This window comes from Hemiscyllium ocellatum, chromosome 13, assembly GCF_020745735.1.
Source record: "Hemiscyllium ocellatum isolate sHemOce1 chromosome 13, sHemOce1.pat.X.cur, whole genome shotgun sequence".
Taxonomy (NCBI): Eukaryota; Metazoa; Chordata; class Chondrichthyes; order Orectolobiformes; family Hemiscylliidae; genus Hemiscyllium; species Hemiscyllium ocellatum.
This window is the reverse complement of record NC_083413.1, coordinates 40,559,028-40,810,915: the sequence shown is the minus strand read 5'-3', so window position 1 is coordinate 40,810,915 and position 251,888 is coordinate 40,559,028. Positions and strand designations below refer to the sequence as shown.

At 40.1% G+C, this 251,888-nt stretch overlaps 1 protein-coding gene across 6 annotated transcripts; it reads left to right on the top strand.

The window, feature by feature from the left end:
* The first annotated feature begins 29,082 nt into the window (after positions 1-29,082).
* On the top strand, positions 29,083-164,478 carry opa1 (OPA1 mitochondrial dynamin like GTPase). Of its 6 annotated transcripts, none has more exons than XM_060834784.1 (31): positions 29,083-29,166; positions 44,148-44,461; positions 45,503-45,599; positions 48,351-48,455; positions 60,439-60,489; positions 63,867-63,943; positions 66,510-66,620; positions 68,619-68,672; positions 71,069-71,173; positions 78,808-78,894; positions 79,053-79,166; positions 81,785-81,865; positions 83,747-83,821; positions 84,065-84,136; positions 85,208-85,307; positions 86,577-86,707; positions 88,211-88,283; positions 88,523-88,595; positions 99,631-99,746; positions 104,074-104,138; positions 104,218-104,294; positions 112,690-112,855; positions 113,592-113,744; positions 114,608-114,716; positions 116,236-116,315; positions 122,730-122,870; positions 123,213-123,329; positions 124,661-124,754; positions 127,475-127,585; positions 161,702-161,776; positions 163,675-164,478. In XM_060834784.1, the coding sequence occupies exons 2-30, from the start codon at positions 44,186-44,188 to the stop codon at positions 161,764-161,766; spliced, it is 2,976 nt and encodes a 991-aa protein (XP_060690767.1). In that variant the 5' UTR covers positions 29,083-29,166; positions 44,148-44,185; the 3' UTR covers positions 161,767-161,776; positions 163,675-164,478. The 6 variants fall into 6 exon arrangements, with proteins under 6 accessions (XP_060690767.1, XP_060690766.1, XP_060690770.1 ...); XM_060834783.1 differs by lacking the exon at positions 29,083-29,166 and adding an exon at positions 29,463-29,557; XM_060834786.1 differs by lacking the exon at positions 29,083-29,166 and adding an exon at positions 34,054-34,092.
* Positions 164,479-251,888: the final 87,410 nt, after the last annotated feature.

The following is a 251,888-nucleotide window of genomic DNA, read 5'->3' as shown; positions in this document are numbered from 1 at the left end:
TAACTGAACATATTCACAAAAAGCTGCCACTGTCCTTTCAATAAAAGAATATTACAATTCATTACAAAAAATGAAAACACAAATTATGTTATGCTAACCGAGAACTATTTGAAACAAGATTAACAGGGGTTTAAACCATTGTGAACATTAATATCATCATACCTCAATGTCCTAATTACATCTGCTTCTGAGAGAGTCAAATACCCTGTAATGTCAACACAAGTACCAAAGGTAATCTTACTAAATGACTGCATCATGTAACAAATGAGTTAGTGATGATGTGTTCCAAGGAAATATGGCTAATTGGAACCAGAATTAGCTGAGCGTCAGGAAGAAAGGTTAATGGGAGATTGGATAAGTATAGGCTGTTTACCTTGGACAGGTTAAAAATCACACAACACCAGGTTAGAGTCCTAGCTTTCGAAGCACTGCTTTTCCATCAGGTGGTTGTGAAGCAGGACCGTAAGACCCAGAAGTTATAGCAAATGATTACGGTGTCACGCAGCTGAAATAATATATTGAACAAACCTAGATTGTTAAGTCTTTCATCTGTAAAAATGGGTTTGCTGGTTTTGGTTCTTTAATATGTAAATCCCAGAATGTCTTTTAAGTCACATTCTCAAAATAACTTATGGTTTTATAACAGAAGGTGACATCTCAGCTCAGACAATGCCTTAATGGTGTGAGGTTAGAGTCTGTCTGGATCCCAATCTTGAGTCAGCTAGTGCTTCCAAATAAACCTGTTGGACTATAACCTTGTGTTGGATGATTTTTAACTTTGTCCACACCAGTCCAATACCGACTCCTCCAAATCCTTGGAGCAGAGGAGACTAAGTGAGGGACATGATTGCGATGTATGAAATTATGAAGGGTAATGACAGGATGAACAAGAATAACTTTTTCACCTTAGTAGAAGCATCACTGATCAGGGGTGGTGTAGATTTAAGGTAAAAGAGCGTAGGTTTAGAGAGCATTGTGAGGAAAATGCGCTCACCCAGCAGTGGTATGAATTTGGCACTGCCTGTAATCATGGCAGAAAAAGAGACCTTCATAATATTTAAGAAATGTTTTACTGTTCAATTGTGATGCCAAGTACACAAGGCTATGGGCTCAGTGCTGGAAAAAGGGATTAAAATAGTTAAGTACTTGTTGTAGATGAGTGCAGACTCATTGGGCCAAAGTGCTTTTTATGTGCTCTAGTCCTGTGACTTCTATGACAAAAAAGGCCTTGAAACCTAAAAACTGGCCCAAGAAAATCAAAACGTACCGGTTGAGAAATCACATGAGGTGCCTGCAAAAATAAAAATTGTTTTATTTTCTCATTACTACATTCAAGACAGAGAGAAAATGGTTTGAAAAGTAGCCTTGGAGCCATTAAAAGTTCTTAAACGTGTGCCAAACCATCCATTATTAAGAGGTGGTGTTAGCTGGAGCTTACCACCAAAAGTACTTAATCTTAGATTCCAATGGAGTTGAAAACCATTTTTGAACTAATTTAAATTAGGCTCACTCAAAGTTGTTTCATTCGGACATTTGAAACTAGCTCTACTATACGTTGTAAGACTCCATCATCTTCACATTTTGTACAGAAATCAAATTTGATTCAGTGAGGTAAATGAAGCCAAGAGATGACAATAGTAAATTCAATACATGTTGTAGGAAGTCGCGTGGTAATATTTCATAAAGGTCAAGGTGATTCTTCCACTGATAGATTTTAAATGGATTTTAAAGTCTGTAAAAGTATCCACAATCAGAAATTACCTGGAAGAGCCATTTACAAAATACTCTTAACTTGCAGTGGTGTTTTACTCATTTGGAGGATACTTATGATTCCCTAGTATCTACTTTCTGACTGTTTACATGACAATACCAAATATTCTCCATGGATTTTATATTAAAATAAAAAAAAACTTGTAATTATACATAATGACTCTCAGGAACACTCTAAAGCACTTAACCTACAATAAGGTTGAACTGCAACAGCTTCTTCTGGAGGCAGCAGCCATTTTGGGAGGAGTAAAACTCCACAAAGAGCATAAGATGAATGAATTGTTAATATATTTTGGTTCTCATGATTTTAGATTTGATCAACGAGTAAGGAGAATAATATTCTGTTCTTGAGAGATGCCTTAGTATCTCTAAACCATAGATTCAAGGGTTTGACTGATACTGGCATTGCATAAAGTTTGACCCCTGAGCTAGGAGATTTGTTTGGAAGTCCTTCCTTTTCATATTTTTTAAGCAAACCATTCAGATGTGCCATGATACACTTCCAGGTCAGGTAGGAACCGAATTCAAACCTTCAGGCCCAGATTAATGGCACTATCACTGTGTCACAAGACCCCTCAAAGTTCTTCCTTTTAATGAATGCAATCATTTTTGCAGACAGGCAGCCACCTTCCAGTAAATACAGCTTGCATGCTGTTCAAAGGATTAAATAAAAGTGTACATAAACCTAGCTGTGTTGTCATGGTTAAATATGCAATCAGTTCTTAAAAAAATATTTTGCATGATCAAGATAATGACTTTGATGGAAAGTAATAAAACATGTTTATTTAACAGGATCTAATGTTGCAGCTTTGACCCTAAAACTTGTGACAAAAATCCTGTTCGAATAATAACGTCTTATAGATAATCTACCTTTGTTTTAGAAGGTTAATGAACTTCATCCACAACTCGTAAGCATGAAAAAGTTACCTCTCCGATCCTTTTTAAATCTTTCCCCTCCTACTTTAAACCTATGCCATATAGTTTCCGACTCCCTTACTCTGGGAAAAAGACTTTGGTGATTTACCCAATCCACACCCCTCACGATTTTATAAACCTCTATAAGGTCACCCCTCAGCCCCCAATGCTCCAGGAAAAGAGCCTCAGCCTATTCAGTCTCTCCCTATTGCAAGCAAAGGTTTTTTTTGAGGCTGCTTATGTGTGACAATTGCAGGAAACTGAAGTGTTCTTAGAAATTGCTGGAAAAAGCTTAGCAGGTCTGGTAGCATCTGTGGAGAGAAATCAGAATTAAGATTTTGGGTCGAGTGACCTTTCCTCAGAACAGAGGAAGTGGAAAGATCATTCAAACTGAAACGTTAACTCTGATTTCTCTCCATAGATGCTGCCAGACCTGCTGAGTTTCTCCAGCAATTTCTATTTTTGTCTCTGATTTGCAGCATCTGCAGTTCTTTTGGTTTTTAAACTTAAATGTTCCTTGGCTCAGATAGCTGAGTCCTGGTAAAATATTGCCAGAAGTACAATGTCAGAGTAATTTCATTAATATAGAAAATGACACAATCAGAATACCAAGTACAAAAATGACACAGTAGCTGAAGAGATTAGTACTATAAAGGGCAGCATGGAAGAAAGGCTTATGAGGAAAGATCCAAACATCAGGTCCAAGTGGAACAGTTCATGGGCAATTAAACAAATGAGTTAAGGTGTGTCATTGTAGTTGAGCAAATTGGTAGAGAGGATTAATGTTGTCAAAGTTAAAAGGTGGTGGTGATCCATTCCTTTTATCTTGCTTAACATGGTCAGGAAGTGAGAGGCTAATACTCAGCATTTTTACCGCCACATTTTGCAAGGTTTTAATGACTGATTTAAATTTCCTCCATTCTTGCGAATTCAGCAAATCATCTTTCTCTTTCAGAGGATCTGTGAGACAACATATAAGAAATTCTGGTCTTACTTCCTTCTATAATGTTTTTCCTGTTATTTGTTGATCATTAGAATGGGAGATAGAAGCCATGGAAAGGTATTGAGATATACCAAAGGAATCATTTTCTAATAAATCAAAGCAGTTTGAGTATTTTGATAAGAACTCAAGAAGAGAAGCCATCTACTGCTTATGGTAAAGACAATGACTGCAGATGCTGGAAACCAAATTTTGAATTATTGGTGCTGGAAGAGCACAGAAATTCAGGCAGAAACCCACCAACTCCCACAGCTACCTGGATTACACTTCTGCCCAGCCTACCTCTTGCAAAAATGCCATCCCGTATTCCCAATTCCTCCGCCTCCGCCGTATCTGCTCCCAGGAGGACCAGTTCCACCATAGAACACTCCAGATGACCTCCTTCTTTAGAGACCACAATATCCCTTCCCACGTGGTTAAAGATGCCCTCCAACGCATCTCGCCCACATCCTGCACCTCCGCCCTCAGACCTCCTCCCTCCAACTGTAACAAGGACAGAATGCCCCTGGGGCTCACTTTCCACCCGACCAACCATCGCATAAACCAAATCATCCACCAATATTTCCACCACCTCCAAAAAGACCCCACCACCAGGGATATATTTCCCTCCCCACCCCTTTCCGCCTTCCGCAAAGACCGTTCCCTCCGTGACTACCTCGTCAGGTCCATGCCCCCTACAACCCATCCTCCCATCCTGGCACTTTCCCCTGCCACCGCAGGAACTGCAAAACCTGCACCCACACCTTCTCCCTCACCCCCATGCAAGGCCTGAAAGGAGCCTTCCACATCCAAAGTTTTACCTGCACATCCACTAATATCATTTATTGCATCCGTTGCTCCCGATGCGGTTTCCTCTACATTGGGGAGACTGGACGCCTCCTAGCAGAGCGCTTTAGGGAGCATCTCCAAGATACCCGCACCATAAACCACACCGCCCTGTGGCCCAACATTTCAACTCTCCCTCCCACTCTGCCAAGGACATGGAGATCCTGGGCGTCCTTCACCGCCGCTCCCTCACCACCAGACGCCTGGATGCCTCGGAACACTTAACCCCAGGGCATCAATGTGGGCTTCAACAGTTTCCTCATTTCCCCTTCCCTCACCTCACCCTAGTTCCAAACTTCCAGCTCAGCACTGTCCCCATGACTTGTCCTACCTCCCTATATTCTTTTCCACTTATCCACTCCACCCTCTCCTCCCTGACCTATCACCTTCATCCCCTCCCCCACTCACCTACTGTACTACATGCTACTTTCTCCCCACCCCCACCCTCCTCTAGCTTATCTCTCCACGCTTCAGGCTCTCTGCCTTTATTCCTGATGAAGGGCTTTTGCCTGAAATGTCAATTTTACTGCGTCTCGGATGCTGTCTGAACTGCTGTGCTCTTCCAGCACCACTAATCCAAAACCTACTGCTTATGTCTTATTGCTTGAAGAATGGCAGCCACCCTAAGTTTGAAATCTTATGAATTGTGGATTCATTAGCAACCAGCAACCTCCCATCTATTTAGTCTCAACAGGAGAGTTGTGCTGTTGGTGAGTCATTCGTATTTGAATTTACAAGCACATGGAAGTTTGGCTCCCCTAGTTCTATAGCATCGCAAATGGTAACAACACATTCAAATGGCCAGCAACCCCCATCCTCGCCCACACCATTATGTCAAACCATGAAGCATTGCATTTGTTGGTTAGGAAATTCCCTGCTCTTATAAGTAATGTAATACCATCTTTAATACATGTTTTAATGTTTCATTGAAAAAATAATATCTCCACTCACCATTGTTATAATTGGTCTGGGATATCAGCCTGGATAATACAAGGAGAATACTTCTAACAGATTCAAATGATATAAGTAAGATCCCCTGGTATTGGAGCAGTCAAGAGAAGGATGAATAGGCCAATATGAGGTATGGAGGGACTGCATTATGAGGAGATGTTGAGTAGGTTAGGCCTGTACTTGTTGGAATATAGAAGAATGAGAAACAACCTTATTGAAACATACAAGATTCTTAGGGAACTTGACAAGTTGGATGTGGAAATGTTGTTTCCCTTTGTGAGACGTTTAGGGTCAGAGCACGTAATCTCAGACCCTTTAAGTACATGTCACATGTTTAAAACAAAGGTGAGGAGGAATGTTGTTGTCCGAAGGTCATAAATCTATGAAATTGTTTACCACAGAGCGCTATTGATGTTGGGTGATTAAGAACATTCAAGGCAGAGATAGATAAGTTTCTAATCAGTAGGGAATTGAGGGTTATGGAGTAAAAGCAGGAAAGTGGAGTTGAGGATTTGCAAATTAGTCCTGATATCATTGAATGACTCAGCAGACTCAAGGGGCTGAATGGCCCACTTCTGCTCCTACATCTAAAGTGGAATGTATTTTTGTTGGATACTGATCCCTAAACCATTTTAATAACAACAATTTTTTTGGAAATGCTAAACAACTTGCATTTTAAATTATCGTCTCAACTTCTCTGGATTTGAAATGCTACTTAGTTATATCACTTTAACTGAAATGAAAATATTATTCTCTTCTCAAGATTCAAACAGTTTTAAAAAACAATTCTTCAAGCTCACAGTACCTAGCTGGCAGAATGTAGTGGTATTGTCATCATTTGCTTACAAATGCAAGGGAACATTCAAATATCTATATATAAGTACTCAATTCAATATAGATGACCCATGGTACAAAAACAATTCATAAAAATTAAAATGGACTAAAATTTCACAGGGAAACATGCCTGAGTATGGGATTGATTAAGGAAGACTCTAGTTCATGTAAATTAAAATTTGAAATATATGTTTTTAACTTTTTTTTGATTGATTTATCAAAGTTGGATTTGAATAAAATATTAATTTTACAACAGAAAACCACAGCTGTTATCTTTAACAACGTACTGACTTTGCATGATTGCTTTATTGCACACAATTCATCAGATAGAAATAAAATCAATTCTTTTTCTCTCCTTTCTCATGCACTTGAAATAGCAAATACATTCTGATTTCAATTCTAAATGGCATTGTGGATGTAGAACAGCTATCAGTACAGCCAAATAGATTAGTTATATTTATAACTGGTTATACATCTATTACGGTTATCACAGTAAATGTGAAGTATTCAGGTACATGTTGAGTAGATGTGAGTAATAGTTTTTAAATATTTTACTGACTGCATTATCTTTTTTAGTTCTACTTCAAGTTTCTTCTTCATGCATGGATGTTGACATTTGAAGGCAATATGATGAAAAGAAGGCAGTTTGGGGTATAGCACAACAAATCCTTATTGTATATATTATCGTCCATATCAAATATCTGCACATTTAAACTTTTCAAAAGGCTAAGTGCACAGCATTCGGGATGCAGCCACTTGATAATTCCTTATCCTTCAGCTCTGAGGATGCTGAGGCAATTTCTAGCATTCACTATTTCTTTGGCTTAAATCTACTAAAAATATAGATTTAGATTTAGACTTTACAGACATGTGTACCGAAGTACAAAAGTACAGTAGTACAGTGAAAACTTTTTAATGTCGTCATGTGGTGCCATCTTCGGCACAAGTACCTAGGTACAAAAACTTAAGAACAAAGTAGAAATAAATAAGGAACCTAGTTACAAGTTAAACATTACAGTCACTCTTAATATAGCATTAAAAAAGTTAAAAGTTAAGCATTACAGTCTTTATAATATAGTGAACTGGGAATATCCTGGGCTGTTTGCTTCCTCAATACAGAACACAGTGAGCCAGCTACAGATATTTTCATCCTAAAAGCATCATTTTGTTCTATTTAGTTTTTTTTTACTTTTATCCTTCTTTTATATCGTTACTTCATCTGGGAAAAAAAATCTATAATTGACTTGAAAAATAATATTTCAGGAGAATTTTTCTTGTCTCACACAGCACAATGTACAGAACAGATAGCATCTGTGCTTTCAAATTTAGAAGTACAATCTCTATAATTTATCCTCGAACTCAGAACACTCATAAGCTTTAACAGCTTTAGAATCAAACAAAATATCCAAGTTTCCACAACAACCATTAAGAGGATTGCATGTATTTTTAATAAGAATATTCCACAATGCAACAGTTGCTGAAAACTTTTGATCGCAAATGTTATCTCCGAATTATATCAAAGTTAAACATAACAATCAAGATATCATTCAATAATGTATTTACTTGTTCACTTTCCTCTCCTGGATTAAGCAAAGCATGGTGACCATTCAGAATATTTTCTTCCATTAGAAGTAACTTCAGTTGTTCTTCATGCACGTACTTGCTGAGCACTGTGTGAAACGAATTCCAATAAGCATTTGCATACCTGAAAGCATTGTAATGAATTTATTGAAGGAGCTACTTCCTATCCACGCCTCCTTTGTTTGCATATGCCTTTTAATTTATGCATGAACATTTGAGTTGAATTTTGGAATAGTTCCAGCCAGAATAGCATTTGCTTAATCTTTCTAGCTTTTGAAAAGCAATATTTTGGTGACAACATGTTGAGAAAATTCAGTGATATGAGTGCCATTGTATATAATGGACGCATGAGAGGTTCATCAGGTTTCAGCTGTACACCTGAAACAACAGTTATTCATATTCAAAACTTTGGATTTCACTCTACTATTTGTTTCAAGCATTTTTTGAAGCCTAATTTAATCATTTAAAATTTGCTTGCAGATGTGGTTATCCGACAAAACAATCATCTGATGAATCGAGTAAAAAGTGAGGTCTGCAGATGCTGGAGATCACAGCTGCAAATGTGTTGCTGGTCAAAGCACAGCAGGCCAGGCAGCATCTCAGGAATAGAGAATTCGACGTTTCGAGCATTAGCCCTTCATCAGGAAGGGCTTATGATGAAGGGCTTATGCTCGAAACGTCGAATTCTCTGTTCCTGAGATGCTGCCTGGCCTGCTGTGCTTTGACCAGCAACACATTTGCAGCAATCATCTGATGAAGATGAGACAAATGATGAAATCCACACAACTGTCAGCAGGATATATTTTCAAAGACCTGCTCTCCTAACATGGTTTCTGTTGTGACAAATTCACTTCCCCCAGTTCTTCTTAATAATGTTAGTCTAAATTATGTGTATGTAAAGGGGAAGGATACCCTTTTTGGCAGAAGGAAGGCCTTCTCATAAACCATAGAGTTAGTGCATTGTACTTAATAGATGGTTTAATTACTTCTAACTTACATGACAGTCTCTTGTAAGATTTTAGGCTCGACCAAAGAGTGAGTACACATTACTGTTAACTACATAGTCTCAGCACAAAACTGAAACTGAATTTGAACATAGGGCAGCGGCACATCAGGAATGATTCTTTGTATCCTTGTGGGCAAAGTTTATCTCTTCATGTCAGTTAATCTTTTTAGGTATTTTCCCTTTCTGAGGAAGGGTCACTTGACCGAAAACCTTAACTCTGGTTTGTCTCCACAGATCCTGACAGACCTGCTGAGCTTTTCAGAAATTTCTATTTTTGTCTCTTTTAGGTACTAACTGCTTTATACACCAAAAGATACTCGATAAAAGGTTAATCCATCTTTCCCTGATCCACAGAAGATGCCTGACAGCTGAGTGCTTGTATAGTCTTCAAAATTAATGTCATAATCAAGTTTACTTGTTCTTCAAGTAAAAGCATGCGCAAATATCATGGTTATGGAATGATGATGAAGTTCAATTAAAGAAAGATAAATACCAACAGAGATTCAGTGCAAATATAAGTGGGAAACTAGAATGGTGGGTAACATTGTTCATTGTTTTTTCCATTGGTGGCCACTGATTATTTCAGGAAAGCAGGTCAGATCAGGTTTAGCATTTCAAAACGTATTGATTATATACTTATAATCGTAACATTGACCCTTATATAAAGTCAAAATGTGTTTTGTGAAAAAGTAGAACAAAAGATAGAAAATGCTTGAAATATTCAACAAGTCATGCAGCACCTTTGGAGAGAAACAGTTAACATTTCAAGTTGATGACCTTTTCCCAGAACTGGACCTTTGGCAGAATTAGGTATGATAGCTTAATTTTAAAATTTCTTGACAATATCATCTATTCCTTCTGAGATTTATGGTAATCCACTCATGATCTGTTGACTGAGTGTTCCCGTCATAATCAATGTTTTGCTGAAGACACCCTGCTGAATGCTGTGAAATACTGCTCCACGATTGAGTAATAGCTGATACTCTGCTTATGTTAATTACCCGTAACAATAACTATTTTGGCTTTTTACTAAGGTAGTTGAAAATAAGCAAAATTTTATTAATAGAACTAAAACATTCACAGCCAATTTTGGAACATTGACACAAATGTCCTGTTCCAAGGTTGTTCAATTGCTTAGACATTAGTCATTCACACTGAAATATGAGCTTTGACATTTCTTTGAAACATTTGTGCTGGCTGTGCTCTGAAAACGAAGATATAAAATTGATCCTTTAGTAGCCCAGACTGCAAAAGACACTTCGAGATGTAGATTCTATCAAGGAACCCTGATCAGTTTTGTGGTGGAGGCCCAATAGTATCACACGTCTTTCAGATACTTATCTGGCTGCAGTTCACTCTTCTCTGCAATTAACGTGCCCAGTGGTGAGTGCTCCTGTCAATTACAGGCTAGCATCTTAGGCCACTAATTCTAATGGATATGGTGACAGCTGTCAGTCATGCACCTACCAGTAACTCTAGATCATCTGGGATCCCAAACTAAATATCAGGGAGGGGTGGGATTGGCATTGCCGGTTGTGAGTCACAGCAGAGGAGGAGAAGGGAATCAGAGTCAAGGCAAAAGCTATCCCACTCCAGGGGATATCATAGCAATTACAGAAACATGGCTCAGGGATGGGCAGGATTGGCAGCTTAAAGTTCCAGGACACAAATGCCACAGGAAGGCAAGAGAGGAGGGGGAGTGGCGTTTTTGATAAGCATTACAGCTGTGCTGAGGGAGGATATTCCTGGAAATGGGTGGAACTGAGAAATAAGAAAGGGATGATCACTTTATTAGGTTTGTATTATAGACCCCCTAATAGTCCGAGGGAAATTGAGAAACAAACTTGAAATGAGATCGCAGCTATCTGTAAGAAATATAGGGGGGTGATGGGAGGGGATTTTAACTTTCCAAATATAGACTGGGATTGCCATAGTGTTAAGGGTTTAGATGGAGAGGAATTTGTTAAGTGTGTACAACAAAATTTTCTGTTTCAGTACGTGGATGTACCTACTAGAGGAGGTGCAAAACTTGACCTACTCTTGGGAAATAAGGCAGGGCAGGTGACTAGATGTGTCAGTGGGGGAGCATTTTGGGGTCAGAGTCCATAATTCTATTAGATTTAAAGTAGTGATGGAAAAGGATAGACCAGATCGAAAAGTTGAAGTTCTAAATTGGACAAAGGCCAATTTTGAGAGTATTAGGCCAGAACTTTCAAAAGCTGATTGGGGGCAGATGTTCACAGGTAAAGAAACGGCTGGAAAATGGGAAGCCTTCAGAAATGAGATAATGAGAATCCAGAGACAGTATATTCCTGTTAGGGTGAAAGGAAAGGCTGGTAGGTTTAGGGAATGCTGGATGACTAAAGAAATTGAGGGTTTGGTTAAGAAAAAGACAGAAGCATATGTAAGGTATAAACAGGTTAAATCGAGTGAGTTCTGAGAAGAGTATAAAGGCAGTGGGAGTATACTTAAGAGGGAAATCAGGAGGGAGAAAGGGGACATGAAATAGCTTTGGTAAATAGAATTAAGGAGAATCAAAAGGGTTTTACAAATACATTAAGGAAAAAAGGGTAACTAGGGAGAGAATAAGACGCCTCAAAGATCAGCAAAGCAGCCTTTGTATGGAGCCACAGAAAATGGGGGAGATACTAAACGAGTATTTTGCATCAGTATTTACTGTGGAAAAGGATATGGATATAGACTGTAGAGAAATAGATGGTGACACCTTGCAAAATGTCCATATTACAGAGGAGGAAGTGCTAGATGTCTTGAAACAAATAAAGGTGGATCAATCCCCAGGACCTGATCAGGTGTACCCGAGAAGTGATTGCTGGGCCTCTTGCTGAGATATTTGTATCATCGATAGTCACAGGTGAGGTGCCAGAAGACTGGAGGTTGGCTAACGTGGTGCCACTCTTTAAGAAAGGTGGTAAGGACAAGCCAGGGAACTATAGACCAGTGAACCTGACGTCGGTGGTGGGCAAGTTGTTAGAGGGAATCCTGAGGGATAGGATGTACATGTATTTGGAAATGCAAGGACTGATTAGGATTGTCAACATGGCTTTGTGCATGCAAAATTATGACTCACAAACTTGAGTTTTTTGAGGAAGTAACAAAGAGGATTGATGAGGGCAGAGTGGCATATGTGATCTGTACAGACTTCAGTAAGGCATTTGACAAGGTTACCCATGGGAGACTGATTAACTAGGTTAGAAATAGCCATGTGGATACAATTGGCTCAAAGGTTGAAGACAGAGTGTGGTGGTGGAGGGCTGTTCTTCACACTGGAGGTCTGTGGCCAGTGGAGTTCCACAAGAATCGATGCTGGGTCCACTACAATTTGTCATTTACGTAAATGATTTGGGTGTGAATATAAGAGGCACAGTTAGTAAGTTTGCAGATGATACCAAAATTGGAGGTGTGGTGCACAGCGAAGAAGGTTACCTCAGATTACAACAAGATCTTGATCAGATGGACCAATGGGCTGAGAAGTGGCAGATGGAGTTTAATTCAGATAAATGAGAGGTGCTGCATTTTGGGAAAGCAAATCTTAGCAGGACTCATACACTTAATGGTAAAGTCCTAGGGAGTGTTGTTGAACAAATAGACCTTGGAGTGCAAGTTCATAGCTCCTCAAAGGTGGAGTCGCAGGTAGATAGGATAGTGAAGAAGGTGTTTGGTATGCTTTCCCTTATTGGTCAGAGTATTGACTACAGGAGTTGGGAGGTCATGTTGTGGCTGTACAGGACATTGGTTAGGCCACTGTTGGAATATTGCATGTAATTCTGGTCTCCTTCCTATCAGAAAGATGTTGTGAAATTTGAAAGGTTCAGAAAAGATTTACAAGGATGTTGCCAGAGTTGGAGGATTTGAACTATAGGGAGAGGCTGAACAGGCTGGGGCTGATTTCCCTGGAGCGTAGGAGGCTAAGGGGTGACTTTATAGAGGTTTACAAAATTATGAGGGGATAGGATAAATAGGCAAAGTCTTTTCTCTGGGGTGGGGGAGTCCAGAACTAGAGAGCATAGGTTTAGGGTGAGAGGGGAAAGATATCAAAGGGACCTAAGGGTCAACATTTTCACGCAGAGGGTGGTACATGTATGGAATGAGCTGCCAGAGGAAGTGGTGAGGCTGGTACAATTGCAACTTTTAAAAGGCATCTGGATGGGTATATGAATAAGGAGGTTTTGGAGGGATATAGTGCTGGCAAGTGGGACTAGGTTGAGTTGGGATATCTGGTCGGCGTGGACGGGTTAGACTGAAGGGTCTGTTTCCATGCGGTACATCTCTATGACTCTATGATGCTGGTTCTCTTAATCTGGTAGAGTGCCCGAAGGCAAGGGATGCCCCAATCCCCAAAAGAACGTCTAGATAACCTTTCATGGGTATGGGAAAGCCATTGGTCTCTAATTAATCACTGAACCATCATTACATTGTAATGGCCTCTGGGATAATGGGTGTCAGTGGCTCATCAAATTACATGCTGCTGTTTAATCCCTCACCGCCCTAGTCAGAGGAGTTTTTGCCACGACCAGGAGATTGCTGTTGGGTCTCTACCATAATTAAATGGAGTTGGTCTCCATTTCTCCTGCCACCAGCTGCTAAGTGTGTGTAAGTGCTATGTGTGTTTATTAACATGTCTACAATGACTCAGAGGTGACATTATTATGGCAGATGAGTGGGACTTGGAATTTGGTGTGAACAAGGGATACACATTTCCTCCAAAATCTTTGCAAAAAAACTTTCAAAGTAATTTTCTTAGAAACTGTGATGTGTTTTATTTTAATTTATTCTTGAAAGTTAAGTAGAGTTTATTTTCTGAATTTGTGATGTCACAGTGAGTCTTGTCCACTTGCTACATATAGAGGGAAATTGTGGCAACGTTTTACGGGGAAACAACTCTTTGATGTTACTGTTCAGCTGCTCAGAACATGACAATTTTCAGGGAAGGCCAAGTAATGTATACAACTTTTAAAGTATCAAACTAACTGCCTCATTTCTTTATTGGATATTATTGTAACAACATTTGATGTTGCAAAAACGTGGACACTGTGGAAATTGGGCATTAATGTTTAAGATAACATTTCTTGGTAAGTAATTGCAGGCACAATAATAGAATAGACATTCTTTTCATTCACTTCTGCTTTGGTGCTGTCATTACAGGTTTTTGAGGCTATCAGGTTTTCCTGAGTTTGAAAAATTTGTGACAGATAAAAAGCTTTTCTATTTGGTGTCTGCTCTTCTTCTGGAAACAATTTCCCTGCAGGTCAAACGTAGCTTCATCACTTACTGGATGTGAAAATGAACTGGCCTTCCAGCCAAATGTCTACATGCATTAAAACATTCAGCTGAATTTTCACATTTTTAATGAAAGGGCTTTGTGATTGTCATATTATTTGACATGGCCTTCCTTTTGCCTCATTATGGGTAAAAATAGATCATCCCCTGAATGGATATCTCCACAGCACTGCAACTGACCTATGTCTAACACCTGGACTACTTACACTTGACCTGCTGGTCTGCAAGGATATTGAACTCTGGACTCCAGTAGGACCAAGTGCCTGGAAAACCCTCTGGAATGGAATAGGACAAATCTCTTGACTGACTGTAGCCCCTTTCACCTCACTAAAAACTGTTCCCCTTTGACTTTCACACCTGGTCATTTGCTTGAAGAGCATGCAGTGTGTCCCCCATGTAAACTGCCAGATATGCTGCAATTGTGACATGATGCTGTAAAGTGACATGTCTGAATGATTGATTGTTCAATGCTCTCCACCAGCACAACCTACCTGCTTCTCACTCTATGATGAGCAGCTTGTTGCTGAGCACTAAAGACTCTCTGCATGGAAAATAGTGCAAGATACACATTGGCCAGCAAACTGTAAGTCTAAACTAAACTCAGTGAGTGTGCATTAAAAAAGTGTGTCTATTAAAAAAGCAATGTGCTGTATATAGATGCTGGGCAATCTTTGAGTAGGTATAAGTGAGTGAATGTTAAGAAAACATAAGGTGTTAAGAGGCATAAGGTTCATCCTGCCAGATTTATGTGCTTGTTTGTCCCTGAAAGCAAAGTGACTTGTTGGGAATTGCAATATATAGGTATCCCGGAGTTCCAAAGTAAAACATTCAAGTGCTAACCTTATTATGGTATATGAGCTGCTCTGGAAGCAAACATGATAATCTGGTAAAGTTAATGGTTTCTCAATACCAACTCATGTATATGAAAGATCATGGAAGGCAACAGAAGATTTGGAAGTGGCATAGTGGGGGTTTAATGAAGCAACTGCATGGAAATAAGGTACTCGCTGCTCAATGATGAAATTCTAATATCATTTAAGGCTTGCAGGGGAAATCAAGAAAATATTTCTCCATTTTTTCATTCTCACCATATTTTCCCACTTTCTCATCATTACTTGGGCCACATTAAGTGAGGGGAATCCTGCACACAGTGGCAATGACAGCTATCCCTGCTGTTCCTACAGTTTGTCAGTCAGGTTACAATAGATGGCATAACTTGGTCATTTCATTTGCATGAAGTAGATGTACTGAACACTGATTTTATTTGATATGTTAAGGTGGGATTGTACATAAAATGTATGTACAACTGTTCCTGTAGTTAATGCATATTTAGTGCCTAAAGTATTTATGAATCTGCAAATGATGTTCCACAAAGGAATTGAGTGATTTAAACACAATACTGAGTATTTAAAATCTGCGTCAGTACTGAACAGAAGTCAATGGGGATGATAAGTAAATGGAATTTGTTGTGAGTCAAGACAGAGACAGGAGGATTTTGGATACCTTGAAGTTTAAAGGGTGGTATTTGATCTGCTGGCCAAAGAAACATTGGAATAGTTAAGACTGGAGTTAAAGAGAACCAACATCCTGAGTTAGGAAAGGATATCAGCCAAAGCTCTGGCTGCTGAGCTCTGCTGGAAACTACATGTTTACGGTTGTCAGGTTTCGTGCCGTCAAAAAGGTAAATAACAAGGGTCAGTAGCTAATATTAGGTGTTTCTGAAAGAGAAGTTTTTATAATTGAATTTCTCCAAGTGCCACAATTGACCTACATTGGAGTAAAGTAGTAATGGTGAATGATGCACTGAGGTTAGAAAGTCAAGAAGTTGGAGAGTTGCAAGAGTAGTGATAATTCCCAGAAAATCATGTTTTTGCAGAGCTTCAGAAATTATAGTAGAATGTTGCATCATTAAAAAGAAACTGGAAGTTGAGTCTAAATGAATCCACAATGAAAAGCACTAAACTCTTCTCCAACCTTTACCCTATCAACCAGACACTTGATTGGTTCCAAAAGCAGGAGATAAAATTCTTGACTTTAAACATATCTAATAACACAAATGAATTCAAATTTTAATTCTCCTTCATTCACCTTCCTTATGTCAGTTAGGTGACCATAATGGTGGTCCATGAGATAATCTTCAGGTTTGGGATTGAAAACATTATTTGAAGATTTAGTAAACATTTTGGTTTTCATTGGGAGGTTAATATCAATGAATGACAAACATGCATTTGGTTTGGACTTGGAGTAAGACCAATATTTACAGAAATAACAAGGCCACAGCTGATGATAACAACCCCAAACAGAAACTTCATACACTCTTTCATCTGTCACTAAACTGAAATAGCAATGTACAGTGTGTGCTCAAGTACTGTTTGTCCCTCAATTTCTCTGTTAAAATGTCAGAAATAATACAGGGTTGACTGCATAGATAACATGACTCAGGACAATAAATAATAGATTTTCAAAGACTTGGAGAAAATGTGGTACAAGATTACCTGATAAATTAAAGATAATTTTGATTCCTGACCTGTCTTGAGCTGGCTGACCTTAGCAGGGGCATGGTTTGGGGACTATACCTGACATCAATATTTCTGTGCTGAGAAGCAAATAATAATAATAAAAAACCCAGCATCTGTTTCTGATTTTTATCCAGCTATTATTAGGAAGATATTTTTTAGATACTTAGTATCAGTGCTCATGTAAGTGACTGTATCACTCCTCTGCTGTTACTGATGTAACGTGGGAAGCTGTGGATGAAAACATTGTTCGGTAATGAACAACACATTGCATCTTTGTAACTATACTGTGATTATCACAAGATAAATTGCTTTGAAGTTGAACACTGTTGTAGCTGATCCTCTGTTCCAGAGATTTAATTTTCAGGCACTTGATGCAAACGTTCTGTAAATAGAAACCATAAGCTTTGAATGCAAAATACCAGACTACACTGTTCTATACTCTTGAGGCTGGTCCACTGAGCTAGAATGTGTGTACTCTGGGTTTGCTGCACCTCTGGCTTGACCTTCTCTAATGGTAATTAGTATCTGACTCTCAAGAGTTCCAATAAGCTCTTTTATACTTACTAATTTATAGAATATTGACTTTACGGCTCTCCAGTGCATGTCCTATATAATCTTTTGTAGTACAATTCTTCCATACCTTCCTTCCCAGACTCAACAGCAGTTAACTGATTATGTCAAAGTTACATCATCATTAGCATAACTATTCATTAAACTACATAAATTAAGCTCCTGTCAATGTAATTCCTTGGTGTTTAACTAAGATAATTATAACTTTGACTCTCACTCGCAAAATATTCTTACACTTCACCATAGAAAAACCAAATGTACAATAAAATTTCAATTCCAACTGTTTTTCACAACTAAGGGGAGGCAATAGCCTAATGGTATTATCATTAGTCTTTTAATCCAGAGACTCAAATAATGTTCTGAGGACCTGGATTTGAATCCCCATCATGAAGGTGGTATTTGTAATTCCATTTTGTTTAAAATCTGGAATTAAGAATCGACTGATGACTATGAAACCATTGTTGATTGTCATAAAAACTCATCTGGCTTGCTAAGTCAAGAAGGAAATTTGCCATCCTCACCTGGTCTGGCCAACATGTAACTCCACAGGCACAGCAATATGGTTGACTTTCAATTAGGGATAGGCAATGAATGCTGGCCTAGCCAGCGATGGCCAAATCACCTCAATGAATTCTAAAAATACTACTGGAGTTTATGCTGACCTCTCAATTGCCAGACCATTTATTTGCTTCAAACCATGACCCAACCACTCACATTCCTCACTTACCTTGTGTCCGACACTACTTGCTGAACCAAACAACCCCACTCCCCGTGCTGGACCTAACAGAACTCGATACCCCTGCTGCTAGATCCAACCCATCCCGGTCCCCCCACTGCTGAATCTGACCCAACAGCTCCACCAATGGGAGACCCTACACCTGACCCTGTTCACCCTGTCTCCTCCCAGCCACTCCAACCTATTCTAAACACTGCATCACATCCCTTGCCACATTGTATCCAACCCACTTGGCACACTACCCCATATCCAAATGCCATACTAATGAGCTAGCAACTGTCCCACCCCCATTCATCTGGCATCACACTCTTGGCTCCCTATCCCATACTCATCTTGCATCCTACCCTGTTAGCTTACCTTCTTATCAGCTGATAACCTATCTAAGCAGTATTCTAGCATCCTAACAATTAGAATCCTAACCCTGGTCACTATCCCACCTTCAGTTCACACCCGATCTCTTCTGGCATCCTACCCCTGTCCTTTTCCCAGCTGGCACATGACTCATTTAATACCATTTACACCTGGCACACTAACCCCTACCCATCTGGCAGCCTAATATTTAGCATCCTAACATGACACAACCTTACATATATATGGTTTGTCCAAGTGGCTGTCAGGTACTTGAAGTTTCAGAATCCTGCATCTGTTTGTTGTGCAATGGGGCTGCGGTTTGCCTTCCTCTGACAGGTTTGTGTGAAAGAACTGTCAGAATGGAAATACAGCTCTACATTTTCAGGGACCCTGAGCAGATTCTTCTTTCAGAAATGTGGAGCTTTTTGTATTAAACAAAAGAGGGCCTGGAGTGGAAATCTGCATGAGAATTGCAGATATTCCAGCCAACTATATTTCAATCACTGCTTTTTTTGGATTCACATCTAACTTTCCCAATATTTCCTGACACTTCCAATGTTGCTATTTGTTTTGTCAAAAGTATTCTTTCCTGTTGCAATATGATTACACGGTCATAATGGAAGTTCGGTTAAGTAGCCCAAACGATAAGGGCTGGAGAGCAAGTCTTATTCTGTCCTCTCCAAAGGTCCACACTTGTAGTTCCCTTATAACTATTGAAAAGTGATAACAGAACACATTTAATACAGTTAAATTCCTAATAATTTTTAGTGTTATTTGCTCTTCAGATTTTAATTTGTGTGTATACAGTCATAGAGATGTACAGCACAGAAACAGACCCATCCATGCCAACCAGATTTCCCAACCCAATCTAGTTCTATCTGCCAGCACCAGGCCCATATCCCTTCAAACCCATCCTATTCATATTCCCATCCAGATACCTTTTACATGTTGCAATTGTACCAGCCTCCACCACATCCTCTGGCAGATCATTCCATACACATATCACCCTCTGTGTGAAAAAGTTGACCCTTAGTTCTCTTTTCTATCTTTTCCCTCTAACCCTAAACCTATGCCCTCTAGTTCTAGACTCCCCCAACCCAGGGAAAAGACTTTGTCTTTTTATCCTATCCATGCCCCTCATGATTTTATAAACGTCTATAAGGTCACCCCTCAGCCTCCGATGCTCTAGAGAAAACAGCCCTAGCCTATTCAACCTCTCCCTAAAACTCAAATCCTCCAACCCTGGCAATATCTTTGTAAATGTTTTCTGAACCTTTTCAAGTTTCACAATATCTTTCTGATAGGAAGGAGACCAGAATTGCATGCAATACTCTAAAAGCGGCCTAACCAATGTCCTGTACAGCCACAGCATGACCTCCCAACTCTTATACTCCATACTCTGACCAATAAGGGAAAGCACACTAACTGCCTTCTTCACTATTCTATCCACCTGCAACTCCACTTTCAAGGAACTATGAACCTGCACTCCAAGGTCTCTTTGTTCAGCAACACTCCCTCGGACCTTACCATTAAGTGTATAAATCCTGCTAAGATTTGCTTTCCCAAAATGCAGCACCTCACATTAATCCAAATTAAACTCTATCTGCCACTTTTTGGCTCATTGGCCCATCTGATCAAGATCCTGTTGTAATTTGAGTTAACCACTACACCTCCGATTTTGGTGTCATTTGCAAACTTACTAACTATACCTCTTATGCTCGCATCCAAATCATTTATATAAATGCAAAAAGTAAAGGACCCAGCACCGATCCTTGTGGCACTCCACTGATCACAGGCCTCCAGTCCTAAAAACAACCCTCTGTCTTCTACCTGTCCGTCAGTTCTGTATCTAAATGGCTAGTTCTCCCTGTATTCTGTGAGATCTAACCTTGCTAACCAGTCTCCCATGGGGAACCTTGTTGAACGTCTTACTGAAATCTATATGGATCACATATACCACTCTGCCCTCATCAATCCTCTTTGTTATTTCGTCAAAAAACTCAATCAAGTTTGTGAGACATGATTTACCATGCACAAAGCCATATTGACTATCCTTAATCATTCCTTGCCTTTCCAAATATATGTACATCTTGTCCCTCATGATTCCCTCCAACAATTTGCCCACCACCAATGTCAGGCTCACTGGTCTATTGTTCCCTGGCTTTTCCTTACCACCTTTCTTAAAGAGTGGCACCACGTTAGCCAACCTCTAGTCTTCCGGCACCTCACCTGTGACTATCGATGATACAAATATCTCAGTAAGAGGCCCAGCAATCACTTCCCTCGCTTCCCACAGAGATCTAAGGTACACCTGATCAGGTTCTGTGGATTTATCCACTTTTATGCGTTTCAAGTCATCCAGCACTTCCTCCTCAATAATATAGACATTTTTCAAGATGTCACTATCTATTTCTCTACATTCTATATCTTCCATGTACTTTTTCACAGTAAATATTGATGCAAAATACTCATTTAGTATCTCTCAGTCATATGATATTTAAACAGACCCTTCGGTCCAACCAGTCCACACCAACTATGTTCCCAAACTAAATTTGTCCTACCTGCCTGCACTTAGCCTAGATCTCTCCATACCTTTCCTATTCACGTACATATCCAAATGGCTTTTAAATGTTGTAACTGTTCCTGCAACCAGCACTTCCTTTCGTAGTTAATTCTGCACACTAACCACTCTCCGTGTAAAAATGTTGCCTTTGTAAAACCTTACTCTCTCATCCTAAAAATATACCACTGACTTTTAAACTCCCCACCTGAGAGAAAAGAACTTCTGCTATTCACCTTATCTATGCCTCTCATGATTTTATAAATCTATATAAGATCACCCCTCAACCTTTTACACACCAATGGAAAAGATCCCAGCCTATCCAGCCTCTCCCTGTAACTCAAATCCTGCATTCCTGGCAACATCCTAGTCGATCTTTTCTGAATGCTCTCCAGTTTAATAATATCCTTCCTATAATAGGGTGACCAGAATTGCACACAGTAGTCCAGGAGAGGCCTCACCAAGTCATGTACAATCTCAACATGACATCCCAACTCTATAAACAAAGGTCTGAGCAATGACAGCAAACATGTGAAATGCTTTCTTAAGCATCCTGTTTACCTGTGATGCAAACTTCAAAATACTATGCACCTGAATCCCTATGTTTCTGTCTTCTACAACATTACCCAGGGCTCGACCATTAATTGTATAAGTCCTGTCCTTGTTTGTTTTCCCAAAATGCAATGCCTCACATTTATTCAAATGAAACGCCATCTGCCACTCCTCAGCCTACTAACTCAGTTAATCAAGATCCCTTTGTAATCTTGGATTAACTGGCATTTATTGATATCGAAATAAAGAACATTCACAAATACAGTAACTTTCATGAATTCAGGACACCCCAAAGCCAATGAAGCAGTGTCATGCTGATGTGTCAACCTTCAATCTCTGCAGTGAACAGACCCTGGGTGACGTTCCCAATTCAATATGGTTGCAGATGAGATACTCCAAACAGTTAACGCCAGGTTGAGGAGAATGAACTCCACTTCTTTATTCATCCACCTACACCCTCATTTAGTTGCACCCAAAGCTAAATGAACTTATGTTTTAAAACAAGCCAAATTAACCAGTCCCTCTTTCATTAAGAAAGAGTAAGTTTATTAATTAATAAATACAAGAAGTAGTAGAAACACAACACACATATTAGAAATAACAGACGAGTCAACAAAGATCATACTTAAAACACAGATACGTGGATCAATCTCCGAATTTGTTGTGAAGAGCAGATAGTCGAACATTGTAATTGCTGCAGTGGGGTTTTTAAGTACAATTGATGTTGGTAGTTGAACAGACAATTTTCAATATTCTTGGTTTTGCAGGTGTCTGAAATTCTTTTGTCCTGTTAATTTTTGTTCGCTGGTTTGCAGGACTTGGAGTTGGACAGGGTCTTTCACTGCAACACAGGGTTAACTAGGGGATGTTTATTTGACTGTGAACATTACAAAAGCTAACACTCAAATCCAGGGTGTTATACATGGGTGCATTCAGTCCTAATAGTCGACTCCATTAGAATTGAAACTGGCTTTTTAGCCTGTGTTCTTGTGCATTCTTCAAGAGGAAAACAGTTTGAACATAATCCACAGAGGGCGGCTTTCTCTTGAGCAGAGGATCATTGGACCCTTGTTATCTTTGCAGTCACAACAGATTACAGTCTACTCCGTTTGAAGTTTCTTTGACATGTTGGGCTGTTATGTCCCTTCGATACAAAAAATATTTTATATCTGCAGTTACTTTGTATCTGTAGCAGCCCTCTTTTAAAAACATATTCAGAATTAAGGGCTAAAAAAGGCCATTGTATTTCAAGAATCCAACCCATTATGTAAGAATATATACTTAACAGACACTTTAGGAGGTATTACCACCACTACTGATTGAGCTGGTCAGGTTCTCTTGTAATAACTAAAGTTGACAAATTGGCCTCTTGGGGCTTTTTTTTTTAGCATACACAAATGGCTGAAAAGGCAGGCAGTGATGTACAGCAGATGTTCATACCTAGTCTCCATATAGACAAACTGGATAAGAGGAGATTCTCTGAAGGAAGAAATATTAGGGAGGTTATTCACTTTCTGTAAACAGGCAATTCTAAACATATTAGAATTTTAATGAGGGGCATTTTTGAATGTCTTAGGCCTCAGTCCCCAACTTGGTGGTTAGTAAAATGTCTAATCCTACAGTATTCTGATTTTGTTTTAGGTAATTGTAGAATTAGAAAGCCAAACAACAAATTAGTGTGAAAAGGTCAGTTATATTCCTTCAGTAAATGTTTGTAGGCAGTAAAGAGGCCTAATGCATTATTAGGGAAGATACAATAATAAATGGTGTAAACATCACCTCCAAAAACCATTGACACAGGAGGACAGAAGAAGGTTATAAAAAAAGGTCACAACTGGGAGAGATAAACAAGTGAAACTTAAGTGCAGATATAGGTAATCACAACAAGTTCTTCCATCCAAAATTCAAGTTCAGAGTCAGACAGACAAATTACAAAATACACAGTGAAAATATCTTTCTGTCCTTTAGTTGTCTGTGGAATCTAAAGTTTCATTTAATAGCTTGGTAAAGTTGTAAAATGATTGAATTTAACCCTCATCAGTGGAATTCAAAAAAAAGATTTTATTAAGAAAAGATATTTAGTAACGGAAAGTGGTTTGAGTCCAAACAATGAAGATCTATTTAAAAATGAAACTTTAGTTTAAAATCCACTTACAGCACGTAAAAAGCAGGGCTAATTGTCAAAAGGACTATTTATTTGATCTCTCAGGCTGAATTAGGAGTTCTTCTCATTTTGTCAGCTGTGTCAAAGTAACTTTATATTACAGTTGATTTTAAATACTTAATGATAATTAGTAGAAATTAATATCCTTCCTAATGTGCCATACTGAAGTTAGTACAGACTTTGGAGGTGTTCTTAGTGAAAAGCAACTATTTAGGTAATTGGTAAATAATGAGGTGCAGCTGACAAAGATCTGGGAAGGAAGAAAACTGTTAGAAGCATTCTAAGATTCCAAAGACAGATGGTGGAGGTATCTAGTAGACATCATGAGATTATGGCCTAGGGCTGTCCATAGAGTTGTCCGTCATTGATTGCATGTTCAGTGGAATGGACCTATAGATAAGGGGAATGCGGATAATAATGACATCAACGTTGCACATAATTATTGTTATGCAAAAGGTATAAAAATATTGTATTTTGCTGAGGAAACCACAGCAACATTGACTTCCAATCTGAGTTGTAATTAACAGGGCAACTGGGCCCAACATGAAAGCCAGAATTGGAGTGTCTTTGGCCTCTCCCACACATGTAGCAAAAGAGCTCTAAATAAAGATTGCTAGTACTACGGAACACAGAGATATTTCTCCCTACATCAGGTCCGATTGGACATAGCTGCTCGCTGGGTCTGGGGCATGTGGTTATACAACCAACAAGATAGAAAAACATATTTGATCTCATCCTTACCAATCTTCCAGCCACAGATGTTTCTGTCCATGACAGGATTAATAAGAGTGCCGATTGCACGGTCTGTGTGCAGAAAAAGTCCTGCCTTCTCATTGAATGTACCCTCCACTGCATTGTGTGGTACTATTACCATAATAAATTGGTCAGACTTCAACAGATCTAACTCAAAACTGGGCATCCATGAGGCATTGTGGGCCATCAACAGAAGCAGAATTATACTCCTGCAACCTCATGGCCCACCATAATGCCCACGCAACAATTAACCTCATGCCAGGATAGCAACCCTGGTTCAATGGAGGGTGCAGGAGGGCATGCAAAGAGCAACAAAAAACATTAACAGCTAATGACAGACAGAGGTAAATTATCCCAAAACCAACAGATCTAAGTTCTGCAGTCCTGCCACATTCAGTCCTGAGTAATGGTCGACAATTCAACAACTCAACTCCATGACTCGATAACTCACTTGAGGAGGAAGAAGCTCCACAAATATCTCCATCTTCAATGATGTAAGAGCCCAACTCATCAGAGCAAAACATAAGGCATCTTGGATCTGTCTCAATCTTCTCTCGTGATCTCCAGCATTATAGATACCACTCTTCAACAATTTGATTTGCGTCACATAATATCAAGAAACATTTGGTGGTACTGGATACTGAAAAGGCTGTGGACCCTGACAACATCCCAGTAATAGTACTAAAGACTTGTGTTCCAGAACTTGTCACTTTTCTAACCAAACTCTATCAGTACAGTTAAAATAGTGGCAATGTGAAAAATTGCCCATGTATGGTCTGTGCACAAAAAACAAGACAAATCCAACCCGGCCAATTGCTGTCCCATCAGTCTGCTCTCAATTCTCAGGAAAGTAAAGGAAGGTGTCATCTACAGTCCAATCAAGCACCACCTGCTCAGCAATAACCTGCTCAGCGATACTCAGTTTGGGTTCTGCCAGGGGTTCTCAGCTTTTGACCTCATTGCAGCCTTGATTTGAGCATGGATAAAAGAGTTGAGTTCTCGAGGTGAGGTGAGAGTGACAGCCCTTTACATCAAGGTTGCATCTGAATAAGTATGGCATGAGGAGCTTGAGCAAAACTGAAATCAATGGGTATCGGAGGCAAACTCTTTGTTGGTTTGAGTCATACCTGGCACAGAGGAGAAAACGGTTGTGGTTGTCGGAGTGTAACCATCTCAGCTCCAGGACATCTCTGCAGGAGCTTCTCAAGGAAGTGTCTGACACCAACCATCTTCAGCTGCTTTATTAATGTCCTTCTCTCCATCATAAGGTGAGAAGTTGGGATGGTTACCAATGATTACACAATCTTCAGCACCATTCACTACTCCTCAGATACTGAAGCATTCTATGTTCAAATGCAACAAGATCTGACAATAACCAGGCTTGGGCTGACAAGTAGCAAGCAATGTTTATGCCATACAAATGCCAGGCAACGGCCATCTTCATTAAGAAACAATCTAACCACCACCCCCCTTGAAATTCAATGCTGTTACCATCATTGAATCCCCCATTATCGACATACTTGGGTTACCATTGACCAGAAATTCAACTGGACTTACAGTCCTCCTTTAGAATATAGCATGCAATTCTGGTCTCCCTCCTATAGGAACAATGTTGTGAAACTTGAAAGGGTTCAGAAAAGATTCACAAGGATGTTGCCAGGGTTGGAGGATTTGAGCCATAAGGAGATGGTGAATAGGCTGGGACTGTTTTCCTGGGACGTCGCTTGCTGAGAGATAACCTTACAGAGGTTAATAAAATCAGGGTAAATACACAAGGTATTTTCCCTGTGGTTTGGGTAGTTCAAAACTCGGGTCATGGGTTTAGGGTGAGAGGAGAAAGAGTTCCAAGGGGCCTAAGGGGCAACGTTTTGACACAGAGGGTTGTGCGTGTATGGAACGACCTGCCAGAGGAAGTGGTGGAGGCTGGTACAACTGCAACATTTAAAAGGAATCTGGATGGGTATATGAATAGGGAGGGTTTCGAGGGATATGGGCCAAGTGCTGGCAAAAGGGACAAGATTAAGTTAGCATATCTGGTCAGCATGGACGAGTTGGGCCGTAGGGTCTGTTTCCGTACTGGACATCTCTATGACTCAGTCGCTATAAGAAAAGTCAGAGGCTAGGAATACTGCAGAGAGTAACTTACTTCTGGACTCTGTCCATCATCTACAAAGTTAATGTCAGGAATGTGAAGAAATACTCCCCATTTGCCTCATTGAGTGCAGATCCAACATCACACATGAAGCTTGACACCATCTAGGAAAAGCAGCCCACTTACTTGGCATGACATTCACAAGCATCCAGGCCTTCCATCACTGATGCCCAGAAGCAGCATGTACTGTTTACAAGATGCACGACAAACTTAACCAAATATCCTTAATAAGCACCTTCCAAACACATGATTACTCCCATTTAGAAGGAAATGGGCACCTGCAAATTCCCCTTCAATCCATTCATCATCTTGACTTGGAAAATCATGAGCAAATTTGAAAGAGTGCATAGGGAGCTGTTCCTACTTACGAGAAGAACAAGATCGAAACTGCATAGATTTAAGTTGATGTGCAAAAGAAGCAAAAGTAATGTTTTTTTTCAATGAATGATTAGGGTATGGAAGGCAGAGCCTGCAACTGTGGTGGAGGCAGGTTCAATAAAGACATTCAAGAAAACTTTGGATGATTATTTGGGTAAACATAGTGTGTAAAAGGACGGGGTAAAAACAGAAGACTGGCACTCAATAATGATGCTCAATGGGCTAAATGGCCTTTTTCTATGCCATAACAGTTCTATGATTCTGTAACTTGCCTACCTATCTTTTCGTTGCCTTCAAATTTAATATTTATCTGCTCACCTCATTCAAGTCATGGATGTAAATTACAAAAAGTTGAAGCCCCAGCACAGTCCCCTTAGCCTCTGATGCTCCAGGGAAAACAGCCCCAGCCTGTTCAGTCTCTCCCTATAGCTCAACTCCTTCAACCCTGGAGGATTTACAATCCTTGTAAATTTTTTTCTAAACCCTTTTAAGTTTCACAACATCTTTCTGATTGGAAGGAGACCAGAATTGCATGCAATATTCCAACAGTGGCCTAACCAATGTCCTGTACAGCTGCAACATGACCTCGCAACTCCTGTACTCAATACTCAGGCCAATAAAAGAAAGCATATTAAATGCCTTTTTCACTATCCTAGCTACCTGCGACTCCATTTTCAAGGATCTATGAACCTGCACTCCAAGATCTCTTTATTCAGCAATACTCCCTAGGACCTTACCATTAAGTGTATAAGTCCTGCTAAGATTTGCTTTCCCAAAACGCAGCACCTCGCATTTATCTGAATTAAACTCCATCTGCCACTTCTCAGCCCATTGGCCCATCTGGTCAAGATCCCGTTGTAATCTGAGGTAACCTTCTTCGCTGTCCACAACACCTCCAACTTTGGTGTCATCTGCAAACTTAATTGGGAAGACTGATTTTGGTTCCAATTTCGATTCTCTGGCTACCAGTAATATCCCTCCCCTGGCAAGAGGCTGAGACAATCCTTGTATGTTTGTATACCTCTACCCAAAAATCAGTTTTCATGCTCACATATATGCAATTTCTAAGGCCACATACTTCTGCCTCTGCAACATCTCCAGATTTTGCCCCTTTTCAGTTCATTAGTGCCTTTACACTCTTGGAGAATCTACTATTACAGTACACTCCACTCTTGCATTCTCCATAAATTGTAAAAACGCTGTTACCCACTTTTTTCACTTGCATCGGGAGCCTCAGCATTCACCTATCCTGAGTCCAGTCTCACTACCTTACATTGGTTTCCAGGCAATTAGTAAGTACAGAAGACATTTAGACAGAAGTAGGCCAAACAACCGATTGAATCCGCTCCACCATTTAATGAGATCATGGCTGATATGACAATCTTCATCGCTACTTTCTTGCATCTTCCCATGACCCTCCTTCCCTCCCTTATTTGTCTATTTCAGCCTTGAATACACTTAATCACCCAGTCTCGGCAGTCCGCTTCGGTAAAGAATTCCACACATTCACTACTCTCTGAAAGAAGAAATTCCTTTTCCTCTCTATCTCTGAGATTTTGCTCTCTGGTCCTAGACTGTCCCACAATATCTCGGTTTTAGAATTCTTGTGTTAGTTTTCAAATCCCTCAGGAGAATAATGCCAAAGAACAAATAGATTCCTGAAGAAGGGTTATACCCGAAACATCAACTTCACCACCTCCTGATGCTGCCTGGCTTGCTGTGTTCTTCCTGTCTCCTGCTTGTCTGCTTTGGATTTCAGCATCCAAAGTTTTTTGAACAGAACAAATAGAGGATAGAAAATGCAGTTAAAGCAAGTAAAAAACTGGTTCTTTTACTGAATTTTTATTCTCAAAAAATCCACAATAAGACACTATACATGCATCTCACATATCTAAAAATGTATAGACTGAGATGCTTAAAATCACACATTCCCAATACATTTAATTTTTAACATATTTACACATTGATTTGGAATATTGCTCTCACAGAATGTGGGAAAGTAAAATCATTTACAGCCTAAATTATGTTGTTTGTGAACACAGCCTGGGGAACATAGCTGCACGACTTACACCTTGAGTTTGATGTGGGAGTCTCAGGGCAGTTTCTCCACCTTCTCGAGGGAGGACTCTTTGTTCCGGGTCGCGTTTCCAACCCGGACCTTGAAGCAGGGGCCGGAAGTAGCCGGGCTATTCTCTCCTGAATGAGGTTCCGGGTGGACTGGGGCTAAGTACCGCTCCGGCGGCCTATGCTGGTAAGAAGCTGTTCGATATGTCCCCGGTGGAGGCCGTGGGCTCTGAGTGCCCCCTCGGTCGCGGGTTGAAGTTGCCCCGGGCCTCCCCCCATCCCCGATTTGCTGAGTCGCCGCCAGTTGTTCACCCCGGGACTTCCCTCGGCCTCTGTCTGAATGTCAGCCCTTTACTGAGGCCCTCACTGTTCAGACTGGTGCCGTTTGTCCGAAACAACACCAGCCCCATTAACCGCAGCTTGTTCAGCCCCATCTGTCCTGCTCCCCTCTCCCCTTCAACTCCTTTCAATGTGAAACGAAGGCACCGAAACCGAGTCTAATCCTGTCCTTGTAGTGTGTCCGGACATCTGTATTTCTAATAGGTGTCAGTGACCCGCAGCAAAACGCAGAACCTACTGTGAGTGACGTCTCCCTTGTCTCTGGATTCTGCCTTCATTTGTCGTCCTTTTACCAGTCCCTCTAGCTGCTAGACCCGAAACGTTGACTCTGTTTTCTCTCCACAGATGCTGCCAGCAATTTCTGTTTTTGCTTATGGTTTGTGGTGGTTTGGACTAGCTGTTAGTTAATGACACCAATTCTGGTCTCCTTCCTATCGGAAAGATGTTGTGAAACTTGAAAGGGTTCAGAAAAGACTTACAAGGATGTTGCCAGGGTCGGAGGATCTGTGCTACCGGGAGAGGCTGAACAGGCTGGAGCTGGTTTCCCTGGAGCATCAGAGGCTGAGGGGTGATCTTTTAGAGGTTTACAAAATTATGAGGGGCACGGATTGGGTAAAAAATAAACAAAGTCTTTTCCTTGGGGTCAGGAAGTCCAGGTCTAGAGGACATAGGTTTAGGGTGAGAGGGGAAAGATATAAAAGGGCAACATTTTCACGCAGAGGGTAGTACGTATATGGAATGAGCAGAGGATGTGGTGGAGGCTGGTATAATTGCAACATTTAAGAGGCATTTGGATGTGTATATGAATAGGAAGGGTTTGGAGGGATATGGGCTGGGTGCTGGCAGGTGGGACTAGATTGGGTTGGGATATCTGTTTGGCATGGACAGGTTGGACCGAAGGGTCTGTTTCCATGCTCTATATCTCTATGACTATGACACATCCAAATTCTGCCAATCCCTTTTACCTTCTTTTCACTGAATATTCTCTTAAATCTTGTTTGCTTTATTTGAATTTCTATAACACTTCTGCACTTTTATGGTTCTGCTTTGATATCTCTGATCATTGCCAGACTTGATAAGTAAGTCAAATTGTTTTGTGAAATATATTGATTAAAATAAACCTTTTTTTTCCACTTTATATCTGTTCTTTCTTTACCTTTTAGGACATTTCCTCAAATACTCATATAACAGAACAAGAACCAATTATTTTGTGATGCATAAGATTCAGGAAATGTATGTAGACTGGCAACACTTCTTATTAGTGTTACCTTGTACCTCCAAATCACCCTGAATGTCTTGCTACTAGTCAGTCAGAGTATTCGTGATTGGAAATTTTCTTCCATGACCCAACTTCCCAATTTGGGTGGTGGACCACCACTTTGATTCATCTTGTAAGATCAAGTTCTTTTCAATTAAACTTTCTCTAAAATATTTCACCAGCCATGCAAATAGATTTTTGTTTGTTGATATTTATACGTATAATTGTGTAAAGTAATTATCAGAAAAGTTATTTGACATTAAAAATGCTTGAACATTTGTTGGCTTAACAGTCTGTATAATTTGAAGTACAGTTGACACCAAATAATCTCTTCATTGGTACTGTCACGCCCATAAACGAGACTGCAGATTTGCACATAGACCCAGAACCAACAATCCAACAAATGACCTACTAAAATTCTCTCTCTGTTGTTCAATTGCTCTACAGTGTTTGAAAGTGTACTCTAAGACATCGTTTCAGTGTCATAGAGTCACAAATGCACAGCACGGAAACAGACCCTTCGGTTCTACTCATCCATGCCGACCGTACACCAGCCCAACCTAGTCCCACCTGCCAGCATCTAGCCCATATCTCTCCAAACTCTTTGTATTCATATGCCCATCCAGATACCTTTTAAATGTTGCAATTGTACGAGCCGCCACCACTACCCTCTGTATGAAAAAGGTGCCCCTTATATCTTTCCCCTCTCACCCTTAAACCTGTGCCCTCTAGTTCTGGACTCCCCCACCCAGGGAAGAGACTTTGCCTATTTATCTATCCTTGCCCCTCGTGATTTTATAAACCTCTTTAAGGTCACCCCTCCGCGTCCGACGCTCCAGGGAAAACAGTCCCAGCCTATTCAACCTCTCCCTTCAGCTCAAATCTTCCAGCCCTGGCAACATCCTTGTAAATCTTTTCTGAACCCTTTCAAGTTTCATATCATCTTTCCGATAGGAAGGAGACCAGAATTGCACGCAATATTCCAATGGTGGCCAAACCAATGTCCTGAACAGCCACAACATGACGTCCCAACTCTTGTACTCAATACTCTGACCAATAAAGGAAAGCTTACCAAACGCTGCCTTCACTATCTTATCTACCTGTGACTCCACTTTCAAAGAGCTATGAACCTGCACTCCAAGATCCCTTTGTTCAGCAACACTCTCTAGGACCTTACCACTAAGTGTATAAGTCCTGCTAAGTTTTGTTTTCCCAAAATGCAGCACTTCGCATTTATACAAAATTAAATTCCTTCTGCCTCTTCTCAGCCAATTGGCCCATCTAATCAAATCCCGTTGTAGGCTGAGGTAACCTTCTTCACTGTCCACTACACCTCTAATTTTGGTGTCAGCTGCAACCTTACTAACTATACCTCCTATGTTCACATCCAAATCATCTATATAAATGATGAAAAGTAGTAGACCCAGCATCGATCCTTGTGGCACTTCATTGGTCACAGGCTACCACCCTCTGTCTTCTATCTTTCAGCCAGTTCTACATCCAAATGGCACATTCTCCCTGAACTCCATGAGATCTAACCTTGCTAATCTGTCTCCCATGGGGAAGCTTGTTGAATGCTTTACTGAAGTCCGTATAGATCATGTTCACCACTCTGCCTTCATCAATCCTCTTTGTTACTTCTTCATAAAACTCAATCAAGTTTGTGAGACATGATTTCCCACGCACAACGCCATGTTGACTATTCCTAATCAGTTTTTGCCTTTCCAAATACATGTACACCTTGTCTCTCTGGATTCCCTCCAACAACTTGTCCACCACTAACGTCAGGCTCACTGGTCTGTAGTTCCCTGGCTTGTCCTTTCCACCCTCATGTTAGCCAACCTCCAGTCTTCCGGCACCTCACCTGTGACTGTTGATGATACAAATAGCTCAGCAAAAGGCTCAGCAATCACTTCTTTAACTTCCCACAGAGTTCTAGGGTACACTTGATCAGCTTCTGGGAATTTATCCACTTTTATGTGTTTCAAGACATCCAGCACTTCCTCCTCTGTAATATGGACATTTTCCAAGGTGTCACCATCTATTTTCCTACATCCTATATCTTCCATGTCCTTTTCCACAGCAAATACTGATGCAAAGTAGTCGTTTAGTTTCTCCCCCATCTCCTGTGGCTCCACACAAAGGCTGCCTTGCTGATCTTTGAGGGCCCTATTCTCTCCCTAGTTACCCTTTTATCCTTAATGTATTTGTAAAAGCCCTTTGGTTTCTTTTTAACTCAATTTGCCAAAGCTATCTCATTTCCCCTTTTTGCTCTCCTGATTTCCCTCTTAAGTATACTTCTACTGCCTTTATACTCTTCTAAGAATTCATTCGATCCAACTTGCCTATATCTGGCATATGCATCCTTCTTTTTCTTAACCAAATCCTTAATTTCTTTAGTCACCCAGCATTCCCTACATCTACCAGCCTTTCCTTTCAACCTAACAGGAAGATACTGTCTCTGGACTCTTGTTATCTCATTTCTGAAGGCTTCCCACTTTCCAGCCAACCCTTTACCTGCGAACATCTGCCCCCAATCAGTTTTTGAAAGGTCATGTTGAGGATGCGCCCTATTGCCCTTCACATTTTGGTTTTACAGTCTTACAGCTAAATCTAATTAAGAGTTTGTTTTTGGTATCTGGTGCCAAGTCTAGCCTTTCACTTCTAGAACTTGTCCAGTGTTGTTTATGACAGAAGGCTGAACGCTCTCAATTTCTGATTAGCAGCTTTGCTTTGGATGGCAATGTGGGAAAGAAAATCTGTGACTAAGAATTATAGTTGTGACAGAGTGGAGTGTGTCTTTGATCTGGCTTGGTTGAACATAATCTTGGAGTGTGTGATGCTGGGAAAGTTTCCAGCAAACTTTATTTTTTGATGGAAATCTTGGCATATTGATAACGTGAAATATATAATCACAGAAATTTGTAGCAGTGCAGGAGGTCATTCGGGCCACTGTTTACCCTAGTTCTTTGGAGGGGCAATTATGCTTTTGTCCTGTTGGGAGAAAAAGAAGTTGCTAATTATATGACTAGAAACTGCATTACAACGAATGGGAGTATTTCTTGCTGCGCTCAAAGGTGACATAACATAAACTTTATTGATCAGAGCTGTTGTTGTTTTTACTGCTTCCAAGTTTTGTTTCTCAGACTGGAATTACTTTATTATTCAGGTTTTGATTCAAAATCAAAAGTGTCAGCTTTAACATTAGAATTACAAGTGCAGTGACCTGTTGTGAAAACATTCTGTTTGATTCAATTCATGAAGAAAGATTGTGCGCTTAAAATTCAATGTCTCTTCAAAATTCGATGCACATGAGAGTTGATACATTGAGGGAAAATTGATATATTATTTCAAGTAAAATATGGAATAAGCAAGACTGCTTTTTGACAAATACCAGTACGGGTTGCAGAACTAAAATTAAAAATATTGCATGAAAATCTTTTGAAACAGAAACAGCAAGAACACAGAAGATTGCAACAATCAGTGAAGGAGCATTTCAAATCACTTCGAAGTGAGGTGAGGGATCTGCATAGCTGATGGACTAAAAAAATGTCAAAGGCCAAGAGGTTAAACAGTAAACAAAGGAACTGATGGACTTATCAGGAGAAGTAAAATATACACATCTTTGAGCTATAAAGGGAGTGAGGTACAATCAGAAATTGGGAAGGCAAAGTTCATATTCAAAATGCAGAGCAAAGGTGATGAACAAATGTATTCAGGTAAAATATTGCAAGAAGAAAGATATTGTTAAATTTGCAAAGGTTCAGAAAAGATTGACATGGATGCTGACAAGGATTTGCGCTAGAGCGAGAGTCTAAATAGGCTTGGCTCATTTTCTCTGGAGCATTGGAGGCTGAAGGATGACCTTATGGAGTTTATAAAATTATGAGGGGCATGGATAAGGTAAATAGTCAAAGTCTTTTTCCTAGGCAGGGGAGTCCAGAACTAGAGGGCATAGGTTTAAGGTGAAAGAAGAAAGATTTAAAAGGGACTTAAGGGGCAACTTTTTTATGCAGAGGGTGGTGTGTATATGGAATAAGCTACAGAGGAAGTGGTGGAGGTCGGTACAGTTACAACATTTAAAAGGCATCTGGATGGGTGCATGAGTACAAAGGATTTAGAGGAATATGGGACAAATGCTGTCAATGGGATGAGATTAATTTAGGATATCTGGTCGGCAAGGATGAGTTCGACCGAAGGGTGTGTTTCAGTCCTGTAGAACTCTGTGACTCTAAATATAGTATAAATATCCTAATTGATATCTACAAGTCTTCCAATTCTAGCTTCTTTAACTTCCATGATTTTCTTTGTTCCACTGTTAGTGCCAGTGTCTTCTGCTTTTAGGTTTTAAACTCTTGGATTCTCTCTCCAAACCATCCTGGCTTTCTACCTCTGGCCAAGCTTTTGCTCACCTGTCCTTCTACCTCTGTATGGCACGGTGTCACATTATATCTGGTAATTTTCCTTTGAAAGACCTTTTCAGCACATGATAAGTGAACAGAACCTTTCTGCTTCATCTTTATTTATTCAATCTCCTTCAACTCTTCTGGATTTTTAGGGCTTAGTGCCTGGGACCTTCCAAAACCATCATGCTGTAATTTGGCATCTGCCCCTTTGACATTTTGATCTATTTATGTCATCGCTGTCTTCTTGAACTTTGATTTTCATCTCCAGCACTTTTTCACTACTACTCTCTCATTTTACTGAAACACTCCCTCCCTTCTGTCTTTCTCTCAACTTGTTCTCCTTTTCTCTCATTTGCTGCTGTAACGCACACTTGCTGTTGAAACTCTGTCTCTCCTGCTCAGTCCTTCATTGTACGGCTAGGGTAAATATTTTGGGTGCAGGACTTTTTATCAGTTTTTGGTTCAGAGCTCTCATATCTGCTTGGCTAATGAATGAGGTCTAACTGCTTGTCAAGTACCTGGAGCACCTCAGAATTTGAGGTTGTATTTCTTTATCTTGAAGATAATTTCAGCCACTGAATTTTCCTTCCTTGGTTTTTCGTGGGTTTTTTTCAGTATCCAATTAAGGCTGATTTCAAAATTTGGATTCTTCTCAGATTTTTGTGCACCTTGGTGAAACTTGTGGCTGGTTTTATTGATTCCAGTACCAGTCAAACCCCCAACTGCTGTCACAAACAAGAACAGATGAATTTATTTATTTTTAATGATTTTCTCTGCAGTTGATATCACAGGTGGCTTTTAATTTTCTTGTTTTTCCTTTGCCCTTTTAAAAATAGGCCAATGTGTGTTTCCCCAAACCCTATCAGCAATTTAAAACAGTTTTTAAAAAAGTTCATGGTAGGGTCCTGGGGAGTGTTGTCGAACAAAGAGACAGAGAGGTGTAAGTACATAGTTCCTTGAAAGTGGCATCACAGTGGCGATGAAGACCACCTTCATCGGTCAGAGCAATGAGTACAGGAGGTGGGAGGTCATATTACAGCTGTACAAGATATTAGTAAAGCCGCATTTGGAGTACTGCATACAATTCTGCTCACCCTGCTGTGGGATGGATGTTATTAAACTGGGAAGGATGCAAAAAAGATTTGCAAGGATGTTTATCAAGACTGGAGGGTTTGACTTAGAAGGGGAGGCTGGATAGGCTGGGACTTCTTTCCCTGGAGCATAGAAAACTTATAGAAGTTGATTAAATCATGAGGGGTATCGATAAGATGAATAGTCAAGGTCTCTCCAGGTTAGGAGAGTCTAGAACTAGAGGGCATAGGTTTAAGATGAAAGGGGAAAGATTTAAAAGGGACTTTGGGGGTGACTTTTACACACAGAGGATGCTGCATCCAGAAAGTGAGCTGCCAGAGGAAATGGTAATATTGAAAAGTCATTTGGACAGGCATATGAATAGGCAAAGTTTAGAAAGATATGGGCTAAAAGTAGACAAATGGGACGAGTTTAGTTGAGGAAACCTGGTCATCATGGATGTATTGGGCCAAGTGATCTGCTTCCGTGCTGTATGATTTTAAAGTTATGTTTTTACTGCATTCAAAACGCTAGTTGGTTCATAGTATCTGCCACATTCTCTTTCACTCTCATACACATGTTCAGCACAAAACAAACAATAAGGAAAGGTGAGAAATTACAAATTAATTAAACTCCAAGATATTAGCGTTGGTTAAGAAAATTTGGCTAGAGAAAGATAAGGGCCAATTAAGGATAGTAGGGGGAAGTTGTGCATGGAGTCCGAGGAGTTGGGGAAGCGCTAAATGAATATTTTTCATCAGTATTCGCAATCGAAAAAGACAATGTTGTCGAGACGAATACGGAGATACTGGCGACTAGATGAGACGGGATTGACGTTTGCAAGGAAGAGTTAGCAACTCTAGAAAGTGTGAAAATAGATAAGTCCCTTGGGCTGGATGGGGTTTTTTCCTTGGATTCTCTGGGAAGCCAGAGAGGAGATTGCAGAGCCTTTCGGCTTTGATCTTTGTCATCATTGTCTACAGGAATTCTGCTAGAAGACTGGAGGATAGCAAATGTTGTCCCCTTGTTCAAGAGGCGGAGTAGAGACAACCTTGGTAATTGTCAACCAGTGAACCTTACTTCGGTTGTGGTTAAAGTGATGGGAAATTTTATAAGAGATAGGATTTATAATCATCTAGAGAGGAATGAGTTAATTAGGGATAGTCAACATTGTTTTGTGAAGGTTAGGTTGTGCCTCACAAACTTATTGAATTCCTTGAGATAGTGACCAAATAGGTGGATGAGGGTGAAGCCATTGATGTGGTATACATGGATTTCAGTAAGGTGTTGGATAAGTTTCACCATGGTAGGCTATTGCACAAAATGCGGAGGCATGGGATTGAAGGTGATGTGGTAGTTTGGATCAGACGTTGGCGAGCTGAAAGAAGACAGAGGGTGGTGGTTGATAGGAAATGTTCATCCTGGAGTTCAGTTACTAGTGGTGTACTGCTAGGATCTGTTTTGGGGCCACTACTGTTTGTCATTTTTATGAATGACCGAGATGAGGCCATAGAAGGATGGGTATGTAAATTTGCGGATGACATTAAGGTTGATGGAGTTGTGGATAGTAACGAAGCATGTTGTAGGTTACAGAGAGTCTTAGAGCCATAGAGATGTACAGCACGGAAAGAGACCCTTCAGTCCAACTTGTTCATGCCGACCAGATATCCCAACCCAGTCTAGTCTCACCCACCAGCACCTGGCCCATATCCCTACAATCCATGGCCCTCATGATTTTATAAACTTCTATAAGGTCATCCCTCAGCCTCTTATGCTCCAGGGAAAACAGCCCCAGCCTGATAATCTCCCTATAGGTCAAATCCTTCAACCCTGGCAATATCCTTGTAAATATTTTCTGAACCTTTCAAGTTTCACAACATTTTTCTAATAGGAAGGAGACCAGAATTGCATGCAATACTCTAAAAGCGGCCTAACCAATGTCTTGCTCAATACTCTGACCAATAAAAGAAAGCATACCAAATGCCTTTTTTACTATCTTATCTACCTGCGACTCCACTTTCGAGGAACTATGAACCTGCGCTCCAAGGTCTCTGTTCAGCAACACTCCCAAGGACCTTATCATTAAGTGTATAAGTCCTGCTAAGATTTGCTTTCCCAAAATGCAGCACCTCGCATTTATCTGAATTAAACTCCATTTGTCACTTCTCAGCCCATTGGCCCATCTGGTCCAGATCCTGTTGTAATCTGAGGTAACCTTCTTCACTGTCCAATTTTGGTGTCATCTGCAAACTTACTAACTAAGCCTGTTATGCTCACATCCAAATCATTTATATAAATGACGAAAAGAAGTGGACCCAGCACTGATCCTTGTTGCGCTCCACTGGTCACAAGCCTCCAATCTGAAAAACAACCTTCCACCACCACCCTGTTTTCTAGTTTTGAGCCAGTTCTGTATCCAAATGGCTAGTTCTCCCTGTATTCCCTGAGATCTCATTTTGCTCATCAGTCTCTCATGACAAACCTTGTTGAATGCCTGACTGAAGTCCATATAGATTACATCTACTGCTCTGCCCTCATCAATCTTGTTACTTCTTCAAAAAACTCAATCAAGTTTGTGAGGCATGATTTCCCATGCACAAAGCCACGTTGACTATCCCTAATCATCCTGTCCCTCAGGATTCCCTCCAACAACTTGCCCACCACCGATGTCAGGCTCACTGGGCTTCAGATTGGTTCCACAGGTCGGCGCAACATCGAGGGCCGAAGGGCCTACTGTGCTGTAATATTCTATGTTCACATTAATTTGAGAGTCCATTGGAGATTATTTCACTGGCCTGTACAAAAAAGTCCCTTTCACAGGAACATAGATGTAGTCAAATGGCTGATTAAGGTGTAGCAATTATATGCTGGGAATTTGTTTGTTTTGTATGAGAAATGCAGGATTTTTTTCAGAAATCAGGTTTTGCACATAAACTTTGATAATTTAAACAAACCCATTTCATTTAAGTGTCGGGGGCTTCCACCTTAGTCGCACAACTAAGAAAGTGGGTTTTGATCTGTTAAAATCTTTTATGGTTTTTAACAGAATCTGTGGAGTCATTAGCACTAAATCAAGCATAAATGCATGGATTTCTTTGCTCTGAGCATTCGTTCATGGGATGAGGGCGTTGCCAGCTAGGCCAACATGTATTGCCTATTCCCAATTGCCTAGAGGGCAGTTAAGAGTCAAGCTGTGGGGTTACTGTGGGTCTGGAGTCAGATGTAGGCCAGACCAGGTAAGGATGGCAGTTTCCTCCCCTAAAGGATATTCATTTAGTAACAAAGAAGGTTGATGAGGGCAGAGTAGTAGATGTGATCTATATGGACTTGAGTAAGGCGTTCGACAAGGTTCCCCATGGGAGACTGGTTATCAAGGTTAGATCTCAGGGAATACAGGGAGAACTAGCCATTTGGATACAGAACTGGCTCAAAGGTAGAAGACAGAGGGTGGTGGTGGAGAATTGCTTTTCAGACTGGAGGCCTGTGACCAGTGGAGTGCCACAAGGATCAGTGCTGGGTCCTCTACTTTTTGTATAGGAGTTAGGAGGTCATGTTGCGGCTGTACAGGACATTGGTTAGGCCACTGTTGGAATATTGTGTGCAATTTTGCTCTCCTTCCTATCAGAAAGATGTTGTGAAACTTAAAAGGGTTCAGAAAAGATTTGCAAGGATATTGCCAGGGTTGGAGGACCTGAGCTACAGGGAGAGGCTGAACAGGCTGGGGCTGTTTTCCCTGGAGCGTTGGAGGCTTAGGGGTGACCTTATAGAGGTTTACAAAATTATGAGGGGCATGGATAGGATAAATAGACAATGTCTTTTCCCTAGGGTGGGGGAGTCCAGAACTAGAGGACATAGGTTTAGGGTGAGAGGGGAAAGATATAAAAGGGACCTAAGGGGCAACGTTTTCACGCAGGAGATGGTACGCGTATGGAAGGAGCTGCCAGAGGATGTACTGGAGGCTGGTACAATTGCAACATTTAAGAGGCATTTGGATGGGTATATGAATAGGAAGGGTTTGGAGGGATATGGGCTGAGTGCTGCAGGTGGGACTAGTTTGGGTTGGGATATCTGGTCAGCATGGACAGGTTGGACCGAAGAGTCTGTTTGCATGCTGTACATCTCTGTGACTCTGAGTGAACCAGGTGAGTTGTTCCAACAAATGGATTAATGATCATCATTAGACTCTTTAATTTCAGATTTTTTTATGGAACTTAAATTCTAATATCTGCCATGATAAGACTATTCCCCTGAACATGACCTGGGTCTCTGGATAATAATATGACTGGGCCTTCGCTTCCCCCTCAAATGCTTACACTCCATATGGGGTTCCTTCTCGTTGGTTTGGCTGGAATGTCTGGACAATGCAAGTGGTGTGACATTTCAGGTGGTGATTAATTCACTTCTGTCTGAGACTTACTGGAAACTTCTAGAGGCAGCCAGCTTTGTGGGCTGATTAATATACTTTTTAAAAATAATATTTACTTTATGGATGTGTAAATAATATTATAATGTATTAAAGTTTGCATTTACTCAGTTCATAGCTAAAATAGATTTATCTTTTAGTGGCCTGATTATAAATAATTGTGTATACTGATAAAATTCATTTTCAATCATTTCCAAGTTTCATTGATGTACAATTGTCAGTCCTGACTGACCTTAGTGCCTTTGAGGTATTCTGAAAGGGTCTGTTAACAGAAACTCAAGATGGTGATTGATTTAGGGTTTGACTAGATTTGTTAGCAGGGCCAGTTAGTCACATAAGTTTTTGAACTAATGCAAAGCATCACAGAAACTGGATTTGTGCTGAATCTAAACTTCATTTTAAATTCCTTAATGTTTTGTGTGATTTGCTCTGGAAAACCCTGCACAACCAGTGGGAATTCCAGGCCTATAAGACTTCCAGGCCTACAAGACTATTTTTGTTGCCTCAATATCACTCTTGTCAATGAGTGTAAATAAGCCAGGGACATGTAGGACATCAAGAGGAAATTGATTTTGGGCCCTCTATCTATCAGTGCAAGTCATCTGTTGTTCAGAAAATTTGCAATGTTTGCTTAAACAACATCTGCTGTACCAATCTCTGCTTACCTTCCTGTTCCCCCCAAATCTACATATTTTTCCAGTTACTGAAATCACTTGATAGAGGGTGCCCAAGCTGTTGAAAGTTCAAAGCATGAAAGATGGAGGGAAACTGGTCTGTTGGTGAAAGGGTCAAGAACCAGAAAACCTGATATAAGGTGAATTCCCAAAGAACCAATGGCGATGAGAAGAAAAAAAATTGTTTGCAGTGAATGGGTTTGGGCAGGAGACTGTTTTGTTTTTGAAAGCTTCAGGACTGGGTTTTTTTTTGGTTTTTGCTCGATAATTATTCTTCAGTAATCGATGTTTTGAAAGTTCTGAGGGAAAGATCCCAATCTGTAAGAAATAAGCAAATGTCTCCAGAGGTCTGTGGAATCTGTTTGCATTGACTAGTAACTTTGAAATTTAAGCAAAACATACAGTCCTACGTGTCTGTAATTCAACCCAGTATCCAATTTCATGAAGGTCTGGTGTTCGTCGTTGAAATGGAAAACTATTTTGTTTTGACTTTATTTTCTAATTTACCTCTTACCTGTGTGTGCCAGTGGGGGCTTACGTTCAAAGAAGTTTGGATTTGGATCAAAGATATTAGATTGCCTTGTTGCTTATCTGTGTTCGGCTAGAGTTACGTTTTTAATAAGTGTTAATTTTTTAAGTTCTGAACAAAGTGTCAAAATTTGTTATTTGTAAAGTCCGGTTAGGAACAATTGAGCAATTTTGAATGTTATTGACTGTTTTAGTTTCACTTTGTTGTGAATCCATTGATTGCTTTCTCCTTTTTGGTGCTGGCATTTCAAGTAATTTTTAATCTCCCCAGGAGGTAGCTTTACTCCCAGCATGTGGGAATCATCTCGTCTTTGTACTCCAGGCATCATGAACGTTGGTTAGACTTTGTTGATTATTCAGTCTTTTCCTTCCCTTCATTTCACCATATGCATTGGTAGACTATAATGGTCAATGCTGAACCTCAAAGGCAATGTATGCAATAAAGTTTCAGTGATGCATCTTTCTCTGATTCACAATACTTAATGTGTTAGAAATGGTAGTTCTAACTATGTACACAGATCTGTGATTGAATAAAGAAAGTGAAAGACAGAGGTAGTGTGGAAAATGGTTCAAGATATTTGCTGGGTTAATGTTAGTTATGAGTAGCACTGATTGCTTGTTCACCATTCTGTTACTTGTGTTTTAACCAGATTGCTTTTGGTCTATTGATACTGCATTCTGTATAAAAGTTAAATTTTTAAATTTAGGTTTTATTTCTAATTTTTAATTTCTGTGTTTTTCTGGTAAATTACTGCTTAATCAGGTACACTGAGCATGAACTGGAGGTCAGTTTTGTGCAGCATTGATATTGTGCTTTATGATGTAATAACATTTGGTTCTTTGAAGATTTGCATCACAAAGCATGATGTCTGAAATATCAAGATGGTTTTGTTAATTGGCAGAAACATTTTCATATCTTTGACTGTAAATCCATTGTTCTTAATGGGAACTGACTTTACTATTAACACCTTTTTTCTTTTCTCATTTTCATCTTTGGCAAGACTAGCACTTAAAGTGCACTTGAAAATAAAAATGGAATTGTTACCTTGTTCTCTAGATCTGGATGAATTAAATGAGATCATTCTGTAAATCTGTGTTGCTCTAGGTAATAATTTGAAATGAATATTTAACTGTGTGTTGCTGTGATGCTTAATTATTGCGAATGGAGATTGCATATTTTTAACTCTAGATTGTATGAAAGTTGCATGCATGGTATTTGTACAAATGTTCCATATGATCTTCCTCTTGTTTTCCATGAACTTGATTATCTTGCAGTACCAGTTGTCTTGTTTTGACCTTGTGGTGGAATATAAAGGGTTAGGAAGGATACTTAATTAGCACCACATGCCCTTGCCAATCCTTGTAAAAGATGATGGTATATTTAAGAAACAAACTTCTGTAGATATTAGCAGTAAGTGAAAATCAAAACAGTGTATAGTAATCTCTGTGTTAGGAAAATGAAGTCTAAGGCAGCTGAAATGAAATTGTTCAATATTCTAATTTTACTTTTATGCGTTTACCAAGTAACTTTGAGTTATTTTGTGATCCCTGTAAATATAGTCACTTTATACCATGTCATAAATTTCAGTCATTTACCAATAACAAGATGGTGTGTTTTAATGCAGCTAGTAGTAAAGCAAAGCATGTGGAACAGCAACCTATGGATCTTTACATTTAAACGCAGTCTGCCATTCCTCAGAAATAGCAGTATTTTGTGCATGATTCAGCATCATTACCATTAGCATCACATCTCTTTCACAGCAAATTGAAGGATGCCAACCTTTGATAGCTTCTAGCCTCTGTGGCACTAAATGTTAGTGTTCACTGATCCAACTAACTGATTCTGATTCACATAAGACTTTTGAGAAGTAGTAACTGAGTGCAGTAATTAGATGAGTGATCTGTTGTTGGTAAAATCTAGTTCATTTTAAATAATTAAGAACATTTTTACATATAGTGCATGGTATTAGAATGTAAGGATGAGAAGACAGGGATACAGAAAAGAAAATTGGCCCATAAAGCTCATTTCTCAATGGACAAAGATGAGAATGTGTTTTGTTTTCTAGATTTGGGTCATCAATGAAATGAATTAGTATTAGAAAGCATTGCTGGTATTCACTTTTCAATTCTATTATGCAGTTGAATTCAATGCCCAAGGTTGCTGTCATTATGTGCCCTTACACTTGAAAACATTCTGTCCAACTACTTGAGTTCTTAAGTTATTAGACAATAACACAAAGGGAAAGTTTCCTTCACCCTTTTTGGTAGCCCATCACTGTTTGACAGAGATATTTGGAATGATTGAACAAGATTTACGAATTGCTTTCTCTCTGCATGCTTGAACTTAATCACAAGCCTGTGTTAACCAAGTTATTTTCTGCAGTGTGACAGCTTTTAAGTTGTCCTTATTATGATACTGTATTTGTGGAGCACTGATGCTTATTTTTCTTTGTTTTGTTCTACCTTAAGCTTTCTGGCAAACCTTGTGAAGCACTGTTGGTATTAAAATGAAGTTCCCTGCTCAAAGACTGTACTCATTGTCACGAACAATTCATCACCTGAATACACCATGCATTAATTCTCGCAAGCTACACTGGAATTCTGCAGCTCGGCCATACTCCACCTTCAAGAGGTTTTCACTGAGGGCAGCCAAGCCACTTCCTTTGAAAGTTGAATACTATCCCTATAGAAGTTTCATTCTAGCTAGATTGGCAACCCGACTGTTAAAAATTCGCTATCTTGTACTGGGATCAGCAGTAGGTGGTGGTTATACAGCAAAGAAGGTATGTCAGATACTTACATTACAAAATATATAATGAAAATACTAAAGAAAAAGGACTGATGAGAAGGATGGTATTTTCCTGAGCTTTTCAGGATTTTTTTGTGACTGTGCTTCCTACTTCAAAGGTACGACGAAGTCTGAAGATTAAACTTAACCAAGAATACGTCCTCCAGTTGATTATGTAAAGATATATGAATCATTTGATATTTCATAATTGCTATTAAATATGTCTTTATTTCTTTAATACTTTGCTTGTTTTTGTTTTTTTTCTGACCTGAATACTTGCATCTTTTCTATAGAAAAAGTGTTGTGAAGCTTGAAAGGGTTCAGAAAAGATTTACAAGAATGTTGCCAGGGTTGGAGGTTTTGAGCTATAGGGAGAGGTTGACTAGGCTGGGGCTATTTTCCCTGGTGTGTCGGAGGCTGAGGGGTGACCTTGTAGAAGTTTATAAAATCATAAAGGGAATGGTTAGGATAGATGATTCTGTTAGATTCCCTACAGTGTGCAACCAGACCCTTCGGCCCAACAAGTCCACACCGACCCTCCAAAGATTAACCCACCCAGACCCATTTCTCTCTGACTAATACACCTAACACTATGGTGCCTGCACATCTTTGGGTTGTGGGAAGAAACCAGAGCACCCGGAGGAAACCCATGCAGACAATGGGAGAATCTGCCAACTCTACACAGTCTTTTCCATGGAGTGGGGGTGTCCAAAACTAGAGGGCATAGATTTAAGGTGAGAAGAGAATGATTTAAAAGGGACCTAAGGGTCACCTTTGTCATGCAGAGGATTGTGCATATATCGAAAGAGCTACCAGAAGAAGTGGTGGAGACTGATACAATTACAACATTTAAAAGGTATCTGGATGGGTATATGAATTGAAAAGGTTCGGAGGGATACGGATCAAATGCTGGCAAGGGCGATGAGATTAGTTTAGAATATCTAGTTGGCATGGACAGGTTGGATCGAAGGGTCTGTTTCCATGCTGTCCAGCTCTATGAATCTAAGAAAGTTTCTTGTGCATTTTCATTTGTTAGACATATGACCAATGGAAAGAAATGATGCCAGATCTAACAGCGTACAAATGGATAATTCCAGATTTTATCTGGGACCTCGATGAACATATAAACTTTGGTGAGCTGATTTTATCATGGTTATACAGTAAATCCTTGCCATCTATGAAATTCTGATTTGTGAATTTGCCTATCTGTGCCAAAAAATAAATATCGACAAAATTCAACATCTGTGGGAAAAGCTTGCATCTCTGCAATTTTTCACTTGATTTTACATGAACTCCACGCTCACTAATTCATCATTTGTGGAGTTTCTCAGGAATGGAACCTTTGCAGATATGCAGGAATGACTGTATGTACAAAAGTATTACAGCTGTAGTATTTGTTCAAAATATGTTCAACTATTTTCAGTTGTTTTCATTGTTATGCTGTAACTTTAACTTCTAATGGAGTCCATTCTTGCGGTGGTCGTTTTTGTAGAATCATTCAGTACAGAAGAGGCCCTTCGGCTTATTGAGTCTGTACTGCCGAAAATACTATACCTACACTCGCCCAACTTTCCTGCACTAGGCCTAAGGCCTTGAAAGTTAGACAGTTGAAGTGCTCATCCAAGTACTTTTTAAAGGTTCTGACGTCTTATGCCTCAACCAGTTCCCAGGCAGTGCATTCCAGATCTCCTTCACTCTCTCTGGGTAAAAACGTTTTTTTCTCAATTCCGCTCGAAACCTCCTTGTTATTGACGTTTCAACTCAGGTGAACAGTTGTTTTCTATTCAAATTGCCCACACCTTTCATGATCTTATGCACCTTCATCAGATCCCCTTTCAACCTTGTCTGCTTCAAAAAAATAACCGAAGCTTATCAAGCCTCTCTTTGTGGCAGAAATGCTCCATCCCAGGCAGCATCCTGGTGTATCTCCTTTACACCCTCTCCCATGCAAGCATGTCCTTTCTACTGTGTGGTGACCAGGACTGTACACAGTACTCCAGCTGTGATCTAACTAAAGTTCTGTCTGGCCCCTCCTTGCTCTTATAATCTGTGCCATGGTCGATAAAGGCAAGTATCCCATACGATTTGTTCTCATGCGTCCTTAACTACCTGTCCTGCCCCTTTCAGGCATCTGTGGACTATCACTCCAAAGTCCCTCTGTTCCTATGAGCCTCCTTGTTTTCTGTCATTCGTTGAGTACTCCCTTAGCTTGCTGTTTCTTCCAAAGTGTATCACGTCATGGTTTATCAGGGTGAAATTCCATCTGCCATTGATCTGCCCCTCTGTTTATATTGTCCTGTAACCTAACACCTTCCTCCTTACTGTCAAATACCTGACCAAGCTCATATCCCCTCCAACATTCTCATTTACATCACATCACAAACAATATGGGACCCAGCATTGATCCCTGCATAGATAGAAAAGTATGTTTGAAAATTGACCTGGATTTTGTAGTGAGAATAATTGCAAAACTGCCAGCATTTGCACAATACAGTTAAAAATGAGTTAGAGGTTGATGTCATTAATTTATTCTTTCGAGGATGTCACTCTGGGAATATTATACAATCAAAATACAATCAATTAGAAATTATTGAATTGACAAGAACTTCCATTCTTTTAAGAGTCTTTGAGCTCTAAAAGCCTTTGAAAAGCTTAGTTTGTTCGATCAGATGTCACTGAGATTTTAATGGTATACTAAGTTGATAGTCACTACGAAGACCCCCTCTAGTTCTGAAGTAGTTATTGTATAATTATTGAATGCCAAATATCAAATCATCTTTAGGCATTTAATATTTTTAAAAATATTGTTTGTGTTTTGGGTTCTACGTCTGTTCTCGGGTTGGACCATAATTGTTTATTTAGCTGTCTGTAAAACATGTAAATGAATCTGAAGCGATTCAGTTTTTCCCTGCCTTTTAGCTAGCTGTGAAATACTTCAATATTATCAGCTGCTTCCTGTATTAGGTAACATCACTGTTACTGGACAGCTGGAGATCCCTTTGACTTTGTGTTGACTTGAAACTGGTTTTGGAGGAGGTCCAAAAGAGGTTTACAAGACTGATCCTGGGGGTGAAGGGCTTGTAGTAGAAGGAGTGGTTGAGGAATTGGGACCGTACTTGATGGAGTTTAGAATGATGAGTAGGGATCTGATTGAAACTTACAGAATACTAAGAGGCCTGGATGGGGGAGAGAGAAGATGTTTCCACTCGTAGGAGCAACTGAGACCTAAGGGCCATCTCAAAAGGAAGCGAGATGAGGAATTTCTTCAGCCAGAGGATAGTTAATCTGTGGAGCTCATTGATGCAGATGGCTGTGGAGGCCAAATCATTTAGTGTATTTAAGACAGAGATAAGTTCTTGATTGGTAAGGGGATCATTGATTGCAAGAAGAAGGCAGGAGAACAGGTTGAGAAATATATTAGTCATGATCTAATGGTGAAGCCGACTTGATGATCCGAATAGTCTAATTCTGTTGCTATGTCTTATGGTCTCAGAAACTAAGTGGCTCTTTTCCTGGAAGAAAAGCCTAAATCTAGGGATCGTAGTCTTAGGATAAGGGGTTGGCCTTTTTTTTTTGACATGATGAGAAATTTCTTCAGTTGGAAGATGTGGAAGTTTGGAATTCTGTACTCTAATAGCTGGATTCTCAGTCATTTGAGTACATTGAAAACTGAGATCAATAGATTTAAAACATTAAGTAAATCAAGTGACATGATAGTGTTTTGGCAAAGTACAGTTGATGTGAAAGAGCGGCCATGATCTTGTCGAATGATTTCATAGCTCCATACAACTAATAGTTTATTCTTGCAACTGCTTCTGCCTGCAGACAATAATGAATAACAATGTGAAGTGCATGCATTAATATGTTTTTAATTTTATTTTTAGAAAAATTTAAGGAAATATTCTCTGATGCGGAACTTGCTAAGTTACTACCTGATTTTGATAAGGTTGGAGAAAGCCTTAATCAGCTGAAAAGTCTGCTATCTCCAGGTTGGTGTCTGTTTTGGATATGTTATGAGAGCTTTGTGAAGATGTATTAAAAGTGTTGAATTATCTTAGTGCTTGATATGGCAATTCTTATACATCATGCTGTGGGAGCCTTCTGATAAGCTGCAAATCTTAGTTATTATTTGGAGAATGACGATTGTAAATAGCTGTTTGTTAAGCTCAGGCCTTTGGAAAATATTTCAAACAGATGCAAGGTACCTTTGAGGAAAGCTAACTATCCTTACATGTTGTAATCAAAATACCAACTTAGAATGCACAGCCTCATTCCAAAAATACTGGAAAATCAGGTTGTAAGTTTGCACTCTGAGTTGGAAGGTTGGTGTTCAGGCATTTTGTCACCATGCTAGGTAACGTCATCAGTGAGCTTCTGGTGAAGTGCTGGTGTTCTGACGTGCTTTCTATTTATGTGTCTTGGTCTGTGTTAGGACGGTTCTACCGTCCCCATGTTCGTTTCAGAGGAATGAGACACCGGGTCAGATTCTAAGAAACAGACTGCTTTATTCGAGAGAGAATCAAGTTACAGCAAGGTATCAGACTTGCTGGAGAAGGTGTTCTGAAATCTTTCCAAAAACCCCTGCTTGATATATTGTTCGCTAAGCTAACGCTACGTAATCACTCACACACGTGATCTCTCACAGACAATGGCCTCCTGTGAACAGGCCTCGGCCTTGGCAGGTATCCACGAGATGGTCTGTCTCGTAAACAAGGTCTCCGAGTAAAGGCTGCCATTATTGGTCTGACCTTGGTAGTCCAGCTGCACAGGCAGTTTCGGTAAACAGTCCAAACAACAGCTCTGCAGCGCCCCCCGATTTCCCAAGAAGTAACTACATCTCTACCCTCCCTAGGCCTATGATATATCCATCCCAACAGTCTGTTAAGGTGCATAACAGCCCTACTCATATCAATTAACATCAGCCTGGCCAAAGAAACACTGACCACACTACTACAGGAACCAAGGACACAAACACCAACAGCACCAGCTTCATCAGCAAGGACAACATTCTCAAGTAGACGCGTGCCTCACTATCCACTTCACCTTCAATGACAAGACCTACAAACAAATCAATGGAACACCCATGAGATCACCAATAACAGGCGGCTTAGCAGAAGCAGTAACGCAGAGCCTTGAACAAACAGCCTTCCCCACGATCTCACCCAAACTTTGGGACCACTACGTGGATGACATCTTGTCATTACAGAACGGAACAAATTAGAGGAAACCTACAATATCATCAACAACATCTTGGCAAAATTTCACAAAAGAGGAGAACAACAACAGACTCCTCTTCCTGGATGTCACAGTGGAATGAACAGTTAATGGAGAACTGCAGATCAGCGTCTTCAGGAAAGCAATAGACACATATAGATACTCGACTACAGGAGTAACCATCCCAACACCCACAACTAAGCTGCATCAGTACATTATTTAAATGGGCCACAAGACACTGTAGCACCCAAGAACTACGAGCGGCAAAAGAAAAATACTTCTACAGCGTATTCAAGACAACAGGTACCCGATAAACACAGTCTGCCAATTCTTAAGCAACAAACCCAAACAAGTTGACACAACACGCCCAGAAACTCTAGTCATGCTATCATAGATCAAAGACATCTCTGAGATGTCTACCAGACTACTCTGATCCCTTGGCATCATGGTAGCCCAAAAACCTACCAACACAGTGAAACAGCTTCTGATGAACCAAAAGGACGCTATACCCACAACCAGCGAAACAAATGTCATTTATAAAATACCCTGCAGGGACTGTAATGAACGCTACATCAGACAGACAGGCAGAAAACTAGCCATCAGGATAAACAAACACCAACTAGCCACCAAAAGACGTGACCCGCTGTCAATAGTATCCATTACAAGCAGATGAAGAAGGATTCCACTTCAACTGGGACAATACATCCATCCTAGGTCCGGCTAAACAGAGACACACTGAAATTTCAAGAGGCCAAGCTTTCAAACCAAAATCCCATCAATAAACACATCGATTTTGACCCCATTTACCAACCCTGAGAAAAAGAACAAGAACTGGTATCATGCACCTTAACAGACCAAGACACACAAATAGAAAGTGGAACAGAACACCAGCGCTTCATTGGAGGCTCACTGATGTTATCTAGCATGGTGACGAAACATCTGAAAACAAACATCCCAGCTCAGCGAGCAAACTTACAACTACAAGCTACAAATCTTCTCAAAAATCACAAATACTGGAAAATGCATAGTACAGTTACAACAATATGCACCATTTTTCAAAAAGCAGGACTATAAGGTTTTGACATTGAAAAAAAATCATGGAGGAGCATGTGAGAGTGCAGAATCTGTAACTAACCATAATCACCCAATTATTTACACAAGTAATGGAAGTGGCATTCCATTTTGAATATATGAGCTGATAGCTTAAAAGTTCCAGCTCAATTTGAATTCAGAGCAACTTTTTTTTTGAAGCATCCACTGTTCTCAAATTTCTCTGATCTCCTGAGGGAACGTGCTGTATGACACACAATATAACTGGAAAAAAGCTTCAAGTTACTTCAGATTAAAACTCGGCATGGGTTAAATCCACAAATGACTTATCTACTGTCCAAAATATTAAATAAAATGCTAAGTCCAATATGGACACGTGAACAGTACTTTTCTAGATACAAAAATAAGTCATTCAAGTAGTGAATCAATTCCAGTTTAAGTAAGCAACAATTTATCCACACCTAGAATATTCCCCGATTCCATATCCACCAAACTGCTAATCGCCTGTTACTTATCTTATTTCCAGTGTTCACGGACCAACTGGTTTCTTCTCCTCAGCTGCTCTCCCCGCCACCCTCCCAGCCTTGATAGCTATTTTCTTACCTCTTACTCAAAAAGAGGGATTTCTTTTTTCCTGTCAAGTTCTAGCAAAGTATCTTTAGGAATAGCTTCCATTATCATCCTATATCATCTCTAAGCATGTCCTGAGAATCTAAGCTTGGCTTCTTCCTCATTACATGCTGTCCTTGGTAATAATACTAAAGAGACAAGGTTAGCTTCCGTGTGTATACCTGTTTTTCACTTGCATAATTCCTCCATTTCTTTGCATGTAGGACATTCTAATAACAATCACAAATGAGCTGTAATTTGTTTTCATTAAATACCAGAAAGTCAACAGTCAATGATTTCAGTCAAACCCATCATCTTAGCTGTTGATTCCATTTCCCCACCCTGCCACTGTCTTAGGTTGAACCAGACTGGTTACATCCATGACATCCAATTTCATACCAAATTGAGATTTCAACTCCATATTACTCTCGCAAAGATTAAATATACTTCCTTAACATGGCCCTTATGCTACTTTGCTTTAGTTCACATACTACTGGAACATTTATCAGTGCCTTTGTCACTTTTAAACTTGACTATTCCAGAATACTGTTTGCTGCCTCTCACCACTATACTTTGTAAACTTCAACTCATCCAACACCCTGCCATCTTTATTCAATCCTCAAGCAGATTTTGTTCCTCCATTCCACTTGCTTAGTACCCCAGTTAAAATTCTTATCCTGGTATATACATCTTTAGATTAGATTACTTTAGATTAGATTAGATTACTTACAGTGTGGAAACAGGCCCTTCGGCCCAACAAGTCCACACCGACCCGCCGAAGCGCAACCCACCCATACCCCTACATATACCCCTTACCTAACACTACGGGCAATTTAGCATGGCCAATTCACCTGACCAGCACATCTTTGTGACTGTGGGAGGAAACCGGAGCACCCGGAGGAAACCCACGCAGACACGGGGAGAACATGCAAACTCCACACAGTCAGTCGCCTGAGTCGGGAATTGAACCCAGGTCCCTGGCGCCATTCCTTCTCCTTTAATCTCTGTAACTCTACTAAATCTTCTAGCCAGGTACTTTCTGCTCAGAACTCAACATTTTTGTCTCTTTGTCCCCTTCTGCATTCTCTCCTCACTATTGAAATCCAAGTCTTCAGCTGCCTGGGCTAGATGCTTTGGAATTTCTTTATTGCTTTAGCTCTGTCTTTGTAATCATGCTCGCTTCCTTTCAGACCTGACATTTATGGTCACACCTCTGGTCATAGAGGCATAGAGGTGTACAGCATGGAAACAGGCCGTTTGGTCCAACCCGTCCATGCCGACAAGATATCCCAACCCAATCTAGTCACATCCGCTAGCACCCGGCCCCTCCTATTCATATACCCATCCAAATTCCTCTTAAATGTTGAAATTGTACCAGACTCCTTCACTTCCTCTAGCAACTCATTCCATACACATGCCACCCTCTGTGTGACAAAGTTGCCCCTGAGGTCTCTTTTATATCTTTCCCCTCTCACCCTAAACCTATGCCCTCTAGTTCTGGACTCCCCAACTTCAGGGAAAAGACTTTGTCTATTTACCCTATCCATGCCCCTCATAATTTTGTAAACCTTTATAAGGTCACCCCTCAGTTTCCGACACTCCAGAGAAAACAGCCCTAGCCTCTTCAGCCTTTCCCTACAGGTTAAATCCCCCAACTCTGGCAATATCCATGTAAATCTTTTCTGAACCTTTCAAGTTTCACAACCTCTTTCCGATCGAAAGGAGACCAGAATTGCACGCAATATTCCAACAGTGGCCTAACCAATGTCCTGTACAGCCGAAATATGACCTCCCAACTCCTGTACTCAATACTCTGACCAATAAAGGAAAGCATACCAAACTCCGCCTTCACTATCCTATCTATCTGCTTTCAAGGAGCTATGAACCTGCACTCCAAGGTCTCTTTGTTCAGCAACACTCCCTAGACCTTACCATTAAGTGTATAAATCCTGCTAAGATTTGCTTTCCCAAAATGCAGCATCTCTCATTTATTTGAATTAAACTCCATCTGCCACTTCTCAGCCCATTGGCCCATCTGGTCAAGATCCTGTTGTAATCTGAGGTAACCCTCTTCGCTGACCACTACACCTCCAATTTTGGTGTCATCTGCAAACTTACTAACTGTACCTCTCACTCTCGCATCCAAATCATTTATGTAAATGACAACAAGTAGTGGACCCAGCACCGATCATTGTGGCGCTCCACTGATCACAGGCCTCCAGCTTGAAAACCACCCTCCACCACCACCCTCTGCCTTCTACTTTTGAGCCAGTTCTGTATCCAAATGGCTAGTTCTCCCTGTATTCTGTGAGATCTAACCTTGCTAATCAATCTCTCATCGGGAACCTTGTCGATTGCCTTACTGAAATCCATATAGATCACATCTACTGCTCTGCCCTCATCAGTCTTCCTTGTTTCTTCCTCAAAAAACTCAATCACGTTCGTGAGACACGATTTCCCACGGGTCATCTTTGTTGAGATTTCTTCCTTGCTTGGCAGATATCGTTATCTGATTGTGCTTCTGTGGTGTGGCATGATACGTTTTTTCTGCATTGCTTTATAAAAGTAATTTGTTAACATATAATTGCATTTGTTGCTGTGACATGACTCAATGGAGACAGTGCAGTTTAACTCCAATCATTCCTGAGATGTCATAAATGTGAAGATTTGACTAAAACACCAATTTGCCCAATTCTGTCCAACTGTTGAATTTGGGTTAAAAGAATATCCGATTTTTTTTTCCCCCTGTTACGAGCAAATAACTATTTATTGTAATCCATTTGTTTTGAACTAATGTCAAAAATTAGACTAGATTAATTGTTAATCTATAAATGTCATTTAAAAAATAACAGGAAATAGTCAAGAATTTAATTGATGTAACATGAACTTTACCTCTTTTAAAACTATTATACACAAAAGATAAACAAACATATTATAATTTGTTCTAAAGTGGAGGCTGATCCCCTTCTGAGAACTAAAACCAAAACACCCAAAGAAGAGTGCCTCTCTCTACATAGAGGAATCTCAATTATTCGAATATTGGTTTATCTGAAGGAGATCTCAAGGTCCCGATAGAAACATTACATGAAAGAGCTGTTTCGTATTGATCGCGTATTTTGCTTACACTGATTAAAAACGATATCTGCCGAGAACAGTCCTGAACATGGATGGGTTCTTAGGCACCGTCTCCAAATGACTGATCTCCCAGCCCCTCTCCCTCTCCCCATGCTTTCCCTGGAGTTCTACATAAGGGTGAACCCCTAAACCCATTTTCCCCAGATATTCTCTCTAACATTGTCCCGTACTAGGCAGAGGTGGAACTTTTTAAAATGTTGCAGTTACAAGGGTGTGTGTATGTGTGTGTGGGGAGACTTCCTGCAGAAAGGTAGAAGCAGTCTGACTATTGGTGTCCAGTCCAGCTGCCCCAAAGGGAACGTGATTGGGGGTGGGTGGGGGACGATGTTGGGGGGTGGGTTGGGTCTGGGGGGCAGGCGGATGGATGTATTGGGGCTGGGTGGAGGGGTGGTGTTTGAGGGCGATAGCGGATGGGATTGGGGGGGTGGGGCTTCATGCGCTGTGTGCTGCTACCTAGTCTCCTGAACACGAAGCAGATTTAATAGAAAACATCTGAGCCTCAGAAGAGAGGCATTGAATTGATCGACTGAATAATCAATTATCCGAATGAAATAGTGCCCGCCCATCTCATTAGGATAATTGAGGTAATCTGTTAAAAGGAGTGCGAGAAGGGGTTTAACCTGTTTTTCAGCAATTTCTAGTGGTTAAATAAATCCCTGACACTCCCTTTACAATCAACAATTAACTATTTATTTATCTAACTCTAACAGTGAACAAATTAACTAAACTATTAACAAATCAACCAAATCCCTTCTAACTATTCCAGAATAAGGCAAGATTCTAATGATTTGCTGTTTCAACAAATACAAGTCCCAGTCGTCTAACAAAAAAATAGAATTTGGTCTCTTGAAATTACAGCCAGGTTATGGGTCTTCTGGAATGTTCTGTGCTTTCTCCATTGTTCTTCTGACATCAAATACCTTCTTCATTGTTCTTCTGTCAGGAACATCTTCCCCATTGTTGATACCATTATTATTATTTAAAAGGTGCTTTGTCTAATACATTGACGATTGAGAGAGCCGAGAGCTGTTAGGTCTATTGAGAGACCTGGGTTCAATTCCCGACTCAGGCGACTGACTGTGTGGAGTTTGCACGTTCTCCCCGTGTCTGCGTGGGTTTCCTCCGGGTGCTCCGGTTTCCTCCCACAGTCACAAAGATGTGTGGGTCAGGTGAATTGGCCATGCTAAATTGCCCGTAGTGTTAGGTAAGGGGTAAATGTAAGGGTATGGGTGGGTTGCGCTTCGGCGGGTCGGTGTGGACTTGTTGGGCCGAAGGGCCTGTTTCCACACTGTAAGTCTAATCTAATCTAATCTAAACTATCCCCTTCTTTTATACCCTTGATGACATATCAGTTTCTTACAACAGGATTGGTCCTATGTTGTCAAAACCATCAGATTTAAATTTAATAGGTTTTTAGTATCTAAGGGCCTGGTTTAAATTGATTGACTAAATTCAAAACCTGTTATCTTGATTAAAAAAAAACTGCTGCTTTACCTGCTGAATGTACTGCATTTCGATACAAATGTTTCAATTTGGGTGCTGCCTGTGCACCCGCAAACTTTAAAGCTGCAGTTCATAGACATCCATTATTAAATCTAAGTACAGGAAAAAACACAGTCTTTTAAAGGGACCACACAGTGCTTTGTTTGTTGCATTTTACAATTTTATCACACCAAATTATAACTTCCAGTCTCCCAATCTACAGTTACTCTACCCAACTTCACAACAAAATGGAGGGGGCAGAAAAATAATTGTCCAAGGAATGCAGTTCAGTTTTACCAGTCTGCATGATTTCGTTTCATAGTCCCTTTTCTTTCTTCGATGATGCCTTGATGCAATTTGCACAATGATGATCAATCTTTAGATCACTGGTTGCTTGGTTGAACCCTGTGGGGTGTTGTATTTTTCCTTTCAACAGCTGAATGTAATTTACCCCTGCTCTCTTGGCAGAGTTAGAGAAGGCAATTTTTTTTTGAGCAAGGGAACACACACACATATTGATGTTGCATGTTTCAGATTGCTATTAGATATTTTATAATCAACCTGTTCTTAGAGATGCTGTTGATGGGTTTTGAACCTGGGTCTCCTGTTCTCTGCCTCTACCTCTGGCTCCACCCGCTTGGCAAGTAATTCCCAGGGTCACCCCTGGGTCCTACTGCCGATCTGCAATCAGCAGGCACATCAGCTCTCCCTCTTTACCCACCCACCCCTGCAATGCACTCTACCCTCACCCTTTACAAGACCCCACCCTATTCCCCGTCCTACCAACTACCTAATCCCGCATCTCACCCACAACCACCCCCCCCACCCCCAACCGCTCCAAACCTTCACCCATGTCATCAACACTTCCACCTACCCCCCAAGCCACCTCGGAACACCGCCAAAGCCCCACCCACCCAAGCCTTGCCACATATTCACTATTCACCCTGACCTTGAACTCTGAGGCTGAACGGTCTGTCCTCAGGAAAGTGCTTACATTTGTACCCCTCCACCAATTTAATGAACTCCAGACCCACCACGATGTGAAGCTCTTCTTTTGCCACCTCTGTGCCTCCTTCTTTGACAAAATCTCCCAACCTCCCTCTGAGGACTCCTTCTCCCACCTCCAACATTCCTTCTCCACTTGGTCACCACCTGGAGGCCTTGTACCTGCCCAAGAACTCCTCATTGCAGACTGCCAACGTGACATCGGCCACCTCAGTTTCTCCACCCCCTTCACCCTCTCTAAACGTGCAGCACTCCACTCACTCCACACCAATCCTTGTTTCACCATCAAACCAGCTGACAGAGGAGAGTCAGTGATAGTCTGGAGGACGGACCTCTATATCGCAGAGGCTGAACGCAGACTCTCCAACACCATGTCCTACTTCCCCCTTGCCCATGACCTCACTAAAACCCATCAGGCCCAAATCCTAGACACTGTCAGTGCTCTCATTGCCTCTGGTGAACTTCCCTCCACTGCCTCCAAACTCATAGTCCCCCACCCCAACACTGTCTGGCTCTACCTGCTCCCCAAGATCCACAAGTCCACCTACCCTGATCGATCTAACATCTCGGCATGCTCCTGCCCCACCGAACTCATCTCATCCTATCTCGATTCCATCCTCTTCCCCCTTAGTTCAGGCACTTCTCACCTACATCTGCGACACCAACCACACCCTTCACATCTTGAGCAACTTCCAGTTCCCTGGCCCACAGCGCTTTCTCTTCACTGTGGACATGCAGTCCTTATACACATCCATACCCTACTAGGATGGCCTCCAGACTCTCCACTTCTTCCTCTCCAATAGACCCATCCAATCCCCCTCCACCCCGCCGAACTGGTCCTCGCCCTCAGTAACTTTTCCTGAAACTGCTCCCATTTCCTCCAAATCATTGAGGTGGCCATGGGTACCAGCTCTGCCTGCATCATTGTTGTCTATATCGAACAGTCCCTCTTCAGTACCTACACAAGCACTGTATCCCAACTATTTCGCTGTAACATCGATGACTGCATCAGTGCAGTGCTCTGCATTCAGCATGAACTAAGTTCACCAACATCGCCCACAGCTTCCACTCTGCCCTCAAATTCACATGGTCCATCTCGGACACCTCCCTCCCCTTTCTTGACCTCACCATTTCCATCTCCAGCAACAGCTTCCAAATGGACATCGACTACAAACCTACAGACTCCCGTAAATACCTGGATGACACCAACTTCTACCCAGCATCCTACAAGAAATCCATCCCATTCTCCCAAGTCCTCCTCCACATCTGCTTGGACGAGCAGACATTCCCCTCGCGAGCATCCCAGATGTCCACCTATTTTGAACAACGTGCTTTTCCCACATCCGTTATCGAGTCAGCCCTCTGCCACATCACCTCCATTCCCCCTTCCACCGGTCTTAAACCGCCCCCCCCCCCACCGCCAAGCGATAACGACAGAGTCCCCTTGTCCTCACCTACCACCTCACCAGTCTCCACACCCAATGCATCATCCTCGAACACTTCAGTCAACTCCAAATAGACCCCACCACCAAGAACATCTTCCTCTCCTCACCCCATCTGCCTTCCGCAAGGGCCGTTCCCTCCAACAGTCATTGCTTCACACCACCCCCGCCACCAAACCCCAGGTACTTTCCTCTGCAACCAGAAAAGATGCAAAACGTTACAGTACCGCGGTTCCAAACAGTCCTTCCAGGTGAGACAGAGGTTCACCTGCCTCTCTTCCAACCTAGTTTATTGCATCAGGGCTCCTGATGTGGTCTTCTCTACATCGGGGAGACTGCATGTAAACTTAGGGAACGGCTCACCGAGCATCGCAGCTGATTCTGCAGGGACTGACCGGACCTCCCAGTGACCGCCCATTTCAATTCCCTCAACCACTCCCTTTCAAACATGACCATCCTTGGCCTCCTCCATTGCCAAAATAAACCACACCTTCTATTGGAGAAACCATACCTTATCTTTCACCTGGCCACCCGACAATCTGGAGGACTCAACATTGAGTTCTCCAATTTCAAATAACCTCCCTCCCCATCCCCTGACTCTATTCCCAGTCCTTCCCCCTCCTGCTGCTGTTTCCTGCTACTGTTCCCGGCTACCAACCAAATTCATTCATCCCATTGACTAACCACATTGTACCCTCTACCAGTCTTCACCTATCCTCACTTCACCAACCTGCCCCACCTCCCCCTTTATCTGCAGCTCCCCCCATACCCATCCCCAGTCCTGAAGAAGAGTTACACCTGAAAATTCGACTTCTGCACCTCCTGATGCTGCCTGGCTTGTTGTGTTCTTCCAGTCTCCTGCCTATCTACCTCAGAGATATGAATGCTATGCATTGCTAAAGAACCCAACAAGAAACTTGTTATTATGCTGAGCTCTCCAGAGTGCACAATAGTTAGTGCCCTTTTCAAGGCCAATCAGTTGGCTTTGTTTCTGGGTTTGTGGTTTCATGGCTTTGCCCTGAACACATGCTGCTGATTTGAATGGATGTCTCCCTCATTGCTTCTACAAGACAACATTGGCGATACAACTCACTATATGCTGCAGTAACTTGTTTTTAAAACTGCAACCATCTACTTAAAACAGTTTCCTTGGTTTAAAGCAGCATCTTTTTTTCCATTCTTAGTCCGCAGTCCCAAAAAAGGTGATCTATAAGCTAATTCAGTTGAAATACTGAATCTGCAGATTTCAGATGCAGTGCTGAGGTCTTTAGATTTTGTCTGGCTGACCAATTTTCTTTTTTTTGAAATCACAGTAAAAATATGCAGAGGTTTTAAAAAGTTCCTTTAGGATAATATGTATTACAAATTGATATGTTACATTCTTATAAGAGAAGTAAACCATTAACCAGGATTGAGTGTTGCGTAACTAATGCATGAACTGTTCACATTGGATTGTTCTGATTTTATTGTGGAAGAATTCTGTTGTATCTGGTAATTTGCCTGACTTTTGTTGGTTAGCTGCAGTGTTGTCCCAAAATAACTGAAATTCAGTGGTGTGTAATTGGTCATGTGGCACCATTTGATGAGTGAGTTGACTGACGCAGTGAAGAAATACACAAAGTTAAGTTGCCTTTTATTTTGGTTTGCTGCAAGAGAACTGTCATGATTACTATGTTGTGGAGGACTGTTAAACACTACCTTCAGTGAAAGGACATTCTTCCAGATGTAGGATACTGGGATGAATGGGAATGTAAATTCATAAGAAAAGTTAGAATTATAAATTGTATTAAAAGACATGCGGATTTCTTAAAAGAAAAACCAATAACATTAGACAATGCTAAGGAACGGATTGATCTAATTTCTACCGTACACTACTAGAAAAGTCTGTTGCACAGGAATTGTGGAAATGACTCAATTTAAGCATTTCAGGTTTTGCTGATGAGTTGCATCTGTGTTCAGTTAATTTGTGCACTGGGGCAGACGAGTTTAAGATGTGATTTATATTTGTTTTTCTCATTTTGCTACCTTTTCACAGGTGAAAATTTATATAATGAAGTCAAAGGAGTCTATGATCTGCTTCTGTTAGGTGTGTGAATCCCTTTTGTCATTAACCCACCTATTTATGGTTTAAAATATAACCCTGCTACTTTTTTTTAAAATCCAAACTACACTATCATAGATTACTTGTTTTATATTGATGTTACATGACTGAAATTATTGACCGAAATTGAGATTACTAGAACTGCCATTTTGTCAATTAGAAAATGTTTCCTTTTAGGTGATCGCAAGACAGAAGCTGATGAGTATATAGAATTTTCAAGTAAATCCCAGCATTTAGATCCTTTCCCATTTTGAACACTAGAATTTGGCCAACATCATCATGTGCAGCACCATTGGACTTAATCCTCAGTTAACAAGTGAAATTCTGTTTAACAAAGAACAAGTTTTGTTACACTTATCAACAGATTATTTTTGTATTTTCTGAAAAGATGGACTTAAAAGTAAATATATTGCTTCTTAAGATATGTCCATGAATTATTTTCAGTTTGCGTGAGTGGCCTGGGAGAATCTTTCTACTCAGCTAGCTACCTCCTTTGACTTCAATAACTTTTGTGAAATGTTGTGAGCAAGCAAAAGCTAAAGTAGAAATTTGTACAGATTAAGTTCAGTTAAGAACTAAATGCAATTGTTTTTTAGACTGTGTATTGCCAGTTATCATCTTGGAGTGTAAGCTTGTCACAGAATGATAGTGGACAATGGAATATATAGCTGAGTGAAAATGAGTGTTGTCAATTAATGTTGTTGCAAAGAAATTATTTGGTATCCGCTCACTCACAGTTTAAAGTATTACTTTTACAATGGGAAACTGTTTATTTCAATATTTAAGACAATTTACCCTTTTCCTTTGTGTTGCTTCTTATTACTAAAGGGAAATATTAGCAAAGTGGAAGTTTTTGTAATCTCAAATCTAGTCAATATTAATGAACATAAAACAAGTGACTTTAAATTATTTTTAACATTGCAGGTTAAACAAGCTATACTAGGAGCATCTTTACCTGTGGCCATGTGTTTGAGGTTTTTTTTGGCGAAATTCTGTTTCATAAATAGCTGGCAATATAGTAACCTTCCAGAACTAATTTCTGGACAGAAAGAATGCTTCTGTTCAATTTATGTAGCTGGATATTAAAATGTGATGCAGTAATGAGGGAAGGACAATTCTCATCTTATTTGCTAAATAGGAGTTCGTCATAAGATTTTATTACCTGTAAATATTATGATCACCAATTAAAATTTAAATAATTTTAGATATGTTCAAACATTTGCCTTCCTTGAAGTGCATTACTAGTCAAGACCATGATGCAATGAATTATAACTCCTGTTATCTCTCTTCCAAGTGTTCCTAATTTTTCAAATCCCTGACTGCAAAGAAAATCTCTAAAAGCTGTTTCAAAAGTGAGGTAATAAATTATCATATTCTAAAACAAAAATAGTTAGGAATTGCGTGTTCATTACATGTTTGCACAATAGTCCATGCTCGCCATTCAGCTTGATAAATGCAGTTGAACTACTGCATTTTTTTTTCAGTGCAGAAAGTACCAATAAACCATATCCAGATATGTCAGCATGAAACAGTGATTGAGCTTTAATATGCTAAATTTTAAATATCAGATGTTTCAGAATGAGTTTAACAGTGTATTTGTCCACCATGGTGTATCATTTGTCTTTAATGTATGAATAAAAAAGAATCCTACTCACTCAATGTTTGCAGCAGAAGATAAGTATTTTATACTGTTAATCTCCATGAAAAATAAGCCCAGTTTTAAACCGCTGTCAGCATGAGATTATTCTTTGATATCGTTAGTTGCTTTCACAACCCAATGCTAAACTGAGGCAAATTAACCTTTACAAAGTCAGTATATGCTGGTTGATCAATTGCTCAGTTGGCACATTTAAAAATAGATCTAAATTGATTAAGTCCAGTTGCTAATCTGTCTGAAAGGGTTTGCTCTCAAACTGATTCCCTGCAAGGACTATGAGCTCTATCAGACCCAGCATTTCAATGTAGTTGACATTTCTATTCTAATTTTTTAATGCTTGAGGTTATCTCAACTTACACTAATATCAAAACTGAGGTTTTTTTGAATGTGTATTGCATTGCTTTTTATGTGTGTTGTGGACTAATTAAATACTTGCAGCTGACCACATGATTAAACTTCAGTAAAATGTAGCCCATTTCAGTGGCATCTCTGTATGTACCCACTATAAGATGCACTACAGTTGCCCCAAAGGCTTCTTTAATAGAATCTCCCAAATCTGTGACGTTTACCACCGAGAAAGAGTACGGCAATGCGTGCACGGGGACACCACCATTTGTACTTTCCCTCCAAATTGCCCACTTGTTGGGGTGAAAATTTTGTCACTCCAATCCTCTCATCACCATGGAAGCACCTTCACTATATGACTCCAGCAGGACAAAGCGACTTACTAAGATCTTTTTGAGGATAGTAAAGGATGGCTAATAACTGCTAATATTAACAGCATTACCCACATCCTGTAAACCATTTTAAAAAGAAAGTTTCATTAATATGAACCAGTAAGTAATTGAGAAGGTTTGTGTGTTAATCTATATTTGTGTATCAAATGTTGAATAATACAAATTTCTTTTGGTAAGTATTCTTGTACATTAGTGAGGCCCCATGCTTTGGCTTAAAGCAGCCATTTAATTTTAATGGTTGTACGCAATGCTTCCCAGAATTCAGAAAACGGAACAGCCTGAGGGTGGCAAGACAGTCAGCTGGAGCAGGTAGGTGCTGTTTCAGCAGTGTTTGTGGGTTAGGAGGAGCAGGTGGGCTTTGCTCTTGGCTGTCCATGCTAACCATTCTTGATCTGCTTTTCCCCTCCCGTCTAAATAAATGATCAGGGAATTTAAGCTGCAATAATGTAAAACAGTAGTTAGGCCAAATCTAGAGTACCACATGCAGTTAGGAGAAAATGAGGACTGCAGATGCTGGAGATCAGAGCTTAAAAATGTGTTGCTGGAAAAGCGCAGCAGGTCAGGCAGCATCAAAGGAGCAGGAGAATCGACGTTTCGGGCATAAGCCCTTCTTCAGGAATTCCTTAAGAAGGGCTTATACCCGAAACGTCGATTCTCCTATCACATGCAGTTTGCCATCTCATACGAAAAGGATGTAATTGAATTGGGGAGTTACATTGTTTTTTTTTCTCTGACCCCCCTTCCAATGTCCATAATCTCCATCTCCTAATTGACACTGATGACATTGTGATTCCTCCACTAGAATTGCGCTGTGTATAATTGTCAAATATGGATCAAAACTTTAATAAGCTTTATATTACTGTTTGCATGTTTACTCACTGCAAATCTACTTCCTTTAAATGTAATTTTATCATTCAATATTCTGTTTTGTAGTAAAGGTTATTCAACTCTTGTTGCATTTATTGCAGATTCTGCTGAAGGTTCTACTACTATGAAAGCATCAGATACTCAAGGGTTTGACAGCAATGGGAAACAGTATAAGAAGGCAAGTTTCTAGTTAGAAACTAACTGTTTTCTTAAATTATTTGCCCCATATAGAACGATGAGAGTTATATTGTAACTGCTTTAAGGATAAGGATAACTGAGAAAAACAAAATAATCACTGTCATAATTTTCAACCCCATCAACATCCACATTCAAGATTCATCTCTGCAATTTCTACCAATTCGGGCATGGTGCCAACACCAAATGCATCATATCTTCCCATCAGCATTTGGAATCTCTTATGTGACGTTTTTGTCTACTCTGTCCACATTACTTCATCCTCTTTCCATGTCATCTTTCCATGCAATTACTGGAGCTGTAGTATCTGCCTTGTGATCATCCCTCTCCTCACAGGCTAAGGCCCCGAACACGCATTTCAGTTGAAGCAACAATTTAGTTGTGCTTCTCATTTAGTATGTTGTGTTCACTGTTCAAAATTCAATCTCCTTTATACTAGGGAGACCAAATGCAGACTGGGTGACCACTTTGCAGGACACCTTCACTCAGTCCACAGGCACGACAATTACCTTTGGTTGCTTGCCCCTTTAAAGCATATTTCACTCCCTTGCCGTCATGCTCACCATTCTGTCTTTTGCCTGCTGAAATATACCAGTGAATCTCAATGCAAGTTGAGGGAAATGCACTTTGTCTTCCATTAGGCACTTGATGGCCTTCTGGATACAGTTCAACAACATCACACCACAAACTCTGACCTCCAGTTAGATTTTTATCTTGTTCTGCCAAGTGCCAAACTCTAAATTGTTTTCATGGTTTTGTTTGCATACAGAGCCATCAATTATCCTGTCATTCACACTCAAGACTAATGCTTTATTAATTTGCTAATCCTTTTGCCTTTTGTTCCATGACTTATTTATTACTTAATCTATCCCAGCACACTCTTTTTGTTTGACCCATTCCTTTCTCTTTGAAGAGCATAAAACCCATCATGTTTCTACCTCTGTTCAGTTTTGAAGAAGAGTCATATCAAAATAGAAATGTTAACTATTTTGTACTCCACAGATGCTGCCAGACCTGCTGAGTTTCTCCCTCACTTTGTTTTAATTCTGGTTTTCAGCATTCACATGATTTTGCTTTCATGAAATTAGCAATTGTTGCAAATTGTTTGAATTGAGCTTGGAGCAATAAATATCAAGTTTGATATTCTAATTGAAAAGATGATTGAGTTGACATTTAACTTGAACTGCGTCATCCATGTCAGTGAAACATTTCTGTTCTACAGATCTGAATTGATGCAAGATCGCTTCAGTTCCTTAACACGTATAAAAAAATTGTGTTAACTGTATTCTGGATTTTGCTGTTTTATGGCTTCATAAATGGTCAGCCTATTAAGGGAATCCTGTCATGCACTCTACTTAAACATTGCAAACCAAACTCAAAAGGAAATAAATGATTGAGAGATGCTAATAAGTAACAAATTTTCATACAGACAGTTTTTGTTTACCCCTTATTTCAATGACAATCAGTACCTTTTACACATTTTGGAAATCAGGCTGATGTGCGAATTATGGAGAACGATGGCAGTGGGATAACCCGAATAGCTGTCTGGGTTCATAACAGTGCTCACCAATGTCGAAAAGATTACGAGGACAAAAGGGCTCAGCTATGGTGGGTGGAAAATGGTTTTATGAAATCATCAAGGTTTAATATTGATAGCAACGAGAGTTAAAAGGAGATAAGGGTGAATAGAAATTAGAGAGCAGGAAATGAAGGGTTGACCTGAATGTTTGAAATTCTCTGGTTATTGTAAGAGGAAAGGTTATTTCTTTTCAGAATTCGTGAATTACCTGTGTGTTTATTTATATAAATATACCCTAGGAGAAATTGGAAAGCAATGCAATTGATTGTAAACTTTCCTATGTTTTGTATTATGAACACATTTGAGGAAGACCATGCAGTACTATCTGTTTATTCCTCATCTTTCTCCCTCTTCTATCCAAAAAACAGAGATGACATATCTATACTTAGCACAGCTGACCAAGGCCCTTTGTCGCAGGTGTGAGAACTTAGCATCTTTGAACAAGTTTTTTTGCTGTGAGATTAAAAAGGTCAAGTCAACTAAACCAGCTGTGTTGTTGAGCAGCATTTATGAAAGAGTCACATGGCCCCTTTAGACCATTGTACGTAAAACTAAACATATGGGTTAAACAGAATAATTTTGAAATCTCAGTATTACAACATTTCAATAATTACTGTTTTGTTTCTTAGTGTTAGAATTGCTGTCTATACATTATGTGAGGTTTCTACAGAAGTCATGGTGTTTGCCAAAATTTTAAGAGTTTTTACTTTAAGGATATTGCTTATGTGTCATGTGAGTATGTAGTCGTTTCAACTATGTCGTTCTTAGACGGTCTGCTCCTAATAACCAAAATTACAAACTGGATTTGCTGAGCTTACTTACCTCTTACTAATGGGTACCAAATGCAGCAGTCCTTTAATAATTAAGCACTACATACTGTCCCATTCCTTCCAAGTGTTCATTTGTCTTTTATGTTTTTTTTAAATTGTTTTCCCTAATTCTCTCCTCCACCCATTGAAAACTCATGAAGGGTGTGCTTGGGGAGCTCATTCTAATCCAGCAGCAAATCCAGGAGCATGAAGAAGCAGCACGCAGGGTCGCCGAACAGTTAAGCTCTGGCTCCTCTCAACAGAAACGAAAGGTGATAGATTGAACTATCATTTGAGATAACCAAGCTTGATTGCTTGGCATTGACTTTTGTTCAAGGATATTGTGCATATTTGAATTGCTCATTGGTTTTGTATATTAAAGTTAATGTTATATCAAATTTAATTGCGGAATGGCTATATGTGAGTTACAAGCTACGAGACCTATCAATATACATTGGAAATGAGCTGTTGTGAATATGTGCAAACGGTTTTGCTAACTATTTGGACATTTGTAGATTGTGTGCATGAAGTTTTGATCTAATTTCACAAATTATGTGCACTCAATTGCATTATTTTACATAAACTCTTAATATATTTGTAGCTAACTTTTTTAAAAAAAATCAAATTTGAAAAGTTTAACTCATCCAGCAAGGTTTGAAAGGCCCAGAAGTTGCAACTCCAGTCTTTGGCTGCAAAAATTAAAAGTTGAGGGTTTAGTTGCTGTGTATGGAAGCAGTGTTTTACATAGAAACTGTTTTTTTTTTCGTCTGGGACAGGAATTGGAGGATCTTTATCTGTCCTTTATATAGCTTTGCCAAAAGTAAATTTTGAATTTAGGGGTGGGTGTGTGTTAGTGGTCATTGAGAGGATAGTGATGTGGAAAGCATATCGGCAAAGATCTTTTGTATTGAGAGGCCTGTGCTGTGGACTCTGATTCCATCAGCCATGAGACATTCATCAGTTACATTATAGTTATCTCTATCTCTACATATTTGTAGATGATCTGAACAACAAAGTACTGAAATACTTGAAAAAGAAAACTACTTTAAATTGCAATTGGCTGTACCACTTCCATGAGGTCTATATTGTTTAGAGCAATCTTTTATTTGTAGATTTCTGGAAGATAAAAGGTTGAGGAGGTGAAAAATCTTGTCAGCCTTTAGTTTTGCAGACGCATAAATACAGTTTAAGTAAAGTTCATGAAATGACATCTGCCTGTCTGAGGTTAATTTGTAAGTAAATGAAAATAATTTCTGGTTCTGCATGTCATTGCATTGCATTGCTGGTACTCTGTACCAGACCTGATTAACAATAGTATTGATAGATACAAAAGTACTCACGGAGTTTCTAACTCTGTTCGATGTATATTGAAGTAACAAATTACATAATGTAAAAGTGCACATATTGGGACAGCCGTTGATAAAGCAGTTACTATTGATCCATCCTTGCCATATAACAAATGTTTGCACATGATTTATGAGTCATCCATGGGCTGATTACTTTTGCAGAAGAATTGCACTTCTGAAAATTTCAACCTCTATTTTAACTAGTTTTCTATTGTTATCATATTCTAACATCATGCTGTTTGATGTGTTTTTACCATGTGTCTAATTTAAATTATACAGAGTCAATGTTTCTAACATCTGTCTGACAAAATACAAAAATAGATTTATTTATGCATTAAACAAGGATAGGCTTTGAACATGCCACTTTGGGGTAAATCTGGCATAGTGAAGTCAAACCAAAACTACTTTGACATCACTGGAAATTAAAATTGCTCAGTTTCCATACTGGGCAATGACATTTTCTGCTCAGATCATAAATTATATATTTGTTTCTGTTCAATTAATTGCTGACTAAGAATTACATATTCATTAAGATTTTGCAATATTGAAGTAATGTGCCATTATGAGGAAACATAACAGATTCACAGTATGTAACTCACAGTGGCGGAAGTCCAGAAAGGAACTTGGGTCTAAACAAAAATTAGCCCATGCTAATTTACTGTGCTATCATCCACAAAGAAATTTTAATTGGAGTACCATATTTTACCATATTTTACAAAACAAATAACTGAGATTTAGATATGGGGTGTTTGTGATAAAATGCAAGTACAATTCTGAAGTCTCCAGTTGAATTTTGGTAGGCTTGTGTTGTTGATCTTGCTGGTAGAATGTTAAGTGAAAGAAAAACATTGCATGTCATTTTCTTTCTAGGGTCAATGAGCAGCTCGAAGAGATTTTGTTTCCAATAGTTTTCATTTCTTTCAGGTTTCGGACAAGGACAAAGCTGAACAGTTGCAAGAAGAACTTCTCCGCACACAGGTAATGAATGTGAATATTTAATTGTCAACACGATTGACATTTACTTTCAAGTCTTGGATATAGTATGGAGAAATCTAGCATGCATACTTTGTCTGCTGTAATGCACACAATGCCCCTCCAACTTAAATCCTTTTGTAATACTGTTGTGCCATTGTCCCACTTGTACCTTAGGATAATAGCTTTTGGTACATTTGTGATAGTCAGTTACTAGTTTAAGACCATCTAAAACTGACTGGTCATCAGGTTGTTTCTAGTGGTGGTGAGCCCTTGCCTTGTTCTTTTGAGGTCGATTCGATTATAATCTAGACTGAACAAGTGCACATTAATAATGCCACAAGATTGGATATTTCCTTGTGGAAGGAATCATGTGGAGCAGATTTTTTTCATTCAGAAATGGTCATTCTAGATTTTAAAAAATATTAATACAGAGTTAAATTAGATACAGGAATAGACAGGATTAAGAGATAAATGGGCGGCACGGTGGCACAGTGGTTAGCACTGCTGCCTCACAGCGCCAGAGACCCAGGTTCAATTCCCACCTCAGGCGACTGACTGTGTGGAGTTTGCACGTTCTCCCGTGTCTGTGTGGGTTTCCTCCGGGTGCTCCGGTTTCCTCCCATAGTCCAAAGATGTGCGGGTCAGGTGAATTGGCCATGCTAAATTGCCCGTAGTGTTAGGTAGGGAGTAAATGTAGGGGTATGGGTGGGTTGCGCTTCGGCGGGTCGGTGTGGACTTGTTAAGCTGAAGGGCCTGTTTCCACACTGTAAGTAATCTAATCTAATAGTGAGATTGCAAGAGCAATTTTAAAAATTAGGTTTAGAGTTTTAGATTTTAGTAGGACTCTAGGGGTTCTGAAATTTCATTGTTCCCTTTCTGGATTCCAAAGTTAGGTTGTATGCCAAGAACATAATTCACTTGTTTTAAGTGTCCTTACTAGTGAATCCCTAACTTAAATGGCTGTGACAAGATTAATTTGCCTTCATGGTAATTTCATTACATGCATAGAAGAGACAAATTAGTGATATACTACTATATGTTTTAATAATGGTGGGTATCATGATTTTGCTATTATTTTGTTTGAAGATACCTGTGCTGTTATTCTTAAGCGAATCTGCTTCTGGGTGGTGCCCAAGAGTGGAAAAAGTGAAAGATATCTGGGTCACCTTCTCAAACATTTTTTGAATTTATGACCTTGGGATTGTGTCCTGTTAATTTTGTAATTGTTTTTAGTCATCTGTGGGACTTGGGCATCATTGGCTGGGCAGCATTGATAACCCATCCCAATTTGCCCTTGAGAAGGTGGTGGTTAGCTGCCTTCATGAATTGCTGCAGTCCACTTGCTGTGGGTTGACCCACAGTGCTGGTGTCCAATGCTAACTTTAAAAGCTTTGTGTTAGGAAATTATAACTGACTGAAAACGGCGAGGTAACCAGAATATAATTAGGTCTTAATGGCTACCATCTCAACTCCAACACAAAAGACGCCACACAAAATGTCCAACCCTTTTTAATGTTGACTCATTACAAGAACCTCTTCATTGTTGACAGTGAGGTAGTTCATTCTTTCTCTAATATAAATTTTAGTTGTGATGAATACAGTCCATAGTTTATATTTGAATATTAACTGGTAAATTAACATGTACATGAAGCATGCAGTGTAAACGGCTGTTGAAGACAAATCTGCCTCTGCATATCAATTGAAATGGTTCAGTAGAAATTGCTGACTAGTCACAGGCATAGTCACATGCACCTTTCTAACCAAACCCATAGTTAGTAGAGAATTCCTAACACAATTTAATTTAACAAACAACTGCTACGATTCAGTATCAAATCTTGTGGTCTTTCTCTTTCACCAAAGCTTGCAATACTGTGACAATTTGCTGGGATAAACCGACCCTTCTGTAGCTGCTTAGATTTTATTAAAAATTGAGAACAGAACTTTGATTTCATCAATGTGATTTCTGATCATGTAGACTGACACCATTAGACATTTCCTAATTTCCTAGTTCCCATTCTCCCTCAGAAGCAGGGGAACGCTGCTTGCCTTTTGTCATGATGCACCTTGCTGGAGCTTCTCACTGTTGGTTGAATATGTTTTCATCTGCTGGGCTGGTGTAATTAATCTATTTAATTAAAATGACCGCATGCAAGAACTTCCATGGTGTTTAAAAACTGATTGTTTCAGCTGTACTGCATCATTTTAGCAAACAAATAAGCAATATCCAAGGATTCAAACGATATATGATGATCAAAAGATGCTCAATTTTTCACCTTACTATGTAATTACTAAGCATGCAGAATGGTTAAATTGCAAGTGCATATACTGTATGAATGATTATCAAAATTTGAATTTAAGGTTGGTATACACAAAGGTTCTTAATTGATTTTTTTTCTTAGTTGAAATATCAACGAATTCTTGAACGTCTAGAGAAAGAAAACAAAGAACTGCGAAAACAGGCTCTCCAGAAAGATGACAAAGGCATTCACCTAAGGAAGATGAAGGTGAAGATGAGTTTTCAGTTTGGAAATAGAAATATCTGAAGATATAAACCATTTTCCCACTATTCCAAAACTTGTGCTGACCTGTATTCGATTTCTTAACAGTACATGATTAAAATGTCTGCATTACTAATCTACTGCTTTAGTAATAACAATATTAAGTTATAACAAAAGCAGACTTGTATTTATATAGCTCCTTTTGTTGCTTGGGGTGCCCAAGAACACTTTGCAGATAGCTAATTAATTTTGAGATATAATTACTATCGTAAATGAAGTAGCCAATTTACGTGCCATAAGCGCTGGCAAACAGTAATGAAAGAGCCTGCCGAAGATCTACATAACACACAGAAACAAAAATAGCAAGTACCAGAAGTATTCAGTAAGTGTGACAGTATCTAGGGAGAGCAAAATAGCTCTGATGAAAGATCAACTACCTGAATAATAGAATGATGGGATTAGGGCTTTACTTGTCAGAGTTTAGAGAATGGGAAATGATCTTCTTGAAACATACAGTATTCTGACAGGGCTTGATAGGGTGGATGTTAAGAAGATATTTCCACCAATAGAGGAGCCTTGAACTAGGGAACATAGTTACAGAAAAGGGCACACTCATTTAAAACTGAGAAACAAAGGAAATATTTTTGAGGAAAGTGAATATCTAGAATTGCCCCCCACCACGGTAAACAGTTTTTAGACTTGGAAATTACAAGAACAAATTGCACGACACAATTTGGTTCAACCTCAGATTTGATATTTTATTGAACTGTCACAATTCCTTTCCCAGTACAGTTCCATCAGTCATTTGTCTTGAAAGTTACCCAAAAATCCTATCAAAGATTGACTCTAACTTAAACTGCAGAAGCAGGAGTGCCTGAGGCAGAGTCAGATGCTGCCTGACCTGCTGTGCTTTTCAAGCACTACTTTATTCGTGACCCTGACTTAAAATGGGCTACCGCAGTTCAAACACCTTCACCATTTGACTGGAATTTAAAATCTCCCCTGAACAAACTGCTGTGATTTGACTGAACCTTAAAGTTGGTTGTAACTGATGTTGACTGTTATCCTGGGTTTCAAGGTGACCAGTCTTCATCCATTTTCTCCTATTCAACAATAACTACCCTCTGTTGTTGAGCTCCTTTTGGGGTGATTCATAGCACAACTGTCTTAAATATATCTACTTTTGTCATCTTGCTGAATCATTGAGAGTTTCAGTCCATTTTCACCCTTGGTTTATTCCATGTTTTGGTCTAGACAGAACTCAATGGACAGAATTATGTCTCCAACCATATAGTACAATACACTGCATCCCTCTTAGTGAGGGATACCTGGCTTCAGGATTGGTGGGTGTGTGAATGATCATTTTGTACAGTTGTTTATCATAATCTCTTTTTTCTTGATTATTTATTTGTGGCCAGCATTTATTGCCCGTCCCTAGTTCCCCCTTCAAAAAGAGGTGGTGAGTTGCCTTCATGAACTTCTGCAGTCTACCTCCTGTGGGATGGTTCAAAATGTTGTTAGGGAGACAATTCCAGGATTTTGACTCCGCGATAGTGAAGGGACAATGATGTATTTCCCAGTCGTGTTGGCGAGTGGCTTGGCTTGAAGGTGGTGATATTTCCATATATCTGCTGCCCTGCTCCTTCTAGGTCGAAGTGGTCATGGATTTGAATGGTGCTGTCTACGGATCTTGGGCAAATTTCAGTTTTTCTTCCACTGTTTTTAATTACATTAAGCAAAAGCAGTTACCTTCCACAGCTGTTTGTGATAATGTTATTTCCAGTCTTTTTTGTGGAGGCAATGTTCAACTGACTAACACTTTGAAAAGGTTATAGTTAACTTCCTTTATAACCACGTATGTTGTCTTGAGGTTTGGTTGTTCATGTTTTACAGTTCAAGGTCATATCTATATTTTTGTACATTTAGATCTAATAGTTTTGTAGTTCCGTAGAGGTTATGTACTTGAACCTACAGATCTGATTGTTCTTGTACATGTTAGGAATTGTACCATTTGAATTTATGTTGCCTCTCCTCATCAACATGTACAGTTTTCCATATGTCTTTATTAAATTGCATTGACTACATATCTGTCCATTCCACCAATCTGTCTGTGTCCTCTGAAGCCTGTCATTATCCCTCTCACGTCTTGTGTCATAACTTTCAAAAGCTGACTGGGGGCAGATGTTCGCGGGTAAAGGGACAGCTGGAAAATGGGAAGCCTTCAGAAATGAGATGACAAGAGTCCAGAGACAGTTTATTCCTGTTAGGCTGAAAGGAAAGGCTGATAGGTATAGGGGATGCTGGGTGTTAGACAAATTGAAGATTTGATTAAGAAAAAGAAGAAAGCATATATCAGGTATACACAGGACAGATTGAGTAAATCCTTAGAGTATAAAGACAGTAGGAGTAAACTTAAGAGGGAAATCAATATGGCAAAAAGGGGACATGAGATAGCTTTTGGCAAATAGGGTTAAGGAGAATCCAAAGGATTTTTGCGAATACATTAAGGACAAAAGAGTAACTAGGGAGAGAATAGGATCCCTCAAAGATCAGCAAGGCGGCTTTGTGTGGAGATGGGGGAGATACTAAACAAGTATTTTGCACCAGTGTTTACTGTGGAGAAGGACATGGAAGATATAGAATATGGAGAAATAGATGGTGACATCTTGAAAAATGTCCATATTACAAAGGCAGTAGTTCTGGATGTCTTGAAACCTGTAAAAGTGGATAAATCGCCAGCACCTGAGCAAGTGTACCCTAGAACTCTGTGGGAAGCTAGGGAAGTGATTGCTTGGCCCCTTCCTAAAATATTTGTGTTACCGATAGTCAACTGGAAGACTGGAGGTTGGCTTAACGTGGTGCCATTATTTAAGAAAGGTGGTAAGGAAAAGCCGTGGAACGATAAACTGGTGAGCCTGACATCAGTAGTGGGTAAGTTATTGGAGGGACAGCATTTGCATCTATTTGGAAAGGCGCAAGGATTGATAAGGGAAAGGCAGCATAGCTTTGTGCATGGGAAATCATGCCTCATGAACTTGATTGAGTGTTTTGAAGAAGTAACAAAGAGGATTAATGAGGGCAAAGCATTAGACGTGTTCTACATGGACTTCAGTAAGACGTTCAACAACGTTACACATGGGAGACTAGTTAGCAAGGTTAGCATGTGTGCATAGTTTAAGTTCAAAGCAGACGAGGAGTGAAGCTGAAAGGAAGGATAACTTAGGACATATTGCTAGAGATGTTGGAAATCATGAGGATAAGAAAATTAGCATTAAGACGCTTCACCTGAACGCTCATAGTACTCGTAACAAAGTAGATGAATTAACGGCACAAATCATCGTGAATGATTATGATGTGGTAGGCATCACAGAGATGTGGTTTCAGGGGATTCAGTGCTGGCAGTTAAACATCCAAGGATTTACAACTTATTGAAAAGACAGGGAGGTAGGCAGAGGGGGTGAGGTTGCCATGTTAATTAAGAATGAGATTAAATCTATGGCACTGAATGATATAGGGTCAGATGATGTGGAGTCTGTGTGGGTGAAGTTGAGGAACCACAAAGGCGAAAAAAAAGCCCTAATGGGAGTTATGTACTTTCCTGCAATGGTCAAGACCAGGGGCGCAAGATGTACCAGGAAATAGATAGGGCATTTCAGAAAGGCAAGCTCATGGGGGACTTCAGTATGCAAATGGACTGGGTGAATAATGTTGCTGGTGGATCCAAAGAAAGGGAATTCATGGAATGCTTACAGGATGGCTTTTTGGAACAGCTTGTGATGGAGCCCACAAGGGAGCAGGCTATTCTGGACTTAGTGCTATGTAATGAGCCAGACTTTATAAAAGATCTTAAAGTAAGGGAACACTTAGGAAGCAGCGATCATAATATGGTAGAGTTCAGTCTGCAGTTTGAAAGAGAGAAGGCAAAATCGGATGTAATGGTGTTACAGTTAAATAAAGGTAATTACAGGGACATGAGAGAGGAACTGATGAAAATCAACTGGAAGCAGAGCCTAGTGGGGAAGACAGTAGAGCAACAATGGCAGGAGTTTCTGGGTGCAATTGAGGACACAGTACAGAGGTTCATCCCAAAGAAATGAAGGATTATCCGGGTGGGGGGGACAGGATTAGACAGCCATGGCTGACAAAGGAAGTCGGCAAATGTATCACAGAAAAAGAGAGAGCTTATAAAGTGGCCAAGAGCACTGGGAAATCAGAAGATTAGGAAGATTACAATAACAAACATAGGTTAATGAAGAGAGAAATAAGGAAGGAGAGGATCAAAATGCAGGTAAGCTAGCCAGAAATATCAGAAATGATAGTAAAAGTTTCTTTCAATACATAGGAAACAACCAAGAGGCAAAAGTAGAAATTAGGCCACTCCAAATTGATGCAGGAAGGATGGGAGATAAGGAAATAGCTGAATAACTTAACAAATACTTTGTGTTAGTCTTCATTGTGGAAGGCATAAGTAATATCTCAACAGTTAAGGAGAGTCGGTGTGCAGAGTTGAGTATGGTAGCCATTACAAAAGAGAAAGTGCTAGAAAAGCTAAAAGGTCCAAAAATTGATAAATCTCCCGGCCCTGATGGGTTACATCCTATAGTTCTGAAGGACGTGGCTGAAAAAAATAGCAGAGGCATTGGTTCTAATCTTTGAAAAATCACTGGAGTCAGGAAAAGACCGAGATGATTGGAAAATCGCCGTTGTAACCCTCTTGTTCAAGAATGGATCAAGACAAAAGATGGAAAATTATAGGACGGTTAGCCTAACCTCGGCTTTAGTAAAATTCTAGAATTAATCATTAAGCATGGAGATTTCTAAATTCTTGGAAGTGCAGGGTCAGATTAGAACAAGTCAGCATGGCTTTAGTAAGGGGAGGACGTGCCTTACAAACCTGTTGGAATTCTTTGAAGAGGTAACATGTAGGTTAGACCAGCAAAACCCAGTGGATGTCATCCATCTAGACTTGCAAAAGGCCTTTGATAAGGTTCCTTCAGGGAGGCTGCTGAGTAAGGTGAGAGCCCATGGTGTTTAGATGAGCTACTGGCATGGATTGAGGATTGGCTGTCTGACAGAAGGCAGAGATTTGGGATAAAGGTTCCTTTTTGGATTGGCAGTTGGTGAGAAGTGTCCTGCAGCGTTCAGTGTTGAGGCCACAGCTGTGCACTTCATTTGTTAACAATCTGGATGAAGGGATTGGGGGCATTCTGGTGAAGTTCGGTGGACAGGCAGGTAGTACTGAGGAGGCGGGGAGGCTGCAGAAAGATTTAGACAGTTTAGGAGAATGGTCCAGGAATTGGCTGATGAAATTCAATGTGAGCAAATGCAAGGTCTTGCACTTTGTAAAAAAGAATACAAGCATGGACTATCTTCTAAACGGTGAGAAAATTCATAAAGCCAAAGTACAAAGGGATCTGGGAGTTCTAGTCCAGGATTCTCTTAAACGTTGATTGAAGGTTGAGTCCGTGATTAAGAAAGCAAATGTAATGTTGTCATTTATCTCAAGAGGGTTGGAATATAAAAGCAGCGACGTGCTTATGAGACTTTATAAAACTCTTGTTAGGCCTCATTTAGAATACTGTGTCCAAAGGACATACTGGTACTGGAGCGTGTCTAGCAGAAATTCGCACGATGGTGCCTGGGATGGTAGGCCTAACATATGATGAATGGCTGATGATCCTAGGATTGTATTCATTAGAGTTTAGAAGGTTGAGGGGAGATCTAATAGAAACTTATAAGATAATGCATGGCTTAGAAAGGGTGGATGCTGGGAATTTGTTTCCGTTAGGTGGGGAGTCGAGGAGCTCTGGGCACAGCTTTCGAATTCGAGGGGGTCAATTTAGAACTGAAATGAGGAGACATTTCTTCAGCCAGAGTGTGGTGGGACTGTGGAATTCATTGTCACAGAGTGCAGTGGAGGCAGGGATGTTAAATGTCTTCAAGGCAGAGATTGATAAATTCTTGATCTTGCGAGAAATTAAGGGCTACGGGGAGAGTACGGGTTTATGGAGTTGAAATGCCCATCAGCCATGATTGGCTGGCAGAGTGGACTCAATGGTCTTACTTCCATTCCTATGTCTTATGGTCTTATCTCATGAAATACAGAGAGAACTAACAATTTGAATGCAGAACTGGCTCAAAGGTAGAAGACAGAGGGTGGTGGTGGAGGGTTGCTTTTCAGACTGGAGGCATGTGACCAGTGGCGTGCCTCAAGGATCGCTGCTGGGTCCTCTGCTTTTTGTCTTTGAGATAAATGATTTGAATGTGAACATAAGAGGTATAGTTAGTAAGTTTGCAGATGACACCAAAATTGGTGGTGAAGTGGACAGTGACGAAGGTTACCTCAGATTACAACGGGATCTTGATCAGATGGCCAATGGGCTGAGGAGTGGCAGATGGATATGAGCTGCTGTATTTTGGAAAAGCAAATTAGAGCAGAACTTAGACACTTAATGGTAAGGTCCTAGGGTGTGTTGCTGAACAAAGTAACCTTGGAGTGCAAGTTTATAGTTCTTTGAAAGCAGAGTTGCAGGTTGATAGGATAGTGAAAAAGGCATTTGGTATGCTTTCTTTTATTGGTCAGAGTATTGAGTACAGGAGTTGGGAGGTCATGTTGCAGCTGCAAAGAACATTGGTTAGGCCATTTTTGGAATATTGCATGGAATTCGTATTGGAAGGATGTTGTGTAAGGTGAAGGGTTTGGAAAAGATTTACAAGGGTGTTTCCAGGGTTGGAGGATTTGAGCTATAGGCTAGGGCTGTTTTTGCTGGAGTGTCAGAGGCTGAGGGGCGACCTTATAGAGGTTTATAAAATCATGAGGGACATGGATAAGATACATAGATAAGGTATTTTCCCTGGGGTGGGGGAGTCCAAAACGAGAGGGCATAGTTTTAGGGTGAGAGGGGAAAGATATAAAAGGGACCTAAGGGGCAACGTTTTCACGCAGCGGGTAGTGCGTGTGTAGAATGAGCTGCCAGAGGAAGTGGTGGAGGCTAGTATGATTGCAGCATTTAAAAGGTATTTGCTATATAAATAGGAAGAGTTTAAAGGGGTATCGGCCAAATGCTGGCAAATGGGACTAGATTAGGTTTGAATATCTGGTCAGCATGGACAAGTTGGAATGAAGGGACTGTTTCCGTGCTGTACATCTCTGTGACACCATGAGTCGGTGGCTGATTATCCAACTCAATTCCTATTCTCATAGCCATTGATCCATTTGGCCCAAAGAACTGTAACTCATTCTTGAAAATATTCAATTTTTTGGCTTCTGTCACTTTTTCTGGCAGAGACTTCCACAGGCTGATTATTGCCCGGTTGAAGAAATTTCTCCTCTACTGAGTCTTAAATAGCCTGCCTCATTTCCTGAGACTGTTTCTTACCTGCCATTCAGAAAAAGACCCATTTATTCCTACTCTTTGTTTGCTGTCTGCCAATCTGTTCTCAGTGGCCTACCTCCAATTTCTTTTGTTTTTTCTTGCTGCTGGTTATTTGAACATATTGTTTAAACGTTATGTGATATGTTTTGGAAATAGTGACTTGAAAAGCTATTTAACTGACTGCCTCAATCGGTTCTGTAATGATTTCTAAGGCATCATACTAGATAATTTTACAGGTTACATTGAAGAACTCTTATTTTCCAGAAGTCTCTGATTGACTTGTATTCCGAAGTATTGGACATTCTGTCAGACTATGATTCCAACTATAACACCCAGGACCATCTCCCAAGGGTGAGCAAAAATTATCATTGTCTGTAATTGTTTAAGGAGTATCTTAAGACATATGAGAGTTAAAAGGACAGTGCCTCTGACATGAGAAACTTAAGTTGATTTATGAATGATTTTTATGTCTGCTTTGCTTTTATTTGACACAGATTGTTTTCTTCTAGGTAGTTGTAGTTGGAGACCAAAGTGCTGGAAAGACCAGTGTTCTGGAAATGATTGCTCAAGCTAGGATATTTCCTCGAGGATCTGGTGAAATGATGACCCGTGCACCCGTTAAGGTAAGGAGATTAAACTTGTTAATGAAAATCTGTAGAATATGGGAGTAAGCATAAAAATGTGTGTTCTGAGCCAATGTTGCAACTGCATTGTCATTTTTAAAATTTATCCAGTTCTCAACTTATATGTCAAGATTTGATTTTGAACCATCTCAAATAGCCAAAAGTGAGTCATTTAATAAAAAGTAAGTTGCTTCTCCTTATTTGCTGATGCATAGTGCAATGGCATGTACAGGTACACAATCCGTTATCCAAAAAACTCTGAAATCCAAAGTTTTTTTGTGAAGTTTTTTCTCCATAACAAGGCTGTTTGATGTGCAAACAGTTAACCCAACTCCACACCCACTCGACCCACATCACTCAGATGTGACATGGGGGCGTGGCCCAGCATTGGCAGGTGTCAATTCTGTCTCAGCGCTCATAGTACTCACAGGTGCCTCTGCTATTCGGTAAGATATTTTTAAATTCACCGTTAAACTGACAATTATTCCGAAATCTGAAAAATTCCGAATTCCAAAAACCTGCTGGTGCTGAGGGTTTTGGATAAAGGATTGTGTACCTGTACTAAGTTTAATTGTCTTTGATGTTGGCTTCAGGGTTCCTTTAAAATTTAGTTATTATGCACAACCATTTTTTTAAGGTATCACTGCATAGGCGACATAAAAATGCAAGCAACCATGCATGCATGAGTTCAGTAGATACCATGGTCAAAGCTATAAAGTTGCAACATGGTCTTGTTGAATAAACTATGGTTATTTGCAATGTGGATTTTTTTAAAAAAGTTACACAACATTTAAGTTGAGATTAAGGGCTTTTGCCTGAAACATCAATTTTCCTGCTCCTCGGATGCTACCTGACCTGCTGCGCTTTTCCAGCACCACTCTAATCTTGACTCTGATCTCCAGCATCTGCAATCTCACTTTCACCTACATTTAAGTTGAATCAGCTTCAAATTTTTGGTCAGCGTTACATATTTTATGGTAATTAAATGCAAGAGATAGTGCTAAGAAAAGGGGGGTTATATGAGAAAATGGCAAATGAGCACTCAAATTGGTATATTTAGTTGCCTGATAAGGTGACTCAGCTAATTACTATAGATTAATCTCAGAAATCAAATGGTTGGAAGTTGACTGATGCTAATCTTAGTCCACATAGCAGTAATAGTTTTATAGTTTGGCTCGTTCGTTAAGAATGAGGAAGATCATCAGTGCTTCCATTCCTGGTCACTATCCAACAATCTCTGCTAAATTGTGAATATTGGTAGAAGTCCTTTCATAATTACTCCCCACTGAGGATCTTTCAGGAAGAATTAACAGGTGATTGGGAGACCTGTAGCTGCTTGCTTCCTTCTGTATGCACCACCAAGCAGTCCACACCTTCTGTACGAAGGAAGTGAAGAAAATTATTCGGTCTGTAATTTGCTTTAATACAGCTTTCACTTAGTGTTGTTAAATATAAGTCAGAATTACATTACTGACCTGGAAGTTGCTCTGGTGTGACTATGTTGCTGAAGGGCATCATACCTTCATTGAATTAATTTGGAAGGTAGTGTGTTAAAAGGCTGGTTGTGAATTGTTTGTCTTAATTACAGTATTCCCCAGTCAAGCAACTCACTTCAAAGTACTGCTTTGTACATTAATTAACTTTCTAGTGAAGTGCCTACTTTTTTACGCGAAAGAGCTCAGGAATATTGGAGAAGTTTGGGAGAAGATTTGTAGCTCGGGTGCTCGTTGTTGTGGTTCTGTTTGCCGAGCTGGGAGTTTTTGTTGCAAACGTTTCGTCCCCTGTCTAGGTGACATCCTCAGTGCTTGGGAGCCTCCTGTGAAGCGCTTCTGTGATGTTTCCTCTGGCATTTATAGTGGCCAAACAGAGAACAGCCAGGGAATTCCTAGAGGCATGGCTCTCATCCACTGATTCTATCGACAAACACATCGACCTGGACCCAAGATACCGGCCACTGCAGCAGACAGCAACTGACAATCGGAAGCGGCAGAGACAAGACACTATAAATGCCGGAGGAAACATCACAGAAGTGCTTCACAGGAGGCTCCCAAGCACTGAGGATGTCACCTAGAAAGGGGACGAAACGTTTGCAACAAAAACTCCCAGCTCGGCGAACAGAACCACAACAATATTGGAAAACTTAAGATCAAACTAATTTCTACTTTTTGTTCTTGAATAAATATGTCTGCATAATACTTTGTATTATTACAGGGTCCTAAGTGTTCATATTCAGAACCCTTTTTAGAAACTTGAATGAAGTAATTGTATAGCCCCTTGATAATTTCACCTTCTTATATTATTGGACCTTTGCTTTTTTTTAAAATTTTGAGATGACCACATATACAGAAATTATATAAATTGAATAAATATAACTAAATGATGCCAAATTTCGGAGTGAAAAGATTTTCTTTGTCACATGCAGCATTCTGCAGTTGAATTAATAGCCCGGCAAATATGGCAACCTAATTTTTTTCAGGACGCTTACTTCAAAGTAAAAATTATTAAGTGAACGTTGCAGCATTTGTTATTTTTTTTACATTTGTGTACTCTAATTTTTATTTCTGCATAAATGATCCCAATTCATTACATAGTTTGTGCAAATTTTGATTTTTTTTCAGGTAACATTGAGTGAAGGACCTCATCATGTGGCGGTGTTTAAAGACAGCTCACGAGAATTTGACCTGACCAAAGATGAGGATGTAAGTTCTTGCAGAATTTCTTTATTTTACTTAATTAAGATAATTTAGATTCTAAACGGGTTGTGTAATCACTTAACTTTCAGAGCTGGTGTTACTGAAAAAAGTTTTAAAAGCCAATCGAAATGCAAAATAGTGTAGATCATAGAAGTCCTTAAAAGGCCAGACAGCAGATATAAAAAGTGAAACAAATTAACATTCCAAATGTGTCTAAACTTAACCTTTGATTATTCAATCATTGCTGGTGCAGCTCTAACAATTACTGCTCACCTCATCCTTGGATCTACATTTTAGAAGTTATTGAAGGATTCCTCCTTGGCCCATTCACCGTCTTCCTTAGAAAAACAACACTCTTCTGTTACTGTACTGCAGTGTTAACACACTTTCTATACGAAAGATCTACATTAACATTCTTGGGCAGTACTGAGGGAGTGCTGAACAGTCGGAGGAACTTTTTCAGATTAGGTTTGAAACTGTGGTCCCATCACCACCTTAATGGGTGAACAGCAGAGAGTTAACCCTGGTGTTTTGGTGAATATTTACTCCTCCATGAGCATCATTAAAAAACATACTGCCTGATCATATCACATTGCTTTTGGGAAGTGTGTGGAAATTGACTGCTGCATTTCTATCATTGCAAAATTGCTACACGTCAAAAATACGTCATTGGCTGTAAGGTCCTTTGAGAAGTTCTGAGCTGGTGAAAGGTGCTGCACTTGGGTGTCACTTGACAGTGTAGGTTTGGGCATGAAATGGGTTTTCACATGTCTGTTTTCCCTCTTTATCCATTTGCCTCTTTGTTGCAATTTTCTCTGTCTGAATATCCATTTTTAATTTCATACACTTAAATATAGGTGTGATATAAACTACCAATATTTGCACGTGCACAATTTTTTTTTCCATTTTTGGACTGACTCCACACTCTCCCCTCATCCCTGTAACTGTCTCAGATTACACCTGTTGCTTGACCCTGAACTGAGTTTCTCACTCTGTTTCATATCCTTTTTGCTTTTATGTTCAGAACATTATCAGTGGCAGGAAGAGGTGGATATTGCCATCTTATAGACTGTGACACCTTCCAGCTTAATTTCTCTAATGTTCTCCCAGCTAGTGATTCACATTACATAATGTTCAGATTGACAGAACTTTCACTGCTTAAATAACAATCTGTGTCAACCCTATCCATAATAAACAAGATTGCCTCCAGTTCCTCAACATTTACAATTTATTTCATTGTATTTATTTATTGTCACTGACCTCAAATCTCATTTTAACTGGAACGTTCTTCCAAGCTTACAACGCATTCCCTGAAATTCTGATTTCTCTTACTCTGACTTCTTGGTCATTTTTCACCTTTCACCCAACTGTTATCAACTGTGCCAGTTTTCTTGGCTGCATTCTGTGATATTCTCTTAAAATGCTTTGTTGCTTCACTTCTAACCCGACCTCCTGTGTATTCTTTAGCTTCTGTATCATTCACTCATTCTTCCTGGTGCAAGTGGATATTTTTGTATGTTTTTAAAAAAAAAGACGTAATTGTAAGTTATTGTTGTTAGTGCTATTGTTACAACTGCCCCAACTACCACTTTTTGCACAGTACAAAATTGTTCATAGAAATCTCAGCTGCTGAAATCTGCCAGGGAACAACTGCTACTTAAGGCTATAATCTGCCACATATTTGTGTCAGATATGTGTCTTGCCAGTTTCAGCCATGGGTGAATTTCTGAAGCCAATCCTGACATCTGAATTATGATTTGCTTATAGAGCTCTCTAGCTGGCATTTCATAAGCTTAATTTTCTGAATGTAGGTGGTTAGTTATGGTTTGACTCTCACCACAATTCTGGTTTTGATGTTGAATTGTACTTACATTTCTGTTAATGCAGCTAGCAGCATTGCGCAATGAAATTGAAATAAGAATGAGAAATAGTTTAAAGGAAGGGCAAACTGTCAGTCCTGAGGTAAGAATGATTCTCTCTCATTATTTGCATTAATAAAAAGTGTTCTGTTCAATACACAATTAAAATAAAATTTATTTTGTCTGCATGTTGAATGAAATATAACAGCAATGATTAAAGCTAGCCTAAAGCCTCAAGCTTATGTTTTCAGAAATCGCTGTGGATTTTTATGGTATTTCTTAAAATAATAAACTTTCGATTTGGTATTAAAGTTATTGCTTGCATTCACCTTTCGATAATTCATAGACCATCTCATTAAGTGTGAAGGGTCCCGGTCTGCAACGAATGGTACTAGTTGATCTTCCTGGCGTTATTAGTGTAAGTATCAGAAAACATTCTTTATTCTGTGAAGGAAATCTGATGCATCTCCTTGTTTCATATTTTAAAATCGTCAGATTAACACTACCTCTTAATGTGAGCTAATTAAATCTCTGTGTTGTAAAAATAATCATTATGAATACTTGCAATGATATTGAAAGCTAAATAAAGAAGCAAGTATTTGCAACTTAAGGTTTGACAAGATTTTGCACTAAAATGTTCCCATGTGATAATTTGCTGATTTGATAGCATGTATACTTCCCACGGTGATCCAAATGCAGTACAACCTCGATCATCTGAACATCAATTATTCAAATTTCAGATTATCTGAACAAGGTCTCATAAAAATGGCACGAGGCAACTCAGCATTCAGTTATCAGTTAAATGGCATTATTGCGTGCATTGCCGAACAACCGAGAAATGTTCAATAACCGGCATTCATACATTACCGCTTGTTTACGATAGATCACTTATCAGTTAAACGGCATTATGACATGCAATCCTGGATAACCAAGAAATGTTTGGATAACTGCCACTCATAAATAACTGCTTGTTTACAATCAGATCGGTTATCTGAACGATCAATTATCTGAACAAAATACTCCCTGCCTGTCTTATTCGAATAATCAAGGTTCTACAGTATAGAGTATACTACAGTAAAAAGGCGAATGCCGTTTTAACGGGATCTTGAGATTTTGTTCGGACAGTCCAAAATTTGGATGGGTAATTGAGATTGTATTGTACATTCTTATAGGAAGAGCTGCTGTTATTTGAAAGTGATATCAGTTGCGATTGAAAGAATTTGAAAAAGTATTGGGTCTCGTGTTTTGTTGTCAATGGTTGTACTTGCCTTTGTAGAAATGAGTCATGTTGTTCAATGAAAGATGACTGATTGTAATGTGAACACTGTAAACCTATTAATTGAATTTGTTCTTTGAAAATGAAAACTAGATGTTATCAACTAAATCTTTACTCTGTTAGGTAGAGCTTGAATGTTTTTAATAGGAGGATAGCAAGAATGTTTTCTGTTCAATGGACTGAACTTTAAAGCTTTCTTCCCCTCTGTCAAAGACTGTGACATCGGGAATGGCTGCTGACACCAAGGATACAATTTTTAGCATAAGCAAGGCTTACATGCAGAATCCAAATGCTATTATCCTTTGCATCCAAGGTAAGGATTCAAAATTTATTAATGAAAATACATAGATGGTGAGAAACTGTCGCACTGAATGTTATATAGTTTTCTAATATGGATAAGATACTTATTTTGCACTTTATTCATATTTTCTGTAATATAGCATATAAAAGCAAAGGAGCATTGGCCTAATTTTCCATTTTATTTTTGGTACTTACATAAATTACAAATGTATGGACTTTGAGGTTATGTTTGACGTGGTAAAAATTTGCATTTTTGTATACTTTTATTCTGTAACTGTCATAAAGAAAAATACAGTGAGTATCTTCTACCAGCCAAAATTAATGCTTGGTTTCTGTGTTGTAATGTTGAGTGCTGTTCTTCAAATAGTGATGAGTGATCCATCTAAACAGGAAGGATTTACTGTTTCATCCAAAAGATGTGCCATTGCTGATGCAGCATTTCCTCATTTTACTCACATCTTTGAGTTGGATTTGAACTCAGCATTTTGACACATTGGAACAAGTTCTACCCATGTAAACAAGTTGACAAGTACAAATTGCTACAGTCAGGAATTTAAGAACGCCTAGGAACCCTCCAACCACAAAGGATGAACTCAGATTTCTCTAGTTTCCTTATTTCCCCTCCCCCCACCTTGTCTCAGTCCCAACCCTCGAACTCAGCACCACCTTCCTAACCTGCAATCTTCTTCCTGACCTCTCCGCCCCCACCCCCTCTCCGGCCTATCACCCTCCCCTTAACCTCCTTCCACCTATCACATTTCCAAGTCCCTCCTCCCTACCTTTTATCTTAGCCTTCTTGGCACACTCTCCTCATTCCTGAAGAAGGGCTCATGCCCGAAACGTCGATTCTCCTGCTCCTTGGATGCTGCCTGACCTGCCGCGTTTTTCCAGCAACACATTTTCAGCTACCTTTCACTTCTGTCTTGGAAACTAATGTAACTTTAACAATTTAACCCTGATTTGGACAAGTTGCTGCCTGGAATTTGATAGTTTTGGATCTCTACAATCTATCTTGTCCTGTGGATGACATAAAATAATACATGCAAAGCCATAAGTGTTTACAAATAATTAAAAATGAGATCTTGCTCAACACAGTTCATGAACTGGTTTAATATTAATTGTAAATGAACAAACATATTAGGAGGTTTTAATGAAGTGGATTGAATTCATTTAGAATGGATTCTGAAGCAAAATGAAAAAAAAATTAAGCTATTCATTTTTAAGACTTTTTAACAATTGCATTTTTGCCATAATTGCTATGGATTCTGTATTCAACTTTCAGATGGTTCTGTAGATGCTGAACGCAGCATTGTCACTGACCTGGTTAGCCAAATGGACCCCCAAGGCAGAAGAACTATCTTTGTGTTGACTAAAGTGGATCTAGCAGAGAAAAACCTGGCTAGTCCCAGTAGGGTAAGGGCATTACAACATTAAATAGTTTTAAAATATGTTTGAATCTAACTTCTGTGGTATTTTAACATATTTAATGTTTTCTGTGTTCTGGATGTGTAGCTGAGTAACACATTATCTGAAGTTCGTTCATTCATTCATTCATTATTTTCAGTATTGTTAAATGTTAATTGTTTGTTTGTTTTTGTAGTCTGTTTTTCTATCGTTATTAGTCATCCCATCACAGACGTGAATCAGTGAGATACACTGGGGTAAAAATAACAAAAATAAAAGTAGTTTACTGAAATATGTATAGCTTCTGATTTTTTTTTTAAAAAGCTGTTTTGTGCAATCACGAGAAACATGCAAGCTGACAAGTGCCAGCCATGGTCACCTCCATTAAAATGATCTAACCCCATCACTTGACATTGTGTGATAGTGATGTTGCACAATCTTCTATCACCAATCTCCTGAATGTCAACTTTGGACAGAAATTTAAATTAGAGCAGTTATATAAGTACTGTGGTGACAAGAGTGTGAGTGGTTCACCCTCTAATTACTGAATTATTGAATTACTGACTAATTCCTGTCTACCACCAAGGCACAAGTTTGGTGCTTTGTTTAATACAGTTCCTGGTTAAATATAGTTTCAACATTTTGCATGCTGGACACTATCTGGGCAAGGAACAGCACCTAATTGATCAGACCCAAATCCACCATTTTAAACATTCACTTCATGTACAGCTGGTGCATCATGGCTGCAGTGTGTACTATCGACATGATGGACTGCAGCAACATGACAAGGCTTTTTCAAATTCATGACCTCTACCACTAGAAAAAATTGTGCGTAGAAATTTTTACTTGTTGCAAGTTCCACAAGAAGTCAGTCATCTGGCTTCGAACGATATTACTATTGCCTAATCATCACTTGGTTTAAAATTTTGAAATCTCTCCCTGGCACTAAGGTCTGTGTGCTTTTGATACATGGACTATAACAGTTCAAGGTGACAGCTGACTGCCACCTCTTCAAGAACGTTTAGGGATGGGCAATAAATGCTTTGCTAGCCACTGATATCTAAATTTTATGAATTTACTAAAAATGTAACCATGATCAAGTACAGCATACAAAATCCTTAGGTAATGAAGCAAAACTAAGATTTTCACAAATCAGCTACACTCAGATTATTTAGGCAGAGTGACATGACCATGACTCTAAACCCTGCTGCTCATTGAATAAAACAATGAAAAATAGAACAGTGTTGAGTGTCACCATAAGATGATATTCTGCAAGCAAATCACAATACAGATTTCACATTACTCCTGAATTTCAAATATATTTCACAATGTGCTAGCCTAGGGGCATTTTTCCTAATTGTCCACTCCCCAAATGGTTAATTTCTACTTTAACTATATGATTTATGCTGAATGTAATGCATTAACTCTTATGGAATGTATGCAAACTGATTCTTTTAAGGCTCAGCTTGATGTTCAGTTTATCTTTGGATTGTTTGAATTGCACAACTACAGATTCAGCAGATTGTGGAAGGCAAGTTGTTCCCAATGAAGGCTCTGGGTTACTTTGCAGTAGTTACTGGCAGAGGTGAGTAAGTGACATTAGTGTTCCATTGCATCTTTTTAATAAGTCCCAAAAGTAAATACTTTGTCATTTATGTCATTAAAGACAGAAAAACAGACTGCTTAAACACTTTATGAAATGAGGATATGAGCAATTATTTTAGTCCAGGAAAAGTAATAAGTATTTAAAAGTCATGGTAATTGTAGTGTCCTAAAGTATAAATTTATATTAAAATACCTCTGTATATTTTGTATTTTAAACAGGGAACACCAATGAAGGTATTGATTCCATAAAGGACTATGAAGGAGATTTCTTTCAGAATTCAAAATTATTGAAGTAAGCTGTTCAATTCTATAATTATGTTTTGATGGGTTGGATAAATTAAGCTTAATTTTCACTTTGATAATGTGAGAACTTGGTGTTGCATAACTGAAAGAACAACAGGCCGTTACATAGAGAAAAATCCTCTTTAGTTTCATGTGCCAAAACTGTATCCTTACAACATCATTCAGTCTTTTAAGGAAGACTGTGGCCTTTTTTCTAATAAAGGCAATAAGGTTTAAGTGTGTTGAGGTCGCATATTGTTAAAATTTTGAAATTGTATTCCATCATTACTTTTCATATTTTGGGCCTTAATAGCATGGTCCCTTCAACACTGCTAGTTACATTTGTTTCATAGGCAGAGCTTAAATTTCTGCCATCTTTGAATTCTGAATTCAGACTGTGATTAATTTCTGTAAGATTTCAGTTAAAATCAAAATTAAACTTGAAATACTTGAGATTGATAGCTTCTGCATTTATAGCAGTCTCGGTCATAGAAGCTCAAATGTAAATTTGTTCTTTAATTGATGAGGTATTTACTAATCTCTGATATGTTTTAATCTCTGATATAGCAGTTTTTTTGTGATTTATCTAAAATAGAGGAGTTATATCTCAAATATTATCTTTTGATACCTGGACCTTTATAAATTTACATTTTGACATTTACTTTAACACAAGGGGGAGCTGTATCACAATTTAATGATTACAGGTTGATTCATTTCTGATTTGAGCATTCAGGTTAATGCCAAAGGTTTATTGTAGACTCATAGAGTCATACAACACGGAAATAGATTCTTTGGTCCAACTCTTCCATGCCAACCAAATTTCCCAAACTAAACCAGTCCCACTTGCCTGCATTTGGACCATATCTATCTAAACCTTTTTCATTCATGTATCTGTCCAAATGTCTTTTAAATGTAATTATGCATGCAGCGACCACTTTCTCTTTTAGTTCATTCCACATTTGAACCACCCTCTTGTGGAAAAGTTGCTCCTCAGGTCTTTTTTATATCTTTCACCTCTTGCCTTTAAAAATATGTCTGCGAGTTTTGAACTCCCCTACCGTAGGGAAAAGACCTTTGCTATTCACCTTATCTATGCCCCTTATTATTTTGAAAGTACAAAGTACAACATACAGTCACATAGAGAAAAATCCTCTTCAGTTTCATACGCCAAAAAAGCATCCCAACAACATCATTCAGTGTTTTAAGAAAGACCTCAACCTCCTACCTCCAGTGAAAAAATACTCCCAACCTATCGAGCCTCTAACTGTAACTCAAACCCTCCAGTCCTGGCAAATCTTTTCTGAACCCTCTCCAATTTAATATTATCCTCCTGTAGCAGGGCATCCAGGACTGTACAGTGCTCCAAAGTTGGCCTCACCATGATGTCTCAACTCTTGTATTCAGCGGTCGGAGCAATGAATGCAAGTGCAAGCGCGCTAAAGGCCTTCTTAACCACCCTGTGTATCTGTGACGCAATTTTCAAAGAGCTATGTACCTAAAGCTCTTAGGTCTCTCTGTTCAATTACTCTACCCAGGGCCCTATCTTTAACAGCATAAGTCCTGCCCTTGTTCAATTTATCAAAATGCAATACCTTACATTTAACCAAATTAAACTCCAGCTGCCACTCCTCAGCCCATTGGCCCAATTGATCAAGGTTGCTTTGTGATCTTTGGTAATCTTCACTATCGACTATACCACCAATTTTTGTGTTATCCGCAAACTTACTAACCATGTTTCCTAAATTCTCATTCAAATAGTTTATATAACAACAAAGAAGAGTGGACCCAGTAACAACCCCTGTGGAACACTGTTGGTCACAGGCCTCCAGTCTGAAAAACAATCCTCCACCATCATCATCTGTCTTCTACTGTCAAGTGTGAATCTCTCCCCATCTCTGTAATATAATATCTTACAATGTCGAAAGCCCTCCTTATCTTTGTATGCTCCTCCAATCGCTACAACTGTCCCTGTCTTTGTAACATTGTCCTGCACCTTGAAACCTTCTGTTTGCTGAACCCTCTTCAGGCTCTGCAGTTCATCGATTTCTGTTACCTTCCCGTGCTCTTAGAAATCTCCCTGTCTGTATGATCCCCTGCAGTCTCTGCAGCTCTCCTATCTTGAACCACCAAATGCCTCCACAATCCTCCCTACATCATTTACCTCTTCCAGTCCTTTCAGCACCTTGTAAAACTGTAAACTCCCCGTTTTCCAAGGCTACTCCAGTTCCTGCAATGTCTGTCAGAATCTGAAGCCCACACTCTCTCTAACCTGCAAGTCTCTCTATAATCGTTAACATCTGCAGCCACCACTACTGTCCATACCTTTCTCCAGTCCTCCAGTCCCATTAAGCTTCCCATGGCATTAACTAAAGCCTGTATGTCTTACTACTGTCCTAAAGCATGTCTCTGTAAACTGCTCCAATCCCTCCACCATCTCCATAAGCATCTGCAGCCCCTAAAACCCACCCTTTCTGTGTAACCTCTTCCAGTCCTAACAACCTCCCCAATCTATGGAGCCTCTTTAATCTTTCCTTGTTGGGTAATCCTTTCAAATCCTGGCAATTTCCCGATCTTAGCACCAACCCTAATCTTTGTGACTCTCCGGTTCCTATAAGACTCACTTTCAATGCCAGCTCATCCAGTCTCTACATCCATCTGTAATATCCTTATTCTTCTCAACTTCTTCGAACTTAATCTATTTAAATTTCACCCTGGCATTGTTCATTGCCTTCCTATCTATGTAGACTCCAGATCCTAGAAGCTGACTTATATCTGTAAATGTTTTCAGTCACTACAACCTTCCACATCTCTGTCAGTATATACTATACTCTTCTCCATAGAACAGCCCCTGTGTGTGCCTCTCAGTCTGCCTGCTTCTCCCTATACCCATCCCTATCCCTATCTCCTTCTGTCAAGCCAATTTTGTGTCCAGTTGACAAGCTCTCCCTGAATCCTATGTGATCTAACCTTACTACTTCGCTTATCATACGGAACCTTGTTGCAAGCTTTACTAAAGTTCATGTAGACAAATGTCTGCTGCTGTGCCCTCATCAGTCTTTTTGCTTCCGTCCTCAAAAACTCAAAACAATTTTGTAAGGTGCAATTTCCCGCGTACAAAGTCATGTTGACTATTCCTAATTAGCCCCGTCTCTCCAAATGCAATTAAATCCTCTTTCTCAGAATCACTTCCAACAATTTACCCACTACTATGTCAGACTCACCAGTTTATAGTTCCCAGGATTTTTACAGCCCTTTTTATATGAAGACATAACATTAGCCAATTTCCAGGTCTCTGGCATCTCACCCATGGCAATAGATGGTAGAAATATCTCTGCTCAGGGCTTCGCAATTTCTTCCTTAACTTCCCACAATGTCCTGGGATATACTTGATGAGGTCCCAGACATCTATCCATCTTTGGATTTTAAGTCCTCCAGCACCACCTTTACTGTAATATGGGCTGTTTTCAAAACATTAATATTTATTTCTCAGAATTCCCTTGCCTCCATGTCTTTCTCCACTGTAAAAACGGATGCAAAATATTCATTTAGTATCTCTCCCATCTCCTGTGGTTCCACACATAGAGAACCTCATTGATTTTTAAGAGGCCCTGTACTCCTCCGAGTTGCTCTTTTGCTTTTAATGTATTTATAGAATCTTGTTGGATTATCCTTAGCCTTACCTGCCAAGGCTATCTCCTATCCCAGTTTTGTCCTCCTGATTTCCTCCTAAGAATGCTCCTACACCCCTTATACTCTTCAAAAGATTCATCTGCCTCCTCTTTATTCTTGGAGAAAGTGAGGTCTGCAGATGCTGGAGATCAGAGCTGAAAAATATGTTGCTGGAAAAGTGCAGCAGGTCAGGCAGCATCCAAGGAGCAGGAGAATCGACGTTTCAGGCATAAGCCTCTTCAGGGCTTATGCCCAAAACGTCAATTCTCCTGCTGCATGGATGCTGCCTGACCTGCTGCGCTTTTCCAGCAACACATTTTTCAGCTCCTCTTTATTCTTGACAGGAGCCTCAATATCTTTATTCATCTATTATTCCCTACACTTAATCAGCCTTGCCCTTCATTCTAACAGGAATGTGAAGGCTCTGAACTCTCGTTATCTCACTGTTTGAAGCCTCCTACTTGCCACTTGTCCCTTTACCTGTGAACAGACTGTCCCAATCAACTGTTCAAAGTTCCTGTCTCATACTGTCAAAATTTGCTCTACTCTGATAAAGAATTTTAACTTCAATACAAGGCCTATCCTTTTCCATAACTATTTTAATGCTGATAGAATTACAATCACTGATCCCAAGGTGTTCTCCCACTAAACTTCAGTCACTTGCCCTGCTTTATTCTTCATTAGAAGGTTGAGTTTTGCTCCTTCTCCAGTAGGTACATCTATATATTGATAAAGAAAATTTTCCTGAACACACACACACACAATTTATTGTAGTTTTAATTTATGACTTAGGAAGAAAAGTTTTCTTTGACAGAGGTGGATGGAAACATGATCAAATTGAAAACTGAAGACCTACAAACAGAAATCCTGGAGAAATTGTTTCTCTCAGGCTTCTTCAAAAGTTCAACCAAAAGATCAACTGATCCTTTAGGGAATTTGGAGCCTATGCCTCTCCTTTCCTTGCATTTTGAAGATAAAATTAAACCGTCAATATGATTCTCTGGAGAGACAGAGCGATAGCTAACTATTACAAACTCCATTAATTCTTCCTAATGTAATTTAAGGTTGTATAATTGAGATGAGGCCACAGCTAGCTGATTTTTTTTCAAGTATACAGCTGATGCTTCCATAAATTTGGATCCTTATTGCACTATGTCAGGCAACACTGCTCATTTTTACTACTAAAAGTTGTTTTAAAACTTTTGCATACATTGGCATCTTTTCTCTCAGCAAGCATAATTGTTACATAAATGTGTGCCTTTACTTTCTTCTGTTTTAGACATTCTTGGTATCCTCGGAGAGAGTATGTTTAGGCTGTATCTTTCCATTTCTCCCTTGACATTGGAATTGCTCCATCCAGCCTTGTTTAACATTTAGTCTTATGCCTTTGAGTTGTCAACCATGGTGATATGATTAGGGAAAAGAAAACATGAAGTGGTTTGCTGCTGCCTTTCTCATGTACTTGAAGCCAACATAAGAGAAACTCCTCTTCCTGAAAGATCCTCTACCCATAAGGATAATTACTTGGTGGTCACTTGAAGATCTGAAGTGGTACTAAATTGATTACATTTTCACAATAAAGTCAAAATACTGTGTGCTGAAAATTTGTGACCAATACAGAGCGTGCAAGAGAAACTCTGATCTGGCAGCATCTGTGGAGAGAGAAACAGAGTAAATCTTTCAAGTCTGGTATGATTCTTCAGAAATGGAAAGTTTTGGAAAATTTATTCTTTTAACGGAGGCAAAAGAGGAGTAAAAGGGCAGTTGGTATAGTCACCGTAGTCCCAGAGGACCATAATGTGTTCTGTTACTAGATAGAAGGGACTGGTGATAGTTTAGCCTGAGGGTTTCCAGGGCTCAGTTGAGTGGCAAAGTTGAGAAGGCAGGATCTTCACGGTGCCTTAATCAGTACAGGAATTAAACCCATACTTTTGGCATCATTCTGCCATCTAGCCAACTGAGCTAAATGGCCATCATGGTAGAAATGGTACAGAGGCCCAGTTCAAGAAACAAAGCGGTTAGTATTAGAGAAATAAATAAATGTGAGACAGGTTTAAATAAAGGTGTGACAGGGAGATAATTGGGAGTTACCAAGACTCACGTGACATAGGAATGGGGGAGACAGAATGTCAGAAAGATGGAAAACAGTCAGGATGCAGTAATTTTGAAATTATTGAATTTAATGTTGAGTATTTAAAATGCCTAAGAGGAAAATCAGTTATTGTTCCATGAGCTTGTATTATGCATTGTTGAAACGTTACTGCATACCTGCATTTGGTCTCGCTTATGTAAAGGAAACTGCATTGTGAGCAGGAAATGCAGAAGACATGAGTGAAAGAAGTACAAGTGTAATGCTTCAGATGTGTTTGAGGATAACAGTGAGGAGGGACAGGGGATGAATGGGCAGATTTTAAATCTACCTTTGCATAAGATGGTGTCGTAGAGGAACAAGGAGGTTTTGGAGTGCGGAAGGAGTGGACCACAGTGTTAGGGAAGGAATAGCTCCTTTGGAATGCTGACAGAGGACGGGAAGCTGGGTCTGCTGAAGGTGGAAAAGACAAAGGATAATCTTTTGAATGCAGAGACTAATGGGGTGATGGAAAGTTCGGGCAACTGATACCCTGTCATTATCCTGGGAAGGAAGGGAAGGGATGGATCCGGGTCCACGGCTAAGGGTGCTGACAAATGAGGCCGTGTTGAAAGCAGACCGGTGGAAGGTGGCATCGTCAGAACAGGTGCAATGGTGACAGAAACTGGGAGAATGCAATGGAAGCAGGATGTGAGGCGATGTAGTTAAGCTAACTGGAAGTCAGTGGGTATTTGTGGACAGCCTATCCTCAGAAATGACAACATTGAAGTAAAGGAAGGGAAGTGAAGAATAGAGAGAGACCAGATGAAGCAAAGAAAAAGATAGAAATTGGAAGCAAAACTGATTATTTTTTCTAATTCCACTTGAGCAGGAAGCACGACTGAGATGTCAAATCAGTGTATGGAGAAAGAGTAATGGGTGCGAGCCCCAAGTAGTACTGGAACAGTGAGTAGCCGTACCTTTGATTTGCAGAAAATGAGTTGAGTTAAAGGAGAAGTTGTTCATACTAAGAACAAGCTCAGCCAGGTGAAGGAGGGTGATGGTGGACAGAGACTGTGCAGGCCTCTCTTTACTGCGATAATGGAGAGCCTTCAGATCTCCTGATGAGGCATCGATATGTAGTGGGTGTGCATATGCATAGGAGGTGGCTAGATCCAGAAAACTGGAACTTATGGAAGGGCATTCAGTATCAAAGATCATGAGTGTAATTGGAAAGACGCTGTATAAGTGGGGAAAGTAGAGTCAAAATTTGAACAAATAAGTTCAATAGACTGAAACAATTACTTCCTTGTCAAGTATAGATATCAAAATACATTGTGCAAGTGCTGATGTAAATAATACCTTGGTCATGATAAGTGTCAGTTGGTGAAAGCAGTGAGATTTGCAGATAACAAGGTCTGAGTGGCTAGCACAGCAGCTAATCTATGCCTAATGAATAGAATCAGTGAAAGCTCAGAGACTGAAAATGTAAAATAATGACAGTTTTGAGGAATGGAAGAAGTAACACTGAATAACCAGGTAAAGATAAATCAATAGCTGAGATAATTATCACACTTTAAGTATGTAGGAGGTATCGTGTCAGAAGATGGTTCCTGCTATAAGCAAAACCAAGCTAGAAAAACGATGGCAAAGAATTCCGTCTCCAAACATAAAAAAAACTTACCAGAACAAGAATGAGTAGAGTTCTTGAGAAAGGAATGCTCAAGACAGTAATTTAGAATATCATGTTGTATGGAACTGAAACATGGACCTTACAAAGTGGATATTCAAAAATGAAGAAATTGTCAAAGATAATTCTGGAGAATGATGGAATAGTACAATTAGAAAGAGTACAGGGTCAGTGCAAAAGTACTCGGGATGATGGAGGAGAAAAGATCATAAGTGATTATTACTAACAGATATTAATGAGATTGGATTGGCCATAGTCTAAGGCTTGAGAACTGGCTGAAGGAAGATTAAAGGGATAGAGGAAGATAAGAATGAGAAAGAGAATGCTGATGACAAATAACTAGAAATTGAAAATGACAGGTTAAAGAAGAAAACACAAGACCAAGAGGCTTGGATAAATGAGCAGTGGACTTGCCCTCAGGCAAATTGCTACCACAAAGACCTAATTGAGAATGGCATGTTATGATCAATTGAGGAGCGGTCACTTGGCCTTCCTCTTTCCCCATATTGTGCTTGCCTGCAGCATGGCTTTTGAAAAGGATTTTCTTGCCAATTCAGTGAGTGTTTAACTCTTCATGTACTGTGTCTATCAGAAGCAGAGGGTTTTTGTCAATTTTTGAAAATAATTTATGTATTGTACTTAACCCATTTAAATTTAATTAGTAATAACACTTCAACTTGCACACATATGTATTCAAAGTTCTCTCACTTATCAGTAAGTCACAAAGGGGAAAGAGAGAGAGTGAAATGCTTTAAACTTCAATAAACTTTAAAGTCATATGGTTCTTATAGGTTGATGACTTGAGTGGATCCAGGCTGAGCTCAGTGGTCCTGGTCTCAGTGTTGAGGCAGTTGGAGATGTCGGCAGACGATTTATCTGTCATTCTGGAGACAGCATCAGCTGCTGATTATGTTCTTTAAAAATCTCTCTCTGAGATGCATGAATAGTTGATCAGACAGGGTTCAACTTTGAAAGTTAGGTGGAGAAAGGGGTCCACGCAGGCATCTTGCTCCCCGAGCAGTTTTTCTGCTTCTGTCTCTGCTCTAGAATTTAACAATTTCTTAAACACAACAAGAGTTAACTGGTTTAACTCCCAACTCTCTCTTCAACTGGCTGAATGACTAATATACTCTGGGTTACTAGTTCTGACTTGATTCAATTATAATTGGAATTGGTTCCTTTTTCAGCAAGAGTTAATTGTCTAATGTGTTTACTTCTCATGCATTGTCCCAACTCAAATAATTCTGAGAGTTGTGTGAATAGATGAGGAGAAGATAGCATTCCCACTCCTTCAAGGTGGCTGTGCTGGGGTTGGCTCTACTTAATTCCTTTGGAATTTAACCTGTATATTAATGCAAATGTTCAGCTATATTTGAAGTTGCAGTTTCAAATCGCTGGAATGTTGGTTCTGTCTTTTTTAAAATCTAATGGGTAGTTTTCAGTCAGCAAATTCTTACTCATGTTTTGAGAAGATTTGTAGCTCAGGCTGAGATTCTGGGTGTAGATCTGTTTGCTGAGCTGGAAGGTTCATTTTCAGACATTTCATCAGCATACTGGGTAACATCTTCAGCGAGCCTCTGGCTGAAGCACTGCTCGTGTTTCCTGCTTTCTGTTTATATGCTTGGCTTGGTGAAGCTATTTCCTGTGGTGATGTCATTTTGTGTTCTTTTTCTCAAGGGGTGGTAAATGGGGTCCAAGTCAGTGTGTTTGTTGATAGAGTTCTGGTTGGAATGCCATGCTTCGAAGATGAACCAAACAGAGACACACGCGAGAATTCTTAGAAGCATGGCATTCCAACCAGAACTCTATCAACAAACACACTGATTTGGACCCCCATTTACCACCCCTTGAGAAAAAGAACACAAAATGACATCACCAAGCCGAGGAAACCCAAACATCTAAATAAAAAGCAGGAAACACGAGCAATGCTTCGTCCGCAGGCTCACTAAAGATGTTACCAAGTATGGTGACAAAACGTCTGAAAATGAACCTTCCAGCTTAGTGAGCAAACCTACATCCATTCTTACTCATTTTTAAATAATGTCATGTGTTGTAGCATAAAATGTTGTATGTTTTGGTGACTTGATTAACTATATACATAAAGCCATCATGTATTTAAGTCTCCCAATTAAATTTTGAAGTCATTTGTACAGCATTTGAATATTAATGCAAAAGCACTCATATTGATAAAAGTACTATGGAGAATGCAGCAGCTAATGATGATTGACTGTTAACTGCCAGCTTAATTGGTTATGTTAATGTGTTGCGAAATAGGGCAGCAAATGGATGTGATCTGTTTTGTTCAGTTGAAACAGGGTCAGTGCATGTTTATTAATTATTGTAGCTTCCAGTACACACAAGTCCACTTACCAGACTGTCAGTGCTCTCCTCTGACACACTATAAACGTTTTTTCCCTTTATTGGTATTCTTGTGAATTGCTCTGATGAGCACAATACAAAATCTTCGACAGAAATTTTTTCAGCAGTGTTCAATTAAGTTTCTGACTCGTCAATTCCATGTAGAGTTCGTGTTGCCCCATGTTCATTTCAACCTTTATCCCCATAGGGCCACATTCTATTGCTTTTAGTCAAGAAAGTTGAAGTTAGATTGACATAGTGCTCCAAATGTGTTGTCAATATTACTCAAGTATAACCAGTTGAAAGTTTGCAATCCTCCATTATGAGTTTCTGGCTACTAGCCATCCAAGACAACCCTGTCCACAGCAAAAATAAAAACTAAGTGTTGCACATTACTCAAGTACTCAGTCAGCATATCTGATCCTCATTCAACATACCTGATCCTCATTCTGAACTTATGCTTTTTTGGTTGGTCATCTTTAAGCCACCTTAAACCCAAAGAAAACTTATTTATCTCCCCTAATGTGGCCAGTCTGTTCTCTTCTATTAATAATTCTGCTGTTCTGTATCTGCAACTCCAAACTAGAAAAACATCAGATCAATTTAAAATATTTTAATTTATGTTTTTGTTATATAAAATTATACACTTCAGGTGTATGACGTCTGTTGAGAATGTCAGCTGTAGTAACTAATTTAGTTTATGCTTTTACAGTTAAATCGGTTTTTGCATATGATGCCCTTGTAAATCTTGGCTATATATTGTATACTTTTTCAGGTAATGAACAACATTGTTTTAGTCACTAGCCAGGTGATTCTCTGCCCATCTCATATAACTTTCATTTTTCTCCCACTTAAGGTCATGCATTATAATGTCCCTTACAGCCTGTGCTCAATGAGAAGGCAGAGTGGGTTGAGTTAGCATGGCAAAAATTGATGACAGCTCTCAGTTTTGTCTTCTGTTTGGATGATGGGGAAAGGAGTACTGACCCTGTTAGTTTTAATTTCCTGAAATATTCCATTGTTCAGTTTTAGCCTAGCCATTATCCTGGTTCACAAATGATGCCCACCCCACCATTTGAAACTATCATTGATGTTTGGATTTAAACTGACTCTGATTCATAATAAAATACTGAATCTGGCAACTACCAGATTACTCAATGATAAGTAACAAAAATGTATCATTTATATTTATTAAACTTGATTTGTATTGTCAGTATATGAAAACAATTTTGAATTGCTTTAAATTTTGTAATGTTAAAGGACGGGGATGCTAAAAGCACATCAAGTGACGACTAAGAACCTGAGCTTAGCGGTATCTGACTGTTTCTGGAAAATGGTGCGTGAGTCTGTGGAACAGCAGGCTGATGCATTTAAAGGTAAATATACATTAATGTCACATTCTCGTTTCTCATCAAATTCACAACAAAACAGGACTATAGTTTGAATATTTATTCTGAGTATTTGAAGTAGAAAATATGCTTGGTTTATTCTGTTATATGATTAGTCAATTGTTTATTTCAGATATGACATGAAAGTGAAGTTATCAAGTTCATTTGTGGTTTTTATTATTCTGGTGAAAGTGGTCAAATTACCAGAATTTGAAGAATTACTTGATTTTTATTTTGCATTCAGATTTCCAGTGGCAAAATGGAAGTTCATAAAGTAAGATACTTTTTGGAGCATCAAATTTAGCTGTGAATTATACTGTACATGGCAGAACCCTTAGGAACATTTAACATACAGATGGTTCTGGGTATGCAGGTCCACAGTTCCCTCAAGGTGGTAACATAGGGGCCAAGGTGATTAAGAAGACAATATGACATATCTGCCTTCATTAGCTGGGTCATGGAGTACAAGAGTTGGTGAACCAAGTTGCGCTATATGAAACCCTTGTTCAGCCGCATTGAGAGTATTGTGCACAGTTTTGGTCGCCAGACTACCAGAAGAATGTGGAAGCTTTAGAGAGAGTGCAGAGAAGGTTCACAAGGATATTGCCTGGAATCGAAGGCATTGGCTATGAAGAAAGGTTAAAAAGACTAGGACCATTTTCAATGGAAAGACTGTAGTTGAGCGGAGACCTGGTAGAGGTCTACAGAGTTATGAGAGGCATAGATAGTGTAGATAATCAGAGCCTTTTCCCCAGGATTGAAGTTTCACTTAGATGGGGTACAGGTTCAAGATGAGAGGGGGAAAGTTAAAGGGAGATGTGTGTGTGAGGCAAGATTTTCATGCAGAGAGTGGCAGGAGCCTGGAAAGCACTGCCAGAAGTGTTGGAAGCAGGCACATAGGTGACATTTAAGTGTCATCTGGATGGTTACGTGAATAGGGAGGGAATAGGTGGGTACAGACCGAGTAAGGGCAGAAGGTTTGATTTTTAGTGAGGGCATGATGGTTGCCACAGGATTGGGGGGGTGGTGGTGGAGGCAAAAGGCCTGTTTCTGTGCTGTACTACTTTTTGTTTTGACCTATAGGAAACAGTGATTTTTTCTGTCATTATGTTGTGGAAAATAAGAGTCAAGATTTACTAATGTAAGTCTACCTTCAGTACGTTATTATTACAACTTAATCATAATTCTGTGGAAGGAGGATCCTAAGTAGGATCTTTGTTTGCCCTTTGTTTTGTACAGCCTGCCCTGTCGGTGCTGGCTGTGGTGAAAGCAAATTGCCTTTTTCCATTCCCCTGCTTTTTCCCCTTTGCCTCACAAATGGGCAATCTGCAGATAATTATCTAATTCCTTTCTAAAAGCCACAATTGAATCTATCTTCACCATACTGTCACTTCTAATGGCTGGGTTAGTTGAACTTTGAGCCAACAAAGAAAATAAATCTGTGATCAACTATGTGGAAATAAACTAAAGAGGCAAAAAGGCATTCAGCAAAACTTCCAAAAGACAATATATTGCAGAATGGCAAAAAGCTTAGTTTAATTCAGTAATGTCTTGTATTTTAGTGTTGCAATGTTCACATTTGCAAGCACCAATGTAAACCTCGACTGCTTTATAATGTGTATAACCTCCTGGAGGGGATGGTATAATTGTATTCAAGTTTGGGGATTTACTAAAGATCTCTGAAATATGTTGAATGGACAACAAAAGGTTGCAGATGAAAGTTGATTTCTCAAGGCCTTGTTACTTTGATATCATGAGGAAATAACTGAAGCATTTTTATTTAATACTCTGAATAAAGTAATTTCCTGATTTGTTGGAGATGGTTTGATATCCATAGAAGGTTTTGTTTCCTGTGCACTGAGAAAAGCTAAAACAGAATGCATGCATATGCTGTCACCTACTAACCCCAAAAGACACTCTACCCTTTTAACCTGGCATCCTATTCTCCCTTACTTAACAGACACCCTATCATCCCAACAGTCTAACATTATTCTTGCCTCATGCACTTTCAGTTTGATAGCAGAAGTCAAAGTGGCTGTAAAGACCCTTAAGTTTGAATACGGCATTTGGCTGCTGTGAAAATGAGTGTGGTTTACCTTCCTCTACCGGTTCTGTGTTATGAGAGAACTGTCAGAATGGATGTGTGTCATTGCATGTTTGAGGGAGATATGAGAGGAATCTACTATCAGAAATGTGAAGCTCCCTTACATGAAAAAGGAGGGCTGGAGTGGCAATCTGTTTGGTACTGACAATCCTTGGACCTTCTGTCCCGATAGATTTCAAGGAGATAAGCAGGACGTGTGCACTTATATAAGTATATGTATACATTATGTGCAGATGCTGTTTGAAAGCCATGGTGACTAATTCTATAGTTTGGACCATCTTGAAATAAGCTGAAGTTGGCACTGAAGAATTTAATGATAAACCAGAAAGTGAGGTTAGGCCATAGAAATTTGTTATCATATTGTGTGATACTGCAAAATCAGCTCTAAGTAATACAGAGCAATGAAAAGTGCCAGAAAGAGAGCTTTATCTGTTAACTCTGAATACATCTGTTTGCCTATCATTTCTGTGCATGATGCTATGTCTCATAATCCAGCCTTGGTCAGAATTCAGCAGGATTATAAGTATAGCAGAAATTACACACCTTCTGCATGATGAGAGCTGAAACCCCATGCAAGTTCAATAACTTTTGATCTAACAGATCCTAGGAGGACTTGCTTTTTAGTGGTCAGTAGTTTTTGTGTTAGGTTAATAGCTGTTTTGCAGTGTGTTCTTCTATGATGGAATTTATCCATATCAAGTCACTGCAATGAACGATAATTTAAGGACAAATAAATATCACAGACTTTCTGGTGGGCAGCTCTACTTTGTATCAAAATGTTTTATGTAGCTGTCCTATACAAAATAATTTTGTAATTCATGTCTTGCGTCCTAAGTGCTTTGAGTATCATGAAGGATTTTGAAGTAAAGTAGCTATTGTAGCAAAATGTAATAATCTCTAACTGTACAAGTTAACAGATGAATGTTGAATTGATCTGTTTTTGGCCATGCTGTTTGGAGAGAGATTGATTGTAGCAAAAAGAATGGCCTACTGTTTTTAAAGTGTACTTTTGAATCTTCTGTTGTTCAGCACTGATTTAACTGTACCTTTGATTTTGCAATTCACCTTTTGTCCTATCCTGGCATAGCAACCTAGCTATCTGCTTAAGTCTTGGACTGCATTCAAGTATGTGACTGACTCAGAAGCAAAGAATGCTGCCAACTGTGCTTAACTAAAATATCTATAAAGACCCACTAATTGTAATCATTCAGATTGATTTATTAGTTTGCAGGAAAAAAATTCAAATTCATAGAATCATAAAGACATGCAGCATGGAAACAGATGTTTCAGTCCAATTCAACCATGCCGATCAGATATCCTAAACAAATCATTCCAGTTTCGCCAGTATTTGGCCCGTATCTCTCTCAACCCTTCCTGTTCATACACCGTCCAGATGCCTATTAAATGTTATAATTGAACCAGCCTCCACTACTTCCTCTTGGAGCTCATTCCATACACGCACCTCAATCTTCTCCTTCGATCATTTTAAAATCTTTCCCCTATCACCTTAAAGCAATGCCTTCTAGTTTTGGACTCCTCAAACTTTGGGGAAAGACCCTTTCCAAGCTCTTGATGATGATCTAAACCTCTATAAGGTCGCCCCTCAGTCTCTGATGCTGCAGGGAGTCTTCTGCTCAGAAAGTTGACGCCATGCCCTTGAGAGGACTATTTTAAAATTGCAACTATTGAACCTCTTTTTTTTTTTGAAGGGTTATTAGTGCAATGTTTCTTTTTTGAATAATGTGACAGTAATGACAATTATGAACATCTCAGGAGAAAGCACAAAAATAATATATTAAGGTAAGAATGCAGCTTTACATGCATTTAGTTGACTTTTGGATCACAAGAAATAATTTCAGTCACCAGATTTCAGAAGGATATCAGATGAAAGTCAATGTGTAGAATATTGCAGATAATTGTTTTAGCACTCTTGTCATTTCGGACCATTTCCAGTACAGTAAGAATTCAGTTTGAGTGAGGATACAGAAGACCACTGACCATTTTAGATTTTACATGCTAATTGCTGCAAAGAAAAGTAACCTCCTTTCTCTCAATTGTCAATTTTTGGCTCCAATTTACTAGAGGTGTATATTAAAGTAGCAGTTAGATTGATTACAGAGGTGTACTTCACTGTTCAGATAATTTGATTGCATTTACCTTAGGATTTGAATATGTATTGCAATTAATTTCTTTAATTTTTCTTATTTTTAGCTACTCGATTTAACCTTGAAACTGAATGGAAGAACAACTATCCTCGGCTGAGGGAACTAGACAGGGTAACATTTAATTCTCAATACATCAAAGTGGGTATTTGTGATTTCATATTTCTTTCTAACTTGGTATTTTTTATGTTAGAACGAACTGTATGAAAAAGCGAAGAATGAGATTCTGGACGAAGTGATCAGCTTAAGTCAGGTTACTCCGAAACACTGGTAATGCTATTTTATTTTTTATCAGAAAAAATAAAGTGCATGTCCTATTAAAGCAATGCAGTTCTACTGAAATGATAATTAAAATAAAGATAAATAATTTTATCTTGTAACTGTCAGTGTCAGCTGGCTACCTGTATAGAAGTAATGTTCAGTAAAGATGTTTTACTGACTGTTTTGCTATGGATTGTAGTAAAGTCAGCAACAAAGCTTCACACATCAAGTCGCCAATCTTTTAATGTTAGAAGAGAGGAAACAGAAACACCTTAACATTAAACTGTTAAAAACAAGGTCTCTTATGGTCCCAGCATGGAAGTCTCAACCTAGTTTACGTATATTCAAGAATCCAGTTCTAATTTGGGCAGAGTATTTTCGTCCCTGAGTTGCCTTCCTGCTGCCTGCCTCTCTCCTGTCTACAGTTTTTAAGTGGTATAGGCATACCGCCGATTCTCAGCCACATTTAGGGTCATTTCGTCTCTGGTCTCATATTTGAGGCTGGCAGGTGGTGTTCAGAGGCAGAGGGGATCCTGACAGATCACTCACCCCTGGGTGAGAGTAGTGGGTAGGGATGAGGGTTTCTCCCTCAAGCTGCTTTGCCACATCACCCTTCAAGAACTGCTCTTAAAAACCATGGCCATTGAATCAAGGCCGTCAGGCCATGCCTCTTCTCCCCACTGTGAGACCTCCTACATTTCCCTGGTCCAGGGCTCCATGGCTATTTGCTGTCCCAGTTTCTGCCACTGCTGCCCTTGCCGTTGCTGACACTATAGAGCACAGGGCAATCCGATTAGCCAGTTCCTGTCTGAAGTGAGAATTTTTTCTGATTGCATGCTGCAAGTTCTGTTTCTGGAAAATTACTGCTTCTCAAAAGGATTCCCTGCTAACCCTTCTGCGTTTTAGTGCTTCTTCTGCACCAGAGCATTTCTGAAACACTTTGAATGCATGAAAAAATGAGAGGCATTTTGTGTTAAAGGACAGTAGAGAAATTGCTTTCTGAAAAGCTTTTGCTTTTGGAAGAAATACCTAATCTTGCAATGGTACATTCAGACATTGTCTTACAATCAATATTACAGAATTCTATATGTAAACCAAACTTTTGCAAGGAAATTATTTGTAGGCTTAATTTCCTTTTATAACTTCCAAAATTTGAGGAGAGGAACGTGAGAACTGGTGAATGAAATCATGTTTTCCTCCTTTCATCCCATAGTAAATTCCGTACTTCTGTACCTTACAACATGCATCTGGCATGCAAAGGGAAATGTGTTAAGTCAAACTTTTGAAGGACACCATTGGTGCTAAAATATATGTCCATTCATCATAATCTTTGGATCTTCTTTAGACTTTACATGGTTAATCTGGCAGCATATCTATGATGTGCCATAATACACCTTATCCTTAAGTTCCCCAGTTATGTTGATTTTCATATACTGAAAGAGCATTGTCCCCAAATTATCTCAAAGAATAATTTACTTGACCAGCCCTTTGTGTCATATTGCCATTTCACACATTGAAACAAAAAAAGGTAAAATGCTTCTTCTGTTTCCCTTTGTGGAAAATACCTCTTTCCTCCTTCCCATAACCCGACAAAATTAAGTTATAATGCCAGCATTCATGTTGTACTTTATTGTGTTTGTTTTTAAATATAATATCTCCAAGTACGTCATACACAGATTACTTTTAACATCCCTTTCTTGTACCAATAGTCAGTTAATTCACTTGATTTATTGTTTGAGGAAAGAATTGTGGTTAGTACCTGGAAGAACTCCTTGTTCTTTAAATAATGTAGCTGTATCTAAATGTCCATCTCATTGGGGAGATTTAACGTTTCATTTGAAAATCGGTATTTTTGGTAAAGCAACTTTTTCTCTGTGTGTAGTCATGTTAGTTTAGATTAGCTCAGTGCAGGTGTGGTGTGTTTAATCTCAGTGAGACTAACTGATTACTCCACAATTTTATATGGCACATTAATTGATGTCCATTTGCAGAGGCATTAAAATTTCTGCACTTATTCAATTTTAAGCACTTCACTGATCCACCGATAGCAGTCTTCCAAGACACCTTAGATTCTAGAAAAGTCACAGAGAATTCACTAACTGGCAATGCAACACCTTTATCCAAAAAAAAGGGAAACAAAAGAACACATAACAATGGTCAGTTAACTTAACATCTGTCATTGGGAAGATGTTAAAGCTTTTTATAAAGGATATAATTGAGCATTTAGAAGTGTGTAATATAATCAGATAGAGTCAACATGCCTCCATTGAAAAGGAAATCATGCCTGACAGATTTATTACTTTGCGCAGAGAACATGCAAGGTAGACAAAGAGGGACCAGTCAGTGTAATATATTTGACTAGCCAAAAGATTTTTGATAAGGTACTGCACATAAACTTACTTGCTAAGAGCTCTTGCTGTTGGGGCTACCATAGTAACATTGATCCAGCACAAAAATAGGTGGAAAGACAAGTTGTGAAGAGGATGAAAACTGTTTACTGAGATATTGATAGGTTAAGTAAGTGGGCAAAAAGTTGGCAAGTGGAGTATAGTGCAGAAAATGTGAAGTTGTTCACTTTGGAAGGGAGAATAAAAGAGCTATTATTCAAGTGGGGGAAAACTGCAGAGAGCTGAAGCTCAAAAGAGGCTTGGGGGTACTTGTGTGTGAAACACAGAAAACTCTCACACAGATGCAGCAGGTGGTCAGGAAGGCTAATGGAATGTCAACCCTTATTTCAAGGGGTTTGAAGCTTAACAGTAGGGAGATCTCACTGCAACTGTAAAGGTGACTAAACCTGGAGTACTGAGAGCAATTTTGGTTCCCTTATTTAAGGAAAGATATCATTTCATTGGCAGATCAGAGAACTTTCATTGGGTTAATCCTTAGTATGGCAGGATTGTCTCATGAACAGAGGCTAAATAGGTTGGGACTCTATTCACTGAAGTTTGGAAAAATGAGAGGTGATGTCATTAAGCCATATAGGATTCTTAAGAGGCTTTCCTGGATAAATGTTGAGAGGATGTTTCTTCTCATGGGAGCATCTAGGACCAATTGGCATGGCCTTAGAATAAAGGAATGCCAATTTAAGACTGAGATGGGAAGTTTCTTCTCCAAGAGTTGTCAGTCTTTGGACATCCTTGCCATGGAGAGCTGTGAGGACAGAGTCCTTGTGTATATTTAAGGATGAAATCGATTCTTAATCAATTGGAGATTCAAGGATTATGGGAAAAACTAGGAATGGGAATGTGAGGAATGTCAGGTGCGCCATGATCCTACTGAATGGCAGAGCAGGCTTAAGCAGCCAAATGTCCTACTCCTGTTCCTGTTTTTTTATGGTCTTACAACAGAGGATTGGCTACCTAATAGAGTTGGGGTAAAAAGGGCATTTTGTAGGATAACAACTTGTAATTAGTAGAATATTGCAAAGATCGGGACCTGAATTATTTACTATGTGTATTAATTAATATACTAAAAATGAGTTGGATGAGGGAAGTAAAGGTACTAATGCCAGATTTATAGTTGAGACAAAAATAGATGGGTACTCAAGTAGTGAGGATGACATAGTCTACAGAGAGTTAAAGATATGTTAATTGAGTGGGCAAACATTTGGCAGATAGAATATAACATGGGAAAATGAGATTATGTGCTTTGACAAGAAGAGTAGAAGAGTGAATATTACTTAAGTGGGAAAGACTGCAGAAATCACAGCAATGGAGTGGCACGGTGGCTCAGTGGTAAGCACCACTGCCTCTCAGTCCCAGGTTCATTCTGGGAGGCTCATTCCTGATGAAGGGCTTGTGTCCAAAATGTTGATTCTACTGCTCTTTAGATGCTGTGTTTTTCCAGCACCACACTTGACCCAGGTTCATTCCGTCTTCCGACAACTGTGTGGAGTTTGCACATTGTACTGTGACTGCATGGATTTCTTCTGGATGCTCTGGTTTCTTCCCACAGTCCAAAGCTATGCAGGGCAGGTGGGTTGGCCATGCTAAATTGCCCAGGGATGTGCAAACTTTGCTGGATTACCCATGGGAATTAAGGGATAGGGTAGGGGGTGTGGGTCTGACTGTGCTGCTATTGGGAAGGTCAATGTAAACTCAATAACCAATGCCACATTGTAGAGATTCTATGATTTTGGGGTCCTTATTCATGAATCACAAAAAGCCATAAAGTAATAAGGAGTGCAAGTAGCCTGGCCTTTATTTCAAAGGGCATAGAATATAAAAAAAAGGAAGGTCTTGCTAAAACTGTACAAGGCACAAGTCAGACCACATCTAGAGCACTGTGAAACGTTTTGGTCTCCTTATCTAAGAAAAAGTATGATGGTATTGGAGGCAATCCACCAAAGGTTCCCGCAGTTGGTTTTGGATATGGAGGGATTTTCTTATAAGTTGAAGTTAAGCAGGTTGGGCTTGTTCTCATTGGAGTTTAGAAGAAGAGTGAAAAACTTATTGAAACATATAAAATCCTTGTGGGATGCTAGACAGGATAGGTGAGGATGAGTTGTTTCCTCTTGTGGAAGAGTCTAGGACTAGAAGGCATAATTTCACGGTAAGGGATCACCATTTAAAACAGAGATGAGAACTCTTTTTTTCTGAGTTTGTCAATCCAAGGGATTTATTTGCCGCAGGAGGCTGTAGAGGCTGGGTCATCAAGTGTATTCAATGCTGAGATAGATTATTAAATCAGTAAGAAAAGGAAAGGTTGTGAAGATAAGGCAGAAATTGGAGTTAAGAATGATCAGATTTGTCATGATTCCTTTGAATAACAAAGCAGACTCAACATACTGAATAGCCTATTTCTGCTGAGATGTCTTATGGTCTGTGGAACCTGAGTTGAATATTTTGTTTCCTAATGAAAGTTACTCACACAACCAACAAATGAATTGACAGAGGAAGTTTGAATCCTTGAAAAATGTGGGGGCATGGATAAGGTAAATAGACAAGGTCTTTTCCCTGGGGTCGGGGAGTCCAGAACTAGACAGCACAGGATTAAGGTGAGAGAGGAAAGTTATAAAAGGGACCTAAGGGGCAACTTTTTTCACACACAAATGTACAGAATGAGCTGCCAGAGGAAGTGGTGGAGGCTGGTACAATTACAGCATTTAAAAGGCATTTGGGTTTAGAGGGATATGGCTCAAGTGGTGGCAAATGGGAATAGATTAGGTTGGGATATCTGGTAAGCATGGGCAAGTTGGACCAAAGGGTCTGTTTCCGTGCTAAACGTCTCTATGACTCCATGACTCTATATCATTGGGATTTTGTCTTTGAAAAATTTTTTTTGTACATAACAGTAATCTTTGGGCAATTCATTTAAGTAGCATAAATAACAGTGAGTTGAGAATGTACTACTTAACGATTAATTTTTTTAGGCAACTTCAAATTAAAAGTTGTGTTTAGATATGTTTGTATTTCAACGTAAGACGACATTTTAATTTCGACTAGTCAGATCGTGGAAAAATATTTTCTTTCATTATTTGTGCAATTGAGTACTGCAAGATAACATCAAAAGGCATAATTCAAATTTAGCAGTGCTCGTTCCCTTATTTTGCAACAGATTACTCCAATTTACGATTTCGTCTGAAATCTTTCCTTTCTGTATTACCTTTTCAAGTTTTTGAAATGTCAGATAAAAAAGTTACGTAATCCAGCATTTGTTTTCTATATTGTTAGAACCAGTTTACAGTTGACCCCAAAACAACTACAAAGCAGTTAATCTTCAGTTCTGTAAGCCTAGTTTATAAAATTTGAGTTGAAGGGTTAAATACTAGCTTAATTTGTAATAGTCCTATTGATTAATTGTATAAAGTGAAATATTTAGGTAGCTTGCGAAGGATTTAAACCTGTCCCTTAAGAAAGTACTTGATTGTTTTGGGAATCTGTGATAGATTAATAACTTTCAAAGAGTGAGAAGGAAATAGATCAGTGCTGCTGAATCAATTTGATGATGAATTGTACAGTGCTTGTTATTGTGTTTGCTATCTTGTTAGTATATTCACTTACTGGCCAGTGTTCATGTTGTTACGAATCGAATGTACTGGTATTTTACCCAAGGGACTTACAGTTTTAAAAAAAAAATCAATATTGGGCCCACCAATGCAGCTGAATGGAACAGTGGCAGACATTAACTTTTAGCATTTGTAAGCAGTTCACACAAGTGTAGAATCAGCTGATGGTGATTGTGCCCTGTGATCAAAGTCTGCCACACGTGAAGTTGTCCTTTACTGCTACTGATGCCTTGTTTGGACCATTTGAAACCAAATGTTGTGATGGCAAGCACCCACCCACCCACAGCTGCTATTGCTATTTTCATTGAACATTAGCAGGAATTTCACCACTTGTCCTGATTGATATTGAAAGATTTCATGCCCTTTGACAGTATCCTTGAGTTGGAGGTTTGGGTGCTCTGCTGATCTCTTTGTATAGTCTATCTACCTGTACAAGATGTTAGAGATGCAGCCACCCTGCATTCTGTGCAAATGTCCAAGTCAACAAAGCCACCTTTTCATCTGAGCAATGGTAGCATGCTTAGCATGTTTGCCTTAGAAAGGATTGCTTCATTGCTGACTTCATTCATAGGATGCCAAGGATGCATTGTAGAGACACTGGAGATGGAAATTACTGAACCTTTGTTATTTTGTATGGGTAAATTGTCCAGATTTTGTTGCCCTACAGCATTGTGCTGAGGGCAGAGACCTTGTGGAGAATCATGTTGGTCCTGTAGGTCAGCTGCGATTCTTCAGAAATCTTTCCTTTCTGTATTGCTTTCAAGCAAAAGTTAAAAGTTCATCAAAGTTGGTGGCTATCTTTCTAATAATTGTATTGATGCATAAGCAGTTAGTTGGGAATGCTAGACTGACAAACAGTTGATGGATTACTGTTTAATAATTTAACAATACACTTTAGTCTGGTGGAATTGGTGACTGAAGCTGACATCAAAAATGTGAACACTTTGCAACTGGATGCATTGATTTGAAATGTGCAACACTGACAAAATGATTAAAAAGGGTTCCATTTTCACACGTGTTTGTTATGTATTTATGTTAACTACACACATCGTAAAATTAAACATAAAAATGGTATAGTGTTGCTTTAATTATGTACAAGAATCTTGGTGCATTTCCTTTTATCTTTTTCAAATTATTAGCATCTGCACCATAATCAATGTTTGTGTTGGCTTGTGTAAATACTCGATGGGAACTTCCTATAAAATAGAAAAAGTTATGAATTACAAGATTTGGATCCTCTTAGGAAAGTTCAGAGCACTGTACTTCCCACATATTTATGTTGATATTGCAGTTGCTTAAAGTGTCCTGTTAATAATTTTATTGGGACACCAAATTCATGCTTGAATTTTTTACGGTTGCATCTTTTTGCTTCTGCACTGATTCCAAAATTTGTGTGACAATTTTGAGAATGGAGATAATCTGTCACGGTGCTTATTCGCGCTCTAGTGTGTATACACATTCCTGATGAAGTGCTTATGCCCAAAATATTGACTCATCTGCTGCTCCGATGCTGCCTGACCTGCTGCGCTTTTCCAGTGCCACACTTTTTGACTCTGATCTCCAGCATCTGCACTCCTAACTTTCTTCCCTTATACGCACTCTCGTTGGGCAGACTGCTTTAAGACACTTTACAGATAAGTTAAGGAACTAATTACTTGTCAGTCGTAAGAAGTTTAATTTTGAATTTTTTTTTGAGTTCACTTTTAAGTCTGGGTGCACTTTTCAGTTTGATCTTGTTGTACAACCTATGAATGAACAGTAAATTGCCCATGATCTTGCACACTGTCAGTTGATTTTTTAAAAATTCCAGCTTGTGATAGATTGACAAGAGAAGTTTCAAGCAATTTGCTTCATAGGGCTGCTGTACCTACAGTCGAAGAGAGATAATTGGCTGGATGGCTGGTTTGTAATGAACAATAACACCAATAGCATGGGTTCAATTCCCACAACAGCTGCAGTTACCATGAAGGTCCTACCTTCTCAACCTTGTCCCCTTGCCTGAAGCATGGTGACCCTCAGTTGTCTCTCCACCAGTTGTCTCTCTTGCACTCTCCACCCAGCCTCCTCCCCCTCACCCAGAGTAGCCCTGTGGTCTGCTGAGACTATGGCAGCTTTTCCATTACCTAACTACAGTCAATGTCTACAATTATATTTTGACAGCTCACATAGTAAAATTGAATAGGATAGTTTGACATGCAAAATTGCATGTATGAATAAAAGTGTGATCAAATATTGTGAAATATGAAGCAAGGTTTATGTGCTGGAAATGCAAGATTTTTGATATATTTTCAATAGGTGTATTCTCTTGATCTACCCATATGTTAGCCTTAATCTGCTGTACTGTAAATTTAACAATAGACTTGGTTTATTTAAATTATTTATCAATTTGCTTTTTAGGGAAGAGATTCTACAACGGAAGCTGTGGGAAAGAGTCTCGACACATGTGCTAGAGAACATTTACCTTCCTGCTGCTCAGTCTGAGAATTCGGGCACATTCAATACTACAGTAGACATCAAACTCAAACAGTGGACTGACAAGCAACTACCTCACAAAGCAGTAGAGGTTCGAATCAGTTTGAAAATGTGCAGTCATTCTTATTGCGCTTATCTATCTATTAAATTAAGTTTGGTTATTTTGATGAAACTGAAGCCTGACAACAAATAAGATACTTTGAGAGCTGAAAGAAATGCATCTGGAATTTATCTCTGAATAAAAATCTTTAATCTGCATGGCACTTTTATCACCACAATCAAACATATCAATATATGTCATGCAAAGACAATTATTTTGACTTGTGTAATCTTTTTTTCTGTCCGGCTATTTTTGTTTTCTGCCTTAGTTTCTATTTTTTAAAATCTGTCTTCGTACTTTTTATCCTTATTCCCTACCAATCCTAGTAACATTAAATCAAATATGATTATAATTTCATAGCTGTTGACATCCTTGGTAGAATGACCAGCTGTTTAAAGACTCTGTCCAGCATGTATTATGCTTCTCAGCCTAAAGGAATGTCATGAAAATTGGGAATTGTAAAGTTACTAATTAAAATGGATAAAGTTTAAAAGATTGAGACATCATTTTGTATTTAAGTTTATTAATTGAAGTTTAAACATAACTCAATATTTATCATAGATTTCTCATTTTGAACAATTTACTTCACATTTTACAGGTATGTCTAATATCTAATGTGTTATGTGCAGTTAATGTTAATGACTAATTTAAGTGTGATATGATCAATCATTTTGCCATGATTTTAGTTTTAGTAAACTTACTTCTCCTATTGCATTCTTGCTCACAGGTTGCTTGGGAAACGTTGGAGGATGAGTTTGCTCGTTTTATGTCGGAACACAAGGGGAAGGACCATGATGATATCTTTGATAAACTAAAACAAGCTGTTAAAGATGAAAGTATAAAACGACACAAATGGAATGAGCAGGCTGAAGACAGTCTGGTACAGCAACATCTGATTTTGTAGTAATTATTTTGGCTCAAAAAGATCTCAATTAAATTGGTATAGTTAAGGAATGTCTCACTATTATATTATCAGCAGTTTAATTTATAAATTTACGTGTGTCCTAATGTTTAACATGTAATCCATGGTTATATGATTAATATTTTTGATATTCTTAGTAATATAAAATTAAAAATCCAAAATAAGAAGCAACTACTGTTTCAACATTTACAAATTTGTCTTATTTTATATGGAGTCATTTTAGATCAAGAAGCTTTAATGCATTTTTAATATCAATATTAAATTTGCCACATGTTAAATATTTGCAGTCATTCAAGATGTAAATATCCCAAATTGTATTTTGAGTTGAGGATGTGACCCTACTTGTCAGATAAGTATCTTGAGTAGGAAAGTTGCACTGGCAAATATCAACTTGACCATCATTTAAGTAAGATGGTCCACACTTGATGAGTTTTCTTGATGCTTAGTTGAGCTGCTGGAAATTGCAGCTTACGATACCAGATTACTATAACTTAGGTATAGTTACAAAAACATCTTCCTTGTCAGTCTGGGAAGGATGATACTGAACTGGGAAGTCCAGTCGGTTTGTGCACAAGTCAGACCGCTATTTAAGATATTATAAAATTGCTGTTCTTAAGTACAAGAAATATTTGCATACCAAATCTTTAAAATTGCATCCCTGGATGGGATCTTATTCGCATGTATGAGCATTCGTAAGTTGGGCATTTGTAAATTGGGGTCCCCCTATATCTTGAAACTTAAGACTTACCGAAAATATATCAGATTTGTTTGGATTTTGATTTCTTGTTGCTTATTTAGTTATTAACTTTGTGTTTCTGTAGCGAGTCATCCAGCACAACGCTTTAGAGGATCGTTCTATATCTGACAAACAGCAGTGGGATGCAGCAATCCATTTCCTGGAAGAAACATTGCAAGCCCGTCTTCGAGACAGTATGTTTCTAAAATTTCATGTGATTTCAGTTTGTTAGTGATTACTGCATTGTCTTAAAGTAGGCTGTACCTTTTCATGACTAACATTAACACCTAAAATGCATTTTTTAAAAATTCAGGATGATGGCATTTTCACCATATTGCTTTGCTTCCTGATACTATATGAGTACAAATGTCAGAAAGTACAGAAGGTAGCATTTCTGTTTATCCATACATTTAATTTAACTCCAAAATTTTCTGCAAATGAATAGACCTTCAAATTTAATATTGGTTTTGTGCAAAAACAAAGGATTTTAAAATATTAAACGACTTCTCGTGTCTTCAGGAACAGACTGACAAGGAAGATGTTTTCGTAACTATACCTAAGTTCATGGCAGATCTCCTTCATTCTATTCCTTAACTCTCTCCCTACATGGATTCTGTTTTAATGCAATATCCCTGGCATATCCTTGCCTTGTGATTTTGGAACAAAATGCCTCACCAATATTGTTCTCTCTCCCTCCCCTGCTCAATAAACATATAAGCACACTTTTATATTTGCTCCTTATTTCTTCTGAAATTTTTATAAATTAACAATAATAAGCTTCCAATCGTTTCCACTCAATCTGGAAGTAACAATATGGTATGCTGTATAATGCTTCAAACTCTGCAATTTTGTTTTCAATGTTTTATGCTTTGGCATTTCCACTCAGATTTGAATCAATTTTATTGATAGGTTGATCTTTATCATGGTTTTGTCTCAAAATACTCATTATGTCGTAACCTGTTCCTTTCCATTTTCCTGTCAATTTCAGCAAAATTCCTTCCTTCTATTCTAGTTGACTCCTTAATTCTACTCTGCTTTTTCAGAACACTGATTTAAATCCTTCATTACCACATTGCTTACCCTGTAGACAAGAATGTTGAGCTATTTGTATTTCTGTGATGATCATTACTTCATTACAGCTTTTCCTTGTTCCAAAGCTTGCTCTCTTTTTGAAAGAATGTGAATGTTTTCTTCCTTCACCAACCCTGATTTTTTGCCTTCGCATGAGCCTGTAATAGAGTCTAACCAGCAAATAAAAAGAACATGATTGATTGCCGTCATTCTTTGTAAATAAAATACCAATGCAAAATTGACTACACAAATTAGTCTTTGTTGATATGTCTTCTGAAGCCATAAGACAATCAATGTTCAGTAACTGTAAGATTGGAAATTAAAGAAAATGTGATTTTCTTGTAGTTTCATTAACTTGATCCAGTGAAGTAGCTGAGAGATCTTCTCTTGAGAAGTGGAAAAGAAAAGATAACTTTGTCTGGGATCGTGCTCTAGCTGTGCATGAAAAGAAAGGAAACCAAATTTGGTTTTATATTTCTGCTGGTGCAGCTTAGAGTTAAGAAAGCACAGTTGAAAATAGTTCTGTATGTTTTATTATCAATGCCACATTTTAGATCATGCACAAGAGAGTATCTAAATGCAATGAGAATAGTTAACGTGAGGGATATCATTCTAATCATGTATTCCTCATTGTCTTAATAGCTGAGTCTATAATTCGTGATATGGTGGGACCAAATTGGCAAGAAAGGTGGTTCTACTGGAAATCACAATCTAAGGAACAGGTGAGATAAATGCATTTAATATATTTAGCATTTGCTAATTCCTCATTCTTCTAAAAATTGAGACAATACGCATAAGGGCTAACTGAGCAGAAAACAGGGACAGCTAATTGCTTTGCCCCTGTATTTCCACATTTGAAAATTAATTATATATTTGATAGAAGATCCGAGCTTGATGATGTGAAATTTTTTTTTTGCGTAAGCCCCAGCAACTGATTATTAGATCGCTTCTGTACTCAATACACTTTTGGGAACAGAAAGATGAAATTAAAGGATGGAGTTTTCACAAATTCGGTATGTTGCTCAAAAATGTTGTTCTAAAGCTACATGAAAAGGGTGCACATGTTAGGTATCAGTTCAGGTCTGCAAGTATATGCTCTGGGGTTGCATGAAAGTGTACTCCTGTGAAAGCAGAAATTGCAGACAGATTTTGCTTTAAATTCATTATGGTGTTAATATATATTGTGATTTGCTGTTCAAGTTTCTATATTGTGGACCAGAAATTTATATTTTTATCTATTTCATAGCTTCAGTTAAAATTTATAAAGATTATAATAGAACAGTAGCAGCGCTTTGTGTCAGTCCCAATGAATGTGAGTATTCCTTGATATGTTAAGCTTCAAAGGAAACATTAAGTTACATTTGTGAAGTTTGTGTTTACTGGTCTTGTGGAATTACAGATGATGCTGTATTGCAGATGAGAGTGAAAACATGTTTTGAAAGGACAATCTAAGAATAGGTAGGAAAGGTTGGGTCTGCTGAAGATTATCAAGTAAATATTGTTAACACATAAATGTTTGGGAGTTGATAGTTCTCATAGAAAAATGCAGTTACCCAAAATGCAGAATTGTGTGTGTGTTGGGCGTATAGAGTCATAGAGATGTACAGCACAAAAACAGACCCTTCAGTCCAACTTGTCCATGCCGACCAGATATCCCAGCCCAATCTAGTCCCACCTGCCAGCACCTGGCCTATATCCCCCAAACCCTTCCTATTCATATACCCATCCAGATGTCTTTTAAATGGTGCAATTGTATTAGCCTCGAGCACTTCCCGGCAGCTCATTCCATACAAGCGCCACCCTTTGCGTGAATATGGAAGAAAGAAAAGGAATGGTGCCGCAAAACAGCAATAGTGATTTATGCCTAAAGTAAACAGATTACTTGGGAGAAAAAAATAAGGTCCCATGTTCTGGAAGTTATGACATGAGATTAAGGGAGTATGGTGTCAAAGTATGCATATCATGAGCATGCTATTAATGCCACCTGCTGGACAATTAAGTAACAGCCAGAACTACACAAAAAGAGCAGGTGAGCAGATTAAAGAATCCTTCCCGAGGTCTTAGAATTTAAAAAAAAACTCATCACAGATTATGAACATCACTGACTCAGCCAGCATTTATTAACTATCCGTAATTGTTCTTGAGAAGATGACAGTGAGCTGCCTCCTTGAGCTGCTACAGTCCATTTGACTTAGGTGGACGCACAAGACTATTAGGGAGGAAGTTTCACCATTTTAACCCAGTAGCATTGAACTAACAATGATATATTTCCAAGACAAAACAATGACTAGGTTGGAGGAGAACTTGAGGATGATGGAGGTGTTCCCATATATTGGTTGACCCTGTCCTTCAAGATGGTGGTGTTCATGGATTTGGAAAGTGCTGTCGAAGGTGAATTTCTGCAGTGCATCTCGTGAGCATCGGTGGTGGAAGGAGTAAATGTGTTTGGATATAGTGTCAATCAAGAGATCTGCTTTGTTCTGAACAGTGTCAAGCTGCTTGAGCATGGTTGGAGCTGCACGTATCCAGGCAAGTTAGGAGTATTCCATCAACCTCCTGCCTTGTACCTTGTAGATTGTGGACAGACCTTGGCGAGTGAGGAGGGAATTACTTGCTATGTGACTCCTAGTCTCTGACCTGCTGTTGTAGCTGCAATACTTGTGTGACTGATTCAGTTTCTGGTCTGTGGTAGCCAACAGAATATTCACAGTTGAGGATTCATTAGTGATGCAGGTGAAAGTCTAAACCAAACTTTCAAGATTAGAATGTTTAATTCAAAATGAAGCATGTCCAGCAAATGAGAGAAAGGGAAACAAAAATAGGATAAAGACAGATTTTTAAAAATTGTAAAGTTGTAACAATAGAATTGTAAAAACAAATTTCTGATGTCAGCATTAACTATTAACTAAGGTTGTCACATCACTGATAATTCACTCGTGTCCTTTAGAGAAGGAAATCTGCCATCTTTACTTGGCCTGATCTATGTATGACTCTGGACCCACAGCAATCTGGTCAACTTTTAATTGACCTGGTCAACTCTGAAGTGGCCTAGCATGCCACCCAATTGCATCAAACTGCTACAAAACCTAAAGAAAGGAATGAAACTTGGCGGACCACTTGGCACTGGAAATAGCAATAACAAAGATAGTGTTGTCAACTCTTATTTAGCCCATTTTAACGTAGAGTCATAGAGTCATACAGCATGGAAGCAGACCTTTGGTCCAACTCATCCATGCTCCACCTGGTTTCCCAAGGTAAACTAGTACTACTTGCCTGTATATCCCTCTAAACCTTTCCTGTTCATGTACCTATCAAAATGTTTATTTTTGTAACTGTACCTGAATCTATCACTTCCTCTGACATTCCATCCAACTTGTTCTGCTTCTTGTTTTGGGCATAAGCCCTGATGAAGGGCTTATGCCCGAAACATAGATTCTCCTGCTCTTTGAATGCTGCCTGACCTGCTGTGCTTTTCCAGCACCACATTCTCGATTGAGAACACAAGGCCCACTTTCAGAATAAGAATTCAGCATGTTCAGTATAGAGGTTGATTTGGATTTTAAGGAAGAGATATAGGCTTATTCGTGATTGGTGGAGTTATGCAGATGATCACCCATGATAGAATATTTAGAGGATGCCGTTCACATGAAGACAGAACTTGATCTGTCTAGTAGTCACTCTAATATTCTAAATCTCTTATGGACAAGTGCTGATTAGTGGGGATGAGGTTACCTTTGTTTCTTCCCTACTATGCTCTGGCAGCTGTATCTTTCAGGACTCAGCCTGCTCAAGAAATGGTGGTGTTACTGAGCCGCTCACGGTGAAAACATTGTTGTGTTCTTGAATAATGGGCATTTTACCTCAAAGCGTTTTCACATTTGTTAACCTAGATTTACATTGGTTTGACCATAAAAGCAACGATAAACCCACAATCTTACTTTTGACTTGGGCCATTTGGCTTTCTTCCTCACAGAAAGAGTTTTATAACTAGCCACAATCAAACAATATAGTTTGTCTTTAATGACATTCTTATTTGCACTTAATATAAGTCTCTGAAAGTAAGAGGAATTCAGGTAATGAGAGTCTTCCATTTTGCGCGTACGTGGCTCAGATGACGTCATGACACAAGTGAGGTGTTGACATCTATCCAGGATCTGCCTATGTGCGAAATGACCTACGAGAAATCGGCAACTATTTTGCACGTGGGCAGTGTGAATGTATCACTGGTGTCAGCAGCCAACATCCCACCCATGTACAGCACTCCATTTCGTTTTGATTAAGAAGGTGTGGCTTGATGACACTACAGAGTATGTCTTTGTCTGAAAGTCTGCATTAGTGCTCTGAATGCAACAGGCTGCAAATAAAAAGAAATAGCAGTCAAATCAGCACAACTGGACACGATCTTGATAATGGAGAGGGAGCTGAAACAATGCATTCTAATTAGTCAGAGTCGAGAGCGTAGTGCTGGAAAAGCACGGCAGGTTAGACAGCATCCAAGGATCAGGAGAGTCGACATTTCGGGCATAAGCCCTTTGCTCATGCCCGAAACGTCTATTCTCCTGCTCCTTGGATGCTGCCTGACCTGCTGTACTTTTCCAGCACTATGCTCTCAATTCTGATCTCCAGCACCTGCAGTCCTCACTTTCTCCATTCTATATTGGTCAGGCAGAGTGTTCTTAACTGGTTGCAATGTTTACTGGAAAATCCCTCTCAAAGGAGAGGATAGCAGCTGAGTACGTCTGCTGATGATTTATGACAAGTTGTTAGTTGTAGGATGTGGAGGAGGGAGCTGGTTCCCTCCCTATCAGCTGAAGTTAAATGGGAGATGGTATGGTGGAGAGGGAGTCTGCGATGGGAGAGAGGGGGAAAGTATTGGGTGGTAGGGAATTTGTGTTGGGCATTTGAGAGGTTTGGGGCTTGCACAGTTGCAGGGTGGCCTATATCTGTCGTACTAGCAACTGTTTTGCACATGCATAAGGCAAGTGTTTCATAGATTGCAGCAGACTGGGTCTGTAATTCTTATTTTGATCCAAATGGATAGCTTAGTTACTGACATTCTGAAAAATCCAGCAAATCAAGTGAACCTCTTCAACTGGAAACAGTAACGGTAATAGCTGTTGGCATTTCTAGAATTTTCAGCAGTGCATGCTATTTAGTTTTCATTAAGTTACTGACTTCTTGTGTAGCTGATAAATTAGACTTGTGATTCTTTAAAGATGACAAGGTTGGATCATAACATTGTATTCCAGTGCTGATGTAAAGTTTCAACAGGAAATGTGCTAGTCCATTCTCAGTTTATGCCTCACTGGGGTAGCAAGCTGGAAATCAAACCCTCCTGTTCCTAGAGTTGTCACGAAATTAGGCAGAATTTCTCCAATTTCTTCCACACCCAGGTTGACAGAAAACAATGACCAGGTTTCTGTACTTAACATGGATGACTATTTTATTGCAAATAGATTCTAGCTACATATAAACAATTATTAACCATTGAATTGTAACTCCACCAGTTAAAATTCTCAACTCTTTATAAGCTCCCTCTCTTCATGCACATATGTGGAAAAACGTGGTTCTTATCAGCCACAGGAAAGACTGGTAAGGCAGTTCAGTGGTTTCTGTCCAGAGAGTTTGCTGAGGTGATTTCACTTGTATCCTTTATCACTTGCTGCACTTTCATACTAATATTTTGTTATTTATGTACCAGGACACCCAGATCCCTGTGTAATTATATCCACTGTTCAAGGTGAATGACCTAATGGGATGATTGTACTGCTTTGTTTTCTTATCATGTAATTTGAGTTGCCTATTAAGTAATTCAGTGAAAAACTTGAATGTCTTACAAAATGGCATTTACATGCATTTGGAGAGGCAAGGACTAGGAATTGTCAGCATGGTTTTGAGTGAGGAAATGTTGTCTCAACAGCTTGATTGAGTTTTTTGGGGAAGTAACCAAAAAGATTGAGGGAAGGCAATAGACATTGTTTATATCAACTTTAGTGAAGCCTTGATAAGGTTCCGCATGATAGACTAATTAGTAAAGTTAGATTCCATGAGATTGAGGGTAAGTTTGCCAGTTGGATACCAAATTGGCTTGACAGTAAGAGGCAGAAGGTAGGGGCGGAGGTTGTTTTTGGACTCTAGATCTGTGACCAGTAGTATTCCACAGGCTGGGTCCACTTTTGTTTGTCATTTATAGAAATGACTTGCTTGAGAATATAGGAGACGTGGTCAGTGAGCTTGCGAATAACGCCAAAATTGGTTTTCTAGTGGATGGTGAAGAAGGTTATCGAAGGTCACAAAGAGATCTTGAATAATTGTGTCAGTGGGCTGAGGAGTGGCAGATGAAGTTTAGTTTGAATAAACGCACGGTATTGCATTTTGGTAAAACAAACAAGGACAGGACTTATACTATTAAAGATATGGCCCTGGGTATTGTTGTAGAACAGAGGGACCTTCAAGTTCAAGAACATAATTTTTTGAAATTTGCATCATAGGCAGACAGGGTGGTTACGAAGGTGTTTAGCACACTTGCCTTCATTGCTCAGATCTTTGAGCATAGGAGTTGGAACATCATGTTGAGGTCATATAGGACATTGGTGAGGCCTCTTCTGGAGTACATTGCGCAGTTCTGGGTCACCCTGCTAGGACGGATATGATTGAAGTGGAAATGGTTCAGAAAAGGTGTACCAGAATTTGCCAGGAATGGAGGATTTGAGTTATAAAAATTAGATGGGTAGGTTCGGACTTTTTCAACCGGGGTGTAGGAGGTTGAGGGATGACATAAACCACATGGTTTAGAAAATCATCTGGGGCATAGATAATGTGAATAGCAAAGGTCTTTTCCCGAGGATGGTGAAGGTCAAAACCAGAGGGCAGAATTTCAAGATGGGGGGGTGTGTTTTTCAAAACGACATGTAGCAACATCTTTATGCAGAGGGTGGTTCGTGGCACACACGATTACAGCATTTAAAAGACATTTGGATGAGTACATGAATAGGAAAGATTTGGAGGGTTATGGGCCTAGTTTAATTGGGAATATGGTCTGCATGGACTAGTTGGAAAGAGGGGTCTGTTTCTAAGATGTGTGACTCAATTTCAACACTTGCATGGCATTTAACATAATACAACTTTTCCTCTAGCACATCAGAAGTGAAACCAAAAGTGAGTTGGAGCGGCTATTAAAGATTAACGAAGATCACACAGCTTATCTTGCCAATGATGAAGTCACGACAGTTCGTAAAAATCTGGAAGCCAAAAGTGTAGATGTGGATACCATTCTGGTAAATGAGAATCATCAAATTTTTCACTTAGTTTCCATATCAAACCAATTATGCATGAACTAATGTGATTTATTATTTGTTTCATTCAATGCCACTTATTTAAATATTATTAGTTATTTTGAAGGTAAGGTATTTTGAACAAATGGTACAATTTGAAAGAGCATGTACTTTAGCTTGAAGTTTTGCTTATGATTTGTACTTGCTGAGTAACCAGATGTGATAGAATAATTCCAATTAAACAATGTTTGCAATGTAGTTAAACTTATTGCAGTTCTTGAAGAACCCCATTTTCTTGTTGCAGAATGTTACTGATCTCAAAAAATACCTCATTTTTTTTTCTAGATCAAAGATACTTGGCATCAAGTTTACCGAAAACACTTCTTGAAGAAGTCATTACATCATTGTAATCTTTGTAGAAGAGGTTTCCACTATTACCAAAGGCATTTTGTTGACTCTGAGGTATGAAAAAGATAACACAAAGAAAATATGAATGTCCTCCAAACAGTTTTATTGAAGGCAACCAAAAGTTGGAAGCAATTTGCAATTATGATTCTGAAGTCGTAACTTTTTTTTTGGCGTTCAGTACTCTATAAACTGCAGTATTATGCTGTCAGGCTGAGATCAACAACATTTAAGATTCTGCATATTGAAGAACTATTGGAATAAATGCATTTTACTGGCACCTACTTGTTAAAATATCATTATATTGTTTTATATTATGGATGGTCCAATTCTTTGCTGTCAGAAGCTAACCGTGGTGTCACTCACAGTAACATATGCTGTGATTGAATGTAGGATGAATGTGTCCCTTGCTGTTGGCAACAGAAGGTGCGGCTTTTCATTTTTCTCTCAATTCTCATTGTCTCATTTTATGTTGCCTCACGGATGATGTTTGTCAAAATAACCATGACAGCAGATCCAAGTCCAGCAGCAAACATGGCAGAGTACAATAGCAAAAGCAAACATGAAAGCTTGGTAATGCTCGCTGGCATCGTTTTTTTTTAAAACATTACTGTGTTTTATGGGACATTGAAGACATTTACCGTTAGATACTTTCTGAAGACTTCAGATGTATAATATCTCAGAAGATTGATCTAGTTAAAACTGCTGCATTCCATTTGAAGGCAGAACTGACCGAATACTTGAAATCTATTAATGGTCTTTAAAGTTTCTGCTCTGGTGAAGCATGTTTCAAAAGGTAACACTATGATATAGGCAGTTTTAGACCAGCACTTAAGTTGAAGTTAAAATTTGCACAAATCTGAATTTGTGTAACCAACATATGTTGGAAAATTCAATTTGTTCATTTTTCTGCAGATATCTCTATATATTTTTCTCTAATTTATTAATGCACATTGTCTTTTTATTGAGGGTCTTCATTTAAAATTTCCTTGAATGGATGAGGTTCATCTTCCTGGGTGGGAGCCTTGGGTTCCAATATATAGTTTTAATCTACTAACAAAGAGGTGCTACAAAACAACATTAACTACTCTCAAATTTACACTGAGCAAGCAACCTTGGTTTCAGAAATTGGCGTGGGAAATGGAAAATTTTCTGCTGGTGCATAAACCATTTATTGTATGATGTTAAAGCAGAGTAGCTCGACTTTAGCTTTGCATTGGCAATGTTATACTGAACCTGCTTGCTACTTGACTCACTGCCAAAAGCGGAAACACTTTCTTTCGCCACTACTAAAATCCATGGCTATAATCACAAAACTTGCAGTGAAAATGTAGGTAAATTAAGGATTGTCATATTATCTGACTTGTTCCCCTTGCCTGCCTCCATAGCTGGATTGCAATAATGTTATCCTGTTCTGGCGTATTCAACGAATGCTAGCTATTACAGCCAACACACTCCGCCAACAGTTAACAAATACTGAAGGTAAGTTAAGATCCTGTTAATGATGAAATATGCATCAGCAAAAGCAGTCTGTATTTATATTGCATCTTTTAATGTCTTAAAGTGGCACTTTACAAGAGTACAAACTTTACAAAGTTTGATGCCAAGTCAAATAAGGAGACATTCAGGAAGGAAAAAAAATGGCAACACAGCGAATTAGGAAGAAAATTCTAGAGTATAGTTAACTGTATGCACATCTGTTAATAGTGGCACAATTAAAATCTGGGATGCTTCAGAGGTTAGAATAGAGGAACATAGATGCTTTAGAGGATTGTTGGGCTGGAGAAAATCACAGAGATAAGGATAGTCAAAGCTGTGAAATGATTATGAAGCATACGTGAGAATTTTAAAATAGAGGCATTGTTTAACTGGGTTCCAGTACAGTATTTTTTTAAAGAGATGCTAGATGACTTGATGCGGCTAAAAACACAGATAGCAGAATTTTCAATGACCTCCAGTTTAGGAGGGCAGAACATGGGAAGTTGGCCATTGGCACACTGGAACAGTCATGTAGAAATAACAAAGACATAATTGAGATATCTAGCATTAGATGAGACAAAGTCTGGCAATGTTATCAAGTGGAAATGAAGTAAAATTACAAACAACATTCAGCCTATGATATTTAGAGAGACACGGATGATTTGGATAGCTCAGGAATAGTTTTACCTAGATACTGAAGGCAGTGGCTTTGACCTTACAAATTCTTCAGTGATGGAAATTTTGATCATCCTAGTATGAGATGTTGGGAAAGCAAACCAATAGTTTAGAGTCATTGAGAGGAATTGAGACCAGTGGTGGTGATGTGGAGGTGAACCTTGTCAGCATATATGTGAAATTTGATACTATATTTTCAAGTTACGTTACTGAGGGGCATGTGGAGATTGTCAGTAGCAACAAGTGCAACCTTTGATGATACCAAAGTTAATGGTGTGAGACCTGGATGATTCTTTGCTATGATCATATAGGAACACTTGGAGCCAGATGAATGAAGCTTCCCCATATTGACTGTCATTGGAAATCTTCAAATGGGAATGGTTTGGTCAACTGTGTTGGATGTATGCAGTCAGGTTCAGAAGGACAAAGTGGGATAATTTACCCTTGTCATAGTCACATAGAATGCCATTTGTGACTTTAATGTTAGCTATTTTAGCATTGTGGCCATGACAGAAACATGATTGAAGGGACTTGCGCTTTGGGATGTAAAACGTAGTCAAGGTCTTCAGAAAGGAAAACTTGGAGATGGGTTGGTGTTTTAAGGAGTGGAGTGATAGCAGATTTATAACAGAGTGGAGTATCTGAGGAGAGAGGGACATTAACAATAACAGCCAACAGGGGAGCCAGGAAAAATAAATCACAACTATGCTCCAGATCTATGAAAAATACAACTAATTTGGAATTTACATCTAAATAAACTGAGAATCTGAAATAAAAAAGTGAATTATTCACTTGTTACCGCTTGTAGATGAGCAGAGATTATACAATGAAGTTGGTACCTAGGCTGTCATATTTTTGTGAAGTGTTCCAACTTTCACATTGGATACCAATTATTTTCCGTTGTGGTAACATGAATTTGTGATCACAGTTAGATATCTCTTGCATAAATGTTCACCCAAGATTATAAGTAATTTATGTGTTCCATCTTAAAAATAGCGGTGGAAAGTAATTGGGGTTGGTTTTTATGCTGTCTTTTGAAATGTGATCCAATATGTGGACCCTTGGATAAGTTTTCACATATTAATTTTCTGACTTTACCCACATGAAATCTGAGAGAAAGTGAGAACTGCAGATGCTGGAGAACAGGGTTGAAAAGTGTGTTGCTGGAAGAAAAGGCAACAGGTCAGGCAGCATCCGAGGAGCAGGAGAGTCGACACCTGAAACATCAACTCTCCTGCTCCTTGGATGCTGTCTGATCTGCTGTGCTTTTCCTGCACTACACTTTTCCACATGAAATCTGTATTAGTTGATCAAATTGTTATCGCTGTGAATTTCATTTTTGCATTTTGTCAGTATGACGTTTTATGAGGCAGAGAACAGGATTATAAGAAAATGCTTATAAGTGTCATTAAAGTTCTTCTGTATCAACTTCACCCTCTCTGCTGTCAGGAGTTATGTCTTAGCATAGACTCAATGTTAGTACTATGTAAGTTCATATTTTAAAAATGAACTGCCCAACAAACACTTTCATCTGCCACTCATCTGTTGTCTGTATCTTACAGTGGCTCTGACAAGTTTTCTTTTTTTCTCATTGTAATTTTGTGACAGGTTGCGAATGATACATTATAGAAAACCATAATCCAGCAAAAGTATTGTGCACCACTGATTTTCACAACACTTACTCTTAATTTTAAAGTGAATATTTTTTGTATACACAGAACTTACTGTTTTTAAAGAAATCAAAAGTGTGTAAAATACACTTTTTTAAAGTGAAAGATGGTTACCTACATATATTTGCCATACAGTAAGGAATAGCCAATTTAATTCTCTCAAAACTGGCAGATATCTGTGATAAGTTAAGTACCTGCAGATATATATTGCTCATTACCGAGCTGACAGCATGGAGCCCATATCTAAAACTGACTCAAAGTAATTCATTGCTGTCGCAACAGCAACTGTTTACTGGACATGATGTTTTGCATTTCTTCGAAAATCAACATTTGTCAAGATCTTAAAAGCTAAATAACTATGCTTTCCTCCATTATTAGTGAGACGTCTTGAAAAGAATGTAAAGGAAGTATTGGAGGACTTTGCTGAAGATGATGCGAAAAAAGTTCAGCTACTAACAGGAAGGAGAGTTCAACTAGCAGAAGACCTCAGTGAGTACTAATTTTTACTTGTGCTGTCTAATTACGTTGTTGCATTACATCGATATGATCTCCAAGTGATTGAGATATTTCACTAACCTGATTCAGATCTAGCTAATACATGAACATTCATACCTATGTACTTTTGATTTTCCTGAATGCCCATTATAAAGGCAAGAATCAGGTTTGACTAGCAGTGTAGATAGACACTTTAGATTGAAGTAAAAAGTTTTCAGTTTGCAGTAGCTATTTTGTGAGAGCACACATGTTTTTTAAAGGCATGAATTTGCATTTTTGAGTATAAGCCATAATCAAATCAGATATATTTGTTAGGAAGGAATTGTATATAGGTAATAATATGAGCTTGCATTTTAATTTAGTTTTGTTTCAAATTACTTACAGCTGTTCATTTGAGTTATAAATGTTTAATGATTGACATTTTTTAATAAAATAATTATTTATTCATGTCTTTAAATAATATATATATACTATTTTTGTTTTAATAAAACAATGTATGTATAAAATGTCCACAGCTGTCCTTGTAGTCACCCAGATACTTGCTTTGTATGAAACGGTAGCCTGTTTTACTACTGCAGGATGATGAATGATGGCTGTCATTAGTCTTGCTGTATCATTTTCACCTCACTGTAGGTACAAGATGATAAAGGGAAATAAGGGTGAATAAGACAAGCAACTGTGTATCCTTAACTAATCAGATTGAAAAATTATTAGTATAAAAACTGAGAAGGAAGTGAGGTTTAGTAGATGAATTAAATGGTAAATAAGTTGCAGAAAGAGGCATGAACTAAAGATAAGAAAGCTTTAATTAAGAAAAGGAAAGAAGCTTAAAGAAAATACATTATTTGTAATTTTATATTATTCAAATCTCCAAAAACAACTGAAACCGGAAAAAAATGGTCCCACATACTTTCAGAAATTAATTTTGAGTGTCCAGTTAGGTTCATATATACTAATTGAGGCTTACCACAACACTAACAGAATCTCTTCGCAACTACTTTGTTTAATCCAGAGCTGAACAACAGAGAAAAGGTAAGAGTATCTGAATTTGATATTGAAGCACATTTCACCAAGTTTGGCATCTAGGAGCCCAAGCAAATTTGGTGTCAGTCAAAGTCAGTGGAAAAGTCTCTGCTGTTTGGAGTCAGACCTTGCACAAAAGAAGGCAGTTATGGTTATTACAAGTCAGTCATTTCTGCTGCAGGCCATTTCTGCAGGGGTTTCACAGAATATTTTCTAATCAATCTATTCAATGATGTTAGTACACACTTCTGGAGCAGGTGGGACTTGAACCTGTGTGTCCTGGCTCAGAGGTAGGGACAGTTCCATAGGATAGTGTCTTAGGTTCAAGTTTCTTCAGTTGCTTCACTCTAATGTCCTTCCCTTCACCATAACATCAGAAGTGAAGATGTTTGCTGCTGATTGCATTATGTCCAGCACCATTGTTAACTCCTTAGATACTGAAGCAGTCCTTGTCCAAATGCGGCCGGACCTGGATATCATCCAAGCTTCAGCTGATGGGTATCATTTGAGCTACAGAAATGCCAAGCAATGACCATCTCCAACAATAGAGCATTTAACCATTGCCATTTTACATCCAATGAAATTGCTCCCATTGAGTCCCCCATGTCAACATTCTAGGGGTTACAACTGACCAGAAACTGGACTGCAGTAGCTGTTTGAAATATGTGGTTACAAGAGAAGCTCAGACGCTAGGAATCTTGCAGTGAGCTAATTCACCACCTGACTCCCACCTGAGCAGCTCCAACAACACTCAGAAGCTTATATCCTCCAAGACAAAGCAGGCTACTTAATTGGCAACACATTCACAAACATTCTTCCCTCCTCTATTGACACTTAGTTGTAGCAGGTACACTGCAGAAATTCACTAAACCTTTTCAACAAAATGTTCCAAACCATTTAGAGCGACAACAGCAGCAGAATCGTTGCAACACTGCCAGCTATAAGTTCCCTCCAAGCCACTTGCCATCCTGACATGGAAATATATTGCTTTATTTTAAGTGTGGCTGGATCAAAACTCGAGGGCAATTAGAGATGGGCAGAAAATGCTGACCCAGCCAGCGATACTTCCATCCTGTGAATGAAGTAAAATTATACAACCTTTAAATATTTACAAAAGAGTTGCCTTGCGTCACTTTAGACTAATTCACATTTGTGGTGAGCTTTGATCATTTCTAACACATGTCTACAACAGTTTCACATTTGAAAATGTATTTCAGTGATGACCCAGACAGTAGAATATTGTTGCATGAAGCATCTTGGACAGAAACTTTTAGTTCTGTGTTCAACTGTTTTATTTTTCTGGCCTTGCTTGAAATTAAGTAGTGCCTGAGCATAAATAATAGCTGATGTCAATAGGCATGTTGACAGCAAATTATGGGTCAATGCTTAAATATAGCTTTCAACTGAAATTTTCAAATGGTGTTTCATTGAAATAATAATTAAACAGCATTCTTATATACCAAGGTAGTTAGTGGTAAGCATATGATACTAAGAATTCCTACAACTGGCCTTTATGCTGGTAAAGTTGAAGAAAGCAATCTGCAATTCTGTCTCTGATCAATAAGTGGCAGTATTTACTATAACTAAAATAGTACAGTCAATTGTCATAAAGTGATTGAGCATGCACTTTTCAGGCATGATACCGAACATGTTTTGCTTTTGTTGGGAAGGAAGATGCTAATATCCTGAGTAACTTTAATTGATATTTATGAAAATGCAATTTATAGCTTAGCTGAATACTTTAACTTGTTTGGTTATTGTCACTGAAGTAATTGAACTGGCCAATTATTAGAACAATTCTTCAGGCATCTGTTAATTGCGGTTTTCAAACACCACCCAGTGTTTGCTGATCCCTACTAGTTCCTGGTTAAGCGGTGCTTATTTTTTTTCAAATTCCATTCCTGATTTCAAATTACTTTATTACCTTGTCCTTCCCATCTCTGTCACTTACCAGGATATCTAAACTCTTTCAATTCTGGCCTTGTGAACATTCCAGTTTAAACAACTTACAATTGGTGGCTGTGTTTTCAGCTGCCAAGAAGAGCTTACGCTCTGAAATTCCCCACCAGTGCCCCACACAGGCGTGTACTAACACCTAGTTGAAGAGTTATAGCGCACAGAAACACACCCCTCAGTCCAACCCATCCGTGCTGACCAGATATCCTAAATCAATCTAGTCACACTTGTCAGCATTTGGCCCCTATTCCTGTCAACTCTTTCATATAGCCAGATATCTGTGGGGATATATTGGGGGATATTTGTGCCACATATACACACCCTCACACAGGCACACCAACATAAATCAACACATACACTCACCTTGACACCACATCCTGACATAAACCAACACACACATATACCAACATAGTTGTACAACAACTGACCCTGCACATCGACACATACACATGTACACGACAACTCACGCAACCTAGGCCAAAAAACACATACCAACATATTCGCACTTGGACACCGCACACCCCGACTCTCTCTCACCGCATACCCCGACTCTCTCTCACCGCACACCCTGACTCTCTCTCAACGCAAACCCTGACTCTCTCTTTCCATGCACACCTCGACACACTCTCTCTCAATGCACGCCCTGACACACACACACTCTCAACGCACACACTGTCTCCCTCTGTCAATGCATATCCTGACTCCTCCTCTCAATGCACAACCCGACTTATCTCTCTCTCTCTCTCTCTCTCAATGAACACCCTGACACAGTCTGTCTCAACACACAACCTGACACACACACTCTCTCAACACACACCCCTACTGTCTCTCCAAAACGCACACCCTGACTTTCTCTGTCTCTTGCTCTCAACGCACATCCTGACTCCTCCTCTCAATGCATGCCCTGACGCTTTCTCTCAACGCACACCCTGACACACACTCTCTCTCAACGTACAACCCGACACACTTTCTCTCTCAACGGACACCCTGACTGTCTGTCTCAACACACAACCAGACTCTCTGTCTCTCTCTCTCAACGTATATCCTGACTCCCTCTCTCAATGCATTCCCCGACTCTATCTCTCTCTCTCTCTCTCTCTCAACACGCACCCTGACACGCACTGTCTCTCTCAATGCATGCCCCGGCTGTCTCAATGCATGCCCCGACTCTCTCTCTCTGTCCGTGCACACCCCAACACACACACTCTCTCTCAATGCACACCCTGACACACACACACACACACTTGTCTCAATGCACACCCTGACACACACACTCTTAATGCACACCCCGACTCTCTCTCTCTCTCTCAATGCACACCCCAACTCTCTCACTCAATGCGCACTCTGACACACACTCTCTCAATGCACACCCTGACACACACACACACTCTCTCAATGCACATCCTGACACATACACTCTCTCTCTCAATGCACACCCTGACACACACGCGCACACTCTATCAATGCACACACTCTCTCTCAATGCACACCCTGACACACACACTCTCTCTCTCAGTGCACACCCTGACACACACACACTCCCGCTGTCAATGCACACCCTAACACACACGCACACACACACTCTCTCTCTCTCAATGCACATCCTGACACACACACACTCTCTCTCAATGCACACCCTGACACACACGCACACACTCTATCAATGCACACACTCTCTCTCAATGCACACCCTGACACACACACACTCTCAGTGCACACCCTGACACACACACACTCCCGCTCTCAATGCACACCCTAACACACACACATACACACACACACACACACACACACACACACACACTCTCACACTCTCTCTCTCTCTCTCTCAATGCACACCCTGACACACACACACTCTCTCAATGCACACCCTGACACACACACACACACACACACACACACACACACACACACACACTCACTCTCTCAATGCACACCCTGACACACACACACACACACACACACACACACACTCACTCTCTCAATGCACACCCTGACACACACACACTCTCTCTCAATGCACCCTGACACATATGCACTCTCTCAATGCACACGCATTCTCTCAATGCACACCCTGACACACACACACACACACACACACACACACACACACACACACACACACACACACTCTCTCAATGCACACCCTGACACACACACACACTCTCTCTCAATGCACCCTGACACATACGCACTCTCTCAATGCACACGCATTCTCTCAATGCACACCCTGACACACGCTCTCAATGCACACCCCAACTCTCTCTCTCTCTCTGTCTCTCAATGCACACCCCAACTCTCTCTCTCTCTCTCTCTCTCAATGCATGCCCCGACTCTCTCTCAATGCACACCCCAACACACTCTCTCTCTGTCAACACACACCCCGACAAACTCTCTCTCTCAATGCACACCCCGACTCTCTCTTTCTCAATGCACATCCTGACACACTTGCACAAACACACATGTTCACGAACACTGACACACTCACACCGACTCTCTTTTAGCCTGACATGCACCCACTCACACTAGCGCACACGCGTATGCATGCTGAGACACACCCACACAATGAGCACGCATCCGCCTCCTCCCCACCGAAAGCTATGTTTCCTTCCGGTCTCAACATTGGTATCTCCTCTGGGATGGATAGGATTTGGCATGAAAGGGGAGAAATCCCGTTGTTGTAATCCACATTGTTACAATTTACATTGATTTGACTAGAAAGGAATTTTTGCTGAAAGTATTTAAACAGTTTAGAGATAAATTAATAAGCAGAACCTTGGTGGTATTGGATAAATGAAGTCAACGATTTAAATGTGTAGCTCAAAGGAATGGGTTTCAGTTCATGTGGCACTGGCATCAGTACTGGGCTTGAAGGGAGCTATTTCAACAGGGCAGGCTTGAAACTAATTGGAGGAGAGGATGGTTTTTGAGCAAGGAATGAAGGCCTACAAAGGAAAAGCATATGGCAACGTTACAGGGCAGCTATTTATATAATAACACCCAGAGTGAGACTGGAGGACCAAGGTGTTTCAAACATAAAAAAACAGAAAATAGGGTCAAAAGGGCAGAAAATGGTTTAAAAAAAACAAAATGAATCTCCATATAAATGGACATAATAAGTGAATCACTAGAATAAATATAAATTAATGGGTGTAATCTTATAGCCATTCCAGAGACATGGTTACAAAAAGACAACACAGAAGTAAATGTAAAGACATGTGAATTTTCAAAGGGAAAAGGTGGTGAGATAACTTTCATTACCTCAACTAGCAAACAATGATTTTGGATTGGAAGATGTAGAATCCATATGGGTGGGGGTAAGAAATGACATGGGGAGGATGACATTGAGGGGAATAATCCATGGATCCCCTGAAAATAACTAGACCATAAGACAGAGAATGAATCAGGACAGAATGAGGGCTTGTAAAAAAGATAGTGTTAATTGTGGATGATTTTAATCTTCATTTAGATGGGGGAATGAAGTTGGTAAATGGAGTCACAAGAGAGACCTCGTGTTTGACGAGGTTTCCTTGAACAATATGTTTTGGATCCAACCAGAGATTAGGTTGTTTTGGATTTGGTAATGTGTAATAAGGCAAGTTTACTAAATTATCTCAGAATAAAGATCCCCTAGGAAACTGTGACCATAACATGAAAAATATTAGTATTAATTTGAGAGTGAGAAACTTGGGTTGGAAATGACCTGATTGAACATAAGCATAGGTGATTACAAAGGAATGAAGGCAAAATTGGCTGGAGTACGCGCAGACATGAAGTTAGAGGTAAAGATGATTGATGCACAATGGTAGATAGGACATAACTTATGACTAACAGCAAGGGTATATTCCAGTAAGGGAGTAGGTGCCTCAACAGGGGATAAATCAACTATTGTTAACCAAGGTAATTAAGGATTTATCAAATCAAAAGGAAAGAGAAGCACATAATGTGACAAAAAAAATACAGAGAATTAGGAAAGTTTTTTTAAAAAAACAATAAAAGTTTACCTAAACAAGGGAGAGAAAATAAACTTTGAGGGTAAACTTGCAAGTAATATCAAAATCGAAAGCGAGAGCTTTTTAAATTTATAAAATGGAAGACAGAGGCTAAAGTGAACATAGGCCCTTTAGAAAGGGGGCTGGGGAAATACCGGGCTTCCAGGAAATGACATGAGAGCAAAGTAATACTTTGCATCTAAATATCTACTTCAATATCACTTATGTGGCTTGTTGTCAAATTTTATTTGATAGGACTGCTGGTGAGTGCTTAGGGATATTTTACTAAGTCATTTAGAGGCACTTAGTAACTACAAATTGTTGTTACTGTAGCCAAGTTCTGTTATCTCGAGCATCAGTAAGATTGGTTCAGGGCACCTTTTCTGGCTGTGTGGGAAAAGCTGAGCCTTTCCATGCTGGTTAGAGCAATACTCCACTGGGTTTTGTCGACGGGTAATAAATTTTGTTCCTAACTGTCAGCAAACTGACTAAGATTACCAAACAGCGATAGTATGATAAATCCCTTCAATTATTTCTCTGTGCTGTAGAATTAAAAAGAAACTATTTCATGGCTCTGGTAACAATAGTTTAAAAGTCTGATAATAGTCCTTGAAGATTATGTTACTTCTATGAACTTATCCATTGCTCTGCATTCCTTTATTAAGCCATAAGATATAGGAGCAGAATTAGTCCATTTGACCGTCTGGGCTGTGCCATTCAGTCATGGCCGATATGTTTCTCAACCTCATTCTCCTGCCTTTTCCCTGTAACTGTTGGGCCCCTTACCAGTCAAGGACCTATCTAGGTCTGTCTTAAATGCACTGAATGACTTGGCCTCCACAGCCCTTTGCAGCAATGAGTTCCACAGATTAAATACCCTCTGGCTGAATTAGTTCCTTCTGATCTTAGTTGTAATGGCTCATCCCTTCACTCTGAGGCTGTGCCCTCAGGTCCTAGTCTCTCCTACTAGCGGAAACATCTTTTCCGCATCCCTTCTTTCCAGACCTATCAACCAGATACCCCCTCATCCTTCTGAACTCCACCAATACAGAATCAAAGTCCTCAACCCCTCCTCATATGCCAAGCCCTTCATCACCAGATTCATTCTTGTAAATCTTGTCTGTACCCCCTCTAAACGCATCACATCCTCCCTTAAACATGTGGCCAAAACTGCTCACAATATTCCAAATGTGGTCTGACTAACATTTCTGCTATTGTATTCTAGCCCCTTTTTACATGAATGCAAACATTGCAAACTGCCAGCTGCATGTTAAACATCAGAGAATCCTGAACTTGGACTCCATAGTCCCTTTGTGCTTCAAATTTCCAAAACCTTTTCCCATTTAAAAAATACTCTAGGCATCTATTCTTCCTACCCAAAGTGGGCCACTTCTTTGCCCACTTTCCCAGCCTGCAGTTTTCCTGCTCCCTCAAGATTACCTGTTTTATCACCTATCTCTGTATCAGGTGCAAGCGATGCCCTCTATTCCTTTGTCCAAATCGTTAATTTTTAAAGTCAATGGTTGTAGTCCCAACACAAACCCCATGCAGAGTTTCACTAGTCACCAGCTGTCACCCTGAAAAAGATGCCTTGATCCCCATTCTCTCCATGCCAGTACCTTGTTCCAAAAAGCAGGAGCTGTTATCTGATTAAACAGCCTCCTATGTGACCCCTTGTCGAGGCCCTTCTCAAAATCCAAATAGATCACGTATACCGGCTCTCCTTTGTCTCAACTGCTTAATGCTGCCTCAAAGAATTTTAACAGATTTATTGGGCAACTTCTCCTCTTGACAAAGCCTTGCTGGTTCAGTTTTCTGCTTTCTCCCTTCATAAGAGGGATGTTACATTAGCCATTTTCCAGTCCTCTAGCACACTTCCTGACTCCATTATTTGCTGAAGGATTACCACCAAAATCTCTACGATCTCCTCAGCAAGCTCATTTAGAATTCTGCTGTGTAGTCCATCAAGTCTGAATGATTTATCCATCTTTAGACCTTTCTGCTTCACCAGCACTTTCTCCTCAGAGATGGTCACTACACTCAACCTCTGTCCCCTAACTCTGCTGAAGTTCAAGTATGCTGTTTCATTTCCACAGTGAAAACTGATGCTAAGTACCTGTTCAATTCCTCTACCACTTCTTTAATCCCCATTACTACTACTCCAGTCTCCATTTCAAGTGGTCCAATGTCCACGCTTGCTGCTGTCTTAGATATTTGCAAAAAACTTAGTCTTTTATATTATTAGTTAGCTTACTCTGAGATTTCATCCCTGCTCACACCCTTATTATTGCTCTTTTACTTCTCCTCTGCTGGTTTTTAAAGACTTCCCAATTCTCTAGCTTCCCATTGATCTTGACCATATAGTATGCTCTTTCTTTTACTTGTATGTTGTATTATTATATTGTATGTAATGGTTTTTTTTCCTTTCTTGGGATGAATTGCTACTGTGCATCCTGAATCATTCCCAGAAACTCCTGCCTTTGCTCCACTATCTTCCCTGCTAAGCTCCCCTTCCAGTTAACTCTGGCCGGTTCCTCCCTCGTGTCTTTATAATTACCTTTAATCAATTGTGATATATCTGAACCCAGCTTCTCACTCTCAATTAAGGGTGAATTTATCATGTTTTGGTCATTGCCCCCTAGGGGTTCCATCTCCTTATGCTCCCTAATCAGGTCTGCCTCATTACACATTGCCAAATCCAAAATTGCCTGTTCCCTCATCACCTAATAGACATTGTGCAATTTCCTTTTCTTGAGATCCACTACCAACCAAATTTTCCCTTTCTACCTGCGTATTCAAGTCCCTCAGGATTATTGTAATAGTGGCTTTCTTAATTGCCTTTTCTAACTCCTGATTTATTTTCTTCCTCACAGTCTGACTACTGCTTGGAGGTCTATACATAACTCCCACCTGGGTCTTTTTCCCTTTGTAGTTCCTGAACTCTACCCACCCAGATTCTGTGTTTTGTGGCTCTATGTCACTTCTTGCTGTCGATTTAATTTCATTTCTTACTACAAGGCAACTCCACCCCTCTGCCTATCTGCCAGTCCTTTCAATAGGATGTACCCCTTGGATAAAAGCAAATTACTGCGGATGCTGGAATCTGAAGCCAAAGGGTCAGTTAGACTCGAAACATCAGCTCCTTTCTCTCCTTACAGATGCTGCCAGACTTGCTGAGATTTTCCATCATTTTCTCTTTTTTGGTTCCACCCTTGGATATTTAGTTTCCAGCTCTAAGTCCCTTGTGGCCTCGTCTCTGTGATACCCACAATATCATATCTGCCAATTTCAAACTGCGCTACAAACTTATTTATCTTCTGTCATATCCTGTACACATTTATATAAAACCTCAATCCAATGTTGACTGCCCCCTTTTCACTATGGTTCCCTCATCTGCTGTGCTTGAGGTTAGACTCCTGATCTCTCTATCCTTTTCAATCTTTAATAACCTCTGACCCCAACCCTTTAAATTTTCCCATAGCTTTCCATATAACTGAGCCCCCACCTTTGGTTTATGGCCCTAATTATGCAATTTTCAGACTCTGGTCTCCGCATAATTCAGGTGTAGCCTGTGCCATTGGAATTTCTCCTTCCTTCCCCAGTACTAGCACCAAAGCCCCATGAATCTTTGAACTAGGTGTTTGTCTTTTTAATTTCATTGACATTGTGCCAATTTGCTTGTGGTTATGGTAGTAATCTGGAAATTATTGCCTTTTTGATTCTGCTTTTTAATGTGGCTCTAGCAGAGCCTCTTTCCTCTTTCTCTCTCTATACTGTGGTGTCTACGTGAACCATGACAACTGGATCTTCCCCTCCCACTCCACATTCCTCTACAGCCCAGATGAGATATCCTGAACCCAGGCATCAGGCAGACAACATAGCTTTTGGGATCTCGATCCTGGCCACAGAGAACAGTGTCTATTTCCCTATATATGCTAACCTCGATTACAGTTACATTTCTCTTTTCTGCCCCACTTTTTAAATGGCTCTATATACCATGGTACTATGGTCAGTTTGCTCGACCACCCAACAGCCCCAACCCTCATCCACGCGGGGACCAGTAATCTCAAACTTGTCAGACAAGCTCAAGGGCTGAGGCTGCTTTAGCACTACCTCCTGGATCTTCCTCTTGCCTCGCTTGTAGTCATGCCCTCCTGTTCCTGATCACTGACCAAATTCGAGCTAGTTAATCTAAGAAGTATGACTGCCTGCTGAAACACAGTTTCCAGGTAACTGTTCCGTCCCTGATGTGTCACAATGTTCAAAGCTCAGACTCTAGCTCATCAGTTCTAAGCTGGCGTTCCTCAAGCAACCAACATTTGCTGTAGATGTGGTCACTATGAACCACAGTGAGGTCCATTGGCTCCCACATAATGCAGTTACAGCACATTGTTTGGCCTGACATCTCTATTTTAATTTCTTAGTCTTAGATTTTTGAAAAATTGTACTAGTCGTTTAGTTTGTACCCTGTAAATGTTTCTCCTGTTTACCTTCAATCTGAAATTAACCAATAATAATCAATTTAGGAGCAATCACCAAGCAATGGACTTGTGGTTTACCTGCAGTGTTATTGTTTTGTACAGGGCCCCTGATCCTGGGCTTCAAAATATCCTGTTTTGAAGAGACTAACAAACTAAATGTCCATGCTGCCTCCAAATTCCTCTATCTAATTACCACAATTTGCACAGAAATAGTTCTATAGACATCAATAAAAATAAACAAGCAATCCGTTAATTCTAGACACTATGTCTCACTCCAGATGTGATCTCTCCTTCCTGACTGTGCAAAAATTACAATTGAATTGTAAGAACTTACATTTCTACTTTTAACCAATCCTGGGCAAGTTATGTTAGCTATGAAGTAATGAAATGTTTGGCATAGTTTTCCAAAAACAAAGGAAAAACTTAATCAATTTAATACGCGCTTTAATTTTCTACCACAAGACCTGAGCACCTAATCTGCATTGGTGCCATGCAGTTTTGATGCCATTCTAGGATGCGATGTGTGAGATGATGGATGTTAAAATCCATTTGCGTTATTTCAAAGAACATGGAGTCCTCCTGAAACAAAAACAGAAATTGCTGGAAAGTCTCAGCTGATCTGGCAGCATCTATGGACACAAAGTAGAGTTAATTTTTCTGGTCCAGTAACCCTTCTGCAGATATCCTCCTGGTATTGTAGTCAACATTATTCCCTCTGGGAACATCATCTAGAATTAACAGATTGCTTGTTTATTCTTATCGATGTCTATAGAACTATTTCTGTGTAACTCTGTAGCCACATTAGGGTGATTTAAACAATCCTTAGATAAGCACAGGGATGATTTTGGGATAGTGTAGGGGGAAGAGCTGAGAATAGTTCACACTGTTCTATGTTCTATTCTGTATATCCACCACTACATTTCCAATAAAATCATACCCATATACTGATTCCTTGTACCAATGTATTTCAAAGCAGGAGAGACCTGAGAATAGATTGCTTGCTTTCTCAGAGGATGATATGTTGCAAAGAAGGGTCCTTGTAGAAGAATTAATTTGGTTAAAAACAATGAATGAGGACATAAACAGAAACTTGTACTTGTGTTCTATTAAGCATAGAGCCTTGTAAAAGACTTTTCTGATTTAAGAACGTTTAACAGGTTAGCATGTGTGTCCAGGTTCATTCCTATTTTGAATCTGTATTAATGTTACTGCATCTTGGCAACTTTGCTGCAACAATTCTCATTCAATTGAATTGTAGGGAATAAGTTATTTTTTTAAAAAAAAACAAAATTATACCCTCTATCTTATTAACTGAGGATTTGGGAGTGATTCTGAAAGGAGAAATCAAACCATATTTGCCTTGACGTCAGCTGTGTTACTGCTTTTCTAATCTTATCAACGAATGGAGATTAATTGTTTCTGCCCTGCTGAATGCGCCGTTGGTCTTATAATGACTGTCCTTTTTCATTGTTGATAATGTTGGCATGTCTGGACTTGGTGATGGTTAGAGTCTCATAGCTGGGCAGTGGTTGCTATCCAAATAAAATACACAAGACATTCAACTGCACATCACTGAAGGAACAGTCAACTTGAACAGAGCATTGTTTTTGTTTTTGTGCTTCTGATAAAGAATCTACTATAGCCAATTAACATTGCTTGTTTTTTGTAAGGCGATCCTAGTATTGCTGCCTGAGGTAAACGGTACTTAATTATTTTACTTATTTTAAAAAACCCACTATACAACATCCTGTTTTAAAACTGACTGTTGAAATGAACGTTTCACAAAACTCCTGCAAGAAATACAGCCTGTGCTTATGTCATTAAATAAAATCTTGATTTTTGAGCTTATGATTTAACGTTAACTGATACTAGAGTCCTTGCTTTGCACTGAACAATAATATATTGAAGTTAAAGAAATTATGTCAAAAAGAGTGGCTATTAAATACATTTTTCTTGCAACTTGGTTGGAACTAGTCAGATTTCTAACACAAGATGGCAACTAAGCTTTCCTTTGTTGTAGGATTAGAGAGGTGCAGAGCAGCACGTCAGGCCTCCTACCTTTGTTTACTGTTTGTTTCACTGCATCACATAGGCAGCAATTGTTTTTATGTTGCTATTGTGTCCCTCACTGGGTGCTCTCTGACTGGGTATTTTAAGGAACATGACCAGACTTGTTCATCCTCTTTTTGTTGACTTGAATTTCCATTGAAACTATTAGAAGTGTTTAGATTTCAAAGACTCTTGGCAACAGCTTTTGTTAATGATTTAAAGGAGTTGGTTATTAACGAAAGGCTGCTCGTGGATGAAACCAGAATATAGTATGGTGGCGGTTATCTTCCACAGTACTGAATTTTCTTTGTAACTTGTTAGCACGCCAATCTCCCACAGAAGGCAGGTTACAAAGAGCTGTTGTGCCAAAGAAAATTACGTATGTAGTTAAAATATTTTTTATTAATAAAGAATTGAATTCCAGCTTGTGTTCTTCAGTACCAACAACGTTAATGAGCTTGCAAAGGAATTGATGTAGTAAGCAAAATATCCAAGACTCTACAATGTTTGCTAAAAAGATGTAGCAAATACTCTGAAACTTAATTTCTTCATAGAAAATACTCTTATTATTGAGTTATTGACATTAGGTTTTCTACTTCTTTGCTCAGACGTCTAACTCTACACCAATTCACTTTAACAAAAACAAAATTGCAGTCTGAGTACAGATTTGAAGTCTTGGACATACAGAAACAAGTATATTGGAGTAAAAAGACAATTTTTCACTGACGATACAGGATTCACCTGGATTAAATCAGTTAAATACCAGTTTTCTTCAGAATATGACTACAAGAACTCACCTCATGAAAAGATTATTAATTAAAAAGCATATTTTAAACATATTCATTCTTATTTATCAATAAGCAATAATTAATCACAGGCTATTCAACAGTTCAGAACATCACAGTTAAATCTGATCATGTCCCCTCAGCACTGAATGCCAATGTGCACTTGCTTTCCAGTAGGATTAGTATTTGCAGTAGAGGCCATGATAATTATTCCTCACTCAGCTGCAATTGTAATATCCCAGCTGTTGTTCAACTGAGACTTATTAACTTAACATGCCTCAAATCAAAAAAAGTCTGACCTTTTGATCAATTTAATTTAATGCTGTGCTATGTTCGACCTGACCAATGAGCAAACATTGTGCACCTGTAATTGTGTCATACAAGTTATATTAATCAGTGTGAAACTCCTCATAAGTGATGAATTAAATTGATGGATTACATTGTAAATCAGTAATGTGACCATTTTGTCCCAAGTGGAAATGGAGTCTGTAATCCAGAGAGAAAAATAATGTGTAAAATACCAAGAGGTGAAAATAGTGGCTCATGATTTTTTTTTACTTTTGCAGTGATTTTATGAAGCAAACATGCAAACAAAGTGGGAATGGGTGACTATTTAGTTTAGAATGTTGTCAAAGGTGATGAGAATAACTATAAACCTAAACAGTTAAATGTTCTCATGCTTTTAGTTTCTCTGCTGCTGAGATCACAGAAATAACATTTGTAAAGCACAGCCTGCCACAAATGCATAGCTTAAATTGTAAAGATTTACATAGAATAATGGAATAAAGCCATTTAAAAATTATTTTTAACTGCTGAGCTCTAAATTAATGATATTTGGATTCTCAGTTCATTCTTAGTATCTGCAAGTCCCTGGCTAGCTTGCTGATAATTTGGAATCAAATAAATATCAAGTTGATAGTCTTGGTTTCTTTACAAGAAATTGCTAAATCCACGTTCATGTTTACATATGCTACTCTTCAAAGAGTGAAATTAAACAACATTTTAGGATGGAGAATTTTAAGCTATTCTATATCAAATCTACGAATGTATATGAATTACTTATGCACGATTTAAAACTGCTTGGAGTACTTACCACCTTATGTGTTTTAAAACTAATCAAGAAGTAAGCAGTGGATACTTTAATTTCAACATCAGGAGCTAGAAAATATTTTTCTGCAAAATAGATCAGCTGCTAAGTAATAAGTGCTGTTTGGATTAAACTTAGAACTCTGAGCTTTATTTGAATAATGGATACTGAGCAACAGTTTACAAGGTTAGTTTAATCATGATAATCTGTTTATGGGATGCATTGCAAAAATAAATCTCAAGTGACATAGGAGCCTATGAGTTTGGAGCAGAAGTAGACCTCTCAGCCTCTCACGTTTGTTGTGCTATTCAATAAGATCATAGCTGATTTGATTATACCTCATTCCAGATAATCCCTAGTAACTTTTCCTGCTCTTACTTATCAAGAGCATTAAAAGAATCTTGGGAATACACTTTAACCTTGAATTCTCATTAATGATGTACTTTGTGTCCTCTCACAATGGGCAGCTTCTCCTAAATGTGATAATGCATTGATGCTAGTGACACAAAGCTGAGTTATCTGGACAGCAGGGACAAGTCTTTGGGGCTGATTTCAACCACCTCCTTGGATTGTATAAAGTTTCATTCAAAATTAGATTGGATACATCAAATGACTATTCAAAATCCTGCACAAAAAAGGGCAACTTGCTCCAATGCTCTGTATCTGCTAAATCTTAACTCTGCAGAAGAGTAACCTGCTATCTTTGTACAATCGGTTGCAATTGATAAAGCACTATGTTTGAACTGAAAGTTTTGTTTCTGAAAAAAAATTGAAGAATCTTTGGCTGCCATAACTTTACACTTGGGAAAGACTCTTTCCCGATTTGCTCCTCATACCCTAATCACAATTAAAGCCTAAATTGTTTTGAGAATGACAAAAAATTACAGTGCTCAAAACAAAGATTCAGCCGTGGAATTTTGTAAAATCTCCGATTCTCTCCAAAGGGGTCATCCCTAGGAATTTCTAAACTGTTTTACAGTTAACTTCAGAGTAGTTCTGAGCAAGTGCATCACAAAATAACAAACTATAACTTGGATGGAGGTTGGTCTTATGTTCAAAGAGTAACTACGTATGGCAGCAGTCTTCTGTTTATGTTATGAAATGAAGAGTTGCTTTGACTAGAATCAAGGCCTAGTGTATGATTGTTATTTGGCAAATAATCCACCAATTACATAACCATTCAATGGCTTATATACAAATTCCACATCGCTTAAACATGATTTGCTTTGCTAACTATAAAATATTTTCTAAACTCCAACATAAGTGGGCGGCACGGTGGCACAGTGGTTAGCACTGCTGCCTCACAGCGCCTGAAGACCCGGGTTCAATTCCCGACTCAGGCGACTGACTGTGTGGAGTTTGCACGTTCTCCCCGTGTCTGCGTGGGTTTCCTCCGGGTGCTCCGGTTTCCTCCCACAGTCCAAAGATGTGCGGGTCAGGTGAATTGGCCATGCTAAATTGCCCGTAGTGTTAGGTAAGGGGTAATGTAGGGGTATGGGTGGGTTTCGCTTCGGCGGGTCGGTGTGGACTTGTTGGGCCGAAGGGCCTGTTTCCACACTGTAAGTCTAATCTAAAAAAAAAATAAGTCCCATCTCTCTTGCCCTCTAAAACTACATCTCCTTTGCTGAAAACTTGCCACACATAAATATCAATTTTAAATTGCACATCAATATATCTTTTAAAAGTAATGTGGAAATCAATCTCTTGTCATTAGTTTAATCAAATCATGAAGCAACCATGGAAATATCTTGAGTTGTAGTAATCTTTTGTAATTTTAGGAAAACAGTGTCTGTGTTGTAGTTTGAGAAAACACTTTTTTTTTGTAGATAAAGTGCTTCATGGCAGCTGACATCTTCAAAACACTCTGCTTCCATTGCAGACAGTGGTTTATTCAGCTTAGGTTGCTGAAGATGAAGGATCTTATGCCGAAATCTTGAAGTAATTGATGAGGAGTCAGTGGTGGAATTGCAGGCGAGAAACAGAACATCACACAGCCAGGCTTGGTCTTTAGAACCCAGTCACATTATTTAAAGTCATGGATGGAAAGAAATGATGAATTGTTACATGACTAAAAGCCTATTTACTGACCATTAATCTGAATCTGGACTGCTGGCTTCCAAAGCTTTGAAGCCTTTGGCCCTATGCATTACTTGTAACATTTTAGAAGATACATAGGATACCAGCGCACTGATCAAACGACCTGACTTGATGTAAATTTTAAAAAGTCAGCGTTCTGATAGTACAGGATCTTGTAACTTTAATTAACTCAAAAGAGTTGAGGAGCTCAGCTTAGCAACAGAATTAGAAATAACCAATGGAAAAGCGATCTAGCCAAATAACTAAAACAAAGAAACCCTAATATTCATGCAGTATGTTATATCCAAGCACTGCAAAGTGTTTAATTGATTTTTGAAGCAGAGCAACTGTTATTTTGTAGGCGACTATTTTGTGCCAATAGTTTTCTACATAAAAAGCAATGAAATAAATGGGCGCAGTTTATTAAGTTGATGGTGTCAGTTGAAATAATATTAATACTTTTAGATGGTTCCCACTCCCAGTAAATTAAAATATTAGCACAGTTAATCAAAGAATTTTGGCAAACAAACTTTAAAGACTGATCAGTTAATGTTTTGTTTCAAATGATGTTTGACATTATTAGTTTCTAAGCTTACAGCAGTTTTGAACAGATTCAATTTACTATTAACAGTTTCTTTTCAAAATGCAAGTTCAGGAATTAGTTATCTTTATTTTTCTAAGTTTTACAGCCATCTAGGCATAGAAAACGTAACAATTTCTCTCATTTTAAATGCTAGATTATGAAGTAATGCCCCTTGTGGCCCAGTTATGCTCCCACTTTAAGTCAATCTGAGCTTTGAATTAAGTTCCAAGCTGTATTTCATCTCCCTGTCACGTATTTCTGCTTTTTTCTTCAATTTTATCTTTAATTTGCTTTCTTCTGTCCAAGTAATTGCTGCTCTAAGAATGGCAATCATTTTCTTGGTACATCTGGAATTTTGTTTTGCTTCAATTTTAACCATTCATTTCTGTTTTAAAATTTTTATTCTGTATAACACCCTTTTGCAATCTGAAGTGCTATGTTCAGTTGCTCTTTCTTTCCATCTTCCTTTAAGTGAGCTGTTTGTTGATAAGTCCAATCAGTGTAAACACCTAAACACCAAAATAGTGGAACCATCTAGGATATTAAGGTTCTTTTGATAAACAATGCCACAGTTTGTGTTTGGTTCCCTCCAAACTGTGTTTGTTACCTTTTGATTTATTATAGTTTTACCAATGCATTTCTTTTAGTTCCACTTCTAATTAAAGAATTGACAAATGGAGATTTATGCTGTTTGACAGCAGGATGGGAACCACGTTCCCTTTTATAACAGCCAAAGGGGAAAAAAGGGCTTTTCCAGCTTCCAGCAATGTGTTTGTAGTCTTGACCCCTTTCATATGCTGGGAATGTACAGCCAGAAGATAAATAGCACCTCCCTTGTGTTTTCTTGACCTCTGACTGTCCATTCACTTCCCATCTGTTTTTCTGCCCACAAGGAATGGTTGATATAAATCTTTCTTCTCTGGAGATAAATGATGTTCTGGATCTTAAAGGGCATCACATTGGGTGGTTTCCCTTTTTATAAAAGCTCACTAGTTTTCCTTTGGGCCACTTCTACTTGAAAACTCTCCCTTATGAAGTAGGTGTTAGAAGCAGAAAGAAAACCTTGGGTATCTCCGAATTTGTGCATAAGCTTTTATTTTCGTAAAGGACTCTTTGTCATCACCAGTAAATCATAGCCTTGTTCACTTTCCAGTGCAACCACTCGGCAAATTTGAGAGGGAGAACTGCTGAGTAAAAGGTGAACGTTTTATTTTCTGCACTGAGAGATGTGTGAGCAGTCAGCATTACATGCTGCAATGCTAAAATATATTGTTCAAAATTCTTTGAAATTTGATGCTAATGGATTATAAATGCAGCACATAATGTTGAACAGAGATGCGCGGAGCAATTCTATTGCTTTGTTATTCACTTCTTAAGTATTAAGGAAATAAATATGCATTACCCTTATCACCAAAAAAAATCTGCATAACTGTTATCCGAGCAATAACTAGATTCTGAATAGGCACCAATAAAAATGATTTTTAGTCAGAATACAAAATGCACTGTGTAACACTGATGCCTGAAATGTCGATTTTCCTGCTCCTTTGATGCCTCCTGACCTGCTGTACTTTTCCAGCAACACATTTTTCAGCTCTGATCTCCAGCATCTGCAGTCCTCACTTTCTCCTAGTTGATTTTAACCTACTGCGAATCCTCTTGCAAGGATGCCTTCCTTGAAGAAGCTCTCCTCGTCCCTCTACAAGGATCTCAGTGAGTCCCTCGCTCACTGCACCCCCCACCCCCATGTCATCTCCTCTGCCCTGAAGCTCTTCAGCCAAGTCCTCAAACAGACTCGCTACCACAGCCACATCTCCTTCCTCAGCACCTGTCTATGGAACCGACTGACCCCGCATGGACTCCGGACTACGTTCAGACCAATAAAATTTAGACCCAACCAGGAGTCCGAGGGTTTGGACTGAAGAAGGATTTATGCCTGAAACGTCGATTCTCCTCCTTTGATGCTACCTGACCTGCTGCACTTTTTCAGCAACACATTTTTCAGCTTTGATGTGATCAGCTGTTTGTTTAGCTCAGCAGAAAAATCACTTCAGTAGCCTTATGTGAAAAAAGATATATGACAAAAGAATTGATTTATTCCTGTCACATAGAAATTAGTTTGTACAAATTTAAATCATGTGATTGGTGTATCTTCCAAGGCTATATGTTTCTGCTTTTTTCAGTTTATCAATGTTTTTGCAGACTACATGTATACTTCAGATCAGATGGAATTAGAGGCCTTTATGTCACTTGACCAGAAGAGAAGTTTATTCTGTGTGCACTTTTATAATATTGTTCCATCACTGAGTGGATAAAGGAGAGCAGTAGATATGTTGTATTTGGACTTTGAGAAGGCATTTACAAGGTATCTCATAGAAGGCTAAATCATAAGAGCCCACAGTGTTGGAGTTTTATATTGGCATCGATAGGGAATTGGCACATGGGCAAGACACAGTAAATGGGGTTAAGGATTCTTTTTAGATTGGTGACATGTGACAGTGGGGTTCCAAAGTACTCCAGAAGAAGCCTCACCAGCACGGTGTATAACCTCAACATAACATCCCAATTCCGAGGCTCAAAGTTTTGAGCAATGAAGGCAAGCATGCTAAATGCTTTCTTCACCAGCCTATCTATATGTAATACAAACTTCAAGGAATTATGTGCCTGAATCCCTAAGTCTCCCTGTTCTACAACACTACCAAAGGCCCTATTTCTAATTATCTAAGAACTGCCCTTGTTTATTTTTTGCTGAAAATGTGTTGCTGGTTAAAGCGCAGCAGGTCAGGCAGCATCCGAGGAACAGGAGATTCGACATTTCGGGCACAAGCCCTTCATCAGGAATTCCTGATGAAGGGCTTGTGCCCGAAATGTCGAATTTCCTGTTCCTTGGATGCTGCCTGACCTGCTGCGCTTTAACCAGCAACACATTTTCAGCTCTGATCTCCAGCATCTGCAGACCTCACTTTTTACTTGTTTGTTTTTTACCAAATTGCAATATGTCACATTTATCCAAATTAAACTCCATCTGCATCTCTTCAGCCTGTTGACCCAATGGATCAAGATCTCTTTGTAATCTTAGATAATCACTTTCACCGTCGCATATACCACCAGTCTTGGTGTCATTCACAAACCTACTGACTTGAGTATATATATCTTGAATATTGGTGATATTGGAGAAATTAAAAAGACATTCCTGGTCTCATTTTATAAGGCCAGCTGATATTTTTCTCTGTGGTAAAACTTTTTGTGGCACAGCTGTTATTAATGAATACCTGTAAGAAGTTGTGATTTGGAGATGCCGGTGTTGGACTGAGATATACAAAGTTAAAAGTCACACAACACCAGGTTATAGTTCAGCAGGTTTATTTGGAAACATTAGCTTTAGGAGCGCTACTCCTTCATCAGGTGGTTGTGGAGAATAAGTTTGTAAAGACACAGAATTTATAGCAAAAGTTTACAGTGTAATGTAACTGAAATTATATGTTGAAAAAGACCTAGATTATTTGTTGGGTCTCACATCTTTTAGAATTGGCATGTCAGTTTCAGTTCTTTCATTCATTGTAACTTTTTTTAAAAAACGTTTTGCGATTTACATTGGAAAAAACTGAAACCCACATGCCCATTCTAAAAGATGAAAGACTTAACATACAATCCGGGTCTTTTTCAATATATAATTTCAGTTATATCACTCTGTAAACTTTTGCTATAAATTCGGTGTCTTACAATCTTATTCTCCACAACCATCTGATAACAGAGCAATGCTCCAAAAGCTAGTACTTCCAAATAGACCTATTGGACTATAACCTGGTGTTGTGTGATTTCTAACTTTGTAAGAAGTTGCAATTAGAGGGTAATAAATGAGTTGCATGATTTGCTATTGAGCTATTATGATTAAGTCATGGCACCTAACTTAATTGATTTATGAGAACCAAGCTAAAGAATCAGGAACATTGTTTGGGAGGTACCGAGGTTGAAGAAAGTGATAAAGAAACTATGATGAATCAGCAAGTAGTGATGGGTGATATCAAACTTGGATTTTGAAAGCTGAGGATTATAGAAGGTGGTAAAGAAACGGAAGAAGATAACTGCCTTGCAGTTATTATGCTTATATCTTATGTCCTATTCTGTAGTGAATCTGAAATATTTGGCTCGAAGTTCAGTTAAAACCTCAGTGTTGTCAGAAAAATTAATTAATATCATAAAACAAAGAAATGCAGATACTGAAGATCTGAAACAAAAACCAAAATTGCTGGAGAAACTCAACAGATTTGTAGCATCTATTGGAAAGAAAGCAGAATTACCAGTTCAGGTCCAGTGACCCTTCTTCAGTGCTCTCCATTTAATTCCATTTAATTAATTAAAATCAGTCTCCCATGGGGAACCTTGTCGAACGCCTTACTGAAGTCCATATAGATCACATCTACTGCTCTGCCCTCATCAATCCTCTTTGTTACTTCTTCAAAAACTCAATCAAGTTTGAGAGACATGATTTCCACACACAAAGCTATGTTGACTATCCCTTATCAGTCCTTGCCTTTCCAAATTCCAGGATAAGTCCAACGTTCTAGCCTCCTGCTTGTCTACTTTGGATTCCAGTATCTGCAGATTTTTTTTGTCTCTAACTGCATTTAATTCTGTTTTCCTTCCAAAGATGCTGCCAGACCTGCTGAATTCCTCCAGCAATTTCTCTTTTTGTTTCAAATGTATTTAGTGTATTGCCACAAACCCACAGTTGGAACTAATGCACTTCACCTCTAATGTTGTGTGCCACTCCTATTTCATTAATTTAGTTTATCTTTACTACTTGTACTATAGTGTTTTCTCCAAACAGAGTGGAATATAAAATCTGTAATTGGGTGTTTTTGACATTGTGTAGACTTTATATGGCAAATACACATGCAGCTGGTGAGAAACTGAACTGTTCACTATCAGACCTGGCTATTCTGACAAATATTTTCTCATAAAGTCATATTATTTAACTTGCATATTAAGCATATTTCGCTATGTAGCTGGTTGGATGCATTCCAATGAAATTTTAGCCTTGAAGAGCAATCTCTGATCGATCTTGGTAATTTACAAGTTGCCACATGAGCCTTTCTCATTTGGTGCAAAATAAACCTTGCAGCTGTTCGGAAATCTCCCTTGTAATAGATGCTCAGGTCATCTCCGTTAAAAGTTAATTTCTAAAATGTTTCAGAAGGAACAATCGGATCTGCTTTCAGGATCGTAGAATGGTTCCAGTAGAGAATGAGGCCACTCACCTCATGTCCATGCAGGCCTACAAGTGATTCAGCTCGTATGACTCCCGTGCCTGGGACCCTGCACCCTTTCCTTTTCAAATAATCATTTCCCTTGAATATCTCAGTTGCTTCCTGTCTCCATCATGCTCTTGAACAATGTGTTCCAGATCCTAAATCACACTGTGTGAAAGAGTATCTCCTCATGTCAGTATGGCTTTTTTTTTTGCCAGTTCCTGAAATCTGTCTACTGAATCTTGAACCTTCAACCAATTACAACAGTTTTATTATGCACTTGATGTCTGTCTGCCAAAACTTCCAACATATCCTGTATTTTGAATAGCAGTCAAGTTTGTCAGGGCTGTTTTAAGTATAGTTAGAGATAACTATTGAAGATAACTGTTTAAGAAGGGTGGTAACAACAAGCCAGGGAACTATAGACGAGTGAGCCTGACGTCGGTGGTGGGCAAGTTGTTGGAGGGAATCCTAAGGGACAGTATGTACGTATTTGGAAAGGCAAGGACTGATAAGGGATAGTCAACATAGCTTTGTGTGTGGAAATCATGTCTCTCAAACTTGATTGAGTTTTTGAAGAAGTAACAAAGAGGATTGATGAGGGCAGAGCAGTAGATGTGATCTATATGGACTTCAGTAAGGCGTTCGACAAGGTTCCCCATGGGAGACTGATTAGCAAGGTTAGATCTCATGGAATACAGGGAGAACTAGCCATTTGGATACAGGACTGGCTCAAAGGTGGAAGACAGAGGGTGGTGGTAGAGGGTTGTTTTTCAGACTGGAGGCCTGCGACCAGTGGAGTGCCACAAGGATCGGTGCTGGGTCCACGACTTTTTGTCATTTACATAAATGATGTGGATGTGAGCATAAGAGGTACAGTTAGTAGGTTTGCAGATGACACCAAACTTGGATGTGTAGTGGACAGCTGGGGCTGTTTTCCCTGGAGCGGGAGGTTGAGGGGTGACCTAATAGAGATTTACAAAATCATGAGGGGCATGGATAGGATAAATAGACAAAGTCTTTTCCCTGGGGTCAGGGAGTCCAGATCTAGAGGGCATAGGTTTTGGGGGAGAGGGGATAGATATAGAAGAGACCTAAGGGGCAACTTTTTTGCACAGGGGGTGGTACATGTATGGAATGAGCTGCCAGAGGAAGTGGTGGAGGCTGGTACAATTGCAACGTTTAAGAGGCATTTGGAAGGGTAAATGAATAGGAAGGGTTTGGAGGGATATGGGCCAGATGCTGGCAGGTGGGACTAGATTGAGTTGGGATATCTGGTCGGCATAGACTGGTTGGACTGGAGGGTCTGTTTCCATGCTGTACATCTCTGACTCTATATGAACAAAGATTATCACAGGTTTGTTTCTGGAAAGGATGGTACAGTAACAGGTAAAGTTAGTGCATTTATCGGTGCCTGACTTGCAACCTAATTCTGTAATGTGAATGCCATACTGGGAGTACTAGCCATTTGGATACAGAACAAGCTCAAAGGTTGAAAACAGAGGGTGGTGGACAGTTGCTTTTCAGACTGGAGGTCTGTGACCAGTGGTGTGCCACAAGGATCAATGCTGGATCCATTGCTTTTCTTCATTTATACAAATGATCTGTATGTAAATATCAGGATGTATGGCTAGAAAGTTTGCAGACGATGCCAAAATTAGGAGTATAATGGACAGCAAAGAGGATTATCTCAGAGTACAATGCGATCTTGATCAGACGGACAAGTGGGCCGAGGAGTGGCAGATGGAGTTAAGTTTAGTTAAATGTGAGGTGCTGCATTTTGGAAGGACAGATTAGTGCAGAACTTGTACACTTAATGTCCTGGGGAGTGTTGCTGAACAAAGACCTTGATAACAGGTTCATAGTTCCTTGAAAGTTGAGTCACAGGTAGGTAGGATAGTGAAGAAGGTATGCTTGCCTTTAGTGGTCAGTGCATTGAGTACAGGAGTTGAGCAGTCATGATACAGCTGTACAGGACATTGGCTAAGCTAGTGTTGGAATACTATCGGAAGGATGTTGTGAAGCTTGAAAAGGTTCAAAAAAGATTTACAAGGATGTTGCTAGGGTTGGAGGGTTTCAACTATTGGCAGAGACTGAATAGGCTGGGGCAATTTTCACTGGAGTGTCAGAGGCTGAGGGTGATCTTATAGAGTTAAAAGAATCATGAGGGGCATGAATAGGATAAATAGATGAAGTCTTTTCCCTGGGGTGGGGAAATCCAAAGCGAGAGGGCAACAGTTTAGGATGATAGGGGAAAGATATAAAAGGGACTTAAGGGGCACTTTTTTCATGCAGCTGGTGGTGTACGCATGAAATGAGCTGCCCCAGGAAGTGATGGAGGCTGGTACAATTACAACATCTAAAAGGCATCTGGATGGATATTTGAGTAATAAGGGTTTAGAGGGATATGGGCTAAATGTTAACGCATGGGGTTAAATTTATAGGATAATCTGGTCAGCATGGATGAGTTGGACCAAAAGGACTGTTTCTGTGCTGTACATCTCTATGACTGTGACCATAGCTGTCTTTCAAATTGAGACTGTGTGCGCTCAACTACATTTGCAAATGCAGAAATATTTTTAGTACCTGCTGTAACATTGCAATTTCTTTCAAATGCGTTGAGTAATAGTAGTTTCTACAAGCAACTGTGGGCTAACAAAGATTGGCGTTTACCATTTGGACTAACATACTAGTTGTGAAGCTAGTGAAAGTTTTGAGGCCATTTAAAATTATTTGACACTCCACAATCTATGCAAAAGAACCTTAATTCAATATTGACTAAATTTTCTGACGAGCTTTTATCAAAATTACACTATTCCAAACAAAGTTTAAGAACCTGTCAAGAGTTTGTAACAGTGAAAGATTACTTGCCTTTAATGCTAAGTTTCAAGGCTGCTCAAGATTTTGTCCTTTTTCTTAGTCATAGAGATGTACAGCGCAGAAACAGACCCTTTGGTCCAACCTGTCCATGCCGACCAGATATCCCAACTCAATCTAGTCCCACCTGCCAGCACCCACCCATATCCCTCCAAACCCTTCCTATTCATAAACCCATCCAAATGCCTTTTAAATGTTGCAATTGTACCAGCCTCCACCACTTCCTCTGGCAGCTTATTTCATACCTATACCACCCTCTGCGTAAAAAGTTGCCCCATAGGTCTCTTTTATATCTTTCCCCACTCACTCTAAACCTATGCCCTCTAGTTCTGGACTCCCCCACCCCAGAAAGAAGTCTTTGTCTATTTATCCTATCCATGCCCCTCGTGATTTTATAAGCCTCTATAAGCTCATCCCGCAGCCTCCGACACTCCAGGGAAAACAGCCTCAGCCTGTTCAGCCTCTCCCTATAGCTCAAATCCTCCAACACTGGCAACATCCTTGTAAATCTTTTCTGAACCCTTTCAAGTTTCACAACATCCTTTCGATAGGAAGGAGGCCAGAATTTCACGCAATATTCCAACAGTGGCCTAACCAATGTCCTGTACAGCCGCAACATGACCACCCAACTCCTGTACTCAACACAGCAAAGCATACCAAATGCCACCTTCACTATCTTATCTACCTGCCACTCCACTTTCAAGGACCTATGAACCTGCACTCCAAGGTCTCTACTCAGCAACACTCCCTATGACCTTACCATTAAGTGTATAAGTCCTGCTAAGATTTGCTTTCCCAGCCTCGCACTTATCTGAATTAAACACCATCTGCCACTTCTCAGCCCACTGGCCCATCTGATCAAGATCCTGTTGTAATCTGAGGTCACCTCCTTCGCTGTCCATGACACCTCCAACTTTGGTGTCATCTGCAAACTTACTAACTGTACCTCTTATGCTCACATCCAAATCATTTATGTAAATGACAAAAAGTAGAGGGCCCAGCACCAATCCTTGTAGCACTCCACTGGTCACAGTCCTCCAGTCTGAAAAACAACCCTCCACCACCACCCTCTGTCTTCCACTTTTGAGCCAGTTCTGTATCCAAATGGCTAGTTTTCCCTGTATTCTGTGAGATTTAACCTTGCTAACCAGTCTTCTTTAATTCTGTGACTGAAGGTTGGTCCTCATCAATAATTTGTGTAACCAAAGCTAAATACTATGATTATTTTTCTGTGAGGAGGACCGGGCAGACTGAGTTGACCTGAACTGGCCAAGATTTAAACCTGACGCGGTTAGTATTTATCAGATCCACATGCTAGACATCTAGCTAACTGAGTGAGCCACCATCTTATCCTCTGATTTAGAAACTATTGTGATTTCTTGTGATAGTTTTTTTAAAATGCTGAAAATGGAAACCTATCCTTTATTATGAGAGGAATTGAACGTAAAAGTAAGGATGTTATGTTTCAACTATGCAAGCCACATCTTGAATACTGTTGCAGTTTTGATCTCCTTATTTAAGGAAAGACATAAATTCATTGGAGGTACGTTATTAGAGATAGTTAATTAGATTGATACCTGGAATGAATGGTTTGTCTTTTGGGGAAACGTTGGGCAGTCAGGGCTTGTATCCACTGGGGTTTAGAAATAGATGTGGGAAGGATGCTTCCTGTTGCAGATCAGTTCCGAACTAACACTTTTAAAGTTAGGGGTTATCCTTTGGTACAGTGATGATAACTTTTTTTTCCCCTGAGAAGGTCCTGTTTGTTTGGAACTCTGTAGCTATTCAGACAGGATTATTAAATATTTTTAAGGGAAAGATGTATTTTTGATGGTAAGAGAATCAAATGTTATTGAAATTAGTCAGGAGTGTTGAATTCAAGACACAAGCAAGTTGTCTTATTGAATAATGGAGCAGGCTTGAGGGACAAAATGGCATAATGCTATTTTGTAGAAGAAGCTGAGAATGTTAAAATGAGGACTTAAAACCCACTTTCTGCACAAACCGTACTAGAATAGAGACCAGATTAGATAATTGAACATTGCATCAAGCAATTTAAAGGCAGCTTACAGCTTTTTTTTTATTTGAGCCAAATCTAAGTTCAGAAGAAAATCTAACTCTTTAAATGCGCAAAATTGTGTCCATTACAATTCCCTAATGTTTCCTATCTCTATTAAACAAGAATATATTAATTCTGGCAAATTAAATAAATATGTTAAAAGTTTTTTTTTACTTCTCCAACTTGAATAATATTTGGGACATATTGATATACAAAGTTGTTGTAAAAAAAGTAAATTCTAACGAGTATATACTCAGCAAAAAAACTCTCATAAGTATTTACATACCTTAACTTGGTATCAGATAAATTCAGATTTTAATAATAATTATAGAGTAAATGAAATGCAAGGGTGAAAACAAGTAGATTCAACTTTAATAGCCATTACTCTTTAAATGAAAGCTGGAAAGAGATCAAAATCTAAAGGTTTTCAGACAAAGTAAAGATTAATACAATCACAGCAAACTGGAAGAGAATAGCAGAATGAGAAACTTGAAGAAAGATGAAGATACGACTAAAATGAATGTTGAGATTCTAAGCTGGAAGAAGGTGAGCTGATATTTCAGAGTAACTTTCCGACCCCATGACTTAATCATGATCTTGACAATTTTGTGGTCCCAAATTTCTAATTCACCCTCTGGTTTCTATTAGAAATGTAACATTGGAAAGTTGCTTCTACTGTTCTTGAAATGTGTGTGAATAATTTAGAACAATGTACAAGGCCAGAAAATAAAAATGTCAACAAGACAGTGGAAGAGAAAGTTGAAGTAGATAATTGTAGAGGGGTTATCATCAGTCTGGTAAACAGTGAAATAGTGAAAGGAGCTAGTATGACAATTTTTTTTTCATAAATTTCATCACTAGCTCATCTTGTATTTGTATAGCTGTAAACTAAACTTGTATTTTTTAAAGTATATGTTAATTTTTATATATTTATGCCAATGTATGAAAGTACATTTTAGCTTTTATCACTATTCCTTTTGAGAGTAGTCATCAACCTGTTCAATGTATCATAGTTTAATGCTGCCAAAGGTATTTCCTAACTCTAATTACAGACAACATAGATACTTTCCAATCACCTTGAGTCATGCATCAGAAGATCAGAGATGAAATACAAGTTAGTTGCATATGGAGATGAGAATACCACTGAATCAGATTCTCTCAATATATGAAAGCAGTCATGTGCACAATATGTATGAAGAGGATTCTGTTATATGGGTGAGAGGATTATGAGCATATTCATGGCAAGATCAGAAAAATAATGAATTAAGGCGTGGAATAGCTCATCTCTTAAGCAAACACACTTCAAAAGACTGCCAGAATAGTATTAAGGAAAGTAGGGTCAAGGGTTAGTTAGGGGTTTGTATGGATCATAGTTTAATGTTTGGACATGTGAAGGTTGTTATGAACCTTCATTTGTTGCCTTGATACAAAGTACCTTCAAGTTTTCTCAAACACTTCTTTGTAAATTTATAACAGTTTGGCTTGCTTCATTTGCAAAGATGATATAATAATAAGTCAGTATTTTTTCAGAAGTTCTCATTTTAAGCTAATAATCTTGGTTCCATATGCAGGTCACAGTTCAGCTTGACATCAGATTTGGGAACAAAATATATATGATTAAAGCATAGAGTGTGATATTCAGAAAAGTATTTTAAAACTGTCCATGCTGCAAAATTTGTAACCCATATAAGTAAAAATTAAATTCTAAATGGCAATAAGCTAAATTAATTCATTGGAAAATTTAAACCATTGTATGAACAGTTCAAATTTTGAAATTTAATTAATGAGAAAATGATTAGAATTAAGCCATCATTAGTTAGAATTGTTTTAATTTTGAACTAGTTAGGAACAAGTTGATCAGTCTGTTCAAACTTTATTTTGTGTACTACTCGAGGCAGCAATGGACATAATCTCTAGTTTTAATTTGTGATTCTGTGAAAATGCCAGATGGCATTGTTATTTCAGCTGTGTAAAATGGATGTGGGCTGTAGCAAGTGGCAACAATGGCATGTGCAGTGAATGAGTTAATGCTTGGAGTGTACAAGATACATTTCAGGATCTGACCAAAGAACCATGCAGCTTGTCAAAGACCTTCAAGTGGAATGTAAATAACCTTTTCAGCCCGCAGAGTCTAAAATCTTTACATATTCTCACTATGTAAAGTACACAAAGCATTCCTATTAGCTTAAACTGCAGAAATATCTGTAATCAATTTAACTTAATCATGACACAACTTTTTCACTTCATGCATTTTAAATAAAACAAAAAAAAACGACTTTCTACTTGACACATGCTTGATAACCTGGCTCAAAGAATGATTATTTAATGACACTATCAAGCAATTTGTTTTGATAAATGTATGATTCCAAATTTAAGAAAAGCAGTGTTTAAATGACCTGTTTGTGGAATTGTTTATAAGAAATTTAAGTGTGTTTGGTTTTAATTACAAGATGGTAGTGCTAAAATACTTGTGAAATAAATTTTGGTTACAGCATTATTGGTTTCCAAATCTTCATAGGTCTTATTGGATGGTTAATTGTAAATATGAATGAGAAATTATAATTTATTTAAGGAAAGTAGGAATTTATGTCTTAAAGTTAATCTGCAATGTTTGCATCCTGTTGAATTTTATTAAATTATGGATCTGTGCATACTTAAGTGCTTAACCAGATTTTGCCATACAAGCAAATAGCAACGAGGCAACCAAAAGAAGGTAAACCCAACTAATAGGAGAAAGTGAGGACTGCAGATGCTGGAGATCAGAGCTTAAAATTATGTTGCTGGAAAAGCGCAGCAGGTCAGGTAGCATCAAAGGAACGGGAGAATGGACGTTTTGGGCATAAGCCCTTCTTCAGGGATCAGACTCAACTAATACACCAGTTTGTTCAGTTAGGCAGTGATCTCTCAATTCAGAGTCTCCACAGTTTTCAATAGGATTCTCTCAATTTCGGGGACTTATCAATTTGGTACAGCTGGAATACAGTTCTCAATAAAATATAATCAAATGTTACATAACGGATAAAAGATTCTGCTGTCGCTAAATTTCCTTTCAGATACTAAGAAGCGTCAATGTCATTTAATTTGGCTTTGTGTCTTGCGAAATGATAGAAGATTAGATTGTTGATCCAAATTTCACAGACATATGGCCATCAAAAAAGTAGGGCATACAGTTCTAAAGGGAATGCAGGAGGAGGGGTCTGGGTGTATATGTGCACAGATCATTAAAGGTGGCAGGACAGATGGAGAGCACAGTAAATAAAGCATTCAGTGATCTTGGTTTTATTAGTGGGTGTATAGAGTACAAGTGCAAGAAGATGTTGTTGAATGTGTACAAGATACTTGTTAGACCTCAGCTGAAGCATTGTGTATAGTTTTGAGGATCATATTATGGGAAAGGTGTGAAAGCATTGGAGAGTCTGAAGAAGTGATTTACTAGAATGGTTCCGGGAATGAGAAATTTGTCTGAGAGGAAAAAGGTTGAAGAGCAATCTGACAGAAGTAGTCAAAATCATGAGCAGACTGAACTGAGTTGCTCGCGCAATAGGGCATTTCAGCTTGCTAAAGAAAAGAGAACAAGAGAACATAGATATAAAGCAATGTGCAAACAAAGCAGAGGTGATATAAGAATTCTCACAGCCGGCTTTTAAGGTATAAAATGCATTGCCTGGAAATGTGGTGGAGGGAGTTCAATCCAGGGATTCAAAAGGGCACTAGATTTTTTTTGGATGGTAACGGCATGAAAGAGATATGGGGAAAAGATGGGAGATTGGCATCAGGTAATAGAACTGGACTAGGTAATAGTCGAGAGTGTGGTGCTGGAAAAGCACAGCAGGTCAGGCTGCATCCGAGGAGCAGGAGAATCGACATTTCGGACAAGAGCCCTTCATCAGGAAAGATAGTAGAGCCGGTGAAGTTACAATGGGCCGAATGGCCTCCTTTTGTATTGGAATCAATCTTGGATAATCTAAAACTTTGTCCCAGTTTGCTTCATCCTAAGCTTTTGGGAGAAGTGGCAATTCAAATAGTTAATGCATTGGTTCTAATTTTCCAAAATTCCTTAGATTTAGGGAAAGTTCTCTGAGATTAGAAACAGTGAATGTAACTCCTTTTCAAAAGGAATGGGCAAAGAAAACAGGAAACCACAGGCTAGTTAGCTTAAAATCTGTCGTAAGGAAAATGTTTAAAGCTACTATTACAGACTTTATAAACTGGGCTCTTCGATAACTTCGAAGTAATCCAGCAAACTAATCACACCATAGTATTGTGAAAGGAAGATCATGATAAAGGAGAACTGATGTCTTTAGATTTCCAGTAGGCATTTGATAAGGTGCTACATGCATCTAAGGTTCTTGCTGAAATTAAAAGCTCATGTTGTAGAGGGTAACATATTGACATGGATTGAAGACCAGCTAACTAACGGAAAACCGAATGAGCATAAATTGGGTCTTTTTCTGTTTGGCAAGCTGTAACGAGTGGGGTGTCACAGAGGTCACTTTTTACAGTTCCAAAACGTCGACTTTCGTGCTTCTCGGATGCTGCTTGACCTGCTGTGCTTTTCCAGCCCCACACCTTTCGACTTGGATGAGTTAATCGGTGGTATAGTTGTCAAATTTGCTGATGAAACCAAGACAAATAGAAAAATAAGTTGAGTGGAGACATGAGGCTACAAAGAGATAGTAGGGTGAGGTGAATGGACAAAGATCTGGAGTATAATGTGGGGTAATGTGAAATTGTTTATTTTGGTATATAGATTTTTTAAAAATGCATTACCTAAATAGATATTGAGATTTAGAGAGATTTAGGTGCCTTTGTGCATGAATCATAAGAAGCTAGGATGTAGGTACAGCCAGTAATTAGAAGGGTTAATTCAATGTTACTACTTATTGCGAAGGGAATTTAATGCAAAAGTAGAAAGGCAATGTTTCAATCATACAATGCATGTGAGAGACCATATCTGAAGTAATGTGTACAGTGTTGGTCTCCTTCTGGAACGAATGGTGTAAAAGTATTGGAAGCAACTCAACAAATTTATGACTGGTGGTGTGATGCACAGTAATGCCCATAGCATAGGTTCAATTCCTGCACTAGTTGAGGTTACCATTAAGGACTCTCCATTTTAACCTCTCCCTTCACATGAGGCATGATTACCCTCAGGCTGAACTGCCACTAGTCATGCCTTGCTAATGAGAAAACAGCCCTGTGGTCCGATAGCACTGTGGCACCTTTACTAGACTAATGCCCGAACTGTGGAAGGTTAGATAGGCTAAATTAGATGAATAAGTGGCAACTTGTTTGAAACATGAGTCTCTGAGAGGTCTGGATATATGGATGTGGAAAGGTTGTTTCCTCTTGTGGGAGAATCTAGAACTAGGTGTTATAGTAGCGAAATAAAGGGTGGTACATTAAAGACAGAGGAAGAGAATTGTTTCCCACAGGATCAAGAATCTTTGAACAGTCTTCCTCAAATTGTGATGGAAAGCATCATTTTTAAGGCAGAGGTAGATAGATCCTTGATCAACAAGAGGGTGAAAGGTTATTGGAGTAGTTGGGAATGTGCAATAATCAGATCAGCCTTGATCTATTGAATGACAGAGCAGGGTGGAGGGGGATATTCATGTTCCTAATTTGTACATTCACTCAAATTTTAGTTAAGTCAATCAAGCTTTGACCTGCTGACCATTGTGGCAAATATTAAATTCAGAATAAACTTTACAGCATTTTTAATCTAATTAAAGTAAGCATATTATGTCTCAAAACTTAGCTGAAAGTCTGTGAGAAGCAAAACCCTTCATTACTTTTTTCCATCATTTCCTCTATTGATTTTAATATTATTATTATTTATCAATAACGTTTGAATAGAGTGAAGTAATTGTCAAACTTTTTTATATTTCAGAAAGAGTTCGTGAGATTCAAGAAAAGTTAGAAGCATTCATTGAAGCTCTACATCAAGAAAAATAGCAATGTCTTTGTATGTATATGTCTCATCAACTAAACATGGATTTAGCTTAAATTTATCAAATGTTATTTACAGAAACATTTTAGGAGCACCCCTGATATCTAAAGAAATACCCCAGTGGCTAAACCTTACTGTCAAAAGAAGGCCCTACCTGGATCCCGACAGGAGGAATGAGCACCACAATGAGGCTTCTGTCATGGCAAATTATTAACCATACCTTTTTCTCCTAAGCACTACCTGCTGATCATTTTTGGAAGTGCACAGGTGTGTTCACTGGATGAGCATCAGCTTGTTGGCCTGACCCTTCCACCTCCCCAGAATTCTTCGTGCATGATTCTACTGCATAATTCCATCCAACAAAGAGTCAACACTCTCGGGAAAGGGCAGGCATACTTAGAAGAAAAATGGTTGAGGAAACTTTGATTTAAATGATTCACAAATGTATTAATTTCTTCGTGATTTGGGTAAGAATTCTGTAATGCAAATATTTTCTAAATACCATCTTGTATAATGCATGCTCCAAATCAACACAGAATTCTAGCTTCAGCTGCATTTGTGGCTAAGTTGAGAATCTCAGAGCAGCTGCTTCTGATGGTCACTTTCGATTTTCCTTTAAGAATGATTAGTAATGGTACATAAGTCTCACATCACGCCTGTTACGAGACATGATAGCTTTAAAATGCAGCCAAGACGTGTTGTGATTTGTAACATTTTGGAATTGTGTCAAGAGCTTTTACATGAATGCCATGACAATATGACTCCAACTGTACCAATTGTGCATGCAGAGATGAATCATGGCAACTATCTTTAATGGCTGCACCTTATCTCCTGTATAGGGAACACAATGTTTAATGTTAGCATCAGTGAGCTAAGGGTTTGATACAATTTTAATTACAGCTATGATTAAGGTAAACACGTTTCTCCTTCCTCCTCTCTCCCCTTGTTGTTTCGATCAGCTGTCTCTTCTCCTTTCATGAAATGTTGTATTGACTTTTTGTTGTTGCATGGATGCCATACACCTTTTGGCGCTTTGATCATTCTTCTTGTGTGAACCTAAACTGGCAGGCTTTAATTGCAGGGAAACAATGGAGTTGGATTTTATACTTCCTTGGTGTCTACATTTTCAGTGGTGATCAAGAGTATAAACCTAGCTAATTTTTTCCCTCCCATGAACCAAATTTCTGAACGCAGTTATGATAACCAGCAGTGGTGATAAGGTTTAGATGAGGTAATTTAGAATGGACTGGGATCCAAAATGGATCTTACCCACAGCCTTAAACAGCAGAGCCACTGAGGAAACTAAATCTGTTTTTAAATGTGTTCGTGGAATTCAATTAACTGTTATTTCCTCATGATAAACTGTACTCCTGACAAGTCTCTGATTATTGTCAGCACACTTCATCTATATTCATATCACAGATACAGCTTGTTAGCATAACCATAAATGCATAGTATTCCAGAGCACAGGTGTACATTGTAAAGGAGTTATGATTTGTAAATTGGAAGTTAAGAATATGATATGGTAAAAGAAATCTTCCACAGTGTTGTAATTTCAAAATAGAAGCTCATATTGAATATTATTATCAGATTAGTTGTTTTTATTGACCATGTTTTCGACTACTTTGATCTGGAAAATATATCTTTTGTTGCCTTGCAGTTAAATATTCTGTTCTATCTGTTTGTGAATAATATGATTATTAATTCCTGTTGTTTTTTCACAAAGAATAAATGTAAAATTATTTCTGAAAAAATTTGTTTTATAGCCAGTCTCTACTTACGAATAAATGTTCTGTTAGTACTTTCAAAATCTTGAACTTTTTCTGCACTTATGGAACCATTTTAAGGAATTTGTTTTCTCAATTAAAACTTGAATTGATGTAATTTAATTTTTTTTCCTTCGTATGAATTAGTTCAGCCCCTGACATGGAGCTTTGTGTCATGAGATGTTGCTTGAATCAGGAACCACTATCTGAAGGGCTACAGAGAGACTCAAAAGTACGAGTAAACACACCTCTGAAGACATCACTTCACAAATTGTGTATATTAAAACTGGAAGCACATTTAGGTTCTCCATATATTCTACTTTCTGAGTGGAGAATTCATGAGCAATGTTTTACTTGCATTTTTATAACAACTCTGATTACAAAAGCTTCAGCTTATCACGTTTTCTATTGTAACATGCAGTGTCCTGAAACACATTAAAATGTTGATTGTTTAAGTGCCCAAAAGAAGATTAAGCACTGCTGTGTATGTGAGAGCTGATGAACTGTTTTTGTCAAATGTAACATTTTTTGTGCAAATATTTTAATTGTTTCTCTCATATCCAGCTCAATAAGAAATAACGAATAGCTGTCTAAAATTGCATTCATTGGGAATGATATAGTCTACTTCTGTCATCTACTTCAAAGGTGCACTGGCTTGCATTTATTCATTCAGAAGAAAAAAACTGCATCTCTGTAATTCTCAGGAGAGAAATAAAATGCAAAATTAAAGTTTGTGTCAGAAAAATTTTGTCTGGAGTAAAATGAAAGTCATATCCAGTGTGGTTTCCATTTGGATCCTTCGATATTGGTTCTGTAGTTGTGCAGTAGAATCCTCAGAATTTATGCGAATGCTTATATAAATGAAAAAAGATTATCATAGTTTGTGAATTTTCTTTGCAAGTGTCCAGGTCATGCTTAATGTAATTAGTGAGGAGTCATGTATTTATTGAATGCCGTTATATTTAAATAAAACGGAGTACAATTTTGGAAACAAGAGAGTGCTTACTTCTGAAATATTTGGTGTATCATGCAACTGAACCTGACTCCAAAATGTTATTTTTACAGTTCTGGGCCTTTGCAAATTCTGATGAATGTTGTTGGTTCTTAACTACTCTGAAATAACTGAGCAAATGGGATCAAACTATTGCAAAAATTTTTACTGGGAATTAAAATGGATGACCAATGGCATTGACATAGACACTGGACATAACAAAGGCTCAAGCATCCCAGTCAACCCTGTAAAGTCGTCTTCATGAGCATCTGAGGACTTGCACCAAAATTGGGAGTGCTGTCAGATAGGCTAGTCAAATAGCCTGACACAGTCATTCTCTCATAATGTTACCTTTTCAAATGATGCAATGTTTTCCATGCTTTGCACACTCAACTTGTTTATGTATTAAAAACACTTTATTCAAGTGCTCTTTTCAGTAAAGCAAACAATGAGATGCAGAATGTGGTTTGCGGTTCAACTGTATTCTGTTAATGAGATTTTCCTTGATAAAACACCATGTGAGCATTTTCCAAATTCTTACAAATTTACACTCTTATATAGTTCCGTTTGTCCCAGAAAGAATATTATCTATGGTGATCCACATGTTTGACCTGGGAGATTGGAATTTTCTTCCTTTCTGATATAGGGCTGGCTCGCTTCCATAAAAGTGGGCTTCGCAGGGTAGACCTCCTGCATTGGCACACGTTCTGTCATAGGTCTTGCTGCATGTCTTCATTGTCAGGTGTGTCCAAGCATTATTCTTGCCCGCCCCCCCACCTAACTACAGCCGCCCAGACTTTCCAGAATGTTCAGTGGTGTTTGGCCAATAGAGTCATTGGGTTCAAGTCATCCAATGGGGCTGTGCCAACATCCTTCACTGTACACTTTATACCTCTCAGTAAAGCAACATACACAGACTGTCAAGATGCAGAAAGTCTAATTGATACTTCTCCAATATACAACCCTTGGGTTGGTTGTAACGTGTTCCCTTTGAATTTTTGTGACCTCTGACCTTGACTTTTACTGTTCTCTGGAGCTAATAGCTGCTAGCTGCTGTTTAGTTTGGCCAATTTTCTGGCAGGCCGAATTCTTCAGCTGTGGATCAACTTAGAATGTCCAGTTTTGGACTGGTGGTTAGTTGACTACAATCGGTATTCCAAACAGACATCACCATGCTTGGATATCATCCTGTTCTCCAGGAAGATAGATCGAGAGGCTATACGTTCAGGAGGGAGTAACTTTGGGATTTCTCACCCTTGATCTCAGTCTAATGAAATCTACAATATCAGTGATATATGCACAACAAAGCATTATGCTGATTACTATGTGCTTCACCACTCATTTTGAACTAGGGTTGTTTCCATATTGAACAGCATTTGAACAACACACCAAGGGAAGCTAGTGTGCATGGTTTACATTCAGTGAGGGAGTTCAGTATCCATCACCAAAAGTGGCTTAGAAGCACTACTGTTCCTTGAGCAGGTCGAATCCTGAAAGATACAGCTGCCAGAATGTGGTAAGAAAAACAAAGTTGGCCTCATCTTCAAAAGTCCACCTATCACAGATTCCCTGGAATTTTTTTCTGTGGATTCTCTTTCGAAGATTTCAATTCCTGAAGTGAGATGCTGAGAATTGGATAAAGTAGTTGATGCTGAAAGTTTCATAAGGATTAATCATTCCTCCTTTGATTTTGTACTCTTTGCCTTTATTTAAAAATCCAAGGATCTCATCTGCTTTTTTAAACTGTTTTCTTAACCTGCCACTTTCAACAAATTGTGCACATCTGTTCTCCAGGTCTTTCTGTTCCTGCGCCCACATTAGAATTGTGTTATTTATATTACTTCTTTCTTCCTACCAAGTGTCTCATTTTACCCACATTTGCATTAAAATTCAACCTGCTGTGTATCCATCCATTTTAGTAGCATATTTTTGTCTTTTTGAAGTCTATCATCTCTGTTTGCAATGCTTCCATGTTTTGTGTCCACTGCAGATTTTAAAATTATGCCCTGTACACCCAAACCTGGGAGTATAAGTATATTGATTGAAATATGTATTGAGAAACTCACTAATCCATAGGGTTAAAGCAAGGACTGCAGATGCTTTGACATCTTCGTGTTGGCTTTCAAATGTTAGTTTTTGTTTTCTGCAGATTGTCATTCCAAACTGCAGAGATTATAGATTGAGTTATTTGATTTCCCCCAGGTTACTCCACTCATCCTAGGAATGAGTCTGGCTAAACTATGTCATATTCTCAGTAAAGTGAATATATTTTTTCTTCAATACAGACCAAAAATGGTCTATAAAGATCTGCTGTGATCTTGTTAAAGACTTGATTAATAATTTTTCTCTGCTCTTATTCCCTCATCCCTTTTTAGTAAAGGTGAAATACAGTTTTATTTCATAATTGCTTGCTATATCCTCTAAGCTCTTCCAGTCAATATGTCAGTATGTCTTTGAGAGACATGCTTGTGATATAATCAATATATCCTAACATATGACCCAATGATATACTCCATTTTACCTCAGATCGTTTAAAGATAACTGGGATATCATGGCAATTATAGAAATGTAGCTCAGGGCTGGACAGGTCTAGCATTTGGATTAGTGGTGCTGGAAGAGCACAGCTGTTCAGGCAGCATCCAAAGTGCAGCGAAATCGACGTTTCGGGCAAAAGCCTTTCATCAGGAATAAAGGCAGTGAGCCTGAAGCGTGGAGAGAAGCTCGAGGAGGGTGGAGGTGGGGAGAAAGTAGCATAGAGTACAATGGGTGAGTGGGGGAGGAGAGGAAGGTGATAGGTCAGGGAGGAGAGGGTGGAGTGGATAGGTGGAAAAGAAGATAGGCAAGTAGGATAAGTCCGGACAAGTCATGGGATAGCTGGAAGTTTGGAACTAGGGTGAGGTAGGGGAAATGAGGAAACTGTTGAAGTCCACATTGATGCCCTGGTGTTGAAGTGTTCCGAGGTGGAAGATGAGGCGTTCTTCCTCCAGGCGTCTGGTGGTGAGGGAGCGGCTGTGAAGGAGGCCCAGGACCTCCATGTCCTCGGCAGAGGGGGAGTTGAAATGTTGGGCCACAGAGCGGTGTGGTTGATTGGTGCGGGTGTCCCGGAGTTGTTCCCTAAAGCGCTCTGCTAGGAGGCGTCCAGACTCCCCAATGTAGAGAAGACTGCATCGAGAGCAACGGATACAATAAATGATATTAGTGGATGTGCAGGTAAAACTTTGATGGATGTGGAAGGCTCCTTTAGGGCCTTGGATAGAGGTGAGGGAGGAAGTGTGAGCACAGGTTTTACAGTTCCTGCGGTGGCAGGGGAAAGTGTCAGGATGGGAGGGTGGGTTGTAGGGGCGGTGGACCTGACCAGGCGGAAAGGGGTGAGGAGGGAACTATATCCCTGGCGGTGGGGTCTTTTTGGAGGTGGCAGAAATGTCAGCGGATGATTTGGTTTATGCGAAGGTTGGTAGGGTGGAAAGTGAGCACCAGGGCGTTCTGTCCTTGTTACAGTTGGAGGGGTGGAGTCTGAGGGCGGAGGTGCAGGATGTGGATGAGATGCATTGGAGGGCATCTTTAACCATGTGGGAAGCGAAATTGCTGTCTAGCAGCTTCATGTTCCAGGATATAAATGCTACAGGAAGGATAGAAAGGGGGCAAGAGAGGAGGGAGAGTGGCATTTTTGATAAAGTATAGCATTCCAGCTGTACTTGGGGAGAATATTCCCGGCAATACATCCAGGGAAGTTATTTGGGTGGAACTGAGAAATAAGAAAGGGAGGATCACCTTATTGGGATTGTATTATAGGCAGCAGGAAATTGAGAAACAAATTTATAAGGAGATCTCAGTTATGTGTAAGAATAATAGGGTGGTAATGGTTTAATATTCCAGACATGGACTGTGACTGCCATAGTGTTAAGGGTTTAGATGGAAAGAAATTTGTTCAGTGTGTACAAGAAAATTTTCTGATTCAGTATGTGGATGTACCTACTAGAGAAACTTGAACTAATCTTGAGAAATAAGGCAGGGCAGGTGACTGAGGTGTCAGTGAGGGAGCACTTTGGGGCCAGCAACTATAACTCTCTTAGTTTTGAAATAGTGATAGAAAAAGATAGACCAGATCTAAAAAGTTGAAGTTCTAAATTGGAGAAGGCTATTTTAGACAATATTAGTCAAGAACTTTCAAAAGCTGATTGGGGACAGATGTTTGCAAGTAAAGGGATGGGTGGAAAATGGGAAGCCTTCAAAAATCAGATAACAAGAATCCAGAGACAGTATATTCCTGTTAGGAGAAAGAAAAGGCTGGTAAGTGTAGGGAATGCTGGATGATGAGAGAAATTGAGATTTTGGTTAAGAAAAAGAAGGAAGTATATGTCAGGTATAGGCAGGCAAAATCTAGAGAATCCTTAGAATATAAAGTCAGGAGGAATATACTTAAGAGGGAAATCAGGAGGGCAAGAAGGGGCGATGAGATAGCTTTGGCAAATAAGGTTAGAGAGAATCCAAAGGGTTTTTATAAATACGTTAAGGACAAAAGGGTAACTGGGGAGAGAATGGGGCCGCTCAAAGATCGGCAAGGTAGTCTATCTGTGGAGCTACAAGAGATGGGGAGATACTAAACAAGTATTTTGCATCAGAGTTTACTGTGGAAAAGGACATGGAAAATATAGAATATGGGGAAATAGATGGCGACATCTTGAAAAATGTCCATATCACAGAGGAGGAGGTGCTGGATGTCTTAAAATGCATAAAAGTGGATAAATTTCCAGAACCTGATCAGGTGTACTCTCTAACTCTTGGGAGCTAGAGAAGTGATTGCTGGGCCCTTTGCTGAGTACGTTTTGTACCTTTTGCTCCCTTCAATACTACCGCCAAGTGTTGTCCAACGTTGAGTATTGGAAATTTTTCCAGACAGTCTGGGCACAGGATCATTGCCCTTCAGATGTTTAAGCTTTCAAAGCACTCTTCGTATTGTCTGATGACCAGAAAAATCTGAGCCAAAATCTTTAATTTCTTTAATTGTTTATAATATTTCCATGTTTTACTTCTTCATTTTACTACTTATTCATTGCATAACATGCATTAATTTTTGGATAAGTACATAGATGATGATGGTATTGTGTAGGGGATGAGCTTAGATGGGTTCACAGGTCCATGCAACATCGTGTGCTGAAGGGCCTGTTCTGCGTTGTATTGTTCTATGTTCTTGATGTCTCTTGGATTTCGAATTAAGAGATTCAGCAATCAGGTTTTATTAATCAATATTATTAATATATGATGAAAGACAATCTATTCAATGAAGATGTAAAATTCATTAATGAACCAATTTATGATATGGAAATATAAATGATGCTCCCTTAAATAACCCAGTATACATGTACAAACACATGCTTCAATCAAAGGGAAAGAAATAGATTTCTATCTACAGTGATTCACAAACAAAACAGTTTCTGGCTAATGTATTCAGTTTTAAGGGCAAAAAAAAGGATTGTTCACTCAGTGTTCTGATATCTGTCCGTTTGGAGCTTTTTGCTCATGGTTAAGTCACTAACGATGTATTGGAGGCCCTTGTAGACACAGCTTACTTAGGAAATACAAAACTGAGAAGTGTTCTTCTGGAAGAAAGACTGAAAAAAATTAGGTTTCACTTCTGGGATCAACGTTAACTCGAACAGTCACATAAATTCAGATGGGGGTGAGATCATGGTCAAGGAGGTGGTAGGAGAAGGTGTCTTCGAGTTGGCGTCTGGCTTCAGCGGTGTAGAGGTCAGTGTCCAGACCACCACTGCACCCCCTTTGTCTGCTGGTTTGATGGTGAGATTGGGGTTTGAGCAGAGGGAGTGGAGGGTTGTGCATTGTGAGTGCAAGAGGTTGAAGTGGGTGAGCCGGTTGGACAGATTGAGGCGGTTGCTGTCACGGCGGCAGTTCGAAATGAAGAGGCCAAGGGCAGGTAGCAGGCAGCACGGGGTGTCCATGTGGATGGGGTGTTGGAGGCGGGAGAAGGGGTCCTCAGTGGGGGGACAAGTGTCTTGATTGTAAAGGTAGACATGGAGGTGGAGGCAGCGGAAAAAACGTTCAAGGTCGCAGCTCGTGTCGAACTTGGCGATCTGGGATCGTAGAGTGATAAAGGTGAGGCCTTTACTGAGGACTAAATGTTTGCCCTCAGTAAGGGGCAGGTCTGGGAGAATGGTGAAGACTCGCCAGGGATGGTGGCTAGGACCTGGAGTGGGACTGAAGTTTGAGGTGAGGTGGCGGAGACAGTGGCCTGAGTGGGCATGGTTATGGGGTCAGTAGTAACGTCACCAAAGGAGGTGACATTCGCAAAGGGGGTGGGGGGGGGGGGGGGGTGCGGAAGTTGGGCTTATGGTTAAGTTAATACTGGCAGACGTGACATCACGGACAAGGAAGACAACATCACCGTTGGATACTCAACTGCTGACGTCAGTGACAGTGGAAGTGACGTCACCAATGGGGCCTACCAGCAGGGCGGAAGTGACTGCCGCGACGGCAACTACGGGGGGAATGTGGCGTTCAAGGTAGGTATCACGTCAGTGATAGTGAATCCAGCGGCGCCAGTGTATCCTGCGATGGTAGTCTTCTCTGCAATCGCGGAGGTTGTTGGGTGGACACTGATCTCGGAGGTGATGTGGTCTGCAATGGTTGCAGGCTGCGTGGCGACATCGGTGGAGGAGTGACATCATTGATCGCCCCAGCAGTCATGGAAGGAGCGGCCGCATGGCTAATGGCGTCTTGGCAGTTCCAGAGGCCAAGAGAACATTCTGGAAGGTTCGAGGAAGCTCGTGTATGGAGGGAAGTACATGAAAGTTTATTTAGCTTACGTTCTTCTTTGTCCGATGAAGTAAATACATACCATTTGTTGAGTGCGTGTATCCTCCTGAGGATGTAGGAATACAGTGGTCCGCTGTAGGTCTGGGAAAGTGAGGCTCTGAGCTGGGTCAGGACTGTCTGCAGGTAGAGTAGATGGCAGTGCATGGCTGATATCGTATAGCTCCTTGGATGCTGCCTGACCAACTGTGCGTTTCCAGCAACATAAACTCAACTCTGATCTCCAGCATCTGCAGACTTCACTGTCTCCACATAAATTCAGATGCTAGGAATACAACAAGTGACTGAAACTCTAGTGTGAGTGATTCACACAAATAAATCTTGAACGATCCAAAATGAATTAATTTAGTGATCAAACTCTATGGTTCATTGTTGGAGATTTTTTCAGTCAATATGCTTTCTTGCATTCATTCAGGGACAGTGGCCATTGCTGGCAAGGTCATAGAGTCATAGAGATGTACAGCATTTCTAATTGTTTCTCAGAGTGTGAAGATGAACATCTTCATGAATCATGTTCCATAGGAAGGGATTTTGGCTCAGTGACAGTGAACAAATGCAAATGCATTTCCAAGTCTGGATGGTACATAACCTTGGGTGGAGATTCTGGGTGTTGTCTTCTATTTGAGCCACAATATGCCAGTGGTGGATGGGGTGTGGTGAGAACTGAATTTGGCAGGAGCAACACTTAATAAAACTACAGATCTTCAGTGGTGTTGAGTTTTGTAAGTGTTGAGGCTCCACTCATACAGAGAAGTGCTGTGTACCCAATTACATTCTAATCTAGATGATTAATGGTGGTGAGGTTATAAATTATGCAAACCCTTTGTATGTTATATTTTTACTATATCTAAAGATGTCCATCAGCCTTGTCTTCTTTTTAACTTTGTTGATGTGATATGGGCATCACTGAGTGGGCCAGTATGTCTCAGACTGTGCTTCTTCTGTTGAATTCATAATCAAAATTATATTGAATGAGTTTCAGGTGGTAACTTCATGACATGCTTAAACAGTTTATATGGTGAAAAATACCAAGCACTTAGAGTTTGGTCTTTGTTCAAAATCAAAACTTTTGAGACATGCATGAGTAAACAGTCACTGATTCATCAACAAGGGTCACTCTTTGTGTTAAACAACATTGTTGCTGAATCAAGAAAAACAATTCGTTTGTGACCTTTGTACCCTTCATTACGTAAGGGAATGTGTTGTAGAATTCAACAGAAGTTTAAATATTTTTACCAGTGGCAGTTTGCCAACTGAATATGCATTAACAATGTTCTTTCGGCCGAAATACAATTAGGTATTGCAAAGATTGGATTCCACTTCATGTGTATTTGTGGCATTAGTGGAATATAAGAAGCAATCATTAATTTTATTATCTCAGTGTGAACCTCTTTAGTCTTTGATTTGTTTCAATAGAATACCTTATATCTTTGAAAACTGACCCATTTTACCATTTGAGGATTTAGTATGTGATTTTCAGTTGTCCAGCAATTGTACTGGGCCCATTTAGAAGTACAGCAGGAAGGGCAGTGCTTGTCACTGGCCACTCGGGTGTTTTCCTATTTTTCCTGGTGTTGGAAATTGAATAAAGATTTGTACACTTTGTGTTTCTCACTGCGTCTCACACCTGTACACACACAACATGGGTGCTGGGGTAAAAAATAAGCACTTCTGCAATTAGGCGGTAGTGTGGGGGATAGAAAGAAAAAAAAAGAAACAGGGGTATGGAAGTAGTACACTGGCAGAAACTGGCCAAATTGAGCATTAAATGTCTTTAATGACTCGATTAAAAAAAAACAGAAAATGTAAATGTCTCACAATTGCACACACAAAAAAACAAACAGGAGTATCATTGCCCTTTGATGTGAAGGGCACTGCTTGTCACTGGACCACTCAGGTGTTTTCCCTTGACTTAAGTACTGGATCAGTGAGAGGGTGTGCACCTGTGCAAGAACTCTCCTGCTCGAAGGTGTCAGAGGGGAAGGGGACTATCCCTGGACTAGCTGCCCCACACAAAAAAAATAGAAATACAGCAGGTTGGAAATTTTGAGGAAGGTGCAGAATAAATAGAAGAATTTATGCTGCTAGTTTAAGATAAATTACATACACTTTTTATCAAAATTATGAACATAATTGATAAACCATTGTGCACCATAAATACATAAATTGAAAATAATAACTGTTAGTGTCCTTGTTTATCATACACCAGTGTTCGTTGGTAGATACATTGGATACCAGTTCAACAGATGTGAGGTAAATTTGTGATGATTCGGCAATGACTTTTATACATGGGATGTGATGTGCCATTATTAGTATCTTGTCAGCTGACAGTATTCAGAAGCTAGAGAAGATGCAACAGAATATTAGCATTTCCAAAGACCTGCAATGGCTAATAGTATACAGAACTGTTGCTCACTTGTGTACTCCTATTGTACTGAAGACACACAGAATCTGAGGGCTGGTAAAGACCTGTCACATCTTGCAGTCTAGTAGACAGGCCTGAAGCATCATTGCTTTTTTGGAAAGCCTGTTCTGTGTCCCTCCCCATCCCTCAAAGGCAGTGAATGTTCTCTGAGGTAGGTAAATTTATTCAGTGATACAGAGCGGATGATTCTATTCTGACTTCATGCCTGTACCATTTGTTTCCCTGCTTGTTATGGGGATGTGGCAGTTTTCAGGGTTTTGTTTCTAATGATTTCCTCACAGGTTTGGAGTTAATGGAGTCCTTGTCTGAACTTAGCAGTGCAGAAATTCTTCTGCCACAAGCTGTGACATGTTCGACCACCTCGGAAGTTTAAACAAGTTGTTTGTGGTGGGTGGGAGGGAGTGGTGGTGTGATGGTGGGGAAGCGATGAAAAAATATAGTCTCAACAGCACTGAAAAAATGTTGTTAGATGGTCACGTGTACATAGTGTTAAGGTTAACAATGCCTACCCAAAATTTATTGCATTAATTTGCATCCATTGAAATAATTCAGTGGTAGAATCCACAACACAACAGTGTTGGTATTTCCATGAATTGAATGTTCAATTTGAGAAAAGTCAAATGCAGCTTACTTTTTACAGAAAATTCAAGAATGAGCAATCTTTGAGAACTATGGAAAAAACATAAACTAACGTGAACTGTTTTAATGATTCTGTTGTTACCAATTAATATTTGGATCCACCACCTCAATACTTGATTGCATGAGACCATTGACTGCAAGCTATCTCCCTGAGGTTTGTTTAATTTCATGATTACTTCAATTCAATCTTCTAAGTCACACTTTCCCAGAATATATGAAGGATGGTAAAAATAAACTATAAATTGTTTGGTATTTGCTTATTTTATTAATACCATATAACATGTTTTCATTATTGAGGTATGCAGTCAATTTAGTCTAGCTCAACGCCACTGGGCAGGAACAATGAATGAGTTAAAATCTAGACTAATGAATTAAGTAAAATTCCAGTTAAAAACAAAATAAAGACTAGCTCCACAATGATATTTTTAATGGAATTTGCATTAAGGTCAAGTTGCAAATTCACTGTGGAAATGCTAGCAGGAGGCAGCATTCAAGAGTTTTAATTCTTGGAAATGTTATCTTCTCCTGCCATAATCTTTCCTCTTTTGCTATAACCCACTTCAGCCCAGTAGCATTTATCTTTCAATAGAAAGAATTCACTTAGGCATTTGACTTCTGCAATTATCTCACTTCCCACCCCTCTGACTTAACATCATTCCCACTGGCTTCAGGTGGGAGACAGATGTTCAATATTACACCAAGTTGTTAAAAATTTCCAGGCCTTATTCTGATCTCTTCCTCCCATTGCAAGACCTCCTTTGGGCATCTATGTCCTATTCTGCTCAGACTTAAAATCGATCCCCATATTTCTTAATAAGCCACCAGCTGAGGGTTGAAGAAGCAGTAACAGCTGGTTTCAAAGTTTTTCCATACGTAACTGTTTAGAAGTGCAACATAGTTGAATTTCCTTTTGAAAAATGTTTTCTGTTAAGGTAATTATCCAATTCTGTTTTGAAGGCCTCAGTTGAAATTCCTTCCACCGCACCCTCAGGCAGCACATTTCCAGATCCTAACCACTTGCTGTATATTTTTTTATCTTTTTCATTGCCGTTAATTCTTTTGCCAAGCATATAGGTCAATGTGTGTTTTGGGTTATTTAAAGGGACTGATGGCCTATCTATTCTACCCAGACATTCAACTGTCTATGTAATGGTGATGCGTCAGTTGGCTCAATGGTTAGTGAACAACACTAAAAGCATGGGTTCAATTCCCATACCAACTGAGGTTGACACAAAGAATTCTCCTCAATCTCTCCCCTGACCTGAGGCATGTTGGCGCCTCAGCTTAAATCTCCACCAGTCATCTCTCTCTTTAACAACAGAGAGAAATTTATCTTACCATTTAGTTGAGACTTGGCCTTTGTATCCTTGCCAATCAAATGAATTATATTAGAATAAGGTGCCAACTTGTGCATCAATATTTCTTCTACCTCTGCAGGTATTTATTTTAAGGTATCCAGCCCTTGAAATGAAAGAACATAGGGTGTTTCCAGTATTTAGGCATCAAGGCAGCATCCAGGAAGCCTGGTGCAGACTTCTAAGATGGAGTACTGATTAACATATATGAGTTGTACATTGATGGAATGGAACCCTTTCCTATTGATGGCTAATTGTTTGATGATTATACTCTGTGTTTGATGCATAGGCTGCTGGCACATGTGTAGAGAATATGTTTGTGAAGAATGTAAGTGTTCCTTCTGCAAGAGGCTTGTAAAAAATAAATTTTTGTGTAAAATAAAGGGCTCAATGCTGCAGAAACCATAATCAGAGGTCATAAGGCTCAGTGTGGACCATAGTGGATGGAACGTTGCCATAGCAAACACGTACACAAAACCACAAACAGGTCATAAGTTTGTGGCACACGTACACAACTCGGTGACTTTTACTTTAGTGATGGAGAGGGATAATCGTGCGCCGCAGGGCAAGAGCTATAGCTGGGGGCAGGGAAATTATGATGCAGTGAGGCATGACTTAGGTTGTGTGGATTGGAAAAACAGGCTTCAAGAGAAGAACACTAATGAGATGTGGGGATTGTTCAAGGAGCAGCTACTGCGTGTCCTCGATAGGTATGTACCAGTCAGGCATGGTGTAAAGGGCCTTGTGAGGCAGCCGTGGTTTAGTAAGGAATTGGAGTCCCTTGTGAAAGGGAAGAAGGCGGCATATGTAAAGATGAGGCGTGAAGGTTCAGTAGGGGCGATTGAGAGTTATAAGGTAGCCAGGAAGGAGCTAAAGAGGGAGCTAAGAAAAGCGAGAAGGGGACATGAAAAGTCTTTAGCTGGTAGGATTAGGGAAAACCCAAAGGCTTTCTATAGGTATGTCAAGAATAAAAGGATGACTAGGGTAGGTATCGGTCCAGTCAAGGATAGTAGTGGGAAGTTGTGTGTGGAGGCGGAGGAGATTGGAGAGACATTAAATCAGTACTTTTCATCAGTATTCACTCAGGAACAGGACACTGTTGCTGATGTGAATATGGAATCACAAATAATTAGAATGGATGCCCTGGAAATATGCAGGGAAGAGGTTTTGGGAATATTGGAAAGGATGAATATAGATAAGTCTCCTGGGCCTGATGGCATTTACCCCAGGATCCTATGGGAAGCTAGGGAGGAGATAGCAGAGCCATTGGCCTGGATTTTTATGTCGTCATTGTCAACGGGAATAGTACCAGAGGACTGGAGGATAGCGAATGTGGTCCCATTGTTCAAGAAAGGGAGTAGGGATAGCCCTAGTAACTATAGGCCAGTGAGTCTGACTTCAGTGGTGGGCAAAGTCTTAGAGAGAATGGTAAGGGATAAGATTTATGAACATCTGGGTAGGAATAACGTGATCAGGGATAGCCAGCATGGTTTTGTGAAGGGCAGGTCGTGCCTCACAAACCTTATTGAGTTCTTTGAGAAGGTGACTAAGGAAGTGGATGAGGGTAAAGCAGTAGATGTTGTGTATATGGATTTTAGTAAGGCGTTCGATAAGGTTCCCCATGGTAGGCTAATACTAAAACTTCAGAGGTATGGCATTGAGGATACATTAGAGGTTTGGATTAGGAATTGGCTGGCTGGAAGGAGACAGAGGGTAGTAGTTGATGGATTATGTTCATCTTGGAGCGCAGTTACTAGCGGTGTACCACAAGGATCTGTTTTGGGACCATTGCTTTTTGTTATCTTTATAAATGATCTAGAGGAAGGACTTGAAAGCTGGGTAAGCAAGTTTGCGGATGACACAAAAGTCGGTGGAGTTGTGGATAGTGAGGAAGGAAGTGGTAGGTTACAGCGGGATATAGATAAGTTGCAGAGCTGGGCGGAAATGTGGCAAATGGAATTCAATGTAGCTAAGTGCGAAGTCGTTCACTTTGGTAGGAATAACAAGATGATGGATTACTGGGCTAATGGTAGGCTACTTGGTAGTGTGGATGAGCAGAGGGATCTTGGTGTCTATGTACACAGATCTCTGAAAGTTGCCACCCAGGTAAATAGTGCTGTGAGGAAGGCATATGGTGTACTGGGCTTTATTGGCAGAGGAATTGAGTTCCGGAGTCCTGAGGTCATGTTGCAGTTGTATAAGACTCTGGTGAGGCCTCATCTGGAGTATTGTGTGCAGTTTTGGTCGCCATACTATAGGAAGGATGTGGAAGCTTTAGAACGAGTGCAGAGGAGGTTTACCAGGATGTTGCCTGGAATGGTGGGAAGATCGTATGAGGAAAGGCTGAGGCACTTGGGGCTGTTCTCATTGGAGAAGAGAAGGTTTAGGGGAGATCTGATAGAAGTGTATAAGATGATTAGGGGTTTAGATAGGGTAGATACTAAGAACCTTTTACCGCTAATGGAGTCAGGTGTTACTAGGGGACATAGCTTTAAATTAAGGGGTGGTAGGTATAGGACAGATGTTAGGGGTAGATTCTTCACACAGCGGGTTGTGAGTTCATGGAATGCCCTGCCCGTATCAGTGGTGAACTCTCCTTCTTTATGTTCATTTAAGCGGGCATTGGATAGGCATTTGAAAGTTATTGGGCTAGTATAGGTTAGGTAGGACTCGGTCGGCGCAACATCGAGGGCCGAAGGGCCTGTACTGCGCTGTATCCTTCTATGTTCTAAGTTTGAGTTAGAATACTTTCTGATAAGGCTCAGTGTGGGGGAGAAGTGTTGAACTAGCAAGCACATACACAGTTTGCAGCAAAAAGGGATGCACTCTAATAAAAGACCACAGTGGGATGTAGTGAAACGGTCAAGCTATGTGGTAAAACATCCAAGATAACACCTGCACTTAGTCACGTGTAAGGCCAAATAAGGCAAGAGACAAACAAGAGTAAGGGGCGACAGGCTTAGAGTAGAGGGAGAAGTAAACAGAGGAGGAGTAAAGTCAGTAGCTTATGATAGGTTTGATGCTTTGCATACTAAGCCAATAAGCTAAAAGAGGAGTATCAAGAGACTCAGATGAACTGTATAACTTGCAATGTAACATGTTAATCGGGTGTGCCTACTTGTCACCCATTCTTATATGAATGTTTTAATAAATACCTGCTTCGGAATTTGACTCAGACTGAAATTATTGAAGAGTGAGAGCCATTTCTCACAATTGGGGGCATCGTCTGGGATACTGTCATCACCGGCGGAGTGGTCACCGTTGATGACTGGGAAGACGTGTCCCGTTCCTTTTAGAACAGTCCTGTGTCTTTTGTCAGTGCCCCATCCGGTTGACTAACGAGGATCCTAGGGGAGTCATTCCGAACCAGAACAGGAAAATAAGGCAGGCGCAGAATAGTAGGCACAGCTGCAATCAGGCAACTGCGTGCATGGACCAAGATAAGAAAAGAAACTTTTTAGTATTACCTTGGTGACTGGGGGGTGTGATACCTGTCGAATTGAGGGACTGACAGGTTGAACCCACTGGAGGCAGTGAGCCTCGCAGCAAGTAAAATAAGATGCCGGGGAAAACAGTTAGAGAAGTCCCAGGAAAACATCCCTCCGGAAAGTCCTTTGGGAGGGATGTTCTACTGGGTTTGATTGGGGTTAGAGTCCCCTAGGTTTGATTGGGGTTTGAGTTAGAATTGCCTTGGTGACTGGGAATGTTGATATCTGTCAAATTAAGGGACTGGCAAGTTGACCACTATGGGAGGTAAAGGAAGCAAAAATGAGGTATCTGGGATAAAGGGTAAAGAAGTCCCAGAAGACATCCCTCCAGAAAGTCCCTTGGGACGGATGTTGAAAATTGGAAGAATAATTCTTGTACAAGGGAGAAGGATAAGAAAACTATGATAAAATATTGTTGTTTTGTCTGGACCAAAGAGAGTATTCGTCCACCATTGGTCTTTTGGCCAAAATATGGATTGGACGAGGATTTGGTCTGTCAATTGTTGAAGTCACGTGTTAATGAAAAACAATCTTTCTGTAAAGAGGGGTCCGACTATGCCTCCTGCTGGCAGGGCAGTTGAGAAGCACGTTTATATAGTATTAAATCAATGACAGGAAAGAAGGAAAAGTCACCCTCGGTACCCTCTCCCCCTTGGGACGTTCTTGACCATTTTCCCCTGCCATATAACCCCCTCCCCCAAAATGAGCGACAAGCTCATCTACAAGCCAATGGAGCTGGGTTAGGAGTGGCGGCTGGTAGCGAGCAAGGGGAGGGGGTAAATGAGGAACAGTTGAAGGTTGTGAAACCAAAAGTCCTGAAAGGAGGACTGACGAAGGAACTAAAGCGATTAGAAAAGGATATTGAGGGATACCTGTTCCCGAAATTAAATGAACGACACCAAGAGTATACCCTCTCAGGGAAGTTCCCATAGGGCTGGGAATAATTGATTTCGTAAATGCCCCTTTATCAAGCAGCAAAGTCAGGACCTTTAAGAAGGAGATGAAACTTCTTATTGAAGATCCTGTAGGTCTATCTGAGCAAGTAGATCAATTTCTAGGTCCCAACCTATACACTTTGACAGAGTTGATGTTTATTTTAAATACTCTCTTCACTGGGGAAGAGAGAGGGATGATCAGAAGAGCAGCTATGAGGTTGTGGGAATGAGAACACCCCTCTGGGGAGGGAGTTATGTCGGCTGAACAGAAGTTTCCCAATACAAACCCAGGCTGGGGGATCAACGAGGCAGCTGACCAAACCCAGATGAAGGATCTCAAAGACTTAATAATAAAAGGAATTAGAGAGGCAGTCCCTAAATCCCAGAATTTAACAAAGGCTGTTGAAGTATGATAAGAGAAAGATGAGACTCCCTCAACATTTTTACCGAGGCTGCGGGACTCAATGAGAAAGTATTCGGGTATGAATCCAGAGGATCCAGTAGCTCAGGGCCTCCTCAAAGTACATTTTGTGACTAAGGCATGGCCGGATATCCAAAAGAAAATTCAGAAAATAGAAGGATGGAGTGAGAAATTATTGGATGGATTATTGAGAGAGGCACAGAAAGTGTTTGTAAAAAGGATGAGAAGCAAAAACGGAAGGCGAAAATGATGGTAGCCATGGTTGATGAGGTGGTCAAGAAAAGAGTGGAACCGATAGTAATCAACCGGAGTGATGGCTGGCGGTTTGTTGAAAATAGAGGTAGGGGAAGGGAATGAGGAGGACCCGTTATTAGGGGGTCCAGTTGACAGGGACAGGAATCAAGGTGGAAATCCCCACAAGCGGGATGTTACTACCGTGGAAAGACAGGTCACTCCAAGCGGGAGAGTCTGGATCTGAAAAGGGAAGAGAGGGCGATACCGCTTATGAACTTTGATGAAGAATAGGGGCGTCAGGGGTTCCTGCCCCCGCGAACCCACCAGGAACTCTTGATAAATCTAAAGGTGGGACCTCATAACGATGATACAATTTTCTTAATAGAAACGGGGGGGGGGGGGCAGCACGATCATCCTTAAATTTTATAACCAAAGGAGTACAATTTACAAAACAAAAGATAATAGTCTTAGCTGCAAAGGGGAAAGGATTTACAGTTCCCGTATTTGAATCTATATTGATCAAAAGTGATGAAGGAAAAATTGAGGACAATTATTAAACATTTCGGACATAGGAAGTAGTTTGTTAGGAAGAGACTTAATTATATTATTAGGACTAGGGATCGGGGTGAGTGACTGACAACTAGTAGTAAAAATGGCCCTTTTGACCAAGGAACTGGAAAAACAAATAGACCCCATCGTAAGGGCATGGGAAGGCAATCGGGGAGGGATTGCAGATTTCCCCTCTCAAGATCAGCTTGAAACAGACGGGGGAGACAGTATGTGAAAGACAATACCTGATTTCGACTGAAGGAAGAAGGGGGATACAACCCATGATTGAGGGATTAATTATGGACAGCCTGCTGGAACCCTTTACATCCCCCTATAATACCCCCATTTTGCCAGTAAAGAAAACAGATGGTACCTATCGTCTGGTACAAGACCTAAGGGCACTTAACAGGATAGTACAGACTTGACACCCGGTAGTCTCTAATCCTTATACCTTCTTGAGGAAAATCCCACACAGACCACAAGTGGTTCAGTGTGGTGGACCTAAAGGACTCCTTTTGGGCATGTCCCCAGTAGAGGAAAGTAGAAACATGTTCACATTCGAGTGGGAAGACCCAAGAACGGGGCAGAAACAGCAATAGAGATGGACAGTGTTTCCTCAGGGATTCACTGAGTCCCCAAACTTGTTTGGACAGGTTTTAGAACAAATTTTGGAAAGGTTTATAAGTTCCCAAGGGACAAATTTGCTGCAATATGTATATGACCTATTAGTCACGGGAGAAGATGAGAAGGGAACAATGGAAGCAACTAATCAATTGCTAAATTTTCTGGGACAACAGGGATTGAGGGTTTCGAGGAACAAATTACAATATGTAGAAAGGGAAGTAAAATACTTAGGACACTTGGTCAGTGAAGGAAAAAGGAAAATAAGTCCTGAAAGGATTGAAGGGATAGTGGAATGCCACTCCCTCAGACTAAACAGAAATTGAGGAAATTTCTGGGGCCAACAGGATACTGTAGATTATGGACCGAGTCGTACACCCAAAAGACAAAGAAATTATACCTAAACTTTGCTGGAAGAAGAGCCACAGTTGTCAAAGTGAACAGAGGAAGAAAAAGAATTAGTAGAAGGATTGAAGGAAAGTTTGATCCATGCCCCTGTCCTTGCGTTGCCTTCCATAGATAAGCCCTTTCACTTGTTTGCCACCATTGATAAGGGAGCATCCCTAGGGGCCATGACCCAACGATGGGGAGGGATGAAACAGCCGGGAGCATTCTTGTCTAAATTATTAGATCCAGTTTCTAGAGGTGGCCCGAGTGTGTGCAGACAGTAGCAGCAACTGCGCTACTGGTGGAAGAAAGTCGAAAACTCCCATTCGGCGGGGCATTGATAGTAATCACCCAGCATCAAGTACAGGCCATACTGAACCAGAAGGCAGGGCGGTGGCTAATGGACTCTAGAATTTTAAAATACGAAGCAATTTTAATAGAGAAGGATGACCTTACATTGATCACAGACACTTGTCTGAATCCAGCTACTTTTCTACGGAGAGGGGAGCACGTAGTTCCCTCAGACCTACAATACGACTGTCTTGACATTATAGAGTATCAGACTAAAGTAAGCATGGACCGTAGAGACATCCCTCTCCCCGCAGGGGTCAGACTGTTTGTGGATGGGTCCTTCAGAGTAATTGAAGGCAAAAGATGTAACGGACATGTGGTAGTGGACGGAATAGAGGGGAGTGTAGTCGAGGCTGGTAGGCTGCCCAATGACTGGTCGGCACAGACCTGCGAACTCTATGCGCTAGATCACGCCCTTAAAACTCTAGAGGGGAAGGAAGGAACTGTCTACATGGATTCTAAATATGTCTTCAGGGTGGCACACACATTCGGGAAAATACGGCAGGAGAGAGGACTGGTAAACAGTAGAGGTAAAGAACTGGCTCATGAAGCATTAGTTCTGCAAGTATTGGAATCCCTTTTGCTGCCACAGGAGATAGCCATTGTCCACATTAATGATCATCAGACAGGAGATGATTCCAAGATAAGGGGAAATAGGTTGGCAGATGAGGTCGCTAAGGAGGCAGCTTTGAACCCACAGGTCACCCAGACATTTACCTTGGTCCCGACAATACAGGAACCTAAGGGGAGACCCCTATTTAGTGCTAGGGAAGAGAAGGAGTTGGAGGAACTCGGGGCTACAAAAATGGTAGAAGGGAAATGGGTGCTACCCAATGTTCGGGAAATGTTATATAAGCTGCTGATGCGAGAAATAATGGTTGTCTTTTATTAGGGGAGTCATTGGGGAGTGCAGGTAATGTGTGATTTGGTTCTTAGAAAATATGGATGTAAAGGGATATACACGATTGCCAAACAGATATGTGAAGGCTATATAACATGTGAAAAGATAAACAAAAAGGTACAAAGGAAACAGGTCCCAGGTGGGAGAGACCCTGGGCTAAGACCATTCCAGAGCATACAGGTGGATTACACTGAATTGCCCCGGGTAGGAAGGCTAAAGTACATGTTGGTTATAGTAGACCATTTGTCCGGTTGGGTGGAAGCGTACCCCCTGGTCACAGCAACAGCAAGTGGGGTGTCTAAGATCATTCTTGGGCTGATAGTTCACCGGTATGGGATAGTGGAGTGTATAGACTCAGACCACTTCACCTCTGAGATGCTCCAGGGAACAAGGCAAAGCTTGGAAGTCTCCTGGGATTTTCACATCCCTTGGCACCCTCCATTTTCAGGGAGGGTCAAGAGGATGAACCAAACTCTTAAAAGACAGTTGTCCAAATTGGTATTAGAGACCAGACTCCCCTGGACCCCAGGTTTGCTGATAGCACTCTGACAAGTGCAAATGGCTCCAAGGAAAGATTTGGGTCTGTCCCCTTATGAAATATTGCTTGGGCTGCCATACTTGGGGACAACAGGGAGACTGCCGATCCCTGAGACTAAGGACTTGTTCTTAAAAAAGTATATACTGGGCCTGTCCTCCTCTGTGAATTTTCTCAGGAGACAGGGTTTACTTCACCTCTCGATTTTGCCGTTCATCCAATCCAGCCGGGAGATTGGGTCCTTGTAAAGTCATGGACAGAGACTAAATTGCAACCAGATTGGGAAGGGCCATACCAGGCTCTTTTGACTACCGAAACGGCAATAAGGACGGCGGAGAGAGGTTGGACTCACTACACCAGAGTTAAGGGACCAGTGGAGGCTCCGGTTGAGAAAGAAGTCTAATCAGCGAAAGAACCACTAAAACTCAGGCTAAAGAGACCTTGAGTAACTGATTATACAGTGGCAAACTGAGCATGGGATTATTTCTGTAAGTTTGTACATTAAGTCTCTCGGTGCTTCAGCACTAGTTTTGGAATGAGGTGCATACTTAGGTATATGATCTTAACTCTTCTAGTCTTGGGATTTCCAACCTTGGTGTGGTCCTCTTACTTGGTGATAACGGTCCCTGAGAGTGCTAATCTGCAAGTAATAGATACCGATGCCTGCAGCCTGGTTGATTGTGGAGATGTAGAAAATCAGAGACAGTATAGCTACTTAGAGATACACATTAAGTCCTACGGGGATGGTACTTGGATTAATCAACTCATCACAATACATCAGTACCCCTTCCAACCAACTCTTGAGTGTCCCCATACAAAATGTAACCCGATATATTTAACAATAAAGAAAACCACATGGCACGAGGTGGTTCTACGAGGGGACTCCTATAAGGTCCAATTAAATGAAACATTTGAGATAGAGATGAAGGCAAACGGAAAGTTTATCTCGGGCTGTTGTTTCCGCATCCACAGAGGAAAGTGGCCAGTCGAAGTGAATGAAAAGAGCACTCAGATGTCACAGGTATATCCCTTCACCCCTCTCAACGACCCTATGGTGGTACAAGTTATAAAGATAAAGAACTTAAAACCGACCATTGAAATAGAAATTGGTTATAGGGATTCAAATACGTGGCTTGAATACATAAAGTACACTGTGAAAAGTCTGAACAAGAGCAATTGCTATGCATGTGCTTCCGGTGGGCCTGTAGCCCAAGTAGTTCCCTTTCCACTTGGGTGACAGCAAGACAGGCAGGGCATGAAATGCACGATAGCCCTGTGTCAGGATAAGACTGCGTGGAATAATGGGAATTATACTTCCTTATCACTAATGTTCCCTCCCTTGGAGAAGAAAGATTTAAAACCCTCCTCCCCCGCCACGTTTTTGGCCACAGTCGGTATTCACACGTCGTGTGTTAGCAGACAAGGTCTAAATCAGTTCAGAGACTTGGGAGAGCTGAAATCGTGTATCAATATTGAAAATGTGACTGGAAAAGACAAGGGAGGGAACTACTCAGGGCTGCAGGTTCCCCAAGCGGATCTGTGGTGGTACTGTGGAGGGAGAATGCTGAGACCCACCCTACCTTCAGATTGAAGAGGCGCATGTGCAACTGTGCAATTGGCAATCCCATTGACCTTGGCATTTGAAAAGGAAAAGGTTGTCACAAAAAGGGGTCGGAGTAAAAGATCATTATTGATCTTTGGTGATCATATATATCTGGACTCTACAGGAGATCCTAGAGGGGTGCTGGATGAGTTCAAGGCTCGCAACCAGATTGCAGCAGGCTTTGAGTCGGCTCTCTTCTGGTGGGTAACGGTCAACAAGAATTTGGATTGGATAAACTATATTTCCTATAATCAACAAAGGTTCATTAACTACACTACAGATGCAGTCAAGGGTATAGCAGAGCAGCTTGATGAACCAGCAGAATGGCTTGGGAGAACAGATTGGCCTTAGACATGATCCTAGCCGAAAAAGGGGTCGTGTGCGTGATGTTAGGGGGGAGTTGTACCTTTATTCCAAATAACACAGCGCCTGATGGTTCAATCACTCGAGCCTTGTACGGGTTGACTACCTTGACAGAGGAGTTGGCTGAGAATTCAGGGGTAGACACTTCTCTCATTGGGTGGCTAGAATCCTGGTTTGGGAAATGGAAAGGTATAGTGGTCTCCATACTCACCTCCTTGATAGTGGTTGCTGGAGTACTGATAACTATCGGATGTTGCATCATACCTTGTGCACGGGGACTAACCCAGCGGCTGATTGAAACGGCCCTGACTAAACAAGTGCCCCTAACCAGTAGTCAACGCCACGAACTATACCCATTGAACCATGAGGAGATGAATGATTTTGAAGATGTTTCCAAGATAGATGAGGTCTCAGGGATGCTGCTGACAAACTTGGAGGCAGCCTGTGCAGAAGGTAACAATTATTAGCCTAAAAGAAAAGGGGGAATTGTGGAGAATATGTTTGTGAAGAATGTAAGTGTTCCTTCTGCAAGAGGCTTGTAAAAAATAAATTTTGTGTAAAATATAAGGCTCAGTGCTCTAGAAACCACAATCAGAGGTCATAAGGCTCAGTGTGGACCATAGTGGATAGAATGTTGCTGTAGCAAACACGTACACAAAACCACAAACAGGTTGTAATGCTCAGTGAGGGAGAGAAGTGTTGAACTAGCAAGCACATACACAGTTTGCAGCAAAAAGGGATGCACTCTAACAAAAGCCCACAGCGGGATGTAGTGAAACGGTCAAGCTATGTGGTAAAACAGCCAAGTTAACACCTGCACTTTGTCACGTGTAAGGCCAAATAAGGCAAGAGACAAACAAGAGTAAGGGGCGACAGGCTTAGAGTAGTGGGAGAAGTAAACAGAGGAGGAGTAAAGTCAGTTGCTTATGATAGGTTTGACACTTTGCATACTAAGCCAATAAGCTAAAAGAAGAGTATCGAGAGACTCAGCTGAACTGTATAACTTGCGATGTAAAATGTTAATCGGGTGTGCCTACTTGTCACCCATTCTTATAAGAATGTTTTAATAAATACCTGCTTCGGAATTTGACTCAGACTGAAATTATTGAAGAGTGAGAGCCATTTCTCACACATGGTACAGTTATAATGTTGATGATGCACAACACCACAGATGAATGACTGCTGACAACCAGGACAAACTGCCTGGCTTTATGTCTGCTTCAAACAGACAGAGCAAGCGAGGAGCCCTGAGATGCACCCTGGTCTAATCCAAGGAAGGTGAGTGTTTGCATCCTAGCAGTAGTATTACAATGAAAGGTGTTGGTGCAGTTCAAAATGCAGAAATGGAGAACTGTTTTCTGAGAGGCTCAGAGAAATGCCATGGTGATGTGTTTAGGTCGGTAAATGTCCAATGCTAACTTTTGTGGAGGGGCCGACTGCAGATGGTTGCTGCTGGGGCATAGTCTGATCTTCTGGTGACTGCTGTCCAAGATGAAGGATCAGAAGAACAAGTGATGTGCTAGAGCTACCTTGTACTCACTCTGACTTTCATATTGGGCACTGTCATTGTCCAGGTTCTGTCTCTTGCATGGGAGAATAGGAAAATGAATGACAATGAAATGCATTTAGGCACTAATGGCATGTAAACACATACAAAAATGCTCCTGCTGCTCCCAGTGAGATTCCCTCCTGACAGCAGAGAATCAAATCTTTTTATTTACCCAATGTTGAGAACCCAGTTTATTTTAATCTCACCATGTTTTCCCACTGACACATGATAGACAATGTCATTCAGGGCCTGAGAAGAGTCCACCCTATATTGTGCTCAATGTTGCTGGAAAAACCAAGTGTTCATATTGCACATTGTTATTCTTGTGGTAATTGGCTATTATATGGAGGTGCTTCACAGAAACACCATGAATTATGTGTGTATCTCCAGAACTTACTGATCAGGTTATGCTATTCTAACATTTGCAGCATTCAAATGCACCTTGTTCTAACCCTCACTGTCAACTCACCACCAGAGCAAGTTACGTCTAGTAATTAATATGATAATTGTTAATAAAAAAGCATAGAACTACAGATGCTTGAAATAGGAAGCAAAATCAGAATTTGCTGAGGAAACTCAGTGGGTCTGGAAATATCTGTGGAGGGAAAGCAGAGTTAACTTTTCTGATCCAGTGACCATTCTTCAGATAATGTGATTGACACTGGTGGTCCTGAAAGAGAACAATTAATTCAATTTCATTCCTTCATGTCGTTTGAGAATTTAAAGTTGTAAAGCTTAAATTTTAAAATTTAAAATAAAAATCTGTTAGTTATGGCCTGCTGTCATGGGGGTTCGGTTGGGTAGAATTCTCCTCCACAGCGTGCACTGGCAAGAAGGCCTTTAGCACTGGGCCTCACTCTACCATCAGGACACTGCTGCAATCCACATCATTTTCAGAAGCTCTGGATACCCAACGCCATATTGGCTCTGCTAGCAGCTAAAGTGATGAAATTCCCTACCCATCTGCCTCCATGTTCTCCCTCTTTGGACCCTAAAAGTTCAACTCCATACCGCAGCAGCAACATGTGACTCATGACGCAGTTAACTACACCTTATTTTAATGATTTATTTAAAAGAAAATGTAATGCCATGGCAAAAGATTTTGTAATTGTTGGTGAATCATCAAGATTGGGAAATATTTTGACCTTTGAGAACAAGTTTTGACAAGTTGTTTATAAATTGATCATTGAGGTTAATTAAAAGGAAAAATTGCTGCATTTGCATAGTTAACATCTAATGGAAACATGTCAGTAAACTAATGATCAGATCTTTGTTTTTATGCTGATATTTATAATTTAGTTTTCAGATTTCTTAATCATGACAGATGCTGTAAATTCTGAAACTAGTATGTTTTATGTTTTGTCCAGTGAAGCAATTGCTCACAAATAGAAAAGGTGGCTAATCAACCAGATACCAATGTATTGACTGGTTTCATTACTCACTACCGTTTACTGGGAACTGTTGTAGATGCTTGGTAAAGAAGAATTTAGTTCCATGTTGAGTATCAGTTAAAACAATTTGCAAATCACTTACCAAAAAATACTTACTTTTTTTCAGCTAAAAATTAAAACTAACAAACAGATCTGGCCACCAAAATGAAGAATGCATACATTATATGTGGCTTTTTAAGATATTATTTATATAATAATCAAACATAATGAAAATGCTTAGAGACAATACAGTAATGATACATTTCCTATATGTTACTTGTAGTTTAATTATGATTAAAGAACAATTTTGTTGAACTTCCTAGTTGTGCTGGAAGGTTGCATCTTGCAGGTCAATGTTTTGTTTAATATACAACTAAGAAGAAACAAAGTGAAGATATCATCTTCCTAACATAATCTGCTTTCTTCTCAACATCAGTCCCTTTTTTTAGCATTATTCTTTACATACAAGCTTGCAGCCTTAATTTACACAAGAGTCCAGAAAGGCAGAATAAGAGTTTTACTGGACACGTAATCCACAGTTAAAGAAAAAAATGTCAACAGATTAGAGGTGAGAAAGAAGCATTAAGGGGATGCTTGCAGTAGAGACTTCTCTTCATGTGGAGATGAGGAGTACTATGGATGAATGGGACTGAAAGAACTGCCCAATGAAGCAGCTTCCTGATGAAAGAGTTTATGGGATACAAACGAGAGGATTATAAGAATATTCATGATCTATTTGGGTTGGCAGGTGAGTTTGGCCTCAACAGATCATCCTTTAAGTAAACAGTGCACAAAGAGTTTGGTTACCAGGATGAAAGTGTAGCAACAGAGTTCCTGATCTACTTAAACAGGACATATGACAAATTCCTACTCTTTCCAAGCTGAGGCATTAGCTAAAGCTTTCATGTTTGAAGTGCTGTCTGTAATGAAATCATAGGAAGTCATGTGATATGCCTTAAAAAAGAGACTTGCTTCTTTGCCAGTTCAGATACAGTGATCGATGTTCTTGTGTAAAACACTTCATCTTAAATAGTTTTATGAAATAATATCGATCACATTAGTTTATTTTAAAATATTATCAGTGCTGAAAATGTCTATGTAATGGTAAAATGAATCACATTTAGTGATCAACTTGTTTCAAACAACATTAATAGGTTTGAGACAATAAGGAAAGTCAAATAACTGTTTTGCAAATGTTTAGTTTTAGAAAGATTTTGTTCATTATGACATATTGTACAAAAATATTACAATGTATAAATTAGTGAAACAGTTCAACCCATAGTGTCCACTGGAAAGATGCTCTGTGAGAGAGTTCAGAAATAACCTGCTAACAATGAGTAATAACTTTTCACGCTACTGCTTTTGTTTTTAAAGCTAAGGAATCTTTATTGATCAAGACCATTTACAGCTGCTAAGCTTCATTACTGAAATTGCAATTATAGTTATACAATTAGTTCTGTTGATAGTATGGAAGAGTATTGGTCTACATATGATTTTACAACTAAGTAATCATTAACCTTGCAAAGATCACGACATTATTTTGGCATCGAAATGAAAAAGGCAAGATTGCATTTATAGATTATTCATAGACTTGAAAATTGTCCAAGATAACCAGCTTGTACAATCCACAACTGCTTGAGACCACCCAGAAACCAACCATTACAATTGTACATTTCTTTAAATGATTGTTTTGAATTTGATATTTTGATGTAAAACGTATTTTAAATCCATTTGAAGATTTAACAAAATGGCATGCAGTGTATTGCTTCAAAATTTGATAACTTTTATCCAAAGGGATACAAGCTAAAATTGTTTCTTAATTATTCAGATGAAAGAAGCAATGAAAATGCAATTGTTTCTGTAGTTTCAGAAATATACATGGATTGTATATTTTAGAAACATTTTAGAAATCCAAAAGTTAGCAAAAGAATAATTACTGATGCTTTCATTATTTGAACAAAACACCAGACTTAAAAACAAACTGCATTACTTTTTCCTCAGATTTGTAATTAAGAACCTCCGAGGGATCATTTATCAGGTATTGCTATTGCTAGGTTAAAGTTGGAGTTTCACTCAAGATTGGCAAATATTGAATTAATGTCTCCAGATGCACAGCAGTCTCGAGGTTGTTGACAGCAAGCAGAAACCATCATTGTCGTCTTTGTACTGGTGGAGTGCATCATGGTATGGGTTGTAGTAAGAACATCTCTGTGTCAATAAACATGGGCTTTGTTGTTATCCATGTAGAAAGTAGAACTTGGAATGTTTGCTCAGTCAATTTGAAGTTGTTATTCCCTCTCCTAACAACAATTGTGTAAGTGTTATTTTACTTCAGTATGGTTTAAATGAAAGATTGTTCAAACATTTTCAATTTAGTTAGTTAATTAATAAATTAATTCCTGATCGCTTTTAACTTCTCACGTTTACTGTGATTTGCTTTTTGATAATTATGGACATTGATGTGTTTCTTTGATCAATAGTTGGTTTATTGATAATCATGATGACATGACATAATTTATAATTCATCATAGATAATCACCAAAATAAAAATACAATAAAAATGTAAAATAATAAGAGGATTGCATAATTATGGACATTTCAGAATACAAATAACTATAATAGATTTTAAAATGTGGATGTCCTTAAACTCAAATTATACCTTATCAAGTTGAGTTTAAGCTCTCAATCATTTCCATATTATTTATGAGCTATATACAGTAAAATATTGGGGTGTCTCTATCTATTAAAATTATGCCTTTTCTCTTTAATTTAATAATGTTTACATTTGAGTAATTGTGGCAAAAGATCCTAGGAATGGGAAGTGTGATTGAAGAGTTTTCTCACCAAGTCCAGACTGCCTTCACTGCTTTCAGCAACAGGGCACAGATTCAGTTGTTTAAATGTATACGTATCACCAAGGGTCAGTTTCAACTGGGGGAAAAAGGATGTTTGTTAAAAGTACTCAGGAAAATGAACCATAGTATATGCAATATATTTTGAAGAGAAGAGCAAAGTATTTGTTTATTTATTGTTACACAGCCATAATGACATAACCTTGCATCTTTCCTGGATTTCTTCAAACCTCCCTCGTCCACATTTTAATGTTATCCACCTGTCTGATTATTTTCTTCTCCTATTCTGTTTCACAGTCAATTTGCCTTCAGTTGTTGCTAGGACAAGGCTGTCACATTTTTGTTTCCAATACCTGAACTGGCTAATTTTCTAATTAATAATAACTTCTAATTATGGATTCCTGAACTTCTAATTCTGATCTAACCCAGTCATTTGCCTTTCTGTCCATCCTCTGGATTTTGAGCTCCTCTTGGCACACTCACATTTCTAAAGCTGCTATCCTTCTAACAGACTCTTTCTTCAAAGTCCAACTCTTGCATCCACGTAGTAAAAGCCACTCCACTTTACTCATAGAGTCCTAGAGATGTACAGCACGGAAACAGACCCTTCGGTCCAACTTGTCCATGCCGACCAGATATCCCAATCCAATCTAGTCCCACCTGCCAGCACCCGGCCCTTATCCCTCCAAACCCTTCCTATTCATATACCAATCCAGATGCAATTGTACCAGTTTCCACCGCTTCCTCTGACAGCTCATTCCATACATGTACCAACTTCTCAGTCAAAAGTTGTCCCTTAGGTCTCTTTTATATCTTTCCCCTCTCACCCTAAACCTATGCCCTCTAGTTCTGGACTCCCACATCCCAGGAAAAAGACTTTATCCTACCCATGCCCCTCATGATTTCATAAACTTCTATAAAGTCACCCCTCAGCCTCTAAAACTCCAGGGAAAACAGCCCTAGCCTATTCAACCTCTCCCTATAGCTCAAATCCTCCAACCCTGGCAACATCCTTGTAAATCTTTTCTGAACCCTTTCAAGTTTCACAGCATCTTTCCGATAGGAGGGAGACCAGAATTGCATGAAATATTCCAACAGTAGCCTAACCACTGTCCTGTACAGCCGCAACATGATCTCCCAACTCATGTACTTAATACTTTGACCAATAAAGGAAAGCATACCAAATGTCTTCTTCACTATCCTATCTACCTGTCACGTCACTTTCAAGGAGCTACGAACCTGCACTCCAAGGTCTTTGTTTAGCAACACTCCCTAGGACATTACCATTAAGTGTATAAGTCCTGCTAAGATATACTTTCTCAAAATGCAGCACTCTTGTATCAGACAGTTTCAACCTCATGTAATAATACTTAATGGATCGGCCGTGTCTCTTAATTTAGCCTGGATTTCAGTTTTGGATGATACATTTAAGTCTAGATGCTTAGCTTTGTCCACTACCTCTGCCTGATGCTTGCAAACTTGACTTTTCCATTGCCATTTATTGACATAAAGAAAAAGACATTGAAAGTCAAATTGATGGGATTCAGTTATGGCATTACCTGTTGAAGGGTTTGGAATGGTAATCTGAAAAAAAAAGTTGTGATAATCCTTGATGATATTATTTGGTTGTAGGTCATTTTTCCAACAGATAAATGTTATGATTTAAAAATGCTATTTGTAACAACAATAACAATGCACCTTACATCAGTAATGCTGTCATATTCCACAGTCATTGCTTGTCAAGAAATAAATAAGAGCAACAGTGCCCTTTTAAACATGTCTTTAGAATTATTCTCATTTCCAATTTTATCTGACATATGTAATTGCATTTTTTATTTTGCATTTTTTAATGTCACTGTATTTATTTTAATAAGGTTAAAACTGCACTTTACCACCCTTGCATGGAATTTTGGAGTCAATGAACAATAATTCATTTTATGGTTTGTAAATTCAGATAATGACCACTAATTTTAGAAGGCTGTATCTTTCCATGTCAAGTTTTGTTGGTGGAAAATTGAATTACCATATCCAGAGGTGTCGTAATGACATGTTTCATTGGAAACAAGCCATTGTCCCATATCCTGCTGTCTACATGGCCCCCATGATATTCTTCAGTAATGTTAGTGCACAGATCTTTATCCCCTGTAAGTATCCACATTTGCTGAATTGAAAAAATCCTGATGGTGTGTAACCCAACCAACTATTGCGATACCAGGATTTCAAATTTGAAGAAAGCAGGTCCTGGCAATGAAAACAACAAATGTTGGAGATCATAGTGGGTCAGATAGTATTCATGGAGAGAGAACAAGCTAATGTTTTGAGTCTCGATGACTCTTGATCACAGCTGAACTCAAAACATTAGCTTGCTGTTTTTCCATTGATGCTATCTGACCTGCTGTGATCTGCAGCATCTGCAATAATTTGTTCCTACAAGTTTTTGTAATGCCTGTGTTGGCCAGTCTTAAAAGAAAAGACATGAAGTAGCACGACGGTTCCTTCTGTTGTGTTACTAAAAGGGGCCTGATTGTAGGTAAACTAAACCTTCGGATTGTTTTCCCTTGGCAAGTGTCTGAAAGAACTCTGAGTGCTTTTGGAGGTCTTGTGGTGTAGTTATTAGTGAGTGTTATCACATGGAGACATTGACCCTGGGTCTGAAGCATAACAGGGAGATATTCCAGCATGGGCAAGTTCCTCTGCTGATTTGGAACCAGACTCTTCCATGGTCCTTGATTGTGACAGTGAGCTGACTGTCAGACTAGCCAATGCTGCCAGCATCTCACTGAGCACATTCTTTTAGTGCTGTCCTCTATTGATGTTCTATTGAGCTCCTCAACCGAATGGTCTGCACCTGAACCTGTCTGTCACTGTGCCCTCCAAGGAGTGGCAAATAAACTATGTTTTCACTGTGGACTGCTTGTAGCACAACAATGGCCAATGGCTCACCACTTCCTGATCTCATCTTTACACTGACCTCCAAGGTTAGTTGGTTGTCCAACTGTCAGATCATCTCCATGATGCTAGTAGAGCCATCTCTCTCACTAGGGATTAGAAATGCAGATGTCCTTCTCCTCTGTAATGTCAGTTCTGTTCCTTTCTATTAAATGCCACCTTGTTTCCCAGTAGAGAAAAAATAATATTGGTGGTTTGGTAATACGTGTTTGGGTGATATGAACATTGTGGCTGAGTAACTTAAAGTATATGGATGCCATGTGTAATGGGCACCTTTGAAAGATCTGTGAGGAGGAAATAGAATATCTGAAGTATAATGTAAAGATATATCAGGCAGTGCTGATGAAAGTGTGATGGACATATCGTGAATTGAGTAGTATACAGGATTGTGGATAACATGAGATGCCATGCAAAAATGCATTAGTTAGAGTTGACAACCCACATAAGATGACATGACTACCAGACTCTCTGATTCAGACTCCGGAAGTTGGCATTCCTGCTCACCACTCTCTGAGGGATACGTTGCTTCTCGCCCTCTCAAAAATGCCTACAATGCCACATCTGTCAACCTAGAGCTTCCATTATTGCAATCTTTTCATTTCTGCTCCTCCTTATGAGACAGCCAGAATTTAAGGAGGCACAGGAAACCTCTATCATGTGGTCAAACCAAAGCTGCGTGGGTCTTCTGTTGCTGTGCAGAGCTTAGCAGCATTGACAAGAAGAGAACAGGTTATAGGGACTGGAACTTGTGCTGAATTCATTTAGATTAAGTGGCAGATGAAGCTTGTGTTTTGGGCTTTGCCCCTTGTGACCAAAATGACAGCAATTGAATTTCACACCTTATGTTTCTCAAGCTCCAGAGCACCTGGCATTCATCATTTGTAGAGTCCAGTTGTTCAATTTTATTGTGTTTGATTATGTGAGTCTGTTTACTATTGCTACTCATCGAGTTTGATTAGTTAAGGCTGGTTTTAAACTCAGAAAAGTAAACAAAGTTGAAGAAACACCTAAAAGCATGGGGTAGACATTAGAAAACATTACAAATAATATACATGGAAATTAGGGCCATCTCTGCATTAATCTGAGAGATATAAACTACAAAATAATTCATTATTTAAAGATACTCACCTTTAGGTGATACTTGACTCAAGTTACATGAAAGGCTACTCAAACCTTCCAAATCCGCACCACGTGTTCCGCTTAACTGGGAACTGTGGCTGCACCACTCCTTGGTATATTAGGCAGGAAAACAAATGTAATGCATTTGCCATGTGGTAGTTCAGATATCTGACAGGCCTCATTCTTCATGACAATTTTTTTAGTCAATACTGACTCTATTCTAATAGATGTTCCATGTTCTGTCTGATACGGCTTTTACTCCTACTCCTTCACTCTCAATACCATTCTGACGGATTCAACTTTTTTGACCTGATATCATTGTTTTGAATTGCTATTTTATTCAGAGTTATTTCAGTATCATGTTATTAAGTTGAATAGTCAAGTTAAGCAGTATTTACAATGAAACAAACACAACCACTGTTAAAATTTGCTCAAGAATACTCTCAAATGTTCAAATGTTCACCAGTTTACAACCACCAGAGGCCAGTAAAGAACACTGATTTAGGTGAGATTACTATGGGTAGAAATGCTGGGTAGCAGGATAAATGTGACTGTCAAGAGTAAAGCTATATGAACATTTTGAGAAATTGCTGCCCAAAATATTTACACTTATTAGTTATTGGTTTGGAAAAATCTTTCAAAGATATGTGTCAACTGCCGTTTGATTTTTGATTTGATTTATTATTGTCACATGTACCTAGGTACAGTGAAAACTTTTGTTTTGAATGCAGTACAGGAGATCTTACCATACAAAATGCATAAGAATGATAGAAGAGAGAGAGGAATACAATGTTATGGATCCAGAGAATGTGCTCAAAGAGCAAAATCAAAATTAGATTTAAAATTTGGGAGATCCATTCAGAAATCTAATAACAGTGAGGAAGAAGCTGTTCTTGATATGTGTTTAAGCTGTTATATCTTCTGCCCACCAGAATGGGTTGGAAGAAATTATAATCAGGGTGGGAGGGAACTTTGATTAAGTTGGCATCTTTCCAATACAGTGAGAAGTATAGATGGAGTTGATGGATGGAAGGTGATTTGCGTGATAGGCTGGGCTGTTCACAAGTTTCTGTAGTTTCTTATGGTCCTGGACAGAGCAATCATTATACCAAGCCATGATGCATCCACATAGAATGCTTTCTATGGTGCATCAATAAAATTGGTAAGAGTCTTAGTTTTTATAACCAAGTCTATCAAATTCCACTCAGAACTTCAGTCAAAAGTCGAGGCTAACAATCCAGTGCAGTAGTAAGAGAGTGTACCGCTTTGGAGGTGCTGTCTTTCAGACTAGCTGTCAAATTCAGGCCCCTTATGACTTGCTTGTCTGGATGTATATCTATTAATTCTGAGGAAGGGTCACTCAACCCGAAGCATTAACTCTGATTTCTCTCCACTGATGCTGCCAGACCTGCTTAGCTTTTCCAGCATGTCAGCAGGCACAGCCAGGTTATTCCCAGTATCCTGGACAATAGTTATCCCTCAATCCACATTGCAGAAGCAGATCTCTGGTTGTTATCACAATGCATTTGTGGAAATTTTGTGCAAATTAGCAAGCCTGATATTACAAGCCTACAGTAATGCAACTGATGTGTAATATTTATGAATATGCCATGATAATAATTTGTTAAAAATATCTTTGTTTTTTCATTCTTATAAGCTGAATCATTGTAGTTTTTAAGATGTTTTTAATTTTGCATTTTTGCAAATGTCATTAACTTTGACTTATCTCAGTGAAAAGAAGGAAAGGGTCAAGGGGAAGGTGGAGAAGGATGTAATAAATGAGGAGGAGTTATTGATGGTGAAATTTATTTCAATGCTACATCCAATCTCTCAAAACCTGCTATTTGGGGTCCAGAATGTATGTGCCTGCACCTGCTCAGTTTTCATCCCTTGTAGGAGAAACTTTAACAAATGCAGCCTGTGATTCTGTGATTTCTGTGTAACAAGCATTGCTGTATCTTTGCCAGATTTACAGACCTTTTCAAAACCAGTGTTTTAAACCATGACTTCAGCCAACTTTCAATTCCTCCCCTCATGTCTCCCACTTTCTGCCAAATGTCTGATTCATCTTTTTCCCACCACAGGATTTTTATGAAGCTCTCTGGAATGTTTCATTAGATGAAAGATGCTATAACTAAATAAATAAATGTTTGGTACTTTGCCTAAGGCACAAACATAGGAACACCAGACTGTGCAGGCAATAATTTATTTTGGCCATCTGTGAAAATGGAACATGTTTTATAAGCCCACAGTAAATAATTCAAGCTTGATGAATATAATCATGCACCAACTATGCCACTTGACTTTGTTAGCAAACAGTAATCTTAATTTAAGTTCCACAAACCAACCCCCCCAACTCTTTGTACATTAAAGGTTTTCAATATCTATTTGTCATGTTTTTTTTAAAGCGATAATATTAAAGTGTGCAACTGTATTGAATGATTTCAATTATGTTTTGTATTTTATGTTGTCTATGTTATAGAACAAAGAGTACTTGGCTCAACTGAAAAGCAGAGCAAAGTAGATGTTTCGGGGAAGGAGAGAAATGTTGGGAATAGACAGGGAAAATTAATGTTAAAATTAGAAATGTGATGAAGATGGATTGAAAACAGAATGAAAGATTTAGAGAATATAATGCAAAACAAAATGCAGTGCTGAATCTAATAGGAAAGATCAAGCCACAGAATGAAATATTGAGGTAGATCTGACCAGAAGAGAAATCAGAGATAGAGTTAAAGCAGAGCGAGGTGCGTACAGCCTGGTACATGAGGGCAAAGTAAAAGGAAGTAAAGTTAGCATAAAATGAAGTCAGGAACAACAATTCCTCCCCCCCCCCCCCTCCCAATTTAATGTCGATTTCTATTCTACTGTCAAGAACTCCTTTAATTTCTGGCTTTGGAAGGCAGCTTCCACTAATTAATTGCTCTGCGAACTCTATTTCTCTCTGGAAATATTGTCACCCAAATAGCACAGTGAAATGAGCATGCACAATGCTTTTCTCACTTGTCTGCTGTAATTTTACGAGACCTCATGCCAAAATGCTTGTTAATGGTCACATCCAGGGTGGCTGCATCTTGTCCAACAAATTTATATCAGACATCAAAACCATATGTGGAAATTCATCCCAAGCTGTAGTGTCAAAGGACTTTGTCCTTATGAAATGCTGCTTTTTAAAAAAATCTTCCATGAGTTACAGCCACAATGAAATCACTGCTAAATCACACATGAACTAAGTGATCCTATTCCTCTGCTTGAATTGTCATTATAACATGCAAAAGCTGACTTGAGTAATTACAATGAGCATTTTGTCTCAAAGAAAAGGTAAAGCATTATAAACAAACTTATTCATTTAAGAAATAGCATTCAAAATTATGCAAACTACCCTTGATATGAGAGTTATTTTCTGAATTATTAATTCCTTTGGAGCTGAGTAAAAATACTTTCTTAAAAAAAAACTCCTTTTCTAAATTATTTTGTGTAACGATGGAAGAATCTTCTCCATAAACTTTGGAATAATTTTTGTGTTAGAGCAGCAAGTTGTAATTTTCCATCCTGACAGGTAATTTTGAGGATTGGAATAGGTTGTCTGCTAACTGTAGAATTTTCCTGGTTTTCATCACACTGAATCAGGCTAAAGCATTTTCCCATCTCAGCAATACTCCAAATCTTTATTCGTGGGAGTGGGGGGTGTTTTGATGAATGACACTTGCACATAAAAATATGGACGTAGTGTTAGTTATTTGCCTTTGTCCTCAACATATCGCTAAACATTTTGGGAATAAGTTTTGAAATATACCGTGTCCCATTTCTTCTTGTAGCATCTTCCCTGCTGCATGAGAAAGTCTTCAAACATGTGCCAGTATGCAAATCTCATGTTTGAAATATGCTGGCTGGGGCACTGGTTGATCTTGAGAAGTGAGCTTCTAATCACAGGCTAGTTTACATACGAAGCACATACACTGGAACCTGATCCAGAAAGAGCCATCAGGGTTAACATACCAGCATAGCAATGTTTTTCTGCCTCCAAGCTCACTTAGAAAATTGTCTCTTAATTATGTTAGACATTAACACGCTCAGTCCTGAAGTCTTATTTCTTAACTGCACAGCATTGTATACAGAAATCTAAATTAATATAGAGGGGCCACAATCTTTTTAAGGTTAAATAGGTTAAAAAGCAGACAATGCACTTAATTCCAGCCATGGATTTTACAACAGAGTTAACCAAGATTGTATTTGAACAAGTTGCCTTAAACTATAACTGAACATTTAATGAGAATGACCTATTGTGTTTCTTATTTGAAGCTGTTCTGTTTAGTCTGCAGGAAGATTCTTTTCTAATGAATCAATCAAGCTGACAGATTCTTACATTTTATTTGTGCTTTAAGATAGATTTTAGTCTTGATTTCATCACAGTTGTTTGGTCCTGACAAGGTGTAAGGCAACAAAATCTACTGGAAAATAACTCACTTTTATTTGGAGGAATAAATATGGGATCATTGTGAATAAAAGTTTGCTGAGACTTTAGTTTGTAATGACAGCAAAGCTGTCTCTGCTGGCTGACATTGATCTGTCAACATTGGCTGCTATCTGCATGCACATACACAGTTAAATGTGGAAACTCAGATGTTGTTGTCAGTGATACCGTGCTGCTCCACAAGGTGAGCTATTGCAGTACCTTGCAGGTACAAATAGTTCACGGGTCATAATTTGAGCTTCCACGTCTTCCATACTATTCTAATTATAAAAACCAGTGGAATAGAAATTCAGCTCAATTGAAGGTACTTTAGATGTATATTATAATAAATATTTATTTAATATACATAAAGCATAATGACTGCGTATCTCTTTACTTGTTGACAAACCACTCCCAGGTCCTTGGTTCAATCTCAAGTGAACCAGGTAGGATGATATCTTCAAGGAAGGGAATGTTTGAAAGGAGTTCACATCTAACCAATCCCCTCCTTCCCCACCCCCCCACCCCGCCCTCCCAAAGTGCACCTTGGACACCTAGCAGGGGATCACCTCATTTTGCCCACCACGGACAGGCTTTCATCAATATTAAGTACACATTGTAATGAAGAAGGTGACAACTCATCATGAAAGTTGGCACCTATAAGTTTAGGGACTTTTGCAGAAGGCTAAGATGAATTATCCACTTGGCGCTTCTAGTTAAATATTGTTGCAAATGTTTTAGCCTAATCTTTTGCACTGATTTGATGAGCTCCCCCATCATTGAAGATTGGGCTATCTCTGGAGCCTACTCCTCCAGTGAGATACGTAATTGTCCACCACTCTTCACAATTGTGTGTAGTAGGATCAAGATCTGGTCAAACAAAGGATCAATGGACTCAAAATGTTTTCTCTGTTTTTCTCTCCACAGATACTGCCAGACCTGCTTAGTTTCTCCAGCACTTTCTGTTTTTGTCTTAGATCTGACTATGTGTTGTATAATCGCTTAGTCCTGTCTATCGCTTGTTGCAGTTTAACAAGTAGTCCTGTTCTGTAGCTTCACTGGGGTTGACACCTCATTTTCTTTGGATAGTGACTGTTCAGACTTTCAGTCTGGCTTACACCTAAAGTCACACAGGTGAAAAGACAGTATTCACAGAGATGATCTGAGCTTTCGGTGTGTTGTGTTTTCAATGCTGTAATATTTTAACAAGTAAACTGAAAGATTACTTGTCTATTTGAGTAACAAAAAAAACAAAATAAATACCTTTTGTGGTCAACTTGGAATATATATTATTTTTCAACAGAACAAACTTTTGGTCGTTTTTCTACAGAACGAGAACACTCAAATGTACTCTTTATTTTGGTAAGTTGATTCTCAGGCCAACCATTCTCTTCAAGAATTAATCTCTATATGTGTCTCATTTAAAGTAGAAGTTCACTTTACATTCATGGGAAAATATTGCTTGCTAAAGGCAGTCTCTGGAAGAACAAATGCAGAAGTTCTACCTGCTTCAAGCATACTGTCCCCTGACACCTGGCACAGGCCAAGTGCTGAGTGACAGCACTCAAGTGCATCCAGCTGAAACCACAGCCCCTATACAGGAGCAGAGGGTGAAAGGCTTTCACTGAGTAACATAGCTCAACTTGCCAAACAAACCTGCAGAGAAGGAAGAAAGAAATATATGCTACAATGAACATATGGGTATATGGGAATTCGAGAACTCTGGATATGAATTTGAAAGAATCTATTCAAATTAAATTATGCCAGTTCATGTGGTGCAAAAAATGTTTTATAAAATCTGTTTTAGAATGTCGCTATCAACCTTGTATTAGTATACTTACTTGATACTTCTTTGACTTAAATGCGCCACAATATTATTTTATCTATGTTATTTTTCTGTAGAATTCTTTACTCCATGCCTAAACTTTTAGCAAATTTGTTTCAAGGGAACCAAACTTGGAAATGTTAGGGACTGCCAACAATCCGTTAGATTAGTTAAGAAGACTTGACAAACTGTCAATTCAGAAAACTCTCTGGCACACGAGATACTGAAATTCAAGCAATTGTAGAGCTGATGGCTTCAGTCGATGGGAAGAAAATGATATCACTCAGTTCAGGAGCAGAATAGAAATAATGTTTCAAGAAAATTGTAGCTGCACTTAAATCATGAATTCAAATAGTCCACATGATATGCAATAATCTTTTCAGACGTCCATAATTGGAAGTAATCAATCAAATCAAACACGTGTGCCCCAAATTTTGAGACTTTTAATTTTAGGTGTTTAATGGTGGTGATATCTGTGAAGACAATCAGCTAGTTTCTTCAGTGAAATGTACTTTTGCTGGTTTTTAAATTCCTCACCTTTGATATGAAATGAAATTTGGTATTGTTACCTTTCTGGTTTTGATATTGTGCCAATATATATTTGGAAGAGAACTCCTTTGAGTTTTCCTATGCCTTGGTGGATGTAATGTACTGACGTATTATTGAGGAACTTAGTAGCTCACTTGCTGTTCCAGCATGCTAATTGTATTGAGCATTAACAGTCCTATGAGCATGTGAATTAGGAGCAAAAGTATGCCATTTGGTTCCTTAATCCTGCTCTGCCATTCAGTACAATCATGGCTGATCTGGTGCCACTCCTAACCACTTTCTTGCCCTTTTCCTGTAAGCCACAATTTCCGAACTGATCATGGATCTATCTTTCTCAACTTCAGATATATACAAGTACTCTCATACACCTGATGACCCAGGAACCTTAAAAGCCTGGTTACTGGGGGGCAGGAGCTACCACTGTAACCATGGCTCATGATACCATTACTTAATCCCCGATTGATGCAGAACACAAATATAACTATAACGCTTCAACCTGGGAGGAGCAGACGATAGAGCTGCTGAAAATACAGTTCCACTGCTTCGGCTAGTGTTGGGATGAGAACCCTCCAGTGAAGTCTGGACAGAGAGTGCTGCATCATCCTGAGATGCTGTATTCTGCACATTGGACTAGATAATAAGGGCAATGGTGCCGAGGAACTGGATGAACTGGAGCAGGTTTCCAAAGAGGAGGACAAAGATGTTGAGGAGGAGGAGGAGTAAGCTGTCCTTAGGTATAAAACAGCTGACTAGACAGAGTACTACTTGTCAGGCTCAGCCAACACTGTTTGATCATCTCCTTTTAAAAAAAAACTGTAGAAAGACTTGCTATTTAACATTTCTAGCTAATTTCCATTTTGAATCTAATTTCTTTCTCATGTTTAATGTTTTAGTTTTTCTTAAATTCCTCCCATATACCTGATCTATTACTCAATGGTATGGTTTCTCCTTAAGTTTGAATATTCAACTTCTTTCTTAAGTGTGGATGGTAAATCTTTTCCTTAGAATATTTCTTTATAGCAGGAATATACATATTCTAAGTATTCTGAAAAATCCATTTAAATATCTGCCACTACTCTGCATTGATGTATCCTCTAGCCTAGTATCCCCAGTTTACTTTAACTAGCTCAGTCTTCGTGACCAAGTAGATTCCTTTATTTAAGACTAAAATGCCCTGATACTTGCTATAAACCCTGAATGGATCCAATGTCTCCTTGCATTGAGGAGAATGTCCCTTGAGTGAGTTTAGATTGATTTAATTTTCTCATAATCCATATTGACAGGCAGTGTATTAAACAATGAGATTTTGTGAAGCAGAGGAACATGAATACTTAAAAAGGCCAGACACATAAATCTTTAAAAGGAGGGTGGATAGGTTGATAACATTAAGCTAAAAAATATGAAGCATTTTATTTTTTTAAATAGAGACATAGATTATGAAGCAGAAAGCAAATGTAAAATGAGTAGAATATTGTAGCCAGTTTTGGTCACTCGAAGAAATATGTTAAGGCAACAGAATAATGCAAAAGAAACTCAGCAAGATAACAAGGAACAGACACTGAGTCCTGAGAAACTGGAATTCTCTGATTTAGAAGAAAAATTAAAGTGAAATCTGATCGAGCTGTTCAAATGAAGAAGAGAAAGTTACCCATAGATTTGCCAATATGGCAAAATTAATGCAATATTAGAACAGCTGAGAATTAAGAAACATTAATAGAATCAATTATGATAAGGAATGGGAGAACATTTGTAGCACTTTGGATGTAGGCTACTGTTGATTGTGTGAATACTGTGCAGGGTTCCAACCTGGAAAATTATGAGAACTAGATAGTATGGCTGGGTTCGATTCCAGCCTCCGGTAACTGTCTGTGTGGTGATTGCATTTTCTCCCTGTATCTGCGTAGGTTTCCTCTGGGTGCTCTGGTTTCCTCCCATAGTCCAAAAATGTGCAAGTTAGGTGAATTGGCCATGCTACGTTGCCCATTGTGTTCAGGGATGTGTAGGTTAGGTGCATTACATAAAGATAGTCCTATGAAGGGCTTATGTTCAAAATTTCGGATGCTGCCTGACTAGCTGTGCTTTTCCAGCACCACACTCTTTGATGGTTATACGGATTACATCAAGCACAACTCTGTTGCTTGTCTGTTCATCATTATTGGCAGCTGTTTCGCCCTCATGGCCATTTGAGAGTGGAGGCTTCCCTAACTTTGGCCATAGTACTTTTCAGTCCCCAATGCAAGAGGAAGATTTGTGGGAAAAAACACTTAATAACAATCTTCTGTTGGAGTACTTGCAAGGATAGCAAAACAATGGTCTATATCCAGTATTGCATGTTGAGAATTCAAGATTCAGTTGGTTTTCTAAAATTATTAGTTGACTTGTGATGACAAAATTTTGCAAAATGGTTTTGTTTGCCACCTTCAATTTGGAGTCTCAAACCTAGTAACCATATATGTTGAACCACGTATGTTGTGTAAGTTCTGTTAGCACCTGAAAGGGTTAATGCGTATCGCAAGATAAACCCCACCCATCAGTATATAAAGGACTGATCCTGGGATAAACTAACACTAGCTCTGTCTGTCCTACAAGTGTTCTTTAAAGTGGACAGAGTACTTCAGTGATTATTCTTAGAATTAACAGCACACAGATAATGTATGCATAAGTATAAATTGAGACTGATGGTTTCTTGAGAGAGACTATTTCAGATGTCTTGTAAGCAACTGCTAAGTACCAAGTAATAAACCTATTTATTATATGTGAAATTTGAGCCTGTCTTCTGCCAAAAACATCAGGTAGTTCTCCTTTCCCACATTACACTGATACTGACAAGAAAGTGTTGGGTGGCAGTAAACCTATCAAAGGCATTCCAGATGATTCCAGCAGAAGCCACCATATACAAGAGGATCCTCAGGAGGCAAATACAGCAGAGTTCCAGGCATAGTATGTAAGAATATGCAGCATATTACTCTTCAAAGTGCATCACATTCAATTTTTAATTGTGGTCCTTTTTTTAATCAGTGTCAACACAAATACATTCCAGCAACTGTCATGGTATAGAAATGATGAGTGTGAGCTCTGGTGAATTAACCTATCATCAACCTACAGCTGCCAGCTGACAACAGCTCACTCAATACATGATCTTCCTGATCTGTAAGGCTCACGATGGAAGTTGGATGGCTAAATACTTTTGTCTGATAAGATTTAAAGTTGTGCATTAAATTTGACAGACAATAGCAAAGCTTATTCTCCTGTGAATTCATCAAGTAAAATGGTATACCATCTGACAACCTTCTATATCTTCCACATGTGGGAGAACTATTAGAAATTTAAATAAACTGAGTTCTGGGCATTCAAATTTTGAAATTTAAATTGAATATTCCAATAATACCTGTTAGTTGCTAATAGTAATCAGAATGTAACTAATGAAGTGATGTTAACATTATGTCAACTTAGAGCTTTGGATGGTGATTCTTTTAATTATGATCCAAATCCCTATGAGAGTTTATGTTTGCATATTTGACTGTTAGAAGGGAATAGCTATCCTTTTAATTGAGGACTTTCCTACATGATTTGTAACCTACCCTGACATGATGAGTTATCCAACTTATATTTACATTAGAGTGTTGGATGTATTGTATGATACAGATAGTTTTTCTGTTGCTATAGTTGATCTGAGATGAATAGACATACTGGCCTCATCTGGAAATTTACCTTTATGAATTTGTAATGCTGTTTATCTGAATATTTATAATGCTAACTAAAATTGGGCAGCACGGTGGCACAATGGTTAGCAATGCTACCTCACAGCACCGACTCTCTGTGTGGAGTTTGCACATTCTCCCCGTGTCTGCGTGGCTTTGTTCCGGTTTCCTCCCACAATCCAAAAATGTACAGGTTAGGTGAATTGGTCATGCTAAATTGCCCGTAGTGTTAGGTGTAGGGGAATGGGTCTGGGTGGGTTGCACTTTGGCGGGTCGGTGAGGACTTGTTGGGCCAAAGGGCCTGTTTCCACATTGTAAGTAATCTGATCTAATCTAGAGGTAGAATAAAGCATGGAATTATAGGACTGCTACAAAATACAGTGTCATTTAGTTGTAGAGTATTTGTTTTGGAGGAAGGAACCAAGGTCAGGTAGAGAAATACTGGAGCAATCCTCAGATAAAGGAGAATTTTTAGGAATGATTTTGTCTAAACAATATCTTGTTTCTGGAATGCTGGTGTTGCTGCTGCTTCAGTCTCCCATTTAAAGTGGATCAAGATAGATTATAAATGCAGGTAGTGGAAACCACAGCTGTCTCCATTCTTTATGCTCTGATGAGGTGTATTCGGCTTTATTCTATAGCTTGAGCAAACAGTGTCTGATTTTAAATAAACCTTTAGGTCTTGGTAGTCTGTGACCTGCCCTTTATTAATTCACAGTCTTCACCATTCCTCATAGATAAGGCAAAAAGATCTAAAGAATCTGTAAGACTCTAGTCTAATCTTGCAGTACAGTGCAGGTCCCTTGATAAAGGTATTCATTTCAGCCCCTTTATTTTTAAGTCCTCAGGGATTGTGTTGGAGCTGTTTAGAAACAGGTCATCAGTCTTGCGTGTGCTTGTCTAACCTTGCTGAGTAAACTGATGGCTTGAATTTGGGCTCTGGCTGGAATAAACAGTCCCTTCAGGGAAGGACCAAAGCTTCAATGGGATTAAACAGGATCAGGTAGGTTCTGCTTCAGTTAATTTTGCATCTGCAAACAAATAAGCACTTCATATTCGTTTCACTGATGAATGACAAGGGCAGTAGTGCTAGCAAACCTTTTCTTTATAGTTTAAGATGTAAATCTTCTACAGATTTTAAACTGAGGTCTGTTTTCTGGAATGAATGCTGTCACTACTCTAAGAAAATTGTGTTTCGTCATTTCTTAAAAACACGAAATGTGATAGTTTTGCCTCTGCTCTGTAATAGATATGAATATGTATATTTACAATAAAATCTATGGTATATTTAGCACATTTTCCTGTGTAAAATAATGTGCAGATTTTCAATTTGTTAATTGTAATGTCAATTTATTTTGAGGATATCAAACAATTGGCAGCATTTGGAAGATATATTAAAACACTTACAAAAGCAACAATGTTACAGTAAGACCCTGAGCTCCCAAGTGAAATGTCTCTCTGGTAAATAATGAATAGATTAATAATACATTCACAAGTAACTGTTAGTTTTCATTTTACCTGAACTGGAGAGGAATCAAGGACTATGCATTTGAAAGTATCAGCTAATACCAATGCTCAGGTTTCTGTCTAATCTCAGCTGTTTGTTTTATATCCCACTTGATGCTCAGAATAGAAATAAGAGGTGAATAGAAATACATCTCAGGGAGCATGCAATGGGCAGCCAAACTACTAACACCATTTATCCATGCTGTGATAAAAATGATAGCTCATCACAAAATTTCGAGCTTCTTTCTGATAGATTACCAGGTATTTTTAAGTCAGAGGCTAAAGACAATCTTAGTGAATTATTTTCTGTTATCAGTGTAATTTTCTGCACAATTCTGACAGCTTTGCCCTTCTTTTTAAAAATTGCCACTAAATATGCCTAATGAGTCAATCTGGTTCACTTTGCTTAAGTGAACCTCTGTCTCTTACTAAATGTGTGAGAAAGCCAGTATAATATGCAGATTGGTACTCACTCGGTATTAAACTTCTTTAATTTCCTTCAAATTAACAGAAAGATTAATCCAACACTTAGCATCGTCTCTTACTTAAAACACAATTTGGGCTTTTTGTTATTTTAAGGTTATGAGGAATCCTTGAACCTATTCTATCTTGAGTTCAGGACAGTTGAGGTCACATTTTAGTCTAGTTTATGCAAATATCACTGTAGGTATAGGACCAAACAACTTTTGTGTAGGACAGGGAAAAAAATACATAGGTAAGTTTTAACAGATGATAGACCAACAGTAAGTATGACACATGAAGGATTCCTATACACGTGTTACTAATAAGATAAAACATCATAGCAACTCATTAAATTTCTAATGAAGTTTACCATTTGGGATTGGATAACATGACATGATATTGAAAAGACAACAGAATTGAGACAACAGATTGACTAAGGTAGGGTGGACAAAGGAGATAATAAAATTAATACCTTTCTAGGGTTAAATAACCAAGATTTGCCAAACCCCTGTAAAATGTGATCGCACAATGAATGATGGTCAACAGAATATGCTGCAAAACCTCTGCTGACGTAATGCTGAAGATTGTTTAATATAAAAAAAGTCACAGCAGAAACCGTTGTATGTACAATAGAAACAATTGATTTCAAACATTTTGTCAGCATCATTACATGAACAATGTAGTCACATTCAAGTAGAACCAAGATTTCATACCCAATTTCCTGTAGGACAGACAGTATCTCCAGCGTTGTTGATAGGAACAGCACATCCCACCCCCAGGAAGCGGCCTCAGTCATTTTTGTGGGACAGGATTGGAGCAGATTACAGTTCACGTGCTTACATGACCAGCTGTCTATACTGAAATGGGACTTTGGAATTCCTGGATCAAGGAATTGGAGTGTGAAGGTTAGACCAGAAGAGCAAATCTTTTCTCAGTGCATTTTTTTTTTCGAATAGCCAGAGCACCCCTTTAAAGAGCTGGCATACCCCTGTGGATATGACACTTCGGGGATGATGTAAGGGGAGCACAAGGAACTTTTTTTGAGGGGGCAGGGAGGAAATCTGGTACCTTTTGGTGAGGGCTCAGATATCCTTTCTGTTAGATAACTTATAGAAGATTGTGCTTAAATGGCACCCAAACCCCTTAGAACTGTCCAGCTTGCCAAGATCTGTCAACAAGTGTCAACAGATACTGTATTGAATTGTTACTAAGTATTGACCTGTGTTGACAAGTGTTGAGAAGTCTCAAATGTAGGGGTTCTCATTGACCAGAAACTGAACTAGACCAGATATATATAGTGGATACAAGAGCATGTCAGAGGTTGGGTGTTGTGCTGGTTACTCACCTAATCATCTTCTCCCTCTGCAAAGCTTGTCCACCATCTACAAGGCACCTATCCACTTATCTGGACTAGTGCAGCCTCAACAACACTCAAGAAATTTGAGACCATCAAGATGAAGCAGCCTCCAATTGGCACCCTATCTAACACTTTCAACATTCACTCTCTCTACTATTGACTACAGTTGTACAGTATGTACTGTTTTGTTGCTCTGCAACAACTCACCAAGGCTCCCTCAACAGCACCTTTCTAAAACATGTCCCCTGCAATTCAGAAGGACAAGGACAGCTGATAAGTTGGAATGCCATCACTTGCAAGTTCCCTTCCAAGCCAGACACCATTCTGATTTGTAATTATATCACTGTTCTTTCAGTGATACTGGGTCAAAAATCTGGGACACAGGCCCTAACAACATTGTGATGTATCTATGCCACAGGGATTACAACAGCTCACTACAAACTTTGCAAGGGGATTAAGAATGGGCAATAAGTCATGGTCCAGTCAGTGACAACACCATCCTTAGAATGAATAAAAAAAGTGATGAATGACAAAACATTCCTCACCAGTGCAATATACATACTTTTAAAAATTCCAGTAATAGATCTATAATTTTTGTCTGATGAGCATGGGGATATTTAGATTACATGTAAGTAGTTCTGGATTTTTCAGATTAATTCATTCAATTGAGTGAAAAATTCCTTTTATCTAGTGGATGATGAACAGGAAAGCAATTGTAATACCATTGTTGGTTTGCCTGCCAAGCTGGTTAGTTTTATGCAAAAGTTTTGTCACCCTTCTTGATAACATCCTCAGTGCTCCTTCCAATGAAGCGTTGATGTACTACTCACTTGTTATTTATCTGACCCGGTTGGTTACAGTGGGTTGGGTCATTTCTGATCCTGCTCCGCAGTGGCGTATATATAGCATCCATTGCTACACGTTTGTTGATAGTGTTCCATGTTGAGAACCAGGCCTCTAGAAATTCCTGTGCGTGTCTTTGGTTAGCTTGTCCCTATGTTGTTACACTATCACAATTGAACCGATGGCCCTCCTTGTCTGAGTGTATGGAGATGAGTGAGAATTAGTGTTTGTGTATTCTCGTATCTAGTCTCCTTGAGGTCTGTCCGATGTGAAGTTTGTGGCAGTCACTGCTTGGAATTTTGTATATTATGTTGGTTCTATATGTTATGGGTATGAGGTCTTTTGTCCTTGACAGCAGTTGGCGTAGTGTGGCTGTGGGTTTGTGTGTTACCCATGATTCCAAGCATTTGTAGGAACCTTTTTGTCATTTCTGAGATGTCCTTAATGTAAGGAACAGACCAGATTAGATAAATAATGAACAGAGTAGTACAACAACGCTTCATTGGAAGGTACTCTCATGATGTTACCTAGCAGGGTGACGAAATGTCCATATGCAAACCAACCAGCTCACTGGGCAAACTAACAATTGCATCCACAACCCAAGCTACAAATCTTCTCAGAAATGTTAAAAGCAATTATAATAACCTGGCATAGTGTATCTTTAAAACAGATCAGCGGCAACCGGAAGCGGCAGATTCAAACCACTACAAATGTTGGAGGAAAGATCACAGAAGCGCTTCACAGGAGGCTCCCAAGCACTGAGGTTGTCACCTAGACAGGGGACGAAATGTCTGCAACACAAATTCCTAGCTCGGCGAACAGAACCACAATAACAAGCACCCGAGCTACAAATCTTCTCACAAACTTTGAAGATCAGAACTGTGAAAAAATATTTACTACATTTAGAAAATTAATTTCTCATCTTTAAATAAGGAAATATGCATTCCAAATGAAACACATCTATTACCGCAATAAATCTCACATCCTGAATACTTAGAGCAGTGTGAGTGTCAAGGGGTCGAAGTCTGTGAGTGGGTGCGTGTGGGAGTGTGTGTGTCTGCAGGAGTGTGTGTGTCTGGGGTGGGGGATTGTGAGTGTCTGTGAGAGAGTGTATATGTGTGTGTGAGTGTAAAGGGGTTGAAGTCTGTGAGAGAGTGCATGTGTGAGTGTGGGAGTGTGTGTATAGGAGTGTCTGTTGTGTGTACGCACGTGTGTCTGTGTCTGTGTATAGGAGTGTCTGTGTGTGTGTATAGTGCAATAGTGATACCGAACTTAGGTAAGTTTGGTACCCATAGTGAAAGTCTCAATCGGGACCTTGAGTTCATGTCACACTACAGGTGACCACCATTGCACTACACACAAACACACACAGGTACTCACACACACTTCTACAGACACACACAATCCCACACTCACACATGCATCCGCTCACAGATTTCGACCCCTTTATCCTCTCACAAACACACACATACACTCTCTCTCACAGACACAATCACAAACCCCCCACACACACACCAGACACACACACATGCGCGCGCGCACACAGACACACACACATGCACATACATGCGCACACACACACACACACACACACTTGCACACATACACATATATGTTTGTGGGGTGAATTTGTACTTGCAGAGTTACAATGTACTTTTCTCAAAAACTGCATGAATTCATGTAAGACTCTAGTAACTCATTTTTTAGATTAGAATCAGTCTAAATATTATAGCATAGACAACAGCAAACAGGCAACAAACACCTTCAACACATTATCTGAGCTGACACCAATTATTAAAGTTAACCTGAGAATGTAACTTCTAAAAAAAGATTTTATGATTTACATATGAAAGAAGTGAAACTAACATGGTCATTCTAACAGATGAGAGACTCAACAAACAATCAAGGTATTTTTCAATGCATAATTTCAGTTACATCACACTGTAAACTTTTGCTATAAATTCTGTGTCTTATAATTGTGTCCTCCACAACCACCTGATGAAGGAGCAGCGCTCTGAAAGCTAGTGTTTCCAATGAAGCCTGTTGGATTATAACCTAGTGTTGTGTGGTTTTTAACCTTATCCCATCCATGATGGCCTACTGGGCAGAATAGCTTAAGATCTCAAAGACTAAGAACTGGATCCTGCAGAATCCCCATTGCAGCAGACTCCAAATGAATTGCCCAGGAAGTTAAAGATTCCTTTGGACAATTCCCTTTGCTTTGGACCCTCCTTAAGTACCTATATAACTCCTGAGTAACTCTTAAACTGACCCCCAGCTTACTTCACAAATCCACAACTACACCTTCTCAGGCTCTTTGCCTTTTCCAGATCTTGACAATACAGTCCTTTCCATCCAGGACATGACACCACTCACCACAGGAGGCAACACCCCGCACTCCCAAACATCCCACTTCAATCACCCCACCCCCTAATCTGATACTCCCCTGTCACTAGATGTAACACCCTTTCTCCCTCGGCCGGGAAACTACCACCTCCTGATGTCCCTCCCTTCCCATAATGCCAGCCAAACTATCCTTACCCCACCACTAGATCCAATCCCCCTGGCACTACCTCACTCCAAACTTAATGCCTCTGCTCTGCTACATATCTAGCATCCTAACCTCCCCGCACCCACACTCTCACTTCCCTTACATATTTATCCTTTGACAATAGCTGTCAAAAAGGCTGTCTAAGATTCTCGACCTTTGATGCAGCTGACTGCAGGCTTGCCTTCCCTGCATTCTGACAGACATGCTATTATGGAAGCACGGCTCCATATTTGTGAAGGAGTCCTGATCAGAATCCCCAGGCAGAAACGCTGAGCTCTTTCATAGCATATGAAAGAAAAAGCAGAGTGACAATCTGTGAAATTATCACTTCTAAGAAAATCTGGGCCAGTGTCTATCATATCAAAGTAATCTGCACCTAGTTACTAACATGCAATAAACTATATCTTGCTAACTGTGAGAGTCTTTTAGTAAGACCAGGAAGAGGGTTTCCTCACTCACATTAGATCAAACAGGCCTATACTTTCCTACACTCAAAGCGGATGGTGACTGTAACCTTGAGCAGAAGTATCAGCTCATACGGTGTAATGATGCCCATACAACATCATAACTATCTGGGCACTTTAATACATTAGTATTTTTTACATAACAATTCATGAAATTAGTAGTTATCTCTACAAAAGTGTTGATAACCCTAAAAGGATTCTCCAAAGTACCGATATCACTTGAGTCAGCTTTCCATGTTGGCATTCCTAGGTATTAGGATGACACATTATACCCTTTTGTTTTTGTTAAGAAAGAACCAGGAAATGTTCCTGACATAATATAACATGATCTTGAATAGGGAGGTCTACTATTCTCATATCTTGGATACCTGTCTCACATGCATTGGATAGAAAGTTTCAAATAAATGATTGACAGTGTTCATTGCTCACCCCTGGAAATATATTGTATTGTAATATATCTACTTTTGCTCATACTAAGTACTCACTGGAGTATAGAAGGATGAAAGGGATTTCATTAAAACCTACAGAATATTGAGAGGCCTGGATAGAGTGGAAGTCATGAAGATGCTTCCATTAGTATTGTAAAAATCATTTCACCCATCAACTCTGCTCCACCACTCAATCATGGCTGAAACTTTCTCAAACCCATTTTCTTGGCTTTTACCCATAATCCTGATTCCCCTATTAATCAAAAACCTATCTATCTCTGTCTTAAATAGACTCAATGACTTGGCTTCCACAGCCTTTAGTAGCAATGGATTCCACAGATTCACCACTTCCAGCTGAAGAAATTCCTCCTCATCTCATTTCTAAAGGGCTGTCCCTTCAGTTGGAATCTGTGCCCTCAGGTCCTAGTCTCTCCCACTCAAATCATGGAATCCCTACAGGTTTTCTGTCTTTTTGGTGGTTACGAGGGAGATTTTACTCTTTTTGGCAGGTAAACCTGATGCTTTCCCACCTTTCTTGGCTTAATAAACCATACCAATTCTTTTCCACAAATTTCCAAATAAAATCTTGTACCAACAGTCTTAATAAATTCTTCCTGTCAAAACCACACTTTAAATGATAGATCTTCAGCTCTTAACATGGCTTCAAATGTTTTCTATTTTATACTGTTTGGCACTGTCTACTTTCGTTTATAAATTGTTCCCTTTGTTGCCTTAATTCTACTTTGTGACATTGATAGTACTTGGTGGAAGGAAGTTCCATTGGCCCTTGATTTTCTTACTGTGGTATTGCCTTGTAGCATCCACTCACTTTGATGGCAAAACTTACTGTGGGCTGTAAATATCCTTTTTTTAAAATGTCTAACCTCCTCAGCCCATTCTGGACCTGACACTTGAAAAATTTTCAACTTGTCCACCAGAGGATTTTAACTTTGCTCATGGAGTTTTGATATGTTTGATTCCTAGTCAAACCTCTAACCAAAAATGTTTGTTCAAGTGTTTACAATCACAGACTGTCCATGGGAGTTTTTCTTGAAGTTATGAATTCTTTAAAGCTGTGAACTCATTTGATCTTCTGGCATTTTCACTCCTGCATCCAATGGATCTTTTTCATCACTGTACCTTGTGCTTCGAAACAATGCTGATCAGCGTGTGCTATTTGTGAAAGACTGATACTGCTACCAAGCCTCTTTCCTTTGACTGGTCTAAGGGCCAAATTTTCCCAGTGAGATAAGATCAACCACTATTGAGTCTTCACAAAAAGAAGCTCTTATTGTAATAAAATGTAGTTTATTGCATAACAGCAGTTAGATAAATTTATTTTAGTGAAATCAACATTTTTATAAAAATTATGTTGCAGTACAGATCTTTCCTGCGTGACTCCTGAGGGTTTCTTCCTTAAGCCTGAATGGCATCATCAGATTGGATGGAGCTTAAAGCATTACCAATATTTTCCCTTTCAGAACTGTAACCTTATACAATACCCACATCTTAGCCAGTATATAAAACAGCTTTTGAAATAAAAGCAGCAAACTGTATTTGACCTTGGCATCTGGGTCCTGAATCTAGGATCCTGCAATGAGCTAGCATGGTGCTTCTATAGATTTAACTCTTTTGAACTGTACTTTTAAGGGTGGCATGGTGGTTCAGTGGTTAGCACTGCTGCCTCAAAACAACAGGGACCCGGGTTCAGTTCCTATCTCAGGCAACTGTCTGTGTGGAGTTTGCACATTCTCCCTGTGTCTGCGTGGGTTTTCTCTGGGTGCTCCAGTTTCCTCCCACAATCCAAAAATGTGCAGGTTAGGTGGATTGGACATGCTAACTTGCTCATGGTCTTAGGTGCATTAGTCAGGGGTAAGTGTAGGGTGGGTCTGGGTGGATTGCTCTTTCAAGAGTCGGTTTGGGCTGAAGGGCCTGTTTCCATACTGTAGGGATTCTAATCTAATTGCAATGTGCAACAACAACTCACAACTATGGAATTACATTAACTCAGTTTTCTTGAACCTTTTGGAACATTTTACCAATAAAAAAATTTGGCATAGGAAGATATAGCTCAGGTGACCAAACGCAGTCCAGTCAGATAAATAGATTTTAAGAACAATTATGAAGCAGTAGAGAGGGAATAGTAGGGCTTTGAATCTGGGTAAGGAGAACCATGACCAATTGTGGGGCAATCAAAACTAGGAATCAGCAAGAAGTTAGAAAGGAATTTAGATTTAGATTAGACTTACAGTGTGGAAACAGGCCCTTCGGCCCAACAAGTCCACACCGACCCGCCGAAGCGCAACCCACCCATACCCCTACATTTACCCCTTACCTAACACTACGGGCAATTTAGCATGGCCAATTCACCTGACCCGCACATCTTTGTGACTGTGGGAGGAAACCGGAGCACCCGGAGGAAACCCACGCAGACACAGGGAGAATGTGCAAACTCCACACAGTCAGTCGCCTGAGTTGTGTCCAAAGTATTTGTAATTTGGTTTCAACTGAAGAATTTGTTCCAGTTCTAGAGACCACACTTTAGGAAGAATGTGAAGGCATTAGAGAGGCTGCAGAAACATTTTTCAGGTAAGTTCCAGGATGAGGTACTTCAGTTATGTTGAAAGACCGAAGAAATTGGGATTGGTCTCCTTTGAGAAGAGAAGGTTGAGAGGGGATTTGACCAAAGTATTCAAATTCACGAGGGACAGAGTTGATCAGGAGAAACTATTCCCTTTGATGGACAGAACCAGAAGATGTGAAATAATTGGCAAAAGAGCCAATGAAAACATGAGTGAACAATGCAGTGAGAGCAGGATCTGGAATGCATTGCATGAGTATGTTGGAAGTAGGGTCAAAGAAGTTTTCAAGTGTAAATTGGATCATTATCTGAAAAGGAAAAAAAAATGAAGAGTTATGAGGAGTAGACAGGGAGCAGCTAAGAAGAATCCCTCCTTCAAAGAGCCAGCAGTGACAAGACAGGCCAAATGGCCTCCTTCAACACTGTAACCATTCTATGATGGAGGAGACAAAAAGGGACAAAGCTTTAGAGGGATCTGAAAACAAGAATGAAATTTTACATGTGAAATATTGCTCAAATGAGAGCAATGTTGGTGAGTGAAAACAGGGATATAAAGAGAATCCCCATCCCCCACTTTCAGTTGTATGAAAGAATTTTGTATTAGTGTCTTTCTATACTATCCCCTGAGGGTGCACAGTATAAGCAATGCCTTTAGTGCCACAGCTGCTGTGGAAGACAGGGAAGTATGTGTACTAAGATGGGTTTACTTACAAATGTCTTCAGCATTTGATCCTAGGGTTTACAGACCTGGAGATTGTATTGACTTGCTTTGTGACCTTCATCTAGGCAGCTTACACTTCTGAGTTAAGAAGTGGGTGGCCTTCAGTTCCAAAAAGGGTTACACAACTTTGGTACAGCACCTGTAACATAATCTCTGGCGTATCAGGGATAAATGCTGGAGTCTGATACACAGTTTTACTCATTTTTAAACTCTAGGCAGCAACTTCTTCCTTAATTTCATTTCAAAGTTGACCTGTAGCTTTTAAAGAGCTCCTGGCTCACCAGTTTTATTCACTATGGCCACACATCATGTAGTCTAGATCCCTGTGTAAATTTTCCACGAAACTATCAAATAAAAGTTAGGAATTACCAGGTGCAATTCTGTTTTGCTAATGTTTCCGTTCTTTGGATAAGCAACATTCTGATTTTTCTTCTATTACCAAACTGATGCTTTATCAGATTTGAACTCTGCTTTGATTTTAGATTCATATTTTGATTGGGAATAGCCTGAAATTTTAAAGAAGTACTTTTTTTTTGGATTGAGACTTCAATTCAGATTTAAACTGAAATTCAAAAACGATTGAATTTCTGTACCCTATTTCATAAACAGAAAATTCTAACTTTATTCAGGGTATTAGAGTGGATTGTATTTTTGTCACATACACATTAAAATTAAATATTGCATTTTATAGGCTGGAAAGGTATAAATGGAAGTGTATATTAAATGTTTATCATCTTAATTGATTATTCTGCTAAATGTGATTTCATTGTATTTTACAAGAAAGTAACTAAGAATTGTCCTTTTGTTATTCTCTTGTATTTCTCCACGGTAAAATTTGCAGCAAAGGGTCGCAGTATATTTACACTGAATGCTTTGTGTTTCCTTCCAGTATATGTTGGTGCAAATGTAAGTGTCATTTTTCAGCTGATGCTTATGAAAAGGAATGAATCGGTCTCGGGAGGTTCCAGCTGTTCAACATTATTATCTACAGCCAGGCAGTTCTATAGGCTTACACTGGACCATGTATCATTTTTGGGGATAACCAGTTAATTACCAAATAGAAGCTCCTGAAACAATGTGCCTTTCATCCAGAGCAACTGCTGATTAATGGCTAGCAGCATATTTCACTCTTAGCAGCAATTCATCATTGAACACAACAAGAGCTTTAATGATTAAACTGTCGAGGTTGTGGAGTCCCTCTCTTTTAATTGCTCTTCTCAGTTTGTGACCTGAAAAACTGAAGTGACAGGTTCCATCAGTGAGCTCAGCTTGCGAATGGCTCCACTTTACTTTTCACTTATACAAGGTTCATTGAAATTGCTGCTCAGTTAACTTCATTAAGAAGATATATAGAGGTCAGGTGGCATTGCTGCATGCACAAGAACCATGTGGTTAATCAGCACAAACAGGTTGAAGCAATCCTTTGATTTTACTAATCTGTTGGACCACTATATACTAAAAAAAATCGGTTGGGCAACTCAGTAGAGCATGAGACAGGTTTTTATGTTAAATGTGATTTCCTGATTTAACTGATGAAAAACCATGTCCTAGGGTTGGATTATCATTGTCCTGATCAGGATAGCAAATGAAGGTGGGCTTAGAAAAACAATTATGGCCAAGTCTTGGACTGAGTGCTCCTCTTGGGACCAGCTATTTTCAATGGTGCAGGAGAGAGTTGTGACTTCTAGCTGTGATGTCTGAGAGATTAAGAATCACAACTGACCATTTTATCTCAAATTCAACCACTTTATTACCAGGAACTTAAACTGCAGAATGATACAGTGACTTAAGGCAGAAGTGGGTACTGCAGATGCTGGAGATTTGAGTCAAGTTTAGAGTGGTGCTGGAAAACCACAGTAGGTCAGGTGGCATCTGAGGAGCAGGAAAATCGACATTTCGGGCAAAAGTCCTTTGTCAGGAATCCTGACGAAGGGCTTTTGCCCAAACATAGATTTTCCTGGTCCTCGGATGCTGTCAGACTTGCTGTGCTTTTCCAGAACCACTCTAATCATCACTGAATACAGTAACTTAAACCATATAATATCTCCCGTAGTTAGACTAGATTGCAGGTTGATTGGATACAAGCTGACTAGAACTGATCTACTTCCAGAGAAACTTCCCCTGTTCTCACTCCTTAACATTAAATCCAGACCCCTTGAAGTCTCATGATATCAGGTCAAATGAAATGTCTTGTTGCTTTCATCTACCATTCCCTCCAGCTGATGAATCAGTGCTCTTCTATGTTGACCACCAAACAGAAGAAACATGAGATTGGCAAGGGCATAGAATGTACTCAGGGCGAGGCCTTCAACGACCATTTTCAAGAGTGGTTTGTTAACACCACAACTGATTCAGCTGGCCAAGTCCTAAAGGATATAACCACTACATTAGGTCAACAGCAGGTAAAGAGGAAGTCAATATGAGGGGCACTCCCACTTAACAAGGTCTTCAGCAATCTATCTAACACAGATATACTTGTCTATGACAGAATTGATAGGAATGGCTACTGTACATTCCTTGTGAATATGACCTCTCATCTTCATGTTGAGAGTATCATCCACTACATTTTGTTGCATGACCAACATGCCAAATTAGATATATTTAGAACATATCTTGTAATTCAAAACCAGCCATTCACAACACTTTGTGAATAATCATCAGTAGCAGAATTGTAGTCAACCACAATCTGTAACTTCATGCCCAACATATTGCCGTCTTTACCAAGATCATCATGTAGACGAATCATCATTGGCTCAATGAAGAATACTGGAGGGAATGTCAGAGGAGCATCATGAAGCATTACTTAAAATTGAGGTGTCAACCAATGAGGTTATAACACATGACTACTTACCAACTAAATAGCATAAGCAGCATGCAACAGATGGAAATAAATAATTTCAGAACCAAAAGATCAGAAGCTCTTCAATCCTCCCACATCTAGATATAAATTATGGTAGAGGATAAAACAACAAGCAGGAAATTTCTGAAATATTGCCATCCTCAATGAGGGGAGAGCCGAACACATCAGTGTGAAAGACAAGGCTGAAACACTTGCAGCCAGCAGTGCCGTGAATTATCCATCCCAGCCCATTCCTGAGATTTCCAGAATCACAGATTGCCAAATCGATTCACTTCACCTGATACCAAGAAATGGCTGAAGGCAACAAATTCTCTGAAAGCTATGGGTCCTGAATTCATTCTCATAAAAGTACTGAGGACACGTGCTCCAGAACAAGCTATGTCCATAGCTAAGCAGTTCCAGTAAAGCTACAACATTGATAACTAGTCAACACCATGGAAAATTAGCCTGGTATGTCTGTCCACTAAAAGAAGGACAGATCCAACCTGGTTATTTACCATTCTGTCATCGTTTACTCGACTATTAACAAAGTGATAGAGGTGATCATTGACAGTGCTATCAAGTGGCACTTGCAAAGGAATAATCTGCTCACTGGCACTCTGTTAGTTTGGATTCTGCGAGGTTCTCTCAGTTCTTGAACTTATTAGAACCTTGGTGCAGACCTGGAGAAAAATACTGAACTTGATGAATGATTTGAGAAGTACCAGTTGTGGACATCAAAGAGCATTTGACTAAGTGCTACAGCCCTTGCAAACTTGAAGTCCTGGGAATGCAGAGGAAGACCCTCTGCTGGTTAGAAACTTACCAATACGAGAGTAGATGGTTTTGGTATTGGATGTCAACTATCTCGATTCCTGAACATCATCATACAATTTCCTTATGATGACGTCCTGGACCTAATCAATGCTTAATCAATGACCTCCCTTCCATGGTAAAGTCGGAAGTAGGAATGTTTGCCAATGATTGTCCAAATTTCAGCACTATTTGTGACTCCTCAGACACTAAAGCAGTCTCCGTCATAGAGTCCTAGAGATGTAGAGCACGGGAACAGACCCTTCGGTTCAACCCGTCCATGCCGACCAGATATCCCAACCCAATCTAATCCCACCTGCCAGCAACTAGCCCATATCCCTCCAAACCCATCCTATTCATTTAACCATCCAGATGCCTTTTAAATGTTGCAATTGCACCAGCCTCCACCACTTCCTCTGGCAGCTCATTCCATACTGTCCTCATGCCAAAGACCTGAAAGCATCCAATTTGGCCTGATAATTGTTAAGTAATATTCCTGCGACACAATTGCCTGGCAATGACCATCTCCAACAAGAGAAAATCGAACTACCTACCCTTGATATTCCACTACATTAACATCAAATCCTCCACTACCTACATACTGGTGGTTACCATTGACCAGGAACTGAACTGTACCATCTGTGTAAATACTGTTAGGAGAACAGGTCAGATGCTGTGAATTCTGTGATGAGTAACTCCCTTCTTTGTTCTCCACAGCTTGTCCATCATCCACAAGGCACAAGTCAGAAATGCAATGGAATACTTCCCACTAGCCTGGATGAGTGCAGCTCTTAAAAACACTGAAAAAGCTTGACAGCTTCCAGGACAGTGCAACCCACTTGACTGGTACCCTTTCCAGCACCGTAAGTATCCATTCACTCCACCACTGATGCACAGTAGCAACACTGTGTGTGCCATATGTAAGGTGCAACACTGCAACTCATCTAAGCTCCTTCAACAGTGCCTCCCAAACACACAACCTCTAGCATTTACAATGACAAGATGCCAGTTTCAGGTTTCTTCCAACCACACGCCACGCCAACTTGGATCTATATCACTGTCCTTCAGTGCTCTGGGTCGAAATCCTTTGACATTTTTCTTAGTGGCAGTACCTACACCATATTGACTGCTGCCGTTCAAGATGGCAGTTCCCCACCAGCTTCTCAAGATTAGTTAGGGATGAGGAACAAATGTTGATGGGCAGCGATGTGGACATTCTGTTAAAAGAATTTAAAAATCTGAAACAAACAGAAAATGCTGGAGAAACTCATAAGGTCTGGCAGCATCTGTGCAGAGAGATTTTGAGTCCAATGTCACTTCTTCAGAATTCCTTCAGTTCTGAAGAATAGTCGTATTGGACTCAAAGCATTAAGAGTCACACTGGATTCAAATTTAACTTTGTATCTCTCTCCACAGATGCTGCCAGACCAGCAGACCTTCTCCAACATTTTCTATATTTGTTTCAGATTTGTTGCATCTTGTAGTATTTTGCTTTTCAAAACAAAAGAGGTCTGTTGAACTTGATAAAGGATTATATCTGTCAAGTACTCTGGGAGAGAAAATGTGATATCGCCAAGTTTGTAGGCAATATAAAGCTGGATGGGAGAGTGAACTGTGAGGAGGGTGCAGGGATACTTTACTCTGATTAGAACAAGTTGAGTGAGTGAGCAAATGCATGGTAGATGAAGTAAAATTGATAAATGTGAGGTTATCCACTTTAGCAGCAAAAACAGGAAGCAAAGCTCTATCTGAATGGCAATAAATTGGGAAGGAGAAGGTGCAATGAAACCTGGCTGTCCATGTACACCAGTGACCGGAAGTAAGCATGCAGGTGCAACAGGTAGCAAAGAAGGTAAAGAGTATGTTGACCTTCATATTAGCATACAGGAGTAAAGATGTCTTGGTGCAGTTGTACATGGCTTAAGTGAGACCACACCTGGAGTATTGTGTGCAGTTTTGGTTTCCTTATCTGGGGAAGAATGTTCTGGCAGTGGGAGGGTAGGGGGAGAACAACCAAGGTTCACCACACTGATTCCTGGGATTGCAGGACTGACGTCTGAAGAAGGACTACATCATTTCAGACTAGATTTTAGAAGAATGAGGGGAGTTCTCACAGAAACCTATAAAATTCTAACACAGGACTAGGCAGATTAAATGCAGAAAGGATGGTCTCGGTGACTGGGAACCGCAGAACCAGGAGTTACAGTTTAAGGATGTGGGTAGGCCATTTAGAACTAAGATGAGGAAAAATGTCTTCACCCAGAGAATTATGAGTCTATGGCATTCTCTGCTACAGGATGTAGTCGAGGCCAAAACATTGAATGTTTTCAAGGGTCAGATATAATTCTTAGGACTAAAGAGATTAAAGGGTATGGGAAGAAAGTGGGAACATGGTACTAAAACATAAACAGAAGTTGTTGGAGAAACTCAGCCAGTCTGGCACGATCTGTGAAGAGAGCAGAGTTAATGTTTTGAGTCCAGTGACCTTCCTTCAGATGTAAGTTGGATGACCAGCCATATTTAATGACAGAGCAGTTGAAGGACCACTCCTGCCCCTATTTCCTATGCTTGCTTTCTATTGGGGGTATTTTTCTAACATTTTTCTACTAATCAGCCTTGATGTTAGCAGTAGCATTCAAAATATAAGCACAGTCATGTTGTTAGTTAATCTTCCATTAATGAAGTCGACTGGACAGAATTAAGTGAAGTAAAACAAAAATTACTATACTTAATGAACAGATGACATCTCCATCTTCCCATAATGATATCAATATTCACTGTGGGTACACAGTATTCCCCTGCACCTCAATGTACAGATTGGATTTGTAGAAAGGTCTGTCATATTGAAAAACACACAAGGAACTATGCTGTGTATATTTACATAAATACATAAAATAGTGTAGTAGAACTTATTCATTGAAAGATCTTCCTCATGCAGTCTGAACCAAAATATATGCAACTTATTTTTTAATAATCTTGAATCACTGACAGCTGACATGTATTACAGGCTGAAGCTTTAATATTGTGGAGTCACTGTTTGTATCTGAGAAAAATAACTCTAATGAAAAGTTTCTTTTTTTTATGATCATAAGTTAAGAAAAATGAAACACTTGGGCTAGTTACTTGTAAAAAGCTTCCAATGCTCAGACATGAGTTATAGATATATATAGGTTCTTTTGCCCTTTTGTTTATAGATTGGAATAGAATAGCCTTTATGATCACATACACTTGAATGAGTGCAGTGAAAAGTTTGTAATGTCACCTCTCGGTGCCATCTAGGATACACAGAACTTAGGTACAGGCACTTTAAATGTTGTTACTGAATTGAAATAGTAAAAGAAATAGACTACCGAGGGAATACAGAATTTAAAAAGTTCAGAGTGAGAATGCAAAGTCTTTAAAGTTCATTTTCACTGAGACTGTGCCTGCCGGGCTTCAGAACACACAGACTCACTGCCTGAATGGGATGGCCTCTGCCCTGCACTAGCCTCCAAGATATATCACCATAGCTGGCCCGTGCTCACTCTGCACCCACTCCAGGTTCCAGCCGGGTCTTGGCCCATGCTCATTCTGCTTCGGGGTCCAGGCAGGACTCTGCCCGTGCTCACTCTGCTCCTGCTCCAGGCTCCAGCCAGGACTCTGCCCGTGCTCACTCTGCTTCCACTCCGGGCTCTGGCCGGGACTCGGCCTGTGCTCACTCTGCTCCCGCTCTGGGCTCCGGCCGGGTCTCGGCCTGTGCTCACTCTGCTCCCGCTCTGGGCTCCGGCCGGGTCTCGGCCTGTGCTCACTCTACTCAGGGGTCCAGCCAGGACTCTGCTCATGCTCACTCTGCTCCTGCTCCAGGCTCCATCCGGGACTCATCCCATGCTCACTCTGCTCCAGACTCAAGCCGGGACACGGCCCATGCTCACTCTGCTCCTGCTCCGGGCTCCAGCTGAGACTCGGCCCGTGCTCACTCTGCACCCGCTCCAGGCTCCGGCCGGGTCTCGGCCCATGCGCATTCTGCTCCTACCCCGGGTTCCGGCTGGGCCTCAGCCCGTGCTCACTCTACTCCCACTCCAGGCTCCACCTAGGACTCAGCTCGTGCTCACTCTACTCCCACTCCAGGCTCCACCCAGGACTCGGTCCGTGTTCACTCTGCTCCGCATTCCAGGCTCCAGCCAGGACTCAGCCCGTGCTCACTCTGCTCCTGCTCCAGGCTCCGGTCGAGACCCGGCCTGTGCTCACTCTACTCCCACTCCAGGGTCCACCCAGGACTCGGCCCGTGCTCACTCTACTCCCACTCCAGGCTCCAGCTGGGACTTGGCCTGTGCTCACTCTACTCCCACTCCTGGCTCCAACCGGGACTTGGTCCGTGCTCACTCTACTCCAGGCTCTTGCTGGGAATCGGCCCGTGCTCACTCTACTCCCACTCCAGGCTCCGGCCGGGACTCGGCCCCTGCTCACTCTGCTCTGGGCTCCGGCCGGGACTCGGCCTGCGCTCACTCTGCTCCCGCTCCAGGATCCGGTTGGGACTTGTCATGTGCTCTCTCTGCTCCTGCTCCGGGCTCCGGCCTGCACTCGGCCCAGGCTCACTCTGATATCACTCTGGGATCCGGCTGCCACTCACATCCTGTACTGGCCTGGACTCCAACTTGTCTCCTCCACCGGGCTTGTCTTGGATTAGGATCTCTATTCCCTCCAGGTAGGGTAGTTTAATAAGTTACAATTTGTTTTGGGGGATGGAAAGAGAAATACTTTAAAGAGGGAAAAAAGAAAGAGAAAGGGAAATGAACTGGCAAGCAGACGAGCTCTGACTAGAATGTTTTACTCTGCCATCATCTTCATATACGGTATAAGGCTCTGATCAGACCCTATTTGAAACAATGTGGTAAGAAAGTTGTATTTCAATAATTTGAAATTCCAAATGATCAGAAATAGCTGAATCAAACAGGAAATCTATCTGTATCAAGAACTAAATTGCTGTGAACTTGCATGATTTTAAAGATTAATGCAATCTAAGGGAAATTAAATGAAATTTACAGCCTCCATAGCAATTCTATTAGAATCCTTTTGTCGGATGCCACGTTCAAAGATTCAAACACCCTTGTATCACTTTTGTTCCATGCAAGTCGCACAGTATTCCTCTTTCTATAAAAAAACCTACTGAGGTATGTTGATGGACTTTGAATGGGGGCAAAATGTGACTGTACTTGATGGCATCCTTGCCCAGGCAACCATCTCCCTTCCAAGCCTTGTCTTTCAGCTCACCCACAAGGCTTGGCCATTTTATGAGACATGTTGCCACCCAAGAAATTATGCTTCGATACAAGTTATAATCTTCTGGAAAATTAAAAGTTTATAAGACATCTGCATTCTTGAGCAATTCTTTTGGAAATGATTTGTTTTCCATTAATAACATTTCAAGCTTTATGCAAAGCTGTTCATTAACTTTGCTAGTCTCCACTAATGAAAGTCCCTGGTGAGAAGTCTGCTCTCATGAATAGCCTGTCAGAGGGTAACGACTGGCCTAAGTGATTGTAGCAGGAAACATAATGAGAGGATTACAATGGTATGCATCCTCTGCAGTGACAAGGTAACACCAAAGCTGCTCCTGGGTAATTAGCCATAGACAGTAATAAACTGACTCACTGAACTGCTGTGTCAGCCAATGCATTGCATGGGAAAATTTTTACAATAAAAGCAGCACAAAATAGAGCAGGTTAGTACTCACAGAGCTGCAGAACAAGACAATGAAGTATAGCACCTTGACACATACATGTGGTGCTTTTGTTTTCTTTCAGCACTCTGGAAATTTTATTCATTCAAACAACAATAACTACAAATGAAAAAGGCTGAAGGAGGCTAGATACTAGAACTTCACATTCAGTGCACTGTAATGCTCCAGTGAACATAAAAGTATGTACAACATGCCTTTCGAACACTGCGAGTATTGTAATTTTTGCAGCATTAAATTGCAACAGGCATGCTGATGTAAAAAGCATCATCATTAGTTAAACATCCAACAAAACCGAGGTTTTTCATGTTAAAGGAGGTTTTACTTTTAAAGGAAGACTAATGAAGAGAAATAGCTCTGGGGTTACATTTTCATCTTCATCATCTGGGCTTTAATCTTGCAGAGCCATTTATGGACACCCTAATCTCCACTCAAAGTGTGAGTGAGTTGCTATGTTGGATTACTATATGTTCTGTGAGAATGCAAGGATATCAGAGCAAGGACATTGATGAGACCACGCAAAAGGCTACGGCAACAGATGAATGAACCCTGCACAACAGTCACCAGACAGGAGTGTTCCCTCCCGGTCAGAGAACACTTCACCAGTCTGGAACGTTCAACCTCAGACCTTCGGGTGACCATCCTCCAAGGCGGACTTCGGGACAGGCAACAACGCAAAGTGGCCGCACAGAGACTGACAGCTAAATTCAGTACCCATGGGGATGGCCTCAACTGAGACCTTGGGTTCATGTCACACTACAGGTGACCCCACTGCACTACACATGGACACACGCACACTGACAGACAGACAGACACAGACAGACAGACACACCACACACTCCTACAGACACATACACTCCCACACTCACACGCACCCTCTCACAGGTGTATACCTCTTTACACACATACTCACACACTTACACATGCACACTCTCTCAAAGACACTCATATCCCCCTGCACACACACACCCACATGCACACACACTCATGTGGGGTGAATTTGTACTTGCAGAATTATATTTTATTTTGCTCAAAAACTGCATGAATCCATGTAAGATTCTGTAAATCCCTTTTTAGATTAGAATCAGTCTGAACATTGGGCACAGACAGCCTCACACAGGGCACTTCCCGTCTTCAGTGCATTATCTGGGCCAACATGGCACCTATTGTTAAAGTTCACTTGAGAATGTAACTTTAAGAAAATTTGGAATTTACATATGACAGAACTGAAACCAACATCTCCACTCTAAAAGGTGAGAGACTTAACAAGCAATCCAGGTCTTTTTCAATATGTAATTTCAGTTACATCACACTGTAATCTTTTGCTATAAATTCTGTGTCCTACGATCTTATGCTCCACCAACACTGATGAAGGAGCAGTGCTCCAAACGCTAATGTGCTTCCAATTAAACCTGTTGGACTATAACCTGATATTGTGTGAGTTTTAACTTTGTCCACCCCAGTCCAACACCGGCATCTTCAAATCATGACAACCATTGACACCACTAACCGTCGGCTTAGAGTGGAGAGGATCTCCAAGAAGATCGCACATATCGACACACACACCAAGTTTCTACAGAAATACAGGAAAGCAGGAAAGATCCCGAAAGGATTACGGATCACAAACCCACTTGAGTCGACCTACAACACAGACTATGCAGAGAGACTTTACCACCGCACCTCTCACAAACTCCTCAATCATCTCGTGCACCAACTCTCCAGCAGGCCCCACAACCTTGAAATTAAGATGGAGTCCACACTCTCAGCCTGCACACAGGATACAGCAATACAGTTACGGGACATTGCCAAACAGGCAAGGCGACAAAATTACACCACTTTCATGCACACCAAGAACAAGAAACTGGAGCAACTTGGCATCACCACCAGCAATAGCCAAGCATCAAAGAGGAAAATATTATCACCTTGATCGTGAACTTATTGGACCACATCCTTCAACCGGAAGAGATTGAAGTTTTTCGCAGGGGTCTCAATTTCTGCCCCACCACCAAAATGGACCCTATGGGTCTTGCAGCAGACATGGAGGAATTCATCAGATGAATGAGACTCTGGGAATTCTTTCAAGATGCCAGCAGTGATCCCAGTGAGCCCACCAAGGAACCAGAACAGTCATCACAAGGATCCATAGATGAGTGACTAAAGAGGGAGTCAACTTGGACCCCACCGGAAGGCCGCTGCCTTGGGTTTGACAGGTATGCTCAAACCGTCAGGACATATATAAATGCCAGGTTCATCAGCCGTACCCACAAGGTAGAACAAAACATCAGCCAATCACAATGCAATACCATCCATGCTCTCAAAACCAAGCACAACATTGTTAGAAACCAGCAGATAAAGGAGGAGCCATTGTCATTCATAATAGAACAGATTACTGCAAGGAAGTGTACCGACATCTGAACAATCAGGAACACTACAACTACCGGCTGATCCAACCAAAGAACACACTCGTGAACTAAACACCTTGATCAGGACTTTGGAGTCAGTCCTTCAGAGAACCCTAGACGGCCTCTTCTCGAGTGGGTGACTTCTACTGCTTTCCAAAGATACACAAAGCCTACACAACAGGATGTCCAATTGTATCCCGCAATGGGACCATGTGTGAGAACCTCTCTGGCTATGTTGAAGGCATCTTGAAACCCATTGTACAGGGGACCCTCAACCACCTGATGAAGGGCTTTGGCCTGAAATGTCGATTTTCCTGCTCCTCGGATGCTGCCTTACCTGCTGTGCTTTTCCAGCACCACTCTAATCTGGACAGGGGGCCCCCAGCTTCTGTCGCGACACTACAGATTTCTTACAGAAACTCAGCACCCATAGACCAATCGAACTGGGAACATTCCTTGTCACAATGGATGTTTCAGCACTCTACACCAGCATCCCCAACAATGATGGTATTGCAGCAACAGCCTCAGTACTCAATACCAACAACTGCCAATCTCTGAGCACCATCCTACAACTCATTCGCTTTATCCTCGACCACAACATTTTCACCTTTGACAACCAGTTCTTCATTCAGACACTGAACAACTATGGGGACCAAAGTTGTACTCCAACATGCCAACATTTTCAGTTGCACAGTTTTGAACAAGACTTCTTCTTTACGCAGGACCACCAACCAACACTATACACCAGATATATTGACAACAATTTCTTCCTCTGGACCCATGGCAAGGAGTCACTGAAGCAACTACACAGGGAATTTCATCCCACCATCAAACTCACCATGGACTTCTCTCTACTATCTGTCTCATTCTTGGACACATATGTCTGCAGCACATGAGATAGACAACATTGGCTGAGTCGCTTGCCACGTACATGGCGGGTGGTGTCCCCATGTGTAATGGTAGTATCAAGGATGGACACCTCAGCACCACACTCTACTGCAAACCCACAGACAACCTCATAATGCTACACTTCTCCAGCTTCCACCCAAAACATATTAAAACAGCCATCCCCTATGAACAAGCCCTAAGCATGCACAGGATCTGTTCAGATGCAGAGGAACATGACGGGCAGCTGGAAGTCTTCAAGGATGTCCTCATGAGAACAGGATACGATGCTCAACACATCGACCATCAGTTCTGACATGCCACAGCAAGAAACTGTAATGACCTCCTCAGGAGACAGACACGTACTGCAACTGACAGGGTATCCTTCATTGTTCAGTACTTCCCAGGAGCTGAGAAACTACGCCATGTTCTTCACAGCCTGCAACACATTATCAATGAGCACCTCGCCAAGACCTTCCCCACATCTCCACTGCTCGCCTTTAAACAGCCACCAAACCTCAAACAGATCATTGTTCGAAGCAAACAGTCAGGCTTTCAGGACAACTCCATACAACCTTGTCACGGTAGATGCTGCACGACGTGTCAGAATGTCAAATGTACTTGGCATGTATGCATGTGACTCAGCCAACGTTGTCTATCTCATACGCTGCAGAGAAGGATGCCCTGAGACACGGAACATTGGTAAGACCAAGCAGAGGCTATGGCAACAGTTGAATGGACCGCACAACAATCACTAGATGGGAGTGTTCCCTCCCAGTCAGTGAATACTTCAGCGGTCCGGCACAATCGACCTCAGACCTTTGGGTGACCATCCTCCAAGGCGGACTTCAGGACAGACAACAACTAAAAGTGGCCGAGCAGAGGCTGATAGCCAGGTTCGATACCCAGGGGGATGGCCTCAACCAGGACCTTGGGTTCATGTCACACTACGGGTGATCCCACCACACACACACACACACACACACACTCACCACTTCTACAGACCCAGAGACTCACACATACCATTTCTCATATGCTCACACATACACTCCCACACGCACCCTCTCACAGATTTATACACCTTTACCCTCACACTCAGACATCTACACATGCACATACTCTCTCACAGACACCTATACCCCCACCCCTGCACATAAACACACCCACATGCACATACACATATAAGTTTATAGGGTGAATTTGTACTTGCAGAATTACATTTTATTTTGCTCAAGAACTGCATGAATCCATGTAAGATTCTGTAAATCACTTTTTTTGATTAGAATCAGTCTGACCATTGGGCACAGGCAGCCTCACACAGGGCACTTCCTGCATTCAGTGCATTATCTGGGCCAACATGGCACCTATTGTTAAAGTTCACTTGAGAATGTAGCTTTAAGAAATTTCTGGAATTTACATATGAAAGAACTGAAACCAATACGCCCATTCTAAAAGATGAGAGACTTAACAAACATTCCAGGTCTTTTTTCAATACATAGTTTCATAGAACAGTACAGCACAGAACAGGCCCTTCAGCCCACCATGTTGTGCCGACCACTGATCCTCATGTATGCACCCTCAAATTTCTGTGACCATATGTATGTCCAGCAGTCTCTTAAAATGTCCCCAATGACCTTGCTTCCACAACTGCTGCTGGCAACGCATTCCATGCTCTCACAACTCTCTGTGTAAAGAACCTGCCTCTGACATTCCCTCTATACTTTCCTCCAACCAGCTTAAAACTATGACCCCTCGTGTTAGCCATTTCTGCCCTGGGAAATAGTCTCTGGCTATCGAATCTATCTATGCCTCTCATTATCTTGTATACCTCAATTAGGTCCCCTCTTCTCCTCCTTTTCTCCAATGAAAAAGGTCTGAGCTCAGTCAACCTCTCTGCATAAGATAAGCCCTCCAGTCCAGGCAGCATCCTGGTAAACCTCCTCTGAACCAACTCCAAAGCATCCACAATTTTCCTATAATAGGGCGACCAGAACTGGATGCAGTATACCAAGTGTGGTCTAACCAAAGTTTTATAGAACTGCAACAAGATCTCACAACTCTTAAACTCAATCCCCCTGTTAATGAAAGCCAAAACACCATATGCTTTCTTAACAACCCTGTCCACTTGGGTGGCCATTTTAAGGGATCTATGTACCTGCACACCAAGATCCCTTTGTTCCTCCTCACTGCCAAGAATCCTATCCTTAATCCTGTACTCAGCTTTCAAATTCGACCTTCCAAAATGCATCACCTCGCATTTATCCAGGTTGAACTCCATCTGCCACCTCTCAGCCCATCTCTACATCCTGTCAATATCCCACTGCAGCCTACAACAGCCCTCTATACTGTCAACGACACCTCCAACCTTTGTGTCGACTGCAAACTTGTTGACCCATCCTTCAATCCCCTCATCCAAGTCATTTATGAAAGTTACAAACAGTAGAGGCCCAAGGACAGAGCCCTGTGGAACACCACTCACCACAGACTTCCAGGCAGAATATTTTCCTTCTACTACCACTTGCTGTCTTCTGTTGGCCAGCCAATTCTGTATCCAGACAGCTATGTTCCCCTGAATCCCATTCCTCCTGACCTTCTGAATGAGCCTATCAAGGGGAACCTTATCAAATGCCTTGCTGCAGTCCATATACACCACATCCACAGCTCAACCCTCATCAACTTTTCTAATCACAGCCTCAAAGAATTCGATAAGGTTTGTGAGGCATGACCTGCCCCTCACAAAGCTGTGTTGACTGCATTTAATCAAGCCATGCTCTTCCAGATGGTCATAAATCCTATCCCTCAGAATCCTTTCTAACACCTTGCAGATGACAGACGTGAGACTGACTGGTCTGTAATTGCCGGGGATTTCCCTATTTCCTTTCTTGAAGAGAGGAATTACATTTGCCTCTCTCCAGTCCTCAGGTACGACTCCATTGGAGAGTCGTGGCGAAGTGGCGAAGAAATTGCATTTCTCGTTTCCCAAAGCAGCCAAGGACAAATCTGGTCCAGGCCTGGCGACTTGTCAATCTTAATGTTTGACAAAATTTTCAGCACATCAGCTTCCTCTATCTCTATCCATTCCAGCATGCACACCTGCTCTTCAAAGGTTTCATTCACTACAAAGTTAGTTTCTCTCGTAAAGACAGAAGCAAAAAACTTATTTAGGGCTTCCCCTTCCTCCTCAGACTCCACACACAAGTTCCCTATGCTAGTTTCAGTTACATCATACTGTAAACTTTTGTATGAATTCTTTATCCTACGATCTTATATTCCACAACCACCTGATGAAGGACCAGTACTCCGAAAGCTAGTGCTTCCAAATAAACCTGTTGGACTATAACCTGGTGTTGTGTGATTCTTAACTGTGTACACCCCAGTCCAACACCGGCACCTCCAAATCAGGATATCTGTGATTTTTAATGATGTTCTTCACAGTTAAGAAAATATCAAGGCTAATGGATTATTATTATGTACATTTGAAATCTTTACCCTCATTAACATGATCAACCCGAGCACTGACCTGGAAAGAGACCTGATTTGTAGCCTATCTTCAATAATAAAATCAGTAAATCTTGCAAATTTTCAGCAGACCAGGTAGCATTTTGTGAAGGGAGACAAAGTTAGATCAGATCAATCCTTCACAGCCAAAAAAAGTAACAGGTTTTAAACATTTAGAAGTGGGAAGATAATAAAAATAGAACCGAATGGAAGTTCTAAAATAGAGCAGCAGGCAGGAGAGATTAAAAGATGCAACGGTTCACATTGCAAAACCAAGGGGAATGATAATGGCCCAAGTAAAGAAACAAAGTATAAGTCTAGAGGTGTTGTGAATGGCAGAATAACAAATAGCTGCGTATGAAAGCAAAACGAGAGAAACAAATGAGGGAAAAGCCAAAACTAGTGCGGAAAAAGGAATCAAAATGGTTATTTTCTAAATCTGTTGAACTCAGTGTGGAATTGCAGAGACTGGAACTTGCTCTTTCTTAAGGTTATGTTGACTTTTGTTCAAACACTTGAGGCCAAGGACAGAAAAGTCAGAGCTGGAGTATGGGAGAGGATTAAATTGACAGGTGATGGAAAGCTAATAGATACACAGGTTGGTAGGGTGAAAGGTGAGGACAATGGGAAACCCAATATGGTTTAGGGAAGAAGGGAGAGGAAGAGAAAGTGCAGAAATACGGGAGATAAAAAAAACTGTTCAAGGCCCTGCCAACCACAGAGGCATGTCAGAAGAATGAGCTCAGTATTGCCAGATCACAGGCAGTGGGAAAACTGAAAAATGACATATAGCATTTACAGGGACAAGGAGTGTGGTCAAGGTAACGTTGGGAATCCTTAGGCTCATTATGAATATTGATTAATAGCCTATTAATAGGCAATTTTCTTGGCCTGACAAGAGGTAAGTAATATTTGCACTACACAAATGGCAAATAATGACCATCTTTAATAACCGACAATCTAACCACTGCCCTCTAACATAGAATAATAGAACTGTACATAACAGAAACAGATGCTTGGTTCCAACTAGACCATGCCAACTAGTTATCCTAACCCAACCTAATCCCATTTGCCAGCACTTGACCAATATCCCTCTAAAACCTTCCTATTCATGTATGCATCCAGATATCTTTTAAATGTTATAATTATACCAGTCTACTATTTCCTCTGGCAGCTCATTCCATTCACGCACCACTCTCTGCATGAAAATGTTGCCCTGTTGGTCACTTTTAAATCTTGACCCTCTCACCTTAAACCTCTGCCTTCAAGTTTTGGATTCCGCCACCCCAGGGAAAAGACCTTGTCTATTTACCCTATCCATGCCCCTCATGATTTTATAAACCTCTATAAGGTCATCCCTCAGCCTCCAATGCTCCAGGGAAAACAGCCCCAGCCTATTCAGCTTCTCCCCATACCTCAAATCCTCTAATCCAGGCACTATCCTTGTAAATCTTTTCTGAACCATTCAGGTTTTACAACAACCTTCCTATAGCAGGGAGACCAGATTTGCACATGGTATTCCAAAACTAATTTAACCAATGTCATGTACAGCTGCAAAATTACCTCTCAACACCTCTACTCAATGCACTGATCAATAAAGGCAAGCATGCCAAACTCCTTCTTCACTATCCTGTCTACCTGTGACTCTAATTTCAAGGAACTATGAACCTGCACTCCAAGATCTTTTTGTTCAGCAACACTCCCCAGGACCTTGCCATTAAGTGTATAAGTCCTGCTCTGATTGGTTTTCCCATAACACAAGACCTCGCATTTATCTCATTTAAACTCAGGAAGGTGCCCAGCAATCACTTCCCTAGCTTCCCACAGAGTTCTAGCGGATATCTGATCAGATCCTAGCGATTTATTCAGCTTTATGCATTAAGACGTGCTGTACAACCTCTTCAAAATATGGACATTTTTTGAAATGTCGCTATTTATTTCCCCATGTTCTCTATCTTCCATGTCCTTCTCCACAGTAAATACTGATGCAAAATATTTATTTTGTACCTGGCCCATCTCCTGCAATTCACACATAGGAAGTCTTGCTGATCTTTGAGAGTTCCTATTCCCTCCCTAGTAACCGTTTTGGCCTGAATGGATTTGTAGAATCCCATTGGATTCTCCTTAACTCTATTTGCCAAAGCCATCTCATGTCCCCTTTTTGCCCTCCTGATTTTCCTCTCAGGTGTACTCCTACTGTGTTTATACTCTCCGAGGGATTCACTTGGTCTCTGCTATCTATACCTGATATATGCTTCCTTCTTATTCTTAATCGGAACCTCAACTTCGCTCATCATCCAGTATTCCCTGCACCTACCAGCCTTACTCTTCACCTTATTAGGGTCAGTCTCAGTATTAGGAACCTGACTGTAAGTGCTACGTTCTCCTGAGAGTCCATCACCCCTTACATTTTCCAAAGCAGCACAATCGTTTGAGATAGGGACAGCCAGAGAACTCCTCTGCACCAGATGCCTTATGTTTTTTTTTATTTTGAAAGTTTAATCAAGAGACAGAACTTGGCAAAAATATATAATCTAAAAAGAACTCACTATTGTGCACTTACAAAACAAAAACAGTCAGATTACACTTTAAAACTAACCATTTAGCTGCTCCCCTGCTGTGAGCTCCCACACATAGGATTCTCCAAGGTCAGCTGTGAATTTTGTTGTTTGTTTATTTTTCTTAGAGCAAACTCTCATGTCCAGAGATGCTTGAAAACAGAAGGCAAAGGCAGCATCTATACAGGTTACTGCTGGGTCAGACAGCAGTGTAGGTTTATCACTCCTTTTGAATTACTTCCCATGTGGTCACTGCCCTTTGTCTGTCTTCCTCCTTATATAAAGCTCCATTGTTCTGATTTTTTTTCCCCTAAAGTTCCAAAACAATGCAATAGATAATACAGCAGTAAATGCTGCTTCTAGAATTCAAAGAAATCAGCTCCAACACTGAAAATATTTCAAAAAGGAGCAGTTCTTATAGTCATAATTTTTTTCCCATCCTCCATCTTGGATTATCCACTGAATGCTCCACTATCAACATTCTTCGGGTTACCATTAACCCAATACTCAACTGGACTCGCCATATAAACACAATGACTGCAAGAACAGATCAGAGGTTAGAAATAGTGTGGGTACAAGGCACAGGTCAAGATTATGAAGGAAAACTCCCCACTTGCCTGGATGGGTGCATCTGCAACAACACTCAAGCTACGTGCCATCCAGGACAAAGCAACCCGATTGATTGGCATCACATCTACAAACATGTACTCACTCCACTACCATTACTCAGTAACTACAGTGTGTACTATCTACAAGATGCACTGTAGAAATTCACCAAACATCCTCAGACAGCTCATTCTAAACTCACGATCACTTCCAGCTCGATGGACAAGAGAACAGAGACATGGGAACACCACCATCTGCCAGTTTCCCTCCCAGCTACTCATTGTTCCTTCACTGTCGCAGGGTCAAAATCTTGGAATTCCATCCCTAAGGGAATTGTGGATCAGCCTACAGCAGGAGGACTGCAATAGTTCAAGAAAACAGTTCACCATCACCATCTCGAGGAGAAATTGGGATTGATATATTCTGGAGACATCAGCAAAAGTGGCATCACTGAAGCTAATGGCATGGTGAAAGTATGTTCCGGGTTTGAGTTGGCCGTAAATAGTCAATAGATTGTCATTAGTTTGCATTAACCCTTTTCTACAGAGCCTATGATACTTGTATAGAACTGAGTGGAGTTAAAGAGCAGAAGATCAGATAGCTGAATGAGAGTGTTGGGTGGATGGGGACTGACTGGGCTTCTATTCAAGAAAGGAATACAGAATGTAGGTACAGGGAATGCTGGATGACTAAAGAAATTGAGGGTTTGGTTAAGAAAAAGAAGGAAGCATATGTAAAGTATCGACAGTATAGATCGAGTGAGTCCTTAGAAGAGTATAAAGGAAGTAGGAGTATACTTAAGAGGGATATCAGGAGGGCAAAACGGGGACTTGAGATAGCTTTGGCAAATAGAATTAAGGAGAATCCAAAGGGGTTTTACAAATATATTAAGGACAAAATGGTAACTAGGGAGAGAATAGGGCCCCTCAAAGATCAGCAAGGCGGCCTTTGTGTGGAGTCACAGAAAATGGGGGAGATATTAAATGAATATTTTACATCAGTATTTACTGTGGAAAAGGATGTAGAAGATATAGACTGTAGGGAAATAGATGGCGACATCTTGCAAAATGTCCATATTACAGAGGAGGAAGTGCTGGATGTCTTGAAACGGGTAAAGGTGGATAAATCCCCAGGACCTGATCAGGTGTACCCTAGAACTCTGCGGGAAGCTAGAGAAGTAATTGCTGGGCCTCTTGCTGAGATATTTGTATCATCAATAGTCACAGGTGACGTGCCGGAAGATTAGAGGTTCGCTAACGTGGTGCCACTATTTAAGAAGGGTAGTAAGGACAAGCCAGGGAATTATAGATCAGTGAGCCTGACGTCAGTGGTGGGCAAGTTGTTGGAGGGAATCCTGAGGGACAGGATGTACATGTATTTGGAAAGGCAAGGACTGATTAGGGATAGTGAACATAGCTTTATGCGTGGGAAATCATGTCTCACAAACTTGACTGAGATTTTTGAGGAAGTAACAAAGAGGATTAATGAGGGCAGAGCAGTAGATATGGTCTACATGGACTTCAGTAAGGTGTTCAACAAGGTTCCCCATGAGAGACTGATTAGCAAGGTTAGATCTCATGGAATACAGGAAGAACTAACTATTTGGATATAGAACTGGCTCAAAGGTAGAAGACAGAGGGTGGTGGTGGAGGGTTGTTTTTCAGACTGGAGGCCTGTGACCAGTGGAGTGCCACAAGGATCAATGCTGGGTCCTAACTTTTTGTCATTTACATAAATGATTTGGATTTGAGCATAAGAGGTACAGTTCGTAAGTTTGCAGATGACACCAAAATTGGAGGTGTAATGGACAGCGAAGAGGGTTACCTCAGATTACAACAGGATCTGGACCAGATGGACCAATGGGCTGAGAAGTTGCGGATGGATAATTCAGATAAATGCGAGGTGCTGCATTTTGGGAAAGCAAATCTTAGCAGGACTTATACACGTAATGGTTAGATCCTCGGGAGTGTTGCTGAACAAAGAGACCTTGGAGTGCAGGTTCATAGCTCTATTGAAAGTGGAGTCGCAGGTAGATAGGATAGTGAAGGAGGCGTTTGGTATGCTTTCCTTTCTTGGTCAGAGTATTGAGTACAGGAATTGGGAGGTCATGTTGTGGATCTACAGGACATTGGTTAAGCCACTGTTGGCAAATTGCATGCAATTCTGGTCTCCTTCCTATCGGAAACATGTTGTGATACTTGAAAGGGTTGGAGGATCTGAGCTATAGGGAAAGGTTGAACTGGCTGGGGCTGTTTTCCCTGGAGTGTCGGAGGCTGAGGGGTGACTTTATAGAGGTTTACAAAATTATGAGGGGCATGGATAGGGTAAATAGACAAAGTCTTTTCCCTGGGGTCAGGGAGCCCAGAAGTAGACTGCATAGGTTTTGGGTGAGAGGGGATAGATATAAAAGATACCTACGGGGCAAAGTTTTCACACAAAGGGTGGTACGTGTATAGAATGAATTACCAGAGGGAGTGGTGGAGGTTGGTACAATTGCAACATTTAAAAGGCATCTAGATGGGTATATGATTAGGAAGAGTTTGGCGGGATATGGGCCAGGTGCTGGCAGGTGTGACTAGATTGGGTTGGGATATCTGGTCGGCATGGAAGGGTCTGTTTCCATGCTGTACATCTCTATGACTCTATGACTCTAGGTGTGGGATGATTACAGTGTGGGTATGGAGTAGTAGACAGTGTTGAAGAAAGAGATAATTAGGGAAACTGGATACTCTATGTATCAGAGGATTAATGATGTTATGCACATAGAGACTGTACTAGAGAAGAAAATAAAAGAGCTAAAATAGGACAAAATAAATTTCCTGGAACTGGAACAGGCTTCAATGATGGCTCTGCAAGCACAGTTGTGGAGTCACTGAGTCATATAGCATGGAAACAGACCCTTTGGTCCAACTTGTTCACACTGACCAAACATTCCAATCTGACCAAATCCTATTTGTCAGCATTTGACTCATATCTTTCTATACCCTTCCAATTCATATAGCCATCGAGATGCCTTTTAAATATTGTAATTGTACCCCCTCCACCACTTCCTCTGGCAGCTCATTCTATACATTCACCACCAGCTGCGCGAAAGAGTTACCCCTCAGGTCCTTTCTAAATCTTTCCCCTAAGTAAAAAGTGAGGTCTGCAGATGCTGGAGATCAGAGCTGAAAATGTGTTGCTGGTTAAAGCACAGCAGGTTAGGCAGCATCCAAGGAACAGCTCTGGCCCGAAACGTCGAATTTCCTGTTCCTTGGATGCTGCCTAACCTGCTGTGCTTAAATCTTTCCCCTCTCATGTTAAACCAGGCTCTCCTCTGATTTATGAATTGCAGCACAGAAAGAGGCATTTCACTCTTCCTTGATCATACTGGAAAGCAAGGTGCTGTCCTTTGCTCTGCAGTAAAGAATACTTGGAGCCTGAAGAACGTGAAATGTATTACCCCCAATCAGTTGCTGAAGCTAATGTTTTTAACCAATAAGACAGAGACTTTGTAAGTTGACTACAACAGATATAACATCTCTCTAAAGGATGCCTGTCTCAAAGAAGGGAATGAAATCTCATTGGTAGCAGATCTTCAGGAAAGGTAGGGAAGGAGAGAAAGGAGCTCTGATGGCAGGATAGATTAAAGAGGAATTCCAATACAGGAGGGGTCAAGAACAGAACTATTTGCTGAATGTAAAGTCCATATCTTTTTATTTTTCTGTATTTTTGATAGTGGCCTGAAAATGGGAAAAGGACTGTTTTTAAAAACTAAGGATTGTGGAAAGGATTGCTGTACTTTTTAGAAGCAGGTTATTCATTGTAAGTGATGTTTACACTGTTGTTTGTTCAGGCAGTGGGAGACGTTTACTTGCAGGTGAGCTGGAGTTTAGAGTGTATACAAAATGAGACTTGGCCAGTAACAAGTAACTGTTTGGTCTATGGAGTGGTGACTAGTTGTTGATGAGAAAGGTCTTCTGCCTGACAATAGATGGGTTAATTCCAGGAAGGGTGAGAGAGGTCGGCACCTAAGGCAGGAGTCTGTTGTGAATATACCCATTTCAAACAGGTATGTTGTTTTGGAAAATGTAGGGGGTGATGGATTCTCAGGGGAACGTAGCACAAACAGCCAAGTTTCTGGTATTGAGCCTGGCTCTAATGCAATGAGGGGTACGTTGGCTTCCAAGTGATCAATTGTGTTAGGGGATTCTGTAGTCAGAGGTACAGACAGACGTTTCTGTGGCCAGCAGAGAAAAAGCAGAATGGTGTGTTGTTTCCCTGGTGCCAGGATCAATGATGTCTCAGAGAGGGTGCAGAATGTTCTCATGGGGGAGAGGGGCCAGCAGGAGGTCATTGTCCACATTGGAACCAATGACATTGGAAAGGAAAAGATTGAGACTCTGAAGGGAGATTACAGAGAGTTAGGCAGAAATTTAAAAAGGAGGTCCTCAAAGGTAGTAATATCTGGATTACTCCCGGTGCTATGAGCTAGTGAGAGCAGGAATAGGAGGATAGAGCAGATGAATGTGTGGCTGAGGAGCCAATGTATGGGAGATGGATTCACATTTTTGGATCATTGCAATCTCTTTTGGGGTAGAAGTGACCTGTACAAGAAGGACGGATTGCACCTAAATTGGAAGGGGACTAATATACTGGCAGGGAAATTTGCTAGAACTGACTGGGAGGTTTTAAACTAGTAAGGTGGGGTGGGACCCAGGGAGATAGTGAGGAAAGAGATCAATCTGAGACTGGTACAATTGAGAAAAGAAGCGAGTCAAACAGTCAGGGCAGGCAGGGACAAGGTAGGACTAATAAATTAAACTGCATTTATTTCAATGCAAGGGGCCTAACAGGGAAGGCAGATGAACTCAGGGCATGGTTAGGAACATGGGACTGGGATGTTATAGCAATTACAGAAACATGGCTCAGGGATGGGCAGGACTGGCAGCTTAATGTTCCAGGATACACATGCTACAGGAAGGACAGAAAGAGAGGCAAGAGATGAGGGGGAGTGGCATTTTTGATAAATGATAGCATTACAGCTGTGCTGAGGGAGGATATTCCCGGAAATACATCCAGGGAAGTTATTTGGGTGGAACTGAGAAATAAGAAAGGGAGGATCACCTTATTGGGATTGTATTATAGACCCCCCAATAGTCAGAGGGAAATTGAGAAACAAACTTGTAAGGAGATCTCAGCTATCTGTAAGAATAATAGGGTAGTTATGGTAGGGGATTTTAACTTTCCAAACATTGACTGGGACTGCCATAGTGTCAAAGGTTTAGATGGAGAGGAATTTGTTAAGTGTGTACAAGAAAATTTTCTGATTCAGTATGTGGATGTACCTACCAGAGAAGGTGCAAAACTTGACCTACTCTTGGGAAATAAGGCAGGGCAGGTGACTGAGGTGTCAGTGGAGGAGCACTTTGGGTCCAGCGACCATAATTCTATTCGTTTTAAAATCGTGATGGAAAAGGATAGACCAGATCTAAAAGTTGAAGTTCTAAATTGCAGAAAGGCCAATTTTGACGGTATTAGGCAAGAACTTTCGAAAGCTGATTGGAGGCAGATGTTCGCAGGTAAAGGGACGGCTGGAAAATGGGAAGCCTTCAGAAATGAGATAACGAGAATCCAGAGAAAGTATATTCCTGTTAGGGTGAAAGGAAATGTTGGTAGGTATAGGGAATGCTGGATGACTAAAGAAATTGAGGGTTTGGTTAAGAAAAAGAAGGAAGCATATGTCAGGTATAGACAGGATAGATGCAGTGAATTCTGAGAAGAGTATAAAGAAAGTAGGAGTATACTTAAGAGGGAAATCAGGAGGGCAAAACGGGGACATAAGATAGCTTTGGCAAATAGAATTAAGGAGAATCCAAAGGGGCTTTACAAATTTATTAAGGACAAAAAGGTAACTAGGGAGAGAATAGGGCCCCTCAAAGATCAGCAACGTGGCCTTTGTGTGGAGCCACAGAAAATGGGGGAGATATTACTGTGGAAAAGGATGTAGAAGATATAGACTGTAGGGAAATAGATGGCGACATCTTGCAAAATGTCCATATTACAGAGGAGGAAGTGCTGGATGTCTTGAAATGGGTAAAGGTGGATAAATCCCCAGGACCTGATCAGGTGTACCCTAGAACTCTGCGGGAAGCTAGAGAAGTAATTGCTAGGTCTCTTGCTGAGATATTTGTATCATCGATAGTCACAGGTGAAGTGCCAGAAGACTAGTGGTTGGCAAACATGGTGCCACTCTTTAAGAAGAGCAGTAAAGACAAGCCAGGGATCAATAGAGCGGTGAACTTGACGTCGGTGGTGGGCAAGTTGTTGGAGGGAATCCTGAGGGACAGGTTGTACATGTATTTGGAAAGGCAAGGACTGATTAGGGATAGTCAACATGGCTTTGTGCGTGGGAAATCATTCTCATAAACTTGATTGAGTTTTCTGAAAAAGTAACAAAGAGGATTAATGAGGGCAGAGCAGTAGATGTGGTCTACATGGATTTCAATAAGGCTTTCAACAAGGTTCCCCAGGGGAGACTGATTAACAAGGTTAGACCTCATGGAATACAGGGAGAATTAGCCATTTGGATACAGAACTGGCTCAAAGATAGAAGACAGAGGGTGGTGGTGGAGGGTTGTTTTTCAGACTGGAGGCCTGTGACCAGTGGAGTGCCACAAGGATCGGTGCTGAGTCCTAATATTTTGTCATTTACATAAATGATTTGGATGCGAGCATAGGAGATACAGTTCATAAGTTTGCAGATGACACCAAAATTGGAGGTGTAATGGACAGTGAAAAGGGTTACCTCAGATTACAACAGGATCTGGACCAGATGGGCCAATGGGCTAAAAAGTTGCAGATGGAGTTTAATTCAGATAAATGCAAGGTGCTGCATTTTGGGAAAGCAAATCTTAGCAAGACTTATATACTTAACGGTAAGGTCCTAAGGAGTGTTGCTGAACAAAGAGACCTTGGAGTGCAGGTTCATAGCTCCTTGAAAGTGGAATCGTGGGTGGATAGGATAGTGAAAAAGGCGTTTGCTGTGCTTTCCTTTACAGGGCTGAGTACTGAGTAGAGGAGTTGGGAGGTCATGTTGTGGCTGTACAACAGGACATTGGTTAGGCCACTGTTGGAATATTGCGTGCAATTCTGGTCTCCTTCCTATTGGAAAGATGTTGTGAAACGTGAAAGGGTTCAGAAAAAATTTACAAGTATGTTGCCAGGTTTGGAGGATCTGAGCTCCAGGGAGAGGCTGAACAGTTTGGGGCTGTTTTCCCTGAAGTGTCGGAGGCTGAGGGATGACCTTATAGATGTTTACAAAATTATGAGGGGCATGGATAGGATAAATAGACAAAGTCTTTTCCCTGGGGTCAGGGAGTCCTGAACTAGAGGACGTAGGTTTAGGGTGAGAACGGAAAGATATAAAAGAGACCTAAGAGGCAACATTTTCATGCAGAGGATGGTATGTGTATGGAATCAGCTGCCAAGGGAAGTGGTGGAGGTTGGTACAATTGCAACATTTAAGAGGCATTTGGATGGGAATACGAATAGGATGGGTTTGGAGGGATATGGGCCAGGTGCTGGCAGATGTGTCTATATTGGGTTGGGATATCTGGTCGGCATGGATGGGTTGGACCGAAGGGTCTGTTTCCATGCTGTACATCTCTATGACTCTTTGATTAATTATACGATTGGCTACCAGGTAGCTGAACAGCTTATGGGAATGAACACTGTCGTCAGCCACCTTCAGATCTGTGGAAAAGGAAGTGCTGTTGTTTTCTCTGCAATAAAAAAATTTGAGCCTGACAAAAGCCAACTTTGTTGCCTCTAATCAGTTGCTGAAGCTAAAGCTTTTACCTAATAAGATAGAGACTTTATAAGTTAAGAAACAGTCACTCTGTGCCTTCTGCATCAAGTGAAAGTCCCTGAACAATCCTGAAAAGCCTAAAAGAGTGTTCCCAGTGAACATAGTGGAGTTCTGTTTGTTTATCCCTAACCAAATCTGCTTTAGTTTCTTATAACCTAGAAAAGATTTCAGTAAATTGTCACAGGCAAATTTAGTACAAACCAATGAAGCATGAATTAAAACCCCCTATTTTGTCCTTTAAAAGGAATCCCAAGGTTTCATTAAATTTACCATATAAAGGAAATTACCTCATTAATGTTCAAGTTAAAATATGTTAACTAATGATTGAATAAAATCTGTTATCTCAAAGTTATGCTGTTTAAATTATTGCCCATGAATTTAAATAGTTATATTATACATTTTTGTGCAATGACAATAAAAATTAGAACCAGAACCATGTAAAGTACATTGGTAACAGAATTATTTAGTATAGCAACCATATGGAAAGCTTGCAAGCTCAATAAAAATCAGGTCCAAGCAGTTCTATGCAGTAATTACTGTACTGACTCGTTGGTTCTGGAAAATTCACTTTTGCAGACATTTGATGATTGAAAACATACCTTCTTTCAAGTTGCAAAGGAGATTCAGTTTGAATATAATTTTGTAGTTTTTGAATATTTGATGGCCAAATGAACTTTTTGCACATAGCATTTTGGCTTACGCAAAGTAGTTCAGTGCTTTTGAATTCTATGATAAAGTAATGTAGTCTTGAAATATGACTGTACTTTTCTAATGCACCCTTTACGTTTGCCCTTGCTGCCCCTATTGTTTCTCTTTTGCTCTCAATTCAAAGTCTGCATCCTTGTTTGCAGACCTGTCCAGAATAGGGTAGAGAGCAGAATCTTATAACGTCTAAGTGAGATTTGTGGAAGAATTGGTCAAGAACTCTGATGAGGTTTATCTTATCATCAGGCGCACTAGGCAGTGGTGAGTTGCAAATTAAGAGATCTTGTACCTTGTAAATTAATACTTACTTTACCAACCAGGCTAAATAAGCAAGGTGTCAAGAAATCTCAATATGGAAGTCAGAGCAGGTACCTGGTGACCACAACTCGCTGTTAGCTATGAGAAACCTCAATGTTGCTCAACACCAAACGGTATCTCAGGATACAATCCATGGGGACCAGCCGTATGCACATCTTAGCTCCAGTATAGTCTGAGCAGAGTGTGCCACACCTTCCTAATGCACTGTGCACTGCACAACTGGGGCAGGCAACAAACGTTTGTTTAATTATCAACAGGATGTGGGATTACTGGCTGGGTCAGCTTTTATTGCCCGTCCCTAGATGCCCCTGAGGTGATGGTAAACTGCCTTCTTGAAATACTGCGGTCTATTTGATTAAATACACCGACAATATTATTAGGAAGGGAGTTCCAGGATTTTGACCCTACCACAATGAGGAGTAGCAATATATTTCCAAGTCTGGGTGATGAGTGGTTTGGAGCAGAATTTGTAGGTGGTGGTGTTCCCACCTGCTGCCCTTGACTTTTTAGATGGAAGTAATCGTGGGTTTGAAAGGTAATATCTTAGGAACCCTGATAAATTTCTGCAGTGTGTTTTACAGATGATGCACTCTGTTGCTACTGAGTGTTGGTGGTAGAGGGAATGGATGTTTATGGATGTGGTGCCAATCAAGTGGGCTGCTTTGTCCTGGATGATGCCAGGCTTCTTGCATATTGTTGGTGCTGCACTCATTCAGGCAAGTGGAAAATATTCCATCACACTCCTGCTTTGTATCTTATAGTTGGAGACAGGGTTTGGAAATTCGAAAGGTAAGTTATTCACTTCAATACCCTAAGCCTCTGACCTGCTTTGGTAGCCACAGTATTTATGTTGCTAGTCCAGTTCAGTTTCTGGCCAATGATTAGCCCCAGGATGTGAATAGTAAGGGACTCAGTGATGGTGGTACAACTGAGTGCCAAGGAGTGATAGTTAGATTCTTTCTTGTTTAAAATGGTCATTGTGTAGCAATTGTGTGACTATGTCATACCTGTTTTCATCTATTTATCCACTTTATTGTGAATGCTCTGTGTGTCTTGTGCCCAAAAATGTGAAACTCTCCCTACACTGGAGAAGCGAAGTGTAGACTGGGTGACCACTTCTCAGAACACTTAAGGTTCTGCCAGCAAAAAAGACTATGAGCTTCCAGGTGCCTGCCACTTCAACACACCACGCTGTTCCCTGGCCACCATCTCTGTCTCAGGCTTGCTGCAGTACTCCCATGATGCTCAGCGCAATCTGGAAGAACAGCACCTTATTTTCTGCTTGGAAACTCTACAGCCTCCCGGACTCAATATCGAGTTCAATAACTTTATGGCGTGAGGCACCTTCTCCCATGTTCTTATCCCAACCCCCACACACCAGGCCTTGGTTTTGCGTGGTCTGCTATTCCACACAACACAATGTTAGCCATGAATAGTCCCCATTATCAGTCATTCATTCTCCTAGGCTGACTGTTATCCACTAGGAGAAAGTGAGGACTGCAGATGCTGGAGATCAGAGCTGAAAATGTGTTGTTGGAAAAGTGCAGCAAGTCAGGCAGCATCCAAGGAGCAGGAGAGTTGACGTTTCAGGCATGAGCCCTTCTTCAGGAAGGGAACACGTGACTGTTATCCACTCCTTTGTTTGTCCAATTGTCCTTCTCTCTCTTTGAGGTCTATTTCCACCTCTTGTTTATTCCTTACCCCCTACCCCACCCTATCTTCTGCACAAAGACTGACTTTTTCTTAGCTACCATCATTTTTGAAGAGAGTTACTGGATCTAAAAGGTAACTCTGATTTCTCTTCATGGATAGAACACATAACAAAGAACACAACAGCTCAGGAACAGACCCTTCGGCCCTCCAAGCCTGTGCTGATAGGGGAAAGATATAAAAGAGACCTAAGGGGCAACTTTTTTACGCAGAGGGTGCTACGTGTGTGGAATGAGCTGCCAGAGGATATGGTGGACGCTGGTACATTTGCAACATTTAAGAGGCATTTGGATGGGTATATGAATAGGAAGGGTTTGGAGGGATATGGGCCGGGTGCTGGCAAGTGGGACTAGACTGGGTTGGGATATCTGGTCAGCATGGACAGGTTGGACCGAAGGGTCTGTTTCCATGCTATACATCTCTATGACTCTATGACTTTATGATCCATAGCCTCTATCTAAACCTGCCTCCTATTTTCTAAGGATCTGTATCGCTTTGCTCCTTAATCATCCGTGTATCTGTCCAGATAGATCTTAAATGATGCTATCGTTCCTGCCCCTACCACCTCCGCTGGCAATGCATTCCAGGGACCCACCACCCGCTGCGCAAAGAACTTTCCTCATATATTTCCCCTAAATGTTTCCCCTCTCACTTTGAAATCATGAGCCCTAGTAACTGAGTCCTCCACTCTGGGAAAACGTTTCTTGTTATCCACCCTCCCTACACCTCTCATGATTTTGTCGGCCTCAATCAACGTCTCCCTCCCAACCTCATAGGGTCCTTTCCAATGAAAATAATCCTACCTAATCAACCTCTTCTCATAGCTAGTACCCTCTATATCAGGCAACATCCTGGTGAACCTCCTCTGCACCCTTTCTAAAGCATCCACATCCTTTAGGTAATGTGGCGACCAGAACTGTATGCAATATTTCAAATGTGGCCGAATCAAAGTCTTATACAATTGTAACAATGACCTGCTAACTCTTGTACTCAATACCCCATCCAATAAGGAAAGCATGCCTTATGTCTTCTTGATCACTCTCCTGATCTGCATTACCAACTTCAGGAAACAATGGACCTGAATGCCCAGACCTCTCTGGGCATCAATTTTCCCTAAGACTTTTCCATTTATTGTATAGTTCGCTCTGGGATTGCATCTTCCAAAATGCATCGATACACTCAACATGCGTTGCTATACGTGCTGACTTTTTCCAGCAATTTCTATTTTTGAGTCAGTATCAACTATTGAGGTTTGATCTCACCTTCCATCACCCCTCCCCCAAGTCCCTCCTCCCTACCTTTTATCTTAGCCTGCTGGACACACTTTCCTCATTCCTGATGAAGGGCTTTAGCCCGAAATGTCAAATTTCCTGTTCCTTGGATGCTGCCTGACCTGCTGCGCTTTAACCAGCAACACATTTTCAGCTCTGATCTCCAGCATCTGCAGACCTCACTTTTTACTCGAAGATTTTAACCTACTGTGAATCCTCTTGCAAGGATGACTTCCTTAAAGAAGCTCTCTTCCTCCCTCTACAAGGATTTCAGTGAGTCTCTCTCTCATTGCACCCCCCAGGTCATCTCCTCTGCACAGAAGCTCTTCAGCCATGTTCTCAAACAGACTCGTTACCACAGCCACATCTCCTTCCTCAGCACCTGCCTACGGAACCGGCTGATCCCACACGGACTCCAGACTACATTCCAACCAACAAAATTTGGACCCAACCAGGACAACCTGTACCTACAACAAATCCGAAGCCTCCAGCAACAGACCTCCCTCCGGATCCTCCGCTCCACGCTTGCAGCCATGCGCCGCTACCTACATTCCCTGCAATCAGCCCTACCCCAGCTCAGGACAACACTCTCACAGACCTGCAAAGGACCTCTACTTTTCTTCATCTACAGAAGAATCCACACACTAAACAAACAGTTCTTCCTAGCCATATCAGAAATTAAAGACAATAAGTACCGAAAACTTTCATGTACTTACCCCCACACTCGTGGTTCCTCAACTGTTCCAGAATCTTCCATCGGCTTCTGCAATCTGTCGGACGCCATTACACACGTGGCCACTACAGCGCCTGCAGCACCAATGGCCGACGACGACCGTGATGTCACTTTAGCCCCCACCGATCTCGCAGCCTCCGCGATCGCCGCCCAGACAACCGCTTCCACGATCGCCAGGAAGATCGCCGACGGTCTCGCGACCCCCGCAGCTATTGGGAATGACAACGGTTCTTTCGTTGCCACAACCATTTCCGCCCCTTCGGTTGCCGTTGCCGCAGCCACTTCCACCCCCAGTGACATCACTAATCTGCACGACCACAACGCCTCAGGTGTCTCCGCCCCCACGCTGACTTCCGTCACCACGCGTGCCCCCACCCCCACGCTCAACCCCGCCCCCACACCGAGCTTCGTCACCACGTCTAACCCCGCCCCTACGTCGATCACCGTCCCCGCCCCCACTCCCAGCTCCAGCCCCACAGCAGGTCCTAGCTCCCAGCCTTGCCGGATCTTCACCATCCCTCCAGACCTCCCCCTCTCTGAGGATGAAGGATCAGTCCTCAGCAGAGGCCTCACCTTCATTCCCCTACGCCCTCGGATTAATGAGTTCAACAAGCGGCGAGATATTGAACAATTCTTCGCTGCCTTCACCTCCGTGCCTACTTTTACAACCAAGACTCCCGCCCACCCTCTGATGACCCCTTCTCCCGCCTCCAACACACCCCATCCAACTGGACACCCCGTGCTGGCCTCTTACCCGCCCTCGATCTATTTATAGCCAACTGCTGCCGCAACATTAACCGACTCAACCTGTCCACCCCTCTCACCCACTCCAACCACTCACCCTCAGAACGTGCAGCCCTCCACTCCCTCCGCTCCAACCTCAACCTCATCATCAAACTGGCAGACAAGGGAGGTGCGGTAATAGTTTGGCGCACCGACCGTTATACCGCTGAGGCCAAACGCCAGCTCACGGATGCCTCCTCCTATTGCCCCCTTGACCATGACCCCACCTCCCACCATCAAACCATCATCTCCCAGACCATCCATAACCTCATCACCTCAGAGGATCTCCCATCCACCATCTCCAACCTCATAGTCCCACAACCCTGCACCGCCCGTTTCTACCTCCTGCCCAAAATCCACAAGCCTGACTGCCCCGGCCAACCCATTGTCTCAGACTGCTCCTGCCCCACCGAACTCATCTCCGCGTAACTCGACACGGTTCTGTCCCCCTTAGTCCAAGAACTCCCCACCTACGTTCGGGACACCACCCACGCCCTCCACCTCCTCCATGATTTTCGCCTCCCCGGTCCCTAACGCCTTATCTTCATGATGGACATCCAGTCCCTGTACACCTCCATCCCCCATCACGAAGGACTCAAAGCCCTCCGCTTCTTCCTTTCCCGCCGCACCAACCAGTACCATTCCACTGACACCCTCCTTCGATTGACTGAACTGGTCCTCACCCTGAACAACTTCTCTTTCCAATCCTCCCACTTCCTCCAAACTAAAGGAGTTGCCATGGGCACCCGCATGGGCCCCAGCTATGCCTGTCTCTTCGTAGGATATGTGGAACAGTCCATCTTCCGCAACTACACTGGCACCACCCCCCACCTTTTCCTCCGCTACATCGATGACTGTATCGGCGCTGCCTCGTGCTCCCACGAGGAGGTTGAACAGTTCATCAACTTTACCAACACCTTCCATCCCGACCTCAAATTCACCTGGACTGTCTCAGACTCCTCCCTCCCCTTCCTAGACCTTTCCATTTCTATCTCGGGCAACCGAATCAACACAGACATCTACTATAAACCGACTGACTCCCACAGCTACCGGGACTACTCCTCCTCCCACCCTGCCCCCTGTAAAAACGCCATCCCATATTCCCAATTCCTTCGTCTCCGCCGCATCTGCTCCCAGGAGGACCAGTTCCAATACCGTACAACCCAGATGGCCTTCTTCTTCAAGGACCACAGATTACCCCCAGACGTGATCGACGATGCCCTCCACCGCATCTCCTCCACTTCCCCCTCCTCCGCCCTTGAGCCCCGCCCCTCCAGCCGCCACCAGGACAGAACCCCACTGGTTCTCACCTACCACCCCACCAACCTCCATATACAGCGTATCATCCGCCGTCATTTCCGCCACCTCCAAACAGACCCCACCACCAGGGATATATTTCCCTCCCCTCCCCTATCAGCCTTCCGCAAAGACCACTCCCTTCCTGACTCCCTTGTCAGATCCACAGCCCCCACCAACTCAACCTCCACTCCCGGCACCTTCCCCTGTAACCGCAGGAAATGCAAAACTTGCGCCCTCACCTCCTCCCTTACCTCCCTCCAAGGCCCCAAGGGATCCTTCCATATCCGCCACAAATTCACCTGCACCTCCACACACATCATCTATTGCATCCACTTCACCCGATGTGGCCTCCTCTATATTGGGGAGACGGGCCGCCTACTTGCAGAATGCTTCAGGGAACACCTCTG

What these genes read in the sequence shown, in the direction of transcription:
- opa1 (XM_060834784.1), top strand. Translation starts at nt 44,186, where the DNA reads ATGAAGTTCCCTGCTCAAAGACTGTACTCATTGTCACGAACAATTCAT. An exon ending in CCCAGGACCATCTCCCAAGG is followed by an intron (nt 78,895 to 79,052) that starts GTGAGCAAAAAT and finishes GTTTTCTTCTAG; the next exon opens with GTAGTTGTAGTTGGAGACCA. An exon ending in TGCAGTAGTTACTGGCAGAG is followed by an intron (nt 88,284 to 88,522) that starts GTGAGTAAGTGA and finishes TATTTTAAACAG; the next exon opens with GGAACACCAATGAAGGTATT.